This window comes from Pteropus medius, unplaced genomic scaffold (assembly GCF_902729225.1).
Source record: "Pteropus medius unplaced genomic scaffold, Ma_sr-lr_union100, whole genome shotgun sequence".
Taxonomy (NCBI): domain Eukaryota; kingdom Metazoa; phylum Chordata; class Mammalia; order Chiroptera; family Pteropodidae; genus Pteropus; species Pteropus medius.
This window is the reverse complement of record NW_024349125.1, coordinates 1-209,105: the sequence shown is the minus strand read 5'-3', so window position 1 is coordinate 209,105 and position 209,105 is coordinate 1. Positions and strand designations below refer to the sequence as shown.

At 37.1% G+C, this 209,105-nt stretch overlaps 4 protein-coding genes, 1 long non-coding RNA gene, 1 other non-coding gene and 3 pseudogenes across 17 annotated transcripts in view; 2 read left to right on the top strand and 7 right to left on the bottom strand.

Annotated features, from left to right (window-relative positions):
• The window catches only part of CDC14B (cell division cycle 14B), a 79,381-nt gene extending 78,577 nt beyond the window's left edge, over window positions 1–804 (bottom strand). For 3 of the 6 annotated variants that reach the window (XM_039880436.1, XM_039880440.1, XM_039880437.1), the window contains exon 1: window positions 182–791. In XM_039880436.1, the coding sequence (XP_039736370.1) occupies window positions 182–341 (160 nt within the window). In that variant the 5' untranslated portion in view covers window positions 342–791. Of the gene's footprint in view, window positions 1–181 lie in introns of all 6 variants that reach the window. The other 3 variants (XM_039880438.1, XM_039880435.1, XM_039880442.1) reach the window with 3 other exon arrangements.
• A 32,262-nt stretch (window positions 805–33,066) lies between these two features.
• PRXL2C (peroxiredoxin like 2C) lies at window positions 33,067–42,327 on the bottom strand. The gene is made up of 6 exons (XM_039880434.1): window positions 41,975–42,327; window positions 41,469–41,537; window positions 40,536–40,589; window positions 40,275–40,380; window positions 36,445–36,576; window positions 33,067–34,479 (listed from the first exon to the last, which is right to left on the bottom strand). The coding sequence occupies exons 1-6, from the start codon at window positions 42,191–42,193 to the stop codon at window positions 34,352–34,354; spliced, it is 708 nt and encodes a 235-aa protein (XP_039736368.1). The 5' UTR covers window positions 42,194–42,327; the 3' UTR covers window positions 33,067–34,351.
• Window positions 42,328–68,589: 26,262 nt separating this feature from the next.
• Window positions 68,590–68,708, top strand: LOC120616930 (uncharacterized; annotated as a pseudogene).
• Window positions 68,709–76,914: 8,206 nt separating this feature from the next.
• Window positions 76,915–98,569, bottom strand: LOC120616914 (uncharacterized). The gene is made up of 3 exons (XR_005656734.1): window positions 98,506–98,569; window positions 90,549–90,645; window positions 76,915–77,083 (listed from the first exon to the last, which is right to left on the bottom strand). It is a non-coding gene; the product is annotated as an uncharacterized LOC120616914 (long non-coding RNA).
• Window positions 98,570–100,789: 2,220 nt separating this feature from the next.
• On the bottom strand, window positions 100,790–100,893 carry LOC120616931 (U6 spliceosomal RNA). The gene has a single exon (XR_005656735.1). It is a non-coding gene; the product is annotated as a U6 spliceosomal RNA (small nuclear RNA).
• Window positions 100,894–103,799: 2,906 nt separating this feature from the next.
• LOC120616921 (uncharacterized) lies at window positions 103,800–103,918 on the bottom strand (annotated as a pseudogene).
• Window positions 103,919–108,446: 4,528 nt separating this feature from the next.
• ZNF782 (zinc finger protein 782) lies at window positions 108,447–147,830 on the top strand. The gene is given in 9 exon segments (XM_039880433.1): window positions 108,447–108,822; window positions 109,983–110,200; window positions 110,585–110,680; window positions 114,120–114,236; window positions 133,159–133,254; window positions 142,316–143,538; window positions 143,540–143,691; window positions 143,694–143,764; window positions 143,766–147,830. Coding segments are annotated over 4 exon segments (1,419 nt in total). The 5' UTR covers window positions 108,447–108,822; window positions 109,983–110,200; window positions 110,585–110,680; window positions 114,120–114,236; window positions 133,159–133,254; window positions 142,316–142,519; the 3' UTR covers window positions 143,943–147,830.
• An 11,046-nt stretch (window positions 147,831–158,876) lies between these two features.
• Window positions 158,877–158,995, bottom strand: LOC120616923 (uncharacterized; annotated as a pseudogene).
• Window positions 158,996–169,749: 10,754 nt separating this feature from the next.
• Window positions 169,750–191,014, bottom strand: ZNF510 (zinc finger protein 510). 7 transcript variants are annotated; one of them, XM_039880428.1, is made up of 7 exons: window positions 190,739–191,014; window positions 189,906–190,021; window positions 187,835–188,116; window positions 187,023–187,068; window positions 177,629–177,755; window positions 177,279–177,374; window positions 169,750–175,164 (listed from the first exon to the last, which is right to left on the bottom strand). In XM_039880428.1, exons 4-7 carry the CDS (start codon window positions 187,035–187,037, stop codon window positions 173,129–173,131), a joined length of 2,274 nt encoding a protein of 757 aa, XP_039736362.1. In that variant the 5' UTR covers window positions 187,038–187,068; window positions 187,835–188,116; window positions 189,906–190,021; window positions 190,739–191,014; the 3' UTR covers window positions 169,750–173,128. The 7 variants fall into 7 exon arrangements, with proteins under 7 accessions (XP_039736362.1, XP_039736363.1, XP_039736365.1 ...); XM_039880429.1 differs by lacking the exon at window positions 189,906–190,021 and having other exon boundaries at window positions 190,708–191,014; XM_039880431.1 differs by lacking the exon at window positions 189,906–190,021 and having other exon boundaries at window positions 177,629–177,780.
• Between the last annotated feature and the right edge of the window lie 18,091 nt (window positions 191,015–209,105).

Here is a 209,105-nt window from a genome sequence, read left to right as displayed (position 1 = left end):
GGCAACTCGGGGTAGGGGGGCGCTCCCCTGGAGCCCGGTTTTTGAAGGGGGTGTGGCTGGCTTTTATGGGGGTGGGGGTGCAGGCGACTCTACTGCCGGAGGAGGTGGACGGGCTGGGAACCTCACATTAGGGGTGCCGCGTGTCCAGGGCGCCCTGCCACGCGCTCGCCTGCCGGCTCACCGGTGATGTCCAGGTACAGGTCATCCGGCTGCTCCAGGCGATGCAGTTCCTGCGACGTGGAGCTGCGGCTCTTCTTCACTCCCAACGAGGACGACGAGCCGCGCCGCGAGCAGGGGGGCGCGGCGGCCCAGTTCGGCCGCCGCTCGTTCTTCCGCTTCATGGAGGCAGCCGCGGCCCGTCAGGGGGCCACCACCATGGCCCCGCGCGCCCGCTAGCCGGCCGAAGCCCCCGCCAGCCCCGCGCGCGGGCGCTCAGGGCAGCGAGCGCGGAGCGGCCCTGCGGGGACGACGGGCGCCGGCGGAGCCCAGCAGGAGGCGGCCGCGCAGGAGCCGAAGGAGGGGCCGGGCCCACCGCGCCTGCCCTGCTCCCTCCTGCGGCCGCCGCGGGACCCGAGCCGCAACCCTGGCTACAGCGCCTCCTGCCGCTGCCAGCGCCCCCCAGCCCGCTCCCAGGTGCCCGCAGCCCGCTGGTGCGGCCAAGACAACCGTGCTGCCGCGGGCGGCTGGGGCTGCCCCCGGTAACCGCGCACGCCCACCGCGGCCGCGGTCGCTGCTGGGGAGGCGCCCGAGAACAGCGGGCCGCGGCGCCCGGGGACCCCAGGAGGGCTGTTCCGTGGAGCTTCATTCACAAAAAAGGGCCCACAACCCTCCTCGGGGCCCGCAGACTGAGGCCTATCATTGGTCAATGAGTCGTGACGTCACGGGGACCGAGCCTTTCTACAGGCAGGTACCCGGTGACGCCATAAAGAAAAGTCTAAGTGGTTCCGCCAATCAAATAAAAGTCTGCGGGCGATACTCCGCCAGCCCCTCAACTTTTCTGTTTCTTCTGTGTTCTTCGAATTCTAAGACCCCCAGTTCCCAACTTGCTTTAGTGAGTCACCAAAGCTTTACACAGCCGCACCTCTAGGAACTTAACTCCAGTTCTTTGGCACGTACAATTTTTAAAAGATTCTTGGTTCTTGTAATCGCGCCAATTGGAAGACTTGCCATGGTTGCTGGCTTGGACTGATTAAATTGTCCGCGGCTACATACATTTAAGGTAGAGTTGGTTTCAGAATTTACACTATTTAAATCAGCTACTCTCTTTTTATCGACCTATGCGTAGCATTCAAAAAGAACAAGCAAGGGCTTCCTAAAGAGTCGATTAAACTTCCGCGGAGACACGATATACGGTAACGGTTTGCACCTCGTAGCTCCGCATGTTGGAATCCAGTACCCCCATTAACTCCGTAATTTTATAGCCCAGTTGTTATGTTTTTCTTACCTAAGGTGTCTACTGGTCCAATTATTGAAGTATTGAAGCAAGTGGCGAATTCGATCCTTGAACTTTCATCTTGCAAACTGTAGAGTCATATCCCTTCGTTTTTCTATTGAGTTAAAATAATGCCCGACTTTTCTGGAACTTAACCAAAACTGTCATTTTACAAGGCCTTTAAACAAATTTCCATTGTAGCATCTAAAAAGGTGAGAAGATTAGAGGGTAGCCTTTATTTACATTTCGTAGTCTCAAGTTCTACATCTTGAAAACTATTCCTAATTTTTCACCAGTATTTTCACGTTTTATCCTGCGGTTCTGCGATTACGGCCAGCCTCCTTAGAAGAGAAAGGTGAATTTGAGTCAGTCCACCAGGAAGCCTCTCAGAAATGCAAATTTTGATGGAGTACCTCCCGGAGGGGCTATTTGACTTCCATTGTTGAAGGCCTTTACCTTAAGCACTACTAATTAAGAAGGAAAGGGGCTGGAGGAAGAGGGTTCTGCGTGTTAGTCTCTGTGGAACGGTCTGAAACTAGAGAACACTTAGACCAGAAGCTTAGAAATCATGTTCATTCTTCCTCGATTTCCCATAAGGAAATCCCTGAAGGCGTGAAATTAAAAATGGTGGACGTGTTTGGCTGTAGGGGCAGCAAAGTAGCAGGAGACTTAGAGGCTGTGAAATGCTGTGCAAGAGACTTCGGGAAGCAGAAACCTGCCTGTCCCATGTCCTTCCTCTGTTTTAACCCGGAAGAGGAGGCCTTTCATCCTGGCCTAGGGGCTCAACAGTAGAAAGGCCGCCCATACACAGACTAGCTGGAATTGTACAAGAGTAGATCTACTGTTTTGTTTTACTGAGGTATAACTGACCTATAACATATTAGTTTCAGGAGTACAACATAATGATTTTATATTTGTATAAAATGCAAAATGATCATTTCACCACAGTAAGCCTAGTTAACATCTCGGTAGGTCTCATTTTAAATAAATATTACTTAGGAGTTGCCCCTTTGCTAGCAGAATTAAAGAAATTCAAGTACCCCATGACAGATTTTTTATTTGAGAGTGACTTACCTGAATGTCAAATTAAAACTAATATGCTAAGAAATTCACATATCAATTTGTTTTCTCTCACCTTCAAATATAGTGTTGGACTAGAAATTCTAACAATACATTTTGTCTTGTAATCAGAGTATGACTAAGAATGCTTTCACCCCAAAGCCAAAGAGGACTGTGCCTAAAGACAGCAGTTCCCATGGCATTATCACATTTTACAAATATATAATTTTACAGTTTTGTTAATGTAACATCATTAAGAGAGAAGGTATATATGATTACACTTTATAATTATGCAAAAATATCTTCCATTCTTGCGAAAAGGAAGTCCATGTGCCAAGTATACACATTAAAGTTTTAAAACCTATTTATATTTTGCTCTTAGGTCATGTTTAGATAGTGGCAGAAAAGTGCTATTTCTTATTGCTATTTGTTTTGTGTGTGGCACTTCTCTTGAACAATTTGACTCTTCTCACTGTTCAAAAAAGGTGACTTCTAGGCTCTGAGAATTTGGCCACAGGAATGTAGTTTGGTTGGTTGGTTAGTCAGTTTGTTGTTCATTGTTTGACTATTGATTATAAAGTTTTAATGCTTGAAAGAGCCTTGACAACATTTGTTCCAAGGCTGTCCTTTCATAGCTAGGATGTGGGGACCCGCTTAAGTGGCAGGATTGGGGTGAGGACCTAAACACTCAAGGACTTCAAGTTGTCTTTCCCTGAGCTGGCTGAGCTTAGAGAACAGATGCATCTTGTTGTGATCCTCAGCATTACCGCAGCACAGTGAAAAGCAACAAAAGGAGAAGGAGGGGTTGTCCAAAATAGTCCTTTCTCCTAGGTAAATTCACCCTGAAAGGAAAACGGCTTTGGAGCATTTTCTTAAGTCCAATGCCTTAACCACTCGGACATCCTGGTGGCAGGAGCATTTTCTTAAATGTGTATTTCAGATAAATCATATTCTGAAAATTTGAAATCTTACCCTGAAATTTGTCGGAACTGGTCAGTAGATATGTGATGTTAAAATTTCAAATGATAATGTAAGTTTTAGAATCAGTGAATTACAGCTTTAATTATGTGAAAATAATTTGTTTAAGATCAACTTTCCATGAAAATGAGAGGGTTTACATGGCAGGCATATGGAAAATTGTACACACACTATAATCTTTACTAGCATATTTAAGAAAAGTTGGTTCTATTTCATTGGATATTCTAGTAACCTCAGCATTAATCTGAAATCTCCCATGTTCTTGACCCTGAGACTGAAAATCTCTTAGAATTTTGAAAAGAGAAGAAAATGAATATTTATTGAGCTCCCACCACACGCTGGACACAGTGCTGGGGGCTTCACACAAATGCCTTTTTTGATGTTATTCTCATTTTATAGGTGCCGAATTCCTCATTTGACAGCTCAAGGCACTTACCCCATGCCATGCAGTGAGTTTGATTTGGAAACCCATGGCCCTTTCTTGGGGCCAGCACCATTCTTCACAGGTTGGGAACAGAGTTTAAAGGGATCTTTCATTTCACCCCAAAGCCAAAGAGGACTGTGCCTAAGGCAACAGTCCCCAACCTTTCTGGCACTAGGGACTGCTGTTCCTATGAGAATCTAAAACCTGATGATCTGAGGTAGAGCTAAGGTGATAATGGAAGGTGAAGCTGCAAATACAAATGTAGCTTCACTTACTCGCCAGCCCCTCACCTCCTGCTGTGCGGCCTGATTCTTAACAGGCCACAGATGTTGGGACACCTGGCCTAAGGAACTAAGCTGTATCAAACTCCTTCTCTTTTTTACTTTTTGAGAAATGCGGGCATGCATTTGACAAATTGTCAGATATTCATTATATCAATGGAGTAGAATTTAGTAATCTGGGAGAAATGGGAAAAGATACATGAAGATCATCACATCCATGCTTTCCTTGGCTAAAAGCTTCTACCAAGACCAAAGAGATGCACATGCTCATCCTCCTGATTAGCTTCTAAAACTTTGGTCTTATTTCTTGATAGTAGCTTTTTACCTCAAGATTTCTTTTTTCCTTTTTTTTTTTTTAAGATTATTGAGTAACGAATTTTTCTTTCTCTTTGGTTTTGTCCCAAATGACCAAATAATGCCTGAACATGTGATCACATGTTTTACTTTAAATAAAAAGCGGAAATATATATATACAAACTCTTCATCCTCACACCCCAATCCTACCCTCATGGATAACCACCTTTAATAATCTGTATTGTGGATGAAAAAAGGGGTCACATACTAAACCTGAAAAGCTCAGAGAAGATTGCGCAGCAGATCCTGAAAACTCAGGAAAAATTCCTAACTAAAAGCATGTCATGGCAGGTAGTCATATCCTGGGCCTGTAGTAGCTTTCTTGACAAAGATCAGTCTTTACCCTAAGTAAGCCTGTCTATTGTCTTTCTGCATCTAAGATAACATACCTTTGGAAGGTCAGAGTAATCTCTTTTTTCCAGACCCCTCAGGACACAACCCACTGCAACAGAAAACAAGACCACACAACTCCTCATGGTTATCTCGTCTCCCGCATACCATCTCTCTGTGCTGTAAAGGTTAATTATTAACTCTCCTGTACCTACCAATGTAAAAGAAGTATGTGCCCCACCATTTTACTTTTGATCCAATCCCAGAAACTTCCCCGCTTTACTTTCTCTTGCCCCCTTAACCTACCACCAGTGGATGTCATATAATCCTCCTTACTTCTTCTCTTTTGGTTATAATGTATAAAATAAGCTGCGAAACTGCCATTCTCGAGCATTTTCCGTTGAGATTTTGCTTCCCGGCAATTGTCGTCAGTTTGGCTCAAATAAACTAATTAAAATTCTCTACATGTTTGGATGTTTCTTACGTCAACAGTATTTAGATAAAAAGATTTTTTTTTTTAAATGGTTCATATTGTACATATTGTTCTGTGTACAGTTTTTTTTTTGCCACTTAATACTGTGTCTTGACATTTTCCTTTATCAATCCTTATGGCCAATTTCATTCACTCTAATGACTGAAACCAGAGGGAAACTGAGTGTGGGGCTCGTGCTACCTGTGCCACTCACAGCCAAAAGACCGACACAGGAGTTGGGCTAAATAAAATAAGTGTTTATTAGAGAGTTGCAACTCCTGGAGACACAGGTGGGCTATTACTCCAAAAACCTGGCTCCCTGAAGTGTCTTGGGAGCATCGATTATATAGACAAATCAGTAGTCATGGAAACTAAAGGAGTGGGGGTGGCCAAGGCCATCTATTTTGTTTTTTCAGCCAGGGCTTGTTTCCCAGGCCACCTGGAGGGGAGGCAAGAGGAACTGGGTGTCCAGTCCTAGAATCAGCTGCTGCATCATACTGTGACCTTGCTCCTTGGCAAAATTAGCTCATCGGGGGAGTAACTGCCTTCCCAAATGAGTGAGAGCAAAATGTACTGCTTATTAGACGCCTTCTCAAGCAGGGCAGACAGATAATGTCCATGGGAACAGCCGAAGGAGCATACAATACCCATGGGAACAGCAGAAAATGTCCTTGGGAGCAGGTATTTCCCAGAGAATCCTTTGTTCATTGTGTTCCTTGAGGCAGCTGACCAAACCACACTTTTTGTCTTTTGAGTACATGGAGGGGTTATGCTTAAATTAACCCTATATTCTACCCCAACATGACTCCTTTACGTCCCATTCTTCATGTCAGTTCTTCCAGACAGGGGATCCTTGTATCAGGTCCTTTTTCATCCCTTGTATGTTTCCCGTTATTTATTTTCCTCTGGATGGACACTTAGGTTGGGGGGAAGGATGCTATTACAATGTTGCAATGAATATCCTAACATATGTATATCCACAGGAGATGGAATTGCTGGATCAAAGAATATTCACTTTTAAAATTTTGATAGAAACCGACAATATTTTAGGGTACCTATTTTCCCTACACCCTTGGTATAATCAGCATTTTTAAGTTTATTAACAAAAATGATATTTCACTGCTATTTTCATTTCAGTTTCCTGGCCATTAGTGAAGCTGAGCTTATTGTAAAGTGCTCATTAGATGTTTGCCATATATTTTCTAAGAATTTCTTATTCATGTTCTTTGCTCATTTATTTGTTTCCATTCATAGACTTCTCAACTTCTTTTGTTCACAATTAGATAATATTTTAAATTACTGTTTAAACTAATTTCACTACTTTCTCCTGGCTTCTCACAATGCCCAGAGGCCTACTGGTGCAAAAGAAATTAGACATGGTACAGTCTGACCAAAAAGTGGAATCCACTACCTTTGGGACACTTCTACATATGACAAGGCAGGATTTTTGGCAGTGCAGTTTCTTATCACCTCATTTTTACAAGTGTAAAGGAGGCCTTATGAAGATTAACCTTGTGTTCGAAATAAGCTCTGAGGGTGTGATAAGATTATAATTTCATCTACAGCAATTTCCTGTTGAATCTACTTCTAATGGGCTTTTTAAAAACAAAGTATAATTAACATACAACAAAAGCTATGATCTTAGTTTAATGAATTTTAAAATTATATATACCTGTGTAACCACCACCCAAAACAATATATAGAAGCAAGGGGCCTTTTAAAAATACTATCCATGCAAACATAAGCATGGTTCCCTGTGTCAGGCCCTTGTCCAGGCCTTCCTCTTTGCCGCTCCAATCCCTCCCCTGACCTTCCCTTGCCCCTGCTTGTCCCCTCTTGTCTCTGACGCCACTTTGGCACCATACTTCAGCTTCTGAAACTTCCCTCCCTCTCTCTCACTCTGACTGAGTTGAATGGGCTCTGCTGGCTGACATCTGTCATCTTCTTCAAACAGGACGTGACCATTCTCTTTTTGGGCTCAGCCCCAAGTTTTCCCTGCCTTGGGCCAGGCCAAACCCAGCTGTTGGCCAACAAGACCAAGCTTCCTCCCTCAAGGTCTTGGTGGTGGTAGGACAGAGCCGGCTGCGGGTAGTAATTAGTAGAGATAATAGGGTCATCTGAAGAGCTAATAGCCTCCTTCACCTTCAAGACACGTTTTTTTTATTTTCCAATTGTTGCACACTGTTAGAAGTAAAGTAAAAAAATCAATTTCAAGTCATTTCTGTGGTTGTAGAAGTGGAAAAGAAATGTGTTCTTTATCTCCTGTTGTGGCTGGAAAGAAAATTCCCTGCAAAAACTTTTCCAGCTTTGGAAGAGAACTAGCTACCAATTTCGATCTATTGGGTGATTTTTCTTTTTATTATGAGTTTTCCCATCTATGAGGAAATCTTAGCTCAGTCTTGGTTCTCTACTCTCATTCACCATTTTCCAGAGGAGGAGGGAGAACAAGATAGAATAAAATGCAGAGATCTATGGTTTTAAGTTCTTGTATGGTGGGAGGTTTTCACTGTTTATAATTTTTTCCCACTTCAATCATACCAGAGCACAAAATGGGCAAATTAAATTGAATTCTTTATTAATTTCCTCTTTCCATTTTTAAATGCAGTTTCAAGTGAGCAGTGAATTATTTTATCCAAAGTTAGGAGCTATGCAAAAGACAAAAGCAGAAGACTGAAATGATCCATAATATAGGCAATTTGCTTCTAGAAATTATCTGTAAAAGTGAATTATCACTTAACAATATTGAAAGAAAAGCAATTATGTTTTCACATTTAATATATTAATTTAATTATCTTAGTTTGTGCACTGTTAAATATACAAAGAAAACATGTTTCTGGGTTAAATCTAGCTGCCAAAATAACATTAACATGTATTTTAAAAATCCAAGTGAAGAGTTTGGGAATCACACCTGTCCTTTTTGGGAGTCACACCTGTCCTTTGCCAACATAATTGTTTCCTGGACAATACTCCATCCTGTTCCTTAGTAAACTTTCAAAATGACAAATCTGGTCAAATCACTTTATCAATTAAAATGTTCTAACAGCTCCCTGTCCCATTTAGGGAAAGTCTTCTTGAATTTATCTTCTGGATCATCCTACATATTTCTATGAGAGTCATCTTTTTATTTTTTAGTTTGAAAAATTAGTTTGAAAGATTTCAACTCTATGGAAAAGCTCATTTAGGGGAAAAAATTCAATATCTGAACCATCCGAGAGTATGTTACAGACATCATGACCTGTATCTCCTAAGATGAGGGAAGTTCTGTTACATAGCCATAATGTCATTGTCAAATTTAGGAAACTTAACATTCCTACAATACAGTTATTGAATATTTAGTCCATCTTCAAAATTCACCCATTGTCCTAATCATATCTTTTATAGCATTTTTTCCTGGCCCATGAAGCAATCTTTTCTCTAAGGATTAGCCTCAGGGTGTGCATTTTTGCGGGTGTTTGCTGCTGTGATGGTGCATCCTTGATGCTCAGGATGACAGTTTGCTCCATTCTGGGTAATTCATGAACTTTGATCACTGGGTTCATTAAGGTTATGTGCCAGGTTTTCCCACTGTAAAGATATAATTTTTCCCTTTGTAATTAATGAATAATTGGTGGGACGATACTTCAAAACCACAAACTTCCACTTCCATGAATTACTACATGTTGATGATTCTAAATCAGTTGTTACTCTAATGACGCAGAATGATGATTTTCTAATTGTTCTCTACATTTATTAATTGGCATTCTATAGGGAAAAAAAAAGCTTTCTTTTTTCTCCCTTTTATGTATATGTGTACATATGTCTGTATTTATGCATGTAGGTGGGTGGATGGATGGATGGATTACAGATAATTCTCTTCTTGTGTTGTTCGGTGGGTTATAATCCTTTACTGTCACTATTTATTTTGATGCTCAGATTATCCCAGATTTGACTAGTGGGTGCTACTTCATACTGGCTTCTGTGTCCTTTTGATATGTTCTCATCAATTTTGTAGTGCTTTCTGACTTTTTGGCACAAAATGTTCTGGGTTTAACTTGTCCTTACCCTGCCCTGGCCCTGGAATCAGCTATTTTTCCAGGAAGGCCCAGCAACTTTTAGTGGGAATTTAAAAAGTATACAAGGCCTCTATAACCTGGTTCTGGCCTCACCCACAACATCTCCTATAATTCCTTCACTGCCTCGTGTGCTCAGCCACATACCCTCCTAGGATCCCCAAAGTGCTGTGTTCCTCTGTACTCTCGCCTCTTCCTGGGTGCCCTTACCACTATTCTGTAGGGCTAATTCTTACTCTTTTTCACAACTACTCTAATAGTAAACAATGTGTGGTCTTCTCCGACACCCCAGAAGCCCACACCGAGTTATGCTTCTGGCAGCACTCCCTCCTTAACAATTCTCACATGCTAGAAAAATGGCATCTCCTTATTTTAATTTGCATTTGCCCAATTACCAGTGTGATTGAGCATATTTGCTTTGTTTGTGGGAAATAGAAAATGATACTGTTCAAGATAACATGAGAACTGGGATTATAAAGTAATAAGGTTGATACTCTTCGTTGTACTGCATTTTTATGTGAATCTTCCATAACCAATTACTATCAAAAAATATAGAGAAGGTTATAGTGCAGTGACAATTTAGGATGATTATTAGTTATAAAAATAACTGTTTTTATTTATTAAATAGATAATACATCCACATGGTTCAAAATTCAAAATTTCATAGCAATGTATAGTAAAGAATCTCTATCCCCTTGGTGTCCCTAAATCATTCAGTTGCCTTCCTATAGGTAAACCAAAATGTTTTCAATTTTTTATGTATTCAGATATAGTATATGCATATCAAGCATATATGTTATTATATACCCTGTGTGTGGTTCACTTTTCTATCTTAAAAAAAATGATCCCCCAAAAAAACTTAGTAGCAGAATGACTTTTATAATTTTTAACAGAAATATGTGTGATTACACGGCAGGCCATAGATTCTAAGTCAATATTAGAATAATTTCTCAGCATTAGGAAAGTGGGTACATTTTCTTTTCTAAAAACATGGGTACATTTTTCTTTCCTAAAAAAGTGGTAGATGCTTAAATTATCTGTGGTCATGGGTCTCTCAACCTGAATGTCTCTGGTACCATATTTTATTTACCTAATTATGCAATATACATAGATCATAGTTTCCAATACATTTTCAAAAGCATCTGCTTTTGCTTTGTTTTCCTCTTGTGTGGCAAACAGAATTAATTCATAAGAGGCCCTCATACTTTTCAACATAGACACAGGCAACAAAAAAATCAAAATCTGTGCTTTTGCCCTAGAAAAAAGGAAAGTGCACGGGTTTAGGCAGAAAGCAGAATGTTGTGCTTATGAGAGGTGTATGCATATTGCTTGGAAATATGAAGCTATTCTTTATTTCCATCAAGTCAGTAAATACATTCACATATGGCGTTTTTTAAGTCCCAGGAGTAGAAATCTGGAAATGTCTGTGATTACAGGCTGCCGTCAGAGTGAAGTTAAATAACAGGGTTGGAACGATTTCTAAAGAAACCTTAAAAATATTCTGAGTGCTGACCTATTTTTAAAAATGGCATTATAAGAAGATTGGCATAATATTTAAAATAATTTTCTAGAAACAAGCTTTACTTCATGAGAGCTTTGATCAAATACCTCATCATGATGGATAAGGCTGATTACTCTTGTGAGCTGCTTTTAAAAATTCAAGCGCAAATCTTATTCAAGCCCTTTAGTCTCTTGTGTTCCCCTTCAAGACCTTCTTCAAACCTCTGTGAGGTATACTGCAGCCTGTAGATGACTGTTGATCATTGACTACCTTATTTTGTTAATTACCTCGATATTCTGCCTGCCCTCCCCAAATATATTCTGAATGACCAAAGGCAGAAATTCTGCTTTATCTGTGCTTGAAACCTCCCACAATCTAACACATGAGAGGCACTTGGAAACATCTTTTCCTTGATTATCAGACCACATCACCTGGAAGGCACTACTGTAGTACAGATCTCAAACTTCTAGAATGCCCATGTTGTCATTCTAGGTGGGAACTAAAAGTAGAGCTTAGTAAACTTGCATGTTCTAAATTTGTAGAGATTACTTTTGCACATCCTATATATAAATGTAAAATTGTTGACTGGCCTCTCTTTAACATTTAGGCTCTAAAGGCAATTATTAGGTAATAACATAAGGCATAAACCGAGTAATATATAACAAAACAGGCTGTATGTGTGTTAAAACCGTAACATATACGTAGGTGTCCTTAAGCAATATATACTTTAAAAAGCATATATTAATTTATCCATCCTCCTGGTGATGGATATTCAGGATGTCTCCAATTTACATGACAATGATGCTATAGACATTTTTGTGCATTTCATCTGTTTTATGTAATACTAACGCTAGAGCTGTACATGTTTTACTAGGTATTGCCAAAATTGTTATCCAAATTGTTTTTCTAATTTATTCACTCTACATCAGACTAAAAACTTTTGCAGAGCAAAGGAAACCATTAACAAAATGAAAAGGTAGCCTAAGGAATGGGGGAAAGTATTTGCAAATCATATATCTGATAAGGGGTTAATATCCAAAATATATAAAGAACTTGTACAACTCCATAACAAAAAACAGTCTGATTAAAAAATGGGCAGAAAGTCTGAATAGATGTTTTTCCAAAGAGGACATACAGATGGCCAACAGGTATGTGAAAAGGTGCTCAACATCACTAATCATCAGGGAAATGCAAATCAAAATCACAATGAGATATTAGCTCACACCTATTAGAATAGCTACGGTCAAAAAGACAAGAAATAACAAGTGTTGGCAAGGATATGAAGAAAAGAGAACCCTTGTGTACTGTTGGTAGGAATATAAATTGGTGTGGCTACATTGGAAAACAGTATGAAAATTCCTCAAAAATTGAAAATAAAACTACCATACAATCTAGCAATTCTATTTCTAGATATTTATCCAAAGAAAACATTAACTTGAAAAAATAGCTGCACCCCCCCTGTTCATTGCAGCATTATTTATAATAACCAAGACATGGAAACAACCTTAGTGTCCATTGCTAAATGAATGGATAAAGAAAACGTTGTATAAACAGTGAGTATTATTTAGCCATATAAAGGAAATGGGGCCATTTCTGACAACATGGATGGAACCTGAAGGCATTATGCTAAGTGAAATAAGTCAGACAAAGAAAGACAAATACTGTATGACCTCTTTATATGTGGATTCTAAAAAAAAAAAAAGAAACATATATACAGAGAACCCATTGGTGGTTGCCAGAGGTGGGGATTGGAGAGTGGGGCAAAATGGGTGAAGGTAGTCAAACCTCCAGTTATAAAATAAAGAAGTCATGAAAATGTAACATACAGCATACTCATGTCGGGGAGGAAGAAACTTTTCTCTATCCTTAAGCTTCTTTTGGCTAATCTAATAATCAAGTAGAGTTGAGACAATTAGTAAGAGAAAATTACCAAATTTAATACATGCATATATATGAGAACCCCACATACACGAGAGTCAGAAACCCCATATGCATGAGAGATTCAGAAACAGAAAAAGAAAATATATGACATTCTAAGCTAGGGATGAGGTTATGGTGTGTTGGGCCAGGATGATAAGAAAAGCAGATGTTTAGTAAATAAAAGTTTGCCCTGCCATATAGGCAGGTCAAAAGAGGCCATCTTTGATAATCTTCTATTGTGGGCAAGGCCCCTAATTCTAGTTCTTCTAGGTAGTTATGGGAGGGGCAGAAGTTTCTTTTGAACCCTGGCTGAAATTGCCTTTAGCTCAAAAGAATCTGCGTACTACAGAGGCACATTTTGGGGTGGCTCATTCTGAATGTCTACAGCGACTGCATTTAATAATAACCGTGTTGCATATTTGAAAGTTGCTAAGAGAGTAAATCTTAAAAGTTCTCAACACACACACAAAAATCTGTGTGGTAATGGATGTTTAACTAGACTTATTTTGGTGACCATTTTACTATGTGTTTGTGTGTATGTATATATATGTTAATCATTTATGCATTTATCAAATCACTGCTCTATACCTGAAACTAATTTGTGCTGGCTGGAAAATTACTGCTTGGCTATTGCCCATGGGAACATAGGCTATCGCCCATAGGAACATAGGCTATCACCCATGGGAACATAACATTCTAACAATAAGCTTTCTGCTTCTGTACCCCCGCTTGCACAACCGACCTGTGGGTTGACAGGTACCGAATAGGAGAAAAATAGACCTTTGTGTTTAAGACAGAATGAGGAATGGGATTTAGGGCTTAAAAACCCTGTACCTCTACATTTCAAGGCTGCTTAATTTGGGGTCTGCGTACCCCTGGCAGACCCAGCTGGCTGAATAAAGAGCATGTTTCCTATAACTCACTGATTTCTGGTGGTCCATGTGTCTTTTGGGGGCTGGCAGCTACAACATTTGGAGGCCCCACTGAGATCTCAGGGAATGGCCCCGGGATCTAAGACCGGACCAGCCTCCGAAGTGGTTGCTGTCCCTATTACAGATTCAAAGGGGTGGCCAACCTGAGACATTCCAGGGCCCTTGAATGCTGTGATGGGTCAGTACAATCGTCAAGGACGTAACCTTTAGGACATGCTCTTTGTTCCTGGTCTCGACGGGAATCTGGAATCTCCGAGGCCTCGGTGTCTAGATAAAAGGTACCTTCCTGTTTCTGTTGACCGGTCAGTGGGGGTCCGTGGAGAGACTGGATGCAGTCATATCTCCCTGACCATGGCCAGGCCACGGGACGCTGTCTCCTGTGCCCTGTTGTTGGGTTCTGTTTATTGTCTCTGGTCTTGTCTAGGTTGTAGGTGGCGGACTTCTCTGGGTCCACCTACACCCCAGTAATTGTTCTTGTCTGAGTGTCTGATTGTTCTTGTCTGAGTGTGTTTTGTGTTTTCTGCGCAAGCGATGGGGGGAAGCCTGAGTTCACAGAAGACACCCTTGGGTTGTCTCCTGCAACATTTCAAAGAAGGGTTAATAGAAGGAGCTGACTATGGCATACAGTTTTCTCCAGGCAGACTAAAAACATTGTGTAAAGTTGAGTGGCTGTCTTTTGATGTAAACTAGTCTCCAGAGGGTTCTTTTGACAGGAGTTTAGTGAGGAATGTTTGGAAGATTGTCACGGGAGACCTGGGACATCCCAATCAGTTTCCCTACGTCGATTAATGGTTAAACCTTGTTCAGACACCCCCTCCTTGGCTTTGCCGGTGTGCCCTTTCTCTAGGGGCGCAAGTCTTAGTTGTGGGCCCCCGAAATATGCAGCAACTGAATCTCCAAGACAGCCCAGTCCCTCAGTCCTCCAATCTCCACCGGAGGACAGTGACCTTTCCCTATCCTATAATCCAGGACAACAGAGGCCAAATAGCACCGCCTCACCTCCTCAGATGCAGGCAGGTAACCCCTATGGGCCTCCTGCTCCCGCTCTGGGCGGGGCACCAGCCAATACCACCACCCTGGCCATCCACCCCTTGCGAGAAGTACCACCCCAGGGGCATCACACAGACAGGCCCTTTATGGTTTACGTGCCTTTCTCGACTAGTGACCTGTTCAACTGGAAGGCACAGAATTCGCCTTTCTCTGAGAAACCCCAGGCATTAATGGGACTCTTAGAAAGTGTCTTTCAGACTCGCTGCCTCACCTGGGACGATTGCCAACAGCTTTTAATTACCCCCTTCGCCTCGGAAGAACGGGGACGCATTCGGACTGAAACACAAAAGACAGCTGCAGGAGGGAGGAGAGTTGAGGAAGCAGGGGAACAGATTGAGGAGGAATTTCCCTCCATCCGCCCAGACTGGGGACACAATTCTCAGGCAGGGAGAACATCATTAGATCGGTACCACCAGATTCTAATTGGGGGAATTAGGGTGGCTGCTCGTCAGCCAACTAACCTTTCTAAGGTAACTGAAGTTATATAGGGACCTCAGGAATCCCCTGGAGCATTTCTTGAATGAGGCGTACCGGGTATACACCCCCATTGATCCTGAGGCCCCTGAGAATCAGCAGGCAATTAATATAGCCTTTGCTACTCAGGCAGCCCCTGATATCCGGTATAAATTGCAAAAATTAGAAGATTTTGCAGGGGTGAACCTGTCCCAGCTTGTTGAGATAGCCCAGAAGGTGTTCGACAACAGGGAGGCACCGGATGACCCCAAACGTATGCCTAAAATCCAAAGCTACTGTCATCAACCCAGCCAATCTGTTGCCAGACCCAGACCCTGAGACTCCCGTTCATGACTGCATAGATTTCACTGATACTGTGTGTTCCTCGCGGCCAGACCTCAAAGACTCCCCTCTGCCTAAGCCGATGAAGTTCTGTTCACGGACGGGAGCAGCTTCATGCAGGAAGGAAGGAGATATGCTGGGGCAGCGGTCATAACTCTAACTGGCACCATCTGGTCTCAAGCTCTTCCCCATGGGACTTCTGCTCAAAGGGCCGAACTCATCACCCTCACTGAGGCACTAAGATGGGGAAAGGATAAGGCAGTCACAATATACACTGACAGCTGATACGCCTTTGCCACTGCACATGTATATGGAGCCATCTACAAGGAAAGAGGGCTTCTGACTTCAGCTGAGAAGAACATCAAGAACAAGGGGGAGATCTTAGCCTTACTTGAAGCCATATAGATGCCTAAGACTCTTGCTATTGTTCTTTGTAAAGGGCATCAAAAATCTCTCCCTAGTCCTGAGGCTGAGGGAAACCGATGAGCCAATGCAGAGACAAAAACAGTGGCCACAAGGCCAGTGGGGCCCCCACCACATCTACTGACTGTTGTCCCTTACCCAAAACTGCCTCCATCTCCGACCTATATGGCAGAAGAGAACATATATTTTCAAGGTAAGGGAGCCACTAGGAACCAACAGGGGTAGTGGACAACCCCAGATGGAAAAATCGGGCTCTCACGGCCCTTGGAAGGACTCTCCTCCACCAACTACACCAGACCACACACCTAGGGTGAACTAAGATGCTCCAAGCTGTAGACACCTACTTTCGCTTGTTAAAAGGGAGAAGAACTGCAGAGGAGATTGCCTCACGATGCCCGGCTTGTGCCCCAATTAATCCAAAGAAGGGGAAGATAGAAGAACCTAGGCATAGGGAAAGAGAAACTTATCCAGGGACCACTGAGAAGTAGATTTCACTGAGATAACCCCGACTTTGGGGGGGCTACAATATTTACTTGTTTTTATAGACACATTTTCAGGATGGGTAGAGGCCTTCCTTACCAGGAAAGAGACTGCCTTAGTAGTTACTAAGAAACTACTACAAGAAATTCTCCCTCGATTTGGTCTCCCTGGAACTTTAGGGTCGGATGACGGGCCAGCCTTCATAGCAAAGGTATCACAATTGGCTAGCTACCTAAATTTGCAATGGAAACTCCACTGTGCCCACCGGCCCCAAAAGTTCGGGCCAAGTAGAGCTAATGAATCAGACCCTAAAAAAGACATTAGTCAAGTTGGGATGAGAAACTGGTGAGACCTGGGTAGAACTTCTCCCCTTTGCTCTTCTCTAAGCCAGGTGTACTCCATATATTAATGGATTCACCCCAGTTGAAATTTTCTTTGGAAAACCCCCACCTTTAGTACCTAGAATAGAAGATGAGAAAAAGGCAGAACTATGTAACCTTGTCTTATTTAAGTCTTTACAGGCCCTTCAAAGTGTACAGAAGGAGATCTGGTCTGGGGTTCGTGCTGCCCATTCAGCCCCAGAGGACAGACTTCCCCATCAGTTTCATCCTGGGGACTCTGTGTGGATCCGGAAGTTCACTTCCAAGGGACTAGAACCCAAATGGAAAGGACCTTTCACTGTCTACCTGACGACGCCCACTGCAGTTAAAGTAGACGACATCCTATCATGGATTCATCACTTCCACGTGAAGGTAGCACGAGAGTGGACAGCTCAGGAAGACGGGCCCTTAAGACTAAGACTCAAGCATACATAAGTACAATCCTTTGTTTCTTCCTTGTTATTTCTTTAGCCCAGGCATTCGACCAGCCACAACCAAAATCAGAAGGAGCATTAATAACTTTGCTAACGACAATACACAAGGTCTTAAATAAGACCACCCCAGACATAGGACAAGATTGCTGGTTGTGCCTAAACCCAAAAACTTCCTTACTATGTTGGGGTAGGAACTCCCTTAAACTTTACTGAGCTCAGCAGGCTAGAACTTCAAGTCGATTCACTAGCAGAAGTAGTCCTCCAAAATAGAGGCTATGAGCAAATTCCACATGAAGAATCAAGGATTTGATTTTCTGCTAAGGCCAGTGGGGAATATGCTGGCTGGAAAATTACCACTTGGCTATCGCCCATGGGAACATAGGATACTGCCCATAGGAACATAGGCTATCACCCATGAGAACATAACATTCTAACAATAAGCTTTCTGCTTCTGTACCCCTGCTTGCACAACCGACCTGTGGGTTGACAGGTACTGAATAGGAGAAAAATAGACCTTTGTGTTTAAGACAGAATGAGGAATGGGATTTAGGGCTTAAAAACCCTGTACCTCTACATTTCGGGGCTGCTTAATTTGGGGTCTGTGTACCCCTGGCAGACCCAGCTGGCTGAATAAAGATCGTGTTTCCTATAACTCACTGATTTCTGGTGGTCCGTGTGTCTTTCGGGGGCTGGCGGCTACAACGCTACAACAATATAATGCTGTATGTCAACTACATCTCAATAAAAAATATTATGCTCTTGCTGTCAGTGTATGAGAGTACCCATGACTCTATATTCCTGAGTATAAAATAATATCTTGTTGTGGTTTTAATTTGCAAGTCCTTAATTACTACTGAGGTTGGACATTTTTTCATGTGTTTATAAGCCATTTTTCCCTATGAGTTTGTGGTTATATAGTAAAGAACGCGATCTTTTCCCATAAAAGATCTGGCCTTTGCCCTTGGCTTCTTAGAGATAATCTCTGAACCCTTGGAATTTCTGCCTGATAGAAGCATCTTTGTTTGCCCCAGGGGTCTTGGCTCACAGGGTTAGACTAATGATGTGATTAACAATGCCATTTATGGTAGGGATGTGAGTCATGTGGTATCAGCTTAGACTGTTGGAGAGGCTGAAGACTGAGGTCAAGCATGTGGGCAGTCGACCATGGAGCCCCATTAAAGACTCTGAACACCAAGGTTTGGATGAGCTTCCCTGGTTGGCAATACTCGATGCATACTCATTGATGTCAGTAAAGTAACACTGTCCTTGAAGAAGGGCCTTGATGGGACCTCTGTAGTGAAGGCCTCACAGTGTCCCTGGCCTCACCTTTCCTTGCTCTATTGCTTAACAATAGATCATCCCCTGCGGCTTGACCCTGAGCTTGGAACATCACCTGCCATAAATAGTTTCCCTGAAAATTATGATTAATGCTCTTATGCTTACTGATCACAATCTTATGGTTTAGCATTCTTTCCAGACTACTCCCATCTTTGTTCCTGGATTGTTAACGCCACTGGAGGACCGCGTTGCCAGAGGGAAGGCTCCATGAAGCACAAAAGACCCCTCACCCCCACCCCGGGGAACCATCATGCAGTCTCTGGAATAATGCTCAGATTTTCCCTTAAATACCTTAAACTGGACTGAGAAAGGAAGGCAGTTTTTAACAGATGTTAACCTGCTGCCTTCTCAGATCACTTGTGCTCTGACAATAAACATATTCTAAATAGCCCAACTCCTGTGTGGGTCTATTGGCTGAGCTTCACAGGCAGCAGGAGCCCCGGACACGGTTGCCTTCCATTTCAGTCTGGCGACTCCGCCGGAAAAACTTCGGGATTCTTCCGGTAAGTCTTTCCGCTTGCAGGAGATCTTGGGGCTGCTTGGGATTGGATGGGTTCCTTGGCACAGGACCAACCTCTGGAGACAGTGCCAAGCGATTTTGCTTGTCAGGGTAGGGGTTGTGCTGAGGCCCGCCCATCACGGACACACTTTTGCCCAGTTGGGACAGAATAAGCGTTTGCCCTGTTTTCTTCTTTTCTCTGGTCCTTTTTAAAAATTCAGTCTGACTCTTTAAATCTAGTCTTGAAGGGTAGGGTGGCTCTGGCGTGCCCAGTTGGAGGATTTTGCACCCACTATCTGGGATTATTCTGACTCACTGATACCAAGAGGTGAGACTGCAGTGTCCCAGAAGGCCCGCCCCCACCAGTAAAAGACTTTGGTGGTGAGCTTGCAGTGGGTCTGGAAGCAAGCGTGTTTGTTATTGGCAGGCAACATTTACTGCCCTGTAAAGCTGCCTTGTCTGATTCAGGCCTTCAGGCCTTCAGACTTCTGGTAGTCTTAAGGCCACACCTGGTTTCTAGTTTTAGCCCACTGGCTGATTCTCTGATGGTATCTCATTGTGGTTTGACACTGACTGAAAAGAAATTAATGTTTATTGCAATACTACTTCACCAATGTTAATATTAGATTCTGGGGAGTGCTGGCTGCTCAATGGTTCACTGAATTATTATACTACTTTGCAGTTAGAATTGTTTTGTCAAAGGTCTTGAAAATGGGATGAAACATCTTATGTACAGATGTTTATGAGTTTGCATAATTTGGAAGCTAGCAAAAAGGGAAACAAGCTGATGGTTCAGAGGCAAACTGCCTCAGCACCAGAAAAACAGCAACTGTCCCAATACCTGATTCTACATCAGGAGAATTGAAGGACAAGGAGGAATTCGATGTTCAAGCAGTTGGAAGTCAATACCTAGGACCCCTCCTTACTCCTCCACCACCAGGGATGGCTAACATAGAGAGGGCTAATGGAATGGTCTCCCTGTCCTGTACCCAACAAAGTACCCAATTTGGAGCAGGGATAGGCAGCCAAGGGGCCACACAGGGCAATATCTTTTGAAGTGGCTGGCTGTCAGAATTGGCCCTGGAGGACAGCCTGCCAGATATTATTAGGCACATACTCCTTTTTCCACCTAGGATTTACTGAATTGGAAAAATCTTAACCCCTCTTATTGCGATAACCCCCAAAAGATGACTGATCTAATCTCCTCGACGTTTGCCACCCATCGGCCCACCTAGGCAGATGTACAGGCCTTGCTCAAGATGCTACTAACGCAGACAAGTGAAGGCTAGTAATAGGCAGAGCTAAAGAAGAAGCCAAGAGGCTGCACCAGGAGGACCCTAATGAGATACTCCAGCACCCGACAGAGTGATCCCTCTTGTCGAACCAGACTGGACCCCAATGACAGGAGCGATCAGTCCAGATTAGAACATTACTGGCTATGTCTTGTAGAGGGTTTACGTAAAGGGGTGCCAAAACAGAAGAGCCTAACCATGGTAAAGGCTGTTCAGCAAAAACCAAATAAGGATCCCTCAGAGTTTTTGGAGAGAATCCATCAGACCTAAAGAAAGTGTACCGATATTGATCCCCAAGTGGCTGAAAACTCTCTCATGATTAGTATAAGCTTTGTTTGTCAAAGCACTCTGGATATCTGGGATAAACTCCAAAAATTGGATGGAGTAATAAGCATGCCACATGCTCAGTTTGTAGATATTGCCTACAAGGTGTTTAATAGCAGTACCAGAAGGCTAAGGCTGCCACCATTTTTCCAAAGCAAGTAAAGGGATCTGAGTCACAAAACAACAATAGGTGGCAATTGGTTCCCCCACTAGGGCAAGACCATTGTGCCTATTGCAAAGAAAAAGGACATTGGAAAAAGGAATGCCCTAATCGAGGTGAACCAAAGCGCAGAAAAATACCAGCTGTCCTCCTAATGGTTGGGAGAACAGCTGACTCTGAGGAAGAATGATGGGGCCCAGGGGTCTCCTCTGTTCCCCAGACAGGCCTTAGCATTTACCTGTAAAGAGCTTCGGGTACAGGAAAGTAGACTTTCATCTTGATTCTGGCGCTACTTTATTCTGAATGAGAAAATCACTGGACTTCTGCGACAAACTGTCCAGGTCACTGGAGTGACTGTCAGACCAGAGTATCAACATTTTCTATAATCATTACAATGTATAATAGGAAATACATACTTACAACATAAGTTTCTATACATGCCTGATTGTCCAATACCTTTGTTGGGCCAGGATTTACTTTCATAACTACACGCCCAAATAACCTTTATTCCTGAGGAGAACCAGCTCCACCTACAGGTCCTGGTTGAGAGTGCATGCCGACTCCAGATGCTCCTAGAAAGAAAGGACCCAACCTCTATGCTGGAAAACAGGTTAGGAGATTCTGCTTCTCCATCATGAGTTAATCCCTCCATCTGGACAGATGGGAACCCTGGCAGGGCTAAGAACACTGAACCAATAAAAATAAAGCTGAAAGGAGGTACTTTTACTCACCAGAAAAAAACAATACCCTTAGGAGAAGGAAGCCTAGAAAGGCATTCAATCTCTGATTCAGAAATTCAAGGCCCTAGGCCTCATTTGGCCCTGCTGGTCCCCATATATCACTTCTATCTTACCAGTTCAGAAATCCAAATCTCAGGAATATTGGTTTGTCCAAGACCTGCAGGCAATCAATGAAATAATGGAGGATGTTCACCCTATAGTGCCTAATCTGTATACCTACTTAACTGGCATTCCCAGGATTCCCAGTACTATACTGGGAAGATCTAAAGGATTTTATATAGATCTAAAGGATTCTTTTTTCTGTATACATTTGGACCCACAACCACAAGAATTGTTTGCCTTTGAATGGCAAGATCCAGGCTTATTAGTGAGAACTCAGTGGTCTTGGACTGTGTTGCCATAAGAATCCCCCTACACTTTTCGGGGAAGTCTTGGCTCACGACTTGCAAAATGCCAGAAAATAGAGTGCTACTGCAATATATAGATGATTTGTTAATCACCAGTGACTCGGAGCAAGATTCCTTAAACAATATAATAAAAGCCTTAAATCACCTGGCAGAATGTCGGTACAAGGTCTCCCTGGAAAACGTCCAGATCTGTAAAGACTGAGTCACCTTCTTAGGATTTCTCCTCAAGCCCAGAAAGAGAAGTCTCCTCAAGACCAAAAGAATCTAATAACGGGTCTTGAAACTCCTACAACCAGTAGGCAGCTACAGGGATTTTTAGGAATGGCTGGATTTTGCAGAATTTGGATTTCTAATTTTGGCCTCATTGCCAACCTTTATGTAAGGCCCTAAAGGAGGAGGAAAGATTGCCCCTTGACTGGACTTCTGAATGTCAGCAGACCTTTCAGAAATTAAAGGAGCTCTTAAACTCCGCCCCTGCTCTAGGGCTGCCTAATGTGTCTAAGCCATTTTTGACTATATGTTCATGAGAAGCAGGGTTTTGCTCTGGGGATGCTAATCCAAATGATGGGAACTGTACAACAGCCTGTAGCTTACCTCTCTGAGAGCCAGCATAATACAGTACAGGAATAGCCCAGCTTCTTAGGGGCCATAGCCGCCACTTGTGAACTGGCATAGGAGGTGGAAAAGTTCACTCTTGGACAACATATGATTATAGTGGTGCCACACCAGGTATTAACGTTATTAGAACAAAAAGGCGGACTGTGGTTGACAGCTGGACAGATGGGCGAATACCAAGCCATCCTGCTAGGTAATCTGAACCTCCAGCTTTAGACAGTCTCTGTCTTGAACCCAGCAACACTTCTACCCCTTCCCCACGAACCGTTAATACATGACTGTGTAGAAACTGTAGAGTCAGTCTATTCCAGCTGACCCAGCCTATAAGACCAACCTATCCAGGATTTGGACTAGACCTTCCTTGTGGATAGAAGTAGCTTCGTCAACAATGGAAAGTGAAAAGCAGGGTATCACCTGGACCAGATGATACTCAGCCATTATCTGCAGGTACGTCTGCCCAAAAGGCTGAACTCATCGCACTAGCCTGTGTACTGAAACTAGCAATAGGAAAACAAGTCAACATTTACAGACTCCAAGTATGCTTTCCTAGTACTACATGTACATGAGGCTATTTGGAAAGAATGTGGCCTCCTCACAGCAAGGAAGAAAGAAAGAAAGCATATCTCAGAAATTTTAGAACTACTTGAGGCTGTCCAGGAACCCAAATGGTTGTAATGTATTGTCCAGGGCCTCAAAAAGGTGGGGATCTATTGGTGACGGGTAACAGAAGGGCTAACTTTGTGGCTAAAGAGGCAGCGTACTTAGATACAGTTATGGCCCTGGTTCTCATAATAGATCTTCAGAAGCATCCACCTATCTATTCAGAGACAGACCTACAAGAAGCAACCAGGAGGGGCTACACACATGACAGCTAAATAGGGGAATGGAAGATCAACCCTAAAGGAGAAGTCTTCATTGCTTCCTTGCTTTTTCCATTGATACTCTAAGAGATATGTCAGGCCACACATTTTGGGCGAGATGCTTTACTCCCTGGATCATTGGAATTCACTTAGCACAAATGACTCAGGATGTCATCAGTAAATGCTCAATTTGCCAGAAAAATAATTGAAAGATGCATTCAGATTCTAGAGGCCAGAGTTGACAGTACAAAAGCCAGCTACCCTTTGATGACTGGCAGATTGACTTTACTCAAATGCCTAGGACATGGGGAAATTACCAGTACCTGCTTGCATGCATAGATAGATACTTTCACAGGGTGGGTAGAAGCATTTCCCACTTGAACAGAAAAGGCAGCTGAGGTAGTTAAGGCACTACTCTGCAAGATCATCCACAGGTATGGACTTCCCTGAAGGCTGCGAAACAACAACGGACCATCGTTTATCTTGGCCATCACCCAGAACATGAGTACTCATCTTAATATTACCTGGAGGCTTCACATGCCACATAGACCCCAATCCTTGGGGAAAATGGAAAAAAAAAAATGAATCACACCCTGAAGAAGACTGTAGCAAAACTCTTTCAGGAAACTCAGCTGCCATGGATTCAAGCACTACCACTTGCCTTGCTGAGAATCTGAGTGGCTTCCCCAAGCAGGCTTAAATTAAACTCATTTGAAATTGTTTATGGGAGACCATTCCAGGCCCTGAGGGACATAGCCCTGTCTGAGTTTAGCCAAGATTTACATTTTAGGAATTATCTCATTTAAGGGAACTTACCCAGGTACTAGAAACTATACGTAAATTTGCCCTTAACAAGTACTAGAAACTATATGTAAATTTGCCCTTAACAGGTACTAGAAACTATACGTAAATTTGCCCACCAGTGGGACTGCACCATTCTTTCAAGACCACGGACAAAGTGCTACTCAAAACTTGGAAACACTGAGGACCCGTTGACCAGCTGAATGAACAGCAGACCAGGCCTTAGACGGTACCCCAGACCACCGACTCAGCAGTCAGACTTGAAGGAACCCGGCCGTGGATTCACCACACCAGAGTAAAGAAGACAGAACTCGAAGATAGAAGAAAAGATACTACGACATGGAAATCAATGCCATTAGAAGACCTCAAATACTTGTTCTCACGTCAGTCCTCCTAGGATGCTTCTCAGAAGGACTGATACCGTTCCGAAGAGATGAAAATATCTGGGTTTATCTAGCCAAGCATGCACTTAATGTCTCTGACTTTTGCCTTTCAGGAGGGACATACATGGAGCAGGCTTTCACTTCCTGTTTAATAGGAGTTTGTACCCCACTCGAGACTATTAGAAATAGCACTATTTTCCAATTTATTGACAAGCCTATTTCATACTCTGACATCTATAGCTGGGGCCCTACTGTCACCAAGAAGGACAGAGCTATGTTTTCCCTTAAGGTCTCTGCGGTAACCCCCGCAGAAGAATGTGTGACATTTACTGGTTGTGCTAACTCCTGTTTTGTCGTTACAGACGACAAAGACCTCAATTGCAGTTCTCCCACCTCTGTGAGTTCTGCCATTGGACATGTTAAGTTACCTGCGGGGTGGTTCCTCATATGTGGGAAAACTGTCTATTCTTATGTGCCAGCCAATAGCTCTGGAGGACCTTGTTCTCTTGGAAGACTAACTGTTTTTATGCCACAGAGACCTCACCTGATGCAACATTTCAGAGAACTTATTTCAGGCTCTGACTGTAATAGTGACTTGCACTTGTTTAGTCCAGCTGAATATGTGGCTTTGTCCCTGTTTGTGATGCCGGCCATGACTGTTGCCCTAAATGCAGAAATCAGTAAAATGGCCTGCTCTATGGTAAAAGCTCTGAATGCCACCTCTCAGGCCATCCATGCCATTGGAGAAGAACTAGGACAAGTCAGAGAGGCTGTCCTTGAACATAGGGCCACTATAGATTATTTGTTGCTAAGGAGCAACCATGGATGTGAGGAATTTAAAGGACTTTGCTGCTTTAACCTCACCGATAACTCTCAACTAATCGAGGGGAAGGTCAAACAAATTCATAATATTGTATCCAATATCAAACAAGGGGAAGGGTCTTTTGGCCTTAATCTATTCCAACTCACCTCTTGGCTCCCCAGCTTTACTGGTTTAAGAGAAACATTTCTTATTTTTCTTTTGTTTATAATTATAGGGATTATGTCTCTCTGCTGTATTCAATGTGCCTTCGTCTGTAGGTCCATTACCAATTTGAGGCGGAAGTCCCGATAGACTTCTGGAGCCCAAGCCTTTTTTCAACGTCACAGCAAATAATTTCACCTTAAACTAGTCTCATACATATGGACTCTGCCTTTTGACATTGGGGAATTGAAGAAGGGCCTGGATGGCAACCCAGTAGTAGGCCTCACAGTGTCCCCAGCCTCACCTTTCCTTGCTCTATTGCTTAACAATAGATCGTCCCTTGCAGCTTGACCCTGAGCTTGGAATATCACCTGCCACAGATAGTTTCCCTGAAACTTATGATTAATGCTCTTATACTTACTGATCACAATCTTATTTATGGTCTAGCATTCTTTCCAGACTACTCCCATCTTTGCTCCTGGATTGCTAATGCCTCTGGAGGACCGCATTGCCAGAGGGAAGGCTCCATGAAACACAAAAGACCCCTCACCCCCACCCCGGGGAACCATCATGCAGACTCTGGAATAATGCTCAGATTTTCCCTTAAATACCCTAAGCTGGACTGAGAAAGGAAAGCAGTTTGTAACAGATGTTAACCTGCTGCCTTCTCAGATCACTTGTGCTCTGACAATAAACACTTATTCTAAATAGCCCAACTCCTGTGTGGGTCTATTGGCTGAGCTTCACAGGCAGCAGGAGCCCTGGACTCAGTTGCCCTCTGGTTTCATCCGGACTTCAACGGAAGAGGGCAACCGGAAGCTCCAAATTTGGTACTTTCCTGGATTGCCCTTTATGCTTTTTTTCTTGGCTTATTTTAATCTTTTAAAGATCTTAAGGGCCTATTGATTTTAACTCTTTCCCTCTGATAAACTGTTATCTGTGCGTATAACAGCTTTCAGTGAGTTCTGTGAACACTTTCAGTAGATTATCAGACCTGAGTGTGGTTTTGGTCCCCCTGAACTGGCAATTGGTGTTGGAAGCGAAGGTGGTCTCGTGCATTGTGCTCTGTTAAGTTTGTAATGGTCAATCTTTTTTGTCCATTTATCTTATTAACTTGTCTTGTTTAAAAATTGAATTGTACAAGTTCTAATACACTCTTGGTATTAATGTTTTTGTTGTTATGTGCATTGTATCTGTCTTTTCTCAGCTTATTCTCTCCTGTTTTGCTGTCCATTGATGAATAATAGGTTTTGATTTGATTGAATGTCTGAATCTTTTCTTTTAAGATTTTGCTTTCTTTAAAATCTTATTTAAGATTTTTTTTCCTACTCCAATTTCATAAAGTCATTCTCCTATAGGAAATAAAAGTTTAAATGTTTTGTTTTTCACATTTAGGTCTTTAATTCTTTTGAAATTTATGGTTTGGGTAAATTAAGAATCTCTATCAAAGAGAATTAGATTTAGATGTAAATTATATTGATTTGAAAAACAGTGGCTTAGATATATTGCACTAACGTATTTATCCTTTCCTATGGATAATCAAATATCCCAGTGCTGTTTACTTATTAATACTCCATCCTTTCCTCCAGTTATCTGCAGCATGGACTTGGTCATATATTAAATTTCTATAAATGTGCATGTCTGTTTCTGGGCTTTCTATTCTATTCCATTATTTTATAGATATGTTGCCAGTTCCACACCATCTTAATTGCTATGGCTTTCTTCTGTATTTTGGTATCTCATAAGAACAAGCCATTTCTTACTTCTTGTTCTTCAGGAATGTATGGCTTTTCTTGACCTTTGCTTTTCTGTATAAATTTTAGAACCAGTATGTCAAGTTCCATGAAAAGTCTGTAAGAATTCTCTTAAGAATCTGTAGATCAATTTGGAACAATGAACATTCTTAGAATAATAAAAATTCTTCTCTATGAATTTGGTATATCTCTGCATTTATTCAAGTCTTTAAAAATTTTTTTAAATTAAGTTATATGATTTTCTTATAAAGGTTTAACACATGTTAGATTTATTCCTGGGTACCTTAAAAGTTTTATTGCTCTTATAAATGATTTTTAAGTTGTTTTCTATTTATTAAAGGTATATAAAAATGCAATCGACTTTTGAATATTGATATTATTTCCAACAACCTATCTTATTAATTCTAAGAATTTGTCTCTAGATTCTTTCTGGTTTTCTATGTAGACAATTATGGCATATGTGATAAATGAGAGTTTTAGTTCTTTTCGAATTCTTGTATCTTTTATTTGTTTTATTGTGGTTTTGCACTGGCTAGAACTCTGGTATAATATTAAATGCTAGCAGTAATAATGGGCGATCTCATCATATATCTTTTAAAAAAGGAATAGTTATGACATTTTCCAATTAAGTGTGATATTTGTTGTTGGTTTTGGCAGATAGCTTTTATTAGGTTAAGGACATTCCCTTTTATGCCTAGATTCCTTAAAGTTTTTTTCTATAAACAGATGCTAAATATTATTATATGCTTTTTCTACTTCTTTGAAATAACTACTATACATAATTTTTCCCCTTAAATGTGTCCATGTGGTGAATTATATTAATTTTTACTGTAAAACCAAACAAGTTTCTGGAATAAATGCTACTTTATTTTGGTAAATTAAATATTTTATATATTGTTTGATTTCATTTGCCAATATTCAATTTAGAAATTTTGCCTTTGTTCATGGGAGAGTCCGACCTATAATTTTCCTTTCTTCTGTTATTATAGACTGATTGAAGTAACAAGGTAAAATCAGCCCCATTTTTTTTTCCTCAAAAAGTTTGTATAAGACGGGAAGTATCTATTCCTTGAAAATTTGGTTGAATTCGCTTGTAAAATCCTCTTGATCTGGTGTTTACTTTATGGAGAGAAACTGCTTATTATCAACCGCTGATTCAATTTTTAAGTGGTTATAAAGCTATATAGTATTTTATTTCTTCTTGAGACACTTGAAAAGTTACTTTTTAAATAAAACATATTCATTTTATCTAAATTTTCAAGTTTATTGGCATAGTTATTTAGAATGTTTGTATATTTTAATGTAGATTTGTTCCCCCTTTTCCATAATGTTTGTGCTTTCTCTCCTTTTTCCTTAATTTTGTCACAGGTTTGCTTACTTTACTGATTACCAAATTTTGGCCTGTTGAATCTCCCTATTATTTTTTTGTCTTCTATTTAATCATTGCCACTCTTATTTTTCTTATCTTTTCTTTTCTTTTTTTTTTTAGTTTTCTGCTTTTTTCACTTCTTAAATTTGAACATTTACTCTATTAATTTTAATCCCCTTTTCCCCCCAATATGAGTGTTTAGGTTATAAATTTACATTAAAATACTATTTTTGAAGAATGTCACTAGTATTGTCATTCTCATTCAGTTCTAATTCTTAACGTCCATCAAAATTTCTACTCTGTTCCATGACCTTTTAGTTTTTTTAATTAAAAAAAATGTCCATCAGAGGTTTTGTTTTGATTATTGATTTCCTAATATAGTTGCATTGTAGTCATAGACCATGGTCTGTATGAACTTCAATCTGAAGTTTATTGAGATTTACTTTAAGGGATAATACATAGTTAATTTTTTCATGTGTTCTTGAGAAGAATGGGTGTTTTTATATTATTTTTTATATATTTTTTATCAAATAAAGCTTATGTTTGTTGATCAAATATTCCTTATTTTTAATGACTATTTTATTTGTTTTATCCATCAATGAAGATGATCAGTAAAGTGACAATATAATTTGTAGTCCAAACCAGAACAGTTGAGAGTGAAAAAAGGCACAAAAATAAATAAGAATATATAATTGCTTGAAATATCTATTGACTGACAATTGTCTCAAAGGGACCTATGAAATCATTCTATTCAAAAACTGTTTAAAAAATTAAATTTTCTGAAAATTTAAAAACATTTATATTATCTAAACTTAAAAAATATAAGCAGAAAATCATGTTTAGCACGTTTTTATACTTTAGTCCATTCCTAAGCTGAATCTATCTCTAATGCCATATCATTGATATTTTTCTGAAAACTATTTTTCAATATGGTTTTATTATTTTTAAACAAAATTTCTTTCCAAGTTGCATTTTATAGTCAAATGACTTGGAATTGTAAACTTCTTCACTTAATTCTACTCTTAGTCCACATTTCAAATTGAGGATATTGTGTCTCTACAGGTGCTTAGGTATCAGGTAAGCTCGGAAAAATTTTGCTAAAGGGAAGATATTTCAAATACATTTTGTTCGTATTGAAAACAAATATTTCAGCCCTAACATTTTTAGATACTGTCTTTTGCTTCCAGAGTATCTTCCTTCAATCCTTAATTTTTATAAGATGAAACTCATCTTCTCCATTTAAAATTTTTTTGAATGTTTCATCAAATTCTGATGCTACAAAATCATAGGTAATTTTATTCCTTCCTATTTTTCCCCATTTCATTCCTTTCTGACTCAGGATTCAAATCTATCCAATTAAAAATAAGAGCTGCATCATAAGTTGAGAAACTGTAAAGCAAAGTTATAGAATTTCAAAATTAAATATTTTATCATATTTGAGCTTTCACTTATTTATTTTTAGTTTCCTTCTTTTTTAAGAGCTAAATTTAAAAAACAAACCTATTTGTGAGGTTTGTTTTCAGTCATATAATTCACTAAAAGCTTCAAAATTTCGTTTTTTTGCCACACCATTCATTAAATGAATTCATTAAAGATTTCCAACTTATTAAACAAAAGAAATAAAAAAATACAAGACCCATTTACAAAAAAAGTTCACTATTAATGAGGACACACAGGTTGATTTATAGAGCAGCTCTTCAACACTTTATATGCTTCTAATGTCTGCTTGATTATGGGTAACAAAAAAAGTGCAGACTACTATGCTTACTTTTTAAAAAATTATTATTCAACATCAGCTTCTCACAGATATTTTGTTGTTTGATTACTCTGTGCATATATTTTTAAAACTGGCAAATTCTGTCAAAAGTACAATTCAAAATCACTTCACACTCGTTAGCATGACTATTTTTTAAAAAGAAAAACAGAAAACAAGTGTTGGTAACGATGTAGAGGAATCAGCACCCTTGTGCATTGTTGGTGGGAATGTAAAATGGCGCAACTGCTGTGGAAAACAGTTTGGTGATTCCTCAAAACATTAAACATAGAATGCCCATTTGATCCAGCAATTCCATTTCTGGGTATGTCCACAAAAGAACTAAAAGCAAGGACTCAAACAGATATTTACATGGCAATCAATGTTCATAGAAACATTATTCACAACAGCCAAAATGCAGAAATAACCCAAATGTCCATTGAGGGATGAACGAATAAACAAAATGCGATCTATATACACAAAAGAATATTACAAAGGAATGAAATTCTGATAGATGCTACAATGGAGATGAAACTTGAGGATATTAGGTTAACTGAACAAAGCCAGGTATAGAAGGATAAATATTATGACTCCACTTACACGAGTTTCTTAGAGTAGTCAAATTTATAGAGCCAGAATCTAGAACAGTGGTTCCAAGGGCCTGGGGGAATGGGGATTTAGTGTTTAATGGGCACAGAATTTCGGTATGAGATGATGACAAAGTTCTGGAAATGGATGGCGGTGATGGTTGCACAACAGTGTGAATGTACTTAATACCACTGAACTATGCACTTAAAAATGGTCAAAATGGTAAATTATGTATATTTTACAATAAGTGGTTAAAATGATAAATTTAATGCATATTTTACCACAATAAACAATTTTTAAATTGGTAAATTTTAACAACTATGATCTCTATTTTAACTGACAGCTTGTTTGGAAATAATTGTGAATTATGTGTGCACCACCAATTTCAGGTACACTTTTGCTCTATAGGGTTTTTAGGATGAACACTTTTATCACAATATGTATTCATCCAAATTTATACTCATATTGTCAGTACAAATCATTTTTTTCAGTTGAATCTCAAAACTGAATTTAGATTAGTTTTCATTATAATGTCAGATGTTTTGCCTTTGAAAGAATGAACTTCCAAAGGTTTTGCTTTTTTATAAATTGGCTGAAAAATAAAAAGGCAGGAGGATCTTTTCTTAGCTTCCTTTTTAGAAATGAGTTTATCTTTCTATTTGAAGCATCTGATATAATACTGGCATCCTCTAACTGTTTTCAGAGTTTTCCCATAGAGTCAGTACATGAATAGCTACCACTCCACTTTTTATACATGCACAAGAAAACTTGGAATTGAAAATGAGTGAAAGTAATTTAAAAGAACTCTGATTCTTCACAGAACGCTGTAAATGTACCTTCTGCCACTGCACATCCTAATCATCATCTGGAACACTTTTCTTAAAATAACTGGTAACTGCGAAGTAGATGATTTTGCTTCTTTACAAAGATTGTCTTAGTCGTGTTTTTGCTGGAAGAGATCATTGTTCTCACTTTGCGCCCCGCCCCCCCCTCCCCCGCCATGGTAGGTGGTTAACAATAACAAACATTTTATGCAGGTTACTAGTCTATCATCAATCTTCTTGAGAAACAAAAATATTCGATTTTTAAAAATTAAACATGCACTTTCATTTATTGTAATTCTTATTGCCCTGACAGTTCACTGCAGAAGCCTTACGACACATGTCCTCACTGGGCTCCTTGGTTTATGGATAGATGTGATGGTAGCCCATTCCTACACTGTTGTAGCTCTTCTAAGGCATAGGTTGTACTTTGTGCAGTGGCCTTCGTTTTAGCTCTCCACTGTGCAAAGCCTTAGTGTTAGCCAAGGGGGAGCCTTCTCTAATTCCTGGGGTAGGCACAGCCCTCAAGGCAGCCCATGGCTTCAGTGCATGGTCATCAGCCTGGTTTCTGCTTCTGTCTCTGACCCTGGAGTTTCCTCACTTTCTTATAAATTCATCTTAAAATAAGATGTTGTCTGTTCTCTGTAAAATGGGGATGAGGATGATGATGATAATATCAGTTCCATAGAGCTAATATATGTAAAGGATTTGGAACAGTACCTGGCAAATAATTAGTGTCATAACAGTATTAGATGTTAGTCTTTATACAGTATTTCTATGTATTTATTGCAGAAAAGTTTTTCAAAAATTTGAGTCCAGTACATTATTGGATATGGAGCATGTTTTTGTATTTTATAGCACCTATTATAAGTAACTTTTATATTAAATTGTTTGGGTAGGCAATTTACCACTGCACTATTGTATATGTAACTGTACCTTCCTGAAGCCACATAAATAACATTTATGTATCTTAGAAAAATGTTATGTACATTTATAAATATATAAATTTTGTGTAAGCTATGATTCAGCAGTTTTAAGTCTAAAATCAGCAAAGGGATCTGGGTCACCAGTCTTTCCTTACTATAAAAAATAGCACAAAATTGCTTACTTTTAAATTTAAGAGAAATTTTATTTTTATTGGTTAAAAACATGATTGTCATGTAATATGTACATGAAAATACCTTAAAATATTTGGATACTTTAAATATATATTTTGTGGTACCTCATATCCTTGATATAAAGTTATAAGTTTAAAACAGTATTATACTCACTGATAATTACCAATATTTTGATTTTGCTGTACTTTTCATCAGAATTTCTGGGCCACTTCATATTAAGATTCTCAAAAAATAAAAGGTGACAATACTCCACTAAATAAAAGCAATTTGGGAGTGAGAAATGGAAACTGTCTAGGAATGTACAGCCAAACCACAGTATAATGTTTAAGTTATAAAGTTCTTTTTTAGTTTAAACAATTCTTAAAATTCCCTTTCAAAATGCATACTGAGCACACGCTTTAAATACATATCTTAAATACCTTAGACATATTTTTCTTCTTTTACCACCCCCTCCACCACCAAAAAAAAATCTTGGTGAAATAGATAGTGGGTGTGTGGTGACAAGGTGCTTTGAACACAGACTATATAAAAGATTTGGTTTGCCTTATTTCTTCAAAGGAAAGCAATTAGGATAGAAATATGTGGACTGCAGCCTACATAACTGCACCTTTGTGGAAGCTCATTTTGTAGGAATATATTCTGCATATAATGTTTAAAGACCTTTTCCTGGCCAAAAAATGCATCGTGCTCATTGTAGAATATTTGGAAAATATAGAAAAGTGTGAAAAAGAAAATAAAACACCTGTAATCTTACCACATAGAGATAGCTACAGGTAATATTCTGGTGTTTATTTTTTGTCTTTTTTCTAAGCATACAAAAATATAAACATATACATATAAAATGTGACTATATTGTCTACAGAATTTAATATCCTTTTCTTTACTCTTTTCCACTGGATAAGATGGTCTTGAGTTGTCTACCCATCCCCTTATATGTTCTTCATATGTTCTTCATAATTTTAATGGCCAAAAAAACATTTTATGGGATGAATTTACCCTAATATAAAATATGTTTACAATGTTATAGCTTTTAAAGTTTTATTTTGTATAAATAAAATTTCACTTTGTATAAAATTTAAAAGCTATAACACAAATGTTTTTGACAACTGATGCCTCTCAGCATGCAATTCAATGGGTACACGTCTCTCCATTTTCATAATTCCTCAAATACTGGGCAGAGCCAACAAATGAGACACTGTACCAGGATACTACACTCCAGTATTTCAGGCCATATCTCAAGGGTCCACCTGAAAGTGACAGAGTCTGTACTGTCACACATGGATAACTGAAGGTCTGCTTGTGAAGTCTACATGTTGAACTCCTACAAGCTGTAAAACAGAATTGATGGGTTTGTGATCCAACCTATTCCTATCACGGTGTATAAAATGGATGTTGTCACCTGGAAGACAGTAAGAATAAAAGGCAGAGGTTGGCATATAGTATTATCCATTAGATTTATCGTTTACTAGAATCAAGGAAGCTTTTCGACTTTTAATTAGTCCGAAGGGAAAAATTAATTATCCGGAGTACATTATACTCTCTATATAATGCCATAATTTCTAATTAAGGTAATAAAGTGTGACAAGGATATGGTAAAATAAGAGTTATACTTCGTGTTTTATGAGATCCAAGGGGAAAGATTCTTAAATTATAACCTTCTATTAGGTTTTATTCAATGTAATTAAATAAAATGTCCTGTCAAACCGACAGGCAAAATATGGAACTAACATAGATACAAGCTGGACAATCACATCTGTTTCTTAAACATAATAATGGAAGAAATCACTCGCTTAAAAAAATTTACTCTTACATACTGATTTAATAGGTTATCTGCATTATAACCATAGACCAAAAGAGGCTGAAAAATAAAGACATTAAGACAATCAGAAAGTACTTAGATGTCTACAATTCTTTTATCTGTGCAAATAAAAAAAAGTCATAATTTATAGTCTAGGTTCTGTTTACTTTGATACTTTGGAGACCAAAATTTTAACTTAAAACATTATATTAGGTAAACATTATTAGAGATATATTTTCTGCATTTTAATTATCTACAGTCATCTGATATCTACAGCCATCACTATAGATTTAATATCATAAATTAGCATAATTATCAAATAATTATGCAAGTAAGGCAAAATGAAATGCCAGGTTAACCATGATACAGATTTGTATAAATAAGTACACCTAGCTTTTTCCTTAGAGGAGCTACATTTTTTTCCAGTGGTATCAAAATGTTCTTCCTTATTAAGTATGTTGTCAACTTGGCACACAAATGACACTTCCCTGTGCTCTTCACTCTTAAAAAACTGGAATGTGCGTGGTCAAATGGTGCTGAGACATGGAAATGAGGGACTCAAAAAACAACACCTTCTGGGTCTGAGGATGGAAATAAGTCATTCAGAAGTATGGCTCAATTTCGTTCTGAGCTAATTTATAGGACTCATTCTCATAAAATGGGGCTTTATTGTTATTTTTTATTTTTTTGGCTCATCTAACCAGTAAATTCATGAGACAGAGGGAAAGGGAGATTAAATACAATGACAGATTTTAACTAGCTTTAGTGTTCCAGATGCGAAAAGCCCAAAAGTCATAATGCTGGTCAAATTCTCCTTCTAAAGATTTCCTTTTAGACATCTGAAATTTATTAAAGTAAATGCAAATTTTAGAACTCTTAGAAGCTAAGCTCACTAACATCATCAATTTTAAAGAGGAAGAAAAAATAGTTTACAACATAGTGATTTAGGCTTTTTGGCACTGTCACATATGGGTGTTTGTCCCTGACTGCAATACTTGAACATGCTAGAGATTCAACACTCATCCATTTAGCAGAGTGGAGCCAAAGGAATTTCAGGTGGTCCAAACTGATCAATAAAGCTATTTAAAGGATGTGGCTTATAGTAATTGAATGAGCTGTCCCTGGGGCTGACTTGCTTTCTGACACTGAGGAAGTCTCCTAGTTTTATTATATATAACTAGATTGATTCATCTATTGACTCCCACCCCCCCCAAAAAAGTACTCGATGATTCTCTATTTAGACACGTTCACCTCCACTGAACTTTTTCGAGAGTGTTATAGCCATATACAGTTCACCAAACCACCACTTACTTTCCCTATCACAAATACCTGAAAACATTTGGGCATGAAACGATGGGCATGTTACATCCAATAAACAGACAATGAAATATACAGAAGCCCTTGAAAACAAAAGATGCCTCCTACGAAAGCATAGCATCCTGATTGTACAATGTCAAGCTGCCCATTTTTACATGGTGGCTATTTTATGAAGAAAGTTGGTAGCCGGCCTCTGGGCTTCTAAAAGGGATGAGAAGTGTCCTGCGGGGTCTAGGCTTTCATGCTTACCTGGACCTAAAATGAGAGTTCCGCCTTGCTGAATTGGATCTCCTTGAAAATCAAAAAGAGGGCCAGTCACTGCCCGCCACAGGCTCCAAATGCTTCCTGAGAGTATATTTGACTTTATATGAGGACTCTGTCCTGAAATATTAGAAACTGTCTTTAGATGTTATCATTTTATATTCAATTAGGTATTAAAAAGATAATGTTAGTAATTCTATAAAATATTCTCTTTCTTGTGTGTCATATTACTTTCAACTTTTTTTTTTTCTCCCAAGAACGGTTTCCCAGACTTTCACTACTGACATTTTAGATGAGTAATTCTATGTCCTGTGCAATGTAGGTTGTTAAGCAGCACCCTTGTCCTCTGTGCCCACTAGATGCCATAGCACCCACCACCCACCAAGTTGTGATGACCAAAAATATCTCCAGACAATACCAAATGTTCCCTGGGGGGACAAAAAACTGTCTCCACCTGAGAACTGCTGTTTTAAAGGAAAAAGTGATGAGAGACCCAGATCATCATGCCACAAAAAAATATCCGCTACAGTCTTCTCAAACTGGTAGTATTTTCCTTTTTAATTCCCCATTTATAATTCCCCAGTTGTTTAATTCCCCATTTGTTTAGTTTCTAACTTACAAACAGGTAGCTAAACTCCTTTTCAAGAGACATTGTGGCACACAGACTGTTATATGCTGGTCAAAACCTGTATCCTCTTTCTGGGCCCACAGCCAAACTACATTTCCCAGTCTTCCTGGCAATTTAGTATGGTATGTGACTAAGTTCTAACCAATGAGTAAAATGATGTGTGCCACTTTCAGGCCACCTCCTAAAAACCTCTCACAAGTGACTCTCCATGTTCCTTCTACAGAGCTACAAGATGGAAGAGGCCTGAGTCCTTCCATATTGTGTCCCTGAATTACTGCTTAGGGGAGAGGCACCTGAACAGATATACCTTTCTTGAAATGTAAAAGAAAAAAAAGGAAACTTTGACCACGTTATGCAACTGAGACTTTGTGATTTGGCTGTAACTAATATAGCTATCTCTCCATCTTTCCTTGGCTGTCAGTTTTTCTATTTCCTTTCTCACAGAGACTGATATTTCATGTCTGCTCCTTTGGAGTGAAGAAACTCAGTCACTCTACCCTTCTTGTAACTTATCTTTCTCCTATCCCTGCCTTTTATGACTTGCTTTTTAACTTTTTATTTTGATGATTACGCTGTCTTTGACCTGCTTGATTTCTTAATATTTCCAGATATCTATAATTTCCCTTCATTTCTTGAACTCTTCTAGTTCTTTCATGTTTACATTAGGATAGATATTCATCTTACCAAGAAACAAATACAGGCTCATTACCTTAGAAACACGGGGAAAAGACTAAATTTTACTGTTTTATAGGATTCTATAGCTAAAATAAATGTTCAGAAATCCAAACAATCTCCTTATGTTCAAAGGAGTCATCTGATATTTTTGATGTTAAAAATTCAACTGAAGGAGATTCCATAACCTAGAATTTAACAATCTTTGCTGTGAAGCACACTCTAATTTTGCCAGCTTGAATTTAGTTCTCATGTATAAAATTCCTGTTTTTCACTTTTTTTCCTGTTTACTTTGATTCTTGGACTCAAGACCAGACTTTTAAGTTAAAATTCTAGGTTAAGTAAATATTATAAGAGGCATTTTTTTTTTGCACTGTACTTATCTTCTGCCTGTAGTCATCACTGTAGATTTAATATTGTAAATTAGCTTATTATCAAATAAGGCAAAATGAAATACTATGGGAGAAAGCCATTGCTCCCTTGCATTTAATGGCTGTATTTTCTTCTTCTTCTCTTTTTTTTTAAAAAATGCCCCATTAAGTTAAAATAATAATATATTTTTAGTCTGTTAATTTTCAAGTAGGACTATTCAGAGACTGCTTCTGAGATTTATGCTGTTTTAGGGAGGAACTTAAAACAATTAGTTTATGAGAACCTAATATTTTGTTTGGAAATACAGTACTTTAACACAAGTCAAAGGAGCTTAAAAGATTTGAATATACCCTCTCTTATAATCACATGCATATATTTTGTTTAGAATTCATCTGTTTCTTTGCAATTCCATATCTTTATTATGGCAATGAATGGTGAGGTGTGACAAGAGAAACTCACAGTTTGTACAGAAAGTGCTAAATGATACAGAGACCTTACACATGCTGAGACTCTGTTACATCACAGGAAATCAGTCTACCAAAAAGTAAGGTCCATAATCCATACTGTTGCAATTTCCTACACTAAAGAGAGAAAAGAAAGAGCGAACTGTGTTTATGCTAGATCATCATTTGTTTTAATAAAGTTTAGGTTGCTTTCTTTAAAACCATCAGTTAAGGGATCATGTCAGTTCTCCCGCTTCCATTCCCTCCTTGCCATCCATTGCCACTTCAGGCCTTGTCATTTCTTTCTAGCCTATTACTACAACTGTGTTGTCACTGGCTCTCGCTGGAGGGTTCCAATTTCTCCTCCACACTGGATATGTAAGTGTATCATTGCTCTACTTCAAATACTTTATAACTCCCCTACTGCCTCCAGAACAAATCCAAATTCTGTGGCATGTCAGCCGAGATTCGGGATGAATTGGCCACAACCTGTCTCTTGGCTCACACCAATTCCCCAAGTGGTCCCTAGACTCCAGCCAGATGCAGGGAACTGCATTTCTCCAAGAGTCACATTTTTTCATGCCTGTGTGCTTTTACATGTACCACTTTTCTGTCAGCAGCACCCTTTTCCAGCCTCACTTCACCCAGTTAACTCCTTTAAGAGTGAGCTTAGATGAAACCTCTTCTGAGAAGCCTTCCTAGATCCTCTCTCCCCTCGCATTTCTCGCATAGGTATTCCCAGAATATGCTCGTCTCTAGTACAAGTCCTTAAACTGGGATTGTAATAAGTTGTTTGCTTCTGTCTCCCAGAGTAGATTATGAGCTTTGGGATGGTAGGCGCTGTGACTTTTATCACTACCCTCTGGAGAGCATCCAACACAGTTGGGGGTCACAAACAAGAGCTCAATAATATTTGTTGAGAATGAAGGATTTGAGTTCTAGTTGAGTCCTCTTATTTGGAATTTCAGAAGTCAAGTTCTTTCTACCTAAAAAACACACCAACAGTTTACCTAAAGCTTCTTAAGCTCTCTATTAATTATAAAGAATTGTGCTAAAGGCAGGGAATGTAGACCACATAAAGATGAATAAAATATGAAACTCTTCAACTAACTATACTACTCAGCCACTTCATATGCAATGAGGGAAGCAATTACTTCTGTTTGAAGAGCTATGAAGAGCCCCTTAGAGTTGGGCTTCAAATGAAAACTAAGGCTTCATCAGTTAAAGAACATAGAGTATTCAAAGCCATGATGTTGAGGTATGAAAATATATAGGCTTAAGCAATTATTTTTCTTTTTATGACAGAAGGAAAATGTACTAATTGTAAAACATATAAAAGTCACTTTTCTCACTTCTACTCCTTGGGATAAGCACTGCAATACCTTTTAAAACCTTTCCCATTATACATACACATATATACATTATAGATTTTTGTTTATGAAATGGTTTTTATTTTCACAAAACTGAAATCATACTGAAAACACTGTCCTGCACCTGCTTTTTAAATTCATTTAATGCTTCACATGTCATTATGCTTTCCATGTCATTATGCCCAGGAAATGAGTCTTTTAGACTCTGGTATATCTGGTCCACTTACTAGAATCATAAAAAGCAGTCTGATTTATGAATTTACCATTTGTTCCTCCATGCAAATATTAAAGTACACCATCAGCATTTTCTCCTCGAGCCATGTCATATGTTACCTGAGGAGGCAATTTCTTCACCTCTTTTCATTCCCAATCTTTTATAAATTTCTCTCTCAGGATCAACATAGATTTCATGAGAATACCCAGTCAGTTTGCAGAAAGGCTACAAAAAAAGAATATTTGTAATTTTAAAAAATGAGAGAAAGTAATGATGTTCTAACTTTAGTAAATTTAACCTACACGTAGTGGTTCAAATAATGTAATTTTTATGTCTGAAACAGATTTAATCTGTTAGTTTTCAATTTGCTATATATTTACCTCAATATGACGATAGGATGACTGTCCAATTACTATAAGGGTGACATTTGCCTCCTTGAGGAGAAAAAAAAGACATGTACGTACTATTAGAAATTATGTTTTCTACAACTTCCCCTTATTCAACTCATTTGTTCCATTCTAATACCATCTATAGGCTTCTAGAAGAATGAAATAAACAGCAAAATGTGTGAGTCAACGCAAAGAAATGTATGTATGCTAAAATGTTTAATTCAGATGATCTTTTGCTAAGAACTTTAAAATAATATAATCAATAATTCTCTATGCTCCCCCCAAAGGTGTACATTAAAAAAGAATAAAAATTATTAAAGTAAGGTTATTTAATTAAAGTTTTACCTTTTCACAACTCAACTAATAAGTTATGCTGAAAATAGTTCTGAGTTTTACAAACGCGGTGCCCAATGACTTCACTCAAAAGCTTACCTGTGGACAAACCTCCATGTGCCTTAAGAAAAACATGTATTTGGTTGTCATAGGAATGTGGAATGTGTACCCTATTACAAATACAATTTTTCATCTTTAAGATATGTTAGTATTTTCCTATAATGAACAACTACTTGGAGTGTTTTTATGACAAAAATAAATACCAATAATTTCTAGCACTTGTGTTTTTGGTCACTGTCATTAAACATTTGTAAATACGAAGGTTACTAGGTAGAATCAAAATTATTGCTATGGTTAGCATGTTTATAAGCAGGCAGTAACCAATAAACTATGATGGAAATAGATCTCTAACGTGTCTCTCCGCTTTTTGGAGGTGCCAGAAAGAGGTGATAATCTGAGTTTGTGAGTGTCTGCGTTGTACAGGCGGCTCATTCAGCACCTGAACCCCCTGCACTTCTTATAAATGGCCGGTGACTTTCACAAGGTCGCCCTGAAGCAGGGCCCAGTGCTGCTCACTCTCAAGGAACTTACTTGCAAGAAACTCTTGGGGATTTTGGCTAGATCTTCTACGTATTCCTTGCAGATGTAACACAGGAAATGCTGAAAATCCCAACACGGCAAAAGAAAAGAAAAGAAAAGGAAAAAAAGAAAAACAAGTTAGTAACTAATACCGTCAGGGGCCAGAAGAGACCAAGTACTCGGTTACGCGTCACTCTAATAAACAACCCAAGTTGGGTAGAAAAAAGAGGTCAAGGGCACCGAATACGCGTTACAACGGGGCCGCGCCCAGTCCCGGCTAGGCCTCCCGGCTTGCTGAGGAAATGGCCTTGGCTTGGCTGGCTATTTGTCGATTCGCGTTCCAGGAAGCGAGAGGGGCGCTTTCCATTCAGGACGCCTCTAGCGGACGACGAAGGGCAGAGCCGGACGGACACTGCTCTTGGACCCGCACCCTCCCAGGGCCCCGATGTATCCCACAGCGGAGGCTGTGGAAGCAGGCAGGGTCCCCGGGTCCGGGCCGCCCCGCCGCCCGCGCTCACCCGCACGAAGACCACGACGGCCCTGCGCTCGCGGAACAGCTCTCCGAACGGCACCGGCCTTCCGGACGCGTCCAGCACGGGAAGCTCGGCCACGGCGGTGGCCAGTGGTTGCCCGCGCTCGGAGCCCAGGGCCGAGCTCGGGACCAGGGCCGGGCCGGTGCTGCCGCTGACCTGCCGCGTCACCGGGGCCAGGGCGGGGGCGGCCATCGCGCTCTGCATCCGCGGGCCCGGGTTCGCGCAGACCAGGTGCAGGCGGGGCGCACAGAGGTGCAAAGCCGGTCCCCACAGTGGTGGGCGAAACCCGCCAGGCTCAAGGGACCCCGCGCAACTCGGGCGGGGGAGGCGGGGCTCAAGGGGGCGAGCCCCCGGGGCGGGGCTTTGCGGGGTCCCAGCCCGCCCCGGCGCAGCTGCGGGGTGCGGACAGGCTGGGCCGCTCTGGGTTTGGGCTGAACACCTCCAGCCGCTCTGAGGTGAGACCCTGCGAGTCTTGGTTTCTACGCGGCTCCGCAGGTCGCGGTGCTGCCGGGAGGTGCAGATCGCACTGAGCGTTCCTGACTTAACCACTCTGGTTAGGAAGGGAGGCTCCGAGGCGAGGAGTGTTATTTAGAAAGAAAGCAGGCCCTGCCCTCCGTAGCCGCTTGGGCTGTTAGTTCTTACCTATTCAGAACTAGTTAGCTATGTATAAAGAATTTTTTTTTACCCCAGACAACCATGTCTAGCATCCAATAGATTTATTTTACCTTATATTCCTTTTCAAACCCTTTTCTCAGTTCTGTCCTCCCGTCCTTTTTTAGTCATAATTAACATACAGTGTAATGTACAGATCTTAAGTGTGAAGTTAAATTTTATTTTTAAATTGAATTTTTAAATATTTAAATTAAAAATTTCCAACATTTTATCGTGGACATTTTAAAACATGTCCCCAAATTGAAAGAATTTCACAGTGAACACTCTTATTCATCACCTAGATTCTATCTTTAACATTTTATGCTGCTCCGTCACCTGTGTAAACATGTCCACAGTCAGGTAAGTTTTGCCTGATTATTCACCTTTGTTATCCACATCTTATGAAAATATGGAACGTTTTTATCAGTGGAGAAAATTCCTCCAGTTCTACTAAGAGCCAGTGTAATAAACCTATTTTAGAAATGTGCTAGAGTGTTTTCAAGAGCCCACTTTTTTTTTCCCCACACATTTTTTAGCTACTTATCAGACCCCCTCAACTGCGATAACCCGTGCGTGTACGTACGTGCATATGTGCATGTTTGCGTGTGTGTAAATGTTGGGCTGGGAGGGATGAGGATGTTGGAGTTAGATGGCTTGGCATCAGTTTTGTAGAAGTCACACGGTAGACACATACACATAACAGGTAGTCTTTTACACACGCTTTCTGATTCACCTTAATTTTTTTTTAGGGCAGGCTGCTGGCAGGCAGCATAGGGGAATTTAGGATTTTCTGCAGCCTCTGAGACCCAACTGGTCCTAGAGTTGGAGGCTAATCTTACACTGGGGTTTCTCATGGATGATGGCTGTTCAAGATTTCCCTGGCAGAACCGGGACAGCAGTCAGGCTTTGTCTTCCTAAGTTCATCCGCCCTTATATCTGGTTTTGCGATTCAGAAAATACGATCCTCTATATGTGGTATTTGTCCAATTGAAGCCCTTTAGAGTCACCTATATCAAGGGCTGAGTGCTGGTGAGGTATATGTGGCCAGTGTCACTCTGCAACAATGTGCGTGGGAGACTGATCCTGAATCTTCTGGCTTTCAGTTGTGTGAAGATGTACACATTATTGGACACATTTAAGTGCTCTCAATTCGAGAAGCCCTGCAGTGGGTTTAGACATTTTAAAGTTTGGATCTGTTTCTAAATCAAGATACAATAGGTGTTGGGGTACCACAGTGCTCTTACAGGGGCACAGCAGGATGTTTTGAATATCTGAGGGAAATAGAGATCATCCATCTGACATGTGCATGTGAGTAGAGATAGTTTACGATTTCACATTAGACTACATTTTTCTTCCAGTATATTTTTGTGAATGACATCATATCTTTGCAAAGCTGGGTTTTTCAGCAGTGTGATAAAAAACTAGAAGTACACAAAAATAATTTTGGAACAAGAAATGAGGTTGGTGAGACCCAATCTAATTCCAAAGTTTGAGAAGTTGTGTAGTGCCCAACAAGCACACACATCCTGGAATGAAATAAAAGTACAAATTTTTCTTGTAATTCATAAGTATAGCCTCAAACAGCTACTAAGTTGTCCAGACATAAATACTTATTAAGTTGTCTGGATCTAATTTCTAAACAAATAGAACTGATAGGAATTTCTTTTGTCCTAAAGCTGCTGTGAATGAACCACTGAGTCACTTGTGAACCAAGAAAGTTTGGGAACTTCTGAATTAGATGGTAAGCTCCTTGCACTGTAATATCTTCACAGGCTGGCACAAGGCCTGGCATATCATAGGCTTCCATGAATGTTGTTTAATTGGTGAGTGCATGGAATGGCCCAGAAATGGTGATGCTAAGAGAGCTTTAACCAGCCAGTGTGGATAATGAATGGGAACACAGGAATCATAGCGCTTCACAGGACTGGTGCTTTCCACTGGCTGAAACAGGTAGGGCAGAGCTCAGAGGACACATCCAACTTTAGTCCGGCCAGTCCATAGAAATTCATCAGCCTAACATCCAGCCAGCTCTATTCACATTATTTCCATTCACATTATTCCAGAGATGAGCCTCACCTGATTGTATTTCCTTGGCTTAAATGCCAACCACTGACTCAAACCACAGTTTTCATATTGTTCTCTCAACAGCTGCTCAAAGTTCCCCCAAACTCCCTGGTTGAACCCGAGAATATGTTACTAATTCATTAACTTTTCCAGCCCAGTTTGAATACCCTGACTGCCTAACTTTTAGTTATTTGATGCACTGCATCCTTTATTTATTTTTTTTTTTAAAAATAAGTGTTTGCAGAATGTTCCTTATTGTAATTAAATAATTATTACAGGAATACCTCGGAGATGTGAGTTTGGTTCTAGACCACCGTAATAAAGAGAATATTGCAATAAAGTGAGTCACACGATTGTTTTTTGTTTCCCAGTGTATATAAAAGTTATGTTTACACTATACTGTAGTCTATTAAGTGTGCAATAGTACTATGTCTAAAAAACAATGTGCATACCTTAATTTAAAATATTTTATTGCTAAAAAATTCTAACCATCATCTGAGGCTTCAGTGAGTTGTAATTTTTTTTCATTATTATTGTTCGAGATATTACGAGAATTACCAAAGTGAGAAAATGCTGTTGGAAAAATGGTGCCGATAGACTTGCTCGATGCAGGGTTGCCACAAATCTTCAGTTTGTAAAAAAAAAAAAAAAAAAAAAAGCAGAATCCATGAAGCACAATAAAGTGTAGTGCAATAAAATAAGGCATGCCCGTATTTGTTTCTTGTCCATTCCTTAGGAGGACTATCAGCACCCTGAAAACAAGGTCCACATCTATCTTGTTCTTCATATGTCCAGAATCTATCAGAGTCCGAGACAGAGAAAGTACCCGATAAGTATTCATGAATGGATGAACTTCTTTATGCTTGTCCTTAAATTATCCTCTTCTACTTCTCCCTCTACCTGTCCTCCCAACTCCTCAGCCTTTCATTTTTTCCTTTCCTTCTCCCCCACTGTTTCTGGAATGCTGTTATCACCCACAGCACACCTGAGTTCTGCAGCTGTATCTCGAACTGAAAATAGTGCATTACTGGTTTATTCATCTCTACTGCTGTCACTAATGGATCTTGGCTTTCCTGAGACAAGAAATGTAGCTTTCAAGGGGTTGCTTCACCAAGAAGTTACTTTGGCTGAAGGGGCCAATATAACTTAATAGTCTTTAAATAGGGCCTTGCCCAGAGAAAGGCAGAGTTAAAAGGTTTCATTTTGCTTTCTTTGTTTAACTATATGCTCCTAAGAAAGAGGATAGAATAGTAAAAAGCTATCTCTGAGAGACAACTTTCAGGTTTTATCATTAGCTGTTAATAATTAGTATCATAGAATATAATACTAAGAGAGGAAATGAAAATACATGGATAATCGAGGATTTTAGAACTGGAAGAGGTTTTAGAAACAACTTAGATACATGGACATAAAGAATCTGACCCTGTGAGGGTAGCTCACAAGTTCAAGCCCAGCTCCCTTCAGGCTCAGTCCAGTTCACTGACTGATGTCCAGGTTTCATTCCAGCAGGTGCCATGGTGCTCTCAGCCTGCTTCTTATAGCATCTTCCCACGATTCCTTCCTATATATGGGGAGAATTATTCTTCCTAAGTCATTTCTCCATATGGAGGTGAGAATCACCAAGGGAATGTACCAATGTTGGTTTTTAAATCACAAAATGTCCTACATTGATAAGACATTATTATTACAACAAAAGAATTTCTAGAAAGCTTTAGACATCAGAAAAAAAAAATTGAGGGACATTCTACAAAATACCTAACCAATATTCTTCAAAAGTGTTAAAGGTTATACAAAACAAAGACCAAGAAAGCTTCATGGGAGATAAGGAGTCATGACAACTAAATGCAATGTGGTATCCTGAACTGACTCCTGGAACAGAAAAAGGACATTAGTGGAAAAATATAAAATCTGCATAAAGTCCATACTTTAGTTAGTTGTACCAATGTTAATTTTTTAGTTTTGACAAGTATATCATAGTTGTGTAAGATGTTAACATTAGCAAAAGGTAAGTAGATGGTAAACGAGAACTCTATACCATTTTGCAATTCACCTGTATATCTAAAATTAGTTCAAAATGAAAAGTTAAAAAAATGTTCTAGAGTCCGAGTGACTATACAGAAAGCATGAGTATAGCCACAAATGATTAGCACAGAATACATCTTATTCTGGTTTGGATGTTTCATTTGGTTACTCTCAAATGTATTTGTTTTTCAGTGTACTAGTTGCAGCGTGTTGTAGTTCCCTTTACACTTTAAGCTTTTTAAAGATACGAACTGTTTCATGTAAACTGCTTAATCTCTTTACTGGGGATGTAATAGGCAGAACTGTTCACACAGTCAACAAATATTTACTTAGTAACTTCTCCGTGTCAGGCATTATTTTTGAAACTAGAAAGATTAAGATAACTAAAACAAGCCCAAGGCAAGGACCTGACAATCTAGTTGAGAAGATAATCTCAGAATAAATAGTTGTGATGAAGAGCAATCAATAATATAGCAGAGATATGAATAAGGTATAGTGAGAACCTGTATCACTTATGATACTTTTGGTTTCAGGTAACGGAAACCCTTGACTCAGTCTTGTAACATAAAAATATTTATTATCTATCATAAAAAGAAATTAAGGGCCAGACCATGTTCTAAGTGTGGCATAATCAGGACTTCCTTCCTCAGCTATTCTCTTGGCCTTACCCTCCTTTGTGTGGGCATTGCCCCTAAGCTGTCCTTCCACACAGTCACAAAATGGCTGCCAGCTGCAACAGAGCAGCATTTTGTAAGGCAGATGTGACGAAGAAACCTAGAACTTCTTCACCCCCGCAAACCCTAGCAAATTTCTCCTTTCAGTTTAGTTTACCCAAATTAGCTCCTTCCCTGGACCACTCTCTGGCAAAAGAATTAAATATTCATGATTGGTTTAAATTGATTATTTGGATAGAATGGACATCGGGGAATAAGCCAAAATGATCATTACAAGGGCACAAAGGAAAGAGTGACCCGTTTTCCAAAGAAGATGTTACCAATGACAAAAATAAATAAAATTAAAAAAATAAAGCAATCAGAGCTGAACCCAACTGGTTGAAAATCTTCAAACAGGATGGGTAATCTCTGTGTAGTTGTGCTGGCTGTCAGTGAATTCATTTAAGCTACAATCCACCCTTCATTACTTATTCTTTGATAATGGAACATTTCTCCTTTGCAGTAAACACAATGGTAGGCTTTGTCAATGTGGGGGGTGGGGACTGTATTAACCATGTGTTTCTGATGTTTTGACATCTGGGGCCTTTATGACTCTGGATGAATCTATTGTTTACTCATTCATCTGTTTAATCATCAACACTCCCTTATTGAGCACTTATACTGTCCTAAGTTCAGTGAACTCTTTTGTTTGAAAAACTGGAAGGACTAAGAAAAAACAATAGAGTTAGTACTGAAATAAATTTTGACTCTGGTATGAGCTTTTTTTTCTGGCTAATTCTATATAATGCAATGCCTTAATTCATTACCTAATTTCCTTTTTATTTTTTAGAATAAAAGAGAAATTTATTGGTTCATGTAAGAAAATAGCAGGAAAAGCAAAGATTTAGCTTGTCTCAGGAGATACCACCACCAGGAACTTCTTTCTTCTCCAGTCTCTGCAACTATCTATAGTCTCGCTTCCTTTTCCCAACTTGTTCTCTTACATGATGCTTGAAAACATGGCTACTCCCAGATTTATGTCTCACATGCTCCATTGGAGAAGAATTGAGGCTTTCCATCTTAAGTCCCAAGAATCAAGAAAAGAGATCTGAGAGGCATAATTTGGGTCATGTTACTAAACCCAGACCAATCATTTGTGATTTAATGTATAAGGTTCTTTGATGGATCCAATTCACATGAAGAGCCTATGCATAGATCAATCATTGGGGCCAGGAGTGTGGGATATATAATTAGATTGCAACTCTACAGTAAACACTAAGATAGATGATGTGTACCTGACAGTGGGAGGGGCACATATGGGTGAATAAAATAATATTCAATAAGAAGCCAAAAGAAAAGCAGTCAGTTACATTCAAGAGAGCACCCATAAGACTGTCAGCTTATTTCTCAACAGAAACTTTGCAGGCGAGAAAAGATTGACACAAAATATTCAAAGTGACAAAAAGCAAGGACCTACAACCAAGCAAAGGTATCATTTAAAATTGATACTCTACCCAGCAAAGGTGTCATTTAAAATTGAAGGAGAGAAAAAGAGCTACCCAGACAAGAAAAAGCTAAAGGAATTCATCACCACCAAACCAGAATTACAACAAGAAGAAAATAATAATAAAGAAAAAATGTGAATAATAAAATGACAATAACATACCTGTCAATAACCACTTTAAATGTAAATGCATTAAATGCTCCAATAAAAAGACATAGGGCAGCTGAATAGATTAGAAAACAAGATCCACACATATGCTGTCTACAAGATCCCATTTCAGATTGAAAGATATGCACAGACTGAAAGTAAAGGAATGGAAAAAGATATTCCATGCAAATGGGAAAAGCCTGGGGTAGCAATACTTATATTAGACAAAGTAGAGTTTAAAACAAAGGCTATAACAAGAGACAAAGGAGGACACTAGATAATGATACAGAGATTAATAAAGGGGATATAACCCTTGTAAATATTTATGCACCCAACATAGGAGCACCAGCAAAAGCAGTGCTAAGAGGGAAAGTCATAGCAATATAAGCCTACCTCAAGAAACAAGACAATCTAACCTTATACCTAAAGAAACTAGAAAAAGAACAACAAACAAACCAAAAGGGAGTAGAAGGAAGGAAATAATAAAGATCAAAAAAGACCAATGTAAGCAAGATTTGGTTCTTTGAAAAGATAAACAAAATTGATAAACTTTTATCTAGACTCATCAAAAAAAGGCCCAAATAAATAAAAATCAGAAATAAAAGAGAAGTGACAACTGACACCCCAGAAGTATAAAGCATTATAAAGAAATATGAACAATTATATGCCAACAAATTGGATAATCTGGAAGAGATGGATAAATTCCTAGAAACATACAATCTTTCAAGACTGAGTCAGGAAGAAACAAAAAAATCTGAACAGACTGATAACTACTAAAGAAATTGAATCAGTAATCAAAAAACTCCCAACAAACTAGATCAAATGGCTTCACAGTTGAATTTTACCAAACATTTAAAGAAGAATTAAAACTTATATATCTCAAATTATTCCAAAAAATTCAAGAGGAGGGAAATTTCCCAACCTCATTTTATGAGATTAGCATTATCCAGATTCCAAAACTAAACACACACACACACACACACACACACACACACACACACACACACAAAGAGAAAATTATGAGCTAATATCCTTGATGAACATAGATGTAAAATCCTCAACGAAATGTTAGCAGACTAAATTTAGCAACATATTAAAAAGGTCATATACCATGATCAAATGGGATTTATTCTTGGGATGCAAGTTTGTTTCGATATTCACAAATCAATTAATGTAATACAACACATAAACAAAATGAAGAATAAAAATTATATGATCATATCAATAGATTCAGAAAACACATTTGACAAAGTACAGCATCCATTTATGATAAAAACTCTCAACAAAGTGGGAATGCAGAGAACATACTTTAACATTATAAAGGCCAAATGTGACATACCTATAGCTAACATCATACTCAATGATGAAAAGCTAAAAGTGTCCTCCTTAACATCAAGAACAAAATAAAGATGTTCACTTTCACCACTGTTATTCAACATAGTATTGGAAGTCTGAGCCATAGCAATCGGACAAGAAAAAGAAATAAAATACATCTACATTGGAAAGGAAGAAGTAAAACTGTCATTATTTGCAGATGACATGATGCTATATAGAGAGAACCCTAAAGATTCCACCAAAAAACTATCAGAACTGAAATGAATTCAGTAAAGTAGCAGGATACAAAATTAATATTTAGAAAATGGTTGCATTTTTATATACTAATAACAAACTATCTGAAAGAGAAATCAAGAAAACAATCCCATTTACAATTGCATAAAAAATAATAGAGTTCTTAGGAATAAATTGAACCAAGGAAGTAAAAAACCTCTGCTCGGAAAACTATACAACGTTGAAGAAAATAAAAATAAATGGAAGCATACACCGTGCTCATGGATAGGAATAACTAACATCATTAAAATGTCTATACTACCCAAAGCAATCTGTAAATTTAATGCAATCCTTATCAAAATACCAATAGCATTTTTCACATAACTAGAACAAATTATCCTAAAATTTATGTGGAACTATAAAAGACCTCAAAGAGCCATGGCAATCTTGAGAAAGAAGAATAAAGTTGGTGGTATCACAATACCTGGTATCAAACTATACTACAAAGCTATAAAAATTAAAATGGCATGATACTGGCATAAAAATAGATATGTAGGTCAATGGAACAGAATAGAGAGCCCAGAAATAAACCCACACCTATATGGTCAATCTATGACAAAAGAGGCAAGAATATACAATGTGGTAAGGATAGTCTATTTAATAAATGGCGTTGGGAAAACTGGGCATATATATATATCAAAAACCTGAAACTAGACCACCACCCTCTTACAGCTATTCAAGAATAAACTCAAAATGGATTAAAGACTTAAACATAAGACCCAAAACTATAAAACTCATAGAAGAAAACATAAGCAATAAACTCTTTGACATCACCCTTAGTAATATTTTTATTGCTATATGTCCTCAAACAAGGGAAATAACAACAAAATAAACAAATGAGACAACATCAAACTGAAAGGCTTTTCATAGTAAAAGAAAGTCAACAAAACAAAAGACAACCTACTGATTGGGAGAAGATAGTTGACAATGATATACCATTAAGGGGTTAATATCCGAAATTTATAAAGAACTTATACAACTTAACACCAAAAAAAAAAAAAAAAATCCAATTAGAAAAATGGGCAGAGGACCTGAATAAGCATTTCTCCAAAGAGGACATAGAAAGGGCCAACAGACATATGAAAAAATGTTCAATGTCACTAATCATCAGAGAAATGCAAGTTAAAACTATGATGAGATATCACTTCTCACCTGAGTGACTATTATCAAAAAGACCAAAAATAAGTGCTGGCGAGGATATTGAGAAAAGAGGACTCTTGTGCACTGTTGGTAGAAATGTAAATTGGTGCACCCATTATGGAAAAATTTGTGGAGTTTCCTCAAAAATTAAAAATATAACTACCATATAATTCAGCAATTCCACTTCTGGGTATATACCCAAAGAAAATGAAAACAGGATCTTGAAATGATATATGCACTCCCATGTTTGTTGTAGCATTATTCACAATAGCCTAGATATGGAAACAACCATTCAATGGATGAAGGGATAAAGAAAATGTGACACACACACACACACACACACACACACACACACACCCCGTAATATTAGCCATGAGAAAGAAGGAAATCCTTTCATTTGCAAAAACATGGATGGACCTTAAGGATATTATGCTGAGATGTCAGAAACACAAATACTATAAGATGTCATTAATATGTAGACTCTAAAAAAACCATGAACTCGTAAAAACAAATTAAATGGTGGTTACCAGAGGTTAGGGGTGGAGAAATAAGAGAGATGCTGTTTAAGGGTACAAATTTGCAACTAGTAGATAAATACGTCTGGGGTTCTTTTTAAATATTTATTTATCTATCTATCTATCTATTTATTTATTTATTTGCTCATCTATTTATTTATTTATTTACTTATGTTTACTGGGGTAACATTGGTTAATATGATTATATAATTTTCGGTTGTACATTATAATTTGACATCTATATATTCTATTATGTGATTACCATCAAGACCAGTTTCCTTCAGCTACCAAATATTTGATCCCCTTTACCTACTTCACCCTTCTCCAGCCCCCTATATTTGACCCCCTTTACTCTGTCTACCTCATCCCTCCTCCCCCACTCCTCTACCCTTTGGTAACCACTAGTCTATTGTCCATGTCCCTGAGTCTCTGTTTGTCCTGTTCATTTGTTGTTTTTAGGTTTATATACCACATATAAGTGATATCATGTGATTTTCAACTTTTTCAGTCCGGCTTATTTCACTTAGCATGATTATCTCGAGGTCCATGCAGGTTGTCGCAAGTGGCAGTATTTCATCTCTTCTTATGGCTGAGTAATATTCCATTGTATATATGTACCACCGCTTCTTTATCCAATCATCTATTGTAGGGCACTTCGGTTGCTTCCATGACCTGGCCACTGTGAATAGTGCTGCTATGAACATTGATATGCAAATATCTTTTCGGATATGGATTTTCAAGTCTTTGAGGTAAATACTCAGTCGAGGGATTGCTGGATCATATGGTAGATCAATTCTTAGTTTTTTGAGAACCCTCCATACTGGTTTTGGAATTCTTATGCACAGTATAGTGATTATAGATAACAGTATTGTATTATAATCATCAGACTTGCTGAGACTAGATCTTAATTATTCCTACCACGAAAAAGAAAGTATAATTATGTGAAGTGGTAGAAGTGCTAGCTGACTCTACAATGACAATCATAATGCAATATATATGTATCAAATCAACATGTACATCTTAAATTTACACAACGTTACATGTCAAATATAGTTCAATAAAAACACCACATTTTTAAGCAACTAGAAATTATAAACTGATATTAAGAAATTATTGTAATTTTTGATAGGTGTGGTAATGTCAGTGTGATTGTATGTGTTTTTAAAGGTCCTTTCTATTAGAGATGCATACTGAAATGTTTATAGGAAAAATAATGTAATGATGGAATTTGCTATTTACTTCAAATTATTCCAGTCCCCTTCCCCCCACAAAAAAAAGAAAAAAAGGAAAAGGAGAGAGAAGGGTATATGAGACTAGATTAGCAAAATGATGATAATTTTGAAGGTGCATGATGTATAAATGTAGGTTCATGATACTATTCTTTCTTCTATTTTATATATTTGAGATTTTCCATATTAAAAGTTTAAAATATTGCTGCATAATTTGTCCTTGAGTTTATAAAAATATAATTAATATAATTATTTTTATAATAAATTATAAAAATGTAATTTCCTAATGATGTAGGATTTTTTGTTGTTGTTGTTGTTTTTGCTATTAGAAATAACATTTGAGTCACATCTTTGTGCAAACACCAGTTTTGAACTGGGAAAGTATATGCCCAGGAGAAGTTGCTAGAAGTGGAATTTCTGAGTGAGAGAAAAGTTCATTTTAAATGAGAGTTATTACCAAGTTTATCATACACAGGCGGTCTTGAGAGTTCCTTTTTCCCCATTTTCCTTGTCAGCACTGGGTATTTTCACATTAACTGAGATAATTTAAAATGGTGACAAGGAGCCAGTGTGAGGTTATTTCAAAACTTCTGATTCCCTATAGGACTTGTGTGGGATTTTAAATTGATGTCACCATTCTCTCTCTCCTTGGAAGTCATCAAATTGAAGATATAAAGGAAAGAGAATGGTGTGTTTATATTGAAGACTCTTTGCCAGCAGAAATTTCAGCACCAAAGCCTTTGACATATGGAGAAGGAGTTTCTTGGATTTCTGGGGATAAATGTATGACCAGGAGAGAGTAACAGGCTGACGGATAGCACTGACAACAGGCAGTTTGCCAGAGAAAGCTGTGACCGCATTTATTATAAGCAGTGTTCTGGAAAGCAGAAATAGTTGTGTAAATAAGAAAACAGCTGCTCATATTTTGACAGCTCTAATTAATTACTAATATCAATAAATAAAGTTTTTTTGACATTATTGCTTTCAGGGCTATATTTCATGTGAAATACAAATTATAGATTAGACAATTTAATTTTCAAATATAGAGCCATATGACAGTCATTGTTATTTTAGCTGAGCAATAAACTCAGACATCATAAGAAAGTAATTTTATAGGAAGGATAGTAGACATGTACAAATGCAGAAATTAGAAGGGATTGGGATAGTGAGAATCAATATGTGACTGACTGAATGAGAGATCCTGAGAGGTAAAATGCCTTTGACAATTATCAGTTTATTGCCTCTTGGTTTCAAAATAATCCTTTAACATATGCTCTGTGATACTGGACAAATTTCCTTCAAGCATTTCTCCTTTACAGTAAACACGATGTCAAAACATTTTCAGTAGAGGGCACTGGAAGAGACTTGCTTGCAAGAGGAAGGGTCTCTTGCTCTTTCTAGTTGCTGCTTGGTGGATCAGGGCAGAGCTCAGCCCCAGCCACACAACCCAGGACACACATTTCCTCAGCAACCTTGCAGCCATGGCTTGATCCGGCAATAACCTTGCAGCTTGTTTGACATGGAACCTGCCTGGGAGCACTCCTACCTCCACCAGCAGTCCATTTCCTCACCTGTGCCACAGAGGGTTCCCATCCAGCCACCACTCTGTCTGCAGGCCTGCATATGGCTTGCCTGCACCTTGGCCAGTCCCACACACTCATGCATCTGGTGGCTAACCATCTGCACCCCACCTGCGCACCACCTGCGTCCCACTTGTGCCCTGGAGGGTTGCTTCTAACTTGCCCACTGACTGCAGACCTTTGACACTGACTGGCCTACTTCCACTCTGTGAACTGCTGTCGTTTCCATCCTGCTGTTACTTAGGAGTGACCTGCTAGTATTTGGTGGTATAACTAAGAAGAATCTTCTCATGTGTCCATGGTTTTAAATAGAAGCAAAGAATATGCATTGAAAAACACATACACACAGAGACAGCACTACCTGTGAGTATAATTGTCAATATGAATAATTTTGTTACCCAAGAAAAGCCTCCTGCCCCAAAATATCTTCTGACAAGTCCAGAAGATTTAATTGCCAAGAATAAAGCCTTGAGGGGATGATACAAATGTGGTGCAAGTTATTTCTTAATTCCTTAATTTTTAAAAATCTTTTTTCCCTTTTTAAAAATTGTGGTAAAATAAACCTAACATAAAATTTACCATTTTAATCATTTTTAAGTGTACAGCTCAATGGCATTAAGTTAAATGTTATGTATATTTGTATTGTTGTGCAACCATCACCACCATCCATGTCTAGAATTTTTTTTCATCTTTCCAAACTGAAGCTCTAAACCCATGAACCAATAACTCCCCCTTCTCCCGCCACCCCCTTCACCATTCTACTTTCTGTCTTTATGAATTTGACTACTCTGTGTACCTCATATAAGTGGAATCATATAGTATTTTTCCTTTTGTGACTAGCTTATTTCACTTAGCATAATGTCCTCAAATTTTATCCATGTTGCAGCATGTAACAGGATTTCCTTATTTTTCAAGGATGAATGATATTCCACTGTATTTATATATCACATTTTATTTACCCATTCATGTGTTGATGAACATTTGAGTTGTTTCTACCTTTGGCTATTATGAATACTGCTTGTACGAACATAGGTATACAATCCATTAATTTTTTTAAATATTGTATTGGTCAACATGTTATGTATATTGAGAGAGAGAGAGAGAAAGAGAGAAATAAAGATTTTAAGGAATTGACTTACATGATTGTGGGGACTGGCAAGTCTGAAATCTGTAGGACAGGCCAGCAGGTTCAAAATTCAGGTAATAATTAAAACAGTCTTGAATTAGAATTTTGCAGGACAACATAGAGTATCTATATTGCAGTCTTGAGGCGAAGTGCTTCACCTTTAGGAAGCCAATCTTTACTCTTAAGGCCTTTGATTGTTTGGATAAGGCCCATATACATTATGGAGGATGTCTGCTTTTTCTCAAAGTCTACTAATTCAATATTAGTCACATCTAAAAAGTACCTTTAAAATAACATCAAGACTAGTTTTGACCAAATACTTGGGCACCATAGCCTAGCCAAGTTGACATACAAAATTAACCATCACAGTTTACCTCTTGTCAGCTTGGCACCCATACACATTTTCTTAAATCATACATAATCTCCATATAAAGACAATAATAAAGTCATACTTCTGCCTAATATGATACAACTATCCTGTGTGCCACTGAAACAATCTAACTTTTACCTCAGAAGAGCATGCAAAGTCCTTGGGTGATGTTCACTCTTCTTGTATCCTGTGACTTAAATACTATTACATAAAGTTAATGCATCTTATGTTATATGATAGGGGGATAAGACAGGGAATTAAACAAAGATATATACACATACATATAGATACACATACATACATTCATGTGTACACATACACACATATTCGTAATAAAATAAAGAAGATCCTTCATAACAACTACTATCCTCATTTCTGCAACTTGTCGTGTTTGTAGCTGGTATTTACAACTACCTTCTTCTGCCATGCACTCCGTATTTTTTTTACCTTCAGCAAGCACCTCAGTTTGTTGTGGCTCTTCACCAGGTGGGATAAACCAAACCTTCATTTCGGAAGGGTCTGGGTCATTTGTAGTCTCATCTGAACTGGGTTGTTAGAGTTTTCTATTAGCTTTAATCACAGGGTATGTTAGTACTCAGAGACACTGTGATATTGTGATAGAAGAAATATATGTTTGCTCTTCATCCCTGGTTCCTGGCACAGAGCTGCTAAAACCCTTGTAATTTCCTGAGTGACAGGAGTGAGAGGATCATCTTTTTTGTTCACAGTAAGGCCCTTTCAAACTTACCAAGTTCATGCTAATGAAGCATAACTGAGTTTATAATTCCATATAACTTTAGAATACTGAGTTTATGCTAATGAAGTGACTCTTGGAGGATGGGGGCTGGTTACCAGAGGAAGCAAATATGTGGTTAGAGGGTTGGAACTTTCAGTCCCATCCCTGATCTCTGGGGAGGGGATAGGAATTAGAGACTGATATAATCACCAATAGCCAATGATTTAGTCATTCATACTTATGTAATGGAACCTCCAAAAAAACCCTAACTGACAGATTTGGAGAGCTTCTAGGTAGGTGAACACATTGAGGTGCTGGGAGGGTGACATGCCTAGAGAGAGCATGGGAAGTTTGAGCAGTACATCCACCCCCTCCCCCCCTACACCCATACTTTGAACTATGCATCTCTTCCACTCAGCTGTCCTGAGTGTGTCCTTTATAATAAATGTGCAATAGCAAGTACACTGTTTTCCTGAGTTCTGTGAGCCATCTTAGCAAATTATTGAGACTAAGGAGGGAGTTTTGGGAACCCCTGATTTCTATTTGGTTGGTTGAAAGTACAAGTGACAACCTGGGACTTGCAATTAGTATCTGAAAGGGAGGCAGTCTTGTGTGACTGTTTTAACCTGTGGGGTCTGCACTAACTCTGGGTAGTTAGTATCAGAATTATTTGGTGTGGAAAACCCACACATTTGGTGTTGGAAGTGTGAGTAGAGAAAAAAAAATTCCTTTTAGGTATCCTAAGTAATCCTCTGTATTCCAGATATATTCTTCCTACTTCCACTGTGGAGTAGCAGTCCAATTTTCCCTTAGTAACAGGAAATCTGGGCTAACCACCCAGCCAGCACAATAACTCCCTTCTTTACCCATTGATTCAGAGGCATGAGGAGCCCTAAATGGCCAGATGGCTGTCTTAAGTTCCAGTTCGATGGGATCATTTTTGTCTTTCTTGGTAGAAGCATTCCCCGTTTTAGAACTGAGACCTCTAGACTAGCAGAGCATAAAATCACTGGGATGGGACAAAAATTCTGCCAGTGGGTAACTAGGGGTAATGGTGAGTGATAACATTGCCTTCCTACCTCTTGATTCTGTGCTGTGGGGGAAAAAAAGCTGCCATATATTGGATGCTGATTTAGGACATATACAGCCTCCTGAAGAACCTTGCCCCAGCTCTGCCAGGTATTGCCACCTAGCTGGCACTGTAACTGAATTTTCAAAAGGCCATCCTGCTGTTCTATCAATTCATCTTCTTTAAGATAGGGGTGGAACACGGCAAGGCCAGTGAATTCCATGAGCATGGGCCTGTTTTCACACTTCATTTGCTGTGAGGTAATAAGTTCTTTGATCAGAAAAATTTTATGTGGAACATTGTGATGGTAGATAAGGTATTCCATAAGTCCATTGATGGTAATTTTGGAAGAAGCGCTGTGTAAAGGAAAGGCCAGTCTGTATCTAGAGTAAGTGTCTATTTCAGGAAGAACAAAATGCTATTGCTTCTATGATGGAAGTGGTGCAAATGTAATCAACCTACCACTAAGTAGCTGGCTGATCACCCCCCAAATGGTGCCACACTAAGGGCTCAGTGTTTGTGTCTGGTGCTGGCAGATTGGGCACTCAGGGGTGACTGTAGCCAGGTTGGCCTTGGTGTTACTGAGCTCACGTATAGCCTCCATCTCTGCAACCATAGCCACTTTTTTTCATATGCCTGCTGAGTGATGACAGTGGTGGCAGGAGAAAGAGGCTGACTGATACCCACAGAACAGGTCATCAGATCCACTTAATTATTAAAATACTCCTCTGCTGAGGTCACCCTTTGGTGAGCATTCACATGGGACACAAAATAACTTTCTTTTTCACCCATTAAGAGGGGCGGGTCCATTTACTCTTTCTTAAACTTTGTTGACACCAATTTTCTAATCACGTTCTTTCCAAATTTCTGACCATCCAGCCAAACCATCAACCAGAGCTCATGAATCAGTACATAATTGCACATCTGGTCCTTTCTCCTTCCAAGCAAAGTGAACAACCAGGTGCACAACCAGGTGCCCACTGGAGAATTTCCCTTCACAACTGTCCTTTGGGACATCCCAGAAAGACGCCACAGTGCTTCAGCTGTCCTCCTTTCGGGTGGCGCCTGCACACTGCATTCTCTTCCTCACCACCTTATTCCAGAGAACTTCCCATGAGGCCAAACATGCAGGTTGGGAGACAGAAGATAATGTAGAAGGAATGGAATCCCCACTGTAGGTAGGCATTTGGGTCACTTCTTCATATAACTTTTTGCCTTCAGAGCTTGCCCAAGCCCAATTTCATATATGCTGCTTCCATTTGATAATGGAGTGCCTCACTTTATCTTGGTGGGTAAAGATGACACCCAGTTCATGATTAGCAGCTCAGGTACATGGTAACTCCATAGTTGTTTAGTCTCTATTAAGGCCCAGTAGTAAGCCAAAAGCTGTTTCTCAAAATGAGAAGTTATCCCTCATAGTAATAGGAAGCCATAGGAAGGTATGGCTTTGCTGCAAAATCCTGTTTTGTACTGCGATTCACCTGTAGGAGTCTGTCAAAGGCTCCAAACAGAATCACTATCTGTCACTGCCACTTCAAGCACTGATGGATCTCCCGGATCACATGACCCAGGTGGTAGAGCAGTTTGAACAGCAGGCTGGCCTGTTGCAAAGCCTTCTCTTGTCCTGGCTCTACTTAAAACCATAGCTTTCAGGTTACTTGGTAAACTGGCCAGAGTAGCACACCTGAATGAGGGATATGTTGTGTCCAAAATCCAGAGTCCCACAGTCCCTCTTTTGTTTGTAGGAGAGGGCCAGATACAGCAACTTATCCTTTATCTTAGAAGAGATATCATGAAATGCTCCACATCACTGGACCTCTAGAAATTTCACAGAGATAGAAGTCTCCTGAATTTTTGTTGGATTTATTTCCCACCTGCTGATATGTAAATGTCTTACCAGTAAGCTTAGAGTAGTTGCTACTTCCTGCTCACTAGGTCCAATCAGCACAATGTCAATGTAATGGACCAGTGTGATGTCTCGTGGAAGGGAGAGGCAATCATGGTCCGTGTGGACTAATTCTTACACAGAGCTGGAGGTAAGACAGTGAAGTTTTATTTTTGGCTTTTCCAGCTGAAAGTGAACTGCTTCAGGTGGGTTTTTTTCTAATAGGTATTGAAAAAAAAAAAAACAAAAACATTTGCGAGATCAGTAGCTACATACCAGGTAACAGGGATGTATTAATTTGCTCAAGTAATGAAACCACGTCTGGTACAGCAGCTGCAATTGGAGTCACTCTTTGGTTAAGTTTACAATAACCCACTTCTATTCTCCAAGATCTGTGTTTTCTGTACAGGCCAAATAGGCAAGGTGAGTTGGGATGTGGTGGGAACCATCATCCTTGCATCCTTTAAGTCTCTAATGGTGCCACTAATCTCTGCAACACCTTCAGGAATGCAGCATTGCTTTTAGTTTACCACTTTGCTAGGCTGAGGCAGTTCTAGTGGCTTCTGCCTTTTTTCCCTACCATAATAGCCCTCACCCCATAAGTCTGGAACCAGTATGGGAATTCTGCCAGTTACTGAGTATGTCTGTTCTAATTAGAAATTCTAGAAATGAGGAAATAACCACAAGATGGGTTTGGTGATCTACTGAATTCACTGTTAGATGAACCTGAGCTGAAAGTCCGTTAATCACCTGGCCTCCATTAGCCCTGATGATGACTGACAGACCACAGTGACATTATGGGCCTCTTGCAGTCATTTTAAGTTCAGAGTCAGTGTCCAGTAATCCACAAAAATTCTGATTATTTCCTTTTTCCTAATGCTCAGTCACTCTGGTAATAGGCTGTTGATCTCTTTGGGGGAAAGCTAGGAAAAAAATAATAGTATACATTTTTGGCACTGTACCAGGTTTCCTCCTCAAGGGGACCTGGCTTCCTCTTCGTTCACGGGGTTCTGGGTCTATAAACTGGCTCAAGTCTCAGAATTGCTTGAGGGGCCAGGACTCTATTTTTAAAATTTAATTAGACTTTTGTTCAATGACCTAGACCTCTTCCACTTATACATATCAAGTAAAAATTTAATAGATTGCTCATCTATTACAGATCTAGGGACAACATGATCAACCAGCTAATGCCATAAGGCTCTGCAAGTCAGACTATTCTAATTACTGCTTTGACCCTTCTGTCCATTACAGTAACCATATCTACATTGCCTTTGGTGATTAAGCACCACCACTTGACCCCTGCTCCCCCAACATCCAATATCTCCATAGCATTTAGGTTTCCCAATTTAGCGGCAGCAATGACCACTGTAATTTCTAACCTACAGAGGAAAGTGACGACAGACGTCTTCAAGGATGCTGGAGCTTGCCCTCACAAATCTATTTCTTATAGTCATGGCGAAAGGTGTGTCCTCTGGATGCGCCCAGCATTCTTAAATTATAAATCCATTCTTACACGCTAATCTCCCTAGGCCGTTGAATACCGTCTTCTAAGTATTCCAAGACAGTTCTGGCATTTTAGTCTCATTTAGTGTGGGCCACATTTTTGGTCCAACCAACTGACCATACCATTAGAGACCATTCTAACCCCTTGAACTGCAACATTAAATCCAGTATCTTTTCTTATTGGGTCCATATCAGTAAATTCTGCTTGCTCTAATCTTATGTTCCTTCCACCATTATCCAACACTCTTAATATCTCATCTCTCACATATTCTCTTGATTTCTGACTATATAAATTGGAAACATCATGTAGTTATCTTGGAGTGTAGTGCACTTCCTCATGAGGCATTTCATACCTCACCTTCAGGGGCTTCCTGGGTCTTGAGGTCTATTTTAAGTCTAGAAGCAAAGACAGGTGGTGGGGGTGGGTCTTGAGGAGAATCAGTATTGTCTTGCAAGGTAACTACCCCCCAAAAGGTCATTACAGGTTCCTTAGGCAAAGCAGGATTAATCTCAGGTGGTGGTGAGTGGTTGCTTCTACTGAAAAAGGCTCAGCAGAATTCAGAGGTCAATGTTCCATTTCATCAGAATCTTCCCATATGTTCCCATTTCAGTTTTCAGAATTCCATTCCTTTCCAATCAATGCTTCACTTTAATGATAGACACCCTGTGAGACTGGGAATTCCATTTCTGTTGTAATTTAGTCACGTAGGAGGAAACTCTAGGTTTGTTTTTCAGTAATCTCAGTTCTGCAGCTATAGGGGTAAGGATTTTTCAGGGCAGACAGAAAACTTCAAATTATTTATTAGACATTTGAGCCGGGATTTCACACCCCTGAGCTCTTCCTTTTCTTTCCCCACTTTGCCCAGTGCAATTAGGAGCAACTAGCCAATCTCATTATACTTACTAGTTTGACAAAATGTTCTAAGGTATCAAATACAAGGTCAGACAGGATCTTGCCTCTTGTTAGTATTTTATTAGGAATATTCAATGGTGATATTTTATTTCTATTTCCACATCATGCCATGGACTATCAGTACTCTCTTTACTACTGAAAAGAGTCATTAGTACCTTTAACTCTAACTAGATTAGAGAACCAATTTCAGAACCCCCAGAACCAATTCAGAAAACCCAACCTTAAGAATCTGTTTGTCTAGAATCACTCTCAGTACAAAATTTATATTTGCCAGGGTCCTCCAAAGAAATAAAACCAACAAGGAGAAAAAAAATAGGATATGGGGGTTGGTAAGTTTAGAATTTGTAGAGCATTCTGATGGGCTAGAAATTCACGGATGAGTTGATGTTGTAGTCTTGAGTCTGAAATATGCAGGCTGGAAACTCAGGCAGGGTTTTTATATTGCAGTCTTGAGGCAGAATTGCTTCTTCTTTAGGAAATCTCTCTCTTTGCTCTTAAGACTGTCAACATGTTTGTTGAGGCTCACCACATTATGAAGGGTAACCTGTTTTATTCAAAGTTTACTGATATATAGATATAGATATGTAGGTAGATAGGAGTAAGCACAGAAAGCACACTATTGGCATATATACCTGTTAATGGTGGTTATCTATGGTGAATAGAGAAGTGAAATTATGAGGATATTTTGGTGATTTCCTCTGTATATTTATGAATTGTGTGAATGACCATAAAAGCATGTCCAAATAATATTGAGAGAGAGAGCGAGACAGAGAGAGAGAGAGACAGAGAGAGAGAGACAGAGAGAGACAGAGAATGAGAGAGAATGAGAGAGAATGAGAAACTACTGGACTAGCTGTTCCCTAAAATGCCAATTGTATTGAACCTGACCTATTGGACTGGTCTTCCGATCTTTCCAATCTTTCCAACCTCTCCAGTCTTTCCAACCTCATCCTGGCTGGTCTCCTAAAAGGGCAGATGTGAATGCATATTTGAGAAGACATATTTTGCTCTGTTGCCTGAGGAGCACAGAAGTCCAGCCTGCTAAGAAAGACAGCAAAATACACATGCAGGGTCCACGAAGGAGAAAAATTTCCTAGTGCAATTGAGTCTTTGGTTCCAGTTCATTAGTGAGCTTCGGCTGCATCTCTGCCCTTAGGTTCTATGCGTCATCTTTAAATCCTGATAACAAATTTCCCTTTGATTTAAGCTGATTCTATGCTATTTTCCTACTTGTAACCAAAAGTGTTATTACTAAATGTAGAAATTATACTGATTCTGTGAATGATTGAGATTTTGGTCGCCTATAGCTAGTTCTCAAGGAAATTTAGTCACATATGTTGTTCTCTGTAACCCCTGCACCTAGACCTGAGTTCTTCTTTCTGAAGACACCTGACATAGTCTAGGATGAAACAACTCACGATCTCTTTTGCTTGTTGTTGAAACAGAAGGGAAACAATGCAAAAGTAAAATCAAACCTAAGTTTTGATGAATTTATTTGAAGTTTAATTTATCTGAATTATTCTGTCAGTTTGGAAAAAAATGAATTAGAATTCTCATCATGTGTCATGTATCAGTTTGGTTCCTTAAACAAGAAGATAAGCAAATGTGTTAAAGAATCAGCTTCTGTCTAGAGGAATTGGCAAATATTTTGCAAATAAAGAATTTTGTTTGATGAAGTCACAAGAGTACTCTCAATGGTGCTGTTTGCTTATATACATTATAAATCAAATTCTTTCGCATTTTGTTTTCAATAGAAGGAAATCCAGAGTGGACTTTTGAGGAGACCTACTTCCTTAGTTCTGTTAATTATTCCCATTTTGGAAATCATATATTATTACCTAAATCTTTACTCAGGCCTGATAGCAAAATGGTTACAGTTCCCCACCACCTCTGCCTTCCCCATAGCTGATAGTATCCGATAGTCTGTCATCATTCCTAGATATCGTGATTCTGACACATTCATGTGCACCTCAGTCGCTCTAGGCCAGATTCTAGTTATAAATCTCACTAATAGACTTGCATACCTCTTGGAAACCATATTTGCTCAGTATAGTGTAGCTTACCATGTTTAAACGCCGGTGGTCCTTTTCACATACCATGGGAGATGCTGCAGGGAAAGCATGCTCAGGGCTGACCCTTGAATGGTGTGATCCTTAGACAAGAAGCCTTCCTGAGGAGGGGAGGTGAGAAAATAGGAATAGAGGAGTCTAGCAAGAAGTTTCCAGGTGGTGGGAGCAAAATATGATTTCTTCTTGGATGATCTCAGAAGCCCAGGCTTTGAGTCTTCCAGCTGGGGACATGGTGGGCAGATAATTCCTGCTGGGCCCTGTCTCAATTTTGGATCTACAGAAACCAGTCTACTAAATGTGTATTTTGTTTTAAGTCATTAATATATAAGTGGAGCTATGTGACTTCTGAGGATAGTCACACAAAAGACAGCTGCTTCCTAGGTCTCTCAGGTGATTGTAGCCCTGCTAACATCTTGACTTCAACCTCATGAGAGACCCTGAGTCAGAAACGCCCAGCTAACCTGCTCCTGGAGAAACTGTGAAAGGTAATAAAATTTATTGTTGTTTTTAAGCCTCTTAAATTTTGGGGTAATTTGTAATGCAGCAGTGGATAAGTCACATATCATTCTATGAAAATTGCAAACTCTGCTTTTAGTTGTCCTCTTAGCATCCACCAACAACTAACATACTATGAGTTTTATTTATTTATTTTCGTCTTCTCCACGAGAATCTAAGATGCATGGTTTTTAAATCTGTTGTAGTCATTGTCGTAAACCCGTTCCTAGAATAGAATCTGGTATATAAGGGACAATAAGTTTGTGTTGAATAAATGAATGGAAACAACAGCAAAGACTCAGTCCTTTCTCTCTCCTTTTCATTAAGAATCCCATGATTAGAGTTCTGGCAGGATTTTTTTTTCCCCAACAGAGCTAGGAGAATATACCTGCTTTTTTGGTCTTTCCTGTTCAAACTATATTTATATCACCTCTTCATTTACTCAATGGCATTTATTTGTTCATTCTCTAATTAACTGATTCCACATTTTGTGAAGGTAACTAAAAGGACCTCACCCCAGAAACTGGATGACCTTCTTTTGTCATTATGAGAAAGTACCAACTATATTCCCTGTGCTGTGCTTTACCCTAAACTCCTGTGGGTATAACTGTGAGAGTAACTAGAAGGGATTAGTGGGAGATGAGATTCCTTTGGAGAAGTGGCCACTAACCCAAAAGAGAGCTGCCTCTTTCCCACTAAAATTGTGATATTCTTTTCTCTGCCTTACTGACCTCCTCTTCTCTGAAAAGAGTGCTTGTGAGCTGAAGAAAAGCCTGACTGCTTTCACTTCAATTCATCACACAAGACTCCAATCTTATAGCCCTACTCTCTTCCCTCTTCTTCTTCCAATGTATTCATACCTACTTTTAGCCCCAATATAACAAGTTCCCTCCAGCAACAACCCTTCCTCCTTCTGTGTCATGGGCTTTGAGTGGAAGATTTTTACTTCTTAATTTAAAAAAATTTTTAAATTTATTTATTTTAATTAGTTTCAAGTATACAGAACATTGGTTAGACATCTATATAGTTCGTAAAATGATCCCCCCAATTGCTCCCTCCCTCCCCTGACCCTCCACCTAGCAAACGTATTAATGCTAACTGCATTCCCTATGCTGTGCTCCCCATCCCCGTGACCATCCATCGGCTACTAATTTTACTTCTTTAACCCTCACCCCACATTCTCCCCAGCCCCCCAAATCCCACTCCCCTCTGTCCGTCACCAAATTGTCCACTATATTTGTGAGTCTGTTTTTGATTATTTGTTCTTTTTATTCCTTAGATTCCACATATAAGTGAAATCATATAGTGTTTATCTTTCTCTGTCTGACTTAAATAACTTCTAGGTCCACCAAAGCAATATCTTTTTCCATTCCCTTATTTTTAGTGAATGTCTTTTAAACAGAAGTGAGTCTTTTGTATTTTTTCTTCTTAAAGAAGTCCCTCAAATATTTCCTGTAATACTGGCTTGGTGGTGATAAATTCCTTTAGCCTATTTTTGTCTGGGCAGCTCTTTATCTGTCCTTTAATTCTAAATGATAGCTTTGCTAGATAAAGAATCCTTGCTTATAGATCCTGGGTCTTCATCCTGTCGAATCTTTTTTGCCAAGCCCTTCTGTCCTGCATAGTTTCTTTTGAGAAATTAGCTGCGAGTCTTATGAGTGTTCTTATAAGTAATTATCTTTTTCTCTCTCGCAGTTTTTAATATTCTTTCTTTGTATTTAACCTGGCATTTTAATTATGATGTATCTTGGTGTAAGCCTCTTTGGATCCCTGAGTTTTGGAATTCTCTGAGCTTTCTGGGGTTTTATGTCCATTTCCTTCACCAAATTAGGGAAATTTTCCATCATTATTTCTTCAAACGGCTTTTCAACATCTTGATTTTCTTCAATTATGCTGATCAGATGAATATTTGGAGCCTTAATATTGTTCCATATCCTCCTTAAGTTATTTTTATAGTCTTAGCATCTTATCTTTTGCTATTCTGATTGCATGTCTTTGGCTTTCCTGTCCTCTAGATAGGGCATTTGATCCTTTTCTTTATTCACTTTGTTTATTCAATTTAATATACTTCTTTTCTCAGATAATGTGTTCTTCATTTTAGACTGGTTCCCTTTTATAATTTCCATTTTTGTGTTTTTTATCTCTTTGTTGAAGTTCTCTAAACTTCCCCCAAATTCCTTAAACATCTTTATAACCAGTGTTTTTGAACTCTGCATCTGTTAGATTACTTGACTCCATTATATCCGGATCTCTGTTCTGTTCTCTCATTTGGTTTCTACTTCTTTGTCTTCCCATTTTGGCTGTCTTTCCGTGTCTGTTTCTTAGCAAAGCTCCAAAGTCTCCCGGTCTTATTAGTGTGGATTTGTGAAGTAGGTGTCTGTCCAGTGGCACAGTCCTAAGAGGCATTCAGCTGCAGGCCAAATTTATCCCAAGCCTCTGCCCCTTCGGGGCCACCTGTTAAGATTCAGCGAGCAATGTACAGATGCTGTGCTTATAGTTGCCTCAAAAGGCCACACCAGAAACCGAGGCCAACTGCCTTCAGTGTGAATCTAGGTGCTGCTCAGCAAAGAGCACCTGACTTGCCGAGGATACACCTAGATGTGGCTTGGGTAGGGCTGCGAGTTGGGGGAGGAGGGGTTTCAGGGACTCTTCTCTGTGGAGTGACCTCTGTTATCCAGTTTGATGACATCAGACATCACGGCTATGGTGGCACTGTGTTTGCTCACTGGGAAGGGGAGGACTCAACGAGGAACAATGGATCCTGCCAGCACTTCTGTACAGAGTGAGTCTCACCTCGGCCCTCACTCCAACAATGTCTCCCTGTAAGTCCCTGGTATCCCGTGTGCAGCCAAACTGGCACTGGTGCTCAGAGCGAGCAGGTCCTTCACCGTGAAATCTGCTTGCCAACACAGCCCTTTAAGAGGCTTTTGCCGCTGTCGCTGCCTCCATTTCATTCAGCCCCTCAAGACCCAGCAGCCACACGTCCTCGTCCCATCCTACCTTCTGTCATTGCAGGGTGATTTCTTGTATTTCTCCCTATTTGTATGGCTTGTTCATCTAGATCCCAGGTGATTTTTCCTTGCTTGCTGCTCCTTGTTTCTGTCACAATTTTGATTTGGTCACCAGAGGGATGAATTAGAGTGTCTATCATTTACACCATTTTTTTCGGTCTCTGCCTCTGAGTGGAGGTTTTTGAAGCCTGAATTACTTAGTTTTCTCTCCTAAATCTCAGACATTTCCTCCCAGTTTAATAAGATTTTGAACATGAAACCAAATATGCACATTTAGACCATATTTTTCATTTACTGAAAATAACATTTAGTCTATGGCCATGCCACCCTGAACGCGCCCGATCCCATCTGGTCTCAGAAGCTAAGCAGGGTCAGGCCTGGTTAGTACTTGGATGGGAGACAACCTAGGAAGACCAGGTGCCGTAGGCATAAAAAATTTAAAAAAAAAGAAAATAAGAAAATAACATTTAGAACATAAAAGCATACAAAAGCCAGTGAAAACAGAATAATGTGTTACTATCATATATGCAAGGGCTAAAGCAAATACACAGGAATTCACAGAAATCTTTACTGCTGAACAGAGGCATGTGGTTTCACCACTAGGCGGGAATCTTAGGGAGAGACTTCATTCCTGAACCTCTGAGAGTTCTTGTGTGGGTCCAGTGGAGGCAGGAGGTGCCAGTGGAGACAGACAGCTGAGTTCTTGGGAGACGCTGCTGTCTGTGACACCAACTGAGGTTAATCTAAGGTGAAAAAAAGGGGGGACACCCTTTCAGAAAATAATAGAGCCAAGATAATCAGGACTGTAGTGATCAGTGATGAAAAGAAACAAATATGTTCCCCAGGTGACTGGAGACACTGGGCCATATTCCTGTGGACTCCTTTACAGCTGCTGCTGCTGAAGTCTCTCCAGACATCAGACTCATCCTTTCCTCAGAAATAGACTCCCTCCTCTTTCTTTCACCTCTGTAGCCCACTGTCCCCAAGCTGCCCTCCGTTTGCCTCCTACTAAGGCTAAGGGGTAGGATGTGCTAAGCTACTCTAAATATCCACATGCCATTTTAGAGAAAGGGCTGAAGTCTAAATGACACAAAGTTTTTTTCTGAAGACTGTTATCTAAAAGAGATCATTTATCTGGAAGAGATGAAGATACTATTAATTAACAAACTTAACAAAATTAACATACTATTAATTAACAAACGGTTAATTCCCAACTTGTGGACTGCAATTGGGACATGTACTTCTAAGGAGTTCACATACTATAAATGCCCGAAAGGGTAGGATGTAGCCTAGACCTGAAGGTCAGAGACGGCTTCCCTAAGAAAATATAATTTGAAAGCTACAGGATTAGAATTATCTAGGTGATGATGGGAGGGAAGAGCTTTCCAGGCCTAGAAAACAGAAAGAGAAATGCTCTGTGGCAGAAGGGAGCAAGATAAGAACAGGGATTAAAAACAGGTCACTTGGTCAGCTGAAGAGAGTGAGGTTCAATCTCATGAGAGATGGATCTGGAGAAGTAGGTAGGGGCCAGACAGTACAGGGTCTTGTAATCCCTGCTGAAGAGCTCTGCTTTATCTTAATAGCAACAGGAAGTCACTGAAAGGACACATGAAGCTCACATTTGCTACCATGTAGAAGACTTATTGGAGGTGGAAGGGAAGTGTCCATGTTTGATGATAGTACACCAGTTAGGAAGCTACTGGAGCTTAATTTCTTTGTCTGGCAGGGTGGTTTTTTTTTTTAAAATCCATTATTTTACCCAAAATAATTCTTAATGATCTTGCCTTTCTGTTATGCTATTACTTTGTCATGTTTTATCAAATCTTATTCTAATATTTTAGATGAAATTGTATTAAATCTATATACTTATCTAATGGGTATTGTCACATTTCTTGTATTCAGCTAAACAAATGAACTGTATATATAAAGCCTCAAGTATAAGGCCTTTAACCTCAGTCTTAACTATCAATTATCACCACCGTAAACAATTTTCCTATAGTTAAAGTCACTGAATCATAATTCAGCTATTTCATACAAGGTGAAAAACAATAAAAACTAAATTTAGTTTGAGCCAAGTTGCTCCACTGCTCCCAATGGTGATATTTTTTTGTGGTATCTTATAAGCCTTTCAGAAAAACCTCATTGTGTACCCTCTACAGTTTTTTGTTAGAATCATTCACATTCAAAACTAATGTCTATTGTTTACAAGTAACTGAAAGCCAAACATTCTCATCTTGGCTAATTCACTGTACTTCATATGGGGTCCAGAAAGGAGAAATATCCTTAAAGACCTTACAGAAACAAATGCTGGGAAATAAAATGCTTCAATTTTTCTTTCAAAACATATTAGTAGAGAGCCGCTGCTGCAGTGCTGAGAGCTAAACTCAGAAATCGAAGGTCATGCTGGGAGAAGCTGAAATTCTAGTCCAGATAAAGAGGAGAGACTTCTCTGAGTGCCTTAGGCATTTAGTTGTGGCCCAGAAAGGCCATACCTTAGGAATATGGACCATCCTGGGATGGAATACAAAAGAGAAATAAGCCTGACTTAATCAAGAAAAAAACCAAACCCAAAGAGATCAAAAGGATTTGCCAGTCATTTAACAGCATGACAGAACAAAACTCAACATCTTTTAAAGGATGACAGCGTAATCCAGACTCCTTTCAATGTACCATCCAAAATGTCCAGCATAAGATAAAAAATTATGAGACATATAAAAGAGGAAAAGTTTAATCTATTATTAAGAAGAAAAGCAGTTAAGATGACCCAGATGTTGGAATTAGCAGATAAAGGGCTTTAAACTATTATAAATATATTCAAGGGCATAAGAAAGAGATCATGCAGAGTAAAGAAATGCAAGCTCTGAGCATAAGAAGTGGTAACTATAAAAAAAGAATCAAATGGAAATCCAATAAATGAAAAGAACAATATCTAAAATGGAAACTTCACTGGATGGGCTTCACAGAATGGGAAACTTCAGAAGAAAGGGTCAGTGAACTTGAAGAGAGATCAATGGAAATGATTCCATCTGAAGACCAGAGGGAAATAGGATTAACAAAAACATGTAGAACCTCCATGACTTGGGAGACAATAGCAAGTGTTCAAATATATATCTCCCAGAAGGAGAAAGAAAGAGAGGGAAAAAATATCCAAAGAAATAATGTTTGAAAATTTCCAAATTTTGGTAACAAACATCAACCTACAGATTCAACAAGCTCAGTGAACTCCAAGAGGATAAATATAAAGCAAACACCTACATTAAAATTGACCAGGTGCTCTCAATTATGTAATTTACTCACTGGCCTGAGGACAAAAGTTAGTCAGGTTTCTCTCCTCCCCACAGGCCGCTCAATTTTGGCTTGTCCACAAAAGTTAAGCAAGTATTAAGGTACAAAACATTAGCTTTAACAGCTCATTCTGAGTATTGGCAAACCACAGAGAGAAACATTTCCTGTTGAATGCCCTGATTTTGTTACTTGCTCATCTACTGCTTACCCATAGTTCCTGCTGGTCCTGTTTACCCCTCTCTATAAAAGTCTTTTTATGTTTGATTTTTGAGATACTTGCAGATCCTGAGTTTGGAGCATTCTACCTGTCAAAATAGTTTTTATGAATAAAGTCTCTTCTTGTCTAAGTACGGACTTGTTTTTATTTGTCACAGTAAAACTGCTGAAAACTAAATATAAAGAGAAAAACATTAAAAACCAGTAGAGGAAAAAAAAAGTCATTAGGTAGAGGGGAAACAAAAGAGATGAGGGCTGATTCTCATGAGAAATAACAGTCACCAGAAAATATTGCAACAATATCTTTAAAATGCCAAAAGAAAAAAAAAAGAGACCAGAATTCTATATCCAGTAAATACATCCATTAAAAATGGGTGAAAAGACATTTCCAGAATACTAATAACCTGCATGACGAGAAATGCTAAAAAGCTGTTCTTCAAGCTGAAGGAAAATAATTTCAGATGGAAACTCAGACCAATAGGAAAGAATGAAAAGTACTGAGAATGATGGATGTGTGTCCTTTTTGGCTAACATGTGGATTGGTCAACCATAAGTATCAGAAATCTTGACACTTAAGACACAAACAACACAGGAGCCAAACTGTACAGCGTAGCAGGTTTAGAGCTAGATAGTCCCAAGTTTGAATCCAGACTCCACTAATTACCAGGCAAGTGACCATGAACATATTATTTATTTGTCAATAATTCAACGACTATTTAGTAAACACCTAGGTCCAAGGCACTATTCCAGGCCCTAGGGATTTAGCAGTGAACACAACAGACTATCTGCAATCACAGAGCTTATAGTCTAGTAACATAATGACCTTAAGCTTAAGTTTCCTCCTCTTTGAAGTAGATACAACCAATTTCTTAAGAGTTATTTTGAAGGTTTGGATAAAGCGTATAAAGGGCTTAGCAAAATCACTTGGTACCAGGTAAACATTTAATGAATGTCACATCATTTATTTCTTTATTACAATAATAGTCACATCATTAAGTGATAGTCTCTACTTACAAGTCAGAGCGAAGAGAGAAAGAGGGAGAAAATAAATAAAAACAGAAGATACAGGTAACCTCAATGTATGTTTTCTGCAATATCTCCTTCTTCTCTGTTTGGCTGGATGATTCTGATTTTCTCTCCTTCTCTGCTATTGATACCAAATGGGCACTAACCTCCTCTTCTCCACGGCCATCGCAGAACTCTTTGTATGTTAAGGAAGAGTCTGATTCTGAACTGGAGGAGGAGCTATTATTACTGTAAGGGTCTGTTGTTTCACCTGCAATAAAAGTGCAAATACAAGACTAGTTTATGCTTTAGAAGAGTGAGTGAGGCCAAGGATGACTACTCTGGGTCTACTGCATTCCTTTGTAGCTCTTCTGTTTCTGCTGTTGGCAGATGCAACACAGGATTGAAGAACTTAGGCATAGACAAAAACCAGTATTTTAATAAAGTGAATCCTTAATGACAATGGTCCGTGACATGAATAAAAAACATCTCATGGGAAGTAACTTAATAACTAATGAATATGTGAATGAAAAGGGGGATATATACTAAACCACAAAACATGACAAGCTCATGGGGTTGCCGCAAGACAGGCCTTACAAACATGACGATCGAAAGTAATCACACAGGGTCTGGAAATAAAAATTCCTAACCAGAGCACAAGACCACAGAACCCCTCGTTGTTATCTTGTTGCCTGCATACCATCTCTATGTGCTGTAAATGTTAACTATCCTATACCCACCAATGTAAAAAAAGTATGTTTTTCCATTTTGCTTTTTATCTCATCCTAGAGACTTCCCTGCTTTGCTTTCTCATGCCTCCTTCATCCACCACCAATGGATTTCACGTAACCTTCCTTTTCTCCTTTAATTCTAAATGCATAAGACAAATGGCAAAACTGCTTCCAGGTACATCTTCAAAAATTGGACTCAAAGTTGTATAAAACTTTTTTATAGGTTAAAATGTTCTTTCATCAACAAATACAGTTGACCTCTGAATAACAAAGGGGTTGGGGCTGCCCACCAACCACGCAGTTGGAAACCCGCATATAACTTAAGTGAGCCCTCTGCATACTCAGAGTCCCAGCCGCCAGTCAATCCCTGCATAGATCAATTGAACTGTGTGGGGCAACTGAACTGTGAGGGTCAGTTAAAAAACATCCAAATATAAGTGGATCCACACAGTTCAAACCCACATTGTTCAAGGGCTGACTATATATTATTAAAAAGTAGAAGCCTAACAAGCAATTTAACAAGAACTATGGTTGACCAAGTCAGAGCTAACATTCACTGACATGTACTTAAAAGCTACACTAGACCAAGCCAATTTGCATTTAAAAGTTATTGTTAAAGGAAATTTATTTTTCAAATTAGTGTTGACAAAAGATTCTTGGAATTGGTTTTGAAAAATAATACTGATTATTCAGTTTTGTACTTGGTTCAAGGTCTTCCCTCCTCAGTCAGACCCTAAGTTGGAAGAAAAGTAGGAAAGAGCAAGAGTTCAACTGACTGGTCAGGGAAAGGTAAGCTGAGAGACAAGACAGGATCCTCATGAAGGTCCATGGATGTATTGGAGGGGGGTGGTTTATTGAGGTTTTAAAAGGGTCAATAATCATAAAAAAGATTGTGATATTATGATATAATAAAAATATATATGTAGTCTTTGTCTCTAGTTCCTGTCACAGAGCTTCTAAAATGCTTGGCGTTTGTGAGTGATGGGGTGAACATGAGTGTCTTTTGTTATTCAACCCCTTTCTAACCATGCTTGTTTATGCTAATGAGATGAGTCTTAGTGGGCCCTTAGATAACTTCAGGATGGGGCTGGTTGCCAGAGGATTAAAGGGTTGGAAGTTTCAGCCCTACACCTGAAACTTTAGGGAGTGGAGAGGAGCAAGAGGTTGAGATAATCACCATGGCCAATGATTTAGTCAATCACACCCATGTTATGGAACCTCCATAAAAACCTAAGTGATCAGGTTCAGAGAGCACCCAGGTGGGTGAACATATTAAGGTTCTGAGAGAGTGGTAAGCCTGGAGGGAGCATGGAACGTCCATGTACCCCTCCCCCATCATACCGTGCCCTAGGCCTTCTATTTGGCTGTTTCTGAATTGTATCCTGTATACTAAGCTGGCAATATTAAGTAAACCGTTTTTCTGAGAACCAAAGAAGATAATGAGGACCACTCTTCGTCATAAGTGATGATATTGCTATCAACTCCCAAGTTAGAAAATAGTGAAATAGCTCATTTAAAAATATTTTTTATTTTTTAAAATATGCATATGTCATAATCTGTTTAAATCCAGATCATAAACATGACTTTCGTTTGTTAAACATTGGAACCTGGTACTTATATTTTCAAAGTAACAAAAGAGGCAGGAAAAATACACTTAATTTCCCTAAAGCTTAAAAATCATCTCTGTGAAGCATCATGACTTAATTATATAATGGAAAGATCATAAAATTCCTTTTAATATTTCAAAAATAAATTTAATTATATTAAACCATATCTCCTTTGATATTTTATTAATTTGCCAATTTGGCAGAATAATTTGGGAGAAAAACATTTTCCTTGGAATATTTTTTCTGTATATTTTATGGAATAATCTTCATTTTGCCAGTATTACAAAATGAATTATAAACTTTGTACTTTACATAAAGTTTCTAAACCTAGTATTTAGCAAAAATGTAAAATCTTTGCTGTTTTTATAATGGTAAGATAAACTAATAAGCTCACATATAAATTTATTTTGGTGGAGCTTAAAGAGAATGCCTGTTAGTGTATATTTGTGCGGGGGCGGGGATCTGGGGAGGGTGGTGGAAGGTGTAGTTCTGAGAAGGGTTTCCATCTCAGGAACTTCCCATCTGAATTATTCTTAAAAAACCACCGTCTACAAATTTGTCTTGATAGAATATTGTGAAAGGTCATGATTTCATATTTAAATGTTGTTACTTTAACTATCACTTAATTTCTATCCTCAAGTGGTAAGGTACAAATGGAAGTTAAAATGGTTACATGTTCTGAAAATATTAACTGAATGAGCAGTGGTTTCTCTTTGTAAAATGGTAATTTAACTGTAAAATGGTAATATTTCAACTTGATCATACTCTAGATAAAAATCATTTAACTCTTCTAAAATCATCTGACATTTCAGTTAAGAAAGATAATTTCAGGCTAGTTGGAAAAGAATCCAATAAAATAACCCAGAACATTCAATTACTTAATTTAAATTATGTTAAATTTTCTATAGTAACAAGATATTTACAACAGGTGTCAGTTATGCTTAAAAATATTTGTTAGCTCTACCTTTAAGAAATGGCACAAGAACACAAACCATAATAGTTATTATTTATTAATTGGTCATGAGAATGGGGATGACCCACTTTCTTGGCTCTTCTCACTTCTGCTTGATGGGCATATGAAGATATTGAGAACATAAGCGTAGAGATATCAGGGTCACATGTATATTTTCACTTATTGATTTGGATAAGTGTAATAGAATCAAAATACCAACTTTCTAGGGAGATAAACATATCTGAGGAACCACACTGACAGTCCATCTCAGGAAGTGAAGGTATGTTATCTGGTTTCCTATCCTCCCATACTCTATCCATTTCAATTCCAGGGTATTATAAAATTAGCAACTGTCATTCCCAAGTATAGTCCATGACGTTCATTCCTTTTCAGTGAGTTTAAAGAAGAGGGTAGAAAGGGAAGGAAAAAAAATGCTTTGATTTCAACTGGCTTTATAAGATAAATTTGAGTTAGGAAGGAAACCTCAATTTAAAAAATTTATTGTAAGAAACACATAAAATCTACCATCTTACACATCTCAGCAGTATCAAGCACATTCACACTGTTGTGAAATAAATCTCTAAAACCTTTCATCTTGCAAATCTGAAACCCTATACCCATTTTAAAACTCCCTTTTCCCTCCTCCCACCTCTGGTAACCACCATCCTACTTTTCATTTCTATGAATTTGGCTACTTTACATATTTCATATACATGGATTTATACAGTGTCCAGCAGAGTTCTGTGTACCAGTTACTAATCGCAGGGAAAGGACTCTAACCACTTGTGCCCATTGCATCTTGGTATTGGAGTCACCAAAGAAAACACAACACAGTCAAGTACTGGATAGAACAATCCTTTACTCAGAGAGAAAAGACAGAGCAAGACCAACTTCAGTAGTGTGTTTCAGTTCTCCCATCGCCAGCAGGTCTCTCCTGGTGGCTGATGTAGGGCAATTTGCCTACATACATCCCTCTCTTGCAGCAGTGGAAGGAATCCTCTCCTCTCCCTGGAGGATAGATATAACAATGGGGTTGGCCAGGTACCATATGACATACCTTAAGCAGAGACAAAAGAATATTCATTATGCTTATAATAAGGAAAGATGTTACCACACAAGGTGATAAACCCACATAGGCTGTATGGGCTTTTTATCTTTTGGTAAGTAAGGGAAGTGTTCCAGATTCAAGGCCAATCTTTATGTGGCTAAGTAAAGATTAAAAGACTATGAATAAGACTGCCTTTCTCAACATACAGTATTTGTCCTTTTGTTACTGGCTTATTTCGCTTAACAAAATGTCCTCAAGTTTCATTCAGGTTATAGCATGCAACAGGATTTCCTTCTTTTTAAAACTGAATATTCCACTATATGTATAAACCACCTTTTACTTACTCATTCATCCATCAATGAACATTCGGGTTGCTTCCACCTCTGGCTACTGTGAATAGTGCTGCTATAAACATGGGTGTGCAATTATCTCTTGGATATATACCCAGAGGTAGGATTGCTGGATCACTTGGTTCTACTTTTAATTTTTTGAGGAATCTCTATTTTCCACAGTAACTAGACCATTTTACAATCCTACCAAGTGTGCATAAGGGTTCCAGTTTCTCCATATCTTCACTAATACTTGTTGCTATGGACCGAATTGTGTCCCCACCCCCCCCCCCCACCCCCGTCGCCAAGCTGCTGTCACAAATTCACATTGAAATCCTAACCCCCAATGTGATGGCATTTGGGAGAAGGGGGCCTCTCAGAAATAATTAGGTTTAGATGAAGTAATGAGGGTGATTAGTGCCTCGTAAGAGACGCCAGAGAACTTGCTTTCTCCCTCACCTTATAAGCACATGCATTGAGGAAAGACCATGTGAGCACAGGGAGTGGCCTCAGAATGAAACCTACCTTGCTGGGACTTTGATATTGGACTTTCTAGTCTTCAGACCATGAGAAAAAACTTCTATTGTATAAGCCACCCAGTCTATGGTGTACTGTTATGGCAGCCCAAGCTAGGACTCAAGTTATTTTCAGTTTTATTAATAGCACACATCCTAATGGGTGTGAGGTGATACGTCATTGTGGTTTTGACTTGCATTTCTATGATTTCATATGCTTGCTGATCATTTGTACATCAGCTTTGGAGAAATCTACTTGAATCTTTTATCCATGCTTTAATTGGGTTATTCGACATTGTTGTTGAGTTGTAGGACTTCTTTATTTATTATGGATTTTAACTCCTTATCACATATATGATTTGTAAATATTTTCTCTCTTTCTGTAGGTTGCCTTTTCACTCTGCTGATTGTGTCTTCTAAAAAAAAATTGCTTATTTAAATTAGTTTCAAGTATATAGTACATTGGTTAGACATCTATATAGTTCATAAAACGACGCCCCAATTGCCTCCCTCCCCTGGCCCTCTACCTAGCCATCATATTAATGCTAACTGCATTCTCTCTGCTGTGCACCCCACCCCCGTGACCAACTATCAACTACTAATTTGTACTTCTTTAACCCTTCACCCCATTCTCCCAGTTCTCCACCCCACCTCCCCTCTGTCTGTCACCAAATTGTCCACTATATTTGCAAGTCTGTTTTTGATTAGTTTGTTCTTTTTGTTCCTTAGATTCCACATATAAGTGAAATCATATGGTATTTATCTTCCTCTGCCTGACTTATTTCACTCAGTATAATAACATCTAGGTCCATCTATGTCCTTGCAAATGGTAGGATTTCATTTTTTAAAATGGCTGAGTAATATTCCATTGTATATATGAACCATAATATCTTTATCCAATCATCTGTTGATGGGCATTTAGGTTGCTTCCATATCTTGGCTATTGTAAATTGTGCTGCCATGAATATTGGAGTGAATAGATATTTATGAATTACATAAATGCTTTATGTAGCTGCTTTTGATTGCTCAGGGCTACCCGGTGAGAACTACAAAGTGATCCGCTGATGGGTGTTGCCTATGCTGGATCTACAGGTAAGTGGAAGAGACAACGCTGTAGGCAGTTGTCGGTTATCCCCTGTCCCTGACCTATGGCAGTTTAGCAGAGAGACCAGTGCCTGTCGGTTGCCTGTAAGTCTCTGAAACTGGATGAGCCTCTGGGTGGTATGCGTGTTGGGTGGCACAGGGACCCTGGGAGTCTCCTGGATCTATTGAGTAAATTTCCCCCTGCCACTGCAGTGTCAGTTTACATGCCAATGCTGTCTCTGTGGCTCCCTGTACAAGTTTCCACTCGTAGCAAGGTCAGCTTAAGAGAAGAGAGGAGGCATCTGAAAAATGCAAAGGGAAGGGCTTGCAGAAATGACTGACTTAGTCGGTTATAGATTAACCACATTCTGTAGATCTCTAAATGGCCTTCTGGAAACTCTTGCAACACCAGCTTCGATGTGGCTTCTTTATATTATCAGATGTAGGTGTTATGATCAGCTGGACTTCAGGTAATTCTCCACATTGATTATTTTATAATTTGGGTGTAATTTCAATGCAGATCTGGGAGGACATAAACCCTGCTTTTACCTAGTCTGCCATCTTTCCAGGGATCTCTCGATACAGAGCTGATTGGGTCTTTTGTTGCACAAAAGTTTTTAAGTTTTGATGTATCCCATTTGTTTATTTTTGTTTTTGTTGCCCACACTTTTGTTGTCGTAGCCAAGAAATCATTGCCAGTTTCACTGTCATAAAACATCTACCTTCTGTCCACAGACATTGGCAGTCCTGGCTCTCAGGCCTTCATACTAGGACTAGGACTATACCACTGGCTCCCTCATTTTTAAGACTTTGAATTTAGACTGAATTACACCACCAGCTTTACTGGTTCTCCAGTTTATAAATGATAGATTGTGGGACTCCTTAGACTCCATAATCAAATGATCTTTTCTATAGTAAAATCTATGTATATTCTATTGGTTATATTTCCCTGGAGAACCCCGACTAATAAAGATTTTGGTACTAGGGTTGATTCTAGAAGAACAGAATTTTAAGAATGAGTTTTCTGAATTAGTTCTGGGTTTCTGGAATTGGCTCTCCAATCTGATTAGATTTAAAGATGCTAAGGAACTCCATTTCCAATAGTAAAAAGAGCACTGATAGTCCATGGTATAAAAGGTATACAGAGATGTGCAAAATATCTACATTGAATACTCCTAATTAATCACTTATAAGAAGCAGGGAGTGAAGCAACTCTATATAAAATACTTTTGAACATTTTTGGAAAACTAAGGAATATAATGGTGTTGCTTGCTCCCAATATTGTTGGATAAAGTGGTGAGAGAAGAGGCTGAGTTCTGAGATTCAGGTCCCCTGCTCAACTAAAGCATAAATGACCTAAGAGCTTCCATGAATGCCCTGAAGAAGGCCTTATCTTCTCTGGCCCCAGGGTTGATATTGCTGAAAATCAAACATCAATCCTCATCCAGCAACTGGCTAAATTATAATACAAACTGAACTCCCAGCCTCACAGAGTGTCTACTGTTAAAGTGAGGGCACTGAGTGGGAAGGAATATGATCCTGTAAATTGGGATGGGAATATGTAGAAGACCCCAGTGAAGCTGGGAACACTGAGCCCCTAAATTCTAATGAGTCTTCTTTGCCAGTGGGCTTGGTTCCACTGGTCCCACCTCCAGCAAAAGTGTATATATATACACATATACATATGGGTTTTCCATATATGGCCAAAATATATTTTTCAGGGATAACCAGACCACTCAATGGAGAAAGGACAATCTCTTCAACAAATGGTATTGGGAAACTACATTCACATGCAAAAGAATGAAGATAGACACTTTATATATATATAAAATTAGTACTGTTTCTCTGGAGAACCCTAATAGTTTTATAGGAGCTTTATAGTTTTGGGTCTTATGTTTAGGCCACTAATTCATTTTGATTTATTTTTATATATGACAGATGATAAGTGTCTATCTTCATTCTTTTGCATGTGAATGTAGTTTCCCAATACCATTTGTTGAAGAGATTGTCCTTTCTCCACTGAGTGGTCTGGTTATCCCTGAAAAATATATTTTGGCCATATATATAAGAGCTTATTTCTGGGCTCTCTATTCTATTCAATTGGTCTATTTGTCTTTATGGTAGTATCGCACTGTTTTAATTACTGTAGCTTTGGAATATGTTTTAAAATCAGGAAGTGTGAGTCCTAAAATTTTACTCTTTTTTCAAAACTGTTTTTGCTTTTTGGTTGGAGTCCCTTGAGATTTCATGTGAATTTTAGGATGAATTTTTCCATTTCTGAAAAAAAATGGTGTCGAGATTTTCACAGGGCTTTTGTTGAATCAGATCACTTCAGGTAGTATGGACATCTTAACAATATTAAATCTTCAAATCTGTGAACATGGGATGTCTTTCCATTTATTTGTCTTTAATTTCTTTCAGCAATGTTTTGTAATTTTCAGTATACAAGTCCTTCGATTCCTTTGCTAGGTTTATTCCTAAGAATTTCATTTGTTTTGATGCTATTTTAAATGGAATTTCCTTAATTTCCTTTTGATTATTCACTTTTAGTGAATAATCAACTGATTTTTGAGTGTTTTGTATCCTGCAACTTTACTGAATTGTTTTCTATTTATTGGGTTTTCCATATGTTAGATCATATTATCTGTGAACTGATAATTTTACTTATTCCTTTCCAATTTGGATACTTTATTTTACTTTATTTTATTTGTATCTAAGTGATCTGGCTACGATGTCCAATACGTGTTGAATAGAATTGGCAAGAGTGGGCATCCTTTCCTTGTTCCTGACCTTTAAAAAAACGTTTTCAGTCTTTCACTGTTGAGTATCATGTTATCTGTGGACTTTTCATAAATGGCTTTTTTATCTAGAGGTAGAGTACTTATATTTCTGGCTTGTTGAGTTTTTTTTCCAGTAATAAATCTTATCAAATGTTTTATGTGCCTCAGTTGAGGTAATCATGTGGCTTTTGTCCTTCATTTGTTTAATGTGGTATATTATACTGATTAATTTTGTTATGTTGCATTCTAGAAATAAATATCCCTTGATCATGGTTTATGATCTTTCGATGTGCTGTTGAATTCAATTTACTAGTACTTTGTGGAGGATTTTTGCCTCAATATTCATCAGGGATATTCATTTTTAGTTTTCTTTAGTATTTTTGTCTAGCTTTGGTATCAGGGTAATACTTATCACATAAAAACAGTTCAGCAGTATCTCCTCTTCTATTTTTCTCTATTTATGGTTCATAGTATATGTACTCTTATAATTCTTTCCTATTTCTGTGGCATCAGTTGTAATGTCCCCTCTTTTATTTCAGACTTTAGTATTTGAGTCTTCTCTCTCTTTTTCTTAATTTAACTAAAGGTTTGTCAATTTTGTTGCTTTTCTCAAAAAATCCAACTCAATAGTTTTGTTGATTTTTTTCTATTTTTTATTTCCATTTCATTTATCTCTGCTCTAATCTTTATTATTTCCTTCCTCCTGCTTCTTTTGAGTTTATTTTCATTTTCTTTCTTATCAAGATATTTTCTCGTTTCTCTGGTAACTTCTCTGACCCACTGGTTGTTTAAGAGTATGTTGTTTAATTTCCACATTTGTGGATTTCTCAGTTTTTCTTGTGCTACTGATTTCTAGTTTCATTTCACTGTGATCAGAAAAGGTACTCTATGATTTTAATCTTGAATTTGTTAAGACTTGTTTTGTAGTCTAACATGTGTGCTATCCTGAAGAATGTTCCATCTACATCTTAGAATAAAGCACATTTTACTGCTCTTTGGTGGAGTGTTCTATATATGCATGTCTGTTAGTTCCAATTGGTCAATGTGTTGTTCAAGTGCTGTATTTCCTTATTGAAATTCAGTCCGGGTCTTCTATCCATTATTGGAAAGTGGGGTGCTGAAATCTATTGTGTTGCTGTCTATTTCTCCTTTCAATTTTGTCAAAGGTTGCTTCATATATTTAGGCACACTGAATTATAAATTTATATAAGAATTATAAATTTTACAAATCAAACCTCAGCGTTTGGTTTGATATTTATAATTCTTATATTTTCTTGGTGAAGTGATCCTTTTATCAATATAAATGTCCCTCTTTGTCTTTTTGGACTATTTTTTATTTAAAGTCTATTTTGTCTGATTTACAGTGTAGCTACTCCTGCTCTCTTTTGGTTACTATTTCCATGGAACATCTTTTTCTACCCTTTCACTTTCAGTCTAAATCTGTCCTCAGATCTAAGGTGAGTCTCTTGTAAGACAGGATATAGTTAAATTCTGTTTTATTAATTTATTCAGCCAATCTATATCTTTCGTTTGAGGGGTTTAATTCAGTTACATTTAAAGTAATTAGCAATAAGAGAAAACTTACTATTGCCATTTTGTTAATTGTTTTCTGTATGTCTTGAATCATTTTTGTCCCTCCTTATTGCCTTTGTGTTTTGTTGATTTTTTTTTGTAATGGTATGCTTTGATCGCATTCTCACATTTTTTTGTGTATATTCCATAGATATTCTCTTTGTGGTTACAATTCCAGTTACACAAAACATCCTAAAGCTATAGCATTCTATCTTAAGCTGATAACTTCTACTGTACGTAAAAACTCTACTCACAGATTTATAGCTTTATCATCCCTGCTTTATGTTACTGATGTCACAAATTACATCTTTATATATTATATACATTAAAATAGATTTATAATTTCTTGATTGTTTTTGTCATTTAAATTTTATGCACCAAAATTATCGTATTTATCCATGTTACTATATTTATCCATGTATGTACCTTTACCAGAAAAACTTATTTTTTCATACAGCTTTGTGTTGCCATCTGCTGTCCTTTTATTTCATATTGAAGGACTTCCTTTAGTGCTTTTTGTAGAGAAGGACTAACTGGAATGAAATCTCTCAGCTTTTATGTAAGTCTTAATTTCTCCTTTTTTGAAGGACAGTTTGCCAGATATAGTATCCTTGGTTGAGTTTTATTCTTTCAACAGTTTGAATATATCACCTCACTCTCTTCTGACCTGCAAATTTTAGTGACAATCTTATGGAACCTTATATATGACTAGTCACTTTTCTCTTGCTTCATTCAAGATTTCTCTTTGTCTTTGACTTTCGACAATTTGATTATAATGTGTTTTGGCATGCTTCTGTTTGGAAGTATCCTAGTTTAAGTTGTTTGAGTTCCTTGAGTTTGTATATCCATTTTCTCCTCAGACCTGGGAAGTTTGTGGACTTTTCTTCAAATAAGCTCTCTGCCCTTTTTTCTTCTCCTCGTAAGACAACACACAGGAAGTCCTCACTTACGGTCATCAATAGATTCTGGAAACTACGACTTTAAGTGAAATGATGTATATCAAAACAAATTTTACCACAGGCTAATTGCTATAAACAAGAGTTAAGTTCCTACAACATGTTTATGGTTATAAAACATCTCCAAACTTCTAAATAAAGACCTAAAACACTTCTAATATTAAACACTGAAATAAATGTGTGCCATACATACATTTAAGAAAGAATGATAAAAAATAAGTTAGATAATTATTTTCCAACTTGCTTATTCCAGTTCAGAGTTGTGGGTAGCCAGAGCCTATCTAGGCAGCTCACAGTGTTAGGCAGAAAGCAACCTTGGACAGGATGCCATTCCATTGCAAGGCACACTCAAACTCTCTCACACACACATGTTCATACTGGGACAGTTTAGACACACCAATTAACCTAATGTGCACATCTGTGGGAGGAAACTGGCGTCCCCATTTAGACATTGAGAGAATGTGCAAACTCCACACAGATTGTGGCCCTGGCTAGGAATTGATTTTTTTTTTCTCTTCAACATTATCATGAAATAATGTTATCTAAAGACTTGTTGTATACTGGTCCACTTAATAGTGTCCTATAAGTCTCTTTGCTTTTCTTCATTTTTTTCTTTTTGTTCCTCTGAGTCAATAATTTCAAACGATTTATCTATAAGTTCACCCATTCTTTCTTCTGGCTTACCAAGTCTTTTGTTGAACTATTTTAATTAATTTTTAAGTTCAATTACCCTTTTCAGATCCAAAATTTATTTGGCTGTTTTTATAGTTTCCATCTTTTTATTGATAATCTCATTGTGTTCATGCATTGTTTTCCTGCTTTTGTTTAGTCATCCACTGGTATTCTCTTTTAGCTCACTGATCATCTTTATGACAGTTATTTTAAATTCTTTGTAGGCATCTCAGGGATTTGTGTTCATTAGGGTAGGTTTCTGAAGTTTTATTTTGTTCCTTTGGGACACATTTTCTCATTTCTTCATATGCCTTGTAATATTTTTTTTTTTGCTGGGATTTGGGCATTTGAAAAAACAACCACCTCTCCTAATCTTAGAGTAGTCACTTCCTTCAGGGGAAAACATTTACCAAGCAGCCAGGAGTTTCAGTGACTTTCCAAGCCTTTTCTGATCTCTTTGCTCTCTCTGGTGTCTGCTTGTGGAACTGCAGCTTTAATATGCTGCCATGTTCTGTTTTCAGCAGCTTTCAAACTCTGGTGCTGTTATCAGCTGTGCTCTGTACCAGGTGAGGCAGAAACCAGTCCCTCTGACAACCCCAGAGAAACCAGAATGTTGGATGCACAGTCTACTTTTTTGTTTCAATCTTGAGGGTGGATTTTCATTGTGTGTGTGAAAATTCATGATGTTTGACCCACTTGTTCTTCCCACTATGTAGCATATTGCAGCTCCTCCAATTGCTGCAATATGCTACATAGTGGGAAGAACAAGTGGATCAAACATCATGAATTTTCCTACCACTTTAGCAAAAATTCTGTCTTGGTTTCACAATGCTCTGGGTGCTGTAGCTTCTCAATTGTTACTTAGAGTTCTCACAGAGGTATTTAGGTCTATATACTGTTGGGAAAAGGAGGGTCTGTAGTTTTCTGGTCTGCTACCTTACTGATGTCACTTGATCAAGAAATCTCAATTTTTATTTTCGTCCAACAATTTCCAAATAAGTGAGATAACAAATCGTGGCTTCCTCATTCCTATGTGGTCAAGTCAATAGTGTCTGACATGTCAAAGTTCGAATACTCATAGCTTAGAGTATGTAACTAAATTGTCAGAGTTATAATGCAGATAATTTTACTTTTAAAGATGAAATGTTCTATAGCATACTTCTCAGCATTGAGCTGAATTACAGCTACTGTAACAACTGTATTTTGTTTTTAATAACTTACTGATTCCAATCATAGGGATGATACATGTTCGTGATATGAAACTTTTGACAATAAATAAATATTTTTTAAAAAACCATCTGTATTTCACTACCCAGAGATAACCAGTGTTAAAATGTTAGGTCAGTTTCATTATTATTTCCACTTAATACAAAGAAACTCAAGTTTGTCCCGATAACTTCTATTAACTACAGTTTGTTTTAGAAACCAGTGATACCTAGATTTACTTTTTTTTTTCCTGAGCACAATTTTATGTTTGCCTAGTCCTTTCCTCCTGGGAATACAGAGTATAATAAATTTATAAAGAAAGAAAAGCCAAGGCATATAACAGGAAGAATCAATAGTAGAATTATCATGATCTAGCTATTAGCCCAAAGATTGTAACTCTATCCCTGAAAAAGCTTTCTTCTGTTGAGTTGGAGGCAGAACAGAAGAAATTCTTCTCACTGTCATAGTGTGGCAGTCAGTGAATGTTACAGAATTTAAAGATCGAATTAAAAGTTATCACAAATATATTGAAGAACAAGGAAAAATATAAAAATAAGGCCTGTAAGTAACCAAAATGGCTGTCACCATGTTTCAAGTATTAAAAACAAAATTTCCCAAACTAAAAGCCAGTGGCTTCTCTGAAGCTCTTAAGTAGATTGGAGGCAACAAGCTGAAAGTAAAGGTTACCAAGAAGCACACATTGCTTACATCTTACCTGTAGTGATGAGAGTAAGAGAAAAACTTAAAAAAGCATCTCAGTACTTCTAAAGGCAAAATTTTCACAGTACAGCACTGGCATTTAAAATAATAAACATGTTAAAAGAAAAAAAATATATTCAGTAGAGTTTATATCTATCAAAATAATTTATAAATGGATGATTTGGCTTTTAAGAGTTAGTTTTAGTATTTGAATACTTCATCTATGGTATATCCTAGACAGTTTCACTGGAAATTTTTACCAAATGTTTAAAGAAGAATTAATACAAATTCTATACAATCTCTTCCCGAAAAAGCTATTATTACGCCAAACCTGACAAAGACAGTACAAGAAATGAAAACTACAGGCCAATTTCCTTCATGAATATAGAAAAATCCATAACAAAATATGATCAAATAGAATTCAGCAATATAGAGAATTATTCATCATGATCAAGTAGTCTTTATTCCCAGAATGCAAGGCTAGTTGAATATTTCAAATTATCAATCAATGTTATCCACCATATTACTAGGCCAAAAGCGAAAAAGTCATATGACTATATCAATTGATAAAGAACATGCATCTGACAAAATTCAACATCCATTCATGATAAAAAAAACATTCTCAGAAAAGTAGGAATTAAGGTGGAATTCACTCAACTTAGAAAAGATCATGTTCAAAAAAATCTATAGGTAACATTATATTTAATGGCAAAAGACAATGCTTTTCCTCTAAAATTGGAACAAGGCAACACTGTCTGCTCTTACCACTCTTATTCAATGTAATGCTTCAAGTTCTAGCTTTTACAATAAAGCAAGAAAAGGCAAAGCATACTGATCAGAGAGGAAGAAATAAAACTGTTTATATTTACATATGATATGACTGTCTATGTAGAAAATCCCAAGGCATCTATAAAAAAACCAAACCACATCAGACCAAAAACCTCACAGGATAAAAGATAAACATAGAAAAATTAATTGTATTTCTATATACTAACAAGGAACATGTGAATACTGAAATAAAAAAATGCAATTCCATTTACAATTGCTTAAAAAATTGAAACGTTTTCATACAATTCTAACAACATGCATAGGACTTGTATGTTGCAAACTGTACGATGCTAATGAAAGAAATCAAAGAATGGAAAGATATACCATGTTCATTGGTTAGAAGACTCAACATAGTAAAGATGTCAATTCTCTACAAACCAATATATAAGTTTAACCCAATTCCCATCAAAATCCCAGCAAGATTTTTTTGTATATATAAGATTATTCTAAAATTTACATGAAAAGGCAAAGGAACTAAAATAGTTAAAAGAATTTTGAACAAACTGTTTTTATAACAATTTCGAATAAAGCGAGAGTAATCCATCTACCCAATTTCAAGACTTACATAGCTAAACAAATCATGATTGTGTGGTACCGGAAGAGGAATAGACACAAACATCAATGGAACAGAATAGAGAACTTAGAAATAAACCTAAATAAGTATGCCCAAATGATTTTTGACAAACATAAAAAAGCAATTTGATGGATAAAGACAGCTTTTTCAACAAATGGTGCTAGAGCAAATGAATGTGCATAGGTGAAAATCTGAGCCCCAACCTAGTATTCCTTATACAAAAGATCCCAAGGGAAAAAATAAATAAATTGAACTTCGCCATAATTAAAAACCTTTGTTCTGCAAGAACATGTTAAGAGGATGAAAAGACAAGCTATGGAGTGGGAGAAAATATTTGTAAATCATATAACCAACAAAACATTAGTGTCTAGAATATATAAAGAATTTTCAAAACTCAAGAGTAAATAATCAAATAATCCAATTAGAACATGCGCAAAAGACATAAAGAGATATTTCACTGAAGAAGATACACAGATAGCAAATAAGCTGTACATGAAAAGATGTCTAATATAATTAGCCATTAGGGAAATGCAGATTAAAACTACAATGAGATTATCACTATATACCTATCAGAATGTCTAAAATGAATAGTGGCAACACCAAATGCTGGCAAAGTTGCAGAGAAACTAGATCACCTATACACTGCAGTTGGAAATGTAAAATCGTTTGACCACTCTGGATAAGTTTAGCAGTTTCTCAAAAAACTAAACATGTAACTACCCAGAAATTGAACTCGTTAGTGTTCATTTTAGGGAAATGAAGATTTATGGTAATAGAAAAATCAGTACATAAATGTTTTTGGAAGCTTTACATATGATATGACTATAATAGACAAAAACTGGAAGCAACCCAGGTGTCCCTCAGTGAGTAAATGGTATGTGATACATTCATACCATGGAATACCACTCTGCAATAAAAAGGAATAAACTATTGACACACACAGTAACTTGGATGAAATTATGCTGAGTAAAAACATTTAATCCCAAAGGATACATATTGTATGATTCTACTTTGTTAATCCTGAAATGACAAAATTGTGGAAATAGAGAACAGATTAGTAGTTGCCAGGGGATCAGGAGGGGGTAGAGATGGGAGGAAAGTGAGAATGGCTATAAAAGAGTAACATGAATGATCACGTGGTAATGAATTTTTTTTAGTATCCTGACTGTATGTCAATATTCTAGTTGTAATACTGTACCATAGTTTTGCAAGATGTTACCACTGGGGGAGAAACTGGATAAGAGTACATGGGTTTTCCCTGTAGTATTTCATATAACTGCATGTGAATCTACCATTATCTTAAAACAAAAACCTTTTTCAAAAATCATGGTAGAAACATTGTAAGAGGTGGCAGAGATAGCAAATAAGTATATAACCACCGTACTCCACAATTGACACTAGGTTCTTAACCACATAAAAGCCTCAAAGGCTGCTACAAATTTGAGTCACTGCAATACCAATAAGCTCTCTAGTGGTAAGGACTATTAAAGTTTTTGTCAGTTCTTTTCTTTTAAAATTGTTTTTTACCAGTTATTTTCTTAACTACTGGAAATAATTAGATATTTGCTTTATTTTTAAAGTATACTGAACTAAGCAATTAGCCCCTGGGCCAAACAGTGCTTATGCAGTGCAAAGAAGAGGCATCTTTCAAGAATGGTCATGATCTATGAGACTAGTATTGCCAATGTAGAAGCACACAGGACAAACTAGGTCAACTGGGAATGTGCCGTGGGAATGTGGGCCTAAAGGGCAGAAGCAGTCATTTAAGATCTCATTCCCTACAAAGCGGGCTGTGGCTTGCCTGTCAGGACAGTTGACCATACTTCTCCTTCAACGGGTGCACACAGAGTTAAGAAAAACTAGTTGGACACTTTCTTACCTGTTTCATGACTACCTTAAAACCTGACAAGGTATAGTTAAATAAAATGTAAAATATAAGATGTTAACATTGGGGAAAGTTGGGAAAAGGACATACGGAAACTCAATGAACTACTTTTGCAACTTTTCTGTAAGTAGTTCAAATAAAAAGGTTAAAAAAGTTGACTTTATCATTGTGGGAAATTTGGGAAAGTCACCTTAGTTTACTCAGTGAACAGCAATATTTCCCCCCTTGAAAGTGTCGCAGTTTAAGAAACAGTTAACATCAGGGTCACTATCCAAGAGACTCTTGGATGCCTGGCTCTCCCATGGGCCTGGCCCCTCCACACTCACCTGGATGTCTCAGAGCTAGAGGACACGGGCTGACACATGGCATCTCCTCTTCCTCCTCAGAGTCATTCTGTTTATGCTTTACCATGAACAAGGGCTCCTAAGGGGGCAGAAAAAGTTACATGAATTTTGTTCTACCAAGAAGAATATCCAAACCCAGCAAAAATCCATGCTTTTTCTATCTTTTATATGTCTTTATGCTTTCAAGCGAAGGACATGATTATAAGAATTTTTATCAGTTGAAAAGGTAATTTTCAGTATATCTAGTTACTTAGGAATTATTTTCTAAATCTGCCTGGAAAACTGAAGTGGAGGCTGCTCCCATCCTGACACCATTTCGTTTCTTCTAAGCCACACAACTACTGATGCTCAGAGAATGATTAGAAGTACATTTACAAAGTCAGTTGTTATAATTTTAATTCTCAGGATGGTACAGTAGGCACGTGTTAGGGCTCATCTGAATGAATGAATGGACCTTACTAACAAACCTAAAAGTTTTTCAAGTCGGTTTTTATTTTTAGTAGTTAAAGCAGAAAACAAAATTTTTATATTTCTGGTGTTTAATCTAGTGATTGACAACAAGCAGTATGTGTCCTGACCATTATGCTGAGACTCTAATTTGGTAATTCTGATTATTGCTCTTCAGCTACCTCTGCCTTGACCCTGGTGATCCCTAGGCAGACTGAAAGGGGAGAGGAATGAGTCATTGCTACCATCACCATAGGCTCTGCCAAGCTCTCTATCACTTGGCACAGTCACTAAGAAAAGTAACCAAAAGAAAAGATACTTGGTCTGATTGTTGCTCAACTAATACCAAGAACAGCCCACACGTACAGAACTTACTATGCGCCAGATACAAAGAACCATATATGAACTCATTTAATCTTTACAACAACCTTAAAAAGTAGGTACAATTATTATCTCATTTTGGAAGTAGGAAATTTTTTTAAATTAAGTTTATTGGGGTAACATTGGTTAATACAATTATATAATTTTCAAGTGTACATTATCATTTGACATCTGTATATTTTATTGTGTTTACCACCCAAAGTCCAGTTTCCTTTAGCTACCATATATTTGGTCCCTTTTACCCACTTCATACTCCCTCTACTCCCCTATATTTGACCCCTTTACCCCATTTACCTCCTCCCTCCTCCCTCCTCCCCTACTCTCTGGTAACCACTAGTCTATAGTCCACGTCCATGAGTCTTTGTTTGTTTGTTCTGCTCATTTGTTGCTTTTAGGTTTATGTCCCACATATAAGTGATATCATGTGATTTTCAACTTTTCCTGTCTGGTTTATTTCACTTAGCATGATTATCTCAAGGTCCATCCATGTTGTCGCAAATGGCAGTATTTCATCTCTTCTGATGGCTGAGTAATATTCCATTGTATATATGTACCACAGCTTCTTTAGCAAATCATCTATCGTAGGACATTTCAGTTGCTTCCATGTCCTGGCCACTGTGAATAATGCTGCTATGAACATCGGTGGGCAAATATCTTTTCGGATATGATTTTTTAAGTCTTTGGGGTAAATATCCAGTTGAGGGATTGCTGGATCATATGGTAGATCAAGTCTTAGTTTTTTGAGGAACCTCTATACTGTTTTCCATAGTGGCTGTACCAACTGCAGTCCCACCAGCAGTGTATGAGGGTTCCTTTTCTCCACATCCTCTCCAACATTTGTTATTACTTGTCCTGTTGATTACAACTATTCTAACAGGTGTGAGATGATATCTCATTGTGGTTCTGATTTACATTTCCCTAATGGCTAGCTATGTTGAGTATCTTTTCATACATTTGTTGGCCATTTGTATATCCTCTAAGGAGAAGTGTCTATTCAGGTCCTCTTCCCATTTTTTGACTGGATCGTTTTTTTGTTGTTGGTGTTATTGAGTCGTATGAGTTCTTTGTATATTTTAGATATTAGGCCCTTATTGGAGGCCTTGCTGGCAAATATATTTTCCCATTCGGATGGTTTTCTCTTTACCTTGTTGACGGCTTCTTTTGTTGAGCAGAAGGGAAGTAGGAAAATTAAGGCACAAAGAGGTAATGGTTAGCTAGTAAATGGTAGAACCAAGATGATTTCTAGCGCCTGATTGATCTTATGCCTTAATTTTTCCTTGTGCCAAAAAATGAGAAAATACAACTAACAAATGATTAAACACATTTTATTTAAGGTTCCTTATGGAGCTGTACAAATTACAAGTGATAAGGCTGACTTTAAAATAACAGAATGTTATAAAGTATCTGCTTTATACTTTCTGAGAGTCTCTCTCTTTTTCTGTGGACTGTCCCTTCCTTTTCTTTGTATGAGAAAACCATTTCAAATTAAGAACACTCTCTATTTGCAGATGACATGATCTTATATATAGAAAATTGTTTTAAAAAAGAAAGAAAATTGTAATAAATACACACACAGGAAAAAACTATTAAAACTAATGAATGAGTTCAGCAAGTTGCAGGATATAAGAACAACATACAAAAATCAATTGTATATCCATACACTACCAAATAACAATCCAAAAACTAAATTAAGAAAGCAATTCTGTTTACAATAGCATCAAAAGAGTAAAATATTTATCAATAAATTTAACAAAAGAAATATAAAACTTGCACACTGACAACTACAAAATATCATTGTAAGAAATTAAAGATCTAAATAAATGAAATGACAAGCCATATTTATGGATAAAAAGACATAAGATTTGGGGTGGCTCCATAGTGTAGTGGTTAGCACATCTGCTTTGCACACAGAAGGTCCTAGGTTTGCACCCCAGGTAGAGCCACGGACCATACCCTGGGTGCGCCAGGCCCTGGGTGCATGCTGTGAGCATGTGGGAGGGGACGCTCCGCCTTCAGAGATCCAGTTCTTAAGGGGAAATGGCAACATCCATGGGTCAGGGGTGGAAGTGTGTGTGTGTGGGAGGAATTAAGAGGGGGAAAAAAAAGACATAAGATTTTTAAGATGTCAATGCAGGAACATCAGAATTTCAGCGGGCTTCCTTATAAAAACTGACAAGCTGATCCTAAAATTTATATGGAAACTCAAGGGATCCAGAATACCAAAGCAATCTTGAAAAAGAATAACACTTCCCAATTCCACAGCTAACTAAAAAAGATACCGTAATCAAGATAGTCAGTATAATACTAGCACAAGGACAGACATCTAGATCGATGAAAACAAACCTGAGAGTCCAGGCTCTTATTTTAAGATCAACTGATTTTCAACAAGGATGTCTTAACTTAATAGGGAAAGAATCATCTTTTCAACAAATAGTACTGGAATAACTAAATATCCACAAGCAAAGGAATGAAGATGGAACTCCTATGTCATACCACATACACAAATTAACTCAAAATGAATCAGGGATTTAGAGTGAGAACTATAAGACTCTTAGAAGAAATCATAAGTGTAAATCTTTGTCACCTTGGATTAGGCAATGATTTCTTAGATTAGACTTCAAAAACACAAGCAATAAAACTTCATCAAAACAAAACAAAAACTTTTGTGTTTTAAAGGACACAATCAAGAAAGTAAAAACACACAGAATGGGAGAATATATTTGGAAATTGTATATCTGATAACAGCCTTATATCTAGAATACATAAAGAACTCTTATAACTCAACAATAAAAAGACAGTTAACCCAATTAAAAAATGGACATAATGGATATAAATGGACATTTCTCCAAAGAAGATATACAAATGGCTAATAAGCCTATGAAAAGATATTCAACATTATTAATCATTAGGGAAATGGCAATCAAATTCAGAAAATACCACTTCATAACCACTTCGATGGCTATAATCAAGGAGATAGACCAGAAAAGGTGTTGGCCAGGATGGCTGGTGGGAATGTAAAATGGTAAAGCCATTTTGGAAAATAGCCTGGCAGTTCCTCAAAAATGTAAACATAGTTACCATATGACCCAGCAATTTTACTCCTAAGTATATATTTAAGAAACCATATGTCTACACAAAAACTTGTACATGAAGATTCACAGCAGCATTTTTCATAATGGCCAAAAAGTAGTAACAACACAAATGTCCAATAACTGATGAAAACATGAACAAACTGAGGTATATTCACACAATGAAATATTATTTGGCCATATAAGGGAATGAAGTTCTGATAAATGTTACTGCAAGGATGAACCCTGAAAACATTCAGAATTAAAGAAAGCAGACAAAAATTCATAGAGACAGAAAGTCCTTCTGCCAGAGACTAAGGGCAGAAAGGAATAGAGAATAACTGCTAATGGGTATGGGTTTTCTTTTGGAACTAAACAGTGGTGATCAATGCACAACTTGGTAAATATATGAGAAACTACTGTCTACCAAAAAAGGTTGAGATTTAGAGTATGTGAAATATATCACAATAAAGCTGTTACGCATAAAAAATTTACAGTAATTTCTCCTCCTTGCAGTAGGTTCCCCAGTCAGAAAGAGCACAACAAAGGTTCTGAGAAGGTTTAGATCACAGGAACAATCTACTCAATACTAAAAATTCTTACAGAATAATAATTGTGAGTTTATGGACTTTTAATCATTTACTATTATTCTCCCTTTCACATTACCTTTATATAGATGTGAAAATAAATTTAGAAAGAATGCTGGTTAGCAATTTCCTGTCTTCTAAAAATATGCACATTGATTTATATATACTCTCATTCTATCAGTTTCCCTTAAACATGTGTTACAAACAGTAAGTCCTATTATAGATGTAAAGTGCTGAAGCTGCACTCTGTTAAAGACTAAAAACCAAGTAGATGGCTGACCATATGCTGTGAACTTATAAGCAGCTATGTCTGATAACACTCTTCTTCTGCTACTACATTAAATTCCATGTTAACAACAGACTGAGAACAGCAGAGACTTTGTTAGAAGAGATGAAAGACATACTCTTTCACAACTTGGTTACTGCACAAAGTGGGATTCTCTGTAGTGCTGTTCATAAGTCAATACATCCTAAAGAAGGCTTAAAACCATTATATACGCCTGAACAGACCATTATACAAACAAAAGTCTTTCCAATAGTGCAGACATGAAAAACCAATCAAACCTGATATTTGTGAAGCTTATCCGTACAACACATGTTGACAACAAAGCCACTCTAAAACTAATCGGTGCCCTGCAGCTTTCCTGCCTGCCCACTGCCTTGCTGTTCCTGCTGGTTGAAGCAACACATTAGTGTGTAGTGGTTCTCCCTCACTTCATCTCAGCCAGTGAAAACCTTCCCTGGACATCTTGACATTCCTGGGAGACTGGAGGAAGGGTGGGGAGCGGTGACAAACACCACAGCCTGTCCAGTCTAAGCTGAACTATGTTAACTGCTGAAAACAACGCTAAATGCCTAATCTTTTCTTGGTTTGGTCGGGGACAGATACCACATCTGTCTGTCTTATTGAGCAGTTTCATTAACTGCTTAAAAGTCACTTTTAACATTAAAGTCACTAATCCTGAAATCCTAGAATGAAACTACTCTAACAGCGTCAAAGTTATCTTTACAAAAAGAGGTCAATGCTGATTAGGGCTGGAATTCTAAACTACAAATAGGTGCAGACTTCAAACCTTATGATTTAACTTTCTCCCATCATTCACAAATACTATTCTTTATATTGGTAAATTATGTTAGGCTCTACCACCACTATAAATAATTCTTTTTTCAAAAAAAAATTAAAATCTCATCTCTTCAACCCTAATTGCCATGGTGACCTGCAAGAGGGATATAAGATGAGTTAGTCCAGATACTTTCCCACTTCTGAAAAGGAAATGTAAACTGCCACATGTGTGGACATACACACAAACACACTGAACAAGCCTGTGCCCTGGACTACTTCTCTATTTCCGACCGCTATGTTTAATAGAACAAAGGTGTTTTGTAAACCATACTGAAGAAATCAACTGAAATTTAGTGTCTAGAATTCTAATTAAAATTTCTTCCATATTTTCTTTAAAATTTGGTGTTTGTCATTACTTTTGTTCAGCAACTCAAAATAACATTAACAGAAAAAACTTGGAAATGAGATTTCTTAAATTAGTATGTGCTCATTTTTGAGATGTGATCTGCATATATGTAATCATATTTTCTACTAGAAAATTCTTATTAGATATGTGATAAATGGAAATGAAATATCTTTATTTCACGGAGCTTTGAGCATTGATGATACCATAGCTTACAAGTGTAAATGACTATGTAAATGAGGTTTTAACCGAGGCCTAATTATTGCTGTTAAACTAATAACGGTGTTCTGCTACTGGAACAGGCTTAAGAGCTACTATTCAAGAGGACAGGGACAATGTCTCTGTAAAACTTAAAGGCTGCTCAACAGTATACCTGGAAAACTAGGGATACTCAAATACTTACATGTTTGGGAGTAGCCAAGATCAACTATGAAACAGTTAGGTACTCATGCACTGGTGCTAAAGTGGGATCAAACTATAAGGGCCCAAGAATGAAGTTATCATTAAGGACTGGAGTGGCTGGGAAGGCTTCAGAAGGTACAAACTGAACTTGCATCAGAATGTAGAAAATATGTATAAGCAGAGGGTTTATAAGGACATTTGGGGCCTCAGAAGTATTCATTTGGCCCTGGTAAGTAAACTGCCTAACTGGACAGAAGGATTCAAGTTGGAGAAGATAAGTTTGGATGGCTAAGTGGAAGGCAAATCACAAGGAATCTGAGAGGTCTTGAGTGCTCATTCATTTATTCATTCAATATATATAACGAACATATTATTAGTTATAACGTACCCAGTAGTGGATAGACTAATAATGAACAAAATACACATCACTCGTGACCTTATGGACTTAAGTGAGGCAGAAAGACAATACACAAATAATCAAACCAGAGGTGAATAGGGCAGGGTATAGAGTATGGATGTTTTCTGCAATGGAGTGGATGCTTGGTGAAAATGCAAGCACCACTTACATCTTATAGACTTCTGGGCTCTGTATTATCAGGGACTCTAATTTAGTAGGTTTGGGGTAGAGGCGTCCAAATTCTGCATTTTTAACAAGAATCTCAAGTAACTTCTGATATACTCTTCAGAGAAGTTGTTGGAGAATCACACTCCTAAAGGCTCACATCTCTCACCTTTCGTAAAGTTCACCTAAATTTTGATATAAGGACTTAAATTATCTAGAGAAGTTATGAATAAGTAACTCTTTAGTTAGGAATGGTGCAGACTTAGATCCACACAGTAAACACTGAGTGATTTGTTAAAACTTACTCTTTTTCAAAAGGACTAACATAAGTATCAGCCAACGATTACCCAGAACTATTCCCAAAGTACCACCATCAGGAGAGAGGCCTAGAATACACTAATTTTGTACCGATGATTCCTAAAGACTTCAAAACACATAATACTGCAGCGTTCTAGAGGGCAAAGATCATTCTTTGTTTTGATTCCTCCTAGAACCTGACATAATGCTGAACAGATAGCTACATAGAAGGCATTGGTAACTGATATTCATTTCTGATAACAAGGTTATCAGTAGTAAGCGATCAAAAAGAGGTTGAAATTACTGCTAAAGTGTATTAGGTATATCCACGAATTTCATGAGTTTCTTTCCACAAACATATCTTTTCGAGTTGGAGTTAAAGTTGCAATTCTACCTGTCTTCATTTGGAGGAAGCTTTTTGTTTCTAGGTAAAATTCTACCATAATTCTTTAGAATTCTATGGAAACTAAGGAAAGAGATAATTCTTAGCCTGGTTCATTGACAAGTTCAAATGTTCAGGAAGTGTTTTACTAAGAAGGGTCCCCAAATAACCTTAAGTGATGTACCAATTTTCTTTTAAACGTTGCAATATATTTTACAAATACCAGTTTAACACACTGGAGGGTGCCCGTCTCCTAGGAATGGCCGAGCTGCAGGGGCCACGTAGTCGCGACAAGAGGGATTTAGGGAATCTCGATGCTCTGAGGGGTCCCCGTGACTTTCCCTCACCTGAGCTAGGTTCTCGTCACTGCCAAGGACTTTCAGCTTCTTTACCGAGGTGCACAGATGCCCTTCCGAGCCACGCAACTGCGCATGCGCATTCCACCGCCCCCGCCCATTGCGGGCCTACTCCGCGTTGTGCGCCCCGCCCCGCCCTGCCCCCGATGCAGCGTGAGAGGCGGGGTCGCGCGCCTGATGGCGACCTGGGGCTGCAGAAGCAGGTTCTAGGTAGTTCGTCTCGGATCCCGGTGGGAGGCGGGGTTACAGGACCAAAATCCTCTGGTAGTGATGAGTGAGGGGGTCAGGATGGCAAGTATTTTAACCTGTCCAAAACAGAAGGAGTCACTTGGGCGTCTTCCAGGACTACCTGCTGGGAAGGCACAAATCACCTGAACTGCAAACGTTTGGGTGTATGGAATGGACTCACTTGGGCTGTGCAAATGACACCTTGAGGTTTGGCCAACTCTGACTTGAAGGATGCGTCAGAGTAAGCCAAAAGAATAGAGGAGGGTAGGGTATTCCAGGCAGAACTTCCTGTGGGTTTAGAGAACAGAGAGTTAAGTAACTTGTGTAGGGGTGAAGTGAAGGAAGGGATGAGGCTGGGGACCGACGCAGCAGCTAAGATCATTGTAGTCTTAAAAAACGACATTGAGGAGTTTGGACTTTCTTGTAAAAAGCATTGAATGATTTTAAGCTGGAGAGTGACGTGATGTGTGTTTTAGAGAGATGATTGCAGTATCAGAATGGATTAGAAAAGTCAGGAAGAACCCTTAGGTGGCCGGAAGCAACAGTGGAAATGGAGAGATAGATGGAGTCTAGATATTTTGGGGACATGTAATATACGGGAGCGGTGAGTGGTTGGACATAGGGGAGTACGGAAGGGAGAGAACAGAGACATGAATTCTCAGAACTCTGGTTTGGGCAGCTGTGGGATTTGTCATTGACAGAAGAAACGGGAGTGGAGAAGGTTTTGGGGGCAAGTGTGTGTGGAACATGAATTCGCTTTAGGACATTGAGCTTGAGGTACAACTGATGAAAGCAACTTTAGAAGGCATTTTATTGTGGAAATTGGGATATAAGGTAGGAAACATTGCAGTGACAATTGCAACTTTTTTCAAAGCTGCTTTTGCCTCCCTTGGTTTATTTATATATGTTTTTTTATTGAGCTATAAATGACATATAACATATTAGTTTCAGGTTTATAACATGAAGCTTCAATATTTGTATCGTGAAAAATTATATAAATGTAGCCACTTCAAAATGGAGTAGAGCTGCCATACCAGAGGAACTGCCTTGCATGCCTTACTCTTCAAACCTTTGGAATGTTAAAACTGGGCAAAATAATGTTTGGACTGGACTGAAAGCAACATTATGTTCCAAACAACTGTTTACAAAGCTAACAGAAAAGCAGATATGACTCCCCAGTTGAAAATCAAAGACATTCTTTAGAATTAGCATCATTATGTTAGTTTATTTGTTCCTATAAAAATCCTTTCCTTAGCTTATTAACATCCATAAAATTTCTTCCTTCTATTCATGTAATTATTCCCGTTCTCTTTCTTATAAATACTCCTTGCCTTTACCTCCTAATCAGAATGCTGTTTGGGTTTCTGCCTGAATCAGTGCTTCCCAAATAGCTTTTCTTTTGGATCTCCAATAAATGCTTATTGCCTCTCACTTTGGCATTTTGTTTTTAGGTAGGAGTAGATACTGCGAAACACCACAATAAGTCTAGTTAACATGTATCACCATACATAGTGTAGAGTTAACTCAGAACATAGCACCTCCACGTACTCAGAAGGCAGATGACTGCCTGGCCTGTAGCCATAAGGAAGGCAGTGCACAAATCGCTCTCGGTAGTACCTGGTCCCAAGGATGTTTTCTGCTGTTCCCATGGACATTATCACTTTGCTCTGCTCAAGCAGGTGGTTGGTCTGCCGTTCTCATGGATGCTATCTGCTCTGTAACTAAGCAGCACACCTTGCTCCAATCCACCTGAGAAAGAAAATGAGGAAAGCGCCGCCCCGCCCTCTCCCCCATCACTTGGTGATAAAAACATTGCTTGCTTGCCTGGTGGGGAGCCTTTTCCTGCAGCTCTGGCTGCTGCTGAAGCTTCCTTGCCTCATGAGCAATGGCGTGTCTCACCCCCTCTAATCCTCCTGGTGTTTTTTTCAGACTATCTGGAGCCCAGGTGTAAGTTCCAGGCTTGGGGCTCCTGTATTACATATAGTTACAAATCTTTTTCTTGACATGAGAAGTTTTAAGATCTAAACTCTCAGCAACTTTCAAATAGAAAAATAAAGAATGCTTCACGAATTTGCATGTCATCTTTGTGCAGTGGCCACGCTAATCTCTGTATTGTTCTAATTTTAGTGTATGTACTGCCAAAGGGAGCACTATTTCATTTATCTTGATTGTGAACTTTGATTTGGGAACCATTTTCACCAGGCAGTACTTGGTACGGGCATGCTAATAATTTCTTGCTCTTTGGTTCTCTCTGTTTTCCTTTCTGAATCTTATCCCACACAAATTATGTGGCTGAGAACAGAGATTCCTGAGGAGTCTCTGTTTCAAGGAAGTTGTTTGGTTCCTGATGGTCTCATCCTTAAGGACAGGAGCAGGTTCCAGGAATGTAAGGGACATGGATCTGTGGAGCATTGCCTGCTGCTGCCACACTCCTTGAAAGGCTGAGGAGGACCTAAAGGAGCACTGATCCAGAGCCGATTTGTCCTGAAATCTATCTGTGCCAGATTTTGGAGATTCAGAGGCCCATTAGGGATTCCAGAAAGGCTCACTAGAAACCTGCAGGTTTCTTTTGGATTCTTCCCTGAGTTTACCAAGGAACTAGTTTTAAGAGTTCCCATGGAAGGTATTTAGGGAAGGAAGAAATGGGGTAGAGAATGTATTAGAGATAGTCAAGATTGACAAAGCCCCTGGGCTATAGGATCCTATAGTTCAAATTTCTGCCTGAGTTTCCTTGTGTTCTGGACCTTAAAGTAAAAGCCTGGTCCCCTAAAAGCCTCACTGTGGAGGACCCACCCCTGAGGGAATGAGGGAGTGATTGTGGCTCCCTTCCTATGGCTTTTGTACCTGCCATAACAACTCTCCACAAACATCTTAGCTCAACCTTTCCCATGACTGTGAACGTGTAGTTCCCTTTTCCTTTACTTTGATGTCCGCTTATTTTATCCTCAAAATTCAGCTGTAGTCCCGTGTCTTCAGAAAAGGGTTCTCTCTCCCAGTTAACTTTTCTCCAGCACCATGGTTTCCTATTTCATGACGTCACTGAGTATCCCTAGGTTCCTTCCTGCTGCTTGGATTTTGGCCTATTTACTTACGGTCCTCCACTCAATACAGAAAATTTTCTAGATTCTTTCACTCTCCTAAAGAGGAAAAGAAGTATCCAGTTCTAAAGATGTAATAAGCACATTTCACCCTGTGTCTCCTACTGAATGCAACTATTCTCAAGAGAATGTATACAGTAACTCTCTAAGGACTCTGAAAAGTAAATAGCGGAAATCAAACAATACACATTTAAATAACCACTGGGTCAAAGAACAAATCAGAAGGGAAAGTAGAAAATATTTTGGAATGAAAGAAACAAAACATCAAAACTAATTGGATGCAGTAAAAGCAGTGCTCAGCAGAAAATTTATAGTTGTAAATGACTACTTAAAAAAATCACAGATCAATCATATAACTTTACATTTTAAGGAACTAGACAAAAAAGAGCAATCTAAACCCAATGCTAGCCAGAGGAAAGGGAATAATAAATATTAGAATGGAGATAGATGAAATAGAGAATAGAAAAACAGTGAAATCAAAAGTTGTTTCTTTGAAAAGATCAACAAAATAGACAAACTTTAGTTAGACTAAGAAAAAAAGAGAAGATGCAAATAACTGATGTCAATGACTATGAGAACCTTACTACCAAACTCACAGAAATAAAAAGGATTATAAGAGAATGCTATGAACAAATGTATATCAACACATTAGATAAATTAGATGAAATGGACAAATTTTTAGAAACATAAATTATTAAAACTGACTCAGGAATAAATAGAAAATATGACCAGACCTATAACAAGTAACAAAATTGAATCAGCAATTAAAAATTCTAACAAAAGTCCAGGACCATATGGCTTCCCTGGAAAATTCCACCAAATATTTAAAGAAGAATTAATGCAAATCCTTCACAAACTTTTCCAAAAATATAAAAGGATGGAATACTTCCTAATTCATTTTATGAGGCCAGCCTTACCCTGATATCAAATCCAGACAAAGACACTTCAAGAAAAGAAAACTACAGTCCAACATCCTTATGAATATAGATGCAAAAATGCTCAATAAAATACTAGCAAACTAAATCTAACAGCATATTAAGAGGCTTATACACCATGATGAAGTAGAATTTATTTCAGGAATGCAAGGGTGGTTCAATGAAAAAAATCTGTCAATGTGAGATATCACAATAGAAAAAGGAAAGAAACCACATGATCATCTCAACTGACACAGAAAGCACTTGACGAAATTCAACACTATTTCATGATAAAAACATTCAGCATACTAGGAATAAAAGGGAACTTCTTCCACATTTATGTTATGAAGAGTATATATGAAAAATCTATGGCTAACATACTCAATAGCCAAAAGGCTAAAAGCTCTTACCTCTAAGATCAAGAACAAGACAAGGATGTCTGCTTTTGCATTGCTGTTCAATGCTGTACTGTAAATTCTAGGCAGAACAATTAGTCAAGAAAAAGAAATAAAGGGCATCCAAATTGGAAAGGAGGAGGTAAAACTATATTCACTAGTAACATGGTACTACATAAAGAAAATCCTAAGGAATCCACATACACAAAAAAGGGGTAATAAAAGATTTTAGCGAAGTTGCAGAGTACAATATCAACACAAATATCAATTGCATTTTTATACACTAGCGATGAACATTCTGAAAAGGAAATCAAATGATTCCATTTACAATAACATCCAAATGAATGAAATACTTAGGAATAAACTTAAACAAAAGAAGTGAAAGATTCGTACACTTAAAACTATGAAACATGGCTGGAAGAAATTAAAGGAGAAACAAATAAAAAGAAATCCCCCATTTATAGATTGGAAGATGCAACATTGTTAAGGTGTCAGTACTACCCAAAGAGATCTACAGATTCAATGCAGTCCCTATCACAAACCCAATGACTTTTTAACTTTTTCTTTTTTTCAGGTGAGGCAACCCTTGGTTGACCTCACAGACTGCAAGGACCTTGTCAGCTTACAATCCCATATTTTTGTATTTTTTATGCCTATAGCACCTGGTCTTCCTAGGTGGTCTCCCATCCAAGTACTAACCAGGCCCAACCCTGCTTAGCTTCTGAAATCAGATGGGATCGGGCTTGTTCAGGGTAGCATGGCTGTAGACCTATTTATTTCTTGTTGCAGAAACTGAGAACTCTACCCTAAAATTCATGTGGGATCCCATGGGACTATGAATGGCCAAAACACTCGTGAAAAGGAAGAATAAAGTTGGAAGAGTCATACTTTCTGATTTCAAAATTTACTACAATGCTACAGTAATCGAACACTGTGGTACTGGCATAAAGACATATAGGCTGACGGAATGGAATAGAGAGCCCAGAAATAAACCCTCATATATGGTTTAATGACTTTCAATAAAAGTATCAAGACTATTTAATGAGGGAAATGACAGTCTTTTCAGGAAATGATGCTGGGGATTTCATTTATCTAGGTTTCTTTCTACATAAGTATTAATATACATCTGTTATTAGTATTCACCTAATGTAAAAATAATTGTGATTTGTAGATGTTTGTGAATCAGAATAATTTTTGCTTTCTTTTTATTTTCTTGTTTGTTGCCCTAATTTTTATAAATCAGTATAATTTTACCAAAGAAGTTATTATATTTAAAAAATAATAACTTTTTAAATTTTAAATTAATTTTAAAATAAAAAAAGAAATGATGCTGAGAAAACTGGATATCCATATGTAAAAAAATGAAGTTGGATCCTTTTCTAACACCTTTTTCCCTAACAGACAAAAATTAACTCAAAATGAATCAAAGATCAAAATGTAAGAGTTAAAATTATAAACCTCTTAGATTTATAAGGGGAAATTTATAACATGTCTTTTAGCAATTATTTATTGGATATGACATAAAAACATAGGCAAGAAAAATAGACAAGTTGGATTTTATGAAACCTTAGAATTTTTGTGCATCAAAAGACACCATCTATGGAGTGAAAGCAACCCAGAGAATGGAAGAAAATGTTTGCAGATCACATATCTGATAAAGGATTAATATGCAGTATTTACAGAACTCCCAAAACTCAAAAACAGGAAAACTAACAACTTGTCGAAGGACTTGAATAGACATTTCTCCAAAGAACATATACAAATAACCAATGAGCACAAGAGAAGATGCTCAACATCACTAGTTATTAGGAAAACACAAATCAAAGCCACAAATAGATATTACTTTATACCCATTCAGATGTCTATTATCAAAAACACACAAAACAAGTGTTACTGACACTGTGAAGAACTTGGAACCTTTGTGTATTGCTGATGGGAATATAAAATGGTGTAGCCCCTGAAGATAACAGTATGGTGGTTCCTCTGAAAATTAAACATAGAATTATCATTTGATATAGCCACAAATCAGAGACTTAAACAGATATTTGTACACCCATGTTCATAGCAGCATTATTCACTATAGACAAAATGTGGAATTAACCCAAGTGCCCATTGATAGATGAATGGATAAACAAAATATAGTATATATATATACAATGGAATACTATTCAACCTTAAAAAGGAAGGCAATTCGAACACATGCTACAATATGGATGAACTTTGAAGACATGATTTGAAATAAGCTTGACACAGAAGAAAACTATGATTCTACTTACATGAGGTACCTAGTCAGATTCATAGGGACAGAAAGAACAGTAGCTGTCAGGGACTAGAGGTGAGGGAAATGGAGCGTCATTGTTAAATGCGTGGAGTTTCAGTTTTGGATATTGAAACAGTTCTAGAGATGGGTAGGGGTGATGATTGCACAGTAGTATGAATAAATGTACTTAATGCCACTGAACTGTACATTTAAAAATAGTTAAAATGGTAAAATTTATGTTATGTATATTTTATCATAGTTTTTAAAAATGCAGTTAATACCTGAGATTTCAGCTCTGACAACGGAGAATAAGTTGTACCAGTCTGGCCATTACCAAAAACAAGTACTATAAAATTTAAAATAATAGGAGGCCACTGATTTCAGGCATTGTAAATATGGCATTTCAGGGCAGTGATACTTGAGAGAAGAGAGATGCACACCTTTAGATCCTCAATTTCCTGGCTCTTTGCTTTGCAGATATTTTTCTAATTTGCACAAAGAGTTGGAGCTCAAGTTGGGTAGTGGACTTGCTGAACTAAAGAAGAAACTGGAATTCATGGGACAAAGTATTTAAGAAAAAGAAGCTCGTGTGTGTGTGTGTGTGTGTGTGTGTGTGTGTGTGTGTGTTATGAGGGAGAAAGGAGTGGCAGAGGTCTGTTTTGAATTCAGAATGGGTCCTTGGCCAAGAGTTGGGTTGAATGTATACAAGCCAAGACTCCATGATGCCTATAAGAAGTCTGTTGTGGGGCTGAGAGCTAAATTATGATACCAGGTGTCATGCACTGATGTAAGATGTAAGTGCTTTTGGTGGGGGCAAGCATTTCTAGGAAAGGAGCTGAGGGTTTATAGATATACATTTATATTTATAAAAACCTATGTTTTATTGAAGAACTAGTAATTTCTTAGAAATGTTTAAATCTTGAAAGTTATTTGTTTTATGTGAGAGCTGTGGGTATAGACTTGCTTTGTCCCAGTACCTTGTCTGGTTTTCCTAACAAGGTGATTGAAGGTTCTTTGGTCAACTGCTCTGAATGCCAGCTCAGACACATTTTACCTTCTTACTTTCTCTTCTTCCTGAACTTGTATTATTGCAGCAAAATTGTTTAGTGGTTTAGCAACAGCATATGTATTAATGTGTGAGCGACACTGCTGTGTTTTTCAATACTTCAATTGTTGCTTATATTTGTCCTAATGACATTGTTTAGTTCCTTTTGGTTAAAAAGTAAAAAATATGTCGGAGAAAACAAGATGACAAAATATTTTGAGATTCAAATCTGTATTTTGGCAAGAAATCTTTAATGTTTTCATGTAGAAAACTGTCATTTATTTGAGTTGTCTTTAATGTCAGGAGCAAAGCTTTATGCTGTGTTCTCATAGATTGCACTAAGTTTCTGATGGCTTTATTCATTTTCTTCTCCCAGTGTGTAGAATTCAATTAAGAAAAAAAAAAATCTGTCATTGAAATAAGAAATAATAGATGCTATAAAATATTTAGCAAAAGAATGCTCGTTATATGTAATTTAATCAAAAGAAGTTCCTACAATATTACAATCATATGGCCCCTAATTTGGTAATAAGACAAGATGCTCACACTGGGTTTCATTAGGATCATCTCTAGGATGTGAGTGATTTGCATGGTAACTATTTCCTTATATTGGGTTGTGCATATTTTCATCTGTTACTTACGTAATTTTAAAACGGTTATTTGCTTTTCTTCTCCTTAGATAAGCCCTGCTGCTTATAGATAGTTCTTTTGTATGTCAAAGATAAACCAAAATGGACACAAATTAAAGCGGGAAGAACAGATTTTAATTGATAATATATAATTGCAACAGTTCCAGCATGAACTGAACTCAACTTTAATTTGTACAGAGGTGACTGGGAGTTTAAAAGGGAGAATGAAGAAATAGGGGTGAGCTAGGGCTCAGTAGAGCAGGGTAAGTGAAAATTACAAAAAACAGCAAGAGGGGATCGGTCCATGTGAAATCTATCTGGGTTTGCTAACTGGTACTTATTGAAATTAAGCTCCTACCCTCTCTCAGAGACTGGGAGACAGGGGCCCTAACTTTAGCTGTTGGCTGTGGCCTACAAAGGCTTTGGCTGCCTTGATATTTTTCAGGCAGGCACTTTAAAGGGGCTTAACATCATCTTAGGGATGAGACCTTGAACTATTAGTGTGTTTTGTTCAAATCTTTACAGGCCAAAGTTGATAGGCCTAGTTGAGAATCAGGCTTAGAGGAGCCTAGCTAGAGTTTGGTGGAGAGAAAATCTTTTTCACTTAGTATCTGCTGTGCTCCATTTTAAGTTATTTTATTCTTATTTCACAGCCTGATTCCTTATATCTCTATGAACCTTCAACTCTCATGGCAGCTTTGAATTAAAAGCTACACTGATGAAGGTAGTACCCACATTTGTCTACCCCGTTTTTTTCACTTTGCAAAGTTTTCAAGCATTTAGAAAACGATACAATCTGCGTTTATCTTCACCTATTTCCCCTATGTAAAATACTTATAATTTTGCCATATTTGCTTTGCCTAATTGATTTTCCTGAAAATTTGTGAAATAAATTTACGGAGATATAATTTCGATCTTATTTTCTATGCATGCTTTTATAAAACCAGCACTTTTCCTCTGCCATTTCAATATTATTTTTACACCTACTAGTAACCCAGGGCATATTCAAGATTCCCCAATTGTCCCCAATATCTTTGACAGCAGTTGTTTATTCAATCTTGGTTTGATCAAGGACCACGCATTGTATTGGCGGTAAACTTCAAGTTTAACCCCTAACGTTTGGGGATTCTGAGACAATACGAGAAGAAGATAAACGTCAAGGACAGCATCTTCCAACCATCTAAAAAAGTGGAAACATTGCCAAATCGCGAAAAGGAGTAGGAGTTTCATGGGAAATGTAGTCTTGCATGGAACTGGCCCACCGCGCAGTACCCTGGGAACGGGTCTTCTGGGCTCTACCTGCGCATGTACAGCTCTAGTCAGTCCCGCCTCCCTGCTTCCGCACCTCTTTCGTCACCTGGAGAGCACCATACAGACGTCCTCTTGTGCGCCAGCGCCGAGGATTCGCACCTCAAGTTAGAGCCCCGGGTGATGGGAAATCTGGGCGGCCTGGGGAGCATCGTGAAACGGGGTGGAGCTTGTGGCTGGAGAGGAGGAAACGGGAAACCCCGGGAATCCGTCAGGCGGGATCCTGAATGCTTCAGCCCGCCCAGACCTTTGGGGTGGTACCCCGGCCCTTCGGACTTCTGGGGCATCGGTGGGGCTCAGCCCGGTCAGTAGCAGGTACTCGATGCTGGCCGGCCCCACCTGCACCCGTACCGGAGAAAAGCCTGTGCGGGTGGCAGAAGGGGAACGCTCGTTTAGAATGGTGACTGAGAGCTGCCAGAAAGCGCGGGCAGGTGAGTCTGCAGTGAGAGCCCGAGCTCTGTAGCCAGAAAGACTGGGTAAAGTCCAGCTCTGCCACCTGTAGGTGGGGGCGACAGAAGGAACCTCGGTAAGTGTCCAGTTTCTCATCTGAAACTAATGACGTTCTGAGATGTTATCGGTTGTAAAGCAAATAGCCAACTGAGTAAATAACAACTGCCATTATATTCAAAAGACACTTAGTTCTATCCACTGGGTGGCTTAAATAAACCTCATAACCACTTTATGAGGTCGGCATAACCACCTACTTAAAAATAAAAAAAAAAAGCAACCGATGCTCAGGTTGGAGCAATGTGCTCTATTCACAAGCTAGCGGTGAAGGAACTACGAATTAAGGGCAGTTGTGCTTTAAATCTCAGGATTCATTTAAATACCACACTTACCTAAACCCAGCATTACATCCTTCACAGCACTTAACAGAATGATCTGTCCCTGAATTTCCAGGGATGAAATTGGAAGTGAACGAATGGACTCTCACTACTGTCAAATGTATTCTAGAATTTCTGGTGTCTCATCAGAATCCTTGGGTCAGACAGATGTTCCTAGCTCTTTCTGCACTGCCAGGTTGTCTGCATTTTAAGTCTGAAATTATAGTGAATTCCAAGAGTGTCAGATTTGTGGCCCTAAAGTGAATTTGTTTCCCAGACCCACGTCCCACATTTTGAGAAACATTTACTTTGGAACAGAAACATTTACTTTGGAACAAAGCATCTCCTGCGTTGTAAGAATTAAGGATACCTCTCCAACAGGGATTTTTCCTGGGGAGAATACCTCTCTGTTCTTATCTTCCTCACTGGAGCTTCAGGGCAGAGGCAAAAAAACAAAAAAACAAAAAAGCAAAAAAACACAGGAAGAAGCAGGGCCTAAATTTGCACTTCAGAAGTTCTTGATTCCTCTGCCCAAATTTAGAGGTATTGCCACATCCAGTAGCCACCACACTGTGGTGTGACAGTGGAGTATTTGGGCCTGCTCTGAGAAGAGGGAGGTGAGCTAGGGCAGCCCAAGGGTATGTTGTCTAGGAAAGTCCACTTTCTTGGGGAGCTTGTGAGGGTGAGGTTTGGGGTCCAGCCAGAGGGTGGAAATTCTGTCTGCATTATTGCTAAATGGACCCTGGTTTCTTCTTCACTCTTTACAGACACTGCTGGCTCTCACATGTGCCAATGTGACATTATTGACTTATTCTGACTTCACGAAATCCCAAAAGGATGGCTCACGAGGAGTTTCCATGGTGATCTACTTCCGACTCTTGAAAGCTTTCAAGCAATTGGACCCGAGTGGTTCGATGACTTGTCAAGGGACAGCCAGTTTGTGACAGAGCCCGGAGGAAAACATGTGCAGTTCAGTTTCTCACAGGTAAGTCACCAAAAATACGTTATGAAAAGGATCTTTTGAGAAACTGTAACCCCGTTAAAACTAATGAAAAATTCTTGCCTTAAAGCATTTCATATTCCTTTTACTGGGCTTTCTGTGGATTTTCTCCTTGGAGAAGTAAGTAGTGTTAATAGGAAAATAGTTAAGTGATACAGCCTGAGTATTTTGCTATGCTCATTTTAATGAAAGAGTAATGTCTTATCCTTCATGTACTTTACTGTAACTAATTCTCTCTTGTGTTAGTTGTTTGGTAGTCATTCAGAAAAATAACTACATTATCGTTTAACCATAGAAAAGTTTACATTTAGTCTATGAAAAGACATAGGTTTTAGTCCACATGACCAGTTCTGAGTCTTATGTGGACAGGTGGTGCTGCCTCCGCATGGTCCTTCCTAGGCCTCCCAGCTGAACCTTACCAGTCCTCTACATTCTCCCAAGAGCAGCAAAATGAACACATCTCAGGTGAGCTCTTTATTTCCTTCTTTGCATTGTAATGGATTTATGTTTATAAGGGTCTACATATTAAATGCAAAAGGAGAAATAGAAATGAAGCCAGTTTTGAAGGAAGATAAATAATTTCAACATTAGCTCTGATGTTTGCTATTGGCTCTTGTTAGGTAACCTTTGAAAAGTATATTCCCTCTAATTACCAGTTTGGTTAGATTTCAGTATAGTCATGAATATGCTTTGAATTATATTGAATGCTTTTTCTATATCTTTTGAAATAAAGACATAGCTTATTTCCTTTAATGTTATGAGTGGCATGATGAATTTTCTAATATTAATTTATTATCCATTTCTTGTGTACACCCTACTTACTGATGAGTTGCTTTGTATACATGTTGGCTGGGATCTTCCTGCTTGTACTTATCACTAAGTATTTGTGTCACAAGTTAGGTGAGGAAATTATAGAATTTCCTTTTCCCATGTTCCTAATTTTGATGTTATGGTTTTATTAGGCTTATAAAAAGAATGGGACATTTTCATGCTTTTTTTTTTACCCTTTGTGTGATGTTTTTTTCCCTGCATTTTATATGTTATACGAGAAAATTTTTTTATTATGTACAAGGTGGGGGGGCTTTTGTGCGACAGTTTTGAGTATCAAATCAGTTTGTTAAATGATCATAGGTCTCTCATGTTTTTGTCTCACCATGTGTTTTTGAAAGAGCAGAAGTGTTTAGTTGATCAAGTTTTCAAAATTTTTAGTCTTTTTTTTTTAGTTATGCTTTTTTGGTCATATGTAAAAAATCTTTTCCTAAATTGAGAAGTTACAAAGATTTCCCTCATGTTTTTGTAAGTTTTGTAATTATAGATCTATGATCATTTTAAGTTAATTTTTATTTATGAGGCATTGTATAGATCAGGATTATTTATTTTTGCTTCTGTATGTTTGATAGTTCAACAAATTTTTCATTTGTTGAAAAGAATATACCTTCTCCATTGAATTAATTGGCGCCTTTGTTGAGAATCATTTAAACTTATATTATTTGTGGTTCTGTTTCTGGAGTCAGTATTCTCTTCTGTTGATCTGTGTCAGTCCTTTTGCTAATACTATACTGCCTTGATTACTGTTGCTTTAAAATAAGTCTTGAAGTCAGTATTGTGAATCTCCCAACCCTGTTCTTTTTCCTTAATTGTATTGGATAGTCTAAGTCTTTTATATCTTCATGTAATTTTTAGAATCCACATATCTATCTTCAAAATGTGCTTTGATTTTGTATGTGATCGCAATGACTCTATACATCAATTTTAAACCTCCCTTTTATGTTCCAAAATCATGTAACCAACAATGCAGTGTATAATTCCACCTCTATTTTGATAGATTTTTTGAGCGCAAATGAAGAACATCTGCCTCACTATGACCCTCTGCCTGTTACTGACTTTTGTTTTTCTAATCTCAATGTATAGCTGAGTTAGAAAAACCCAGTAGTCTTCCCTCCTGTGTGTCTCCTTTACTATTCACACAGAATACTTACTTCTGACACTTCTGGTCACTAAATGTGTGAGATCTTTTCCCCACTAAGCAGTTGTCTGAAACATCAGCTGGGTGTCTTACAATTTAATTCACCTGACACTGTCTACCTGGAAATAGCATCACATCCCAAGGTTAAAGACTCATTCCCAAAAGTCTGCTCCCAGCCCACTTCAGATGCCAGTTGCAGGTCCCAGTAATCACCTGTGCTTCCGACCTGTTGGCTGTAAATCTGAGTTTCCCACAGTCCCCTCCGTGGGTTCGATTAATTTGTTAGAGCGGCTCATAACTCAAGGAAACACTTATATTTACCAGTTTATGAAAGGGTGTGATAAAGGATACAGTTGAACAGCCACATGAAGAGATACATAGGGTGAGGTCTGGGACGATCTTGAGCACAGGAGCATCCGTCCCCATGGAGTTGGGGAGCATCACTCTCCCGATACATGGATGTATTCATTGACGTTGAAGCTGTCCAGATGCCTACTTTTGGGGTTTTTATGGATGAATAATTATGTAGGCATAATCAATTATTAACTATTTTCAGCCTCTCTCTCTCTGGAGAAGTGTGTGTGTGTGTGTGTGTGTGTGTGTGTGTGGTGGGGGTAGGGTGGAGTGTTGAAAATTCCAAGCTTCTATTTATGACTTGGTCTTTCTGGTGATCGGCATTCATCCATGAGCACACCCAGAGTCACCTCATTAGAACAAAGGATGCTTCTAGTGCTCTTATCACTTATTACGAGGGTTTTAGGAGCTCTGTGCCAGGAACTAGGCACAGAGACCAATATATACAGATGGTCCTTTACTTATGGTAACATGTAAACATAGTAAGTCAGAAATGCATTTAATACACCTAACCTGCCGAACATCATAGCTTAGCCTAGTCTACCTTAAACATGCTCAGAACACTTACATTGACCTTCAGTTGGGCAAAATCATCTAACACAAAGCCTATTTTATAATAAATGTTGAATACCTATGTAATTTATTATGTGTGTCACTTTCACACCATCATAATGTTAAAAAGTTAAGTCAAGAACTGTCTGTACATATTTTCTCTTATCTCACAATGCCATCAGCAATTACCCTGTTGCTCATGCAGCTTCTCTATGTACAGCTGTACGAAATTATAATGATCAAAATTTTGTTCTTTTTTCTATAGAAATCAGTTTCCCATTTTTTACTTTAATATAGCTCATCTCTCTTTTTAAAAAAAAATTCAATAAAAAAAATCAAAAACAAAAACAGTTCACCCATTTTTCCACCCCTCATCCCTTGCCTCTGGCAGCCACCAATCTGCAGTTGGTATTTATGTGCTTAGGATTTTTTTTTAAGATTCCGCATATTAGAGAGATTATATGGTATTTCTTTCTCTGTCAAACTCATTTCATTTAGCATAATGCCCTTGAGGTCCTTAAATGGGTCTCTTCTGTTTTGCTGTATAAGACTTTCTCTATTCTTCCTGCAGAGCATTGCTTCAGAAAAACAAGTCCGATGATGCATACTACTTCCAGGGCTTGCGTGAATCTCTTGTTGGTTTCCCATACCCAAGCAGAGAACTCCAAGTGGATATGTGTACCCTAGAGAGTGCTCAGGACAGTCCACTGGGGTACAGGAAAAGATTACAGAGAGCCTATCTAAAACTATCTAAAAAACAAGGCACTAAACTTTAGCATTAGTATATTAGCTGACAGTCTATGGTATATAACTTAGAAATAAATACAAATACATTAGGGCATGAAAATAATATTTGTGCCAATTATGTTAGTACTCTCAAAGTGTAAGACAACGATAGGGACATAATAGGCATCCTTTATAAAATTTTGTTTTAAATTCTCAACAGTAGACCTGATACAAATTAACTTTCAATGATATTTGCTATGCCACCTGTTTCTGAATCCAGATTGAATAAAAAATATGCTGTTACAGGCATCATTGTCATTTAAGGATGTGACTGTAGAGATGAGTGGCAATACCTGGGCGCTTCTCAGAGGACCCTGTACAGAAATGTGATGCTGGAGAACTACAGCCACCTTGTCTCACTGGGTGAGCAGGCCTTACCACATGACTCTCTTTAGAATGCAATTCTTTTTTTTCTCTCCTTTTTAATTTCTAAATTACTTTTATTGGGGTATAATTAAAAAGTAAAAGTAATTTTCAGTATATAGTTTGATGAATTTTGGAAATGTCTGTAGGTTATTACCACCACCAAAATAATGATATAAAATAACTGTCACCCCAAAAAGTTACCTTGTAGCTCTTTGCAGTCATTCTTCTACCCCTATCCATTTCCCTGGTGCCCGTCAACCATTCATATACTTTCTATTGCAATAGTTTTGCCTTTCTAGAAATTTATATACATCATACAGTATTTACTCTTTTTTCTACTTTCATTTAGCTTTTTTTTAAAAAAAAATTAAATTTATTGGGGTGACATTGGTTAATAAAATTACATGGGTTTCAAGTGTACAACTCTATAATACATCATCTGTATATTGCATTGTGTGTTCACTACCCAAAGTCAAATCTTCTGTCACCATATATTTGAAGCCCTTTACCCTTTTCTACTTCCCCTCCAGCCCTCTTTCCCTTTAGTAACTACCATACTTTTGTCTGTGTCTATGAGTTTTTGTTTGTTTGTTTGTCTTGTTGATTTGTTGCTTTCAGTTTTGTATCCTGCATGTGAGTGAAATTATATGGTTCTGTACTTTTCCCTTTTGACCTATTTCTCTTAGCATGACCATCGTGTTGTCTCAAATGGCAGCATTTCATCTTTTCTGATAGCCGAGTAATATGCCATTGTATATATGTACCACATCCTCTTTATCTAATCATCTATTGAAGGACATTTTCCATGTCTTGGCCACCGTGAACATAGGGGCACAAAAATCTTTAAGAATAAATGATTTCAAATTTTTCAGGTAGATTCCCAGAAGACTTGCTTGATCATATGATAATTCTAGTCTTAATTTTTTGAGGAACTGCCATCCTGTTTTTCATAGTGGCTGTACCAGTTTACATTCCCACCAGCAGTATTTGAGGGTTTCTTTTTCCCCACAACCTCTCCAACACTTGTCATTACTTCCCTTGTTGATAATAGCCATTGTTACAGGCATGGTATGGTATCTCATTATGGTTTTGATTAGCATTTTCCTAATAACTAGTGAAGTTGAGCATCTTTTCATATGCCTGTTGGCCATTCGTATGTCTTCTTGGGAGAAGTGTCTGTTCAGGTCCTCTGCGCACTTTTCAGTTGGTTTTTTGTTGTTGTTGTTGTTGAGTTGTATTAGTTCTTTATATATTTTGGATATTAGCCCCTTATCGGAGATTTTATTTGCAATTATATTCTCCAGTTGATTTATTTACATTGACGTTGTTTTGTAGCTTTGCTAGTCTTATTTATTTTAGTAGATCTTTAGTAGATCCTATTTATTTTAGTAGATTACTAAAGACATTTCGTATGCACAATTATGTTATCTGTGCATATAGATATGTTACATCTTCATTTTTAAATTGTATGCATTTTATTTCTTTTTCTTTAATAATTGGCTGAGACCATCAATATAACATTGACTACAAGTGGTGAGAGAAGATATTCATGTCTTGTTTCTAATCTTAGAGGGAAAGTATTCATTCTTCACTGACATCATTAACTGAATTAATAGATTTTTTAAACTGTCCTTTATCATTTTAAGGAAGTTCCCTAGTCTGCTGAAGGATTTTTTTTGATTCACTGATGATCATCATCATTGAATTTATCAAATGTTCTTTATTGAGATAGTCACATGGTTTTCTTTTTATTCAATTAATATTGTGAATTACATTGATTTTTCAATGTTCAACCAACCTTGAATTCCTGGGATGAACCCCAGTTGTTTATACTATATTGTATTATATTTTTTATATTCCTGGTTTTGGTTCACTAACAGTTAAAGGACTTTTGTACTTATATATTTAAAGGATATTTGTATTGTAATGCCATCTTGAGGACTTGATATTATGATAATGCTTGTCTTATAAAGTGAGCTTAACCATTTCTACTATTTTCTAGAAAAAAAATTGCATAGAATTGATATTATTTCTTCCTTAAATGTTTAGTGGAATTCACCACTAAAGCATTCTGCAGTCGAATGCTTCCACTCAGCTATACCTCCTCTACCACTGAAGCATTCTAAACCTGGAGTTTTCTTTTTGGGAAAATTGTCATTAAGAGTGAAATTTATTTTTTAATTAGATATAATACAGTTTGGGTTATATATATATTTTTATTGTGGTAAAATATACATGACATAAAATTTACTATCATAACAATTTTTAAATGTAGTTTTGTTGCATTAAATATACTCACATTGTTGTGCAACCCTCTTCACCATTAATCTCCAGAACTTTTTCATCTTTCCTAGCTGAAGCTCCCATTATGCTCCCATTACCCACTAACTCCCCCATTCCTTCCTTCTCATAACCCCTATTAAGCACTGTTCTATTTTTCTGTCTCTATGAATTTGACCATTCTACATAAATATAACTGGATTCATACAGTATTTTTCTGTGTCTGGCTTATTTCACTTAGCACAGTGTTTTTAAGGTTACTATGTTAACAGTGGTGGGAACAGACATTGTTATCTTTGCCTTGTTCCTGTTTGTAGGGGGAAAGCATTCAGTCTCTCGCTATTAAATATGACGTGAACTGTATGTTTTTAATAAATGTTCTTTAGCAGGTTGAGGAAATTCTCTATGCTTAGTTTACTTAGGGATTTTTTTTTATCATAAATAAGTTTAATTTCCTTTTTCTGCTTACTTGGGCTTCATTTTGCTCTTTTCTAATTTCTTGAGATGGAAGCTCAATTATTAACTCGAAGTTTTCTTGTTTTCTAATGTATTTAGTTATGTAATTTTCATCTTGGCACTGTTTTAGCTGCATCCTACAAATTTCCATTTATTGTATTTTCATTTCATTTTGTTCAGTGTATTCTTTTTTTATTTCTCTTGAGACTTCCTCTTTGAGGGATTATTTAGACATGTGTTACTTAATTTCTAAGTATATGGAGATTTTTCTGTAACTTTCTGTTATTGATTTTTAGTTTGATTTCATTGTGGTCAGAGAACACACTTTATTTCAGTTCTATTACATTTTTTTTAATGGCCCAGGATATTGTCTATCTTGGTATATGTTCTATATTTTTGGAAAGGATGCATAGTCTGCTGTTGGGTGGAGTTTATTTTATTTTTAATTTTTATTTTTGAATTAATTTATTTAAATTAGTTTCAAGTATACAGTACATTGATTAGACATCTATGTAGTTCATAAAACGATCTCCCTTATTGCTCCCTCCCTCTTCTGGCCCTCCACCTAGCCATCATATTAATACTAACAGCATTCACTCTGCCATGCTCTCCATCCCCATTCCTAACCATCAACTACTAATTTGTACTTCTTTAACCCTTCACCCCATTCTCCCAGTCCCTTAACCCTCACCCCTCTGTCCGTCACCAAATTGTCTACTATATTTGTTTAGATTAGTTTGTTCTTTTTGTTCCTTAGATTCGCGTATAAGTGAAATCATATGGTATTTATCTTTTTCTGTCTGACTTATTTCACTCAGCATAATAACCTCTAGGTCCATCCATGTCGTTGCAAATGGTAGGATTTCATTTTTGTTTTTTTTTAATGGCTGAGTAATATTCCATTGTATATATGAACCATAATTCTTTATCCAATCATCTGTTGATGGGCATTTACGTTGCTTCCATATCTTGGCTATTGTAAATTGTGCTGCCGTGAATATTGGAGTGCATAGATCTTTACAAATTATTTTTTTGGTTTTCTTTGGATAAATACCCAGAAGTGCAATTGCTGGGTCAAAAGGTATATCCATTTTGAATTTTTTGAGAAACCTCCATACTGTTTTCCATAGAGGCTGTACCAACTACAATCCCACTAACAATATATGAGGATTCCCTTTTCTCCATATCCTCACAAATGCTTGTTGTTCTTTGATTTATTGATGATAGCCATTCTGACAGGTGTCAGGTGATATCTCATTGTGGTTTTAATTTGCACTTCTCTGATGATTAGTGACCTTGAGCATCTTTTCATATGTCTATTGGCCATCTATATTTCCTGTTTGGAGAAGTATCTGTTCAGGTCTTCTGCCCATTTTTAAACTGGATTGTTTTTTGTTTTTTGTTGTTGTTGAGTTATGCGAGTTCTTTATATATTTTGGATATTAACTCCTTATAAGATAAATCATTAGCGAATATCTTCTCCCAGTTGGTTGTCTTTTGTTTTGTTAATGGTTTCCTTTGCTGTACAAAAACTTTTTAGTTTGATGTAGTCCCATTTCTTTACTTTTTTCTTTTGTTTCCCTTGCCTGAGGAGATATATCTGAAAAGAAATTCCTGTTAGTAATATCAGAGAGTTTACTGCCTATGTTTTCTTCTAGAAGTTTTATGATTTCGGGTCTTACATTTAAGTTTTTAATCCATTTTGAGTCTGTTCTTATATATGGTGTAAGAAGGTAGTCCAGCTTTTTTTTGTTTTGCATGTATCTGTCCAGTTTTCCCAACACCATTTATTGAAGAGACAGTCTTTACTCCATTTTATATTGTTATCTCCTTTGTCACATATTAAGTGAGTGTGTAAGTGTGGATTTATTTCTGGGCTCTCTAATCTGTTCCATTGATCAGTGTATCTGTTTTTATGTCAGTACCATGCTGTTTTGATTACTGTAGCCTTGTAGTATAGTTTGATATCAGGTAGTGTGATACCTCCAACTTTGTTCTTCTTTCTCAAGATAGCTGTGGCTATTTGTTTTTTTTTTTATGGTTTCATATAAATTTTAGGATTATTTGTTCTAGTTCTCTGAAAAATGTCATTGGTATTTTAATAGGGATTACATCGAATCTCTAGATTGCTTTGGGTAGTATGGCCATTTTAACGATGTTGATTCTTCCTACCTATGAACACGGTATATGCTTCCATTTATTTGTATGTTCTTCAATTTCTTTTTTTAATGACTTATAATTTTCTGAAAACAGATCTTCTACCTTCTTGGTTAATTTGATTCCCAGGTATTTGTAGTTTTCTATGCAATTGTAAATGGGATTGTTTTCTTAATTTCTCTTTCTGAAAGTTCAGCACTGGTGTATAAAAATGCCACTGACTTCTGAATATTTATTTTGTAACCTGCTACTTTACTGAATTCATTGATCAGTTCTAACAGTTTTTTGGTGGAGTCTTTAGGGTTCTCTCTATATAGTATCATGTCATCAGCAAATAATGAGAGTTTTACTTCGTCCTTTCCAGTTTGGATGCCTTTTAATTCTATGTCTTCTTTCTGTGGCTAACACTTCTTTTTATTTCTATGTCTTCTTTCTGTGGCTAACACTTCCAATATAATATTGAAGAGGAGTGGTGAAAGTGGACATCCTTGTCTTGTTCCTGATCTTGAGGAAAATGCTTTTAGCCTTTCCCCATTCAGTATGATGTTAATTGTAGGTTTGTTATATATGGCCTTTATTATGTTGAGGTATGTTCCCTCTATTCCCACTTTGCTGAGAGTTTTTATCATAAATGGATGCTGGATTTCGTCGAACACTTTTTCTGCATCTATTAATATGATCATATGGTTTTTATCTTTTGCTTTGTTAATGTGGTATATCACATTAATCGATTTGCAGATATTGAACCAACCTGCATGCCAGGAATAAATCCAACTTGATCATGGTGTATTTTTAATGTATTGCTGAATTCGTTTTGCTAATATTTTGTTGAGGATTTTTGCATCAATGTTCATAAGAGGTATAGGTCTATCGTTTTCTTTTTTTGTAATGTTTTTGCCTGATTTTAGAATCAAGGTAATGATGGCCTCATAAAAGGCGTTAGGGAGTCTTCCCTCCTCCTGAATTTTTTGGAATAGTTTGAGAAAAATAGGTGATACTCTTGCTTTTCTTTGAATGCCATTTGCATGAAATATCATTTTCTACCTTTTCACTCTGAGTCTATATTTGTCTTTGGAGCTGAGATGTGTCTCCTGGAGGCAGCATATGGTTGGATTTTGTTTTTTGATCCATTCTGCAACTCTGTGGCTTTTTTTGGTGAGTTCAGTCCATTTACATTTAGGGTGGTTATTGAAATATGAGGTCTTCTTATAGCCATTTTGTCTTTTGCTTTCTGATAGCTCAGTGTTTGCTTCCTTGTCCTTGTGTTTCTGTTTTTTTTATTTTGGTTGGCTTTTGTGAGTTTTCCCTCTGGTTCTTCTTGTTTTATGTTATATACTTCAGTTCTGAATCTTCTGTGTGTGGTTACCATTACAAATATGTAAAGGATAGTTATACATATACAATCATCTGTTTTCTTCTGTGTGTGCCTTATCTCCATTCCTTTGCGAATTTAGATCTTTGAACCCTCCCCTTTTTAGTCATTGTTGTCTCAATTTGTCCCTATGTATGCTGAATGTTCATTACTATCTTGCTATAGCAATTCTCTTCTTATTATTTAAGCTTATAATGCCCTGTTCTTAGTAAGGGTTGCACTCCTCTGCTTCTATTTGCCTGATAGTCACTTTACTCCTAATTATGTTTTGTTTGTTTGTTTGTTTTTGTCATTTTATTTTAGGTAAGCTGATCTCTTTCAGTATTTCCTGCAGTTCAGGCCTCCTAATGGAGAATTCCCTCAATTTTTATATGTCTGAAAAGGTCTTGATTTCTCCTTCATATCTAAAGGAGATCTTAGCTGGATACATTATTCTAGGCTGAATTCCCTCAATTTTTGCATGTCTGGAAGGGTCTTAATTTCTCCTTCATATCTAAAGGAGATCTTAGCTGAATACATTATTCTAGGCTGGTAGTTCCTTTCACTTAATAGTTTAAATATTTGATTCCACTCCTTTCAAGTTTGTGAGACTTGTGCTGAGAAGTCCAAGGATAATCTAATGGGTTTTCCTTTATAAGTTTCTGTCTGTGAGTGTCATTTGATCTGAAGTGAGTCTCTTGTAGACAGCATATTCATGGGTCTCGTTTTCTTATCCATTCGATTACCCTATGTCTTTTGATTGGAGCATTTAATCTGTTTACATTTGAAGTGATTACTGATAGGTACATTGTTACTGCCATTTTATTATTCATATTTGTTATTTCTATTTTCTTTTTTACTCCTTCTCTTTTTACAGAAGACTTTTTAACATTTCTTGTAATGCCGGCTTGTTGGTGATGAATTCCTTAAGCTTTTTGCTGTCTGGGAAGCTCTTTATCTCACCTTCCATTTTATTTCACTTTTCATTTTGCTGGGTAGAGTATTTGTGATTGTAGATTCTTGTTTTTCATAGCTTCGAATATTTCTTGCCATTCCATTCTGGCCTGCAAAATTTCCATTGAAAAACCAGCAGACATTCTTATGGGGGCACCCTTGTAAGTAACTAACTTCTTTTCTCTTGCTGCTTTTAAGATTCTCTCTTTGTCTTTGACCTTTGGTATTTTAATTATGCGTCTTGGTGTAGGTCTGTTTGAATTCTTCTTGTTTGGGACTCTTTGTGCTTCCTGAACTTGTCTATCTAATTCTTTTGCCAGGATGAAGAAGTTTTTTGTCATTATTTCTTCAAATAGAACCTCAATCCCTTGCTCTCTCTCTTTTCCTCTTCAGGTACTCCTACGATCTGGATATTTTTTATGCTTCTTGTTGTCTCAAAGGTATCTTAAACTATCCTCATTTTTTAAAATTCTTTTTCTTTTTGTTGTTCTGATTGGGTGTATTCTGCTACCTTGTCTTCCAAATTGCTGATTCAGTCTTCTGCTTTGTCCAATCTACTGTTGAATCCTTTCAGTGTATTCTTCATTTCAGTTATTGTATTCCTCATTTCTGTTTGGTTCTTTTTTATGGTTTCTATGTCCTTTTTAATGTTTATTATCTCTCTGTCGAGGTTCTCATTGTGCTCATTTATTCTTCCCATAAGTTCATTGAGCATCTTTTAACCGTTATTCTGAACTCTGTCTCTGGTAGGTTGCTTGCCTCCATTTCATTTAGCTTATTTTCTGGAGTTTTCTCCTGTTGTTTCATTTGTGGCATGTTTCTTTGTTTTCTCATTTTATTAGCCTCTCTGTATTCGTTTCTGTGTTTCAGGAATATTTGTTTCGTTTCTCACCCTTGGCCAGATAGCCTCATGTGGAACATGTCCTGTGTGGCCCAGTGGCGCACTCTCCCTGATCTTTTATGTCGGGAACTCTGGAAGTGACTTTTGTGTGGGTTGTGTATGATCTTCTGTTGTTGCCGAGTCTTTATTTCTTTATTGTTGTTAGTACATCAGTGAGTGGGATTACGTTCAGGCTGACTAATTGTGGGAGTTGGCTGCACCCTTAGGATAGGAGTCGTGTGGAGGCTGACCCCACTGAGTGGGATTTGCCCTAGCAGGCTTATGTACTTGTTGGAACCACCCTTTGTGTGTATCACTAATGAGACTAATCAGGAGTTGCTCCGTTGTGGTCTCTTGCCAGCTTCTAGATGCGTTGGTTTTGTGGCTCCTTGGGAGGAGCTCCCCCATAGGCCAAGGTCAGCCGCTGCTTTTGATTGCTCAGGGCTACCCGGTGAGAACTACAAAGGAATCTGCTGATAGTTATTGCTGGATCTGTAGAGTAAGTGGAAGAGACAGCGCTGTAGGCAGCTGTCGGTTATCCCCCATCCCTGACCTATGGCAGTTTAGCAGACGGACCAGTACTCTTCAAGGCCTAACACTGCCTGTTAGTTGCCTGTAAGTCTCTGAAACTGGATGAGCCTCTGGTTGATATGTGTGTTGGGTGGCACAGGGCCCCTGTGAGTCTCCTAGGTCTATTGAGTAAATTTTCCCCTGCCACTGCAGTGTCAGTTTATGTGCCAGTGCTGTCTCTGTGGCTCCCTATACAAGTTTCCACTCATAACAAGGTCAACTGCTGCCCACCCTGGGCCTAAATGCACCAACCCAGGGCAGAGACAGCTGCCTATCAGTGTGCAGAGGGCACTTTGTATACTGGATGGAGCAGGAACTCAGGGAGTCAAGGGCCGTCAGGCCAATACAGAACCTTGCAATTCCCTTAAGAGATACTGCAGCTTGTACAGGCAGCAGTGGTCTGTTCACAGCTGTTTTCATTGAAATGTGCTCACTGCGCTAGCCGTGGTTTATTGCCTGCTCTAACTGGACAGCTCCAGAGACAAGCAGGGCACAAGAGACTGCTTGTCAATGGGGCTGCAGGCACATTGTGGCTTGGGTGAAGTGGGATCTAAGGGAGACAAGGTCCCTTCAGCCAATACAGCCTCGGTTTTGCTTCAACTTCTGTGCGTGGGCGTTCCTGCTGTAGACATAGATCACAGTGAGACCATCTGCCATCAGGGATGTTCCCACAGACCCCTGTGTTTCCCGGATACAATATTGAAACTCTTGCAAGCAGCAAAGGTCTCCCTGCCATTGATTTCTGTGCATTGCCCACCCTGTGCCAGCCAAAGTTTGTTGCTTGTGTGGATTAAGAGATCAGGGGAGGAGGAGGGCAGTGCTGTGGGAGTTCACTGTCAATGGGCCACCTGGGGCAATTTGTGGGTAGGGTGGGATGGGCTCCTTGAGAGACAATAGCAGTCAGATCAGTATAGCCTCAGTCTTGCTGCAACTTTGGTAACTGTTCATGAGTTCCCGCAGAATTCCCAGATCACAGCAAAACCAGCTGCTGTCTGGGACTGGCCCACAGGACTTCGATATCTGCCCAAGTTCGTGTTGGCAGCAGTGATCTGCCTGACCCTATCTCTGAAATGTGGCTCCCAGTGCAGGTTGCCAGCTGGGAATGGAAATGTGGTTCACAGTGCTGGCCACCTGCTGCTATGAATACTTGGCCCTGAATAGGAACAGGGCAGCCATCCAGCAACAACTACCCTTGGCAATTTACAAGTTGGGCAGGGCGGACTGATTCCCTCTGACTAGCACTTCCTAATGGCTCTGTGGGAGGGGTTTACACAATCAAGCTGGCAGTGTCTGTAGATTATCCTGTAGGGGGGCCAGACTAAGGCACAATGTTTGCTACCTTTCTAGCCCTCGTTTTGACACCAGGTAATGCAAACTTTCTCAGAATGAATCCCACACAAGCCTCTGACCCACCGCTGGTGTCCTGGGTGAGAGCAGGTCAGAAAGCTTTTGCGCAGGTCCTTCTAAGGGACATCTAGGGGTTCAGTCTCCTTCTGTTTCACCAGACAGCCGGAATCCCCTCTGGTTTCTGTAGTCAGGAATTTCCTCTTTCCTGGGCTGGGACCCTTGGCTGGGACCCTTGGCTGGAGAGCCCCTAGAGGAGACCAGGACCGCCCTCTCCTTCAGAAGAGCATCTGCAGTCTTGCTCTCCCTCCCAGTGATCCTCCACAACCCACGGGTGCGGGTCCAGCCCGATTTGCGACTTTGCCCCTCCTACTGGTGTCCATGTGGCTTCTTTATATTATCAGATGTAGGCGTTATGATCAGCTAGACTTCAGGTGATTCTCCATGTTGATTATTTTATAATTTGGTTGCAATTCCAGTGTGGACCTGGCAGGAGACGAACCCTGTTTCTTCCTAGTCCACCATCTTCTCTCCCTACTTTGGGTGGAGTTTTTAATAAATGTCTATGAGAACATGTTGGTTGATGGTTTTGTTAAGTTGTAGATCCTTGTTTATTTTCTGTCTTGTTCTGTTAGTTACTAGAAAGGAGTGTTGATGGGTCTAACTAGATTTATCTCTTTCTCTTTTTGGTTCTTTCAGTTTTTGCTTTATATGATTTGAAGTGCTGTTGTTGCTATATAAATATTTTGTATTGGTATGTCATTTTGGTAGATTGTTCCTATAATCATTATGTACTGTCCTCTGTCTCTCTTAATATCTTTTCCTCTGCAGCCTCCTTGATATTAATGTTAGCTTCTCAGCTTTTTAAAAAAATGTTTGCAAGGTATATCTTTTTCTTTTCTATTATTTTTAACTTCCCTACATCATTACTTTTGAAGTGAGTTTCTTGTAGGCAGGATATAGTTGGATTGTGTTTTTAAATCCATCTGATTGTTTTTGTCTTTTAAAAGTTTTATCTGGATTACTTACATCTGATGTAATTATTGATATGTTAGAGCTTAAGTCTATTGTCTGTTATTTTCTTCTTTTTTTCGTTCCCTTGGTTACTTAATTTTTTAGAGTTCCATTTTGATCTGCCTATCATGTTTTTGAGATGTTTCTGTATAGCTTTTTTAGTCTTTCTCTAGAATTACATTTTATATAAATTTTCACAAGCTGCTACTGTCAACATTTTATTAGTTTGAATGAGGTGTACTACCTTTTACCTTCCCTCATTTATAATATAATTGTTATATATTTTTTATCCACACAGTAATAACTATAGTAGACAGTTACAATTTTGCTCCTGCCATGAAACAGTTTAGAGAATGTAAGAAAAAGAATACCTGTTGCATTTACACTAGTTCCCTCTCATCAACTGTTTTGCTTTCCATGGTTTCAGTTACCCACGGTCAACCGAGGTCCAAAAATATTAAATAGAAAATTCTAAAAATTAACAATTCGTAAGTTTTAAATTGTGCGTTGTTCTGAGTACTGTGATGCTGTTTCATGTGGGATGAATCATCCCTTTGTCTGATGAATGTATCCATGCTGTCTGTGTCACTTAGTCATCTCAGTTCTGAGATCAGCTGTCATGGTATTGCAGTGCTTGTGTTCAGGTAACTCTTATTTTACTTAATAATGGCTCCAAAGCACAAGAGTACTCTGGCAATTAGGATATTCCAAAGAGAAGTTGTAAAATGCTTCCTTTAATTGAAAAGGTAAAAGTTCTTGACTTAATAAGGAAAGAAAAAAATCATGCGTAGGTTGCTAAGATCTATGGTAGAACAAATAATCTATCTGTGAAATTGTGAAGAAGGAAAAAAATAGTGCTAGTTTGTCGAGAGAGAGACCACATTCATATAACGTTTATTATGGTACATTGTTATAATTGTTCTATTTTATTATTAGTTGTTGTTGTTAATCTCTTACTGTGCCTAATTTATAAATTAAACTTTGTTATAGCTCTGTATGTATAGGAAGAAACAAATACGTATAACAGTGGTCCCCAACCTTTTTGGCACCAGGGACCGGTGTTCCAATGAGAATCTAATGGCTGATGATCTGAGGGGGAGCTGAGGTGGTGATGCTAGCGCTGGGGAGCATCTGTGAATATAGCTGAAGCTTTGCTCTCTGGCCCGATGCTCACCTCCTGCTGTGCGGGCCTGTTCCTAACAGGCCACAGACTGGTACCGGTCCACGGCCCAGGAATTGGGGGTCCCTTATATATAGGGTTTGGTAATATCTGCAATTTTAGGCATGCATGGGGGTGGTCTTGGAACACATCTTCCATGGATAAGAGGGAACTACTCTACCTGTATTTTTTAGCATTTATGTTGTTCTTCCTATTTTCTTGATAGTCCAAGATTTCTAAACATTTACAATCTGTTTAGAGAATTTTCTTTAGCCATTCTTTTAGGGTAGTCCTGCTACTAGTGACAAAATTCTCTCAATTTTGCTTCATTTGAGAATGTCTTGATTTACGCTTCATTCCTGAGGATATTTGCACTGCATACAGGATTTTGGGTTGACAGCTTTTCGCACTTGAATAGTTTCACACTTTTTTATAGTCTCCGTGGTTTCTTATGAGATATCACTGTTTTTCCAGTTGTTTTTCCCATATAGGTAAGGTTGTTTCTGTCTTGCTGCTTTTATACTTTTTTTCTTTTTCTTTAGCTTTCACTTGCCTAACTATTTTGTGTCTGGGTGTGAACTTATTTGGGCATATTCTGTTTGGAGTTTCCTTAGTATAATAAAGAATTATACTAAGGATTTTTGTTAAGTTGTAGATCATTGTTTATTTTCTGACTTGTTCTGTTAGTTATTTTTGATGTCTAGCACTGACAGCTGATAAGCCCCACCTCCTCTGTCCTCTTCTGTTCCACATCTGGGTAAGATAATGATAAAGTGTGCCCCCTCCTTGCTTAGCATCAGTGAGGCATTTCAAACCACACAAATCCTGGCTCGTTATCACTTATCAGTTATACATGGCAATTCTTACTCTGGCTCCATCTTCTAAATGCAGTAAAATCCAGGGCCACTTTCTCCTTCCTTAACTCAGACCATTTTCAGATGGTCATTGATGCCTACCCTGCTCTCTCAAAAGCCTCAATATGTGAATAATGAACTTTTTCATGTCCTCACAATCACTAAAAAAACACCCCAAACCTGGATACATACACAGAGAAGAAACAAAAAATACAAACAGAGGTCTTACAGATTGACCTAATTGGAAGTTCAAAATGTACTAATATCAAAAAAAAAAAAAAAAAGATGGCACCAAGTGTCTTTTGCACCTCTTCGGCATATTCTTAACTAATATCTGGTGAGATATGCTGATTGGTAAATTGGCAAACCTTCTTGGCCTTAATACTGGGGCTCAAATTACAGTTTCACTTGGGGATTCTAGTAAATTTAAAGAAGATATCTCCTATAAGAGCAGTTATTGAATAGATAACAAACAATTATACTTCACCATAACTACTGGAATTATTGCCTTACCCAAATTCACAATGGTCATAGCACCCATTGTAATGGGTCATGGACCTACTGATCCAACAAGTAATATAATAAAATTAAGTGTTGGCACTTACACTTAATTATCTTGACAAAATGGAACTCAGTGAACCTACCCCCTCAGCTGTAGCCATTACACGCAATCTTTACAGGCAAGATCTTAACCACATTCACCTCTGTTCAGGAGCACAGATATGCTATTACATTGATGACATACTCCTCTGAGGAGGTTCATTTGATATAGTCATTCAGGACATACAGACACTCATAAAAGAGCTCACAAAAAGGAATGGGCCATTGTCCCACACTTAGTACAAAGCCCCACAACCTCAGGTGAATTCCTGGGAATTGTTTGGTCAATTGAGGACTGCTGTATCCCTGACATTCATGAAACAGCTCTTGGCACTCCACATCCTCAACATTACCAGTATCTTTAGTTTTGTTGTTGTTGTTGTTGTTCTGGTGACAACATATTCCTTTTAACAAATTTTACTTAAGCTCCTTTATAATATTAGTCCCAAATCATCCCACTTTGAATAGGGCTTCTTATAACAAAATGCTCTAGAATCTGTCTAAATTGTAATGTAATAGACACTCCTGTCTCTGAGAGACTCTTTTGCTACAGAGGATTTAGCAACCTCCTCTCATGCATCTTGGACTTTATGGACCACCTATGCTTACCATGAAATGCACATGATCTTCTGCTGCAAGATACTGCCCTATGTTACATGTGTTGCATGCCATTAGAGCAGCATTTGTGGACTGCATACTTGCCTCTCCTGGACATAGATACTCTCATGGGTTCTGATTCTTTGACTCTCAGCACCCAGCTGTTCATGGTGCCTTGGGTTATAGAAGCAGTATCCTTCAACGTTGGCCAGACCATTGAGACCTCATTGCTGAAATGGAAGTGGTATTTACAAGATAGATACAAACATGCAAAAAGAGGTGGCCTTCCCTGTCTTAAGTCCCTTGTTAGATGCCACAGTGCTGGAGGAGATCATCCTTATTCCTGATTCCTTGACTATCTAGGGAACCTCTTAGGCTCAACTGAATGAACAGCAGAAGGAGTTCATATATTTTACAGAGTACAGTGTCACTGTGACACATAATGCAATTCTCTGGAGAACTGCTATTTTTCATCCTTTAACTAAGATATCTGTAATAAAAGATGGGACCCAAGTCAGTACAATTGGCCAAACTTCTTGCATTCATCTTGGCACTGAAGGATGCACTGGACAATATTTGGGCAGTTTTACAGACATTTGGGCCCTTGCCAATGACCTGGCTCTCTGGTTCAACCAGTGACAACTGTAGTTCCTTGTCCAGGGTAGCCCCTTTTCGAGGAAAGAACTCTGGACACCTTGCCTCATAAATACCCCCAAATATAAATCGAGGGTACACATGAGTCTGAACATATTAAAACTATAATACAAGGCATCGTTGAGACATTTCTGGTCACCTTTGAAGTGCTAGACATCTTCAATAATGACCAAAGTACTTATTTTACTTCTCAAAATACACAGTACAGGGGTCTTGAACAAACAACTTTTACTTCCTTTACAACCTCAGGCTGCAGTCCTCATAGAGTGCAATATTAGCTTATGAGTTCAAATCCAGTTAAGTGAACCATGACACATTTCAGTCATCAAATATCAGAGGTGAATTGTAATAGAGTCTGACTCCATTTTTGATGTTCAACTACTGACAGCTTTCCTTAGAATTCTTGCTACATATTTTCATTTGCAAATATTGTTTTATTTCTTTCTAATCTGAATAACTTCTTTTTCTTGCCTAATTGATTCAGCTAGAACCTATATTACAGTAGTGAATAGAAGTGGTGGGAGTGAACATCTTTGTCTTCTAATCTTAGAGGGAAAGCTCTAGTCTCTGATCATTAAGTATGATGTTAGCTGTGGTGTTCTCTTAAATGCCTTTTATCAAATTGAGGAAGTTTCATTCTTTTCCTATTTTGTTGAATATTTTTATCATGAAAGAGTGTTAAGTTTTGTTATAGTGCTTTTTCTGTGTCTATCATATGTTGTTTTTTAGTTCTATTGATATGGCGAATTACATTGATGGATTTTTGGATATTACACCAACCTTACATTCTTGGGATAAATCCCACTTGGCATGGTATATAGTACATTTAAGATGTCATCAGATTCAGTTTGTTAGTGTTTTGATGGGGATTCTTCCATTTGTATTCATAAGAGATATTGGTCTATAGTTTTCTTGTGATGTCCTTATCTGGTTCTGGTATCAGGGTAATGGTGACCTCATTCAGTTATATAGGAAGTATTCTATTTTCTGTTTTTTTGGAAGAGTTTGGGAAGAAACACTAAGTGTGGTAAAATTCAGCAGTAAAGCCATATGGGCATGGACTTTATGGGTAGTGTTTTGATTACTGATTCAATCTCTTGTCATAACTCTGTTCACTTTTCTTTTTCTTCTTGAGTTAGTTTCTGTAGTTTGTGTCTTTCCAAGAATTTGTCCCTTTTATCTAAGTTATATAATTATTTGCATACAGTTCATAATATTCCTTCATAATTATTTTTTATTTCTGTATAGTCAGTAGTAATGTTACCTCTTTCATTTCTGATTTTAATAATTTGAGTCGTTTCTTTTTCCTGGTTAATCTAGCTAAAGATTTGTCAATTTTGCTGATCTTTTCTAAGAACCAACTTTGGTTACACATAATTTTATTTTTCTATTCATTAATTTTTAATCTAGTCTTTATCATTTCTTTCCTTGTGCTTGCTAAAGGTTTAGTTTGCTCTTATTTTTCCTTTGTATGGAGATGAAAGGTTAGGTTGTTGTTTTATCTTCTGTCTTAATGCAGTTGACCCTTGAACTGCACGCGTCCACATATACACAGATTTTGTTTCAAGAAATATATGTTCAGCCCTGCATATTCCTGGGTTTCGCATCTGCAAATTCAACCAACCATAAATTGAAAACAATATTTTCAGTCTGTGGTTGGGAATCCATGGATGTGGTGGGTCGACTATATGCATTGTGTTATGCCATTTTTTATAAGGGACTTGAGCATTGGTGGATTTTAGTTTCTGTGTGGGGGGATGATCCTGGAAGCAACCTCCTGTGGATACCGAGTAATGACTGAGTTTTGGAGGAGTCAAAAGTTATATGTGGATTTTTGACTGCATGAGGGTCAGCCTCCAAATATCTTCATTGTTCAAGGGTTAACTGTATAGTTGTTTATAGCTTTACGTTTCCCCCTCTAATCACTGTTTTTTCTTCATCCTATTAGTTTTGGTATGTTGTGCTTTCACTTTCAGTCATCAAAAAGTTTTTTCAATTTCCTTTGTAATTTCCTCTTTGATCCATTAGTTATTTAGGAAAATGCTGTTCAATTTTTACATATTTGTGAATTTCCCAAATTTCTTTCTTTTACCGATTTTTTATTTCATTCTATTAGGGTCAAAGAAGATATTCTGCATTATTTCTATACTTTTAAATTTATTGAAGTTTGTTTTATGGCCTAATAAATGGCATATCCTTGAGACTTTCATGTACATTTTAGAAGAATGTGGATTGTGCTCCTGTTGGGTAGAGTGTGGTGTATATGTCTATTGGATTTAGTTGGCTTATAGTGTTGTTCAAATCTTTTATTTCTGTATTATCTTCTAATTATTCTATTCATTATTGAAAGAGTGATAATGAAGTCTCCAGCTATTATTGTTTGATTGTATATTTTTCCTTTTGCTTGTTCAGTTTTATGTCTATGTATTTTGGTGCTCAATTGTTGGGTGCATGTAAGTTTATAATTGTTATTATATGTTCTTGATGGGTTTACCCTTTTGTCATTGTAAAATCTCTTTATCTCTAATAACACTTTTTAAAATTTAAAGTCTGTTTTGTTTGATATTAGAGTAGCTTTCATTTGGTTGCTGTTTTTATGAAATATCTTTTTCCAGCCACGTGTTTTCAACATGTTTGTATCTAAATCTAATGTGTATATCCTTATCATATAGTTGGATTTTTTTTTTTTTAATCTAACCTGACAATCTCTGCCTTTTGTCTGGATTGTTTAGTTCTTTTACGTTTAATTTTATTACGATATAGTTGGGTATTTGTTTGCCATTTTACATTTTGTTTTCTACCTGTGCCATGTATTTTTCTCATCTATTTCTCTTCTACTGTTTTGTAGTGTGAATATTTTTTAATGTAACATTTTAGCTCTTTTAATGATTTCTTCACAATATTTTTTAAAGTTTATTTTCTTATCTGTTGTTCTATGGTTTATCATATGTACCTACACTTACCAGAATCTACATCAAATTTATATTAACCTAATTTTAGAGACGTATAGAAAAGTTACTCCTATGTAGCTTTATTCCCCTACCTCCCTTGTGATATTATTGTTATACATATTACATCTATATATGTTACAAACCCAGCAGTACATTGCAGTGATTTTTATTTTATACAATTTTATATCTTTTAAAGAAACTGAGACAAGAAAGAAGAACATGTATGTGTTTATAACATTGATTATATTGAACTTTTTATTTGCCATTTGTGATTTTCTTCATTTGTTACAGTGGATTTGAGTTACCATTTGGCAATATTTTCTTAGTCCAGCGTAGCTTGGCTTCCACCTATCCTTTTTATGATTTTATTGGGAAATATAAACATACATCTGTGTGTGTTAGAAAGCTAACATTACATATATGTACTCATTGTTTTATACAGTTAATTTTTAAATGAGTCAAGAGACCTTTCTTTAATGTATCTTGTAAGGTGGGTCTGCTAGCAAGAAAAGCTCTCAATTTTGGTTCATTTGGAAATATTTTTATTTTGCCTTCATCTTTGAAAGATAATTTTCCTGGATATAGGATTCTTGGTTGATAGTTTTTTCTTTGAGTAGTTTGTATCACTCCACCGCCTTCTGGCCTTTATGGTTTCTGATGAGGAATCTTACTGAGAATCCCGTTCCTCTCTACTCTGGAAACACAAACTCTCCACCTCTGTGTGTGCTTTGGTGATTTTTCATTCTACTTTTTTTTCTGGTAATTCCCCACCCGTAAGTAGTTTCCTCACATGTATCCACAAATTAGTACTCAATCAAAGATTGAAGGGGGATCCTTTAGTAGATCTCCATAGCTCGCTCTCTCACCATAGCTAATAAACGTGGACTTTTATTAGAATTTAATGTTATTTAGGCTGTGATTTAGGGATTTAAGGAGATCTCTTTGGAGCATCTGAAATATTTTTGTTTTCAGCTCCCCCAAAAGAGGGTCAAGTGAGTCTTATTACTGTGCCACTCTTGAAGCTGCATCTTCCTTCACATTCAGAATCATCAAAGCCCATACAGTAAACCCGTGTCCTAAATTATTTCCCATTTACAGGATATTGCTCTATAAAACCAGAAGTGATCTTCAAGTTGGAGCAAGGAGAAGACCCATGGTTAGTAGAGGATGAATTTCTAAACAGGAGTTTTTCAGGTGAGTTTTAGAATGCTGGTAGAAAGTATCCCTGGAAAACTAAATTTAAAATGGGATTAGTTAAAGATAGACACCTTTGAAAGTTTAGAATTGAGTAGATCTAATAAAATGTGGATATGGAGGGTGTAAGATAAGGGATACAATGTAATGGTTTTTATTTTTTCATCTTTTAAACTAGGTAACAGAGTATATCATTTATACCTGACAAATCGAGTAATCATTTTATATTTAATGAATATAAAGTTAAATATAAAAGAAGATAATAGCTACTAAAATAGAAGGTTAAATCATGAGAAAAGAGAGAGAGGAGATGTAGTAGCTACTGTATCGTTAGGTACAGTTTAATAAATAATTAAGAATTATGTAAGATTTGTAATAAATGTAACTACTATAAATGCAAAAATACAACCTTTCTCATTATTAGAAGGAAGACACAGATAATAATAAAAAACATTTATTACTGAAAAGGTTTTATTAAAAAAACTGTAAACATTAACGTACATAAACAGCATAGCATAAGGTAAGACAGATGTAACTGTCATATCAATGTCAGTGGGTTAAAGTCACTTATTAAGAGGAAATGGTATGAGATTCTATCAAAGAGACATACTTAAAAATAATTTAGAAAGTTTAAAATATGGAACACTATTAAGACAATATACATAAAATAATTCAGATTTAATTTATATAAATATTAGATAGGGTTTGGATTCACATTAAGATTTATACTGTAATAAAAAGGACATTTTAATAAAGCTGAAGAAGGCAATTTAAAAAGGAGATGCAATGGCTGCAAATACCTATGTGCCAATTAAATTATCATCAAGATTCATAAAACAAAATCTGCAAGAGACATGAGGAGAAATAGTAACACATGAGATATAATAGACCTATGTATACTGCTCTGATTTCATTACTAGATATGGTGGACAACAACTGAGATTCTAGATCATGAGTTGGTAAATTATGTTCCTAGCGCTAAATCCAACTAGCTACTTGTTTTTGTAAATATAGTTTCTGGAATGTAGTCATTTGTTTACATATTGGTTATGGTTGCTATTGTGGTGCAACAAAATAGCTTAAGTAGTTGTAACTGAGATCTTATGGCCTGCAATGACTAAAATATTTACCATCAAGCCCTTTACATAAAAAATTTGTTGACCACTTCTGTAGAAGCTATTAGTACCATATTTTATCACATGAAGCTAAATTTATGTGTGATTTTCAAGCTCTATACTCTGAAAATATAGTATAAACCTTCTCTGAAGTGTCACTGGAATAACTAAACATAAATATATCCTGAGTAAAAAAAAAAACCTTTATTAAATTTGCAAAGTTAAAGTAAGATAACTTAATAAAACTAAAAATTATAGACAGTATGATAAAAATCCCCCATTTGTAAGTTAAAAAAAATATATATTTTTGGAAAATCTATTTGATCAAGGTGTACATCAATATTATAATTATAAAAGTATAAAATGTATTCGTGAACCTGTGTTCAGAGGTTTCTAAGAACTCAGAACAGCTACTGTATTAAAGTTTACAATTTATTATAGTATAAGGATGCAGGTGAAATTGACAAAGGTGAAAGTCATGGAGAGCAGAATCCCAGAGAAACTAGATACAAACTTCTTATTTTTTTCTCCCAGTGAACTTGTATGAACAGTGCTTAATTCTTCCAGCAGTGATGTATGATAGCATACATGAAGTACTGCCAAGAGAAATTTATTCAAGCATTCGTGTCCAAGGTTTTTATTAGGGGTCAGTCATGTAGGGCTGGAGCACCTACACGACTGACCTTACTTACTCAGGCTTCAGCATCTCCAGTGATCAGACTAATATGCAGGACCTGAGGCCCCAGTGATGAATCACATTGTTAGCCTGAACTATCCATGTGGACCAAGGCCCCTGGTATATAAAGACACTCTTATCAGGAAGGATATTCCATGGACTTTTAAGGTATTGTCTTCCAAGAGGAGGTTAGAGGGCAGTCATTTCTTTGGAATGTGCAGGATTTGAAAATTCCAAACCTACTAAGTTAATCCTTTACTGCACAGAACTTTTGGGGTATGAATATAGCATTGCTTAGTGGAAAATTTGAAGAACAAGGAATGTTGAGAAGACTTAAGCAAAACAAGAGTAATTTGTTTTTTAAAATAGGTAGAGATGAATTAAGTGGAAAACTATAATGGTATAAATTAAATCAAAGCCAAAACATGGTTCTTGGAATAAAAAGAATTAAATAAAATCCATACAGTAGCTATTCTATACTAGAAAAAGGAAAGCATTATATAAGAAGTTAAAGTTAATGCAAATATACTTAGAAATACAGCTGCATAGATATTGAAATTTTGAAAAACTTTGAGAAGCATGAAATAAAACTGAAATAAGTGGATATATCAGCTATTCATAGATTGGAAGACAACTTCGAAATTCTTAATTCTCACCATTTTGTATAAACATACTTACAAACAGGACGGTGTAGGATCTTTTCTGACAGGTACTAAAGGTATGTTATAAGTCCATTATAACTGGTACAGAATGTTACTGGTGTGGGGATAATTATAGACCTTTGAAACAGAATAGAGAGCCCAGAAGTTATGGCTACAAGCAAATAAATGAACAACTGTCACAAACAGTTTGAACAAAGGAAGCCGTGATTCCATTTGTGTAAAATTAAACTATTCTTTTTAGGGTTGTAGAAGTATAAAGAAAAATGAAGAAATTTTTTCTGTAGAATTTATGACCCAAAAGACCTCTTAGTGCCAAGGAAGTTGTTCCCAAGAAAGAATATGTGAAGTCTCTTGGAGCCAGTCTTTTTATATATCATGAACTTGATGGTGGTTCTATAAGCGTTCACTTTATGCCATTTGTTAACTTATGCAAAAGAGGTTTATGTGTATTTGTTTTAATTTACATGTTCTGACAGCTAGAAAGGGAAAAGTAATGAGTGGGAGAAACTTACTACATATGTTCCTCACAAATGTTTTTGTTTCTATAAAAGAATTCAGGTCTTGTCACATCACTTTCTCACTGTGGCCTTCCATGACATCTTATTTATAATGGCACTCTTCATTTCTTTCTTTCTTTTTTTTTTTTTTTTTTGAGTTGAAAGGAAAGTTTATTAGAAAAGGGGTAACCCTCCACAGACAGAGTGTGCTCCTTTCAGAGGCAGAGAGTGAGAGGGACAGTGTGAGAGAGACAGAGCAAAGACACTGAGAAGGACAGGGAGAGACAGAGTAAAGGTACTGAGAGGGGCCGGCACTCTTCATTTCAAGCAGTCCACGTGTCTCCATGTTTTACTTTTCTCTTAAGCCCTTATCAGATCTTCTTATTTCTGAAAACATATTTCAAAATCTCCACTTCCTTGTCCTATTTGAAAATTTCGGAAGCACTACTTTTCCCTTCCATACCTTTTCCTCTTTCTTTGGTGGAACTAATTGATTCCTAAACCCAATCCCTCCTTGGATCTAATCCTGCTTTTGTCTCTGTTTCCCTGACTGCTTAGTCCTACATTTTGTTGGCTGGGTTTAAAGTTGCATCTCTGGTACCTCCAACATAATAAAGCATGGGAGTAGGCATACAATGGATATTTGTGAGCAAATAAATTTTGATTCCCAGTCTCTTTCTCCTCCTGATTTGTCTGCCTCTGAACACTCTGTTCTATGTATCTGCTCTTTTTTTTCTGTACAGTAACTTCCTCCTTGTACGCATCATCCGTCCCCATAATTCAGGCCCCTTTTGCTTTATCCTGATGACTTTGTCTCACCTTCAGGGCAGCTGTACTCCAGTGTTGTAGGGTCTTTATTGTTAAAATGACCAGATGAAAACTAAATTTAACTCTCACAACTCAAAATCCTGTCTTTTTCCACTTCTTCCATAATTATTTATTCTCCTAGCCTACTCTCAGACAACTATGAAAAATCACTTTAAAATTCTGAATTGCTCATCACTGTCATCCTCATATTGACCTTTCAGAACTTTCTACATTTTAGTTTTCTTTGTACTCTGTCTTTTCGTATTCTTACTATCTAATAATATTACCCAAAATTAGAGCCCTGCTCTTTAATGCCTTGGTTATTTTTATTCCTAATTAAAGTTAATTTTTACATAATGCATCAAATTCATCTTGCTCTGGACTGACAAAGTAACCTATGGCTTAAAACGTAGGGTTTACACATAACTTAATATATGAAATTTAAATTACCGTTATATTAGTGACTATCAAATTATGAACTCTTCTTGCATTATCTGATGTATTTATGTTGCTTACCCTGTTGCCAGTTTCCTAAGTGTCACCCATTCTTCCCTACATCACACTTTTTATCATTATATGCTTTTCAATACAAGTTCTTTAATAAATTTATTAAATTTCTTAGCATGCCTGGCACAAGGGAAGGTCTCTAGTTATTTTTTAAAAATTACTACACATATGAAATTTTGGCTAAGGTTCCTACTTCTATAAAATGAGCATGGAATATTTTAGCCTACTTTAATTTCTCCTTTTTGTAAATCTCCCAATCCAGTTCATGGCTATTTCACAAGAAAATGAGACTTTTCACATTCTCTATGCCAGATAACATACAGTTCTTGAAAGAACACTTTTCCCCTCCTGGAAATGCACTAAAAAGAATAGCCTCTGTTTTATTCTTTCATACTCTGGTATGTAACATAAATAAATACAATTACATCGTGGATTAACTGCAAAGCCAGGTAGAGGAGAGGTATTTCACATCGATTCACTCTGAAAGCACTATCCCAAAAGCAAATACCCGAGTCAAGTTTCTGTCCCCCAATCAGTTATATATAATTAACAAGTAATTATTCAGTTACTTGAAATTCTTGTTCTTCTGGATCTTGGGTTGCCAATCTCATGAAATTGTCTGCTTCTTGACTAAAAAAAATTCTGACAGTACACCTTAATGACCTGAAAGTTTTCTAAATGATGTTAGCTCAAAAGCATGTTTATTAGAGTCTTTTTATTGAACTATCAACAGTTAGAAGTACTTAGTACTGCTCCTTTCCCTGAAGTTTAGAGATTTTCCTCTGTTGATGACGAACTCTTGCCTAGCTGAGAGCAGAACTTTCAGGCAAGCATCAGAGTTAAAAAACATATGAGACGTCAGATTTATAATGGGTATGGTTAATTTGTAACTAACAATTTTCAAATGAGAAAAGTCTGCTGTGGGTTCATAAAAAGAATAATGCACTGACAAGGACATTTGATTATTTCCTTCATAGGAAAAATATAATAAACCCACTTTTAAAGAAAAGTTTTAGGTAAAATATCTTTAAGGACAAAAAATAAGCCTATTTTCAAAGAAGTCAATGAATGGTACATTTGATTCAACAAAATGCACGAACAAAACTTTATAGAGGAAAATTCCTGACATTATAATAATAATCCTGAGACATAGTACACTAATAATATACCATTAATGTATAAAAATATCAAGTAACAGATTCAGCAAGTCTGGAGTACGGCTTAGAGAAGTGTCGTTTTATAAGACTCCATCAGTAACTCTGAAATACATCCCCAGTTGAAAATTACTGACCTAAAAGATACTAGAGGTTTAAATACAAAGGTAAGCTTTTAGCTAAGTAAACACTTGAGATAATAACTGAAAATACTGTATTTTTGTTGTCTAATATTATGCAAAGTATTGACAGTACTCTGATAAATATAGGAAAACTTGGTGTTTAATGACAGTTTTGTTAAGTATCTTTTATGAATATTTTGGACAGTGAGGGCATTGACAAATCTGTATAAATTTATTTTATTTATATATACTTTCCAAAATATACTATTAATATTTCACATGTACAAATTTAATGTAAGGCAAGGTGAACATCTCTTCTGATTTTTTCCATCTTCCCATGGAACTCTTATGACAGTAACATACCAGACAAACCCGATCTACCATTTCTTTTACTTTTTATTTTGAAATAGTATAGGCTCACAGGAAGTAGCAAAAACAGTACAAAGATTCTGTGTATCCTTTCACTATGTTCCTCCAATGGTGACATCTTAGTAGCTATAGTAGAGTATCAAAACCAGGAAATTGATGTTGGCACATTCCTGTTAATTAGGTTCCTGACTTTCCTCAGTTTTTAATTTTAACTTGCATTCATTTATGTCTGTGTGTATGTGTGTTTACACACAAGCATATAGCTCTATGCAATTTTATCCATGAATAGGTTTGTGTAACTACCTCCACAGTTAAGGTACAGAACTGTTACATTAGCATAAAATAACTCTTTTGTGCTATCTTTTTGTTTTCATACTTCCTTAACCTACTCCCCAGCAGTTGTCTGCGTTCCCTGGCAACCATTAATATGCTCTCCATTTCTATAGTTTTGTCATTTCAAGAAAGTTAAATAAATAGAATCATATCATATAATCTTTTGAGATTCACTGGTTTTTTTTGTTTGTTTGTTTGTTTTTTTAACCAAGCACAACCCCCTGGAGTTTATCCAGATTTTTCCATGTATCAGTGATTCACCCACTGAAGGATGCTTAGTTGTTTCTAGTATTTTCCTATTATAAATAAAGGTGCTATGAATATTTGTGTATAGATTTTTGTGTGAATCATGATTTTTATTTCTCTGGTATAAAGTACTCAAAGTTTTCAATTCCGTGTTCATGTGGCAGGTACATGTTTAGATTTATAAGAAATTGCCACTAATTTCTCCAGAGACGCTGTACTATTTTACATTTGTACCAGCAATATATGAGAGATTTTTTTGGTTTTTTTTGCAGTATCACCAATATTTTTTATTATCTCTATGTAGTTTTTAGCTGTTCTAATTGGTGTGCAGTGATATCTTATTGTGCTTTAACTTGCATTCCCTAATGACTAATAATGTTGGATAACTTTTCTTTTGCTTATTTGCCATATGTATATTTTCTTTTGCTCATTTTATAATTTTTTTTTAATTTTTATTTTACATCTAAGACCTTTGTTATATTGCGGTTTGCAGATATTGTCTCTTAGTCTGTAGCTAACCTTTTCATCCTCTTAGCAAGGTATTTCTTAGCACAAACATTTTCAATTTTGATGACGTCTCCAATTTAATACATTTTTAAAAATGGGTTGTTCTTTTCCTATGTCTAAGAACTCCTTGCCTAGCCCTAGGTCTCAAAATTTTTCTCCTGCTTTTCTTTTCAAAAGTTTTATAGTTTTATTCTTTACATTTAAATCCATGATACATCTTGCATTAATATTTATATATGATTGGTATAGGCCAACATTCATTATTTTGCATGTGGTTGTCCAGTTGTTCAGCACCATTATAGAAAAGAATTGTCAAAAATCAATTGGCTGTGCTTATATTGGTCTCTTTTTTGGTTCTCTTTTCTGTTTCATCGATCTATCTATATTTCCATTTCTCTTTCAGTACTACACTGTCTTGATTACTATAGCTACATAATAAGGCTTAATATAAGGTAAACTTTATTCTTTTAACAAAATTGTTATAGCAATTATGGTTTCTCTGTCTTTTCATATAAAGTTGAGAACAAACTTATCTATAAACATTCTTGCTGGGATTTCGATAGGACTTGCCTTACATCTATAGAATAATTTGGAGAATTGACATCTTTACTAGATCGAGTCTTCCAATCCATGACATAGCACATTTCTCCATTTATTTAGATCTTTTTTGATTTTTTTCATCGGTGTTTTGTGATTTTCTGCATACTGATTCTGTATGTGGTATTTTAGGTTTATGCTTAGGTAATTTTTTAATTTGAGTATGTAAATAGTTTTGTCCTGAAAGATGTCTAGGTTATGAGTATCACAAAGGTAGAAGTACAGGAAAGTCAGGAAAGAATGTGAGTACCAGACTGTTTCTTTTGAAATGAACCATTGTAGGGGAAATTATCCTGGACCAGACTATTGTAGAAAATACTGTAGATTTGTAGATTTGTGGAACGATAGTTTGAACACCTAAAGTATATATAGGTAATATAAAACTTCATTTTCTAAATGTCTCTTAATTCTTTCACCTTTTTTTTTTTCCTTGAGGTAGTGGGCTATGGATCTACTTAAGTGTTTAGCTAAGACCTGATATCCTTGCATGACTTAGTGGTAACAGCAGGGTAATAGTCAAATGTACACAGTAATTTTTTATGGTAGGTAAATGTAAAGGATGTTTCCAAAATTTATGGTAGTAGGTGATCCTTAAGGTTTTCAGAATCAATAGAAACCAGATATGTTGAAAAGTGCAGAGAAGGCAGAATTAAGTATGGGACAGAGTTAAAACTCATGTTTTAAGAACATGAGTGAGCGTATTAAAAAGGTGATCAAAAAATGTTTACTTCTGAACAACAGTAGTAAAATCCAAAGTTCTAGAGCCAGGATAGAGCAGTGAATCCAGTCTGAGTGGAAACATGGGTTTTCCTCCAGTCATTGTTACATTTCCTCTTGGGCATTTGTGTACCTAAGAACGACAGCCAGGAGAATTAGAGCGTGGGTTTTATGACTGTTTTTTTTTTAAATATGAGAAAGTTCATTCCATTATAAACTTATTTTGGTGTTGACGTATAGAATGAAAAAGGAGAACCTCTAAATAGAATCATGTAGATTGATAAATATCCTACCATTTTAATCTTACTTGATAGTTTAAGAACCTGTATCCTAATAATCTCCTTAATTCAAACCCTTTATCTGCTGGAACCCCTAAAAACTCTTCTACATGATTATTTTTGTTTGTTGTTGAATTCATACCATTCTCAGATTGATGTTTGTTCCCAGAGCCCAACTCTTTTAAAACCCATATGTTCCCAGTTCATCATTTCTTTCCTTTATGCCCGAATTTGAAAATTTTATTTAAAATGCCAGATACATATGATATTCATCTCCAAGTTCTTTCCCCTTTTTTTTCAATAGCAAGCCTCCTTGCCCCACACGCCATTCCCAAGGAAAGTGAATGTAGTTAATACATACTAGGAATTACTACAGTGTTGAGAGACTTAGCATCTGTATAATATGGCACATAGCCCTTTTATCTTAAAATTTCATTAAATTTCATAAGGAATTTTTAACTTTCTCATTTTTAGAAGACTACCAACTTGATCTTTTAGAGAAGAGCCAGGAAAACCAAGACAGATATTTTTGTCAAGTTTTATTCACCACCAACAGAACATTGACTTCAGAGCAAGAGAAAGTTTCAGGAAAATCATTTAATCTAGGCACAGACATTTTTGCTTCAAGAAAAATACCCGCTATATGTGACACTTTGGAGCCTACATACTTGGATCTCTATGCATTGGCTCCACATAATTACTCAAAAAAGAAGGCTTATGAGTTTAAATGCATCTTGTTTTAATGCTAGAAATGAGAGAACAAATACTGGAGAGAAGTCTTTTGATAATAATCAAAATTTGCAGGGTTTTAGTGACGTGGAGGAACTTACTCAACATCAGATTTTTCAGACTTTGCAGCAATCTTTTGAATATAATAAACGTAATGTTTTGCATGATCAGGCTGCCTTCATTTCATGCAACAGTGCCTACACCCAACATGATGAATCAGCCCTTGTCTCTTCAAGTATTCACACAGAGAAGAGTCACTCTGAATTTAATGAAGATGAATGTAATAAAATTGGAAACAATTTCAGTAGGATTACTCAACTTCGGAGAACTGATATAGGAGAGAAAACTTTTGGTCAAAAAGTGCATTTCAGAGAATGTCAGAGAACTCACACAGGAGTACAACCCCGTGAGTGTGGGAGAAACTTCAATTCAGCCATTAATGTACAACAGAGAACTCACACAGTAGAGATATCTTGTGATAATAAGACATGTAAGGAAACTTTTAGTCCCCACTTAGCCTTCAGTATACAGCAGAGGACACATGGAAGCGAAGAACACTATGAATGTAATGAATGTCAAAAATCCTTCTCTAAGAGGTCATCCCTCGTTTTACATCAAAGAAGTCATACAGGTAAGAAAATTTATTAATGTAATGAATGTGGTATAGCTTTTTCCTGGAAATCATCCCTAGCTATACATCAAAGGACTCATGCAGGGGAGAAACCCTATGAATATGATGAATGTGGGAGAGCTTTCACCTACATATCACACCTCAGAGGACACCAGAGAATTCACAAAGGAGAGAAACCCTATGAATGTATTGAATGTGGGAAAACTTTCCTCTGGAAGTCAATCCTGAATATACATTGGAGAAGTCATACAGGGGAGAAGCCTCATGAATGTGATGAATGTGGGAGAGCTTTCACCTACAAATCATAGCTTACACTACATCAGAGAACTCACACAGGTGTGTAGTGAATGTGGTAAAACTTTTAGCCAGAAGTCAAATCTTGGATTACATCAGAGAACTCACACAGGGGAGAAACCCTATGAATGTAATGAATGTGGAAAAACTTTCAGGCAGAAATCAAGCCTTGGAAAACATCAGAGAATTCATACAGGGAGAAACCCTATCAACGTAATGAATGTGGTAAAACTTTCAGGCAGAAATCAAGCCTTGGAAAACATCAGAGAACTCAACACAGGAGAGGGACCCTATAAATGGAATGAATGGGGAAGAGCTTTCATTTTCATGTCACACCTCAAAGGACATCAGAGAATTCACACAAGGGAAAAACCTTATGAATGTATCGAATGTGGGAAAATTTTCCTTCAGAAGTCAGTCCTCATAGTACATCAAAGATGCATGTAAAGAAGAAATGCTATGAATATAACTAATGCAGAAAAGCTTTTTTGTTTGTCATTTAACTCAAAATTAAACTTATGAGATAATTCATACAGGGGAATGCAGTGAATTACACTTTCAGCAATGAGTCTCGCCTATGAAAATATCAGAAAACTCAAAAGCGAGAAATCCTATAGAGGTGGTAATGTGGGAAAATCTTCAGAAGGTTGTCAGATGTAAAAAGCCATGAGGAGGAAAAATAACTTTTTCTTGTACTCTGTTGGGTTCAGTGGCTGGGGCCCTGCAAATGGAAAGACATTATTAACAAGAGAAAAGAAAAAAAGTTTTATTTCATATTCATATGGAGAGTGTCACATAAATGAAGTGAAAACTCCAAAAAGGTGATCAGACCTAGAGGCTTATATACCATTTTAACAGAAGGGCAGTACATTTGCAAAGTTGCCTGACAAAGGAAAAGGGTTTTAGAGCTTCTACAGGTGATTAATTGTGAGAAGGTTAACATACAGAGAAACTGATGGAAGATAAGTGTTATTTCATTAAGATTTGTTTATGCTGATATTAGTTGATGCCATATCCAATGATAAGAGTTGTCTCTTCTTATACAGGAGCGGGCTTGGGGGACACCTTAATAAAGGGAGATTTATGACCCACCTTTTGGCAGATAGGGTGAGGGTGGAGAGGTTTTTCTGTGTCTACTGCGTTTCAGTTTTTTTCAGCTTAAAGTAATCCTTTTGCCAAAGTGGCATAATTTGAAGTGACATATTTTCATCCCTTTGATCATACCAGGGAGAAACTTTATAAATGTTGGATGTAGGGAAGAGTTCCACCAGAAATCAAACCTCAGAGTATGTCAGAAGACTCACAGAGAATTAAACATGAATGTCATGAGTAAGGAAAGACTTTCATGTAGACATCAAATCTTGCTTTACATCAGAGAACTTATACACATGAACAGCCCTGTAAATGTTATGGATCTTATAATGCTTTCAACCAGAAATCACACTTTTGAGAACATAAGAGAACTCACAAGGATAAAACCATAAAGATGATAAATGTAGGGAAACTTCAACTGCAAGTCAGAGCCAAGAAAAGATTGTAGAACTCAGAGAAGGGGCAAAAATTTATTAAGCTGATAAACATGAAAGTTCCTTAGGAAGCTCCTCACTAAACATATGAGAACTGTCTTAGTCCATTCAAGCTGTTATAACAAAAATAGCATAGATGGTTGGCTTAAATAACAAACATTTATTTCTCACAGTTCTGGAGCCGAAGTCCAAGATCAAGGTGTTGGCAGATTTGGTATCTGGTGAGGATCCACTTCTTAGTTCATAGATGGCCATTGTCTTTCTGTAACCTCACATGGAGGAAGGGGCAAGGGAGCTCTTTGGAGCCTCTTTAATAAGGGCTCTGCCCTCATGTCCTAATCACCTCTTAAGGGCCTCCACCTCCAAATCCCAGCACATTGGGTATTAGGTTTCAACATATGAATTTTGCGAGGACACAAACATTTAGTCTATAGCAAGAACTTACACTATAAAGAAACCCTTGAAATGTGTATAGACAGTCTTTCAGCCACTAAGGAGAGGTTTAGTCCTTATTGGACATCAGAGAATTCTCTGGGGGAAAGAAGATTCTCTGTGAAGATAATGAATATAGGAAGTATTCTGTATGAACTCAACCATCAGCAAACTTCCTCTGTGGAGAAACACTGACAATGTAATGAAAATGTAAAAGCTTTCTGTCAAAGATTGAATCTCATTGAGTAGAGAATTCATACAATGAACAAAAAATCTAGAATGTAATAAATGTGTGATAACTTCAGCCAAAAGCCTCCCTTCTTAGTATAGCAGAAAATGCCTAGAGCAGTAGAGACCTTAGTATATCAACCATTTGAAAGAAATCTCCCAAAGATAATGGATTTGGGAAATCCTTCCAGAAGTCAACCTACAATATAATGGATATATAAATAATAAATGTCCCATATACTGCATGTTCACCAAGAACTGTTTCTTTTTGTCCTTAGGCCCACAATCAGTCTAAATTTCCCAACCACTCTTTCATCCAAATGCAGTAGTGACTCCAACTTCTAGGTAGTAGAATATGGTTGTTGGTAGTAAAACAAGTCCCATCAAGACATCTTTGTACTATATATTCTCTGCTGTTCCTTGTCCCTACACTGATATAAGAGTACCTCATGAAGGAGTCAGGGTTCAAGAACTACTGTATGGAACAGTTTTCTCCCAAGAGTCTGACTTTTGCAAGGAAGGAAAAAACCTTCTCTGCCGAGCTGTTATAGGTTTGGGTGTACCTGACACTGACATCTTAGACATCCCTCAGCTATCACGAACCATGAATATGACCTCTGTGAAAAGTGACAGGTTGGTATGTATCAGAAAAGTCCCATGGGAGAATGCCAGAAAGCATCCTGAGTGATCATTGACTATTAACCACAACTCTTCTTTATTATTAATCATGTAAATAACAGAAATTGTTTGATGTTTCCTTATGATTACATTTTGGTTATGTACTTTTTGTAGCAATACAAAAAAAAGTATTGAGGATTTCTTGGCACATCATACCAGGTGCACATACTGTTAATTAGTCCCTACATGAATAGTGATATTAAATTGGGTTAGTGTGGTATCTTACATGTTTATTCACAAAACCATCATCTTATATTAATAAATATCTTGAAGAGAAACATTCAGGCTGTACATATGTCATCTTAATCCTCAAACTTTCATCTACTAATTTTAGCATTTATTTCTGATCATTGCCCAAATTAATTTTTACTGTAGTTGCAAAAACATGCTATTTTTTCCATTATTCTTCCTCTGCTTATAATGGTATGAAATAGTTTTCCTTCCTCCAGAGTTTTAAATTTATGTTTGTATAGACTCAGACTTTTTTTCATGCATTAGGTTATAATCCTTGAAACTAGTATTTTCATTTGGTTTGATGGTCAAATCATCTGAGATAAAGCCAGCAGAAGTTCATTCAGGTTGGCTCCTGTGTCTTTATGTTTCTGATATTTTTTTTCCTTTTACCAAATCATTCTTTTACTTGTTCTGATCAGGATAATGGTTAATCTGCCTTCGTAATAGTTTGCATCATAGAGCAAGTTCTTTATTCATATTTTTTTTGAAATTTTTAAGTTTTTGTTAAAATATTTAGATTATTATGCCTTAAATATTTATTTAAGGGGGCATAATATTCTGATTAGAATAGCATTTAATTTCCTCTCAGTCAGGTATCCGCAGGTATAACCAGCTTAAGCAAATGGCTTAGATTCATTCCTGGGAAATCCAAAGACACAGTCCTAGTGATATGGTACCTGGGCCTTTTCAGCTTCCCTCTTTGCTGGCACATGTACAAAGGACACTCCCCAGTACCACTTCATGCATTAGAGAATGTTACCTGAGCCCTAAACATTAATGCTTGTCTCTGCTCCTTGCCTTATGTATCTTTTTTACTTGTCTATAAAGTATTCTTTCAACAAATGGTTTGGTAATCTGAGGACTCTGGAGACATTAGATTTTCTGTATACCTTTTTTGTGCTCTTCATGCTACAACAGGCACATAACTAGCCTACTTTTACATAAGGTTTTTGCACTGTTGTGTCCAGTGATAAACTTAGTGACTAGCATTTTCATCCTTTCAGTGCTCACTCCAGTTCATCTTTTCCTTGCCTGTCTGGTTGGTTGATAGAAAGGCACTGAATCTCAGCTGGTTGCCTAACTGCACACTACTAAACTAAATAATTTTACTATTATGACTTTTGCCTGCTTAGCTAAGTGTCTAAGTCTACCATCACCCATCTCAGACTTGATAGCTGGATTGACAAGTAATCCAGATGTATAACCCACCTAGAAGGAAAGAATCCAGGAAGTATTGCCAGGGTAAGTGGCTGCCTGCTTTTTTTTTTTTTTCTCAAGATTAGGCTCCTCTGCATTCTAGGGCCTGTCCTCCCATCTTGAGCACATAGTCTTCAAGTGTCAGGAAATAAATGTTCTGAGCCACCTCCAGCCCATTCTTAACCTGAGTCTCACAAATGAGTTGCAGGGAGTTCATCAGCTGTCTGAGATATATTCAAATATATGGTCTTTGCATATTGCTAACATGAGCATTCGTGGCTCTTGTTAGGTTTTCAAAATGGTTACTATTTTATTGACTCAAAAATTTTAAGAACCACTGCTCAGGGGACACCCTCAAGAAGCTCATGAATATGTTTCTGTTACATGTGCATGTTTTTAGGAAGAGAATGTGTGGCTTCCATCAAATTTCAAAATGTTTAATAATAATTTTCAATTGTAGTTCAAAAGTGACCTCCAGAAAGCTCATGACTATTGTGGTCTACCCTCAAGTCTCATTTTACAGCCACTCCAGTATATGATTTACTCTCTTAGAGGTCAGGGTGTAAAGGGACAGGTTGGTGTTCTGCGTTGGCTCCTGAGTGCCACCTAGAGTCGTTCTCATGTACATACTCTGATTCCTCTCAGTGCCTTTGAGGGATAAGGCTGGAATGAAGTCTTCTAGAGACAGACCCAGGGGAGTCTACCAGCTCCTATCTTGTGGGTGGCCTTCCTTAGCACAGGATGATAGCTTCAGGGTACAGGTTTTTTCACTCTCAACTTATATGGATCTTGGTATAGCATCATTCTGTGTGGAGCTAAGAACAGTACACTTTGAGAAAGATCTGCGAGGTGGCTTAGATACTGGTTAAATTTGGTTCCCGGACCCAATTCCACTGTGGTGAGGGTTCTCCCACACCAACAAACAATTCTTAGACACCCTGCAAGTGTCTGGGAATTCAGCTCAATTCTGACACTATCTATCTGGAGATAACATTAGATTTCATAGGTTAAAGGTTTAATTCTACAAGATTTTCACACACACCCCACCCCCCACTTCAGATGCCAGATACAAGTCTATCTGTTACCTGTGTTTGTGACCCTGGCCAGAGATTGGAGGTTCCAACAACCCCTTCCAACTCAATGCCAATCACAAGTCCAGGTTGTCCCCTGTCCTTCTGATCGACTAACTATAAATCAGAGGTTTTCACAACCCCTTCCTTGGGTTCAAATTAATTTGCTTGAACAGCTCACAAAACTAAGAGAAACATGTTAGTTACTAGATTACTAGGTTATTGTAAAAGAGTACAATAATTCAAGAACAGCCAATGAGAGAAGCACGTAGGGCAAGGTATGTGGGAAGGGAATCAAAGCTTCCATGCCTTCTCCAGGAGTGCCACTCTTCCCAATCTCCATGTGTTCGCCAACTCAGAGACTCTCCAACCCCATCCTCTTGGGTTTTTATGGAGGCTATGTTACATAGTCATGATTGATTAAATCATTGGCCATTGATTCAACCTCCAGCATCTCTCCCCTCCCTGGAGGTTGGGGGTAAAACTGAAAATTCTGGCCCTCTAATCACGTGGTTGACTCCATGGCAACAAGTCCCCATCCTTAAGTGTTTTCTAAAAGTTATCACAATAATATAACAAAAGACACTTCTTTCTACTCTGAACACTTAGGAAATTCCAAGAGTTCTGGGAGCTGTCAGTCAGGTTGTAGACAAACACCAAATGTATATGAGCAATATATTTTGGGCAAATGATCAAATATAAGACAATATTGCACTGGTATATATCTTTTAGTTAATAAATGAGTTGAGTTGTATATAAAATTGCATTCTAGGTGTGCATGGATATTAGTGTTCTGTATAGATGTATTTTTTATCTCGTGTTTGTAGTATATTTGAGAGCAGTTGTGTACATTGAGTAGATTCCTTAAGTCCTTTATCAGTGGGACTTTTTTAAAAATGTGCAATGGTTTTGTAAAAGAAAAAAAAATGTGAATATATATATGAAACTTTACCTGTATGTGGTAAGCACCAGTGTGCCTCAGGATGCTTAAACAAGAACCATCAAAGCTCTGCTGTGTGTATTTGTGTGTGTGTATGTGTGTGAGTGTGTGAGTGTGTGAGTGTATGAGTGTGTGAGTGAGAAGGATGCAGGTAGTGATGCTAGGCATCTGTTTACAAATAAATCTGGATCCTTGGCTAAGGTTGGGGGAATATATGCAGGCCAAAGCTCCATGAAGTTTAGTAGACATCATCCCCTATCTGGTTGAGAGCTAAATGGTGATTCACATGCCGTGCTGAGAGGTATATGCATTCTTGGTCACCCATTGTTGAGAAAACTTGATGAGTACCTTGAGCATTCATTGCAAATCATGGCTTAGGAGTAAGGACTGTATCTTAGAGCAAGGCTCAATAAATTATGGTCTGTGGGTCAAATCTAGCCCATTGCCTCTGTATACATGACTTACATGTTGAGAATGATTTTTATATTCTTAAATGATTGAAAAAATAAAATGAAATTTTTTACATGTGAAAATGATATAAACATTTAGAGGATTTTGTCTTAAAATAAATTTTTGTTGGAATATGGCTATATTCATTTGCTTACTTATTATCTATGGCTGCTTTTGCAGTACAACAGCAGAGTGTAGTAGTTGCAACATAGACACTTTCATTGTGGCACTTGCATTACTTCACAGTGCTGCTTATAGCATTACAAATTCCAGTGATGCAATTATAACTTGACAGCATTTTGAGTTTCACTCAAAGTGTCATATTGCAGAATTTTAAAAATTACTAGCAATTATGTCAAAACAAGAAAAGTGGACTTTTAAAGTATAGTGTAGTGACGTGTGAATTTTGTTGAATTTTCAACACTTTTAGAAGTGCAAATAGTGACTGTATAGTAGATGTGTCAAAAATGTACTACATATGTATGCATTATCATACTAAGCCTGATCAAAATGCTCTCACCTCAGAAGTAAACAATTCCCAGAAAAATTAGAAAAATTAGAACAATAGCACAGAATGATTTCACAAAATAAAAAAGATGTGGCTGCTAGCACACCAAGTTCTCAAATGGCTCATTTGTTAGACAAGAAAGGAAAGCTGTTTAGTAATGCTGAGTTAATTAGATTATGTTTGATTACAGCAGTTGAAGATGTATGTCCAGAAAAAAACCATTTAAGATTCTTATCTTTTGGCGAGGACACTTAAGAGTTGAGGACAGAGGGAGCAACACTGACAGTCAACTAAGAAACAGTACAGATGATTTAAGTGGTTTTCCTTGACTGATAATGAGCCAACAGTTCTGTTCTGTTGCTGTTTATTGAGGGTGTCAGTGCTGCATTTGAAGTGACTGAAGAATTAACCTCTAAGAACAGTCTGTGTGGAACAACTGCAGTTGAGAATATTTTAAAAGAAGTTGTGAAAACACTTAGTACAACCTGAAGTAGAATCTGCTAAGATGTGTTACAACTGATGGTGGTAAAAATATGTGTAGAGCAGAAAGAGGCATGTTTGGACAAATTTATAAACCTTGATATTCATTGTATTATTCATCAAGAGGAATATTGGTAAAAATATTTAAATCTATTACGTGTAATTGAATGAATAATGTGAACAGTAAAACTTCACTTGCTCTCATGGTCTTAATTATCATGAGATCCATGATTTTTTTTTTAGAAATAAAAACTGAATATTTTGACTTTCCCTACCACACAGTTGATCAATGGCTTAGTAGTGGTAATAGTATTGTGATATTTTTGAGTTTATAGCCAAGATTGAAATTTTTCTGAATGAGGAAAAACTGCCCTCAGCACTGTTAATGAACTCCGAATGCCTTTGAAAGTCAGTTTTTGTTAGAAATTTGGTAATCTTTCTCGATTCAACTTAGAGTTATAAGGCAAAACAGTACTTATATGTGAAACTTATACCATGGTAAAGTCATTTCAACAACTGTTTGAATCACAAGTAATACCAGGCAGCTCTATACACTCCTGTTTGGTCGAAAATTAAAACAAGAAGAATCTTTGTTCCCACATTTTCCAAGCTCAAACTACTGTTCTAACAGCATTTTATTTAGACTTTGATGCAAGTATAAAGGAAATTTCCTTACTTCAAAATTTATTAAATCTTGCAGTTTGAGAAGCTGCTATCTAATATTTAATTGGAAGTGATTTTTCTGCAATGTAATGACATGTTTAGAGGCAAATATCTGAAGAGTCAAACAATTCTGTCAGTGCTTCCCTAGTACAATATATATTCAATTAGTCATATACCAACACTCAGTATTTGGCAGTATGTATCTGTGTGGAAAGATATTTTTAAAGATGAAGTATGTAGAATCTCACTACAGAGCAGCATTAACAGGTGAACATTTGCAACTGATTTTGATAATAGGCGAAGTAACTTTGAATCCCAATTCAACTGATTGTAGAATTCCATTCTCATTAGTAGACCCATATTACATAAACTTGTACTTATTATTAGATCTAAACTTAGAATTTTATGAATAACAATTTTGTCTTAAGTTATTCTTTTCTTGTTAAGGACCTATGTAATAGTCTTCCTTTTGCTTCGTTCTCCACAAAGCCTACAATATGTAGTGTATCAAATTGCTGCCCTAATGGAAGGACCATGCTCTAGTATTAAGTTCAAAACCATATTAGAGTACTACAAAAGAATAATAAAAGTCTGACAGATCCAGAGGGATCCATTGATAATTCAATTGCTTGCCAGATAAAACTCATTATCCTATAATGGAAGTCAACATATCCCAGTGTTGTGAGTTAAATAGTGTCTCCCTGAAGTTTATGTCCACCTGGGACCTCAGGGTGTGACTTTAGTGGAAATAAGATCTTTATAGGTATGATTAAGGATTGAGATGGGATTATACTAGATTAGATTGGACCCTAAATCCATTGAGAATATCCTTACAAGAAACAGACAAGGATACACCAGGACACAGAGAAGATGATGTGAAAACAGTCAGAGATTGGAGTGATGTGTCTGCAAGCTGAGGAATATTGTGATGTGCCAGAAGCTAGGAAAAGAAAGGAAAGATCTTTCCCTAGAGACTTCAGAGAGAGTATGGCCCTGCTGACACCTTGGTTATTAAATTTCTGTTTTAAGCCACTAAGTTTGTGGTAATTTGTTATAGCAGCCCTAGGAAATTATTACATCTAGAATCTCTACAACATATCATGTAAAATGTCCAGCATAAATCAGTAATTACCTGACATGTGAAGCAGAATAATGTGACCCAAAATCAAGAGAAAAAATGCCAATAGAAAAGGCTTAAAGAGACCCAGATGTAATTATAAGACATGGATTTTGTAGCCGCTGGTTTATTATGTTTAAATATTTAAAGGAGGAAAAAAAAGAATGAACAGATAGGGAAGGGGAAGTCTCAGTAGAGAAGTCAAATATAAAAAATGAACCAAAAGGGAATTCTAGAACTGAAAAATAGAATATCTGTAATGTTAAGAAATCACTGGGTGAGTTTGAATAATATATTTGAGATCACAAATGAAAGAGTTTGTGAGCTGGAATAAACATGTATAGTAGTTATACTGAAAGTCAGAGTTAAACAGTTTTAAAAAAAATTAAACAAGGACTCAGAAATCTGTTGGAAACTGTCAACTGATCCAACCTATAATTGAGGGAGTGGCAAAATATCTGCTGTGGCAGGCAAATATTTGAAGAAATAATGGCTGAAAATATCCCAAATTTGGTGAAAAATATCACCTTATTCATCCAAGAGAAGTATAGCAAAGCCAAACTAATAAGAAAACCACATCTAGGTACACTCTCACAAGTAAAGATAAAGAGAAAATCTTAAGAAATTCCAAAAAGGCACATTTGGGGACAACCATATAAATGACAACTGACTTATCAGAGACAGTGGAGGCCTGAACGTAAGCAAATGACATTTTGAAGTGCTGAAGGTGGGGAGGGGGCATCCATCAATCTACAATTTTTATTTCATACAATAATTCAAAAGCGAGGGCAAAAATCAGTTGAGCATTCATTGTCTGCAGATCTTGCAACAGAAACAAACTGTTGTCTCCCAGGGGCATTTGGCAATGTATGGAAACATTTGGTCAACCCAAGGAAAATGGCAGTTCTTGGAGTCTGGCATGGAGAGGCCTGTGATGCTGCTAAACATCCTACACTACACAGGACAGCCCTTCACACCATCAGTGTAGCAATAGCTCTGGTTTAAAGAACTGGTTTAAAGGAATTGTCTTAGAACATGCAATGATGGGAGAACATGGAGATTCCATTGTTTATTTCCAGATGTATGCTGGAACAGGCCAGCAGTCTCTAGCCAGAGGCTGAGCTGCTCAAAATTAGACCTCAGTGTTATGTAAACACATTCATGAGGCCCTCGAGTGCTCTATATGTTATTGGATTTTAAAATGCTCCAATGCAAAAGAGAGCAATGGATAATCCTAGGAAATACATGCAGTGCTCTTGGGATTTAGGATAAGCACCAGCTGAAAAGGAAATGGAGAGTCAAGATCCCGGCATTGGCTCAGAAGATGTGGCTGGATTGATTCTTCTAATCAGTGGCACCTAGGAATTTCATCTTTCCTGTTTCCCCCACGAGCTCCACTATGTAGGTGTCATGATGTCCCAGAGTTTTCATCGGCTGTTCACACAGATAGCATCTGGGACCAAAAGGAACCCAGGGTAACCTCCTTCACCAACACTATGGCCCTCAGAGAAGACAGAGGGACAAGTACTCTAAGTAACTATCCTTCCATCTGTGTCTCCTAGAGGTAGGAAATGTAAGCAAGCCTCCCTTGTCCATGCCATGGGATGGCCCTGTCACTCCCTACTGGCCCTAAGAAGGAGGTAGGACTGGAGGATGTGGACTCGCACACCTGAGCGCATGCATTGAGCGCCTTAGCACAGGAGAGGGTTAGCCCTCTGTAACTTAGCTTGGGCTGTGGCCCCACTGAAGGTCTCAGGCCTAGGCTGAACCCAGCTTGGGTAGTGGTTGTGGGGTAGGAGTGATGGGCAGGGATCCCAAGCATCTAGTGCTGCGTGGGGCTTATGTGACCTGCATCCACATTGGGCGGGCTATGGGGCAAGGGTGGGCCTACACTTATCCCTGCAGTATGGAGCTGCCACCTAGTCAGTCCTGCCTTGGTCTTGGCTTGGCCTGACTACAAATAGATAAGCTGATCCCTCAGCCTGAGGAGACCAGGATGGGGGAAGCCATGTTTTTTTCTCTCCTGCAGCATTGTTGTTAGACATTATGCTCTGGAAGTGGCCCTGACAGATACTCAGGAACCAAGCATCTCTGGAGTGAGTTTTGCTGGGAGGATGTGTTTCACATGGGAATGCAGTTGGGCAGGGGTGGCAGGGGTGGTGACCAAGGGATGAATAGTGCAATGTGGCTGGGCCCTCTATCACCATCGACAGGAAGATCTGAACACCACCCTGCAGAAATCCCCCAGAACCAGGCTGCAGTGATTGCTATTGTTCTTGAGACATGATGCTTTCCTCCTGTTTGGGGACAATTTATTAAATAAGAAAGCATCATTATCCTTCAGGCTGAGCAGGCCTCACCGACCCTGCCACCCTACTCCACAGGCTTGGAGTCCAGGGAAGCAGCTTATCTGGGTCTAAATGTAGCCCTTGTTCCAAAATCAGGTGCCCTAAATACAGAACCTGAATTTGAGCAAACTGCCAATTTCTTTCTGCAGACTTTATGTCTCTTTAAGTTTTAACTGATGGATGCTCTCTTGTGAAGAGGTTTTGAGAAGGGGAGCAAAGAAGAAATCATCTACTTATTATAACAAGGTAGAGCCTTTGGAAAACTTGATGTCATTCAAATCAGCTTTTAAGGTTTGTGAAAAGTAAGAAGGACTTTCATTAAAACCCTGGGGCACGACTGCCCAGGTGTATTGCTGTTCTTCCCAAGTGAAGGCAAAACGACATTGCCCAGGGTTATCAACTGGAATATAGAAAAGAGCACTGCATCAATTGATTACAGTGAAAAACGTGCTTTCAGTAAGAATGGATGCTAGTTGTGTGGGGTTGAGGTGCTGAGGGATAACAATGTCTTTATTGCCTGGAGATCTTGGACAAAAATTCCATCTTCAGCCATTGGTTTTCTCATAGCTAATATAGGGGTGTTTCAGGGGCTAGTACAGGAGATAATGAAGCCCTGAGTCTTATAATCTTTTATTATGGGCTTGATGCCTTGGATGGCCTCTTTATTTATAGGATAGTGGTTAATTCTGAGGAGAGGTTTTGAGGAGTCTGTTTGAATCTTGATGCAGGGTGCTCTTTGGAGCCTGAAAATATCATTTGGAGATTTTGCCCCAAAAGAGGAGTGCCTCAGGAAGCAGCTGGGGACCCCTGTTGGGGGGAAAGCCACATGGGCACCCATGCTGTGGCAGGGCCTCGCTGGGCAAGGTATTTTAATGTGGTGCCACTGGGCTGTATGTCCCAACACAGCGGGCTGATCACAAATGGGAAACTGGTCTGTGGTCACCATTGCTTCTCAGGACAAAACATAAGCAAAGCACAAGGAGTTCTTTAATCATAAAGCATGAGCAGAGGCAAGAACTAAGGGCTGTACACTGACTATAGGTGCTGAGAAGTCCCTGTGAATTCCATTTGGGAGTCTGTGAAAGCTCCTAGGAGACTGAGCAATTTTAATCAGTGAAAATGAGTTAAATCAGTCAATGAATTAGAGAGGGTACAAAATTCCATCCTGTTCCTTGGCTCAGAAATACTGAAGCTTGCTGCTTCAACACACACACATTTCCATAGATAATGTAAACTAAAGGGAAGAGATGAATAGTGAGAAAATTGCCCAGTTGATTCTGTTCTCCCCTGGTGTCTCTTCCAATAAAAACATACACCTGCGGGCCTAATAGTGTTCATTGATGAATTATTTGGATTATCCTTTGAATTGTTTGCAAAATCCATTTATAAACTATTGACCTAAAAGTAGAAGACCAAAGTGAGAGGCAATAAGCATTTATTTGAGATAGAAAAGAACAGCTATTTGTAAAGCAATGATTCAGGCAGAAACACAGTAGAGTTCTGATTAGGAGATGAAGGCAAGGAGTATTTATGAGAAAGGAAAGGGGAACAATTACATGAATAGAAAGAAAAAATTTCTACAAGTGCAGATAAGCTAACACGATGATGCTAATTCTAAATATTTAAAATTTTCGGCCAGGTATTTATTATGTCCACTTTCTTCTTAAGCTGCAATGCTGCTTTAAGCCCAATTAAAAGGTTCTTTTGCCCAGTTTTAACATTCCAAAAGTTTGAGGAGTAAGATGTACAAGGCACTTTTTCTGAAATGGCAGCTTTGACTCCAATTTAAAGTGGCTCTGTTTATATTACTTTTTATATTTCTTCCTTTTGAGATCTTTCCTTGAAAGCATCACTTATCAATCACCAGAAAGCAACATTGATCATTTATTAAAAGCAGCATTGGGCTTTTATCTCCAGGAAGATTCACTGCCAGTATATCATGTCCCACATAGAAGACAAAGTGGTATTATGTTTTCTTAGGATCCTTCGGCTACATTTGAGCAACAGCATCAAACAGAGGAAGTCTTTACCATCATTTCTTTAAGGGTAAATGTCTTCTATAGTTTCTTGAGGTTTTTCATATGAAGTCTCATAGGCCTTAGTGATCATCTCAAAACATTGAGCAACCAATATAAGAGTGGTGTCTATAACATCAAGCTACGCAAAACAAATTTTTATAACAGCAAAAATTTGTGTAAGAGACAAAATGATAAGCCCAATTTGAAGAACAGATCTGAACCAGGAGACAATACCTGAGGACAATCAGCTGAAGATATTAAAGAACCATGAGGTGTCAGTGGGCACTGTATTTAATCACTTGGCTCGTGCCTGTGGTTTATCTAGTTCCATTTCTATTTCACCAAAGATGTTTTATCCAAGTATAACAAGAGGTATTAACAACAGACCAAACCCTACCTTGTTCACCTAGATGATCACGAGTAATTCTGTTATGTAATTTAACTCATGCAAGGGAACTTGTAGCTTTTTCCTGGTTGGCTGTTACTCTGGAGGTAGCTCCAGCATTTCCTCTAAGGTGTTTGATAAATTTGTAATCATGTATTTATTTATTTTAATACCTGCCAAAGGAAAAAGTATTCTTCCAGATCTGGTACCATTGTCGGGCATTGACTATGTGTGCAACCAATTGCATATTTTGACCTGTGAAGTAGGTTTAAAGATGATGCCCAATGTTGAGTTATATTTCCAGGCAGAAATTAAGGGAGAATAGGAAACAATAACTATTATGGTAAGTGTTTGGCTTCTTATATTATTTTGAGATAGAAAGGAACTAAAGTAAGGAAAAAAGGAAAAATAGTCTAGTTTATGCAGGCCTGGTCTGGGATCTTGGGTTACTGGTCCATAATAGATGTCATCTGTTCACTTCCTAGTAATTTTAAGTTTCAAATCCTTGTTGGTTGAACAGTCCATTTAGGTGCAAGAGCTTTCTTTAAATGGGAAACATGAATCCAAGTATCAACACCATTAAACTAGACCACACACAGATTAGTTAAGAGTACTTGATATGGTCCTTTTCATCTTGGTTGTACAAGAGTCTTTTTGAAGGTGTTTTTTCCACTATACATAAACACCTGTAAATTTTGGTGGTTAATTTCTTTGTCTTCTTTAATTAATTGGATACCAAAGCAGATAAATCTAAATGCATAGGTTGACCTGGTAAGGCTCTTGGGAACACTGTAAAAAAAAGTACCAGACTGATTTTTCCCGAGAAGGTTTCCATAAGTCAATTCTTGCTTCTTAAACCTGTCTGATTATATCTGGGAAAGCTGTCTTTCTCAAACATGACATTCTAGTCAAAGCCTTGGGAATAAAATCAATGTTTCCAATTATCTTGTTCTAAGGAGAACAGATTCTTATTGAATTTACATAAATAATTACATGGCCATGAAACTAGGAATACTCACTAAAAGCTTTTTTTTTTTTAGGTGGGGCAACCCTTGGTTGACCTCCAGATCGCAAGGACCTTGTCAGTTTACAATCCCTTATTTTTTATGCCTACATCACCTAGTCTTCCTAGGTGGTCTCCCATCCAAGTACTAACCAGGCCCAACCCTGCTTAGCTTCCGAAATCAGACAAGATCAGGCTTGTTCAGTGTGGCATGGCCATAGACTCACTAAGAACTTCTAAATTCTGGGGGGATCAGGAGTGTTTTAGGTCTGCTTACAAAGGTGTAATTCACCCAATCGCTGTGGGTCTTAGAGAAACTTTTTTCTTATATATAGAAAACAAAATTTCTTAAATATAGAAAACAATTAAAAACTTACTATTTTAAATAAAAAGTCAAATATAATCCTCATCAGTTTTTTCAGTCATGTTACTGATTCTTGTTGACCTCAATCTTTTCGTCAGTAGTTTTATGAATCCTGCTTTATCATAGTTCTGCAAATATCCACCAAGTTTATTGGTAGTAGCTAAAAGTTTATAAAAACCTGTATTTTAGTGTAAATGTTAGAGTCTTCTTCATGAATCTCATGAAACATCTTTGCAGAAACATTTTTGTAAAAGCATCGAGTAAAACAATAACTTTATAAATGACAAAAAGACTTAAAAATGATAATAGTTAAAGAATTGAGAGTTCATATATGCACACATATAAATGATGCAATTGACTTAGTTATCCATTACAATCTTAGCTTGACCACACATAAAATTTCTTTCTCAAGTTTCCTTTTCCACAACTTTCTGCAACTTTCATAAACATTATGAAACTTTCATATACTTTTCAGCTATTGTCCCATATTTTTCTTTTTCTTTTAAAAGAGTCATTTTACTTTAAGGATAAAATTACTTTTTTCCCCTTTACCAAAAAACCGCACACATATCCTTTATATCTTTCTTTATCCAAAAAACACATTCTATTTCTCTTTCCTCCAACATTTCCTCCAATATTTTTTATTATTCTAATCCCTGAGACACAACACTATTGGAATTGGACCAGTTAATAACACTACAATGGCTTCTAAATGTTTAAGTCAAAGGAATAGTTGCACATCTCTCCCTTTAAGCCAAAAGCCACAAATGCTTAAGCTTAGTAAGGAAGGCATGCCAAAAGCCAAGATAAGCCAAAAGCTAGGCCCCTTACACCAAATAGCCAAGTTTTGAATGCAAAGGAAAAGTTCTTGAAGGAAATTAAAAGTGTTACTCCAGTGAACACATAACTAATAAATTGAAATAGCCTTATTGCTGCTATGGAGAAAGTTTTAGTGGTCTGGATGGGAGATCAAATCAACCACAACATTCCCTTAAGCCAGAGCCTAATCCAGAGCAAGGTCTTAACTCTTCTATGAAGGATGAGAGAGGTAAAGAAGAAAAGTTTGAAGCTGGCAGAGGTTGGTTTATGAGGTTTAATGAAAAAATTTGTCTCTTTAAAATAAAAGTGCAAGGTGAAGCAAGAAGTGCTAATGAAGAAGCTACAGCAAGATATTCAGAAGATCTAAGATAATTAATGAAGGTGGCTATATTAAACAACAGATTTTCAATGTAAATGAAACAACTTTGTATCGGAAAGAAGATGCCATCTAGGATTTTCGTAGCTAGAGAGAAGTAAATGCCTGGCTTAAATGCTTCAAAGGACAGGCTGACTCTTTTGTTAGGAGCTAATGCAGCTGGTGACATTGAGATGAAGCCAATGCTCATTTACAATTCTGAAAATCCTAAGGCCCTTAAGAATTATGCTACATCTACTCTTCCAGCACTCTATAAATGGAACAACAGTTTGGATGACAGCACATCTGTTTACAACATGTGAAACCTACTGCTCAGAAAAGATTCCTTTCAAAATATTGCTCAAATATGATGCACTTGGTAACCTGAGAGCTCTGATGGAGATGTACAATGAGATTAAGGTGGTTTTCATGCCTGCTAACATAACACCCATTCTGCAGCCCATGGATTATAAGGAGTAATTTTGACTTCCATGTCTTATTATTTAGGAAATATTTTTCATAAGTTTATAGCTGCCATAGATAGTGATTCTTCTGATGGGTCTGGGCAAAGTAAATTGAAAACCTTCTGGAAAGGATTCACCATTCTAGATGCCATTAAGAATGTTCATGATTCATGGGAATGGGTCAAAATATCAGCATTAACAGGAATTTGGAAGAAGTTGATTCCAACCCTCATGGATGACTTTGAGGAGTTTAAGATGGCACCGGAGGAAGTAACTGCAGATGTGGTGGAACTAGCAGGAGAACTAGAATTAGAAGTGGAGCCTGAATATGTTACTGAATTGCTGCAATCTCATAAAACTTTAATGGATGAGGAGTTGCTTTTTATGGATGAGCAGAGAAAGTGATTTCTTGAGGTGGAATCTACTCCAGGTGAAGATGCTATAAAGATTGTTGAAATGACAACAAAATAATTAGAATATGACATAAATTTGGTTGATAAAGTAGTGGCAAGGTTTGAGGATATTGACCCCAATTTTAAAAGAAGTGCTTGCATAAGTAAAATATTATCAAACAGCAAAACAAATCATTTGTGAAGGAAGAGTCAACAAATGCAGCAGGTTTATCGTCTCATTTTAAGAAATTGCCAGAGACACACCATCCTTCAGTAAACACCATCTTTATTGGTCAGTAGCCATTGACATCAAGGCAGGACCCTCCACCAGCAAAAATATTAAAACTCGCTGAAGGTTTGGATAACGGTTAGCATTTTTTAGCAATAAAGTATTTAAAATTTTTTTTGACATAATGATATTGTACACTTAATAGACTATGGTTTAGTGTAAATGTAACTTTTATATACACTGGGGAACCTAAAAATTTGTGACACACTTTATTGCAATATTTGCTTTATTGCAGAGGTTTGGAACCAAACCTGCAATATTTCCCAAGTATGCCTGTACTTGTTTCAGATGTACAACTGCAAAATCACCACAATAAGTCTAATTAACATTCATTACGGTACATAGTTATAATTTTTTCTTTTGCTGAGAATTTTTAAGATCTCTCTTAGCAACTTTCAAATATAAAATACAGTATTAACTATAGACTAAACAATTTTTGTGCTTATTTTTAAATTTTTATCTTTTGACCCCCTTTACCTATTTCTCCCATCCCCACCCCCACCTCTGGCAACCACCAATTTGTTCTCTGTAACTATGAGCTTAGTATTTATGTATGTAAGAATGTATGTATTTATTCATTTTTAGGTCCTCATATAAGAAAGATCATATGGTTTTGTCTTTCTATGTCTGACATTTCAGTTAGCATGATACCCTCTAGGTTCACCCATATTGTCACAAATGGCAAGCTTTTATTTTTATTGGTGAATAATATTTCATTATATATATTTCATTATATATAATATTTCATTATATAATTTGTACATATTATATACATATTACAATTTTTTTCATCCATTCCTCCATTAATGGACACTTAGGTTGTTTCCATATTTTGGCTATTGTAAATAATGCTGCAGTAATAATTAGGATGCAGATATCTTTTTGAATTAGTGTTTTCATGTTCTTTGGATAAATCCCCAGAAGTGGAATTGCTGGGTCATATGGTAATTCTATTTTTATTTTGTGGGGAACCTCCATAGTGTTTTCCATAGTGCTGCATCAATTTATATTCCTACTGAAAGTACTCAAGGGTTCTCTTTTGTCCACATCTTTGCTAATACTAGTTATTATTTTTTTTGATAGCCATTTTTAAAGGTGTGAAGTGATATAACATTGTGCTTTTGATTTGCATTTCCCTGATGATTAATGATGTTGATCATTTTTTCATGTATCTGTTGGCCATCTGTATATTATCTTTGAACATATGTCTTTAGATTTTTTTCCTATTTTTAATCAAGTTTTCTTCTTTCTTTGCTATTGTGTGAGATATTTATATATTTAGGGTATTATCTCCTTATCAGATAAATGATTTGCAAATATTTTTCCCCATTCAGTAGGTAGCCTTTTCATTTTGTTGATGATTTCCTTTGCTGGGCAGAAGCTTTTTAGGTTGATGTAGTCCCACTTTTTTTTTTCCTTTTGTTGATTTTGCTGTTGGTATCAGATTTAAAAAATTATCATAAAGACCTTGTCAAGGAGCTGCCTGTGTTTTCTTCCAGGAATTCTATGGTTTCAGGTCTTATGTGTAGTCTTTAGTCCATATGAGTTAATTTTTATTTAAGAGGTAAGATAGTGGTCAAATTTCATTTTTTTTTACTTGTGGCTGTCCAGTTTTCCCAACACTATTATTGAAGAGACTATCCTTTCCTCATTGTATATTCTTGGGTTTATTTTTGGGATCTCTACTCAGTTTCATTGATCTATATGTTTATTTTTACTTCTATACTATACTTTTAAAATTAGTATAGTTTTGTAATATAGTTTTAAGTCAGGGACTATGACGCTTACAGATTTGTTCTTTCTCAAGACTGCTTTGGCTATTCTGGTCTTCTGTGGATCCATACAAATTTCGGATTATTTGTTCTATTTCTGTGAACAGTGCCATTGGAATGTTGATAGGGATTGCACTGAAATCTGTAGATGACTTTGGGTAGTATGGACATTTTAATAATATTGATTATTACAATCCATGAGCACAGAATATCTTTCCACTTATTTGTGTCTTCATTTTTTATTAATGTCTTGTATTTTTCAATGTATAGATCTTTTACCTTATTGGTTAAATTTATTTCTAGATATTTTATTCTTTTCAATGCAATTAAAGTGAGATTTTCTTAATTTCTCTGACAGTTTATTATTAGTGTATAGAAACATAGCAGACTGTTGTGTGTTGCCTTTTTATCCTACAACTTTACTGAGTTTATTCTGTTAAAAGAGACAACAGGTAAAAAATGGAGTCATTTATGCTAAACTCCACATAACCAACCTGAGACTTAATACCTAAGTTAATCACACTTTCAGACTCTCCTGGGAAAGAAATCTTAAACTAGTCAGTCTGGAATTATCTGGTGAGCACTAGTGAAGTAATCTGTCTGATAGATCCCTGCTGCCCCTAAAGGAAAGTGACTTTGCCACAACTAATCAACTTTTGCTTGTATGACTTCCTTGTTCTTCTCCCTTCTGCCTATAAAAGTCTTCCATTTTGTTCAACTCCTCAAACTTGCTTTGTATCTGCTAGATGGAATGCCACTCAATTTATGAATCATTGAATTAAACCAGTAAGATATTTAAAATTTACTCAGTTGAAATTTGTTTTTAACAATTCTCAGTTTAACAATTCTCAGTAAAATTTACTCAGTTGAAATTTGTTTTTAACTGTTTGTTGTTGTTGTTGTTGGAGTCTTTAGGGTTTTTTAAAATATATAATGTCATCTGTAAGTAGTGACAGTTTTACATCCTTTTCAATTATGGGTAACTTTTTATTAAATTTTCTTGCTTAATTGCTCTAGTGAAAACTTCCAATACTATGTTGAATAAAAGTGGTGAGAATGGGAATCCCTGTCTTGTTCCTGATCTTAGAAGAAAAGCTTTCAGCTTTTCATCGTTGTGTATGGTATTAGCTGTTGGTTTGTCATATTTGGCCTTAATTATGTTGAGGTACGGTCCTTTTATACCCTCTTTGTTGGTAGTTTTGATCATAAATGAATGTTGAATTTTGTCAAATGCTTTTCTTTATCTATTGAGATGATTACATGATATTATCCCTTATTTTGTTAATGTGGTGTATCACATGGCTTGATTTGAGGATTGTTGAGCCATCCTTGTATCCCTGGAATAAATCCCACTTGATCATGGTTTATGATCCTTTAAATGTATTGTTAAATTTGGTTTGCTAATATTTTGTTGAGGATTTTTGCATATATGTTTATCAAGGATATTGGCCTGTATTTCTTTTCTTGTGGTATCCTTGTATGGTTTTGATATCAGGGTAATCCTGACCTCATAAAATAAGTTGGGAAGAGTTCTTTCCTCTTCTATTTTTTTTCGAAGAGTTTTAAGAAGTGTTGGTATGAATTCTTTGAATGTTTGGTACTATTCATCAGTGAAGCTTTCTGGTCCTGGACTTTAGTGTCTTGTGACAGTTTTCGATTGCTGATTTAATCTTCTTACTATTAATCATTCTTTTCAGATTTTTTTATTTTATCATAATTCAGTCTTGGTAGATTGTATGTTTCTAGGTATTTATCCGTTTCTTCTAGATTTGTTGGTGTATAATTGTTCATAATAGTCTCATGATCTTTTGCATTTCTGTGGTATCAGTTCTAACATCTTTTACACTACTGATTTTGAGTCCTCTTTTTTTTTCTTGGTGAGTCTAGCTAAAGTCTTGCCAATTTTGTTTATCTTGTCAAGTTTATCACGTTTAGATTCATGTATCCACCAGCACAATCAAGATATAGCACTCTTCTATCAGGTCTCTATCTCTATAGTTTTGTCATTTCATATAAATAGAATCATAATATGTAACTTCCAGACTGGCCTCTTTCAACATAATTCCCTTGAAATTTATCACAGCTGTTGTGTATATCAAGTTATTTTTTATTGCTGTACAGTATTCCATAATACATAATGTGGATGTACCACAGTTTGTTCATACCTTAACGCATTGAAGGACTTTTGAGTTTCCAGTTTTTAGTTATAACAATTAAATTTGTTACAACAAAAAACCCTGAACAAAATGTACAAGTTTTTGTGTGAACATGTTTTCATTTTTCTAAGAGAAAGCCTAGGAGTGAGATTATTGTTGTATGGTAACTGTATATTTAATTTTGGAAAAAACTGCAAAAATATTTTCCAAGTAGCTATACCTTTTTTCATTCCCATCACCAACAGACCTAATTATTCTGTGCCCCCACTAGTGGTTGTTATTGTAAGTATTTTAAAGGTTAGCCATTCTAATAGGTACCTCATTTTGGTTTTAACATGCAGTTTCATAATTTCAAACTGTTTTGAACACCTTTTCATTTGTTTATGTGCCAGTATGTTCTGTGCCTGGATTTTAATGAATGAAGATGACAAAGTGATGACATGGAATGGTCAATGACATTGAAAGAAAAGTTTAATAATATTACCTACAGTTCCCCTAACAATGAGAAGCACAGTGTACCACAGAGGGCCATGAGAGGAATGCCATATTTGGTAAAGTCAAGGGGAAAGTCAAAGCCAGAGCCTTTGTTGGAGTTTCCATGGGAAAAGTAAAGCTAGTCAGAGTAAACTGTTTAGTATTGTCTAATTTGAATCATTCTGGTGGTCTTTAAACTAGAGGAGTGATCTCAAGTTGTTTAGTACCCGGCTCTGGGATTATTAAGGCTGAGGAATACCGCTTCCTGGTGTCAGCTGAGTCATTTGCCAGTTTTTAAGAATTGACTATCCCTGGGAAGGGCAGTTTTTCCCCAACAAAAAGGGTCATTTAAGATATCAAAATATAATATACGGAAAATTAAAAATTATACATTATACATTGGCATATTCTCATTGGTAAATTTTCTCTTTATGCCTTTAGTCCATTTTGTAGTGGATTGTTTTCTTGTTTAAAGAATTCTTTATATAGTGGGGATACAAGTCCTCTGTCAGATATATGGTTTTCAAAAATTTTCTCTGTAGTTTGTATTTTCATCCTCTTGCCATTGTCTTTTAGAGAGTAAATGGTTTTTTTTGATATTTAATTTTTTCTTCTATGCATCATGAGTATGTTGATGACTAAGAACTTTTTGTATAATTAGTTCTGGAAGAATATTTCCCATGGCTTCTTCTAAAGTTTTATAGTTTTACATTTTTTAAAAATTTATTTAAATTAGTTTTAATACATTGGTTAGAAATATATATAATTCATAAAATGATCCCCCCAATTGCTCCCTCCCTCCCTGGACCCTCCACCTAGCCCTCATATAAATGATAACTACATTTCCTATGCTGTGCTCCCTATCCCCGTGACCAACTATCAACTACTAATTTGTACTTCTTAAACCTTTCACCCCATTCTTCCAGCCCCTCACTTCCCCCTCCCCTCTGTCCATCGCCAAATTGTCTACTATATTTGTGAGTCTGTTTTTGATTAGTTTGGTCTTTTCGTTCCTTAGATTCTGCATATAAGTAAAATCATATGGTATTTATCTTTGTCTGACTTATTTCACGCAGCATAATAACCTCTAGGTCCATCCATGTCATTGCAAATGGTAGGATTTCATTTTTTTAATGGCTGAGTAATATTCCTTTGCATATATGAACCATAATTTCTTTATCCAATCTTCCATTGATGGACATTTAGTTTGCTTCCATGAATATTGGGATGCATAGGTCTTTATGAATTATTGTTTTGGTTTTCTTTGGATAAATACCCAGAAGTACAATTGCTAGGTCAAAAAGTATATTCATTTTTAATTTTTTGAGAAATCTTCAGACTGTTTTCCATAGCAGCTGTACCAATTTGCAATCCCATCAACAATGTGTGAGGGTTCCCTTTTTTCTGCATCCTCACCAACACTTGAATTTTGATTTATTGATGATAGCCATTCTGACAGATGAGGCAATATCTCATTGTGATTTTAATTTGCATTTCTCTGATGATTAGTGACCTTGAGCATCTTTTCATGTCTATTAACCATCTGTATTTCCTCTCTGGAGAAGTATCTGTTCAGGTCTTCTGCCCATTTTTTAATTGGATTGTTTTTTGTCATTGAGTTGTATAAGTTCTTTATATATTTTGGATATTAAGTCCTTATCAGATGTATCATTAGCAAATATCTTCTCCCAAACAATCGGGATTGTTCTTTTGTTTTGTTGATGGTTTCCTTTGCTGTACAAAAACTTTTTAGTTTGATGTAGTCCCATTTCTTTACTTTTTTCTTTTGTTTCCCTTGCCCGAGGAGATATATCTGAAAAGAAATTCCTGTTAGTAATATCAGAGTTTACTGCCTATGTTTTCTTCTAGAAGTTTTATGATTTTGGGTCTTACATTTAAGTCCTTAATCCATTTTGAGTCTATTCTTCTATATGGTGTAAGAAGGTGGTCCAGCTTTTTTTTGCATGTATCTGTCCAATTTTCTGAACACCATTTATTGAAGAGACTGTCTTTACCCCATTATATATTCTTACCTACTTTGTCACATATTGAGCATATAGGCACAGATTTATTTCTGGGCTCTCTATTCTGTTCCATTGATCAATGTATCTTTATATGCCAGTACCATGCTGATTTGATTACTATAGGCTTGTAGTATAGTTTGATATCAGGTAGTGTGAAACCTCCAACTTTGTTCTTCTTTCTTAAGATAGCTGTGGCTATTTGTTTTTGTTTTTTTATGGCTCCATATAAATTTTAGGATTATTTGTTCTAGTTCTCTGAAAAATGTCATTGGTATTTTAATAGAGATTGCATTGAATCTATAGATTGCTTTGGGTAGTATGGCCATTTTAACGATGTTGATTCTTCCTACCCATGCACATGGTATATGCTTCCATTTATTTGTATGTTCTTCAATTTCTTTTTTCAATGACTTATAATTTTCTGAAAACAGGTCTTTTACCTTCTTGGTTAATTTGATTCCCAGGTTTTACATTTTATATAGAAATCTATACTTCATTTTGAATTAAACTTTACGTAAGTTTTTTTTGTTTTTGATAAGTATTTGTGTATAGCATATAGATATGTAATTGATTTGTGTTGATCTCATAACCTGCAACTTTGAATTCATTGATTAATTTTAAGAAATGTTTTGCTTTTTAAATATTCCTTGGGATTTTGTACATGCACAGACAATTATGTCATTTGTAAATAGGTATAGATTTATTTTTTTCTTTTCCAATCCATGTGCCATTTTTTCTCTAAGTCATTGTGCTGGCTAGAATTCTGCTATGTTGAATAAGAATGATGAAAGTACACATCTTTGCTTTGGTCCTAATTTTAATTTGAAGACACTCAGTCTTTCATGATTAAGTACAATATTAGCTCTTTGTTTTCAATACATGATCTTTATCAAGTTGGTAACATTCTCCTTCATTCCTAGTTTACTGAGAGTTCTTTTAAAATCTTAAAGTGGCATTGAAATTTGTCAAATGTTTTTTCTGCATTGATATGATCATTTCATTTTTTTTAGCTTATTAATTTGAATTTATTTTTCAAATGTTGAATGAGCCTGGCATTCCTGGAATTAACTCTATGTATATGTATATGTATGTGTATATATACACACACACACACAGACACACATATCCATATCCATATGTACACACACACACACACACACACACACACACACACACAAACAGAATTGTTACAAAGTCAGGCCAAGTAGTTTCTTAGTTCATTAATTATGTCTCAAGTCAGTCAGCAGGTAGTTAGGCTAATTATATTGTTCTGTGAGTTGGACAGTCTGTTCCTTAGAATATTGGATGATCACTAAAATAGCCAGTTGGCCAGTCTAATAGTATTTGGAAATTATATAGTCTCCAACAAGAAAACAAATTGTTTCTCTCCCATTATAATATGAAGCTTCCCTTGTAGGAGGACAGAATATATTATTTCTGCTGGGCTTCCAGGGAGACCTATGAGGAAAAAAAAAGGCATTATGTACTTGGCAAGAAAAGAGAAAGATGGAAAGATGAAGGCAGGTCAGGACAGGTGTTGTGCCCCTTCTTTTGGGATCAGATATCTCTCCCAGGAAATAGATTCTTGAACCAGGGGAGGGGTTGGGGGTGGTGGGTGGAGGGAACAAAAACAACAAAAACAAAACAAAACTTCTCCTTGGAGTTGCCAGGATGATAATTTGGAAGTAAAAATGAGTGTAACTACTGGTCAGTGGATTAAAGGGATGATCCCAAGAACCAATTCCTTTGCTTTCCCCTTTGGTTGGTATTGAAAATCTGATTTACCATTACTGTTGTTTTGAAAAACTGCTTGAATTGGTGCTTACAAAAAAGCCTGAGCTCTAATAAAAACGATAGCTATGTAGACATAATTTTGAATTGGAAAAGTTTATTGAAAAATAAATTGTCTGACGAAAATCTAAAGAACAGTAGTGTACACATCTAAATATTAAGAACAAGTTTCTTATAGCAGTATTAATATCCAAAACAGAAGTCTTTAGTGAGAGCTTATAGCAATAATTTTTCATAAATGATAATCTCAAAAGAGAATTTGCAGCATCAAAAGGAAAAAAATGTTCATATTTCACTTCGATAATTCTATCTTCAGAGAATAGTTCTGAATGCCCAGTATTTAGAGGGACCGTTTCATACTCTTGGGATACATTATGAACAAAACAGATTAAAAAATCCCTGCCCTCATTGAGACTTATTAGCTTGAAGATCCTTAATATGCAGGAAGGCAGATAACTGACCATCCAGAATTTCTAGATGAGGCACCCATCTATTGGAATAAAAGTCCATGACTGGAAAGATGAAGCAAGCAGGGAGAAGGGTGCAGTCATGACTACAGCACAGACCAGAGTTTACAGTTGACAATGTATTACATGGATAGGTGCCTTGTGGGCCTACTCCAGCAAGGGGACAGGAGACAAAGCCTGAGTGACATCATGGAACTTTGTCACCAGGCCTCCTAATGAATGACTCAGGCCACTGGGTGGATTGGGTCCTAAACTTAATAGCAAATCCAATCATAACCCTAAAAATTGTATATATAAAGGGGTGTGAGGGAAATAATTTGAAATATCTTAAGAATCTGAAAAAAATTCTTAAGAATGACTTTATATTACTATCATAAAAACTGAGTAAACAGTGATCTCTTGATTTTCAGGGAACAGAACACTAACTGGATGTTATCTTCTTATTGCAGATGCATCTTTTTGGCAAGGCTGCTGGCAGCTCTGGTCTGTGATGTTACCTTTCCACCATCCTAGGAGGTATTCTTTTCCAAACTTGATATCGGGCCAGAAAGATGGGGTATTTTGGCTCATATAAGGCATGTGCCAACCCTGATTACAAAAGGAGGATCTGTTACTAATGTAACAGAATGTAGGGAATGGGTCATGAGCAGCTATATGCAATATCTTCACAAATGACAATTTAGCATATTTAAAATCAGTAGGAAAGGGTGATCAAATGGTATATTGAGCATTGGCTATTAATCCAAAAGAAAAAAAATTAGACTCATATCAAATTACTTCAAATGAACCACGGAGTATATAGAGACCTTTACTTTGTATCTAGTGTATAATGGTGGATGTTGTTATGTCAGCATGATAACTGATCCAGGTAACAATGATGGCAATCAGGGTAGTGAAGGCTTGATCAGCACTTTGATTCCAGTCAGGTTTGTCAGAGAATAGTTTCTTACTTTGGACATCTAGTTAACCCAGATGTTGCGCTCAGCAGCTGTGACTTCACCCAGTTGCAGCACCAAAGAGGGGTGCTTTTGTTATTCTGTAGTATTATAAATGGCATGTCAAATAGACAAAGGGCCCAAGAGTCCATAAAAACACACCAAGTTTCATCAAAGAGAATATTGGCTAGAGTTGAGAACACATTATTTTAGAGTCTGCATAATTGCTCTGAGGTTGAATAGTAATAGTATCAAGTGGTTTCAACTAGCTCAACCATCAGTGAAAGCAGGCCCAGTTAGAGTACCCTCTATGAATTTAGAGCCCTACTGAGCCAGCAGCTTTGCTTCAGGAAACAAAGTAGGGGATAAATTTCCTCTCCAAGGAATAGCTGCTACCATTTCATGTATGACTGAGATACTGCTGGGACTAGGACAGTTGTATTCTTGAAAACACGTTCCATTTCACACAAGTACTAAGCCCTTTCCATCTTGTTAGTAAGTCTAAGATGACACACCCTGAATCAAGTCAGAGGCCTCAGTGAGTCAGAGTCAGGTGTCTAGTGTTAAAGAGCTTAAGAGTAAGCTAATAGCTGCTTTACAAAAGGAGTATACTTGGTTACCTTGTTAGAGCATAAACTCAAACTACTCCTGCCAAGGGTACTTCCGTTTACCAGAAGTTCCAATATGAACAAAATCAGTCACAGAGACTTGAAGCCCAAAATGGTCATTAAGGGCTGTGGGGCCTCACAGATAATTCTTCACATGCAGCTCTGCCTGACAGGGAGAATTCTGTCTTTCGGGAAGTTGGAATATAGCATATAGCATATTAATTTCTACTAAACTTCCAGATGTGAGTAATCACAGTACATTGCACGGGTGCAAAGGGCCCCATTTGTTTATAAGGTCACATTCATTTCCCTTCCCTACTGTAAACCCTGCCCTGTCATTTAGATAATGACATTATCTAAATCTAGGTGCCCCCTACCTCCATGGGAACTGATAAGATGTTGACTTGGGTATCTATATCCTATAGAACCATAAAAGCTTGAGTTCTTCCCCTCCCTCAAAGTACCTTAGAATACTTGGGTATGTGCCAAAGGCTTTGGGTCCCTTTAAAGCAGCTAGGTTGGGATATATGGAGGTGCCAGGAGGTATGGAAGGAGAGTGGCTTCATAATATTAAGCAAGCGTCATTTACTTTAGCTGCATGATGGCTGCTCACCATTCATCCAAAAAAAACTAACTTTTTAGGTTCATCCAAAGCCCTGTATCTGGTGGTACCATCTACTTCATTATATTGAAAGAATGTCTTTCGTATGAATTTTCTGATGAGCTTTGAGGGACTCCTTAACATACCAACCCTTGAATAAGGTTTGCACCCTCTGGCTGATGTAAGTTTGGCTTATATAGTACTATTCTGTCTCCCTCGCAGAGGGATGGTTAAATTATGTGCAGAAATAGACCCAAACATATAACACCGCAACAGAATACAAGCTTAATTCTTGCTCACAAAATATCCAAATGATAAAGATGTGGAAGATAATTGTGTTCCACATATTTCAGGCACCCTGGCTTTTATCTTGTGTTGTGCCATGTTAAAGCATGGTACCCAAGGTTGTCCTGGAACTCATCTCCATTTTACTCTGACAGAAGCCTGGTAGTTTATCAGGGAAGTCTTTTGTCAGAACTGGATGCGGCATATAACATAAGCACCCACATTCCCCTAGCCAGTCACAAAGGCCCACTTAGATAAAAGGGAGACTGGGAAATTTAGATTAGCTATGTGCCTAGAGGAAAAACGAAATTCTTACTAGTGAACAGATTACCAGCCCGTGTGATGTGAGAGTTAGCTAATAGGGCATGACTTCATTCACAAAGCCTTCCATAGTACCTTGAAAGAAACAGAAACCTGTATGAATTCTCATATACTCCCAGGGTTGCCTTTGAGACAAAATTCTTTGTACGTTCATATTTACATGGTTGCTCTCCTCTGTGACTTTTCTGATGTCAACTAGGTTGGTTTTTCAGTCAGAATGGTTTTCCATAGTTATTCTATCAATCGGGTTTTATCCCTCCCTGAATTCTCTGGTATATATTTAGGGTTGACTTCTTATACAATTTTCCATTTTCATTACATTCATGAGATTTTTCCCCACTGTGAGTTCTCTGATGTCTCCTGAGGTTTGACTTCTGGCCAAAAGTTTTCCCACATTTATTACACTGAAAGGGTTTCTCCCCTGTGTGAATTCTCTGGTGATCACTAAGGATTGCTTTCCGGACAAATTTTTTACCACATTCATTACATTTAAATGGTTTCTCCCCAGTGTGGATTCTCTGATGTACCCTGAGGGTTGATGTCCGGGCAAAAGTTTTCTCACATTCATTACATTTAAATAGTTTCTCTCCTGTGTGCGTTTTCTGATGTTGAATGAAATGGTCTTTTCGCCAGAAGGATTTTTCACATTCAGTACATTGATAAGTTTTCTCACCACTGTGAGTTCTCTGATGTATTCTGAGATTTGACTTCTGGCCAAAAGTTTTCCCACATTTATTACACTGAAAGGGTTTCTCCCCTGTATGAATTCTCTGGTGATCACTAAGGATTGCCTTCCGGACAAATTTTTTACCACATTCATTACATTTAAATGGTTTCTCCCCAGTGTGGATTCTCTGATGTACCCTGAGGGTTGATGTCCGGGCAAAAGTTTTCTCACATTCATTACATTTAAATGGTTTCTCTCCAGTGTGCGTTTTCTGATGTTGAATGAGATGGTCTTTTTGCCAGAAGGATTTTTCACATTCATTACATTGATAAGTTTTCTCACCACTGTGAGTTCTCTGATGTATTCTGAGATTTGACTTCTGGCCAAAAGTTTTCCCACATTCATTACATTGAAAGGATTTCTCTCCTGTGTGAATTCTGTGATGATCTCTAAGGGTTGACTTTTGAACAAAAGTTTTCCCACATTCACTACATTCATAGGGCTTCTCTCCTGTATGAATTCTCTGATGTCCCCTGAGAGTTGATTTCTGGACAAATGTTTTCCCACATTCATTACATTTATAGGGTTTCTCTGCTGTGTGAATTCTCTGATGTGTACTGAGGTGTGACTTCTGGGAGAAAGTCTTTCCACATTCATTACACTCAAAAGGTTTCTCTCCTGTGTGGATTCTCTGATGCTGAACGAGATGCCCTTTTTGACAGAAGGATTTCCCACATTCATGACATTTGTAGGGTTTTACTTCAGAGTGATTTCTCTGGTGTACTTTGTGGGCTGATATCTGGTAGGATTTCCTATTTTCATAATATTCAAAGGATTTATCCTCAGTTTGTGTCCACACCAATGGATTCTCTTCTGTGACACTTCTCTGAGATTCAGGGAGAGGTGACTTCCTATTGAAATTATTCCCACTTGCATTACATTCATAGTGTTTCACAGCCATGTTAAATTTATTGTATTCCTTGATAGCTGACTTCTCACAGAAGGACTTTCCATATTGATTAAGATGAGAGTTTTTCTCCCCTGTCCTAGCTCTTTCATGGTCAAAGACATTTATCTTATCACAGTTTTTAATAAATTCATCATCTTTACAGGATTTTTCTCCTGTGTGAGTATTCCTATGTGTAATACAGACAGCTTCATCAAAGAAGGCTTTTCCAATTTCATTAAATTCAAAAGCTTGCTCCAAATGTTGACACTTTTGATGCTCAGGAAGATTTTCCTCATAACTGAGGGTTTTCCTATTTTTATTACATTCATAAAATTTCTCTCCAGTATGAATTCTCTCAAAGTTAATTTTGAAAGGTAAAATTTCACAGACATTACAGTAACCTGGTATTTTTGCCAAATAAGTTCTATTATTAATGATAAATTGAGGAATATTTTGCAAATTGACTCCCCATGGGTCGCATTTACAAAACATTTTTGTTGAAGAAACAGGAGCTATGTGCAGATTAAATGGTATTCCCCAAACTTCCTCTTCCTCTCTAGTCAAAGGTTTATTATTGACGAATGTTACTTGCTGCAGGTGTTTGGCTTTTATTTTCTTGTCCCCCTGGATCAGGGCATCATCTCTGTAATGTTCTAAAACTGAGAAAAATTGAAAGCATCTTATGAATCTTACATTTCTTATGAGTGGGGCTTACAGACATATGCCCTTATGTTGCATTTCAGTTTTTGGTTTCTCAAAGTTAAATAATTCATGTGTGTGTGAACATATATATATTCACCCTCCTTTAAAAAATAATACTGATCTAGTGAAAATGAGTGGGGAAACTGGTAATAAATACAGATTTGTATTTGGATTGTGATAATTTGGATTTTCTTATCTGGATATAGAAGAGAAAGAAAAGAAAATATAGAAATTAGGCTTTTATAGGAATGGTTATTTTAGGGAGCTGAAAAAACAGATAATGGGATGACTACAAGGACTGTAAACTTAAGTAGAGTAATAAGAAAAATTAGGAGATAATAAGCATTATGGACTAGCCCCAACAGGGGAAGAGTTTGGTTTGAGGAAATAAATTACAGTATAGGTCCTTCCTTATCTAGGCTCCACTGGGAGACTATTCAAGAGTCTACATCCAATTTGATACCGTTCCTTATTTCCATTCAGTTCTTCAACACTAAATTAAATTGATAGCACTACCTGCCTCATGATTAAATGAAGAAGTTTATAGCTCAGGATCTAACCCATCTTACAGCTGCGAGTCATAGTAACACAAACAAGTATAAAATTCATGAAAGGAATCATCAATTCCTTTTGATGAAAGGAATCATCAATTCCTCTGATCACTTCATCCTAAATTTCCATATTCCAATTTGATATGAGAGGTATAGTTTTAAATAGGATATCATGGAAAACCTTACTGTAAAGACGACACTTAAGAAAAGTCCAAATTGGGTACTAGACTAATCAGGGGGATCACTTCATAAATGATATAAATGTCTAACCATTAGGCTGTACACCTGAAACTGATATAATATTGAATGTCAACTTTAACTGAAAAATAGAAATTAAAAAAAAGAAAGGTCTAAATTCTTTATGTATTCGGGATGCCCATCCTTGATGGGTTTTATGAGTTGTAAATATCTACTTTTGGCTCATCTCTTAACTCTCTGTTAAGCATGAAATTTATACTGCATATAACTTACATGTGTAATATAACAGTATAGAGTGAACACTCATGGAATTAGAAACCATGTCAAGAAATAGTACACAAATGGCTCTGCAAAAATCCCTATTTGATCGTGCCTGGTTACAACTTCTTCATGCTTATGAGTTCACCACTCTAATATTTATGTAATAATTTCCTTCTCTGTTGTTTTATCAACAATATATGAATTCCTAAAAATGTAACCAAGCCTGTTTCTGACAATCATACATGCATATTTATATTTTTTGGTTTCTTTTGCTTAATATTATGTTTGTAATCACTGTAAAAGATTTTATGTAGCTTTATAATTCTCCCTTAAGGAATACAACTATTTCTTTATTCTACTGCTGATGAGCCCAATTTTTGGCAAAGATATATGAATAGTCTTTTATTCATTCTAGAAAATACAATCATGCCTTTCTGTAGGGAATACAGTTAGGAAAGCAACTGTTTGTTTATAAGATATGTAAAACTTCAATGTGATTTGATAACATCTTCCTGATTCTACAGTGGTCTTACTAGTTTACATTTTCAGTCAGTTAATGAGGGTCTTTAATATTTCACATCCTCACCAGGACTTGGCATTACCAGACTTATTAACCTCACTGCATATCATACATATTTCTTATCTCACCTTATATATTTTTTGCACTCTGTGAAAACTAAGGAGATTGAACACATTTTCAAAAGTTTAATGGCTATTTAAAAGTTCCTGTTCAAAGTCTTTTGCCTGTTTTTCAACTGGGTTGCTACCTTTTTCCACAATGACTTGCAAAAATTCTTATCCTTCTGTGATTACTTGTATTGTATACATATTCTGGTACTCTGTGTCTTTTCATCTTTTTAATGCTATCTTTTATTTTAAAAAGTTCTCAATTTTAATTTAGTAAGGTTTATGAATTATTTTCTTTTGATTGGTGTTTTTTGTGCCTTTGTGCCTTTGTGCCTTTTAAGAAGTCTTGAAATACATAGGTGTTCGTCACTAAACTGACCTTCTGAAACTAGCTACCCCCACATAATTCTGTCTGCTAGTGCTCAGTGACTCACCTTGGTAGCTCTGATTGGAGAATTCTTCCTCCAACAACCAAGGCTCTTCTCCTTGCTCCAACTTGAATATCACCTCTGGTTTATAAATGCAGCTTCCTGTAAATAGGGAACAATGGAGTACTTAGGCAAGAAACAATTTCAAGAACAGCAACATGAAGGTCCTCACTGAATTTGTCACTGAGAGTTGAAACATTTTTTCTATTCCTTAACAGGGCTTAGTTACTTCATATTCCTGAAATAAAAGCCTAAATAATATTAAAATCTAAATAAAGTGTTTATATGTACTAGTGCATAAAAAGGAAATGCCTCCTATAAGGAGTTACAAAGGTAAGTTATGCTTATATGCTCACCTACTGAGACTAGGTTGTTGTAGTTCTCCAGCATCACATCTCTGTAAAGGGTCCTCTGAAGAGGACCCATTTGCTGCCACTCCTCCTGGGTTAATTCTACAGTCACATCTTTGAATGACACTGATGCCTGCAACAACACATTTCTGTTCAATCTGGTGACAGAGAAAATACCTTTGAAAACAGTTTTTATGTTTATTGTAAAGAGATTAAAACAACAAATGAAAATACGTATGTCTGCTTATTTTGGATCTAATTTTCTCATATACTTTGGAGTTAATTAGTTTAATGTTTGTAACTTGATTTGTATATACTTATGAGTTATATACATACACCATCAATAAGCACATTAGTAAAGCTTTTGTTGCTTAAATTTTTTTAGTAAAAAAAAAAATTTCCTACAATTTTTATCCCACATCCAAATATATTACCCTAGGCGTACTCTGGGCTAGGGGCAGCAAATTATGACCTATGGCCAAATCCAGCTTGCCACTTTTAAAATTTAGTTTTATGGGAGCACAACTGCACACACCCAGTCATTTTGTATTTTCTATAGTTGCTTTTGTCTTGAAATGGCAAAGCCTAGTAGTTTCATAAGAGACCTTATAATTATCAAAATTGAAAATGTGTATATTATCTGACTCATTACAGAAAAAAGTTGCCAACTTCTGGATTAACCAATCCAATTCAAGAAAAGATTGACAGCATAAAATTAACAAAGAAAACACAATTTATATAGAAGGATATATGTAGATTGAAAGTAAAAGGATGAGAAAAGATACAGATGTAATCACTAACCAAAAGAAAGTCGATTTTGTTATTATTTGCTAGTTAAGCATTCACAATGACTTAAAACTTAACCACTGAGAATGAGAATTGACTGTATATAAACAAAAGTTGACAGAACTGAGATAGAGCCATACTTATAATCAGTGGTTTTAACATAACTCTCAGTAACTCACAGGACAAGCAGACTGGAAAAAAAAAAAAGGATTTAGAGCAGGGGTCAGCAGACTACACAGCCCAGAGGCCAAATTTGGCCCATGACTGTTTTTTTATAAATAAAATTTGATTGGAACACAGTCATATTCATTTGTTTATGTATTATTTATGGCTGCTACAGAATGATAACTGTAGAGTTTGGCAGTTCCAACACAGACCATATCTCCCACAAAGCCTATTATCTGACATTTGCATAAAAAATTTGCTGACCACTGATACAGATTTAAATGACATAATTAACCAACTTGACTGAAATATATAGGATAACCTGATCATAACAAATTATTTTCTTGTGCACTTTGTATATTAAAAAACAAAAATAATAAGTCTCACCAAATTAGAAAAAAATTATACAGTGTGGCTTTGAATTCTGGTCAGAGATATAAAGAGCTGAAAAGAGCTATACAGTCATGCACTACTTAACAAAGGAGATATGTTCTAATAAATGCATCATTAGGTGATTTTATCATATGTGAACATCATAGAGTGTACTTACACAAACCTAGATGGTATAGCCGAATACACACCTAGGCTATATGGTATATCACCATCATATATGCAGTTTTGTCATAGACCAAAACATCATTATGTGGTGTATGACTATACTAACATCCTTATAACAAGAAAAAAGCTGGGCAAATTGAAAATTAATGTCATGTTTTTTAACGCATCAGAGAAATGAAATTGTGTGGCAAACAATCTGAAATCAGAAGAGATGGTTACCTGTAGGGAGAATCAGGACCCACTCATTTGCTTACTGAATTATATGTTACCAAACTCCATAAGGACAACAGAAAGATAAAGCTTGAAAATTTTTAACAACCTGTTAAAGGCCATGTGTGTGCAAATGTGAGTGTGAAGTTCTTGGGAAAGTGCTATGTGTCACAGATGAGTGATTTCTACCTCTTGTGGGATTTTCTCCAGGAACTCATCCTGTCACAGAGAAGATTAGGGGAGAATTCAGAGGAAGTCCCTTTCTGTCCCATGTGGTGCTAGCTAGTGTAGGCAAAGAACAGTTACTGCTTAAATCCACTCAGACCCATACTCCATATCTCCACTAAAAATACTTAATCTATAAGGGAAAGTCATCAAAACACATAGCTTGAGGCCAATGGTACGATCCCATTGCAGCATTAGAAGAACAGCAGACACTACTAACTGCCTTATCTTTCCTAAGTAATAAACTGCTAAGACCCAAGTTCTCAGTGCCTAAGACTGAGATTCATTTAGAAGTCCCATTCCCAGAGAACTGTCATTATTTTACCTCTCTGGTGGTTCCCTGGAAGACCTCACTCATAAGGTTGTCTTCATTTGACATGACGGAAAGCTCACCCACTGCAAATAGCATGCCAATAGTAAAACAAGCAAACAAAATAAACAAAAAAAACATGGGATACTGTTTACCATCATGGCTATGTCAGGCAATTTATGCAGTTAAGGGAAACAACAGTCTAACTAAAAAAGCTTAAAAGGAAAAGCTTGAGAATGAGCTATCAAGAAGGGGCTTTGAAAAGCTCAGACACACGCCTTGGAATTTAGAAGATGACACACATGCCCTGGGCTTTGTGCATCTTTAGTAAAGATTTGAGAAGGCACTAAATCCTTACCTCTTGTTAACCTTGAGGCTCTGTGCAAGAAAAGTGAAGGCTAATGTGGAGTAGCAAAATGCCAGGGTAATTGTTGAAGGCATGCCCCAACATACACATAGAGCACCTTGGCAAAGTTTGGAGCCTTACTGGTTCTAGGTATTTAAGAAAATCATTGTCCAATTATTAGCTAACTATTTAGCTAATGGAGCAGAAATTTCAGTGGACACACATGACAAAGAATATAGACTCAAAAGAGTCACTGAATATATATAAAACAGCTGAGGTAGGGGAGATTCTAATTACAAATTGCTACATTATATTTTAAATGTCCAGTTGTCAGCTAAAATTTGAGACATGCAAATGAGAAAATATGGCTCATACACAGGAAAAAAATTTTATTGTATGAAACAGTATAGAAATTGTCCTTGAGGAAGTCCAGACATTGGATTTACTACACAAAGACTTTTCATCAACTGTTTTAGACATGTACAAAGAACTGAAGGAAACCATAGCTAAAGAACCAAAGAAAAGGGAAAAATGCTCTCACCAAATAAACCACACCAATAAAGAGACATACATTATATATGTGATGAAAAAAATCAAACTGAAATTCTGGAGTTGAAAGTATAATTGAAATGGAAAATTCCCTAGAGTGCTCAGTAGCAGATCTGAGTAGGCAGAAGAATATGAATCTGAATCTACTGAGATGATTCAATCTGAGAACAGAAAGTAAAAAGAATGAAAGAAATGAACAAAAACCTTAGTAATCTGTGGGACCCAATCAATATAGCAACATTCACAAAGCAGGAGTAGGAGAAGATAAAGCAAAAGGGGCGGAAATGAATCTTGAAAGCAGCAACAGAGAAGTGACTCAGCACTTCCAAAGGCTCCAAATAAGATTAACAGCTGATTTCTCACCAGAAACATATTTAAAGTGCTGAAAGGAAAGCCTGTCAAACAAGGCTTCAATATTCAGCAAAACCAGCCTTCAAAAATGAAGAGGAAATTATGACATTCCCAGATAAACAAGGACTGGGAAAATGTGCCAGTAGCACACTATTAATAAGGGAGTAATTCAGGTTGTAATGAGAGTACATTAGATAATTCGAATCCATATGGAGAAATAACGAAAACTATGTACATAAAAGTAACTACAGAAGTAAAGATATAAAAGGCACTATAAATGTATTTTTTGTATTTATTTTTTTCCTATATGATTTCAAGACAACTACATAAAGCAGTATTAGAAATCTCTGTTGGTATACACACAATGTATAAAAATATAATTTGGATGACAATAACAGCACAAAAAAGTGAGATGGGAATGTAGCTATAGAAAAGTAAAGTTTTAGTATACTACTGAAATTAACTTGGTAATCATCTCAACAAGACTGTTACAGTTAAGATGTTAATTGTAACCAACAAGGTAACCACTAATAACAAAAATTTTTGTAAAGGGACAAGGTAATTAAAATGGTACACTAGAAAATAGATTTAACACAAAGAAAGCAAAAATGCAAAGTAGAAAAACAAAAAAAAGGCATGTCACATACTAAAAACAAATGTCTAAATGGAAGACAAATCAGTAATTACATGTTAACGGTTAAATATTTGAATTAAAAGGCACAGACTAGCAGAGTGAATTAAGAGACATGATGCAATTATATTCTGTTTGCAACAGACACTTTACATTCAAAGACACCTTAATTTGAAAGTCAAAGACTATTAAAAGGTATACCGTGTAAACAGTAACCAGAAGAGACCTGGATTGCCTATAGTAGGATTAGATAAAAAAGACTTTCGGGGCGGGGCGGAGGAGGGAGATAGGGAGAGAGGGTGGGGGAGAGAGAGAGAGAGAGAAATATTTTTAAGACAGAAGAACAGAGAGAGAAAGAAAGACACTTTATAATGAATGGTAAAAGGACCATTACAATAGAAAGATATAACAATTATAAACATACATGTACCTAACAATTGAACCTCAAAACATGAAACAAAATGGGCAGAATTGAAAAGATAAACAGGTCAACAATAGTAGTTGGAAAATTTAATATCCCACTTTCATAATGGATAGAGCTAGTAGACAGAAGATCAATACAGGAAAAGCACACTTGAAAAACACCCTACATTAACTAGACCAAGAAGATTTCGATAAGAACACTCAGGCCAACACCAGCAGCATAAACATTATTCTCAAGTACACATGGAACATTCTCCAGTATAGACCATATGTTAGGCCACAAAACAAATCTCAATACATTTTATTTTATATTAATTTTAATTTTTTAAAATTTTATTTTTCACTTACAGTTGATATACAATACTATATTAGTTTCAAGTAAACAACGTAGTGATTAGACATTTATATAACTTATGAAGTGAACACCCCAATTCAATATATTTTAAGATTAAAATCATACAAAGTATCTTCTATGACCATAATAGAATGAAACTACAAGTCAGTAAGAGAATGAAAACTGGAAAATTAAAAAATATATGGAAATAAAAAAGCCCTCTTAAGAAAACCAAAAGATCAAAGAATAACAAGGGAAATTAGAAAATGTTTTTAGACAACTGAAAATGAAAACAACATACCAAAACTTATGAGATACAGATAAAGTAGTGCTTAGAGGGAAATTTATACCTGTAACACTTATATTGAAAAGGATCTCAATTCAATAACCTAACTGTATATGTTAAGGAACTACAAAAATAAGTGTGAACTAAACCCCAAACCTAGCAGAAGAAAGGCAATAATAAAGATTAAAGCAAAGAAAAACAAAACAAATAAAAAAGCAATAGAATCAACAAAACTGAAAGTTGGTTCTTTAAAAAGATCAACAGAACTGATGAACCTTTAGGTAGACTGATTAAAAAGAAGACTCAAATTCGCTAAAATCAGAAATTAAAGTTGGGGCATTGCTACCGACCTTCCAGAAATAAAAAGGACTATAAGTAAGTAAGTACACCAACAAATTAGATAACCTAGATGAAAAGGACAAATTCCTGGAAACATACAAACTACTAAAACTGACTCAAAAAGAAACAAAAAATCTGAACAGATCTGTATAAGGAGACTGAATTAGTAATTAAAAACCTTCCAAAAATGAAAAGCTTGGGACCAGATAACTTCACTGGTGAATTCTACCAAACACTTGAGAAGAATTAACACAAATTCTTTTCCAACTCTCAAAAGCAGAATAGGGAACACTTCCTAACTCATTCTATGAGTTACTCTGAACCAAGGCCAGACAAATTACACGATTAAGGTTCAATATATTCCTTGTGAACATAGATGCAAAACTCCTCAACAAAATACTAGCAAACGAAATCTAGCAGAATATTAAGATGATCATTTACCATGACCACGTAGGATTTATCCCCGGAATGCAAAGGTGGTTCATCAAAGGAAAATCAATCAGTGCAACACTCCACAGTAATAGAATGAAGGAAATTAACCACATGATAATCTCAGTGGATGTGGAAAGTATCTGACAAAATCGAACACTCTTTCATGATAACAACACTCAAATTTAAACGACGAATAGAAATGAACTTCCTCACTACAATAAAAAGCACTTATGAGAAGCTCCACAGCTAATATCATACACAATGCTAAAAGGAAGTCTTCCTCCAAAAAGCAGATATAAGACAAGGATGCACGCTTTAACCAATTCTATTAATTGTACTGGAAGTTCTAGCCAGAGCAAATAGGCAAGAAAAAGAAAAAGCATTAAAACTGTAAAGGAAAAAAGTAAAATCTCTAGTCATAGACTATGTGATCAAATATATAAATACATTCTATAAATACTAAAAGTATCTACAAAAAATTGTTAAAGCTAATGAATCCATCAAACTTTCAAGATAAACACACAAAAACATTTGTATTTCTAGACATGAACAATAAAAAAATTAAAACAATTCCATGGCAATAGAAAATAATAAAATACTTGTGCATGAATTTAAACAAGAAGATGCGTGACTGGTACATTCAATACTAGAAAACACTGCTGAAAGGAAATAAAGATCTAAATAAATGAAAGGAGAGCCTATGTACATGGATTGGAAGATTTCATATTTTTACAATGATAATACTCCCCAAAGCAACCTAGAAGTTCAGAAAAATCTGTATCAAAATCCCAATGGTCTTTTTGCAGAAAATGTCAATCCTAAAAATCATATGAAATCACAAGGGACTCTGAATACTCAAAACATGTTAAAAAATAATAAAGTTTGAGGACTTGCACTTCCTGGTTTCAAAGCTTAACTATAAAGCAACAGTAATCAAAATAGTGTGGTACTGACATACGGACAGTATATGGATCCATGGAATAGAACTAAGAGTCTAGAAATAAAGCCATATATTGATCATTTAACTATAAAGCAACAAAATCGAGACAATCCACAAGAATCAAAGGCAGAGTCCTGAAGAGATATTTGTATACCTATGTTCATAGCAGCATTATTCATAATAGCCAAAAGGTGGAAGCAACCTAGGTGTCCATTACCAGATGAATGGATAAATAGAATGTAGTATATCCATACAATATTATTCAGCCTTAGAAAGGAAATTCTCACACATGCTACGACATGAATGAACTTTGAGGACTTTATGCTAATGAAATAAGCCAGCCACAAAAGACAAATACTGTATGATTCCACTTATATTAGTGAAATTCATAGACAGAAAATAGAGTGGTGTTTGCCAGGGGCTGAAGGGAGAGAGGAATGAGGAGCTGCTATCTAATGAGTATAGATCTTTAGTTTTGCAAGATGAAAGAAGTTCTGGGGATTGGGTGCACAATATGAATATACTTAAAACTACTGAACTATACACTCAAAATTGGCTAAGATAAAAAAAAATGGCTAAGATGGTAAATTTTATGTTATCTGTATTTTACCACAATTAAAAATTAAATGAAGAAAAAGAAAGTAAAGAGCCAGGTATCTTAGTTGTACAGGCTGCCATAACCAGGTACTATAGACTGTGTGGCTTACACAACAAAAATTTATTCTCTTACAGTTTTAGAGGCTAGAAGTGTTGGATTCTGATGAGGCTCTTTTTCTGGTTTACAGATGGCCCCTTCTCGCTGTGTCTTCACATGGTCTTTGCCTTATGATCTCATTAAACCTAATTACCTCCTAAAACCCTACATATAAATTTGTGTGGGGGGAGGGCAAAATTCAGGCCATAGCACCAGGTGAACAGAATGAGGATACAGTTCTAAAGGTCGATCTGGAGGAGACAATGAGAACGTGATGTGCAGCAGAGTCAGGAACAGTAGGATGTGTCTAAGAAACTAAATGAGGTTTGGTTTTGCTTTAGAATAAAGTTACATTCTGGATTTTTTAAATGTCATATTTCCCACTAGACTGTGAACACTGTTAAGAAAGAAAAGTATCTGTATTGTTTAAACTGTAACTATAGCACATGTTAATTTCCTGGAACATCCTGGCTGTTCAATAAATAGATGTCAAAAAAGGCAGAGCAGCAATAAAGTAAAAAGAAGAAAAGCCTGAATTGGTCATCCTGAGAAAGTGGGAATTGTATTGCATAGACGTAAGGAGCCACTGAGATGATTTATACACAGGTGAGACAAAACATTACCTCATTAAGCATTTAGATGAACAACCCATGTGGAAGATGTGCTTGAGGAGGTGAAGAAAGAGGTGGGTGCGTGCACCTGGCTAGTGGCCACCACCTTGGATAGTGCAGATACAGCTCATTTCCATCATCACAAAAAAGTGCCATTGGTTAGGGTGGGCTGCAGAGCCTCATTTGAGAGAACCAGCAAATACATCAAGGTTAAAACCAAAGAGAGGATGAAATGAGTCAAGAATACTAGTTATAAGAATAGTGAGAAGTAATGGAAATTTGTGGATGAGACATGTGAAAAGGCAAGAGAAGGAAAATGACTCCATAAAGAAAAACGAGGCAAGACAGCAGGAGAGGATACTAACACAAGAGATCTTCTAGAGGAGCAGAGTAGGGGCAGTCAGGCACTGCACACAGGTCTAGTAAAGTAAGGACTAGGAAAGGCCCACTGGAATTGACTGTAATTAGGTCACTAATAAGTGCAGGTTACAGGATATGAGGAGAGACATCAAAGCCTCATACAGTGAACTGAAGTGTAAATGAAAGTATAGTAACATTTGCTAGACCTGTCTGCTGACAACTTGTTTATGACATGTACTTGAGAGAAATATTTACGAAGAGATATCTTTAAGACATGAATGTATAAGTCATTCATGCCAGCCTCCAGTTATTCTAAGTATTATTCTTGAATTCAGCAGGATCATCAGAAAAATGTCTACCTCAACTTCTAAAAAGTTTCCTGAACAACTGTTGTTAACAAAAGCTCTGCTTTGGCAGCAAGCCCTCTACCTCTACTGAGGAACAAGTAAAAGAATCCTACATTTATTTCAGGGCCATTATTGGAAAGATTTACTCTATCACCTACATGAATACCCAGAAAGACATTTTTCCTGACTTTGATAGCTTTATAGATTCCATGAGGAATGTTTGGTTTGAGCTTCTCATAATGCAAATCTTTAAACTATTACTGTCTATCTGACTCTCTACCATGACTACCAGAAAAATCTGCAGAAATTTGCAGTTGCACTTTGGAAAATCTGTAACATCAGCAGACCTGCATCTATCTGCATGAGAACTCTGCTGTGCTATTCATCCGCTTTTCTCTATCTTCCTTGGATGATGCTGATACATTTCTATTTTTCCATGTCAGTGGAAAGTTCCTTAACCACCTATAAAATCCATTATAAAAAAAAATTAATAAATAACTCACCTGAAATATATTCATTTTCTGCTGCTCTTGAGAGAGTGTAGAGAAGCTGGGGGTAAGGAAAGAGGAACAGAGTCATGAGAAATCTCGTGAGCTTCTGCATTCACTTGCCTAAAAATCTCATCACACTGGCTGGCAAAAAGGCCTCTCTATGGAAAAATGTTCCACTGACCCTTGAGAAGGGCCAGGAAGCACTACAGAGACAGCACTCCCTGAATATATATGTCTCTAATATGATCACATAGATGTAACCTTGCTTTTTCATTGAGTAATTGTAAATCATCTTCCCGTTGATTTAAAAAAATGTATGTCCCCCCTGTAATTAACAAAAAATTAAACAGGATTAATATTAATATCTTATTAATACTTACACCTTGAGTTAGAAAATCAACAGAAAACTCTAAAAAAAAAGATAAGATGCTTAATGATTAAATATTTTTAAAACTTTTTGTTTTAATTTGTTGCGATTTCTCAGAAAGACTACTAGTGACTTAACAACACTGGGCTTTGCTCCTAGCTCTATCCTCAGTGCCAGGGGACATACATCTCAGGTTCAATATTTTTTTAAGTTTTTAAGAGTTGGAAATAGAAATCGCTTCCTATACTATCATTCTGTGATTCTACATGTTCAGGATAAAGGAAGTTCCGTATATCTCTAGATGCCACATGAGATGGGCATGGTATGAGAGTAGCTCAGAATCTGGAATGAAAAAATGGGGGACTATTTAAGGACTGAAGACAGAATTTCCTTGGCTCTGGCTGTGGCTTTATCTGTGCAGCGTGATGGTCACCCATCCCTCTCAACCCCAGCTCACCACCTTCTAGTCCATAGTTTCCACTGTCACACAGTCTGTAATGGCTTCTGGATATGGTGACATCACCAAGTCTGGCTCTCTCTGGACAAGGTGATTAAGAACTGCTTCTGGTGGAGCAAATCAGGACCTGCTCCTTTCTGGTTTCTCCTGCATATGTTCTGAAGTTCTGGTGAGGGTGGTCCCTGTCAGATGTTGTTCTTCCAAGTGGGACTCCTGTCTGCAGAGCTCTCTCCTTCCTGCCACACAAGAGCTGCTTTGTTCCAGAGACATTGAGACTTAGGCCTAGGAAACAAATTCATTTTAGTAACTTTAGAAACTTTCATTGAGAGCAATGTTTCTCAATTTCAACACTACTGACATTTTGGGTTGGGTGATTCTTTGTCATGGGGTGCTGTCCCGTGCATTGTATAATGTCTAGCAGCTTTCTGGCCCCTACCCACCAGGTGCTAGTAGCAATCCTCTTTCCAGTTGTGGCAACCAAAAACATCTCTAGACATTTCCAAAAGTCCTCTGGGGAGCAAAATCACCCTAGTTGGGAACTACTGGTGTAGGGTCTTAACCTGATTCTTTTTTGAATTCTTTAGAACTGTTTTATCCATTATTGTAGCCACTAGCTACATCCCATTGTTAGACTGTGACTAGTGTCACATTTTGAAATAACATTTTGGATATATTAAGATAAACACAATACAGTAAATCCTCACTTAACATCATTGACAGGTTCTTGGAAACTGCGACTTTAAGTGAAATGACATATAACAAAACCAATTTTACCACAGGCTAATTGATATAAACAAGAGTTAAGTTCTTACAGCATAATTCTGGTCATGAAAACATCACCGAACTTCGAAATAAAGACCAAAAACAGTTCTAATACTAAACACTGAAATATACGTGAGCTATACATGTATTTAAGAAAGATTAATTTTAAAAAGATAATAATTTCCTAACCCACTTATTCCAGTTTAGAGTCTCAAGTGTCCAGAGACTATCCTGGCAGCTCAGGATGCAAAATGGCACCCCACCCTGGAGAGGACACCTTTCCATTGCAGGGTATACTCACAACACACTCCCATTCACTCAAACTGGGACAATATAAACACGTCAATTAAACTAACCTGTACATTTTTGGGATGTGAGAGGAAACCAGAATCCCTGCAGAAAACCCACGCAGACGTGGGGAGAATACGCAAACTCCACAACAGGCAGTGACCCTGCCAGGAATCGATTTTTCCCCCTCATCAGCGTTATAACGAAATGCTGTTATTAAGGACCTGCTGTATGTTCTTAAAATTAATTTCACATGTTTCTTTTTAGTTTTAATGTGGCTTCTAGGCTATTTAAAATTATATATGTGGCTCACCTTATCTATTGGACAGCACTGCACTAGTATGTCATACTGTGCCTTCTGAAGACAGAGGAAGCCTGGACAGTGCAGGAAGTGCCAAGAGCCTAATCTTACCCAGAGGCTTTGGAGACATGCCAGAAATCTCTGAATAAATACACTTGTCACAGAGTGAGATTCAGTTCACACTGACTTTACAATCTTAGTCCTGGGGATTTGGGTGCAAGTCACTCTGCTAGTGCTGTGAAGGCTGCAACACTGCGTTTTAGGTAGGTAGGACTTAGGAATAATCTGAATTTGGGAGTATCTGTATTTGCATATTTGTATTTGCATCCTAACTTCCTCAACTTTGTAATTTTGAGTCTGTAATTTCACTCCTCTGAGCCCATTTTCTTAGTTTTTAATGATATATCTATAAATAAAGTGGTTGTATTAAATGAAATGCTAAAGAAAAACAAACAAAGTTGTCTTCCAAATATGATGGGAGCCAACATTACATGTTGGTTTATTAACTAGTACTTATTAGTGCTCACTAGCATTTGGTTAAATAAATGCTTTACGGCAGCGGTCCCCAACCTTTTTGGCACCAGGGACTGGTTTCATGGAAGACAATTTTTCCACAGATGGGAGAGGGAGTTGGTTTCAGGATGATTCAAGCGCATTACATTTATTGTACACTTTATTTCTATTATGACATTGTAATATATAATGAAATATACAACTCACCATAATGCAGAATCAGATGCCACCAGATGTGGCTGTACAGCAGAAGTACATCAACTCACTGGCCACTATAAAGCTTGCCACCAGATGCAGCTTTTTTGTCACTCACTGATAGGGTTCTGATAGGAGTTTGCAAGCAAGTGACTTATTATGCGAACCTCTCTGCTAATGTTAAACTATATTTGCAGTTGCTCCCCAGCACTAGCATCACCGCCTCAGCTCCCCTTCAGATCATCAGGTATTAGATTCTCATAAGAAGGTCACGACTTAGATCCCTGGCATGCACAGTTCACAGTAGGGTTCGGGGTCCTATGAGAACCTAAAGCCAGATGATCTGAGAGGAGCTGAGGCAGTGATGCTAGCACTGGAGCAGCTGCAAATACAGATGAAGCTTAGCTCCCCAGCAGCACCTCCACTGGCTCACCTCTTGCTCTGCGGCCTAGTTCCTAACAGGCCATACGTAGCCCAGGGGGTTGGGGACCCCTGCTTTACAGGTTATGAGTTCTCTCTGAACAACGCCACAAAGCAGTTTTTCTTAATATCATTATTTCAAATGAGAAACCTGACGCGTGCCCAAGTGAAAAGGGGCAGAATTTACCAGGTCCTTCTGGCTCCTAAGTTCGGCCAATCACCACAGACCCAAGGCCCAGGCGCACTCTGTATCAGGTTCACGATCAATATTATAAACAGGGACTTCCCTCCCGCCGCCGACCGGCCGCCGCCATAGGCAATAAAGGTATCCATCCCCTCCCCGCCCCGCCCGACCCCCGGCCGGCTGCAGTCAGCTCCCACACCCCGCCCGCACCTAGCATCTTCTGACCGGGACTCAGCCCTACCTGCGTCCTTGGAGACGGCGGGGCTGCGGTCCGCTCCCTCCCGCCTTTCCCAGGTCTACTTCCAAGCCTGGCTCCGGGATAGGTAGCAGGGATCGCGCTTTCGGGGTGAGATTCCGGGACTTCCTGTTCTTTTCCGTCGGGCATAAGTTAAGATCTCCGTGCTGGCTGTTCAGCTGCGAAGAAGGCCACACCACTAACACTCTCACCTGACTTGCAAAGCCTCCTCATCCGCGAGGCTGGAGAGGGCGGGAGCAGGGAAGTGGGCCTGGCTGCACATGCGCAGCGAGAAGCCCAGGCTATCCAGTCCCAGAATGCTGCGCAATAATCCATGACATTCAAGACTACATTTCCCGTGAAACCCACCGTATCCCACCCCCCGACCGCTCGCAAACGTGTGTGTGTGTGTGTGTGTGTGTGTGTGTGCGTGTGTGTGTGTGTGTGTGTGTGTGTTTAGAGAGTAATAAAACGTTGTAACAGTCTGTACTAATAACGGGGACGCAGGTTCTACCACAGCACCAGACATTAAGGGTTAAAATTTGACATACTAGCAAATAGAATGTGTGCTTCTCCATTGGATCCTGGTTGGAGAAAACTAGACATTTGAGAACAATTGGGGAAATTTGTATATGGAGCTGGTATTAAGGGAAGTTAACGTTGCTTTTGTTAATTGTGATAATAACACCGGGATTATGTAGACAAATTTACTTATTTTAGAGATGCATATTAAAGTACTTCGTAGTGTATTGTATATTTGAAATTTAAAAATAACCAGAAAAATTAAATATAGGAAAATTTTTAGGAATTTCTACCTCTAGAATATGGGCATTTGATATTACTATTTTCTACTTTTCTATGTGTTTGGAAATTTTGTAATATAAAGTTTATAAAGGGAAATTTTTGAACTGTTCAAAAGCATGCTTTTTAACTCAGAGCTGCCAAGGAAGTAGATATACAAGCCGAATGCCAAAACTAAAACAATTTAGTAATGAATTTGATGTCTTTTATTCAAAGGAGAAGATTCCATGGAATGGGGGCATACAGTGCCCAACAAGCCGTGGAGCACTCTTCTGAGGGATTTTGTGCAAGAGCATATTTTATAATGTTGCAAGAGGCAACATGGCAACAGAGCGTGACTGGCTAGGAAGTCAGAGATTTCCTTATAAAGCAGGTCCCTATTTTCTAGGGTAAAGTAAGCTAGCAAAAGTTGAGTTGGAGGATTGTGATTGGTGTGTGTTAGGTTTCCTTGACAGTGACATGTGACCCATACTTCAGGCTGACTTAGGTTTAGATTTGTGATGTAGGCCCTCATTTCGTGGGTTCTGACGTAAAGTTAACTTTATCATATGTAAACAGTTGTTGTGAATAAAACTGAAATGTACTAAATACTTAGGAAATGGAGTCTGTCATTAACATAAAAGAATAATATCTGTAATCTTTGGAGTTTATCTCTGGGGGAAAAAAGAAAAAGCAAGCAAACCGTTCAGTCTTACATAAATAATACTTGAAAGTACGCACTAGTCAAAAAGAAAATGGTTATCACACAAATCTAGGGATGAACTTGCTTAAAATTTATTTACACAGTTCTGAAATTAGGGGCCAAATTAAGAAACTGAACATATTTTAGGACTGTCTTTTTACATATATATGTATACAAATACTTATATATTAACACATGCACACTTTTCTTGGTTGATATTTTGTAACAGGTTATTTTATATGACAATGATCAAAAGATAGAGAATAAATTTCGATTATCAAGAAAAAAAGATTAATGTTACTGGCAAGTTAGTGCAATTTATGTGAATCAAGGTACAAAATCTTTAATAAATACCAGTTTCCTAGAAGAAAACAAAATTAAAGTCCTATCAGGATTCTCAGAAAGTTTTCTATGTGTTTTTTCTCTTTGACATTTATATATTTTGTTTGTTAAACCTAAAGGAACAATTCCAACTTTTATTCTAGCAAAAACTTTTAGTAATAATTAGAAAAGAATTGAAATTGAAAATGCATAGCAATGTGTCTATATTAATATGTATGTTATTGCTAAAATATTTAAAAACTGATCCTGGTGTAATAAAAGTTAAGTCTAGGAAAAAAGAACATAGTACATATCAGAGCTGGCATTTAAAGCAGTGGAAAGAGAACATTGAATAACCTCATTACAACAACGAGGTAGGTGCTGGAACAAAGGCCATATCCGTGGCATTCATATTACAGTAAATAACTTAAATAGGGATTCAAGCTATAAGCAGTTAAAAGACAATTTCTAAGTTGTTAAAATTTCTAAATTTCTTAAGTTCTTATAGAATACAAATGTTTTTTAAAATATAAGGACTAGGAAACCTTTGCCCTTCACTCCTATCCCATACCTGGGACCTTGCCCTACACCCAGGGAGCCTGGCCTGGATGTGCTGAGAGGGTCTTCAGATCCTCACTGCACCCCACCGCCTCTGAGTCTGGTGCTACACTGGCAGCACCATTACAGTAACTGATAAATATTTGCAGAGAGATACTTTGAGGCTATAAAATAACCTGTTTCTCCTTAAAGTATCACCCACCAACTTAGCATTTATCAGTGGATCTTGCTTGCATCGGTTATTACTCTGGTATTCTAATGGTGATTTTCAGGTCCCTTCATTAGTTTGAGAAAATGTAAAGCAGCCTCTGACATCTGGGCACTGGCCTGGCTGCTGCTGAAAGCTGTCCCAGTGCTCATAGCTAAACAGTGGTGTTTTCTTTTTAGATGTAAACAATCTCATTGAACGCCAATCAGACAAGGCCATTCTGAGATCATGATGATGTAAGACAAACAAGTCCACTTTATAATTTTGTATAAGTACAGACAAAAACAAGGTCGCACTGCCACTTTCAAAAATAACAAACATTCCTTTCTGATATGAGTGACTGATATGAGTGACTGCTGCTTTTTAATTTTAATTTTTAAATTTTTTGCAACACCCAATCTTGACTAAATTTAAATGCCTTGGAATCTCTGCAAAATGAACTAACCAAAGCTCAAATCCTATAATTCTTTTCTAACACCCTCTTATTTAAACACTTTATGGTTCCCTTGAGTGTGTGCTCTACCTCATTGTGACTACTATTAAAATACAAATCGTTCACCTACAAATATGTCGCTGGTGGTATTTGGTTTGGCTGAAGTACACTGACATCTTCTATAGTTATTACTTGGAGTACTGTAAAGAAGGTTTGTCCCTTCTCCCCTTTTATCTATTCAATCACTTGTTTTTATCTATATAGACACATGGAGATTTATTTCATTCTTTGGGCTATAATCCATTACTGTATTTAGTATTTTGCTAAATATGTTCCAACTTTGGTCATTGAGAGCTCTTTCATGATGACTTTGTGTCCTTTTTTCTTTTAATAGGCTTTTTCTAGAGCAGTTTTACGTTCACAGCAAAATTGAGCAGAAAGTGCAGAGTGTTTCTATATATTTTCTGTGTCACATACCGCCCCCCTTAACTTGTACAGCTTTCATCAGAACATTCTGCACCAGAATGGTACATTTGTTACATTCAATGAACCTACACTGATATATCATTATCACCCCAAGTCTATAGTTAAACAATGGTGTTATATATTCCATGGTTTTTGACAAATGTATCCACCATTATAGTATCATATAAAATGGTTCCACTGCTCTAAAAATTCTATGCTCTGCCTGTTCATCCCTACCTACCCACTTATCCCTGGTAAACACTGATATTTTACTGTCTCCGTAGTTTTGACTCTGTCAAAATGTCATAGTTTAAATCATATAGTATATAGCCTTTTCAGATTGGCGTCTTTGACTTAGTCATGTGCATTTAAGGTTCTTTCATGACTTGAGAGCTCATTTCTTTTTAATGTTGAGTAATATTCTATGGTCTGGATGTACCCTACTTTATTTATACATTTACCTACTGAAAGACATCTTGGTTATTTCCAAGTTTTGGAAATTATGAATAAAGCTGCTGTAAATATCCATGTGCGAGTTTTTATGTGGACATACGTTTTCAACTTATTTGGGTAAATACCAAAGAGCACGATTGCTGGACCTTATGGTATGAATACATATAATTTGGTAAGAAATTGCCACACTGTCTTCCAAAGTAGCTGAACCATTTTGCATTCTCACCAGCAATGAATGAAAGTTCCCATTGCTCCATATCCTTGTCACCATTTGGCGTTGTCAGTGTTTTGGGTTTTGGTCTTTCTAATAGGTGTGTTGTAGTATTTCATTGTTTTAATTTGTAATTTCCTGACGATGTGGGCATCTTTTCATATACTTATTTGCCTTCTGTATATCTTCTTTGATGAGGTGTCTCTTCAGATCTTTTGGCCATTGTTTAATCGGGTTATTTATTTATTTTTGTTGTTGAGTTTTAAGAGTTCTTTGTATATTTTTTGATAATAGTATTTTATCAGATATATCTCTTACAATATTTTCTCTTACTCTGTGGCTTGTTTCTTCATCCTTTTGACACTATCTTTTAATTTTAATTAAGTCGTTTATCAATTATTTATTTCATGTATCATGTCTTTGGTGGTTTATCTAAAAAGTCACTGCCAAACCCAATATCATTTAGATTTTCTCCTATGTTATTTTCTAGGAGTTTTATAGCTTTGCACTTACGTTTAGGTTTATGATTCATTTCAAGTTGATATTTGTAAAAGATGTAAGGTTCAGATATTTTTTTTTTTTTTGCATCTGACTATCTAGTTGTTCTAGCACCATTTATTGAAAAACCTGTCATTCTCCATTCTGTTACCTTTGCTCCTTGGTCAAAAATTAGTTGAGTATATTTGTGTGTGTCTATTCCTGGGGTCATTATTTGGTTCTGTTTTATAAACTCAGAAAGAGTCTGGAGGCTTCGGCTAGAAATAAATGATAAAGATTTATTCAAGGGCCTTAGAGTTTGCAAACTGAGACCACAGCAAGGCAAAAATCCAGAAGTGTTCCAAAGAAGAATGAGAAGCAAAAAGTTCATGTTGCAAAAAGTACATTCTTGAGAGTTATCAATCCTGCATTCTCAGCCCTAGGATTGGTCCAGGATGGTTATCAGTCAGGTGTCAGGCAGTCTGGATGATGGATGCTAGGTGATCCAGAAGATGGGCACCAGAAAGTCTGGTCACTTCTGGTGGTCTGGATAATCGAAGTCAAGTAGTTGATATGTGAGTCCTTCAGTGGGTATTTAGGTGGTCTGGATATGTGAGTCCTTCAGGAAGTAGTCAGAGAGTTATCTGGAGGTCCAGAGCTATATCCAGGCATTGACACACAGCTGGAAAGTTAGAGAGAATAAGAATGGAGTCTTCCCTAATGCCTCAACATTCATAATAGTAGTAATTTTAACAACTTAGTTAAGGTGACTCCATTTTATATATTCTCTATCTTCAGTCTCTCCCCAGTTCCATTGATCTATTAGCCTGTTCTTTTACCAATACCACATTGTCTTGATATTGTAGCTTTACTGTAAGTCTTGAAGTTGGGAAGTGTCAGTCCTCTTTGTTTTTCTCTTTCAATATTATATTGGCTAGTTTGGGTCTTTTGCCTCTCTATACAAACTTTAAAATCAGTTTATTTATATCCACAAAATAATTTGTTGGGATTTTGATTGGGATCACGTTGAATCCATAGATAAAATTGGAAAGAACTGACATCTTGTCAATATTGAATCTTCCTATCAATGAACATGGAATACTTCTCCATTTGTTTAGTTATTCCTTAATTTCTTTCATTAGAGTTTCGTAGTTTTCCTCATATTTCATTATTTATATTTAAGTTTTTTATTTTCTTGGGGTGCTAATGTAAATGGAATTGTGTCTTTAATTTCAAATTCCACTTGTTCATTGTTGGTATATAGGAAAATAATTGGCATTTATATGTTAACCTTGTATCCTACAACTTTGGAATAATTGCTTATTAGTTCCAGTATTATCTTTTGTTGATTCTTTTAGATTTTCTAGACAATCATGACATTTGTGAACAAAAATGGTTTTATTTCTTTTTTCTCAATTTGTATACATTTTATTTCTTTTTCTTGTCTTATTGTATTAGTCGGACTCCTAGTACAATATCGAAAAAGAATGGCGAGAGGGGACATCTTTGCCTTGTTCTTGATCTTAGTGGGAAAACTTCTAGTTTCTTGCCATTAGTATGATGTTAGTTGTAGGATTTTTGTGGATGGTCTTTATCAAGTTGAGGAAGTTCCCCTCTATTCCCAGTTTGCTGAGAGTTTTATCATGAATAACTATTGGATTCTGTCAAACTCTTTTTCTGCATCTATTGATATCATCATGTGGTTTTTCTTCTTTAATTTGTTGCTGTGATGGATATCACATTATATTGATTTTCAAATCTGGAACCAGCCTTGTATAAGTGGGATGTACACCACTTAGTTGTGGTGAATAATTCTTTTTAAACATCATTTGATTCATTTTATTAATATTTTGTTGAAAAAGTGGCATCTATGTTAATGATAGATATTGGTCTGCAGTTTTCTTTTCTTGTAATGTCTTTGTCTAGTTTTTGTGTTAGGGTAATGCAGTCCTCGTAGAATGAATTAGCAAGTATTCCCTTTGCTTCTATCTTCTGGAAGAGACTGCCCTATCTTCTGCTTACCTTGTATTTAATTTGTTCTTCTACTTCTGATTTCCTAAGGTCAAATCTTATATGATTGACTTTAGACCTTTCTTATTTTCTTATTTATATATACGAGGCTATAAAATTCTAAGTGCTGTTTTCACTGCATCCCGTATATTTTGATGTATTTTCATTTATTTCAAAATATTTTTACATTTCTCTTGAGATTTCTTCTTTGACTATGAGTTATTTAGAAGTGTATTGCTTAATCTCTAACTATTTTGAAATTTACCAGTTTTGTTTTGGTATTGATTTCTAGTTTAATTCCATTGTCATCTTAGAACATACATTGTATAATTTTTATTATTTTTAATTTGTTAAGGCAAATTTATGATGCAGAATGTGGTCTACCTTGTTGAACTTTTTATGTGAATTTGAGAACAATGTGTATTCTGCTGTTGTTAGATGAAAGAGTCTATAGATGTTACTTATATCCAGTCAATTCATTGTGCTGATGAGTCCAACTATGTACTTACTGATTTTCTCCCTGCTGAATATGTCCATTTCTGATAGAGGGCTATTGAAGTCTCCAACTATAATAGTGAATCTATCTGTTCTATCAGTTCTATCAGTTTTTCTTCATCATTTTAATGCTCTGTTGTTAGGCACATACACATTAAGGAGAATTGACCCTTTTATCATCATGTAAAACCCCTTCGTATCCATGATAATTTCTCTTGCTCTGAAGTCTTTTCTGTCTGAAGTAATACAAATGCTACAGTATTCTCTTGATTAGTGTTAGCATGGTATATCTTTCTCCATCCTTTTACTTCTAATCTATATGTATCTTTATATTTAAAGTGGGTGCTTGTATCAGAGGGATAGACAAAGACACTGAATGGCATGTTTACGTAATTATATATTTAATTATAATGTTAGTAAGGGCCAGGGGTAGAAATGCAGGGAGATAAAAGGGCATGGGAAAAGGGTTCCAGGCTTGACACCAGGAACAAGAAGGGCTTTATGAAGTAGTAGGGGATCAAATTGCCCCTCCTTCCAATTATCTTCTAAAACTTTAGAGATTAGATTCCCAGAAGGGTATGAAACCCAAATGACTGAAACTGAAATCCTGTCATTCTGGCAGAATGAGGCATAAAAATAGAAATAGTTTTGGCTTATTGAAAAATAAAGTTACATTTCTTACATAAAAAAAGTGGGTTGCTTGTAGACAAGATATCATTGGGTCTTAATTTTTGATGCACTCTGACAATCTCTGCCTTTTAATTGGTATTATTTAGGCATTGGCATTTAAAATGATTGTTAATATAGTTCGATTAATATCTATTATATCTGTTACTGTTTTCTATTTGTTCCTTGTTCTTTGTTCTTAGTTTTGTTTTTCATTTTTTTCTGCCTTTTGTGGTTTTAATTCAGCATTTCATATGATTCTATTTCCTCTCCTCTGTACCATATCAAATATACTTTTTTGGGTACTCTTTTTAGTGGTACCCAAACCTAGAGTTTGCAATATACATTTACAACTAACCCAAGTCCACTTTCAAATAACACTATATCACTTTATGTGTAGTTCAGGTACCTATAATAACAAAACATTCCCAATTCTTTTCTCCTGTCCTTTATAACATTACTGTCATTCATTTCACTTACATATAAGCTATAATTATTGAATATATTGTTGCTACTATTATTTTGAACAAACTATTATCTGTTAGATCAATTAAGAATAAGAGAAACAGAAGTTTTTATTTTACTATCGCTTACTTCTTTTTTAATGCTCTTCTTTTCTTTATGTAGGCATGAGTTTTTGACCTTGATAATATAATTCACTGTTCTCTGAAGAACTTTAGTATTTCTTGCAAGGCAGTTTTACCAGCAACATATTTCCTCAATTATTGTTTGTTTGAAAAAGTCTTTGATTCTCCACTTTTAAAGGATAATTTTGTAGGATACAAAATTCTACGTTTGTGAATTTTTTTCTCTCAACACTTTAAATATTTAATTCCACTCTTTTCTTACGCGGTTTCTGAGAAGTAAGATGTAATTCTTCTCTTTGCTCCTCTGTGAGTAAGGTATTTTTTTCATTTGGCTTCTTTCAAATTTTTTTCTTTATCTTTTATTTTTGGCAATTTTAACATAATATGTCTAGATGTAGGTTTTTGGGGCATTTATCTTGCTTTACATTCCTGAGCTTCCTGGATTTATAGTTTGGGGTCTTGTATTAATCCGAGGAAATTATCAGTCATTATTCGTTAAATATTTATTTGGCTGCTTTTTCTCTTTTTTTCTGATATTCCATTATCAGCGTGTTACACTTTTTGAAATGGTCCCACACTTTTGGGATTTTGTGTTCCATTTTTTCAATTCTTTTTTTTTTTTTTTTTAGTCATGGAAGTTTCTATTGATATATCTTCAAACTCAGAGATTATATCCTGAGCCATGTCTAGTCTACTAATGAGTTCATCAAAGGCATTCTTCATTTCTGTTATAGTGTTTTTGATCTCTGGCATTTTTTTCTATTCTTTCTTAGAATTTCCACCTTTCTGCTACATTACTCTTATACACTTTTTTCCATTACAGCCCATAAGCATATTAATCATAGTTAAATTGATGGTCTGATATTCCAAAACTACTCCCATATCTGACTCTGCTTCTGATGCTTCCTTTGTCTCTTCAACTTTTTTTTTTTTTTTTTGTCTTTTAGTAGTTTTGTTGAAATCCAGCCATTTGGTACTGGGTATAAAGAACTCTGGTACTTAGACCTTTATTTATGTTGTGGTGAGATATGGGGGAAGGGGAAGTGTTCTAAAGTCCTATGATTAGATACACCATTTGAATTACTCTAACTGTATATAAGGTCTTTGACTCTATTAGTGTAAATCTTCAAATTTTATTCCTCTTTTTCAGAATTGTTTTGGCTATTATAGTTCCTTTGCCTTTCCAAGTAAATTTTAGTATCATTCTGTCAATATCTATAAAAAAGACTGTTGAGATTTGGGAAAAATTGGTATCTTAATCTCATGAAAATGGTATATCTCATTTAGATCTTAGATTTCTTTTACCTGTGCTTTGTAGTTTTCAGCATAGGGATCCTGCATACATTTGAATAGATTTGTATGTATTTTATTTCTTTTTTTTTTTTGTCATTGTAAATACACTTGTAAAAAAACACATCAAATTGCTGTTGCTCATTGCTGGTATAATGAAATAGTATTAACTTTTATATATTAACTTTTTATTCTGCGAATTTGCTAAGCAACTTTTTTTTAAAAAAATAGATTTGGCATTTTCTATATACAAAATCATTTCATCTGTAAATAAAGACCATTTTGTTTCTTCCTTTCCAAACTGTATGACTTTTATTTCTTTCTCTTGCCTTTATTGGCTAAGACTTGGAGGATGATGTTGAATAGGAGTATTGACAGATCGTTGCCTTACTTCTTCTGGTCTTAGAAAGCATTCAATCTTTCAGCATTGAGTGTGATGTAAGCTGTAGGTTTTTGTAAATACCCTGCATTAGAAGTTCTTTTTTAGTCTTAGTTTGCTAAGAGTTTTTAATCAAGAATGCATGTTGAATTGTGTCAAATACCTGTCCTGCATCTATTGATATCGTATGACCACTCTTAACTAGTCTGTTTATATTGTGACTTTCATTCATTGATTAAAAATATTTTTTGTTGTTGGGGTATACAAAAACATAAAATTTACTCTTTTAACCATTTTTAAGTGTACAGTGGAAATAATTATATTCATATTATTGTGCAACCACCACTATCCATCTCCAGAACTTTTCATCATCTCAAACTGAAACTCTGTACACATTAAACAATAACATTCCATTCTTCTCTCTCCCAGACCCTGTAACCACTGTCCTGTCACTACGAATTTGACCACTCTAGGAATCATACAATATTTGTCCTTTTGTGTTTGGCTTATTTCACTTAGCATAAGGTCCTCAAAGTTCATCCATGTTGTAGCATCTATCAGAATTAGCGCACAAGAAAGGAAAAGTGGGGTAACTGAAGTGGTCAGTATCTAAGTTACTCAGAGGTTTCTAAAATGGGGAACTTTATGAGTAAGCTGGCTGGGATTTTTATCTAGTTATGTAGCTACTAATGTGTTTATTTGAGATATGTGTCTTTGAAGTGGATGCCTCATCAATCAAACCTGAATGTCAGGCACCTACATTACAATCAAAAAATCTAATTATAAAGCACCTGATCTACATGTTTCTTCTGTTTCTCTCTCTCTTCTCCTTTTGAGATTTAAGACATTTGATATCGCCCCATACCTTTTGGGTACTTTGTTCTTTTTTTTCACTCTTTTTTTCTCAAGTTCACTGATACTTTCATCAGTTTTGTGAATTGACTGATGTATTCTTTATCTGTTATTATTTTAATTTCTGGTATTTCCATTCAGTTTTCTTATAGCCTCTTCTGAAATTGATATTTCATATTACATACCTTTTTCCAATAGAGCCTCTCATATTAACTACAATTTAAATTTCCTATTTTATAGTTATAACATTACTGTGTTTCACACTTTTTAATTTAATGATGGACATTTCAAGCATTATGCTTGGAGATGAGCATACCTTTCCTTAGGCCTCTAGAATTTCGTGTTAAAGCACAAAAATTCAACTGAGGAAATATAAAGATCTCATTGGCTTTATTGAATGATGTATGAATCAAGCAGCATCCCATCCAGTAAATAGAAAGGTGCCCTCAGGAGTTGTATAGAATGGAATGTTTTTATAGGCCGGAAGAGTGGCTTTTTTTCAGGTAAGGTCACCTTTCCTAGAAGAAGGCAGGGCGTCTTATCAGGCAAATTATCTCACTAGTGCTGACCAAGATATTCCAAAATAACTGCTTTAAAATTCCACTTCTGGGAGGGGCCGAAACTGCAATTAGTTTAGGTATAATTCTTCGTGGAGCTTACCACAGGTGACTCCATTTTGGGACTGTTGTTTCTTAACAGTTCACCTCTTTTGATTAAACTCTTAGCCTGAAAGGTCTGATCAAAATTTAAGGCATTAGCCACTCTCAGCTATCATTCTGTAGTTCTTACAGCTTTTGTTGATCTCCACTTCTATTTTTGGGATGAATCTTTGTAGTATTCTGAGGTCAAACTTCAGGCTCACAACATTTTAGTTGGTCATTCTCTTTTTTTCCTTTTTGGACATTCTACTTTTTAGAGAGATTTGCTTGGTGGTTAGTGGCTGTGAAAATGTACTTAAAGCTTTCGAGAAAATACAATGCACTAGGAAGGCTACTATTACTATTGTAAACAGGATAATTCCCAATATCTGGAGTGCACTTTGGAACCATGGTCTCCAAAACCCAAAACAGTTACAGAATGACCTTATGGAAGGAGTCACCTTTATAAGCCAAGTGGCTTGCTCAGTGATCTTATGTAACTGAGTTTCAGCTTCCCCAGAAGTGTTAATCCAGATGTTTTTGGCCACAGAAAAACACTTTCTTTGCTCAGCTCAAAGAAAATCAAGAGCTATCCTGTAATCAAGAACAACTGGCCAGAGCATCAAGAATTTTTCTTGGGAAGCTACTGCTCTAAGAACAGAGTCTTGCAATATTTCAAGAGTTAAGGAGAATTTCCCAATTATAGCTTCACTTATAGTTATTCCTAATGAGGGAAGAAGGAAACACGTCCTGGTAGGTTCTTCCTATAATAGTTAGGGGCACAGTTAGGTTACCTAAGAGGCATTGCCTCATTATGCACCAGTCATCTAAGCATGCATAGGCCCAAGAAAAATGATAACAACCACAAACAAAAATACCGTTGGGCACAAACCACTTTCACTACGTGGCGTGTTGATGGTATTATTGCAGGAGTTGTTGCACTTTCCTGTTCACAGCAGTCAGTTAAGTGTCCTCTTAGCCTGAGATAAAAGTTATTCCAAATCCCAGAGCCCCTGCGCCTTAGCAATGGTTTGAAAGATACAGGTGATGGTATTATCTTTCCAGGCCAATATCGGAATAAAGGAAAGAAAGAAAAGAAGGAAGGGCTTCATGTTTAGTTAAAGTAGGAATTCTTGATCTGGCATCTTAGGAAGAACCAGTCTACTTTTCTTTACAGTCAATTTGGTTTTGAAGTCTCCAGTGTTTGTATAGTATCAGGATCAGGTGGAGCATTCTTCAGCTGTAAAATGTCTATCCAAAGTTCAAGTCCCTTGAGTTTGGCTGCCATCTTGGTCATGAGGAGGACCTGGTATAGTCTCTTATTTTTCTGCCTGGGTAGGATTCTGACTTAGAGGCGTTCAGTCATAATCCCACAGATGGTAGCTTTGCCCCATTGGCCCCTCAGCCGAGCACATAAATGAAATATCTGAAGTCCTGGTTACTCTTATACTGAGCAGAAATACTTTTGTAAAAGCATCTGAGTAAAACAACAACTGTAAATAAAAAAAGACTTTAAAATGCCCATTGTTAAAATTCTGAATTGACAAGGAAATTTGATTATTTCTGTAACATGAAACATTTTAAATAGTAACTGGAATTATGGCTGATAATATACTAGGGCATATCATACTTCAGGAATTACATACAATTTCTAGAAAACTTATAACATATACAAATACAACATAAAGAAAGCTTAGTATTACTTTTTATTTGAAAATACTTCCCATGTAATTTAACATATCAGATAAGCCCAATTAGCTTAACATCATCCTTTTTATGAAGAGAGAGAATAAATCTTTAGAGATATTCCAGGAACCCTTTGGAAAATTCCAAAGTTAGTTCAATGTAAAAAAAAAAAAAAAAAAGACTTATTTTAGGAGGGGAAAAAATGGCATAAATGACAGGCTCTGTTCATCTCTCTGGCAACCAAATCAAAGTTGTGAGGGAAACAAGGAGCAGCAACAAGGAAAAAGTGCCTGAGATCTAGATGAACAAGCCATACAACCAGGGATAAATTCAAGAAATCACCCTGCAATAGCAGAAGATAGGACAGGGCGAGGAAGCAGGGTTGCCTGATCTCTAGTGGCTGAGTGAGGTGAAGGCTGCAACATCACAGCGGCAGAAGCCTCTTAAAGGGGCTGCGTCAGCAAGTGGATTTTCCCAGTGACGGACCTGTTCCCTCTGAGCACCGGGGCCTATACAGCTGTGCGCAGGGAGCACCAGGGACTTACAGGGAGATATTGTTGGAGTGAGGGCCGAGGCGAGACTTGCTCTGTACAGAAGTGCTGGCGGTATCCATTGTTCCTTGTTCAGCCCTCCCCCTCCCCCTCCCAGTGCGCAGACATAGTGCAGCACCATAGCTGCGACATCATCAAACTAGATGACAGAGGTTGCTCTGCCCAGAGGATTCCCTGAAATTCCGCCTCCCCCAACTCGTGGCCCCACCCAAGCTACATCCAGGTAAATCCTCAGTGAGTCAGGTGCTCCTCGCTGAGCAGGGCCTAGACTCACACTGAAGGCAGCTGGCCTCGGTTCCTGGTGTGGCCTTTTGAGGCAACTATAGGCACATCATTTGTAGATTGCTTGCTGAATCTTAACAGGTGGCCCTAGAGGGGTAGAGGCTTGGGCTAAATTCAGCCTGCAGCTGAACCCCTCTCAGGACTGAGCCACTGGACACTTACTTCACAAATCCACATTAATAAGACTGGGAGACTTAGGAGCTTTGCTTAGTACATAGAAACAGACACAGAAAGGCATTCGAAATGGGAAGACAAAGAAGCAGAAGCCATATAAGAGAACAGAACAGAGATCCAGATATAATGAAGTCAAGCAATCTAACAGATGCAGAGGTCAAAACACTGGTTATAAAGATGCTCAATGAACTTAGGGAAAGTGTAGATGAACTCAGTGAGAACTTTAATAGAGAGATAAAAAACATAAAAATGGAAATGGAAATTATAAAAGAGAACTAGTCTGAAATGAACACATTATCTGAAATGATAAGTATATTAAATGGAATAAACGAAGTGAATAAAGAAAAAGATCAAGTGCCCTATCTAGAGGACAGGAAAGCCAAGGACATTCAATCAGAATGGTAAGAGATAAGATGTCAAGATTATAAAAATAATTTAAGAAGCATATAAAACACTATTAAGGGTTCAAATATCCATCTGATCAGTGTACCTGAAGGAAAACAAGATATTGAACAGCTGTTTGAAGAAATAATAATGGAAAACTTCCCTAACCTGGTGAAGGAAATGGACATAAAACCCCAGGAAGCTCAGAGAATCCTAAAAACCGGGAATCCAAAGAGGCCTATACCAAAACACATCATAATTAAAATGCCAAAGGTTAAATACAAAGAAAGAATATTAAAAGCAGCAAGAGAAAAGCAGATAGTTATCTTCAAGGGAACACTCATAAGACTGGCAGCTGATTTCTCAAAAGAAACTATGCAGGACAGAAGGGCTTGACAAAAAATGTTTGATAGGATGAAGACCCAGGATCTACGACCAAGGATACTTTATCCAGCAAGGCTATCATTTAGAGTTGAAGGACAGATAAAGAACTTCTCAGACAAAAAACAAGCTAAAGGAATCCGTCACCACCAAGCCATTATTACAGGAAATGTTGGAGGGACTTCTTTCAGAAAAAAAAAAAACCATGTATCAAAAACAGGAATAAAGAATGGTAACAACTACATTCCCGTCAATAAGTACCTCAAATGGAAAAGAATTAAGTGCTCCAACTAAAAGATAGAGTAGATGATTGGAAAGTTAGTAGCTGATGGATGGTCATGGGGATGGGGAGCACGGCATAGGGAATGCAGTTATCATTAATATGAGGGCTAGGTGGAGGGTCAGGGGAGGGAGGGAGCAACTGGGGGATGGTTTTATGCACTGTATAGATGTCTAACCAATGTACTGTATACTTGAAACTAATTAAAATAAATTAACAAACTAGACAAAAAATTAAAAAAAAAAGACAATTTAGATTTTGATTTGGGGAAGTTTGTCAAATATACCAAAAGGTTGTAAAACATTTAGTCAAATAGGTTGAAAAGTTACTGTGAAACAACACTTAAATTATTTATTTAACCAAAGTGACAAAGATTTCACCGGCAAGTATAGCTTATATAATTCTGATAAAAATTTAGCTCTTTTAATATTGAGTGGACTAGGTTTCTTAAGTAATGAAAGATATGATAAAGATAACATAGAACATAGGTGACTATTTTGACAAGATACAGATTTTTTTTTTTTATAGGCAGATTACTTAAAAGATAAAGAAAACCTTTGTTTACAATTCTTATTATGTGGCAAACGACAATCCAAGAAAACATGCCCTTTCCATAGATGAATGAAAATTAAGGTTTAGTTTTACATAAACACCATAATGCTTCTTTTTAGAACCCTTCTAACAAATTTATTCAATTTTATCTAGCTTGACCATGCATGAAATTATTTTCCCAAGATTTCTTTCCCACCTTTTTACAACTTTTTTTAATATTCAGATTTTGCCCTGTTTTTCTTCTTTCCTGTTCTGAAATAAACAACCCCACTTTAGGACAAAATTAATTTCTTTCCTCTCAACAGAAAATGCATTTCTATTTCTCATACATTATTTTACTAAAAATACACATGTTACTTTCCTTGCATACATAGTTGTTTTTATTATTTCTAGTAGCTTTAATTACATATATTAGAATTTTAACCCTTAAAAACTTTTAATTTCTAGTGAAAATTAAGAGTAAGCAATTATGAACTGTCTTTTACATTAGCATTTGGTGGATAAATATTTTTTATAATTTCTAGAAATGTGCTTTCTCATAGAAAATTTCTCAGTATGGCACAAAATATGTTTATTAATAGACTCAAATGTCTTTAGTTCCTCTGTAAAAGGAAGCTAAAGATGGATAAACCTATGTTCAATAATTAATGTTTTAGTATTTTATACATGACATAGATATTTAATAAATTTCCATCAATCTTACAAAGTTCAATCTTACAAAGCTTTAATATTTCAAGTGTTGTAGCCACCAGCCCCCAATAGACACACGGACCACCAGAAATCAGTGAGTTATACGAAACGCACTCTTTATTCAGCCAACTAGGTCTGCCAGGGGTATGCAGACCCCAAATCAAGCAGCCTCAAAATGTAGAGGTACAGGGTTTTTAAGCCCTAAACCCCATTCTTCATCCTGTTTGAACACACAAGTCTATTTTTCTTCTTTTTAGTAACTGTCAACCCACAGGTCGGTTGTGCAAGCGAGGGGTACAGAAGCAGAAAGCTTATTGTTAGAGCATTATGTTCCCATGGGCGATAGCCAAGCAGTAATTTTCCAGCCAGCATGATCCCCACTGGCCTTAGCGGAAAATCAAATCCTTGATTCTTCATGCGGAATTTGCTCATAGCCTCTATTTTGTAATACTAAAAGTTTAATAGAATTAATTCTCTTCCTTACATATGCAAACAAGAAATTGAGGAAACATGGGCCAAAAGTTAACAAGAGGAGGAGGAGGATTAAAGGTCCAGCTGCAGCAGATAGAAAGATTGTTAGCCATGGTGACCAGTTGAACATCCTATGAAACCAGTTATTTGATTCTAGTCTTTGTTTTCCCCTGGCATCTAAATTTCTCTGTACTAGTAGTAAGCTTTCTCTAATTACTCCAGAGTTATAGGTATAGAAGCAACAGGTTTCACCTAGAGCCATACATAATCCGTCTTGTTCTAAGAATAATAAATCGAAACCTCTTCTATTTTGGAGGACTACTTCTGCTAGAACTTGAAGTTCTAGCCTGCTGATGGTTTCTTTTAAGGTCTTGATATCCTTATCTATCTGTGTTCCAATTTCACATAATTCATTTTCTCCCTTGATGAGAGCAGTAGTACCTACAGCTGCAAAGCCTGCTATTCTGAGTCCTACAAGAAGGGGTATTAAGACAGGTAAGGCCCGTTTCTGTAGCCTGTCCTGGTGGAAGAAGTGGAGTCTGCCTTCCTTGTAAAGGGACACTTGGGGGAGTACAAAGACTGGGATACAAATATTAGTCTCACCTGAATTGAAAAGATTGGATGCAGCACAGTGAGTGAGCCCACTATCACATGCTAACCAAGTATTATCTGGAGCCTGATAGTATTTACCCCCTGAGATAGGTACTTCGATAGTACGATTACAGTTATCGAAGTAAGGTGACTGTGCCAACAGCTTGGAATAGTTCTTTGAAATTAGGCAGGTTCCTTTTTCTTGTATGTCTCCTAAGGTGAGTCGAGGAGTTTCCCATTCACAGCCTCGTGCGCTGCTGAGCTCAGTTAAGTTTAGGGGAGTTCCTACCCCGACATAATAAGAGGGTTTTGGGTTTAGGCACAACCAGCAATCTTGTCCTATGTCTGGGGTGGTCTTATTTAAGACCTTGTGTATTGTCGTTAACATAGTTATTAATGCTCCTTCTGGTTTTGGTTGTGACTGGTCGAATGCCTGGGGTTTAATAGCTGTTAGGCTACTACCTGAAGGGGCTAGAGCTGGAGTTGGACTTGCTCCGGAAACAGAAGTTTTCTTAGGTGTAAGACCTTGGGGCAGTCCTGGAACTAGAAGTGGTTTGTTGGGTCCTATAAGGTTAGCTTTCATGGGAGGGTCCTTAATCTGTATAGTAAAATATAATCCTGAATCATACCCGGTTTTATATAATCTGATACCCCATGTCTGTCCTGTGAGCTAATAGTGTTGTCCCCGAGGGCTAGCAGTTTTGATGGTGATTATGATAGGACTGCAAGACCCAAGAGAGCATGTGGAGGGGCTTGGTCCTCTTATTAATCTAATATGCTCATCATTCTGTTTTTTGTAATTATC

What these genes read in the sequence shown, in the direction of transcription:
- PRXL2C (XM_039880434.1), bottom strand. Translation starts at nt 42,193, where the DNA reads ATGCAGAGCGCGATGGCCGCCCCCGCCCTGGCCCCGGTGACGCGGCAG. An exon ending in CCGTCGTGGTCTTCGTGCGG is followed by an intron (nt 41,538 to 41,974) that starts GTGAGCGCGGGC and finishes TGGGATTTTCAG; the next exon opens with CATTTCCTGTGTTACATCTG. An exon ending in TGAAGAAATTGCCTCCTCAG is followed by an intron (nt 36,577 to 40,274) that starts GTAACATATGAC and finishes CTAATATTTCAG; the next exon opens with GACAGAGTCCTCATATAAAG.
- ZNF510 (XM_039880429.1), bottom strand. An exon ending in CAACAACCTAGTCTCAGTAG is followed by an intron (nt 177,375 to 177,628) that starts GTGAGCATATAA and finishes CCCTATTTACAG; the next exon opens with GAAGCTGCATTTATAAACCA. An exon ending in CTCCAATCAGAGCTACCAAG is followed by an intron (nt 175,165 to 177,278) that starts GTGAGTCACTGA and finishes AATTTTTCTCAG; the next exon opens with TTTTAGAACATTACAGAGAT.